General features: G+C 38.9%; 4 protein-coding genes across 4 annotated transcripts; 2 read left to right on the forward strand and 2 right to left on the reverse strand.

Moving 5' to 3' along the window:
• Positions 1–3,745: 3,745 nt before the first annotated feature.
• On the reverse strand, positions 3,746–23,931 carry LOC139718237 (uncharacterized). The gene is made up of 6 exons (XM_071629750.1): positions 23,827–23,931; positions 20,940–21,026; positions 8,759–9,103; positions 6,115–6,450; positions 4,451–4,897; positions 3,746–3,853 (listed from the first exon to the last, which is right to left on the reverse strand). Exons 2-6 carry the CDS (start codon positions 21,001–21,003, stop codon positions 3,753–3,755), a joined length of 1,293 nt encoding a protein of 430 aa, XP_071485851.1. The 5' UTR covers positions 21,004–21,026; positions 23,827–23,931; the 3' UTR covers positions 3,746–3,752.
• Positions 23,932–40,012: 16,081 nt separating this feature from the next.
• On the forward strand, positions 40,013–68,174 carry LOC139722961 (uncharacterized). The gene is made up of 8 exons (XM_071634274.1): positions 40,013–40,330; positions 57,652–57,794; positions 59,013–59,176; positions 61,718–61,808; positions 62,641–62,694; positions 64,393–64,454; positions 65,449–65,525; positions 68,050–68,174. The coding sequence occupies exons 1-8, from the start codon at positions 40,183–40,185 to the stop codon at positions 68,172–68,174; spliced, it is 864 nt and encodes a 287-aa protein (XP_071490375.1). The 5' UTR covers positions 40,013–40,182.
• Positions 68,175–68,870: 696 nt separating this feature from the next.
• On the forward strand, positions 68,871–119,281 carry LOC139723068 (uncharacterized). Its single transcript, XM_071634373.1, has 28 exons — positions 68,871–69,060; positions 69,655–69,772; positions 70,770–71,003; positions 71,346–71,858; positions 73,351–73,494; positions 77,257–77,337; positions 79,298–79,407; positions 79,832–79,955; positions 80,752–80,967; positions 81,766–81,858; positions 83,843–83,907; positions 84,785–84,847; positions 87,696–87,732; positions 88,459–88,497; positions 89,538–89,635; positions 90,336–90,494; positions 94,838–97,130; positions 99,601–99,719; positions 100,571–100,670; positions 102,997–103,041; positions 104,189–104,292; positions 105,749–105,839; positions 108,285–108,389; positions 109,691–109,853; positions 115,277–115,649; positions 116,195–116,336; positions 117,220–117,510; positions 119,158–119,281. The coding sequence occupies exons 1-28, from the start codon at positions 68,969–68,971 to the stop codon at positions 119,248–119,250; spliced, it is 6,105 nt and encodes a 2,034-aa protein (XP_071490474.1). The 5' UTR covers positions 68,871–68,968; the 3' UTR covers positions 119,251–119,281.
• A 9,589-nt stretch (positions 119,282–128,870) lies between these two features.
• On the reverse strand, positions 128,871–234,861 carry LOC139723174 (amyloid-beta precursor-like protein). Its single transcript, XM_071634468.1, has 12 exons — positions 234,698–234,861; positions 168,927–169,097; positions 138,308–138,434; positions 136,803–137,162; positions 135,537–135,742; positions 134,603–134,794; positions 133,232–133,460; positions 132,484–132,650; positions 132,346–132,387; positions 130,830–131,061; positions 129,810–129,991; positions 128,871–129,122 (listed from the first exon to the last, which is right to left on the reverse strand). Exons 1-12 carry the CDS (start codon positions 234,788–234,790, stop codon positions 128,871–128,873), a joined length of 2,253 nt encoding a protein of 750 aa, XP_071490569.1. The 5' UTR covers positions 234,791–234,861.
• Between the last annotated feature and the right edge of the window lie 15,711 nt (positions 234,862–250,572).

Consider the following 250,572-nt stretch of genomic DNA (forward strand, 5'->3'; position numbering starts at 1 on the left):
GCATTTCCGTATACTTTCAATATGTTGCAAACTTATACATTTCGTTTGTTGTACATTGTAATGTAATTTATAAATTCAAGTTTTGTAAAATATCTATGTTTCTTTGGGAAATGGAAAAAATAGATAATGAAGAATCTTTCCATCTGATGATGGTTATCTAGTTTGTTTTCTTTCTACTTGCTCTGGAGATAAACCACTTTTCAAATTGAAATGTTCTTCGCATAAATCATTATTAGAATAACTACTAAAACAGACCATATATATCACTATATCAGCAGGTAACAGTGTGATGCTGGAATAGAGACAAATCATGCGGAAAATAACTTGTCTCTCACCATAAAGTGGATTTATGTGAACTTTTTCGTGACGTTTTATTTTCAGGATTGTTTCAATCACTGCTACACACTTAAGGGAGAGACAAACATTTCTGAAATGAATGTTGCATGCGTGTCTTGTTTGTACTCTGTAGATACTTCTAAATGTTGAGCTACCTCTTTTGTGCCGTGATTACCTCGTGCTATTCCAGGAGCTTCTACGATCAAAGAATGATAGCTATTGTACCAGAGATGGAATTAATATATTTTCCATGCTTGAACGGCTTTAAAAATTGGGTACAAAGTTATCTATGTCATCACAGATTTTTTTCAGCATAATCACTTATAATGTTGAAATATCACACAGACGGCGGAACATCATGTGAAGAAAAATGTATGGTGAACTTACCTTCTTTATGAAAATATTTCCGGTAAAGAATTACCATGATGATAACTACGAATAATGCGGCTAGAGTCACGGGCACCGCAATGGTAACTGTGGAATATAATATTAGCAATACGACCTATTACTACTACTGCCATTGACTGCTGCTGAAAATATTTAACCTGATAACTAAGAGGACAATGAATGTTCATTGTATGTTGGCCAACAAACATTCAGAAATAAATTATAATTGCGAAGCTTACGTTTGTGCATCAACCTTTTGGGTTGGTCATTGATCACCATGGACCCTACCACAGGTTTTATGGTACTGGATTTCCAAACGCATAACGGAAGTTCTTTGTACAGCAGTAGCTGATGTAAAATTCAATGAAACTCAATTCAAAAACAAAGAAGTCCTAATCAAAGGTGGGTGCACATTTTATTAGGATGGGAAACTTCAAAAAGTCACATTGATAATATACCAATTCAGGTTATCGAGACCATTCAGATCCTTTTGCGCAGAATTAAAAACACTCAAGGTAAATGGCACCACTTTTTTGCAAAATTCACGCTTTACGTTTCGTTTACATAATGGTAAGTTGCCATCTTCTTTCTTCTCACTATTTCAGTTTAACAAGGACAAACATTCTTATCCCACAAGGGAACGCAATGAAGTAGGTTGTTTACTTTCGCTTTAATAAAATTCATATGAAATACTATTTTTCAAAAGCAAATTTTGTTGATACAAGTTGTGGGGGACGGGGGATACAATATTGCGTATTACAGCAATGCATATATGTATATATATATATATATATATATCTCTCTCTATATATATATATATGTTCATATACATATCAAACTAATTGTTCAAAATAATTGTGTTGTTGGAGACAAGACCCACGTAAAAAAAAAAACAAGCTTGTAGATATGTGGGCCACTCAATAAATCGAATATATAATAAAAAAGGAGAGAAAACAACGAAAACGGAAACGGAAACATACACACACAGGCACAAGACGCGCACGGTAAATAAAAAAAAAAATATGCATGGACAGGACACCCAACAAGAGACAATGTGAAGGGCTGATGACAGGGTAAAGGAATGGAGAAAAATGAGAAAGGAATTAAGAAAAGTAAAGAAGGAGGGAAGAACTAGTTGAGAGGTAGCTGGGGTCCTCAACATATCGTAAGATATTGCCAGACATTATCCACTGGCATGAGCAAGGTAATTAATAGAAGTTATGCAAATGAGACGGAAAAAAATGTAATTCAAACAATGTCAAGTGATATCTAAAAAAGGAAACAAATATGTTTTTAATTTTCTCTTCAAATCAGCAAAACCTAGTGCATCTTTTAAATCATCAGTAAGTTGATTCCATTTGACAGTGGGGCACTGTCCAGTTGACAGTGGGTCACAAGTATAGGTAAGACTTCCGTCTCCCAAAACGGAGGACCCGAGTTCGATTCCCGCCCAGTTCCTATACGCACTTTAACAAGATGTTTTACCCACAATATCCCTTTCGACCCAGATATGTAAGTGGGTACCTGGCAACGCTTGGGTAATGATAATGGCAGTGCCCTCAGGTCGAACTGTGGCAACACCGGAGAGGCTACCCTGGACAAAGAAGACCTTATTATAATTATCATTAATTGGTTGGTCCGATACAAACAAAAGTATTCTTGGCGAGGATAGTGCTAAGTAAAGGTAAATGAAATTCAGTGGATCAGGGAGGCGGAAGAGAGACCTTCTTGTAGGGTACTTATGAATGCTAGGATTACAGAACAGATTGACGTATACCCTCTCAGCCAGAGTCTTGGCTCTATATCTGACAAAAAAAGCCCGAAATGATATCGTATATACTCACTTGCGCCGTTGTCCGGAACAGATGATGTGGGACTAGTGATGACGTTCCAAATGTCTGTTTTTCTGGTGTCGTAAAAATGCCGAGTGTTGTTCTCGCAGTTTCGAAAGGTAGTCCGCTAGCTGTGCATGTAACCGGATCGGATCCTACCAACAGCTCTATCTTAACCACCTGGGTCAGTAGCCCTTCCGTATCAGTAGAAATGGTTCTCTGAATCACCCTGGCCTGGTTTGAGGTATCGTTGAATGACAAACTGACGTTGGGATAGTACCCCGTCACAGTGCATGTGAGAGATATTGTTGTATTGCTATCCGCACTGATGTTGCAAGTTTGCATAGATTCATTTGAGCTGATTTGCACACAGGTATCAATTTCCGGAAATTTCTCTTGGGGTGTGGCTGCAAATCAAAAGAACACATGCATGGACACCTCAGTCAGTGGTAAGGTTATAGCAGATGTTAGTATCTAAATATCCATCCTTCAGAACAATATGCTTTATAAAGCCTAAATGCAAAGAAACTAAACACTGAAATGCATAACATCACCGTTCTATTCACTACACGTATAGGCGAATTCAATGTGCTAAAGTCTCGTTGTATGATCAAAGTGTTGTTAATAGGTTTTTAGTAGTCAAAAGCTATGCAGAATTAATCTGAAGACGGCTCATTCTGGTCCATCAACTTCATGTCTAAATCCCGCACTTAACACCCAAAGCAAGCCGAACCAAACAAATTTAAAATCATGGACGGACGTGTAACGATGTAGATACATTTCCTTAAAAGGAAAAATCGGGTCAAAAATGGCGTTTAGCTATTAGCCGTTGACCCGCCATGTCTCATTCGTCATTGCGTGGAAGAGGTATCGTGTAATTCCGGATGATTATATTCTCGTTGTTAATACATCGTTTTCATATTAATCGTTTCCAGAGGTCATAATGATAAACACAAAAGAAGGAACTTACCTACAACGTCAACATACGTCGAGTTGACGATACGTCTTCCGGTTGCTCGATCTGACACAACACAAAAGTACCACCCTCTATCCTGTATCCTTGTTGAGTTGATGACGAGGAGCAGTCTTCGGATATGTTGTACCAACCTTGGTCGTACCCAAGACCTTCTCGGTAACTTATCTCATGGTAGAGGTTAAGTTCGACAAGCTGCTCTGCATCTGCACAGGTATCTCCTTTCATCCAGTAGATTGCACAACCGGCTTCTCATATTGACACGTCAGGTTCTCCATTTTACCATACTGAAGAACACGTCTATCATCGGTGATGACAGGTGGATCTGAGTACGTAAAATATTCCCGTTTGTCTTTAAGACATAATATGGAAGGTGCGGTCCTTGTGCTCTTTGATCATTCCTGACTTCTTTACGTAATTCTATCCCTATATTTTATCACATCTTGATTTTCATGGAAACAACAACAACAAAACTAAATTTAAGAGTAAATCATGTTATAGGCTGCTTGTCGTGATTAAGGTATTGTATAAGAAAGGCGGAGCGAGATTATGAGTATCAAACTATGCGTGCTTACGTCATTCACCTTTTTGATATATTTGACGGCGCCTAATTGCCAAAACCTCCCTGAAAGTTGTTTCTTCACCTATATTCTGCGTCGGAAGTGAGTTGATAAACGCACCATGAGACAGGATTATAGTCTATGCTTTTGACACGTTTGATGTTCTGCAAACGTAGGAGTCTATTAGTTGTTATTATTAAATTTTGAAGTTTACTAAAATAACGAAACGCAATGTCGTAGGTCGTTCTTCTTTGGTCAAAGATAAGAGATATAGCTGGACGTGATTCTCTCAGCCAAAGTGATGGCACAAATGCTTCAAATCCATATGAACGACACCAAAAAACATATATTTCTATACTCACGTCTACATGTGCTGCTGTCTTGAACACATATGGCTACAGCGTCATTTCTATCCGTCTGGTTTCCTTTAGTCTCTGTAGGCGTAAACACACCCTGCGTTGTTCTCGTGGTTCCGAAAGGTAGCCCGCTAGCCATGCTAGCTGTGCATGTAACCGGGTTGGCTCTCACCAACGAGGTACCACACATCTCCTCGGTTCCTACAAACAGTTCTATTGTAACAACCTGGGTGAGTAGTCCTTCCGAATCGTTAGAGATATTTCTTTTAGTCATGCTTGTCATGTTTGAGGCATCGCTGAATGACAAGCTGATGTTGGGATAGTACCCCGTCACAGTGCATGTGAGAGTTATTGTCGTGTTTCTGTCCTCACAGATTTCGCAAGTTTGCACTGATCCATTTGTACTGATCGGCATGCAGGTATTGATTTCCGGAAATGCTTCTTTGGGTGTGGCTGCACGTAGGACACAAAAGTTAACACCTCCGTCAATGTTGCGGTTATAACATTTCAAATAACAGCAAAATGTAATGGTAGTAATACCATGTAAACATTTCGTCTCCACGAAGAGAAATGATATCACTTCAGAGCCATATACCGTGAATCATACATAATTCAAACGAATAGAAATGCATCATATACATGGTGTCACGGTTTCGTTCACTACACGCGAGCTAAGGTAAGGGTAATCAAACGATGTGATAAGAAAGGTAAGAAAAAGAAAGTTATGTCTTGGTTTTTTTTTCTCGTGAGGTCATCGCACTCAAACACACAATAACATAGAGATATATAGGCACACCTATAGTTAATAAATACAGGTCATGTCACTTTCCTTGAAACGTTCAGTCAGGGTTTTCCATTTTCCAGTTTTATTTATCCGCATTCTTTCACTAAAGCTCAGGTCCAAATTAAGCAAAAACAATGTTGCATTGTAAGTAAATATTTTGCCAAGTTTTTGATTATTCAAAAGAAAAGATATGTGTAAGAATGATTACGTAGGGCCTATACCACAAAGTCGTCGATTGAAATTGCAGAATTCAGAACGGGAGCGATATGACTATTCGATTTTCTAATGTTTTTATCACGGGAAAGATTTAAAGCTACACGAAATTATCACATTAAGCTAAAATTGTATTGACAAATTATTGTATTCTCTACTTACTTAGAGGCTGAATGTAGTGACAATTTTGCTGCGCTTGTTTTTGTTTAATTTTTCACCTGGCACTGATTCAGCCTAAAGCATGTAGAGGTAGGAATCTATATGAAAACACCTATGGAGGTAGAGATCTGACATGATGTGCTAAAGTCTTGTTGTAGGATCAAAGCGTTGTGAGAGAGTCCTATAGTAGTCAAATTTTTCTAAAATTAGTCTGAGGACGGCTTTTCCTGGTTTATCCATGCCTAATTCTCACACTTAACACCCAAAACGATCCTAACATGATACATTTTAAATCATTGACGAATGTATACTCATGTGGATAAGTTACCTTGAGAGGAAACGTCGGGTCCAAATTACGCCCATCGTTTAATTCTGTTGGTTCACTATAATATCGCCTTTAGCCAAAGTGTAGAACAAATACATTCTGGGACATTGATTGTGTCATCTTTATAAATGTATTATTATCATATTAATTATTCTCAATCGTCATCACAAAATGCAAGGATGTACTTACCAACAACGTCAACATACGTCGAGTTTGAGAGAATTATAGAGGTTGCCAGATCTGACACAAGACAAAAGTACCTTCCTCCATCCTGTATCCTTGTTGAGTTGATGACAAGAGAGAAGTTATCGGTCATGTTGTACCAACCCTGGTAGCCCGGAGGAAACTCTCGCTGAGTCCGGTTACTGTCCCGGTCCAATACAATTTGAACCAGCACCTCTGAATCGTCTTTGGTCCTCCCCTTCTTCCACTGAACTATATAAATCGCCTCTTCATATTGACACCTCAGGATCGCCTGGTCACCATACTGAAGAACACGACTTGCATCGGTGATGACTGGCGGATCTGAGCACGTAAAATATTAATGTGTGCCGGTAAGACGTAAGTTACTGTTTGCTGTGCGCTTTTATTTATTCGCGACACCTATAGATCTGTATATCCCTATAGCTCAACACGTCTTGATTTTAAAGAAAATAAATACTTTTGATAAAAACAAGAACAAATATGAATATTATATATATATATATATATATATATATATATATATATATATCATATACTGTACGATGATGCTGATACTCATACCGTACGCCTCTGTCATCTTAGGAAGAATTATAGTCGAGACGATGTAATGATGACAGCGACAAGACACCCAAGTTACTCTGCTTGAATAGCAGATGATAAAGCTGAAGAAGACCAAGGTCGACATGGTCGAAAGCTTCCCACCAGCCGGCTTCTTGCGACGTCTTTTGTCATCATTTCATTGTCTCAACTATATATATATATATATATATATATATATATATATATATATATATTATTGTTATTATTATAATTATCATAAACACACACATATATATATATTATATATATATATATATATATATGTATATATATATATACATAAACATTTATACATGTACTATATATAGATCTATACATACCTTTGATTTTTTTCTCCACGAAAATCAAAACGTGTTATAATATAATAGAGTTTGTTCGCAAAAACCGATAAGTCCATTTCTGAAGATTTTATGTACGGTCTCTGTCATAAAGTACAAAATAATAACTTTTAAATGATATATTGGTCACTACATAAAAAGATACATTTTTGAAGTTATGGTCAAAAGAAGCAAAAATGTGCTTATTTTTCTCTTTATTTTTCTTGACCTTTAATCGCAAATATCTCCATTTGGCAAATATGGACTTATTGGTTTTTGCGAACAAACTCTTCATATGCTTTATATACGTCTACACAAATATGGTATATATGTACATATATCATCGTCATAATGACGCAGAGATGTAAATGTGTTTATAAATCATGCAAACCTACAGATTTAGCCACATTTTGTCTACGTGAGTTACCTTCTCAAGATGGTTGATCTTCTTCATTATGAAGCTTTGTCAATCTCAAAATTAAGTAATGTTCTTTATTCCAAAGTTTTCCAATCAGACAATGAAAATACGCACGGCTTGGTAATTCCGAAGGTTCGTAAGTTCGCACCGTCTTTTCACTTCAAAATCAAAGAATCTCCAGAATAACGAACCCTATTCCTACATGTTTTAATTCAATAATGAACCTAAAAGACCTTAATTCATATTGGTATTAAAGAACCTTTGTTACTGACGCCACAAACTAACGAACCCCATTCAAACGACCGTCTAGGTATAAAGAAAATCTGTTTGCAGGTAAGAGTTTATTCAATTTGCCTCCTTCTACAAATAAAATTTGTTAAGATCGCAAATGCTGATCTGAAATTAACAAACATGTCTCGAAAAGGCAGCAGGACTGGAACCTGTCATCTACTGCTTTCCGGGCAGCGCACTACCATGCACCAGCCGCCTAGAAAGCAGTACGTGAAAGGTTCGAGTCCCTCTGGTTCCTTTTTTACGACATGTTTATTAATTTACAGACCAGCAGTTGCGATCTTAACAAATTTTATTTGCAGAGGGAGACAAATTGAAGAAGCTCACACCTGAAGCTCCCCTCCCCCCCCCCCCCCCCCAATAATATCTTATTTTCATCGAAATCTGTATTTTTCTGATAAACGAAACTTCATTTTTGGAATAGAGAACCTTTGGAATAACGAACATAACCCCTAAAGATGTTTCAATGCACAAACATATGATGCTTAAAACAGTTTGCCAGGTGCTGGATACATGTTTCATCAACACACTAAGCCTGTGATATTTGTGGTTTGTAGTATTGGTGACATCAAGCAAATCCTAAAATTGGCTCTACAGACTGTTGAAATAATGAGACATGCACATTAATTCAATACTAATCCAATCTCCATTACATCAACGAAATGGCGCCTCAGAATTCTTGGTGTATGTCAACGAGATTTTCTAGGGTTAAAATCTCTTTATTGTAAGTGCATTTGCTTGTAATAACACTATTATTGTAACGCTATCATAACATTTCTAACTGTTATAGTTATCGTAGTCTTTCCTTTTCTTGACCACATCATATAGGAACACACTATGCCTGTGTTATGAGCCGTGTTACCGTTGTTAATTATCATTTACACTCCATATTGCATGATCATGATGATATGTTGGGTAGCTGAAAAAATAGAGCTCCATTTGAACCACACACACACACACACACACACGTAATTACAAGTCATTGGTTCTGATGAGAAATTACCGAATACCGTCACATCTGATTGATTCCTATACTTGGATCCTGTTCCGTAATCAGTCACCTCACAGAAGTATCTCCCAGAATCTTTAGACAGGGCGTTTTCAAAGATGAGGGAATAATTTGAGGCAACTGTGAACTCCCCATCTTCAAATCCTTGACCGCTGATGTGTCCGTTGGAGATATCCAGTGTCACAACATCGACGGCGTTTTCGACAACGTCGCCCTTCTTCCAGCTGACTGTGGATATCTTCCGGATCACCGTACATGGCACCAATCCGCGAAAGCCTTGTCGTAGTCTTACCTCTGGCTCAGTGGAAACCACAGCTCCGTTCACCAGCTGAAATGACACTAGAAAATTTTGGAATTGTCCCGTAATGTATAAAGTAGATGAAGCCAAGCACACAGGATATACCCAAAACACAAGGTCACACTTGATAAACGCTGCATTTAACTTTTTAGCAAGCGAGAAAAAAAATTATCAGACAAAAATTCGATTAGTAATGACAATAGAATTCACTTCTTAGAAACGCATAATAATATTTACGAAAATATTCTATACGATATGCGTATTCATAATAACAGAAATCCTACAAAACTTTCTCTATTCATCAATTACTATCAAACAAAATCAACAATTACCAAAAAGTTAAGGTTTGAACATAAATTGAGTATATGAATATAAGAACGACCCAAGTCCAATTTTTGGCCAAATTCAGTTTGACATGGGAAATTGTAGCTTATGCATGGACTCATCTTGTGTATAAATGATAAATCCTAATTACCCCCGGAAGTGCCTAAAATAAATGAGTTAAATCTTAAATGAATGTAAGAATGAAGGACTTGGGTCATTCTTACATTCATATTATAGCGCCCTCTCTCGTCCTCTCATCTCTATAGCAGAATATCATGTATATGAATCAAAGAACGACCCAAGTCCATCACACAAAATGGCCTCTCCACAATTAATGTTAACGTTAATTGTCATAATAATATATGTTCTAATTTGTATATACAATGTTGCCTTCCCATCACAGTTAAATAGAATATTATTGGACAAAGAAAAAAGATATGAAAGTTTTTTTTAGTTTACTCGAAATGGTCTTCCATGGACTTGGGTCGTTCTTATATTCATATACTCAATTGTAACTTGTCAAAATTCTGAAAAACATATCATGGTTAGGGCAAGGTTTTTCTATTATGTTACTGTCTTTTACCCACAAACCCTACCACTATGTCCTGGATTTCTCACTGATTTCAGGGAGGAGATTCTTTGACTTTGAGAGTATAATCTACAACCGTGCAAATATGATTGATGAGTTCATTGAGATAGGTAAGGGCATTTCCTTCAAGGTATTTGACTACAAGGGTCAGAACCTTAAACTTTAGAACAATCCTTATGGGCAAACAATATGAAGACTATACCAATGATAGAGGTATTGTTCAGGGTGGTTTCTTTTTGCGTGTTACACGCCTTAACCCTATTAAGCCCAAGCTATTTTGACCCCTCGCAGGCCCAAGGGGGGGGGGGGCACATTGTGCCCCCCCATATAACTTTTTTATTATCTGATATATCATCGTCATATTTGGCACATGGGTAGAATAAATCATACTCTACATGACCGTACTTTTGAATTTTCTCAAGGTCACCCATGGAGGGCGCTATTTACCAAAATATAAAGAAATACATAGAAATAATATGCAAAAAACATGGTTTTTCTGTATTATTTCTTTATTCATACTCATATTCATATTCATATTCATATTCATATACTCAATTGTAACTTGTCAAAATTCTGAAAAACATATCATGGTTAGGGCAAGGTTTTTCTATTATGTTACTGTCTTTTACCCACAAACCCTACCACTATGTCCTGGATTTCTCACTGATTTCAGGGAGGAGATTCTTTGACTTTGAGAGTATAATCTACAACCGTGAAAATATGATTGATGAGTTCATTGAGATAGGTAAGGGCATTTCCTTCAAGGTATTTGACTACAAGGGTCAGAACCTTAAACTTTAGAACAATCCTTATGGGCAAACAATATGAAGACTATACCAATGATAGAGGTATTGTTCAGGGTGGTTTCTTTTTGCGTGTTACACGCCTTAACCCTATTAAGCCCAAGCTATTTTGACCCCTCGCAGGCCCAAGGGGGGGGGGGGGGGCACATTGTGCCCCCCCCCCCCATATAACTTTTTTATTATCTGATATATCATCGTCATATTTGGCACATGGGTAGAATAAATCATACTCTACATGACCGTACATTTGAATTTTCTCAAGGTCACCCATGGAGGGCGCTATTTACCAAAATATAAAGAAATAATAGAAACAATATGCAAAAAACATGGTTTTTCTGTATTATTTCTTTATCCCCATTATATATGTCTTATCATAGACCAATCATTTTCATATTTGCCACAAATGGTAAGCAAATGAAATCGTATTATTTGTTATGGTTGAAATTTCTCAAGGGCACCACAAGGCGGCGCTATTCATATCAACAAAAAGAAGTACATTATGAGACCTGAGGTGAAATGTTTGGGATGGGTACATGTAGTTATGACATTTCATATTTGCATAATGGTGGAATTTTGAGATTGCAAATTGATAATATGATAAACTAATGGTATTAGAAGCATAACTTGGGTGAAAGAATCAAAATAACACAAAACAGAAGGGCAATCTTTAGAAAATATTATTGTTTTTAATTATCTCTATTATATTTATTGTTTTATGCCTTTGTCACACAAATAACAAAGGAAATAATAAGAAAAACTTTCCAGGACCATAATCACTTCAAATTTTGCTCCTTCAATAAATTTCAGCCAAGAAACACCCATTTCATACACTGTAATGCCGTTAAATGAAATGGGAACAGAAAAAAGATGCAAAATCTGACTGATATGGTTGTCAGTTTATGGTTGCCATGGCAACCAGCAACATCAAATATGGCTAAATTATACATCAAAATGTTTGCAATAAGATTTTAGGGAAAGTCACCAAATTTGGTTGAAATCAGATAAAGGGCTACGGAGTGGCAAATGAAAATCTGGTAGGGGGGCACAATGTGCCCCCCCCCCCCCCCCCCTTGGGCTTTACAGGGTTAAGGCTGAACTCTTTTCTTTAGCAAATCTGAAATTCCAAACTCCAGTGAGCAAAGCATTGTCCTTACTCTGTGACTAAAAATAAACCCATGCACAATGTAGTTTCTCAGTGGCTGTTCGGTCCTTTTTTTCTTTTAGTTTTCCTATCCTGTGTAGACCCAAGCAGGGTTGCCGATTTACGCATGATTGCTATTAGTGTGTGTGTTTTCATGCTAAGATCAACTGAGACGGTTGTGAATTGTAAGCAACTCCTCTCCCAATAAATCATACGATATTTTGTCATTGCATTTACCCAAAGAATCCTAAACAAGTTCAATTTGTATGCATGCAACATATGTACGTGTATATGTAAATGTTTATGCATGTATATGGATATATATTTCGTATCTGTAGATGAATTATAAACATAGATATTATTTACAAAAACACATATTCATGATTAAAAAAAAAAAACCAAGTGTAAGACCTGTATTGATTCTATAGAAGCTGATATCAGCGTTTCATGGATATTATACTCTATCAATTTAATGTCACTAGGATATTTCACTTCTATAAGGAAGGAGATGGATTTGGTAATTCAAATGACATAAACCATTGCAAAACAATACTAAACAGAACCAAGCTTGAAATTAAGCAAAATATCAACGTATAATTTACGATGATAAGATAACATTTTATATGTTGTTTTTGCATGTCAAGAAAAGAAACCGCGTAACACACATTTTTACATGAAACACGATGTTATCTTTAAGAAGAGGCATGATTATTTGTCCTTCCATTGTTGACTTCTTCTTCTTCTTCTTCTTCTTCTTCTTCTTCTTCTTCTTCTTCTTCTTCCTTTCCAGTACAGTCTACCAATGAGGTGTATCGTTGTACTTTAGAGTGATGTGCAGTGTGCTGTGCAATTACTTCATAAAAACTAACTACGTGGGAGTAAAAACCATGCATCCTTCTACCGGAGCTGGATATTTTGCATCTCCTCTTTAAATTCGTTTGTGGAGGTGCAAATGGTTGAACTTGGCAGCGAGTTCCACAGTCGTATGGAATCGGGGAAGAACGATTCCGAACAAGAATCTGATGAGCTGTGAATCATTTTATTGGGAGAAAGTACAATTCAACCAGAGCAGCAAAGTATTTTCATCTGTTGGTTTCTAAGGAATAACCTTTATATCTTGATTTAAAGTTTAGAAGCATAAATCTAAGTGAACCTTTAGACAGCGAAGATCATTTTTTCTTCTTTCCGGTGTTCTTTATCTTTTCTCAGAGATGATAAACATCTATCAAACCAAGACAAAATCTTAAAACTGTAAGAGGTTTACGTTCAAAGCGATCCTTAATTTAATTACCATGTAAATGAGGTCATGACTCAAAGGCCAACAATGAAGTCACACATGCTGTGCATATACTGACAGAGTTTGGATTGCAATGGAATGATCTTTTGGTGATCGATACAGGTATTCGTAATACCCATTTTGGAATAATGTGCCCCAGCATGGCATTCATGATTTCATTTCTGTTCGCATTCTACCTTGTGACTTGCTAGCTGCATATTATGCTTATCAGATATTCGTATCATTTTTGCACTTTCCAAATCATAAAGATCACATAATTTTGGACTTATTTTCAGACCGTAAATTTTCGCAAAGTTAAAGCATCCTTCTTCTTTTTTTTTTGGGGGGGGGGGGGGGTTACCCTGATGAAAAGAGGGGGGTATTAATCATTGTTACTTAAGTGTAGTTTTTTTATAGGAAGCTTAAAGTATAAAGATTCTATGCTGTAATGAAAATTATTCCAAATGTGTGGACCAAAATGTCTGTGTGTTTTGTGTTATTGATAACTCAAACTTCAGTAATATTGGTCCAAAATTAGCAAGTAAAATCCCAAGCACTGATTATGTTCGTTTCCCAAATTTTTTTCTCAGAACCACCAGAAGGGTTTCTTTTTTTAAATTCCTACGAATCCTGCTGAAATCATTTATATTACTATTATTTGTGTTAGATAAAACACAGCGTGCGGACATGATTATAGTTGCTACGATATTCTTTATTCGTTCCACAACAATGTTATATTACATGATTCGTGTTCATACATAAAAACGCACCAATGAAGATTAAGTATATCATTTTTCATATGAAAATTTATCTACACAGATTTTTCTCTCTTTCAAATAGCACTAACAATGATAAAACAACAAATCTGCACATATGAACTTCCATCCTAACTCACCATTGCACTGATACATTTTGTAGCTGCCCTATTCGCTTACACAATTTGACAATATGTATTAAATGATTTGTAAAGAAATCTAAGCCATAGCCACCAAACTCAAACTTCAGCTTACTTGCTTAAGATGACGGTCTCCTTCAGTTTGATTGAAAATCAATGATTTTCCAATTGTTTATGTATGATTATGAATCACCTATATACAATATTTCATTATTGATACATTATGACCGTATTTCCATTCATCTTGTGTTAGATATAATATGTTATAGTACTGGAAAGATTTTTATGTTGTATAACTTTGTGAAAATTGCAGAAATAAATCAAATCATATCAAATCAAATAATTTGGGATTTGTAGGACGGAAGTGCCCAGTTTCATATTGATTTCCAAATTATTTGTATGACGTTATGCATTGTGCTAAAAAAAAAGAATGTTAATCCTTATATTTTACTTGCATATACATTGAAGGGTTCATACATGAAGGGTTTCTTCTTGTTGTTTCAAATCAAGTAATATATATGGTATTTTTTTATACCAGAGGCATGGTTTATCACTTATAGTGCTAAAACCTGATCATAATGTCATAATGTTATTCAACTTTCTTTATTCATGTGTGTGCCCCCCCCCCCCCCCCCGCGTTTGGTCGATGTTGGAGTTTTCAATCATTCGTGCTTTTTTTTTTTTTCTTCAACTAGTTAGGGCATTTTAGAAAATTTCTGGACCATCTGTGAAAAAATTGCTTACCAATAGCTTTCTTCACCAATGTGTTCACTAAGGTGTCTACTAACACCTCTCAATTAGTTCCAACCCAAATCCTTGTGGAAAATTCTGGGGAGCCAATCAAAATCGAGCACCCGGAGGGGGGCGGGGCAGAAATGGAAAAATATATATTTTTTCCAATATAAGCGAGTGAGATGTCTAATTAGGGGTTTCTGGGGGTGCAGAACCGATTCCCACAATTAGTTTTGAGTACAAACAACTCTCTGACCGTGAAATAGGCCACGCCTCCTTTTTGCCCCCGCCGAAATACGTAAATATTGGTATTTTTATACTTATCTCATTAGGTTTATATAATGGGTTTTTAGGGTGCACTGAAAACACTTGTGTGCGATGGGAACTAGTCGTTACCATTTCTCTTATATCCATAACACTAAATATAATCATATTACTGCTGTGTATACTTATTAAATGTTTGATTCTCAATAGTTTTGAACCAACATCCTCGTGGAAAAAAACAACAACAACAACTGTGGAGCCAGTTAAATCTACGCAACAGAATGGGAGGGGTTGTCAAACAATGGGAAGATTTTTTTTTTGGCCAGTGTTATCGTGTGAGATGTCCATTTAGGGGTTTCTGGGGGTACTGAATGGATTCGAAACATTAGTTTTGAGTTAAAACTACTACCTGATCATTAAAATAGGCCACACCTACTTTTTGCACCCGCCGAATCATGTATTATTGGTATTCTAATTTATACGCATCTCGGTGGGTTTATGTAGTGAGTTGGTTAGAATGCTGCATTGAGTTCTATCATCACTTAATTTGAGCTACACCTCCTCTAAAAACAGTTGGTAAAACACTGATTAATAAGTGTGCAAAATAACAAAAGTAGTCGTTCCCTCTTCTTTTACTTCCATTATGCCCATTTAAATCCAACAGAAATGTATCTCAATATTGAAACCTTGGTACATTATCCTACTCACAGGCATCTCCCTCACTGCTCCCATCAGCTGCTTGGTCAATGTTCTGGCAACAGCTACCACGACATTTGCCGCAAAAAGAAATACACTTGACTCCTTACTTTTTATTATACAACTTGCTTTTTACAACTGAGGGCCGGCGACTGTGTGCTACAGTCCCCCTCACGGTTACAGCTGACAAACTTCAGAAAATAGTCCTTTTCGATGGGTCTGATGAAGGGACCAGTGCGTAACCTTGGTCCTCAAGCTTCCATCCATACTCCAAGACATCCAATGATGGAGTTTGCAACATTAGCCAATCTCTGGTTTGGAGATAAGTTTGTAGAGAATGCTACTCTGCAGCTTATGTTGTCGGGGACATGTAATTTCTCAGTTTTGATGCTCCCAGCAGCAGCCCGCTTGCTGAAGACGTCAAATGTCAAGTCTCCAAAGTCTGTTGGGTGATCTTCCATGGAACATGAGCTTGAATAATTCACAACTGACTTTAATGATATCATCTTTCTTGCCTCGGATGTCCAGAGACGCATCCATGGCCTGTTTCGCCTTGTCAGTCTCGCAGAGCTTGTTTACCAAAGTTGATTTGCTAAACCCAGAAATTGCTGACACTGTATCGCAGCCGGAAAAGCTGTGCAAGAATTCAAGATCAAACACTTCCGGTATCTCTCTGGGAGGGCCTCCCTTATCTTTGGGATTATTATCATAAGATATTTCCTTGGCGCTTGTGAGGAAGATAGAGTGAATCAGCAAAAAGATGATGTCGGTGTCCCCAGCCCTCACCTCAACAGTAGAATCTTTTGCCTCATCTAGAGCTGCCCGGATTATAGCAGTGTCTGTATCATCATGGTATTGCTGTACACTGATCCCATTTCTACTGAATGTCTCAGCAAGCAGCAGAATAAAATGGGCCTTGTTGCTCTTGCTTTTCTCTTGGAACGAGGCTTTTGATGTCTGGGCGAATCAGAATGTCACACCAAGCATTCTTTATTCGTCTCCGGTGATCAAGGCCCTTAGTGGTGCTGCCGTATCCGTCAGAGACCACATTGATTTGGAGAAACTGGCTCCCCATGGACTTTAAAAATATAGATATCTCTTGACAATTAATGCCCTTAGCAGGTGAGGTTAGCTTCCCATTTGACGTTGCGCAAGAGCCATCCACCACTTATTCTACGGGTTCCACAGAAGTCTTGCTAGGGTGCATGGTTTCCATACACAGTGAATTTGGTAAGCTCTTACCAAATTCACTTTGTATGGAAACCATGCAGTCAGTTTCTCAGACCATGAGCGGTCAGGTACATGGACTAAAATCACGATAGAAACCACACTCATGGGTGAGGCCAAATCCTCAAACAGTCTTAACAGAGGACGCTTCCGGAATGAATCTCCTCACAGGTGTTGGGTTAAGACGCTAAACCACTTCTCATGCATTCACCAGGAACTTGAACAAGGTATGAACAAGCGTGAGGTACCTGACCACACGCACGTCACAAGAGCCCAGATGAAGAATGACGAAGATGCTGTCAACGCCATTTTCGGATGGTTGGAGGAGATCGACCTCTTCGATGCAACATGGGACAAGAAGACCCTAGTATCCTTTATAACAGGATTCAGCAGCACTCCAGAGGACCCAGTCAACGCTGATCAGGCAGAGGAGGTTGGCAGAGCCATGCTGGCCAAGATGAATGGACGAACGGTTCTGGATTCAATTGAAACTAAAGCAAAAGGTGAAGTCATTAGACAGCCTTAGAAGTGGACCCATAGCCAATGGAAAGAAGCTGGTTATTGACTCACTCAAGCTCTTCAACCGTCTAATCATCATCAGTTTGCGTGAAGTCAAGACCGAAGGTCTGTGATTTGAGTTGACGCCAACACCAATGTCTCTATTTGACAAAGACTAGAAGTTGCGAAATCCAGACAATGCTGCCCAAGCAAGATTTCTGAAAGCATTTGTGGAAAGCGTTGAACGAACCCCCTGCATGAGTCTGTTTATTGATGGTGGATGACTATACTGCACAACGTCAAGCGGGAGGCTGACCTATCCTGGAAGGGCATTTCCGAGAGCTACCTTCAGTTTTTGAAGTCCATGGGGAGCCAGTTTCTCCAAATCACTGTAGTCTTTGGTAGATACGGCAGCTCTGCTAAGGACAATGATCACCCGAGACGAACATAGAATGCACGATGTGACATTCCCTTTCGCCCAGACATCAAAGCCTCGTTCCAAGAGAAAAGTTCATCCACAACAAGAGCAACAAGCCCCGGCTCATTCTGCTGCTTGCTGAGAAATTCAGTAGAAATGGGATCAGTGTATACGGCAATGCCACGATGATGCAGACACTGCTATAGTCCGGGCATATATCTAGATTAGGCAAAATATTCTCCTGTTGAGGTAAGGGCGGAGGACACCGATATCATGGTTTTGCTGATTCACCCCATCTTCCTCACAAGAGCAAAAGAAACATCTTGTAGTATCGCAAAGATCAGGGAGGCCCTCCCAGAGAGATACCGAAAGTGTTTGATCTTGAACTCTTGCACAGCTTCTCTGGCTGCAATACAGTGTCAGCGATTTCTGGGTTCGCAAATCAACTTTGGTAAACAAGCTCTGAGATACTGACAAGGCGGAAAGGGCCATGGATGTGTTTCTGGACATCCGAGGCAAGAAAGATGATATCATTAAAACCGGCTGTGTATTATTTAAGCTCATGTTCCATGGAAAACCACCCGAAAGACTTGGAGGCTTGAGATTTGACATCTTCACCAAGCGGGCTGCTGATGAGCGCATCAAACCTGACAACAGAAGCTGCAGCGGAGCATCCTCTACGAGCTAATCTCCAAACCAGAGGTTGGCTAATGTTGCAAACTCCATCATTGGATGTCTTGGAGTATGGATGGAAGCTTGAGGACCAAGGTTACGCACCGGTCCCTTCAACAAACCCCATCGCATAGGACTATTTTCTGAAGTTTGTTAGCTGCAAACTGTGAAGGGACTGTAGCGCACTGAAGTGCAGTTGTAAAAGCAAGGAGTTATGCATTTCTGTTTGCTGCAAATGGCATGGTAACTCTTGTCAGAACATCAACCAAACAGCTGATGGGAGCAGTAAGGGAGATGTTGGGGAGTAGGATAAAGTACTAAGGTTTCAATACAGTTCTGTTGTGCCAGATTTAAATGTGGCATAATGGAAGTAAGAGAAGTGGATTGCACAGTTAACGGTACATGTTGCAGTATTTTTTGCTCACTGTTTTAAGAGTTGATACAGCTCAAATTAAATAATAGAACTCAGTTCAGTGTTCTAAAAAACTCACTGAATAAACCCACTGATGTACGTATGAAATACCAATAATACATGATTCAGCGGGTGCAAAAAGTAGGCGTGGCCTATTTTAATGGTCAGGTAGTATTTTTTACGCAAAACTTATGTTTCGAATCCTTTCAGCACCCCTAGAAACCCCTAATTGGACATCTCACAAACTAATACTGGAAAAAAATCTTCCTATTTATTGACACCCCATAGGTTTAACTGGCTCCACAGTTTTTTTGGTTTTTTTTTTCCCCACAAGGATGTTGGTTCGAAATTATTGAGAATCAAACATTTAATAAGTAAAGCCTATTTACAGTAATATGATTATATTTGGTGTTATGGATATAAGGGAAATGGGAACAACTACTTCCCATCGCATACAAATATTTTCAGTGCACCTTAAAAACCTACTATATAAACCCAATAAGATACGTATGAAAATACCAATATTTACGTATTTCGGCGGGGGCAAAAAGGAGGCGTGGCCTATTTCACGGTCAGAGAGTTGTTTATACTCAAAACTAATTGTGGGAATCGATTCTGCACCCCCAGAAACCCCTAATTAGACATCCCACTCGCTTATATTGGAAAAAATATATATATTTCCATTTCTGCCCCGCCCCCCTCCGGGTGCTCGATTTTGATTGGCTCCCCAGAATTTTCCACGAGGATTTGGGTTCGAACTAATTGAGAGGAGTTAGTAGACACCTTAGTGAACACATTGGTGAAGAAAGCTATTGGTAACCAATTTTTTTCACAGATGGTCCAGAAATTCTCTAAAATGCCCTAACTAAACTCTGAATATGGGGTACAGCTGCAGCCACCCTCCCCTTCCCCTACAGTCATGTGACAGTGCCACGGGTATACTGTATGGAGACTAGAGGGGAGAAAAGAAAAGAAACAAAAATCATATCATGAATTCTTGGCAGAAAGGTGTATACAGACGGGGCAAAGTGCGACTATGCTCACGTCCTATTCCGTTTTTTGTTCGTTGAGGTTTTTTCTTTTTCTTTTTCTTCACAGGTTGGAATTCCCCATTAAAGGCAGTGTTGCACTTCTCCAATTAGCAATAATCGCGAGGATCAATGTGTTTTTTTCTTCGGGTTATTTGATTTTATTTTGATTTTCTTTCCTTCTTTGTTTGCATTTGTTTGCTTTTGTTTGTTTGTTTTGATTTGTTTGCTTTTATGTGTGATTGTTTGTGTGGTGTGTGTACATGTGCGTTTGTGTGTGTGTGTGTGTGTGTGTGTGTGTATTTTTGCTTTGAAAGAAGGCTATGGGGGTAAATAAGATAATGTTCTCAAAATTAAAAACTTTTTGTCGTATATCCTCCTGAAAAAAAAAAAAAAAACTTGATGCAATTTTCTGGTGACTGTGATTATCACATGGTGACGGAAGTTGAGAAAATTCACATTTTCTCTGACAAGATGATATAAGCGAAGACGAAAAGAAAGTGCATGTTATAAAAAATGAGGAGACATATTAAAAGATATATATTTATCTGTATAACATACATAATATCCTGAATAACAATGCAAAAAGTGGCCTGCCAGCTTTGTGTGAACAGCCCGCAGATATTGAAAAAAAAAATATGTTGATTATGAGAATCAGATGGGCGCTATCAATTTCTAAGATTTGAGCGTAAATACATCTGGAAAAAATAATGCCCTTTTGGGTTTTATTTTTCACGTTTTATTGGAAATTTAAAATAATTTTAAATTGACAGCATAATGTAGAAGAGATCAAGCACTACAATGTGACACAAATAATATGATATCCCCCAAAGTTGTAATAACGACCTTCTGGTTCTCAACTGAATTTTGTAAACTATAAAACAAGTACATAGTGCGCTTACCTGAGGATAGGGAGACTGCTACTAGCAGGGCAGCAAACACCCATGTCCAGTGAATTCGTGGCATGTTGGTTCAAGTGGTATTCTCTCCTAATATTAATGGGGTGAGAGGGTTGATACAAAGAACATTTTATGTGCAGATTACGTAGGAATCCACTTTGACTTTCGACTCTGCCTAAATTTGCATGAGTACAAGAGGACCAGGCATGATTATCAAGACATTTCGCCTTCTAGAGATAAATTTGCAGTCTGCTATTATTTACTAGGTATTTATGATCGAAATTATGGCAGTATATTCAACCTGTATGGCGGGCTCTCATGAACATAAATGATAACCCTTGTATTTTCAAGTAGGGTTTTGTATTGTTTTAATCCTAAGTTTAAGGGATCCTGATTGGTTTTTCCACTTCTACATCCCCAAATCAAAATGACATTCTTTTTCCCGAGAATGTACGAACCGAACACCACGAAGATTTTGGTTAACAATCCAAATCCTATTCCAGTGTATATATAGGACAGCGTTTCTATCCGAAAGATAGTCGACCATTGAATTCACATTAAAGGACAATGAAACCCAAATACACTGAAACCTGCCTTAGTGACCGACAATACAAAATTCATGTAAACGACCGTGTCTATAGCGGCCACTTTTTTTTTCGTCTTCCTTTGGTGGTTGCAATAGGCAGTTTTATCCTCAACAACACACATATATATACACTCAGCGAAAAAAAGTAAGTTCCCCCCTAACATTTTTGGATATATCTCAAAAAGTATTTTACAGATTTTCATAATTCAAACGGGAATGGATGGGGAATTTCATTACTCATAACATGAATGGCATATCATTGCCACCAGATATCATTATTGGTGTAAAAAAACGCATTTCATGTCAAAATGCATGGGAAAAAAAGTTGCACTTCAGGCTATATGAAGCATATTGTATACATTTCCTATGTACGTTAGCAAATGACCTTTTTAAATTGTGTAATTCTCAGGAATTTCTTCAGGTACAATGTGCTTCCCTATTAAACAGATGCTATGCATACTTTTGTAAACAATAGCCTTTTCAATATGAAAATGTTGGTAGAAGCCATGTGATTTGTAATTCCAATTTGGGTTGATCACATTAATGTGCTTATGGTCATTTTGCATCATGCGCTCAAGTTGTAGATCAGTTTGTTGAGGGAAATGGCATCGAACGTATGGAGTGGCCTGCAAGTTCCCCTAACTGTAATCCAGTAGAGAATCTTTGGGATATCATTAAGCGGAAAGCGAGCAGGAAGGTGAAAGATGACATTTCACTGCAAGAATTTCAGCGCATCTTGCAGAGACCATGGGCCAACATTGAAGCAGTGCCAAGTACAAACTTTCGTCAACAGTATGAGGAAGAGATTCCAGCTGGTCATTGAGCGGATGGTGGACATATCAATTATCAAAATACGTGACTGTATGATCATGAAAAGAAAGAGATAGAAAAATAGGCAATAAGCCATGCCTAAATGTTCAGAATCATACGTGATTGTTTGATTATTTGTGTAAAAGTCATTGTAAATCACTAAAGTGCAACTTTTGTTTCCATGCATTTTGACCTAAAATGCATTTTTTTACACCAATAATGATATCTGGTGGCAATGATTTGCCACTCATGTTATGAGTAATAAAATTCCTTATTCATTTCCGTTTGAATTATGAAAATCGGTTAAATACTTTTTGAGATATATCCAAAAATGCTAGGGGGAACTTACTTTTTTTGTTGAGTGTATTTTTATATGCATACACACTTGTACTCTTTATATACATAAAATCATATACATAATGTGCATATTTCTTTATTTATAATTCAGGAAATGCGGCAATATTAGCAAAACAAATCGTTGAAGTTTGAGAAAAACGGACAATCCATTCAAAGATATATAATTCTTATGTGTTTTTAAGGTCTCATGGCAGCCATCGCTGGCTGATAAGGCAATATCTCGTGACGTCAAAAAAGGAGAGAGATATAAAGAAAATATGAAGAGAATTAAATATATTTTCGTGTCTCTAACATAATGAAAAACACTAAAACTTACCTCTTTCAAAAGCAGGAAGAATGATATTACCCTCAACATAATATATCAGTATCAAGAGAAGAGACTTTAAACTTGAAAGTGAATTTTTGTGGATTTCTCCTCATGTTTTCCAGTATCGTCGTCCATGCATCGTTGTCCATACGTGTTTCTAGCATAATGAAAAGCCACTTATAACTTACCTCTTTCGGCAAACAAACAAACAAACAAACAAACAAAGAAAAAACAGGGAGAATTATTACCCTCAACAAAATGTATCAGTATCAAGGGGGGAATGTGTGGTTGAAAATGAAATTTTGTGGATTTTTCTTTGTATTTTCTTTTATCGTTGTCTACCCGTAACATCACGAAATGTCATCTAAATTACCCAGTATTGTTGGTTCATTACTGCTCACTGATGTGTGAGTCACCTCCTTGTTTCTGCTTTATATATTACTGCGTTGACTCAGTTCACATAGTTTGATTTCATGGATTTTCATCCTAGACACTTTGGATGGCAGCACAGACAAGACTTCCGTATCAATCACATTGGAAACGCTAGGCAGAATTTAAAAAAAAGATGAATATGTAACTTAAACATAAACAGAACAAAACGAAGACTATGTTACACACAATGTGTATCATTTATACTTATTGTCACCTCATCCACCCCTATAGGGCCCTTCTAATTTCTTGGGAAAGGTGCGAAGTATTGCGAGAGTAAATCAACGTACACGATATACTGAACCATACACGTAAAATAACACTAACTTAGGCCCTAGATGACAAAATCTAAGTCTACTATACGGCATGCATTGCGAATGCTTTGTTTCACGTGAACGTACCCGTTTTATGATGGTGGAAGGTTCCCCGGCAAGTTTTCTGGATAATAGGTGGGTGAATTTCACATCAAGGCCATGCAGTTTGAAGAGAAAACGGCACAGAAAACGGAACACTTCTGACGTGCTGATGGTAGGGACCTACACAATATATATTATACGCATGACAGTTGGGCTGTCTAGGGTGTGCGAACTCCACAATATGACAAACATCCAGGTCTCGTAAAGGTTCAAGGTACAACTTGCAGACCTGAAAATATGACAATCCAGATCAGAATAATGTTATTATGTTTTTGTCATTATTCTACTAGAAAACAGATACCGACGTCGGTGACTAGCAAGGCGTAACATTTGTGGCGTGTCATGGAGCGAAACATCCAAGGGAGGGGAGGGATGATAACGAATTCCATTTACAAAATTTTAACTCATTCTGGCTTTCGACAAAAAAAAAAAAAAATGTCTCATAATGTAACTTTTTGATGCTTTGACATTTTACGTGGAATCTCTTTCGTGAGGTATGAGAAAAGCCCAGTAGGGATGTGGGCGTGAAAAACGGCCCCAGATGCGTGAGACTGACACCTATATAGGGCGTGAGAATGGCTTGTCTGCAAGAATGAAGCGACGTGATTCTTTACAATCTTGACAGCCGCACCAAGGCTTCAAGCTGCGTTTCATGATTTAAACCTCCGGAACAAAACTCACGCATATATTGCAAAGTAAATTCAACTTAATTTTCCTAATTCACATACTATATTCAAGACTTGATCTGTCTAAGGAATAGCTTCACTGGTTATGAAATCGATGATTTATTCAACCCCCCAAAAAAGTGTTCTGCACGCTGTTCAGTTGTTTTACCACATTAGTCATCTTTACTACGCAGCGAAACAATTATACTCTCATCTTTCGTTTATACATGTATGTGATATATTGCTTTGTTTATAGCTTTTTAATAAGAAATTGATAACTTATGTTAAAAAACAAAAAAACAAATGATGAATCTGGGGACATCAATATATACTTTTCCCTTTAAAAACTCGGAGTTTGATTGGGGTGTACAGAGTTGACTAATTTTATGAATAGTTTATGCTTTAAGGGGTGTTTCATTAAGCTGTTCTTAAAGTTACGAACTATCAAGAACGACTGGTGATCAGTTCTGATGTGCTTTCATTTCAGTAATTCAGCACAAGAACTGGTCACCAGTCGTTCTTAAGTCGTTCGTAACTTTAAGAACAGCTTAATGAAACACCCACCTGGACTGCACTTATAGCTTAAAATGTTTAACAAGATGGTATGTATGCCCTGGCTCCTTTGCGGCACTGCTGCAGAACGACTTTTTTTTGTCATGTTCACCGATCTATATGAGAAAACGTCAAGATGATTTGCAGGATCTTACAGGACTTGGTGTTATCTTCTTCCATTGAAAGCGCAGTTCTCCTACAACATGAAATAAAATGTTATCTCTCAAAGACATATTTTAAAGCACAGGTTGCTGAGCTCCATTCCTCCTGCATGTAATCGCAGAATAAGGGCCACGTCTAAAAGTGTAGGCACAGATCATGCAGAATATAGACACGCAGATTTCAATTTTCAATTTCAATTTCAATTTATTTTCGTATTTCTCGATGGAAAATACATGGTATATAACAAAATATAATACAGAATGTCCAGCTTGGATATATACATGAAGAAATAGGAATACAAAAGTAATACATAACGGTCGATGTGTCATTTTCAATCAAAGTAAAAGATGCGAAGAGAAATACGATGGAACCTATTATACTAAAAAGCAAATCTTGTTGAGTGTAGGTCCCAACAAAAGCCTAGTAAGGGGAACAGGATGAGGAGCACGGGTACAATTAAGACCAAAAGTAATGATAAACAAAAGAGAATGACTATTACTCGGGGCTCAGAAGATTCTTCTCACATGCATTTATGTGTGTGATAAAATGAGAACAAGTAACCACATGCTGCACACTATAGCAGTTGCTCTCATAGCAATTTAGACATGGGAGTGATAATGACGTGAATACTTAAGTACTATTAGGGTTTAAACATTCCGGCTTCCATAGACACGGGGAAAGATTAAAAAAATGGAGAACATGAATCAATTGCAATTCCTATATGTGATATACCAGCCAGCTGCAATGATGCATAAAAGAGAGGAAAGAAAGAAAGGAGGGGAAACTATGCGACACGACCATGGTCTTACTAGAAGTGGAAGGAAAAACACCGATGGGAAGGAATTTGAGAGAGCATGCAACTAAAATGTATATGCATGAGTCTGTTCACATGGCAACAACCGAGTAGTATAACAGAGCAGCCATCAGCATAATAAAAAGGAATTTTAGTGCACTTGTGTGTTGTAGCTATTCAATACATGCTGTCTGAGTTTACGCTTAAAGGATGATAATGACAAGCAGCTTTTAACCTCTGTTGGGAGATCATTCCAATATTTAGGACCTGTATACATAGATGAATGGGGAGAGAGAAAATGTATTCTATTTCTGTGCAAACAGTACACAGTATACATACCGGCATTCTGCAGTACTCCATCAAGCATGATAATTGTACATTGACGATATGTAATTTCAATGTTTTTTTCCTCTAAAAACCTTTGTCCTGACACTGTTCTTGTATACAATACAACACTCCTTATTCTTGTTTATACACCAGGGTTAACAATTTGCGTATAGTCAAAGTAGATGTATGCCGTGAAAAACACCTTTTTCTGCTAATCCACTAGAGCGAGGCGTATAAGACTCGTAAAAATGGTGGTTAGTGGTGGTGCCTGGGGAAAAGGGGGAAGATGACATAGGAAGAGATGATAAGAGATGAATGAGGAGTGAATGAAAAAGAGTTTGGTCCGCTTTTAGTACAATAAATGCCACTTCTGCGGTTTGACGTGTTTCTGCTTTCATTTTTTTAAAAATGTCTTTATTACAAACAACATTGAATTTAATATGGACAATTATATAAATTGTATACTTAGAATCATTTCCTAGAGCGGGAGAGAAAAAGAGAGAGGGGGAGGGAGAGGGGGAGAGATGGGGAGAGATATAGGTGTAGGGACTACATTATGTGTTGGCTGAGTGAGTAGAGCGGCTGCCCTCACAATCGGGAGGTCGTGGGTTCAAACCCCGGCCGCGTCATACCAAAAGACGTTAAAAGATGGGAGTTGCTGCTACCTTGTTTGCCGTTCAACAGTTGAAAAGGTTAGAGCAACGTCGATCTGGCGCTGCTCAGTGGCTGCCGGGCCCACGATCAATTGGGCAAAAAGAATTTCCATTCTCGGACAATAAAATTTGGAGTTTGTATCCAAACAATTATTATTATTATTATTATTATTATTATTATTATTATTATTATTATTATTATTATTATTATTATTATCATTATTATAATTATCATGAACATGGTATTATACATAATAGCTTGTGCACTTATGAACAGGTATACAAATTCCTGTATGACCTAAACCAAAATTATTGAAATGCGAAAAGACTTGTAGAGAAACCCATCACTTGCCCGCACGTGTGTCCACACTCGTGAATTCCTCATCTACGTGATTCATAGACTTTCCCTCCATAGGTTTGTGTGAAATTTTGGTACACATTAATTTTGACTCGTAATTGGCACAGAAGGGGTTGTTTTATCTACCATGCAGCGTATACTGTCCTTGTTTTATGCGCAGGCTCTTGGGGTGGGAACATTGCGTATACTGTCCTTGTTTTATGCGCAGGCTCTTGGGGTGGGAACATTGCTATATAAGAAATAAATCCTACCTGTATAGACCAACACTAAAATAATTGCTATGCAATATTGAAATAAGGTGACCTTATGAACAGAAGTATCACAGGAAGAGGAATAGGCTTTAAACGTAAGGAACCAGGTAACCAAGCATAAGGGCGCTCAATCAATCAATCAATCATAGCTCTTTATAAGATAGGGTCCTGCATTGATTTAGTCTGCAAGGTTTGTACACACTATCGTTTGTGATTTAATCCCAACTGCTGATCTATAAATTAACAAACATTTCGGGAAAAAAGAACCAGTGGGACTCGAACCTGTCATCTACGGCAGTGACACGATGAATATGGAACAAATGCCCAGGCTCCGAAATTCCGACACTGTTATGTTAAGTGGTCCAAGGTGGACAAGGCATATTAAATGAAAGAAAGATTGTTATTCAGAGGGGTGAAGGTTCAAGTGCGAGTTTCTTCACTTCGTCTCTGTCAGTAGATGTCGGGTTCGAGTCCCACTGGTTCCTTTTTTCCGAAATGCTTGTTAATTTGCAGATCAACAATTGCGATCTTAGCAAATCTAAGTTGTATAGGGAGACGAAGTGAAGAAACTCACACCTGAATTTTAATTGTTGTTCGTCTTAGACGAACAGCTTATACTTCTTTTTTTTTCTCTCGCTTTTTCTGGGGAGAGGTTGAAAACTTCAATATTTGGGGGAATGAGCAAGCAAGTGAGCTCAGCGACTGGGGAGGGGGATTTAATTCATTGTGTCTGTGGCATATAGTTTCAAAGAAAACGGTGTCCATCTATTTCACAGATGAAATGCAAAAAGCTGGATCGCGCATGAGGAAGGGCTTGTGGTGGGACTCGAACCCACACGTATTGGACGACTCTCAATTATTCTTCCTATTGAATTACACAAAGTATCCCCATTGCCAAGCCAGCACTATGCACTTGAACGTTCTCCCATTTATAAGTAGTGATAATTTTAGTCTTAAATCACTGTACACATTTCGTTACTATGCTTGTGGGCAGGCGAAGATATTCAATAACTTTCAACTTGCTGACATGGTTAACTACTAGGATCAATTAGCAATTTCTTTGATTCTATTCGCAACGGCGTTGCTGAGAAATGTATTTTTTTTTCTTGTCTAATATGCATTTACCTGTACAGCTGTTCTGATTTATCAACAAACCAGAATGAAAGTGGTCTGAGCATGTAGACTACTAAAGTATGCATGTACATGTACTGCGTACTTGTATTGCACCACAGTAGTACGGACAGGGAAATACCAGTAATACGCTCTTTCCGTATGGCGCAATGGAGATTGGAAATACACTGTACATTACGCTGACACGCCCTGAAAACTCCTACGCAGGCACTGCAGCTGGATGAGAAGACTACTACAGTGCATGACGTCACATGCGTAGAACGATAAAAGGAAAATATACTAAGGTAACGAGAATTTCACATTTTTAAGTGCATTTTTCCTCGACTTGTCACTGACGTATTAATATCATCCTCCCTGTGTTCTGGAAGAGACAAGTCAAACTTCTTTTATTATGCGAGAAAAGTGAAAACATGTTGAATTTTCTTAGTTGTGTTTATATCGTTCCACACATAATTCGATTATTGTGACGTCACAAGCTGTAGTAGTCTTCTCATCCAGCAGTGACTGAACAAAACTTAAAAAAAGACATAACTTTTGAACGGATGGTGGGATTTTCCTCAAACTCTCGCTGATGTGTTCTAAACTTGGACATCGTGTGTCAAAATCCAAGTTCAATTTTTCCCCATTATTCAATCCCTTATTCTGTTTAAATACATTTTTTAAATATCTATTCAATATCCGTCAGTGTGCGGCATCCCCCTCCCCCCCCCCCCCCATTATCATTTCATCCCCGCATATATGTATATATTGTACATAGTTTTCAGTCTTGTGTACCTGGTGGCTCTTGATGCTGATTCTGTTTTTATTTTTTTATTTTTTCTTTCTTTTCAGAAATAAAAGAGGAATGATGGCGGAATTGCGTCAAAAAGCGCCAGAACCTATCATCAAACAGTTTGTGTTTGTAAAAAGGAGTTTCTGCAATTTACAAGCATTGCTTCTCAGCAGGTCTCCTATTTTTTTTCCACCTGATGTATATCTTATCAGCTATCTGTCATGATTGCCAAATCATTGATTTTTTTCTTTTCGCCCAATATCACAATTTTGTAATTTGTTATTCTAGGTGGAATTGAACAAATGAATTGAAATTGAAATTGAAATTACTGCTGCATTCACTCAATCCACATGTCAATGAAGGTGGACTTGTCCTTCAAGTAGGTTCCATCATCTTTAGCATTCATACATAGAGCCAAACTTACAAAGATTGACCGCCATGTTCTATGTGTGTAATGATTTGGTGTGCATTCTATAGTCGGATATTGTGTCTAACTTTATACTTTATTATATCTGATTTTTTTTTCATTGAGAAGTATGAAAATAAATCGAAGTTGAAATTGACATTCAAACTGAAATTCGTTTGCTTGGTTTATTCGTTCACTATGGCATTATGACGAGATAGCACTGGATCATTGGCCCGGGTGTGTGTAAAAGAACTTACAGTACCATAGTTCACTGTATATATAGACCCTACATAATGTAATCTGTTCATCCAGGGAGGTTCATCCACAGTGTACAGTCTACATTATTCCTTGCGCCTATTGAGAGACTATTAAATACATGGGAAGCATCTTTACTTGAGGAAGGTATCACACATTCAATGGCGGATCCAGAGAGGGCGCACCGGGCGCGCGCCCCTCTTGATTTTTTTTTTCATTAAAACAAAAGAAAAAGAAAAAATTAGATGAAACATGGAGGTAGCTCCAAAAATATTCATTTTCCCCCCACCCCTTTACGAAATTGCTAGATCCGCCCCTGAACATTGATGGTACTTGATACATCTTTGATCAAGCTAATCGATATTTGTAAAGATGAACCTAACGCCTGGGCTTTTGATTTTTTTTTATCGTGCAAGCGACAATACTAATTAATCAATGAATGAATTAATTATTTAATCAATTAATTAATTTGCGTTGTATCTTCAGAGTATGGAGAATGACGCTAAACCCTCTTGAGGGAAATGTAAAAAGCTGGATCGCGCATGAGGAAAGTAAATGCGGTGGGAGTTGAACCCACGACAGCTAGATTCAAAATCTAATACTCTACCAACTGAGTTACACACAAAGTATCCACATTGCCAAGCCAGCGCTTGTGAAGTGATTCTATAGGTTATATACAGAACACTGTTCGGGTGACAGTGGTAGTCTTTAATCAAGGTGGATCCGTATTCACTAAATACTTGTTTTCATTAATTTCACCATCCATGCAGTAGGTGATCAGGACGGACTTATCAATCCTTGAAATGCCATCGTCAAGTTTACATGTGACGTATTGTGTTCATTTCTGTTCTGATATGCAATTCATCAGTATGCAACTGTATGTTGTTTTCTCGAACGGGATTTCAAAAGTGGTCTGAGCACGTAGGCTATCATAATGTCACTACATGCTTTAGTAGATCCATTGTGTCTGAAACGGATCGTTGTCCACAATCTGTTTTTTTTTTTTTTTTTAGTGGCGTTCACACGGTTATACGAAATGAAGGCCTACTGCTATTCTGTTTTTGTAATCTATTCACAATTGATATCAACCCAACAGCCAAGTTCAAACCAGTATTGTTTCAATGACTCTGATGTTATAGTATAGCAACCAATCTGAGTGATTAGTGTCGTCATTTCAGAAAGGGACTGTGACATAATTATGGCATTGTTTGAGACAAGGATTCAACTTTCGACTTTTTGCGAGATACCCAGAAGCCACTTTATGACATCAGTTAGAAACCAGTTATGAAATATGAAAATGCATAGAATTCTTAGAGGAATTCAAAGTCTATTTGATGAAAGTCGGTTTTGAAATGGCTGAGAAGTCCAAAACAAAGAAAAACAAAGCAGTCCTAATGAAAGGTGGGTCCCCTTGAACCTTGAACCTTGAAGTAGTAATCCCTTTCAGCAGTTCCTTGAAACTATCCCGGGATGGTAGAAGTGTCGTGCGTCAGTGAGAGGTGACATGGTGAACAGGATGATTTTAAATGTCACTAATGTACAATAAAAGTGACGGTGCATAGTGCTAGTAAAAAAACATGCATCTTTTCTTAGAGCATGTGTGACCCAACAGGAGGCTGCATCACTCGGATGACTGGAAGAGCAGCCTCTCTGAATGTTAATGGGTTGGTAATTGTGAGCACAGGTCCTGGCAGATGGTTCCAGGTTCTAACAGTCCCATCTGTTATTAGGATCGTTTTGTTTTAGATAGACCTATATCTCAGCCGTTTCAAAGCCAATTTTCATCAAAATAAACTTTGAAATTCCTCTTAGAATTACACGCCCTTTCATATCTCATAAGAGGGTTTCATTATATCAAAGAATTGTCGTAAAAAATGGAGACCAGAAGCCCCATCTCAACGAAAACTGTACCATCCCTTTAATCCATTAACCGCTAACAGAATAACAACTGTGCGCAAGTATAGTATACAGTCAACCAGGAAGCTGGATTCTTGTTACTATGATATTAAAGGTCTTATTTACCTTTGGCAGCAGTGATTTAAAAATGTTCAAGATATCACTTTTGATGCGTATGTGTAAGTTAGCTGTGTCACAAAACATCCTATCATATCAAATTTTTGCAATAATATATTATAGCCTAAATATAAGAAAATATCATTATTTTTCTCTCTAAACAGTAACTGTTAGACAGTTTAGTCTGGAAACATTTCATTATAACTATTGTTCACATTTTGTATATTTAACAATACTTAACATCGATTACACTATGTGTCTTGTTCAGTTTTTTTACATTGGTTGTTTTTATCCCTAACTCACATTTTAGAATTATTTAGAGCACTAAAGCTGGGTTTTTGTTTCATCTGCAATTGGTAAATTATGCCTTTAACTTGACACTGTGTCAAGAGTTGATATTTTTAATAGGCCTAAATGTCATGCAGCTGCAGATTTCATTGAATGTTCATGAGATAATCAACCAGCGATGTAGGGAAAAGCGACGTGCATATTGAAAGATTATTAAATACATAAGAAGCATCTCCTTCAAAAAGGTATCACACATTGATGGTATATCATACCTCTTTGATCAAGCTAATCGATATTTTTATAGCGATGAACGTATTACGCCTGGCATTGTGATTTTTCTTGAATCTTCTTATCGTGCAAGTGATGATATTTATCTACTAAATAATCAATTATTTTGCGTTGTATCAATCATCAGTCCATGCAGAACACAAATCCCTCTTGAGGGAAATGCAAAAAGCTGGACCGCGCATGAGGAAAGTAACAGTTAGTTAACTACTAATACTCTTCCGATTGAGTTACACACAAAGTATCCACATTGCCAAGCCAGTGCTTGTTATTGAATTCTAAAACTTATACATCACATGATTCTGAACAATGTTGGGTTGACAGTGGTAGTCTTTAGTCAAGGTTGATCCGTATGTATATACGCAATACATTTATTGTCATTTTCTCTTAGAACAAAATGATTCATTTCACCATCCATGCAATCATGGCCTTTGCCGAGGTTATATGTGATCTGTTGTATTTGTTTATGGTCTGATGTGCCATTAATCAATATGCAGCTGTTTTTTTTTTTTTTGGTTTTTTTTTGTTCTCGAACGAGATTTCAAAAGTGGTCTGAGCAATATTGCAATATTACAACGTGCTTTCGTAGGTCTGAACGGATCGTTGTACACACCAGTGGAGTTCAAGCGGATACGAAGCAGGGGCCGCGGAACCCCCCCCCCCCCCCCCCACACACACACACACGCACACACACACTTTTGGTTCGTGAAAAAAAAAAGGAAAAAATGGGGGAAAAATCACAACACCCATGAATTTGAATTTCAAAAGATTCCGCCCTTAAATAAAGTTCCCGTCTAAGCACCGGAGCGGCGTAGCAAAGGGGGGGGGGGGGGAGGGGCAATGGGGCGGTCGTCCCCCTTATAAGATTCTGAATAATTCTGAGTGCACAAGCTTATCACTTACATTCCGAAAAATCAATAGTTCCCTCATGTTATAGGGGAATATCCCCTTTTAATCAACCCTTTTCTCTCTCAGTTCCCCCAATCATTTTTTTTTTTGGATAATTAAATTCCCAAATATTCTTTCAAAATATGCGTATACGAGCTATCTCAATTTCAACTTTAAAAAGGCAAAATCCCCCTCGTACGGGAAGGGTGGGGATAGCACTCTCCCACGCTTTTTCCCTGTCCCCCCCCCCCCCCCAGGGCATGTGTGTACAAGTAGACTGAGGCTACACTTTGGGTTTTCAAAATATGTGCCATAAAATAGAAAAAAAAATCTCCCTCATGTATAAAGGAGGGAGAATATGGCTTATTCCCTCCCACATCATCCTGCTATAGTTTCCTTCCACAGACTTGCACTTCTCTGCTTGAAATTTCCAGATATTCCAACAGAAGTTTGCGCCAGATTGTTTATTTCAGCTTTAAAAATGATTCTTAAAAAAAAGCTCCCTCGAATATGGGAGGGGTATATCTTGCCACCCTCCCATTGGCTGGTCTCCTCTGTAGACTTAGTACACTTTGGGGAATTTTGCTATAATTAACACGTCCCTGAAAAAAAAAACACCTAATTATTTTCATTATCATTTTTTTCTTGGGGGTGGGGGGGGGGGGGGGCTAGAAAAAATTCCAAGCATTGCACCAAAAGGTTGCACCAGGGCCCCATTTCATAAAAGATGTTAGGATAACAACTCTTGCTGGAATGACCACTTTCCACAGCAATCAGCCAATCAGGAAGCTGTATTCTTGTTGTTACCATGACAATAGTCATTCCAGCAAAGAGTTGTCATCAAATAAACTCTTTATGAAATGGGGCCCAGATCGCTGAATTTCAGGTCTGATAATGTAAAATCATCTTCGTGTGGGAGGATGTACACCCCCGTGTGCGTGCCTTTTCTGTTTGATCGCCTATCAATAACATACAGCGTTCATGAAATTTATTGTGAGAATGAATACAAGAGGTTTATTTAATGCTACCACTTTATAGGCAAATTGTTCTTAAAACTATCCTGCTACCTTGAACAAGTGGGGCCGTTTCAAGTTGATAAAACACGCAAAACATGCATCAAATTGCACCATTTACAACAACAAAATGCTAAAAGTTCCCACCGTGGGAGGGGAGACACCCCCCTCGCACACCCTCCCTCTCTCGCTCGCTCGGGCTCGGTCGCTTTGCTCCCTCACATTATTAGTAATCGCCCCAAAAATCATATCCTGGCTACGCCGGTGCGTCTAAGCGGGGGTGTGTGTGGGGGGGGGGGGGGGGGGGGGGGTTGGCTTGACCTTGAAACCCCCACCCCCAGTCCCGCAGGCCCCCCCCCCCACACACACGCACACACACATACACTGAAAAACGTTCAGCGGCCCCTACGCAAAGTGCACTGCTAAATCTTTGTCTAGCTCTGTGAAGTCCAATAAGGTAATATGTTTGGGGGTTTTTTAATCCCTAAATCTTGGGGATTTTTAGCATATTAATGTAGCCAAAACCACTGACAGAGACTAGTCGATGCTGCAACTCAGTGCAATCATAGTAAGTGTAGGTCTAGATGGTTCCCATTTTATGAAAATGTTGGATGGCAGGTCTCGCTAGAATATCGTACTGTAAATATCGGTGTTAGATTTAACACTATGGGTGTTATGAGGGCATATACTTAATGGCGAAATTGTCAAATTTAGGCACAAATATAGAGATTTATCGAACGATGTACCAACTTTGTGGGGCACACAAAATTTGACAAAGAAACTTTATTCCCTACACACTTGCTTAACTATGAAATATGCTGAACTGCAGTAATAGTTCTCAAATCTTTTACTACGACGTTTTCTGACTATGGCATACATTGGTACATGAATTAAATTATTTTTACCTACATCGACATTTTGAAGAGTTTGTTTGCAAAAACCGATAAGTCCATATTTGCCAAATGGAGATATTTGCGATTAAAGGTCAAGAAAAATAAAGAGAATAATAAGAAAATTTTTGCTTCTTTTGACCATAACTTTAAAAATGAAGAGTTTGTTCGCAAAAAACCGATAAGTCCATTTTTGAAAATTTTGAAGTACGGTCTCTGTCATAAAGTAAAAAATAATGCCTTTTAAATGATATATTCGTCATTACATATAAAAGTACATTTTTGAAGTTATGGTCGAAAGAAGCAATTTTTTTTTTATTATTCTCTTTATTTTTCTTGACCTTTAATCGCAAATATCTCCATTTGGCAAATATGGACTTATCGGTTTTTGCGAACAAACTCCTCAAATATACCTTTATATGAAGTGACCAATATATCATTTAAAAGGTATTATTTTGTAGTTTATGACAGAGATCGTACTTCAAAATCTTCAAAAATGGACCTACCGGTTTTTGCAAACAAACCCGTCATTTTGTTATTCGTGACTTGAAATCGATCACATGAAACTGTTATAGTCCAAAAGAGGTGAATGATTTTTTTTTTAATGTGAGAATCTAGAACTCAGTATGTTACTATCCCATTTTTATTCACATCATTTTTTTCACAATCATCAGTATTATCATTGTTGGTATTATTGTCTTTATTGTATTTACTTGTGGTCAAGGATCAATGGTCGCAGCCCAACACCGGCAATTAGTCATCCTGAACAGGTCATGCAGGTCGGACGCCCAAGTTTCAACAGCGCCATCTTTTGTCAAAGGCACTACAACACTCATGTCGATCATTCTGCCTCGTTGCATGAAAAGATGCACTCAAACAGTTATTAAGTCAGAAAATCAAGGAAAGTAAGTCACGTATCACCCAATCACTTTGAGTGTATACAGAGAGTTATGTTTGATTTTCTGATTTATTTCAGTTTTCAACCTTTATGGAACAGAGTCCTGTGTTGTGAATACACTTTTCAAAGGACAAGCAAACGAACACAAAATAGGCTTACTAGCAATGGTGGCCTACTCATGTCCCGTTAGCCAAAATATCAACAGGGTTTCCATGTAGGCCTTTTCATATATATAGTTCACCCAACTCCCCCTCTACACATAAAAGTTTGAAAGTTTATTGACTCAATCACCCCATTTGGGGTATGCCAGTTCAAAAGCATGCCACATTTGATTTGATTTATTTATTCACCGTAAATTTACGCAAAAAGAGTACAGTAAATGTATGTTAGGCAACATACAAGCACATAAACAGAAAATGTGTAGGCCTACTTGAAAAAAAAAGACATATCGATTTACTTTAAAAGGAAAAGGTAGGATCGCTTATTCAGCTCTGTCTACGAACATGACTGTTCTTCCATGGGGTCCTAACATGAAATTGATACTGGGATAAAAAAAGAAAGAAATAAGATTCAGACTGTATCGTTGATAACAGAACAAGTGTATATTGGCTGATCTGGATAATAATACTGTGGAGGGATTGTGAAAAAAGAAAATCCGGAACAATTATCAGTGTTACCAGAAAATGAGGCAGGACTGTAAACAAATTAGGAGGGAGATTAGTATATTGCACGACATACTGTAGTAGTAATGATAACATACAGACCTATTGACCGATTCTGTGACGCGCTATGTGTATTTTTGGCATGGGCGCAGCCATAGTGGGTGTCTTAGCCGACCCCCCCCCCCCCCCCTCCGCACTCCCCCACCCCTCTCCCTACATTAGCACGCGCGCAGAATGAAAAACTGCTTTAGCCAATAGAGGGCTTTTTACACTTGTAAAATTTTGCTTAGCCCCGGACCAACGGTGGGGCTAAGGGGGGGCCTTAGCCCCACCGTTGGTACGGAACTATCCTTAGCCCACTTTCTGTTTACACTCGTTTTTGCCAAAGTGGGCTAGCCCCACCGATAGTACGGTACTATCTGGCCCTGCAAAATAGCAGGGGTTAGCACCGCAATTGCGGTGCCAAGCAAGTGAGTGTAAACAGAACGAAAAAATAATCCTGGGCTAAGCGACGGAGACGAAGTCCGACCCTCACTGACCAATCAGAAACGAGGTAATCAAGTGCTGCCGGTGCGTGCGTGTACGTGTACAGTACACAGCGTAATTATGAATATTCATGTGGTTTGGAAAGTCCGGGGCTAAGAAATACGAGTGTAAAAAGGTCAGTTTTCTCCTTAGCCCCGGACAAGAGATAGTACGGGACTAATTGGCGACTGTAAAAAGCTGAAAAAATTGGTACGGGACTAACGATAGTCCTGGGTCAGAGAAAGTCCGGGGTTAAGAAACACAAGTGTAAAAAGCCCTTAGGCGTCTCGTACTGAGCGCGCGAATGCTAGTGCGCGAACCTTTGTTACAAGTGCGTGATAAAGATGTTGCCCCGGGGTGGGGGAGAGCAGGGGGGGGGGGGGGGTCGGCTGATACACCCACTATGGCTGCGCCCTGTGCCGTAAAATGTCTGCTGCCCTCAACGAACCCGAATCGGTCAATAGGCCTAATATGTACAGAAACGTTGCAGGCACCGCCTGCGAGCACAAAGTCAAACAACACAAATTCATAGGCCTAACGCTAGATATGATATACAAATTGTTCTAATACCATAGCATAGGTCTACTAACTAAATCATCTTAACAATCGTATTTACACGCACACACACAAATTTGATAATCACTTTTCGAAATATTGAACAATTTCTTTCCAGAATTTCGCCATCTTCACCACAGTCTCCTATATATATCAAAGAGGTATGATACGAGAGAACTCCTCTTTAGTTAGGCCTATCACTTAGTGTCATCAAAAAGTGAATCCATTCTAAGTGCGTTTAGCGGGCATGGAACGTTGCAAATTCATCACCAATCCTTCCGAGAGAGCAATTTTCACAAACTCTTTCACTTCTGGGGATGTTTGAGTACCGCGGTACCGCGCGTTCTGTCGCCGCAAGTTACTTGTTATTCAAAATACGAATGTCCTATCAAGGAGGTTCGAGAAAGGAGTCATGTAGCCTATTCGCTTTGATCCCATGCTCGAAGCCGCCACTCAAAAATATTTGATAATACAGAGTAGACATTTATAGAGTGTCTTTTCCACTAGATACAAAGCGCTATAAATTGTATGTATGAAGTATGTGTCAAACTGGATCCCCCCCCCCAGGAAGAAAATGAATTCACGTCTCATTGCATAATGACCATCCACTGTCTAAGGAAGACAAGATATCTTTATTATTTTACTTTTCGCTATCCCTACTTACAAACGATGGGCGGTAGACAATCATGGTAAAGGCACGGGGGTGCGCGAAAAGAAATTGCTCAAATATTGCTGATATAGATATCAAAATTACTCGATTGTACGTGTCTGTACGCTAATCTGACATAAATTTATAGGGCCTAAAGAACTATAGGCCTACTTGAAGATGGTACCATAATATTAGTTTCATTTTGCGGAAATAATGAGAAAATTGATAAAAACGGCTTTCCATGAGGGTAAAATTTCAAACACTTTCACAATATATAGCTATCAAATTTACACTTTTGCACATATTTTCGAACAGAATTGATGCTTTATCATTAGATAGGTGAAATGTCATTGCATTAGATATATAAACGAGCGCAGCAGAATACCAGATAATGTTACAGAGACTCCAACCCCAAGCACCTTCTGCTGCTGGAGATTCTCCCGCCTGAAACCCCTAGCAAACGGGAGACTCCAAGTTTATGTGTGCGAAGCGCGAAGTTCCTTGGGTTATAGATGCTCTCTGGTGCTATCTAAAGGCTTATTTTTGCAACATACGATAGCAATACGTAAGAAATCCTTTCCAACGGGAGACATAGAGCCAGGGCGGGAGAAATTAAATCTCAAACGGGAGAACGGGAGATTTTGCAAAAATGGGTTTTCGGCGGGAGACCTCCCGTCGAAAACGGGAGAGTTGGAGTCTCTGATGTTAGCGTTAAAAATGAATCTCCAGATTGCTCAGAAAGATGGCGGCTTCGAGCATCGAACATCAAAGGCACAAATTATGCACCTGTGGAATTCTTTTGTCCATCCATAGAAAACTCACAGACAGCTGATTAGGCGTTTTCACATCAGCCCGATAAAAATCCAAGCTCGAGATATTTCTTATTTTCCCAAGTCAGAAAATAGCGCGCTATTTCGAAACATCGGGCTGATAGTCAGTTGTATTTTGTAACGCCATCTCTCGAACCTCCTTGGTCCTATTAGAATTCTCAAATTTTTCAATCTTCTAGAAACTTGTACGCTCTCTACGAAAGATAATAGAGCACCCCATGCGCGCACGAGGATACATGCACATAGTGTTGTTCATTGGTGATTTGCTCGCCACGCATAAATATGCGAATGGGGATTCCCGTCCAATTCGATCCTTACAACATGATACTAATATTATAGCGCGACTGCTCCGTATACCGTACTTCTTCTACTCTCCCGCATGACGGATTGACAGAGTAAACATGTACTCTAGCTTATGAAACTTTAAAAACTGGAGATAATGCATCAAGAAGTTTAAGTGTCATAGAAGTTGATCGCCGTGCCCGTTCGACTGCTGATATCTTCATAATCTTGGTTCAAAATGGAAAGACGCTACCCGAACGAAAACCTGTTACCCACGCACCCGGCGGCAACAAGGCATGTGTTCGGCGGACGAGTTTACGGACCCGGGCCCGATGGAAATCTAGTCCGTGCTGCTACTAGCAGGCCTACTGGCACTGCACAACGAGGTACGTACGTGGGAGCCAGGTGTGTATACTGTCTGTGCAGTGTGCCACATACCGCCAGTGAATTTAATCTAACCTTTGGTTTTCTACACTTACAGTTCCCAGATAGATGTATTTCGCTCTCAGTAACTGTCATAAGACCGGCAATTGTACCAAAATTATGGCCAGAGACTTCACATCATAGATTCGTTGGTTCGTTAACTGACGTTAGCCACAGCACAGTAAATTACAGACAGACTTGTCTTTGACTTCAGCATTGTTCAGCTGAGAAGTTTAGACAAAATGGTGAAATAGCCCCAATCACACACTGGCTTATTTGGGTCGTGAGGGGATGATGTTGTCGTTGGTTCGTTGACCATGTTGACCAGAGCACAGAGTATTACATTACACATTAGAGAGACTTCAGCAAAATCGTAAAATAAAAGTAGGCTGTACTGCATTGCCATTGTTGTTTGGGGCATAGAAGTCTAGATCTATATCTATAACCTTAGAATCAGAAAATCTTTTTGAGAATGAAAGAAAGAAAAGAGATGCCTAGAGAGATCAAAGAAAGGAAAAGGGTATAATCATGATATAGTCCCCACATCCCACCGCAGTGCGCGTGCACCCGTGGGTTACTTAGGCAGTAGGGATTATAGGGTAAGGTAGGGTTGTATTTAGTACGGACAAGCAGCGGTGGGTGACTATATCACGATAATGCCAAGAAAAGAAAGAAAGAAGGGAGGATGGAAGATGCCATTAGAAACTAGAAATCGATGGTAGTTTGGTTGGATGTTGTATGCATGTTGGTACATCATTTCATTTACTAATGGTTAGCCAGGGCCTTCACATCGCAGTTTCAAATAAATTTAGCTTCAATGCCTAGCACTCAATAGCAATACTAGCTACTACTCCAGTTCATACGTAAGTCGTTGGTCGACCTACTGTAAAAGGTATACGCCTCGCTGACAGGGTATTCCGCAGTTGTTTCAAAGAAAGATCAGAGGAGAGACAGAAAGGTGCTATGCTGCGGAAATCCGCCCCACTGCTCTAGGGTCTATCAGATATCGGTCAGCCCCATTTTGCGATTGATGGGGCCGCATTCACAAGTAAACATGAATCTGTCTTGAGATCTTGTGTCTTGTGCAGCTTACACCTAAATTACCACTGAGTTCATTTACATTGGAAGCGAAGTCCAGGACAGAATTTCGTAATTTTCCATCATGTAGCACATGAAGTACCGGTACCCTAAATGCGTAGCTCATTTAGATTTGTCGAATTAATTGTGGTCCTTTGAGCAGAGAAACCAATATACCGGTACTGAAAACCCCAGCTTTACAGATTACAGGAGGCTCACATATTTCAGAAATGTAGCAATGTAAATCCATTACAATACTGCTTACTTAGCAAGGTCACCTGTGTAGATTTTATGTACAAATGTAATTAGGTGATACGCTATCAGCGTATCACCTATTGTGATTGCCAAAATTTCTCTTTTGTTTTATTCTTCTTTCTTTCTGCCACATTTTGTGTCGTCAATATCTCAACAATGACATTACGGAATAACATGACATTTTCAGTCAACATGTCTCATAACAATATCTAGCCACAATAAGGTTTTCATGACAGTAACATATCTATGACGTCATCTAGGCGCCATTTTGTGATTTTCGGACCTTGTCACATGATCGATCATAACTTCATAACTAGATATCATTTCTGTATCATTTTCGGTGGACATAAAGTTCAGGTCACGCTCTATCTTACATTTTAACGCTAGTTACCCAGGTCATCATTACGCGCGCGTTTGCGCGCGTCAAAATTTTAAAAGGCTCAAAACGACTTCCCAATGGGAAATCTCGAAGTTTCAGACAATTTTAAGCGTTTCAAACATTTTCTTGCGTGCGCGTCCGTCCGCGCAATTTCGCGCGCAGAGGGCGTAACTAACATGAAAATGCAATTTTTTTGACTGATTTGGATTTTTGATACTTTGAGTAACAATATCCATTGATTTCCGATCGATTTTGACCTATAACAAAGGAATGCACTGGCGTCAAAGTTGAAATTCCGCGCGCGCGTCTTTCTGCAAATATAGTGAAAAAACATGTTTTTGTTTATGTCGCCATAGCTCTTTAAATCGTCCATTGACCCTATATTTCTATTGCATATTACAAAAGCATATGAATTGGAAATAACGTTTCAAGTACCAATATTGCCAGGAAAACTCATGACGTCATCATATCATCATCTGAAATCAAAAAAGTGGAATTAATTTTTTTGAGGTACTCTTTCTGACATTCATTTACTCGTATCTCTATTGTTTAAGCTTAATATCACCCCAAATTCAGATATGTTTTACTTTGAACATTTGCCTTTCAAGTCCATGTCATGGTTTTGAAATTTGATGACGTCATCATACTTTAAATTGTGATTAAAGGTAAAGACGCAAAATCGGACAAGTTTACGTGTTATGTCTATGGGAGGTGATTTTTTTAAAAACCATACATTGACTTGACAACGTTTAAGCACCTTTATCTCAGATGATTTTGCTTCATTTCCTCTGAAAATTAAGTATGTTGTAGCTGTGACAATAAGCTGCAGTAATCGTGCATTTTATTCTTTGAAATCTCCTCATCAGGTTGACAATTTTGCAATTTAAAACTGAAAATGAGAATGGAATGCGGACGAAACGATTCCTGATTCATCTTTCACGTACATAAGTTTACGTTCCTCTAATTTTCTCGTCGAGACGTATGGTCGAGTGGTTAGAGGTGTCGTCACAGAAACGTGAGGTTGCACACGTACGGGTTCGAACCTCACAAGAGCACGAAAGAAAATAATAATTTTTTTAAACTTTTTTTCTTCAATGGAGTACTACACCTTCGTCCATGTAGAAGTCACGTTCGCATGTAAACACACCTATACGCACACACTCACACAGTATCCCTTTGTTTATCGTTGGAGACTGCATTGCTTCGACTGCTGCAAAATATTGCAGGCTGGGCTTTTCAAGCTGATCATGGTATATTGTGACAAAATGAAATTTGTTCATATCAATTCAGTAACACAATGTAGTCGTGGTTACTTTGTGCTGATTTTTATACATGTAAGAAGCTATACATTGTAAAAAAAGGTATTTGAATTGTTCCTTTAAGTCAGTCTTCTGTATTGATGATTATTTGTCAATTAGTGGTTTTTGTGGAGTTTCAGATAATGATAAAAAGTATGTATGATAAGTGCAGCGATACTTTCTACAGTTAGTTCAAAGTTGTGTTACAGAGGTTTGATACATACATTTAGCATTGTGTTTGTGTGTCCACGTGTGTATACAGGTTGGCCATATGGCACATTCTAGACAATAAATCTTAATTAATTAGCAAACGCGATCAGCTATGGAACTGAATATGGTACTAATGTATGATGTTTATGATTCTCATTAAACTGTGACGAGTTTAAAGAGATAGCTTAACTGTGTGTAAAAATAAAGCAATAATAAGGAAATTTTAAGGGAATTTGATAACCATGCCTATAATAATTTCATACAGGTACTAATAGCTGCCTCATTTTCATGTGATTGATCGTCATGTCAATAGCAAACTGACAACGTACGATTAATATATTATACATTAAGCAACTGTCTTTCAAATCCATATCGATGTTTTCTACTTTGATGACGTCATCATACTTTAAATTGTGATAAAAGTAAAGACACAAAATCGGACAAGTTTACGTGTTATGTCTATGGGAGGTGATTTTTTTTAAAACCATGCATTGACTTGACAACGTTTAAGCACCTCTATCTCAGCTGATTTTGCTTCATTTCCTCTGAAACTTTAGTATGTTGTAGCTGAGACAATAAGCTGCAGTAATCATGCATTTTATTCTTTGAAATCTCCTCATCAGATTGGCAATTTTGCAGTTTAAAACTGAAAATGAAAATGGAATGTGGACAAAACGATTCCTCATGTATCTTTCACATACATAAGTTTACGTTCCCCATATTTTCTCGTCGAGACGTATGGCCGAGTGGCTAAAGGCGACGTCTCAGAGACGTAAGGTTGCGGGTTCGAACCCCACAAGATCACGAAACAAAATATTTAGCTATTTTACTTTTTTTTCTTCAATTTTGTATTACATATTCGTCCATGTAGAAATCACGTTCGTATATAAACGCACCTATACACACACACAGACACACACACACGCCATACCCCTCTTTTTTGTGTGTTGGAGACCACATTGCTTCGACTGCAGCAAAATTTTCCAGGTTGACTTTGTCAAACCGATCATAGTATGTAATGACGACGACTGAGGTGTTGTACTTTGAACAATTGTCTTTCAAGACGATGTCATTGTTTTGTAATTTGATGACGTCATTACACTGAAAATTGTGATTAAAGGCAAGGTATCAAAACCAGCCGATTATAGGTTTGATGTCTGCGGGACGTATTTTTCCCAAGTTGCCAGAAATGGCATAGCGACCTCAGTCGTTATAAGGCCGCTATTCCGTCTAGCAATCCAATAGATGTTCACACGGCCACGTTAGTTAAGTGGGCATTGACTTTCCCCCTGTTACATCTATACATTGTTTTTTTTTTGTCTTACCATTTCCGTGGATGACCCGTGGCCGAGTGGTTACAGAAACGGTTTCGCATGCACGCTCAATATAACTTCAAGGTGCCTATATCACATTCTTTTCTTGTCGATCACAGATGACCGTCATCTGATGACCACAAGCGTATCACCTAACTCGTCCTCAATGTGACGAGTTTTCATGTCTCGTTCTTTTGTTCTTCTTCCTTGAGCCCCCCTCATGCATTCTTTCGGTGAAGCTGCCACAAACATATACATGTATATGCAGGGCTCCACACTAACTTTTATTTTTGGTGGCCCAAAGGCAAACATCCGACCTTTTTTGGTGGCCCCGGGCCACCGTTAGTGTCGAGCCCTGGTAATATGTCATCATCCTTGTTCATTGTGATTTCTTAGAAATTTTGCAAACATTCTATTCAATTTTTCTCAAAATTTTGAAAATCTGTTCCCAGAACCAATTTTTTGTTGATTAAATGTAAAAGAAAAAAAAAAATCGTTACGAGTTCTCCTTTGGTTTTAACTATTTAGGGGTAGACCCGTCTATCAGTTTGGATTTTTTTCTTGTATAGATTTTATTTTAAAAAAAGGCGTGTCAATACCAAACATTCCATGTCATTGTGGTATTTGTTCAATTATTAGCTGGCCTTTGTGTGAGTCTATTGCTTATCAAATTGGGAATTTTGGTGTGAGATGTTGAAATTTTTGCGCATTTTGCGCAATCAGAAACCAGCGCAAAAATAAAAGCACAGTGACATGAATATGTGACCCGCTACAACAAAAGGATCCTAAAGTCGCTGACGTGCGAGCCGAGAAAACTGAGTTTGAATCAGATCACCAAAATCTGTCAAAACGTTCGGATTTCTGTTTTTAACATAATTTTGTAGTCTAATGTATCTTCTTTCATCTGCTGAAATTTCGAAGCTGAATGATCAAAGGAAAGGCCTGAAAATAGCATTTTTCTGGGCCATGCTCGGCTCGCCCGTCAGCGACTTTAGGATCCTTTTGTTGTAGCGGGTCACATATTTTTGCTCGCTATTGTTCCAGTAGTTCATTCCTTGGTTTTGCCAAATTGAAAACCCGCAAAACTCATCTCACTCGGCAGAGCGTGAAAAATTACTCATGCGAAAATATCCACTTTTACAGAAAAGGTAAAGCATAACATAAAAAAGTAATTAGATATGTCTTAAGGCTAGACAGGCTGAAAGTTAGCTTTTGAGGTCTATAATAGGTCAACTCTCATTATCAATCTCTTTTTATCTGTTATGCTATATCTCTTTTTTTATCTGTTATATCCCATTCGCGTACAATTTCTTGTAGGCAAATGGGCGAGACACATTATGGCGCTTGCCTTGTTAGTTAACATTACATTGGTGTATATCACCTAACACTTTCTGGACTTAGTAAGAAACTTGAAAAAGAAAATGGATAGTCCAGTGAATAATGGGACATTTAAACAAAAACTCTGTTACATGATCACCATTAGACTATTTGATTTGATTAGAATTATCTCATATTTAATCAAAACTAGAAAGATTGAAGTATTCAAATGTTGTAACTGATTATAAAATGTTAACTTTTGTTGGATGAGAGGCTTTGAATGTACATGAAGCTATTGGCACATATTGTTGCTGTTTTTTCTTTGTAGTGTGTGCTACCTGTGATCACTCCAAAAAGAGAATGCTTCTGTGGTATACATGTATTACTAAAAAATGTTGCAGCCTGTGTCAACATTGGTAATCTTTGCCATAGAGAAAAACCATGATTGCAATATGGTAATGGTTTATTTGAGGTTAACTTTGTTACAATGTAAACTGTATGTACCAAAATGTAAACAGTGTTATCTGAGTATTCATAGCAGCCTGTTTCAAAAGCAGGGAATAGAACGACATGGTGTGGGGAATCCCCCAAGACAGTCGCGCCAACCAGTACTAATACAATGCGGATGGTTCATTCCAGTTTATAATGTGCACAGGAAACCAGTCCAAAGAACATTACTGTTTTAATACATGGCTCTGCCTGTGCGTTGTCTCATGACTGGATGTACATTATATCGATGATGACTGGCGGGGGAGGGAACATACGGAATGTTCCACCCGAAGGATTTGAAATGCTATTGAGGGAGGTTATAAGTCCTGAGAAGAAGTTGAGGGACATTGTAGCCTCCCGAAATAGCATTTCAAACCCTAAGGGTGGAATGTTTGTACATGTTCCCAACAATAAAAGTCAGCATCTGTTATATTATATGGGTTAGTCAAATACATCAAATATAAGTCAACATCAACCTTTAGCACAACGCACTCGATCGCTCGCTCGCGCAGAGCCAAATATACTGTGCACGCATGGTCCTAAGCCTTCTGTCGTTTGTTACGTGAAAATGTTTTCCCATGGGAGAACATTACAAGAACGTTCGCCCTTGGGCGAACATGACGAATGTACAGCTCCATCACGTGACTGTGTGTAGCCAATCACTAACAGGTACTTGACTAACCCATTTAATATTGTACATTGTAGGCCTACATGTAGGGCCTACATTGTAATACCCTGTTCATAATACACTATTACTCTAGCACAGGAGCGCTCGTGAAACTGATGCCCCTTTGGGTCTGTTCATACTGAGAGTCACTCCCAAGGAGACTAGATGCAAAATGGTTGAAATGGGCATAATTTCTGTAACCTATACATGGAAGAGGAAAGAGCAGGACGTGCACATGCAGGTCTTAATGAGACTACCAAGTTGAATAAATCTGAAGTGATATTTAATATATTGTATTCATAGATTTGAATACAGAATTGTAAGCTGTACACACGTCGTCTGCGTGTACCCCATACACTTCTGTGCTGACCGGTGCTATTCATGGTTTGTAACCCTATGGGCAGGGAATGGGTGATTTCAAGTTCGGTGCTAGTGCTACAATGTAGTGCTAGTGCTAAGTGCTATCTCAGCACTACTACTAGCACCGCTGATAAAACCGAACTTGAAATCACGTCAGTGTTGGGAGTTGACCTCAAAATTATGACGTATTTCCGGTTGCTGGTGCTGAGCTCGGTGTTGAATGTAGTCTGCTGAACCGAGCTCCGCCGTCTGTGTTAGCGATTTACGTGCTTTTTCCCCATTGACTAACACTGGCCCCTAGGGATTAGCATTTTCTTCATTTCAAGTTCGGTGCTGGTGTTTGCGTTGCCGTGCAAGACCTGTATTCGTTTCCACAATACTTAAGTAGATGCACATTTAACGTGCAAAGTCTATGCTAATGCAGTGGTCGCCCACGTAAAGAACACGAACACTCCAGACATGGCTATATAAATCTGAGCCTGGGAGCAAAATTAAGAAAGTTGTACTTTGGGGAATGGATGAAATTTGTGGCATTTTAATCCGTCTTCTGCACTACGTGTCTTAAACTATTAAAGCAGTTTTGGCTACATCTTTTAATATTTGACTGTAATCACGCACCATCACTCTTTTCGTCGCGCAATTTCCGCGGAGCTCGCGGTGCTGTGATTCCAGCACCTAGTGCTGGTGATCGATAATTTTGATTGGTATCGCCTTGTTTATCTGACCGTCGGTGTTGGAGCTCAATTTAACGCTATTATTTTGGAGCTAGCACTAGCACTAGCACTAGCACTAGCACTAGCACTAGCACCAAACTTGAAATCACCCAATGAATTGGTCATCAGTCAACCCCCAAGCGGTCTTTTTATCGACCAAAGTAATATTGCAGTATCCCCTCCAACTGCAGGATTAACTTTCTTCCATATTCTCACAATTGTTTTGAGCTTAAAGTTTCCATAGAAGAGAATTATTACGTATACGAGGTAGTTTTGCGAGGCAATTGCAGTTGGTATTTTGCAGGGTCGTGGAGGTCAGCAGTCAATATCCGTTGGTATTTTGCTTCTTCCGGTTTCGCCATTCACTTTACATGTCTAACATTCCGATCGACCAAGAAGAGAAAACATTCAAGGACGTCGCTGTGTGTCGGTTACACGCACCGCAGAAAAACGCTGATAAATCATACAAGGTCGACCACCTCCAGCAGCACTACGCGTCAAACAATGACTAGTCCATTTGTGCTCAATAACTGCACAGTGACCATTATTACAACTCTCCAAATTGAAACAGAAGCAAAAATAAAGTGTAAAAGCGTTCAGATGTTTGAAGTTCGCATGTTGCAACTACATTTGTATCTTTGAAGTTGGAGTTGAATGATACAAATGTATGTATACATTGATGAACAATTTTTCAATTATTCGACATGTTGGTGATGATCTACAGGTAGTCAAATGTGGCTTGATCTATATCATAGTGTATAGCCGTATTCACATATTTTCCTACTACACTGTAGGGGATAGGTAATACGATAATTGACTGGCCTTGAGGGAGATACCAGATAAATGTTGCCCGCACTGAAAGAATATTTTCTGGTATCCCCCTTGAGGCCAGTCAATATTATATAAATATCTGACTGTATCATCCTTGATGTTATCCCAAGTTCTTTCTTGGGCCTCTTTTGAGCTGTCTGTATCCACAGTGGTAGCCATTTGACAGAGTCATGACTCTGTCACTGGGAAGTGGTTCCCCACACCTGGCTGAGTCACTCATTCTTTGATGTTAGAGATCTTTAGATTTTTACAACATGACGTTCAGAGAAAAAAAAACCTTTTCTGAGCATGCGGAATATTGTGACTTCAATTCGATCTATTTACAGCTTGCATAGTCTGAGTTTTCATTACACGTTTTGGGCTATTTTTATGTCTGCTGAATTTGAAATGCAGAGAGCTATTTGATGTACCTATCATATAGGGGCGCCATTTTATTTTTTGTAGGTTGCGTCCTAGCGTAATCTAAAGCTACTTTTCAACATGACGCGGGGTAAGAGGAGAACATCCAATGCAATTGTCATCTCAAACGTCCGCGCTTCAGATCTTCCTAATAGCTACTCAGGACTATGATGTGACAGGTAGCACACTCAGACTGCAATGTCAATTGCCCTGTCCCTCCCTATGTGGTGTGAACATGCCCAAGCTGATCTACAAGATTTGCTTTGTATTGGGAACATGGTTTATAAACCTGACTTGGAAACATGATTTGAAAGAGAGACATGATAAAAGTTTTTCTAGTGCGTGCTTATGGCTCTCTTGGACTCTGCCATTGTGCATAATTAGCTGTGCAGCTGGTCTCATAGCAGTTTTTACTCATGAATATACAGCATACGCCATATATATTTCGAATATATATATATATATATTTCATATATATTTCATGAATATACTGCATACGCCATATTCGCAAGTCTAAATTTTCTGAATAGGAAATTCCTGATGATTTCGCAAGTGGTGAAATTTGCGATCGTGGAGTCCTGTACTGAACGGAGAAATATACACGCTACGTCACATTCACATCATTATCAGAGTCAAAATTTTTGTGTGTCTTTTTAATTTTACAAATAGCACCCGACTCGCGGAATTTGCGAAAAATAAAAGCTTGCGAAATATTGGCGTATAGGCCTACAGTGAAACGGAAATAGATCAGGGGGATATCATTTTGAAGTTAAAAGTTCCAGCACCACGGTTGTGAGATTGGGTGAATGACCAAGAGTATCCTCACTTGGCCTTGGGTTTGTCAGCACAGTGGACCTAATGGTCACACTACACACATTTTAGTAGCCAATAGTCTAAAACAGAGGGATACATGCAATGTACAGTGGAGAGTATGCCCAGTGGGGATTATCCACTTTCCAAATAAACCATGGAGCTATGACACACTCCATGAATTAACAACAACTGGAGTATTTCTGAGAATTACCAAGGTGTGTGTGTGTGGGGGGGGGGGGGGGGGGGGGGTAGAAGGAGAGAAGAACGCCATGTTGTATTTTATGTCAAGAAGAATACATCAGGATGTTAGCATAAAACCCAAAGCCAGAGAAAAATTTATGTGGATTGAGTGAAAGCAGCAACATTAGTAGAACATATCAGTGAAGGAATAAGTGTTTGGTACTAGTTACAAAACTTGAAAATGGCATACAACACACACATACTGAAGCTTTTCGATATGCAATGTCGAAAAGCTTCAGTATGTGTGTGTTGTATGCCATATCAGTGAATGTTTGAGGAAAATTGTAGGCCTACTATTGATGTTTAAAGTTACGAATTTTTAAAGTTTTGGTATTGGAAACTGCTGAATGAGGAGACTACTAGAGGTTTATGGCATCATGTGTATGGACAACAATATAAAGATTTAAAGTGTAAAGGGAATTCCAAAAAATCTATTTTTTGTGAAAATTACAATATTCCATCAACTTGATACTGACATGTTATATGTAATAGCAACTATTCCCCCTGCTTTCTGAAAGCGGTTTAGTCAAGTGCTCTTTCATTATGCTAGAAAAGTAAATTTTTGTGGAATTTTCTTTTATATTAAATTTTATTTATATTGAATATTTATTGAATTATGACATAATCATTACCTCGAGTTAGTCTCCTCATCCAGCGGTTCCAAAACTTTAAAAATTCATAACTTTTGCATCGATTTGCTCAAACTTTCACTGATGTGGTCTACTAATGTTTCTGCCTTCACTCAATCCACATTTCTCTCTGGGTTTGGGCTTCTTTTAAAGGGCAAGTCCACCTTCATATACATGTGGATTGAGTGAATGCAGCAATATTAGCTAACACATCAGTGAAAGTTTGGGGAAAATCGGACAATCCGTTCAAAAGTTATGAATTTTTAAAGTATCTGCGTAGTCACTGCTGGACGAGAAGACTACCATAGTGTATGATGTCATATGCGTACAACCGTATAAAGAAAATAAAAAGAGAATTTCACAAAACTTTACTTTTTGAATTAGTGCACATTTCTTTGACTTGTTACTGACATATGTTAAGGGTAATATTATTCCCCCTGCCTTCTGAAAGAGAGAAGTCAAGTGTTCTTTTGTTATGCGAGAAAAGTGAGAATATGTTGAATTTTCTTTATTCTTTCTTTATATCGTTGTACTCATGTGACATCACAAGCTATAGTAGTCTTCTCATCCAGCCTTGAGTGAGCAGACACTCAAAAAATTCATAACTTTTGAACGGATTGTCCGATTTTCCTCAAACTCTCAATGATGTGCTCTACTAATATTGCTGCATTCACTCAACCCACATGTCTATGAAGGTGAACTTGTCCTTTAATGCATTACAGAGTTCCGTATACAATTTTATGGCAACAAAGCACACGTCATGAGATACAGTGTACTTCCTGGCAGTGGAAGCTCATCTAGTGCCGTCTGCTATGTAATACGTACTGTACTTACAGTGCATAGTACAACTGTGCTGAGAATATGGAGTGTTGACATCATAATACATAGATCTTTGTGTAATAAGAAATTTTGAGTGAAATAAAAGTTAGTAAAGTGTGTAGACAATGATATTGTAGCCATGTTTCCAATATTGTATTGTGTGATTGTAGGATATCAATCACCTCACGATCCTACACGTACACCTTTATATGAGCAGTGCAATGGAATGTGCTTGTTTTCTAAGGAGTATGTTTTGACTAAAGACATAATACTTTGATCACAGTTTTGTTGAAAGTCTTGACTCTTTGTCACCATGTTAAGTTGGTATAGAATACCAATGTGATGATGTCACAGTCTTTGTTATAGCTTGGGTTGGAACCAGATGTGAACATGTCTTTATAGCAACAATAGTGTTCTCAGACAATTGGGAGAGGTGAAGTTGTTTAGAACCAGTTTTCATGGTAATGATGTCACACTTTGGTCATAGATCAGCCTTGTCAAGTTTTGCTTTTAAAGGGAAAATCCAGTCCAACTATAAGTTAGTCTGATAAGAAAGATTAAAATATGTAGGCCTACAAGTTCAACAGTATGAATTTGACTGAAATGGGATGAAAAAATATTGTAAGGAAGTTATGACATTTTGAAGTTTCGCTGTTTTGGGGGGAAACAGTTCTTGAACAGTCAATATAAACAAATGACAGAGTGAGTATGTCATCCCCTCACAATGTACCATAGTATACAGTTTGTACAAAATGTTGAAATTTCCAGTTTTTTTTTATTCAAATGCAAAATTTTATGCCCAAGACTCAAATCTTCATGTACATTGTATCTAAACTGATCACTATTCTGAAGTTATTCAACCAGGAATAAGGTCATGTTTCAGACTTCAATGACAGAAACATTGAATTTTCGTCATATTTTTTTTTGTACACAATCAATCAAAAACTGTGAGGGTATGATACGGTTAGCTCACTCATTTGCATAATTATATATTCATACCCACTGTACAATAACTGTTTTGGAGAAGTTATCAAAACTTCTAAATTTCATAACTTCCTTACTTTTTTATCCGATTTCAGTCAAATTTTCACTGTTGAACGTGTAAAATTTTACTCTTTATTATCAGATTTAACATATTTGGACTGGATTTCCTCTTAAATGTATTTTTCAGTCATCTGAAATTGGGTTTAAAGTGTGATTTATTTTTTAAAACATGGAATAGTATAATGTGCAGGTATGAGCTGGGCTGCAGAGAACCCTGAATATTTATAGCCTGTAGAAAAAAGAAAAAGCAAATGTACTTGTACACCTTACGATGTTTATGATCCAAAGTATTAATTTTGTATTTATTATTAATCTCAGTGATTCACCTCTTCAAAGGCCAATTGGAAAAGAGCCCCGTTTCTTTTGGAAATGCCCATTCATATTAAATTTGTCAACAGTGAGGTTTAGCAAAGTCCAAATTTGTAGTCTGGCAATGTATTTCTGTCAAAGCTGTGATATCATATTGATGACTTTTCATGGAACATCCATTATGTTAATTATATTTTTCCTGTCATAGAGGTTAAAATTAAATGATACACATAATAGGGACACCATGACAAAAATATGATTCAGCAACCTATTGCTGGTAAATCATAATTATAATTCATAGGCCTATCTGCCAACTTCTCTCATTTAATAGTCCACATTCTTTTTTCTTGCGATAAGAACCTCTATAGTCAACCTTGTATTCCTATCTTTTTGTCGTCACCTGCACTAATACAATTGTAGTATAATATTCCTAAATTCCTAATTCTGTATTTTCTTCCAACTATCCCTACATGTATTTCCAGATGTATTTTTTTTTGGGGGGGGGGGGGTGGGGTGAGGGGAGGGGGTTGAGAGGTATAATGTATGCAACTTATATGAATTCAAGTCAAATTTTAAAGGGATAAAGCAAAATGAAGTGAATGCAGCTTTGTTTTAATGTGATCTATGGGAGAAGGTATTGTACTGTACTCTGTGAAGTCAGTTCAGACAGGGAGGTGGGAAGAGATGTGTTGATGTACAGTTTGTACAGTGTGAGTGCCCCTATGTTTCATACAGCAGTTATAGAACATGCGAGTGATGTATTTGGCACAGTAGACGGCTAACCACCCACACTGCAGAGCTGGGCTGAACCATTCACATCATGGGGGGGGGGGGGGGGGGGGGAGGGGGTAGATGAGTGAACTGTTACAGGATGAGGAAATGTTTGTCAGTATACAGTAAATAGTCTTCATCAAGACACACAAGTATGCTATTAAAGTCAACTTTTCTTCACATCTAATAAAAAAAAGACAATCACAGTGGTACAAGTTTCACTGAAAGTTGACATTGAGAAAATTACAATATTCTACTGCTTTGCATGTTTTCTGTAAAAAACAAACAAAACAAAAACAAAACAAAAGACAGGAAAAAAAACCCCTAGTTTTGGTCCCTTATAGTGAGATAATGATGATGTAATCACCCTATGTCTCTCTATTGGGATAATGCACAGAAAGTGAAATGTATTTCCTGAAATTAAAGCAATTGATGTACATATTGTACAACTCTTTCGACAAAAACACATCAGTGCCAGGTTATTTACAAGTCAGTAATACAAATGTAGTTCATACTGAAAAAAGATGAAGATCTTTCTTCAACAACAACTGGGTGGGTATTTGTGTACAGATCATCTGCAGACTATTCAAAGTGAAGACAGTATGATCTCCACTAATATGTCAGCCTACACTGTACAGATGTACATGATATCTTCTTGAAGCTGAAGTTGCATGAATGTTAAACTTAAAAATCTGACAACGTACTTCTTTGTCTGTGTAGTTCTAAATAAACTTGTATCAGACGTGCATGTTTTATGATCTGAAAGTCAACCTGTAATGAAATGGGTTTGCATACACTGTCAGCACCCCAAGAGAATGTGGTGTATACTGATTAGAGTATTAGGTAGAATCATTGAAAGTATTATATCATGCATAATGAAGAGTGTACCGATATAACTCTATAGTACAGTGTATGTTACATGATTATGTACATGTTACTGCATGAACAGGTGTAACCTTTCAGTTTAGGTTGCAGACAAATTTAAGAGCTTACAATTTCTAAATTGATCAGCAGGCTAATTAGTGAGATGCAAAGATCCACTGTGTCTTGGCATACAGCCAAGTAAGAATAATGCGTGACTGAAACTCTCAACTACAAGTGTATTACTCATGTGACTCATAATTTGACTAGTTTTGCAGCCAAAATTGTGCAATGTACAGTGAATGTGTTACTGTTTCCTTCTATGGCTGCCATGTCATGATGTCTTTTGTATGAGGGAAGCTCTCTTCAGAACAAATGTATGGCATTAAGTGATAAAATCTGTTTGGTGTCTGTTTGATACATGTGTACTTCTTACAACAAGAGGGAAAATCAAAGTATAACATGGGGTAGACTTGAACTTTTTGTCAGTGTCATACAATGTTCCTTACTTGATAATGTAGGCCTACATGTATGTTGCAAGGGAATGACGATGCAGAAATTTAGGTGATGGTGTACTGTCCCATTGCCTAATACATCACTAGTGGTCCCATATACTCATATTCATGTTGGGATCATCACAAGTTTTTGATCACTTGTATGGTCTGCTACTTGCATGCAGTCATGCTAGTTGATGTACATTGTGTACTATATCAGAAATCAAATCAAGATTGGACTTGAAGGTCCTGTTTACCTTTGGGAGCAGTGATTTAAAAAATGTCCAAGATATCACATTTGATGCATACAACTTGTGTGTAGGTCTGTTGTATCATAAAACATCCTACTACAATGTATATAACATTTTTGCAATAGAGCCTAAAATATAAGGAGATATCTGTATTTTTCTCATTAAACCATAACTGTAGATGGTTTAGTCTGGAAACATTTTTTTTTGTGTGTGTGTACATGTAACTATTGTTCACATTTTGTGTATTTAACAATACTTACACTGTAACATCAATTACACAGATACTATTCAAATTTTTACAGTGGCAGTAGCTATCCCTAACTCACATTTTAGAACTAAAGGACTAATGCTGGGTTTTTGTTTCTTCTGCAAATGGTAGATTATGCCTTTAAGTTATTTTCTCTCTAGTAAGGGCTCTTTTCCAGAAATCATCAAATGTCACTAATATGACAAACTCAGTCTTTATGCAAGGTGGTCAGTTTGTCAGATACATATGATGAAAGTCCTCTATATTTTGTTAATTCTTGCATTATGCAGTGCAATGTGAAAATCAATCTAGCTTGATTATCTTGTTTGAATTAAAAAGATAAGTTACTGTAATTTGTCCCATGTGTGATGGGTGTGCATAACGCGTGAAGAGAAAATCTTTTTAATTTTAATCCCACGATGCAACTCTCCACAGTAGATTCGCCTTCTTTTTTTGTTTTAATGCAGGCTATCTCTTTCCCTTTTTTCTCGCTTTTTTTCCAACCAAGAACTGAGTCTTGATTTGTCTACTCTAATGCTCTGTAAACTTAGAATATGATTGCTGAAATGATAGCAGATCATATCATTGTAGTTTTGAATTATTAATTGAATATTATTATTGAATTTTGATTATTGAGTTAAATTATTGGAAATCTCATCACCAGTAAAATGTTTTACAAGATTTGGCGTAATGACTGTGGCAATCATTTGATCATAGTATTGTGTAATGATATACAAATTTGTCACTACCCCCCCCCCCCACCCCATGATGACCCGAAATGTCATTTCAGCTCCAGCCAGTCAATGACCCCCAACAATACTTTCCACCTCCAGTGAGTCATCGACCTTCATCATCCCTTGAGTATACATTGTACATTTCGCCCCATCTAATTTACGACCAAGTGAAGTCAAACCCAGACATCCTGCCCTTCCCCCATTGATTACTTGGAATTGTTGTTGAAACCAAATCCAAGAACACTACCTCCTTTCTAAAACTAGTCTCGCCTTTGTTTCTACAACAACCAAAGTTCTCTATCATAGAGACTCCACCCCCATTCGCCCATGCACCCTTTCATAGTGTGTCAACTGTGTGTCTCATGCAATGTATGAAGAGAATTGTTATCATTTGAGTGGACTTGCATTCTGAAGCTTGAAGAAAGAGATCATGCCAGAAACCACCTCTCAAATAAACTACATAGATGTACAGTACACTTCAAAAATGGTACATTACTTAATACTACTGTATGTGCCACGATATTTCATTGAACGTGCACCCGCTCTCTATAAAACTAAACCAATCCCTACACAACAGTGAAACATACTAGTATGTGCTTGTGTAAATCTTATCAATTTTGTATCGGGGCTTTGACTTCATTTTTTCAAAGATACATACATGAGGGTAAACAGTAAAAAAATATTGTGCCAACATTTTTTTCTTCATTTTTAATAGGCAGTGTATGAATGTATTGAATTATTTTTCTGGTTCTTATCTTCTACAGTGGTGTTTACTGGGAGAAAGGACTCGGCAGAATCAGAGAATGTGGAGCAAGGACGGAAGATTCAAATCACGCTGTCTCCCTCTTCCACTGTCAAACAACAGTTCCACACATGCAAGTGTGGCAAGGTGCATGCCAAAACAGAGGTTAGTCTTGTGTGACAGGAGTTTGTGTGGGGAAAGTCAAAGTGAAATGTCACTCCTTGTATTACAGGCAGAACATAGTTCTCATACACCTGTAGAAACTGAATGAATTTGGAGCCCTTCTGATAATTATGTTTTAACTTAAAAGTTTGCATAAAGGAATTGAGGAAATGCAGCAGACACAGTGTGTAAAGTTTTGTTAGAATTGGACATGAGCTTGTAAAGGAAATAAGGTTTTCCATGTTTGATGAGAAAGGATATCTGTTAAATCACACACAGATCAACTTCTGTGATGATGTCTTAGCTTCATTACTTCCTTGTTATTGGTTTGTTCAAAAACTATGTTCCAATCGTCTTCCATCTTTTAACAATTTTTGTGCTCAAGTACTTTATTGGTCTAACTTGCCAGGCTCTTTTAGTAGCATCCGCAGATAACTCCCCCCCCCCCACCCCAAACTTGACATGATATACCAAGCCCACTTGGGTGTAGTAGTAGTAGTGTGCCTCAGTCCAACAGGAAGGCCATTGTGAAACAATGGGAATTAGGGGGATTAGGGGATTAGGTAATCTCTATTCATTGGTGGTTGGTTTGCTAGCAGACTAGGGAGGTGTTTCCCACCTTCCTGCACACACACTGTATCTCTGCCAGCCAGTGTGCCTACCAATCACCAAACAAAGAACAGTGATGATAAGATGAAGTGTATGCTGTGTCGTCATCATCTTTAATCATAATAACAACGAATAAAAAAGTGCTAAATAATGGTATTTCGAAGTTTTTTTATATCATTTCAAAGGTCATTTACTCTAAATGATAAATTGGTGCAAAGGGTTTATTGTATCCAGAAAAATATTTCTGAAGATGAAAGTTTTGTAACAAATAATGTTTGTCTCAACATGAGGATAAATATGAATCTGTAACGTTTTGTATATTGTTTCCATAGTTCAGGAAAAAGAAGAACAATCAGATCTTGCATTCTGTTTTGTGCTGGTGTCAAATTAAGCAGCAAAGGTTGAGAGTGATCAGTTATTTGCTGCTGCCTGATGAATTAGAGCCTAAGTTTAAAAAAAAAAGGTTTTAGATTTTAGATCGTTAATGCAGAATTGATAAAACGATTCAGGAATTTTTTCCCAGCCTTATGTCTGTCCCACTGCAAGAGCAGTTTAATTCAAGTTCATTGTTACTTGACAGTTTCTGAATTCTTTTCTGTGTTTGTTTGACAGCCGAAGGATGTGGTCGATGGATGGAACAGACTTCTGAGAGAGGGACGCAAGTGTCACGAGAACAACCTCCGCATCATCGTCTTCGCTCCTCTACTCTACAATCGTAGCACACTGGCCCCCAAATGGCAGAAATGGATGAGAAAACAAAACCTCATCGTTGATGAGTAAGACCAGCTAGATACCAACTATCCCTGTCTCCTATCTTTTCATCTCCTTCTGTGCTACCTCAACCTCCAGCCCTTTTAGCTATCACTATTTGCCTTCCTTACGGCTTACACTCTCCCTACTATTTTTTCCTTGAACATGAGATGAAAATCAGTCACACAGTCATCTCATTTTGATTGGTGCTGGGAGAAACATTTATTGACATCTTCTCTCCAAGCAGTCAAAACCCAGACCCCTCTCTCCAAGCAGTCAAAAACCAGACCCCTCTCTCCAAGCAGTCAAAACCCAGACCCCTCTCTCCAAGTAGTCAAAACCCAGACCCCTCTCTCCAAGCAGTCAAAACCCAGACCCCTCTCTCCAAGCAGTCAAAACCCAGACCCCTCTCTCCAAGCAGTCAAAACCCAGACCCCTCTCTCCAAGCAGTCATAACCCAGACCCCTCTCATCAAGCAGTCAAAACCCAGACCCCTCTCTCCAAGCAGTCAAAACCCAGACCCCTCTCTCCAAGCAGTCATAACCCAGTCTGCCTTCTCCAAGGTCCTCTTTGGCTTGTGTACAATCACTATTTGAGCTTTACACAATGGCCCAAGGGCTACAGCTGCCCTCCATAAAGGGGACAGGGGAGTACAATGTTAACCCGTTGAGGACGAGACCCGAGTATACTCGGGCAGATGTCTATGGGAAATATGTGTTGTAGCAAAATCAAACCGTCCTCAACGGGTTAACAGTGGATTACTCATGGAAAAGGCTGTTCTACAACAATTGGACAAAGAGACTAAAAGACAGGATTATTACAAGAGGTGACTTCAAATTCCTAAACTGCCAGGGGAGGATAATGACACTGAATTTGGGCAAAAGACACCATAAGGGTAAAGATTAAATTGGGAAAAGGGCACAATAAAGTTGACAATTACTGCTGTATCAGTGACCATCAAGCTTAAACCAGTGTGTCTTTGATCTCACGCTCCCAAGTTTGTATTGGACTGTCTAGCCAATGTCCGACAAAAGGACATTGACCTTGACTATAAGGTACGTGTACCTAGAGCAGGAAGAGTCCTTGACCTTAAAGGCATAATTCACCATTTGCAGATGACACAAAAACCCAGCATTAGTGCTTCAAAATAGTTCTAAAATGTGAGTTAGGGATAGAAACAACCACTGTCAAATTTGTATCGGTAAAATCGATGTGGAGTATTATACAAAATGTGAACAATAATTTATAAACAAAATGTGTGCAGACTAAACCGTCTACAGTTACTGTTTATTGAGAAAATCTATATCTCCTTATATTTTAGGCTTTGTTGTGAAAATTGTATATGATAGGATGTTTTGTGATACAACTGACCTACACCTCTGCATCAAATGTAATAACTCTTTAAACATTTTTTAAAACACTGCTCCCAATAGGAAACAGTACCTTTAACAATCTGTTGCTTCCTTCCTTCACTCTTCCCTTTCTAGGGTCTTCTATCCTGTAATATCAGTCCGTTCAAGGACAACGTACACATGGTGTTGAATACCGCGCACATGTCTATTACAGTTACATCACCATGCAAACTTTCATACAACACATAACTATTTTGTATATTGCTAGTAAGTAATTCTTCATGGTGTTTATAGGATGAAAGATTGATCTTTTTACCTATGCTCAACCCAGCCATAGATTTCAAGAATAGCATAGTCATTGATGAAAAAGACAAGGGGGAAAAGTAAATCCAAACAAAGCAAAAATGTTAACAAAGCTGAGGATGTAATCTTATTTTGAAGTCTACTACATTGTCACTTCACTGTTTCAAATACCTAGTTATAAGTTCACTGGTTTGTCCATTTATCTGAAACAGATTTTTGCTCAATACATGTGCTGGTGGTATGACCTTTCGTGTAAATGTTGATTGTTGCTTGTTAAGGTCACTACATTCTTTGTTCTGCCCAGTATACTCTAGCCTTTTGCCAAGGCCCTCTTGCTGTATGGTGGTGGGCGAATTGGGAATGAAGTGAGCCCAGCTGAGTGTGTCAGCGCGAGGGCCTTTTGAGATCTGATTTGCATCCTTATGTTAGCCCTTTGAAGTATGCTTGAATTGCTACCCGCATTGGGTAGCAAAAAATCGACCAATCTGTGTGTCTGTCTGCCCAAGCCCAATTTGCATGATGGCGAATGCACGCCACAGACCTCCATGGGTGGTCAGTGATGCGTGCAAACAGGCCAGACAATGCCAAGGATGTGGGGAGCGGGCCATTCCATTGGTTGACTGGATCTCGTTAATATGAATATTCAGTAGGGTTCATGTGTCATGAATAATAATGTGTGAAGCAGATCTCAAAAGGCCCTCATACTGTTTTGCTCTGCTTGGCTCACTTCACGCACTCGGCATAGCCATCATAAAGTGAGAGGGTCTTGACAAAAGGCTAAGTAAATTGATGAAACGTAAAAATCACCAGAAAATTGTGACGAATATTGCTTAAAAACACAAAGCGCACAAAGTTTCTCCTCCCAGCTAGCGTGTCATGGAAATGATGAGATATTGATTTGTCTTTCCTCAGCTCAACATCGACTGAAGGAAAGAGAGCAGCCTTCAGCAGACTCGATGAACTTGAAATCATTTTTGAGTTCACCATCAATTATTTTAAATTGGTGAGTACACTGCAACATGCAAAACTTCAACTTAAAAGATTATTGCATCTGTTTATGTGTTGCATTTTATCCAGCTACATGGGCAATAATGATTCCACTCAAATATATGAATTCAATACAGATGTTCTTTATTCCCAAACTTTGAACTCAGTAAAAAGACTTATAAAAATTGTGTAATCAGAAATATATAGGGTTCATGAGCAAATGTGCACAGAAAATACCAAAACATAATACCATTTCAGCAACTCATAGGTTATATGTACCTGTCATATAACATTTTGATTGCTTTTTGGTACACATTGTATCTGGTGTTAAGTGACCGAAAATGAAAAACTACATGAGGCATCGAAGATGCAGTACTCAGAAGGGCTCTGTACTAGAACAAAAACATTCTGACCTGATATATATTCACACTCTCATCTGAAATGTGTGTAAAATATTCTCGCCTGAAATGTGTTCATATTCTGTTCTGTAATGTGTCATAGTAAGTGTGTTCACATTCCCTCTCAAATTGTGTTCACATTCTCACCCAAGTATGGTTAAATTTTCACTTCAAATGTGTTCACACTCTCACCTAAAATATGTTACAGTCCCTCTAAAAATGTGTTTACATTCTCACATAAAGTGTATTGACATTTCCACCTCAGCAAACCCTTTTATAAGTCTATTTACATTTTCACCAAAAATGTTTTCGCACTCTCACCAAAATATATTGACATGATCCCCTGAAATACATATATATATTTGCATTGCCTCTTGAAAATGTGTTCACATTCTCATGTAAAATATATTTCTATTTTCACTTAAAATGTTGTCTGTTTCCTGTTAACAGGTGCAGCAGTCAGACTTCCAGTCTGTCACACAGCTGATGGAGGAAGTAGAGAGGGTAAGTGAGATGACGTCAACTTAAAGGGATGGTTTAGTTTTTGGTTGAGATGGCGATTCAGATTTTAACTTTTGGTTGGATAGTCAGAATCTAATTATGAAATATGAAAGAAGATATATATCTTAGAGGAATTCAAATTTCATTTGATGAAAATCAGTTTTGAAATGGCTGAGATACCCAAAAAGGTGGTCCTGATAAAAGGTGGGTCCTACCTTTTATTACGACCTCTTTGTTTTTGGATATCTGAGGCATTTCAAAACCAAATTCCACCTATTGGATTTGAATTCCTCTTAGAATCATATGCTCTACTATATTACTATATTTTATAAGAGGTGACCCATTATCGTACAAGAAAAGTTGGAAACCTGAAACCCCACCTCAACCAAAACTATACCAACCATAAGATCCGGCAGGGTAGGAAAACTGTTATTGGAAGAATGGCCAGACTTGCATACATCAGAGAATCCTCATAGCATATCATCTACAGCTTTATAGGCATCGTACATGCAACCTATGAATCTTGAATGAAGTTGACCATTAACCCGTTGAGGACGAGTCCCGAGTATACTCGGGCAAGCGTCAATGGAAAATGCGTGTTGTAGCAAAATCAAACAGTCCTCAACGGATTAATGATGAGCACACTGTATAATGCTTTGGTGCAAATATATGCTGAAGGGCAGTTGTATTCTAACAGGTGTGTACTCTTGTTGGCTGTGAATGGAGAATGATTTGATAATGCCAACTCCCTCCCCACACTATCAGTCTGTAGAGTGTGCAGAGATCTCAAGTACTGTAAAAGTGGAAATTTTTGCGGTGTCGAAATTTTTGCGCAGCTCGCGCAACCAGAAAGTAGTGCAAAAATAAAAGCATGCGGTTATCTTTGCTTGCCATATATGTTCCAGTTGTTGATGTCTTGATTCTGCGGAATTAAAAACACGCAAAACTCTTCTTACCTGGCTGAGCGCAATAAAATTAGTCGCGTGAAAATATTCACGTTATTTAAGGTGACTTTGCTCATCCAAGATGATGTGTGAACAATGATGTTTTCATTATATACTGTAAACGTGGAAATTTTCGCGGTACATTAATTTTCGCGGATTTCGCGCTACGTTCGGCTCGCGCGAATTCAAAAACGTGCGAATATATCTTCGCAATTTTCTGTGGACATTTTGAACGGCCTGAATTGTGTGCGCTTCGTCGATGATACTGCTACGTAGTACAGACATGTTTACGCTATAGCAGTATCATCGCGCGCACCGCACGCACCGAGCCCATGGCCAATTGGTGTGCTACATCCCCGCGACTACAGTACTAGTACTACAGTACATAAATACACATGAACTACGTAGTTGAGCGCTTGTACTCGCACTCGCGCCGCTCACTACGTCGCTTACTAAGTATCGTACGCTGGCATCGCTGGATGAAAACAGAGACTGTGTATTAACCCGCTGTGGAGCGCGAATTTAAGAACCCGCAAATATGTTTTCGAGCCGCTCAGCGCGAAAAATTAATCACGCGAAAATATTGACGTTTACAGTAGTGTAACACTTGATGAGATGAATTCTTGAATGTCATGTAATGAGTAATTCTGGCTGATAAATATTCAAAAGGACATAGTATTATATCAATAGCATGTAACATTCAGATAATTTTTGTATGGAGTCTTGATGTTGTTTGTTGTTTTTTCTTTCTTTACAGAATGAAGAGTTTGCTGATGCTCTGAAGGTCGCCAAAAACAACTCTTATTCCAAAAACTTTTTGTGAGTATCGTTTAGAAACTATCTCTCACTTGTAGATTAAAGCTATTTTCCTACCTTGTTAAGGACAGTATGACGTAGAAAAGTACTTTTTAAAGAGAATCTCAGGATATGATTCAATGCCATGACTGCAGACATCATCACATGTGAGGTACACGTAACAACAAGAAGAGTGAAACCATTTCTCTATGACCCAGTGTATATCCTAGTCTGTGTAAGATCCTTTGAGATGGACCAATTGTGATTGTGTACCACTCTTTCTCTACAGGCTGTCTATTGTAGAACACAAAATGTTTGCACCATGAAATTTTCACGAATGGGTGCCGACGGCCTTATTCGCAGCATGAAATTTTCGCGAGTTGCCTCTAGCATTCAGTGCATATAGTGAAGACAAGATCTTCAGCATGCATTTTCATTTTGTGAAACTCGGCTCTCGCGTAATTTGCGAAATTGAAATACACGCAAACATTCCTCGTTAATGCAGTATTCCCTGAACTTTATTCTATCAGAGTTGAACTGTTGTGTAATTCTCTCACACTATGACCACCCTTATCTGTGCAGTGTCATCAGAGGAGATGAATTAACCTGTTCCATCCTTAATTGTGAAATGCCCATTGATTTAATACACAGGCCACCAGGTTCCTGTATGGAACAGGTTAAAAGGATGTGTAGTATGCACCTGTTGAAAAGTAAAACAAAGCGATCCTAATAAGAGGTGGGTCCTACCTTTTGTTTAGATTTCTTTGTTTTGGCGATGTCAGCATTTCAAAACCAGTTTTCATGAAAAAAAAAATTGAATTCCTCTTAGAATGATATGCTCTTTCATATTTCAGAAGAGGTTTCTCATTATCTCAAAAAAAGAAAATCATCATCAAAAAACTTTGGAAATGCCATCTCAACTGAAACTGTACCATCCATTCAAACTTGTATATTGTTACCTAGACCAAATAATAAAATACTTGTCATTCATAATTTTTGTTTGGTTTCTTGCTGACAGTGACAATGTGAGGACCAAGAAAAAGCTGCCAGAGAATAACACTGTCAGGCTTCTCATTCTGGTCACACTCAAGCACTGTAAGTATGGGGGTCAAAGTTCATAGGTCAAGGGTCGTGATATTATCAGTTCTATAGAAAACAATTATTGTAGAGATATACTTGTATGTATCTAGTGACTGGGGTAATGATAGTCTGTAAAGCGCTTTGAGATATTTAACAAGTGTGAAATGTGCTTTATATAAAAAACAGCTGTTATTATTATTTTATGGTATGGATAAGAGAATTCATCTCTTGAGAAGTGGAAGGATTTTTGCATTCTGTAAGATCTTGTGATATAACTAAGTCTGGGTCAAACTTCGATAACATGAAGGGAAATCAAGGATCAGTTCTCAAGATAAAAAAAAAACGGTGAATGCTCGCTGTTCCAAGTGAGGACTGCTGAAAATTTTCTGCGTTGGATTGTCTAAACTGAAATATATTTCTATCTTTCTTCCTTTCTTTCTTTCTTTCTATCCTCTTTTTTAGCTGTGTTACTTGTTTTACTCTTTGTGTGTAGTCCAGTTAAAGCATGCATCAGCATGGCAGACCTCCCAACCATTCTGAATTTGGAGGGAAAATTTGAATTTTGACCATTCCTAGCTGTTGTTTTTTATTTTTCTTGATGATATTGCCCCACACTCCAATGGGAGTTTGCTCTTTCTCTTTTACTTTGGAGCAAGTCTTGCCTATCTTTTAGTCAGTAAGATTGGGACATCTGGTATGGAGTTTATCACTTTCATGCCTCCAACAAAACTATTTGATTGTAGTTTTTATCCTGTATAAAGACATTGCCTGGTATCATGATGATATTAGGCAGTGGGGTGAAGGTTGAGGTGTAAGATTGCAAGTGCTGATCTACAGAGCAGAAGTTGCAATTTTGTAGAGGGAGACAAATTGAAGAAAATTTACACCTCAACCTTCATCCCGTGCTTACTATTCTCTTGCTTTCATAAATGCCTTGTACGCTTGGACCATTTGATATAACAATGTCCGAATTTCAGAGCTTTGGTATTTGTTTCATGTTCATTATGTCCCTGCCACCAACCAGGGATAGCCTGGTGGTAAAGTGTCGTGGTGCTGAAAGCGGTAGATGACAGGTTGGAGTCCTGTGGTTCCTTTTTTTCCGATATGTCTGTAAAATTATAGATCAGCAGTTGCGATCTGACAAATTTCATTTCTAGAGGGAGACAAATTGAAGAAAATTCACACTTCATCGCCTGGTTTGTTTGAATTTGACGGAATTTGCTAGTTACCTTTCATTATACCCCCGCCAAACGAAGTTTGAAGGGGGTATATAGGAATCAGCGGACGGTCGGTCGGGCGGTCGGGCGGTCGGGCGGTCGGGCGGTCGGGCGGTCGGGCGGTCGGTCGGGCGGTCGGTCGGGCGGTCGGTCCGTTGCAAATCTTGCGTCGCGAACTACTTCCTCAGTTTTCAACCGATTCCCATAAAACTTGGCACAGATGTGTGCCTTGGGTTGTAGATGTGCAAGACATATTTTTTGACAGTACCCAAAAGTACGTTGCCATGGTAACGGCATATTATGGGCAAAAATGGGTACAAATCTTGCGTCGCGAACTACTTCCTCAGTTTTCAATCGATTCCCATAAAACTTGGCACAGATGTGTGCCTTGGGTTGTAGATGTGCAAGACATATTTTTTGACAGTACCCAAAAGTACGTTGCCATGGTAACAGCATATTATGGGCAAAAATGGGTACAAATCTTGCGTCGCGAACTACTTCCTCAGTTTTCAACCGATTCCCATAAAACTTGGCACAGATGTGTGCCTTGGGTTGTAGATGTGCAAGACGTATTTTTTGACAGTACCCAAAAGTACGTTGCCATGGTAACGGCATATTATGGGCAAAAATGGGTACAAATCTTGCGTCGCGAACTCCTCCCACAGTTTTTGATCAATTTTTATGAAATTAGGTACAGATGTTCATCTGAATATGTTAATGTGCAAGACACATATTTCAGCAGTGGCAAAAAGTGCGTTGCCATGGTAACGGCATGTTATTGATAAAATATAGGGCAAAATGCTTCATGGCAAAACTGCTTCATCAGTGTTCTTCCAATTCTCATGGAATTCATATTGAATGTTTGTCTTAGGATATAGGTCAGCATGACACATTTCTTGACAGTGACAAAAAGTATGTTGCCATGGTAACAGCTCACATATTATGAGCCAAAATGATGGAAAATTTTGTGTTGCAAACTACTTCCTCAGTTTTTGCCCAATTTCCATGAAACTTGGTACAGATGTGTGCCTTTGGTTGTAGATGTGCAAGACGCATTTTTCGACAGTACCCGAAAGTACGTTGCCATGGTAACGGCATATTAATGGCAGAAGATCAAGGAAAGATCTTGCGGATTTAACTACTTCCTCAATTTTTTGACCAAAGCTTATCAAATGTTGTTTTGACCAAAGCTTATGAAATGTTGTTTGACGGGGGTATAACCAGTCGCTGTAGCGACATTTCTAGTTTTGAGTGTGTCAGTCTATGCACCTACAGCTGTATCTTGATGGTAACATTCCTTTGTTGTCCATTTTTTGTTTCAGACTGGCAGTATGTCCATCACACAGTGGTCCACAGAAAAGATATTTTGTCTTCGCTCATGAAACTAAGCGAGGCGGATGAGAAGGTAAAGAGGTTCTTTTTGTTTATTTTCGTCAAGCTGAATTAATCAGTGATTACCCACCTGTCTGGTCATTAAACTCGTGCAAAACCCGTGATAAGAGTATGCCCCTTATACTGTATATGCTGTTATTTTTGCATGCAGATTTTTTTTTTTTTTCGCGAATGAGGAGGTCATAGACATTTTCGTGAGATGTTGTTTTCGCGAATGGAAACAGATGCTAACATAAACGTACTGTTATCCTAGCGCATGGAGACATTTTCACGTGTTGTTAAATTCACGAAATTTGTGGAAATTAACAGCTTATGCAATATACAAATAGTAAATGTTCACACAAGTGCGATGATATAAGATTTAGTGAGGTGAATGTTACAGGTGCTCTATTCAATGAAGCGAAGCTGAGACTAAAAGTATGCCTCATCTTTTAAATCCAAAGTCTTGTTCTATTTTAAGAGTGAAAACTGTATACTACGCTTGTTTTATACAACAGCTCCGACGTCCATGATAGTGGTGCACACCGATGCTTGAATACAGCACAGAAATGGCAACCGTTTCTCTTCCTGTGAAAAGCAACTGGTTGTTTATTGCAGTATGGCACAGTCATACACAAAATCATGTTTGCTTTTTGTTTGTTTGTTTGTTAGTTTTTTGTCCATCCGTCCATTGATCTGCCCCAGATCTGTATCTCCTTTAATTTGCTTTAATTCTTCCATACAAAGAACACTGTTGTAGGTCATGATGCTGTCATCGTTAGTTTCCTGTGTCTTTTTTTCTGCATTGTCTGTCTTTATTGAATGCCCGTAATTGTTTCTTGTTGATATCTGTTGTTTGTTCCTCAGGAAATGAACTCTTTAAAAGACAAAGGCAACAACTTAGTCCATAATCGGAAGTTCCGCGATGCATACGGCATGTACACCCAAGCACTGAAAATAGGGTAAGAACTAAAGAATAAGACTTTTTCCCTTATTTTTGTCAGCATCAGCATCCTAAATGTAGTGGTATATGCAGATAACATAGCATTTTGAGGTGGATGTCGTTGGAATTTCCGAAAGACAAGTGAAAGCTTGTCATCTGTGTTATGTTTCACTAGTCTTTTTGACCCTTGAATCAAATTAAAGGAAGGAATTATACGTAAAGAGAACTATTTCTCGGTATTTTGTTTCATATTTTGACAGTCAGTGGAAAAGAACATTTAAGCCATGCATCTTTCTTTGATGTTGTTGTTTTATATATTTCATTCTGTTTTTGTCTTGTCTGTTTCATTTTTATATTGTCTCCTTTCTTGTCTAGTTTTCTGTCATGATGAGCATGTGTAGTCTCATAATGATTACTCATTGTCCAGCTTGTACTTTTGTCTAGCTGTCCTCCTTTCTTCTTTCTCTGTGTCTGTTTGTCTGTTTGTCTGTCTGTCTGTTTGTGTCTGTCTGTCTGTCTCTGTCCCTGTCCTTGTGCCAGTAACCATCAATCAAACAGCCATCTTCTACTAGTTTGTAACTCCCACTGGTCTTTTCTTTCTACTTTGCTGCAGTGTTTTCAACCACATCCTGTACAGCAATCGCTGTCACACCTCCCTCCAGATGGAGAACTTTGTAGATGCCATGTGGGACGCCCGTAGAGCAGTCATCCTCAAACCTGACTGGCCCAAGGTAATCCTCGGCTCTGTCTGCTCAGGGGGGTGCTTCTTTCCCAAAGCTGAAAACTCACTGCAAGGACTTTTCTACTGTGTATGCTAGCACAAATTGAGACTTAATCAAGGGTCATTGACAAAGAGTCATGTGATTGACAGAGAGTCATGTGACTGGCAGAGTCATGTGATTGACAGAAAGTCATGTGACTGGCAGAGAGTCATGTGACTGGCAGATAGTCATGTAACTGACAGAGAGTCATGTGTTTGACAGTTGTGTGTCAAGGGTATTATTGGATAAAACAGCATTTATATAGCCCCATTTATCTGTACAAACATTTCAGAGGCCCCCAGCTCTCACAAGGTGTTACACATCATTCTCAAAGCTGCTGAAAAAGATGAAGATTATGTTATGTAACAAACAGAAGATATATCTGAACAGTGGCTAGAAACTCATAAACGGCTGCCCTTATACTCTTATGCCCAAAGTGTCTGAACATAATGTGGCTGTAGCTTGGTAAAGGGCTGGGGCTCCGCAAGTAGCACAGAAAGAATAAACTTAATTTCATGATTACCGTAACACAATATTTTCGCGACGTGAAATTTTTGTGAATTGGAGCCAATGGCCTTTTTCAGGGCATGAAATTTTCGCAAGTTGCCTCTAACATTCAGTGCGTTTAGTGTAGACAAGAACTTTCACGTGCAATTTTATTTTGTGACCATTCTTCGTTTTACAGTAATCATTACAATAGAAGGCATTTGATGAACGGCAGTGGGTGTTGTACTGTAATATGAATCTGCACAAGATATCATAGTATTGACGGAATACAGACTCCTTAAAGACCAATTTCATACAACAAGCAATCCGCCCAACAAGTAAGATATTGATGAGTTGTCCCAAGTGTACTCAGGCCGGTGTCCAAGGGAAATGCATTTCATAGCAAAATATCTCGTCCTCAATGGGTTGATAGTCTCTTGCAGTTTATAAGTCTCCCTCAATTTTTTGGTTTTCTCACTAGGGTCATTACCGCTACGCCCAGGCCTTCTTCGAGCTCGGAGAACTAGACCGTGCCCTCAGAGAGAACAAGCGAGGGCAGACTTTATGTGCAGCAGCCAAGACGTCGACAGTCGACCTTAAACGTCAGGCAATGGACTTTGACATGGAGAGGCACAGACTGATTGAGGAAAAGGAGACCGAGGGAGTGCCGGACCTCGTCAGCGACGATTCCGAGTCTGACAGTGATGGAGATAGGGTGAGTAGAGTTTATTAGTGAGAATTGTTACTCAAAAACTGGAAACTGACATTTTGTATTATTATTGACCAATAAAGTTGTATAGGTACAAGGGGTCGTACAAAGGGATGACTTATCCCTCCCTCCCCACAAATCAAGAAGAAGTTTTTGACAGTTTACTACATTGACTATATTTTATGTCATTTCCACTGTTGTTGAAAACTAAGTCAAATCTTTATCATACAGTTCAGTCTATGGCATAGTTAAGATAGTATCATGATGTTATGTAACCACTGTATTTATTCAAGTGATTGTTATTGTAATGATCGCTAAGACTGTAGGATTGTTGTTCTTTTCCACCAGGCTCACAGATCCAAAAAGACTTCCCAGAGACCTGGAGACCTTAACCGGGATCTGGAGAAGGAAAAGAGAGAGTGGGAGAAAAAGATAAGGAAGAAACATGACGACAAAATGAGGAAGCAATTTGAAGAGAAGATGAGGAAGGAAAGAGAGATGGAAGAAAGATGGAAACGAGAGGAAGAGAGAGCGATGGAGCAGGAAGAAATTGAGAGACGACAGATTGAATTCTTTCAACGAATGACCATGGAGCGGGAGGCTAGGGAGATGGAGGAGGAAAAGCGTCGACTTGCGATAGAAAAGCAACGTCTGGAGGAGCAGCGTCGAAAGCTTGAAAAGCAGAAGGAGGGAAAAGAGGGGAAGAAAAAGGAAAAGAAGAAAAGAAAGAAAGAACAGGCAGCAGCTAGAAAGCAGCAAGAGGCATCGTCAGTAAGAAGGGATGACAACCTACATGCCAGACTTCAAGAGGAAGCAGAGAGAAAAAAACTGGAGGAAGAGGCTAGGAGGAAGCTAGAGCTGGTGAGTGTGATATAAAACCGATATTGAACTTCTGAAATAATGAGTGAAAAAGGTGGGGTCTGGGTAATGGATAGCTGAGGTTTGATTGCGAAAGTCCTAAAGGATAGAAGAGCAGAAACGTCTCCAACCCCGCCTTGCAGATGGTAGAAAAATCTTGTCTCATCATTATGATCATAATCGCTATGAAAGGAATTTTGAAAATGACATGTTTTGTATGTCTGTAAGCAAATTATTGTAATCTCAATTCTTGAATCACCTTTACCAAAGTGAGGTTTGGAGGTGATTTCATTTCTTGATTTGCTCAATTTTTGGTTTCCAAAACATGATTTGAGGCAGAGCTTCGCTGGATTGTACACTTGGTTCCTCTCAGTGACTCTGTGAAATATATTACAATCTGGCCACTGTGCATAAGCTAGTGCACACTTTGCGAGTTTGAGTGACAGGTCAGATACAATAGCTTGTTCCTCTGAGTGATTATTGAAACGGAGTAGGGTTGGCTTGTTCGATGGTAGCATGGGGGATGGTTGGTTGTGACATAACGTAATAAGCATGTCATGTTTATGAATAGGTGGATTAGAGGAAAGGTTCTGAAAACAAGACGAATGAAAATAGATTGATGTAATTCTGTAGTGAATTCTAGATTTGAAATATTTTTTAAAGGGGTGGAGTTAAAGTGATGAATAATTTAGCAATGGAAGGTAACAGAGTCAGTTGAGCATGATATTTATTTCAATTTACTTCAGGCATTGCAATGTATCTTTACTGTAAGTATAATAAGGACTGCTTTACTTTGTTAAACTCACTTTGTTTGTTCTTTTATATGATTCCTATCACTGAAGAAAGAGTGATGTATGTCATGTTATTTTTTTATTGTCGAAACACGGAATAAATTTGAATTGAATTGAATTGATATCAATTCTCATGTAGTCTGGTATTTTATTGGTAGGTGTGTTAGTCTGACAAGAATATGATAAAAATTAATTATGATTGAAATTAAGTAGTTTCAATCATTTTAAAACAAATATTGGCATGTAGCAAAAACAACCATAAAAAACAAAAATAAACAAAATAGTTGAATTGACTTGATGAATGTACATGTAATTCCATGCTAGCATAAAATTATTTAGAAATTTTATTCTCTTCATACTTTTTTAGTTTTCAATAAATTGTACCTCACCAGCAAAGATGATGATGATGATGATGATGATGATGATGAAACAGCATTTGTATAGCGCCATTTATCTGTAGAAACATTCAAAGGCGCCCAGCTCCCAAAAAGTGTCACACATCATTCACAAAGAGCACATAAAAATGATTGATTTATTGATTGATTGATTTTATTGCTTGCTTGCTTGATTGCTTGATTGATTGATTGATTTATCTATGTATTTATCTATATATCTATTTATCTGTCTATCTATATATCTATATTTGCTGTGACTTTCCTGCATACCGTGTTGTAAGGTAGTCTTCTCCTCTCTGACACTTGAAGGAAAAGCTGCAGAGAGACATGGAGCAAAGGGAATTACAGACAAACTTAAAGGAAGGGTCTGCTGCCCTCTTGAGTGGAAAGAACCGCCAGGCGATATCACTGTATGAGAAGGCCATGAACCTCCTGACTGCCTCAGGAAAAAAGGTAATGCAATGGTAACTGATGCAGCCAAATGATCTGGACAATTAGCTCTGATGTGTGTCATATGTTTCGTATAGGGTGTGCTTCTCTGCTGGTGTCACTAGTAAGATGTTTGTCTATGCGTGATTATTATACCCCCACCCACACATAGTGTGTGGGGGGGGGGGGGGGGGTATATAGGAATCACCCTGAGGTTGGGTGGCCAGTCGGGCGGGCGGGCGGGCGGGCGGGCGGTCGGGCGGGCGGTCGGTCCGTTGCAAAATCTTGTGGGTCGAACTCCTCTCTCAATTTTTGAGCAATTGACCCCAAATTTGGCATGTGTGACCGCTATCAAAGGTAGATGTGCAAGACACCTTTTTCGTTAGTATTGCATAATGCGTTGCCATGGCAATGGCATATTTTCGTAAAAACTTGTGGATCGAACTACTCTCTCATTTTTTGAGCAATTATCCCCAAATTTAGCATGTGTGACTGCTATCAAAGGGAGATGTGCAAGACACCTTTTTCGTTAGTATTGCATAATGAGTTGCCGTGGCAACGGCAAATTTTTAAAAAATCTAACAAAATGTTGTGGATCGAACTCCTCTCTCATTTTTTGAGCAATTGACCCCAAATTTGGCATGTGTGACTGCTATCAAAGGTAGATGTGCAAGACACCTTTTTCATTAGTATCGCATAATGCGTTGCCATGGCAACGGCATATTTTCATAAAAACTTGTGGATCGAACAACTTTGTCATTTTTTGAGCAATTAACTTCAAATTTGGCATGTGTGACCGCTATCACGGGCAGATGTGCGAGAGACCTTTTTCATGAGTATTTCATAATGCGTTGCCATGGCAACAGAAGATCTTTATAAAAATCTTGCAAAATGTTGTGGATTGCTCTACTCTCTTAGTTTTGTAGCAGTTCAGTTTTAATTTGGGTTATGTGATCAATGTAATGTGTACAGAGACTCCAACTCTCCCGTTTTCGACGGGAGATCTCCCGCCGAAAACCCATTTTTGCAAAATCTCCCGTTCTCCTGTTTGAGATTTAATTTCTCCGGCCCTGGCTCTTTGTCTCCCGTTGGAAAGGATTTCTTGCATATTTCTATCGTATGTTGAAAAAATAAGCCTTAGATAGCACCAGAGAGCATCTAGAACCCTAGGAATTTCGCGCTTCGCACACATCAACTTTGAGTCTCCCGTTTGCTCGGGGTTTCAGTCGGGAGAATCTCCAGATCAGAAGGTACTTTGGGTTGGAGTCTCTGTGTATATTTGTGCAAAACACATTTGATGTGTGTGGTAATGAATCTGTTGCCATGGCAACAGTATTTTTTTTAACCAATCATACAAAAATGTGTTGATTAGCCTAACTCCTTCAGTTTTCAAGCATTTGGCTTAGAAATTGGCACATGTGACCACTATTGTATGTAGATGTGCAAACTTACTCTTTCGTCATTGTTGATCAATGTGTTGCCATGGTAACAGCATAGTTTGAATGAAAATCATACGAAAATATTGTGGATTCAGTTAACTCCCTCAGTCTTAGAGCATTTGACTTGAAATTCGGCACACATGACCACTATAGTATATAGATGTGCAAACTTAATCTTTCGTGAGTGGTGAGCAATGCGTTGCCATGGTAACAGCTTTTTTTTACCAAAAAAAACATACAAAAATATTGTGGATTCTGCTAACTTCCTTTAGTCTTCGAGCATTTAGCTAGAAATTTGGCACACATGACCACTGTGGTACGTAGATGTGCAAAGGTAATCTTTCGTCAGTGGTGATCAATGCGTTGCCATGGTAACGGCATATTTTGAATGAAAATCATACAGAAATATTGTGGATTCAGTTAACTCCCTCAGTCTTTGAGCATTAGGCTTGAAATTTGGCATATGCAACCACTATAGCATATAGATGTGCAAACTTAATCTTTCGTCAGTGGTGAACAATGGGTTGCCATGGTAACAGCAGCTTTTCACTAAAATGCATACAAAAATATTGTGGATTCAGGTAACTACCTCAGTCTTTGAGCATTTAGCTTGAAATTTGGCACATCTGACCACTATAGTATGTAGATGAGCATACATAGTCTTTGGTCATTGCTGATCAATGTGTTGCCATGGTAACAGTATATTTTGAATGAATATCATGCAAAAATATTGTGGATTCAGTTAACTCCCCCAGTCTTTGAGCATTTGGCTTGAAATTTGGCACATGTGACCACTATAGCATATAGATGTTCAAACTTAATCTGTCATTATTGTTGAACAATGCGTTGCCATGGTAACAACATTTTTTCACCAAAAAGCATGTGGATTCCGCCAACTCCCTCAGTCTTTGAGCATTTAGCTTGAAATTGGGCACACCTGACCACTACAGTACGTAGATGTGCAAACTTAACCTTTCATCATGGTTGATCATTGTGTTGCCATGGTAACAGCATAGTTTGAATGAAAATCGTATAAAAATATTGCGGATTCAGGTAACTCCCTCAGTCTTTGAGCATTTGGCTTGAAATTTGGCACTGTATCCAACCATTGTAGTACAGAGATATGCAAACTTTGTATTTCATCATTGTTGAACAATGTGTTGCCATGGTAACAGTGCATTTTAAATGATAATGATACACTAATATTGTGAATTCAACTAAGTCCCTCATCCTATTACTTGTAGCATTTGGCTTGAAATTTGGCACATGTGACGTCTATGATATATAGTTGTGCAAACTTCATTTTTTGTCATAATATCCAACATTGTGTTGCTATGGTTACCCAATTTTTAATAAAAACCATAGAAATCATCAATTTATCTTGCTCACTCAGTTTTTGAGCACTTGACTAGAGATGTGGGACATTTGACTAACAGTGAGCAATACATTTATTTACTGTTGGACAGTGTATTGCCATGGTATTTTTTTTTCATTAAAAAGTAAAAAAAAAAATCCTGGTTGAGCTAATTTCCTCAGTTGTCGGTGGGGGTATATTAATCACAATGAGTGATAGTTCTAGTTGTTTCTTAATTCCACAGATTTTGTTTTCTTTTTTTTATGACCTTTATATACTTTATCATATTAGCCATTATGACACCTAAACATGTGAGTAGGCATGGTGCTGACTAGAGAAATGTCATAATTTTCGTAGAGAAAGATTATGAAGATACATAATTATTAACTAGTCAAGCTGCTCTTGGCAGATAATGCCTGTAAAGATTAACCTTTATATCATAATTGTCTTCAAAATGCAAACACGGATTTGACATGAGTGGTCTTGTGGGATAGAAATTGTGGATTTACCCCCAGATTCATATGATGACCCATAGAAACAGATTCTAAAGTGATTTTGTGAGAAGTGGGAGTACCCCAATTTACTGTGACAATTGGGTGACTTGCTGTAGTTTGTTTCAAAATCTGTCAGTGTAGCTTCACTCTGTTTTATTCAATATTTTCTTGTATTGTTTCATTTTTTTCTTCTCTCCTTCTCAGTAAAGTTTGGTTGTACCGTCTATCTCTGTAGCAATATGTTTATCTAGGCCCCATTTCAGAAATCTTGTCATCAGTGACAAGTTGTCATAGTTGTTATAAGCTACCGAAATCCTTGAATCTGATTGGCTAAGAGCTAATTTGTCACAGAAATGTGGCAGTTGTCACTGATAACAAGTTTAATGGAAAGGGACCCAGGGGGTCAGTTCTCATTTCTGTCTTTCATCTTCACGTGACAAGAATTTGTAATTTCCTTCAGTTACAATTCATAGATCATTTTTATATCTCTAATCCATAGTATGGAGGGATGCATGAACCAGACTACATACTGTTCCTGTATGCTCACGCCCAGGTGCTCCTCGGATCCAACATACCATCGGTAAAGTTTTCCCTCCTTTTGCATGAATAGAAAAATTTATTATGTAGAACACCAAGACAGACTCTAGCTGCCTAGAATTACTGGTACTCCCTGGCTAGGTGTGTCACAGAATTTGACTTCACGACCGAAAAGTTGATTAGCCTTTTCTTTGTCAATGAGTCCAGTGTGCACAAATTTCACACACAAACCTATGGACAGGTAATAAATGTGGCCTACAGAGGGTTATTAAGTTTCATTTCATGTTGTCTCGTAGGTCAGTGACGTCAACTTCTGTTGTTGTTTTTTTTTTCCATACCAGGCTTGCAAGACATTTTATGTATAAGATTGTCAGTCTAACATCTGAATATTTGACTGATTCAAATTGTACTCATATGAAAGAGGCCAGATTAAAGGTTAGAGAGCAGAGTGTCTCAGTTGTAATGTTTTTGAAGCATAGATGTAGGCCTTTAACCCTAAAAAGACTGGGCTATTTTGGTAGCTCGAAAAACTGGGGGGGGGGGGGGCCTAAAGGGCCCCCCCTTAAGATCTCGGCCGTGGATTGCGCGATCGCCGCGAAAATTTGCACAAGGATAGTGTGCGATGTAATCTACAAGATCGTATATTTAAATTTTCCAAAATAGTCTTCTTTTATCTTATTTTGATTATTTATTCTAATTTATGCGAGAAATCAGACTTTTTGATATAAATCAGTAAATAAAGCTCCAAAAGTGCTCATTTTTGGTCTAATTATTCTTTGTGGCATTCTTAGCAAATGCACTTGAAAAAAAATTTGGTATCAAAATTAATTTCTTATTCATTTTATTGTTTCATGAATTTCTTTTGTATTTCTTTGTTTTTTCGACCTTTGTTTTCGTTGTTTTTTTAAACAAAATTTGTGGCAGACACTTTTTGAAGCATAATACTCCTAAAACAAATTGATTTTAGCCATTGAGAGTAAAAATAAGCATATTTATATGAACCATGTGAAAAAACTCAATTTGCATTGACTTTGTACACAAAATCACATTTTTGAGCCATTTTCGGCCTCACATCCATGTACAAAATGTTGTGTAACTTCAGAACCGTACCCCCGGGCGTCACAAATTTGGTGTCAAAATGTGCGGGAAACTTGAAAGAAAAAAGTCATAGAGCATCGCGGCGAGAGCATTGCGTGTTGCAGAGTAATCGCGCGAAATGTCGAGGGGGGGGGCCTTTTAGGCCCCCCCCCCCCCAGTCTTTTTAGGGTTAATGGTATGAAATGTGGTACATCACTGCACACAGGGCAAAACTATGCACCTTAGAGTTACTCCATGCCCCCCCAATACCTGTTGAAGGTCGATGTGCTATTCTGCAAATTAACTTTTAAGTGCAGCGAAGGTTGGCCTTGTAACAGATTGTGTACAGATTTGTACGTAGCACACACACAAATGAAGATTCTCTTGGAGTTGAGTGTAACTGATGAGGGAATGCTTCGGTGCTCCTATTCTCTGATGTGCAACTCTATTTCAGCAGGCCTGCGCTAGACATTGTTTTGAATATTCATTGTAACTTGATGGGGTAGTAAATGAATATTACTTCAATCGAGCCAACCTCCCCACAACCTCCCCATCACATGGTGCCTCCACAGTACATTCCCATAAGCCTGTATTGATGCTCTGAATACCTTCTGTGATATCATAGGCAGAATAAACACCTACCTTGTAATTACAGATGAAAAGAAGAGATTTTAAACGTTATTTGTGTCCACAACTTATAATGATTGCACCAAAGTTTCAGGGTTTCGGACAGACTCAAGCCACTTCTTTTTATCTTTTCTGAACTGAAATCAACGCATGAACTAACGTCCTCATCATGTTACCTGTTTATTGCATAGGGATTAAATACCAATGTGAGTTAGTTCTAGTCAGTGCAATATTTTTGTATTAAGGATGGGACCTCACAAAATTCATGATTTTACTGTTTCTGTTAATACTGATAACAGGAAGTCCTTGAAGGCTTGGAGAAACTGGAGAAAATTGTCGCAGATTTTCCAGCCGTGCGGATCGGTCTCGTCTTCTACGGCCTCGCTGAAGCCAACTACAAACTGAACAGGTAAGTGGACATTGCTGACCGTTGCAGTGGACATTGTTGAAGTGGTGTCAAGAGACCCATTCATCATAGTTCTAGGTCTCATTTCATGAGGTACATTTTGATAGCAACTCTTGCTAGAGTAGCAATTTGTTGCAAAAGCCATTGTAGAAGCTTTGTAGACCATCACCACCTAGTTGTAGAGTAGGTTGTAGACCATTACCACACAGGTTATCCTTCATTTCATATGCTTTGTACAAGCATCTTAAAGGAGTTTATTTCACCATGCTAGCCCAATACATGAACAATGAGAAACCAAGTAGAAACTAGTCACATGCATACCATTTGATGTATTCATTAATTTCAAAGTATTGTATGGTGTGATATTTCACTGCATGAAGTTGCTGCACTTTTTACTTTATATTCTCTTTGCGTTTGTTCTGACCAGATTTTCTGAGGCTTTAGACGCAGTGGAGAAAGGGACTTTCATCATAGACCACTTTAACCAGAGTATCCAGACGTGGCCAGGGACTAACACTAACATCAAAGAAACTGAGAAGGGGAGACTTAACGTGAGTACTCTGTGTGGGACAGGAAGCAGGTGTAATGAAAAATGCTATACACACGAATACACACTCACACTGAAGAGCTGACAGGTGCTTGAACTTTTCTTAAGAAGGATTTTCTATGAAACAAATCGGTGTGAAGTGGGGCAGTACTATGTGTGTGCACTTGAATATAGTGTAAAACCAGAAATTTCTGTGGCTTGAAATTTTAGTGAATACTGGCATTCAAGTCATATAGACAATTTTTTGCATGCATTTAAATTTTGCGAATCTTGGCTCTTGAAAAACTAAGATGTACGTGGAAATTCCTGGTTTTACGGAATATGTAGAAATCCTTTAAAATATAGTTTGGTGATACTTTTCTATTCTGTTAGCCCAGAGTCTGTTGTACTGTCGCCGAGATTGTTGCTTGATAGTCATCATGATGCTAGCCCTGTTGGTCTGGGAGCTAAGGGGTTAATAAGACTTGAAACATGAAACTACTGGTAGTCTGTGTCAGCCTTTGACCCTTGCATCAGGGTAAAGAGTCTGAACCGAGGAGACTAGTGACACCAGTGGAGTGTATTGTTATCAGTGCTTGTTAAATTGAGACAAACCTGTAGGTCATTGCTTGCTTCTAACCCGTCGAGGACAAGCTGATTTTGATGTAACACATATTTCTCATAGACACCTGCCGAAGTATGCTCAGAACTAGTCTTCACTGGGTTGAGCTCAGTTTGTGTGTGCTCTTGATTAAATGAAACCTGTGATTATGACCAAGTGAAATGTGAATGTGACATCCATGGCTGATATTTCCCACCAGGCTGCCCTCGCCGAGCTCCGCAACAGCTGCAAGTACCCGCCACGCCCCGACGCCCACTGTCGTTACCCAGAATGCACCATCAAACGAGAGATCTACCTCTCAGACCTGGACTTTAAGGGATATATCAAGGTCCGGTGTAGTGAGCGTTGTCAGCTGGAATACCACACAGCATGCTGGAAGACGATCAAAGCTAACATGAACATCAGCATTGAAAAGGTTTGTCTGTCGTCAATCATATCTGAAATTATAACCAGTCATATAGTGCTTCTGAAGTTAGCTTTAATGTGTTAAGTGAGTATCAGCAAGATTGCAATTAGGGATTTTTGTTTTCCCTCACGACATTTCTGCAGTTTAAAGTAAGGCTTGGAGCCATACTAGCTATAGTTAGTCGTGTAGGTGTTCTCTATTTCTAGAGGTTTTTCACTACCACTGGTACATGTATGTGCATTATTACCTCCGCCAAGGGAGGAGGTTATAGTTTCATCTACGTTGGTTTGTTTGTGCATGTACAAATAACTCAAAAAAAGTTGTTAACGGATTTAGATGAAACTTGCAGGAAAGGTTGAGAATGACACAAGTAACAGATGATTAAAGCTTGGAAGAGATCCAGGAATTTGTATAGATTTTAATAAGGATTTTCGATATTTTGACAGGTAGGGTTAATGAACTTCGGAGTTCAAGCTGCATATATTTTAGGTTTTCATACGCACATTAGAGTGCATGCTCTAATTTCCGGGCCAGAGCGAGGCATGCTGCGCAGCTGGCATTGATAACAAAACAAAAGGTTTCTATATTGGGAAATACTGGTAGGACGATTTTCAGCACGCGTACGTATGGGTGGAAATCACTGATCTCTATGGAAGAACAAGGTCAGTAGTGGAAATAAGCTGCACTCTTGCACTCTCAGAGTACTTTTCTAGTTTATTGATTAAATTAATATACTTTCTAAGGTCATAATGTGTAAAGGCATTGTATACATTAATTGATGTTACCATGTCTTCCTTCATACTCTAGGATGCTCTCAACACACCATGCCCAACACCAGACTGCGTTGGAACTCTGGACAGCATCAAGGTGTATGGAGCCAATGGACTACAGAAGACTGAGGTAGGACGCAATCCTGAACAAAGTTTTCCTTCACTTTAGCTCTGATGACTTTCATTTCATTTTTGTACCTCGTTATTGTTGTTTGGAATATGCAGAGCTGCCGTGTCACCCTGACTCTGCATGATGCTTCCTGAAAATTTGACTTTTTTTTTCTTGTTATGACAATAAGATACAAAAGTCACCCTGATTTTGTATATTATTTGTCCTATATTGAGATGTATGTACATGTAACTCACAAGTTCCTCCCTGATTGCTCTTTGGAATCTTCCTAATTTTGATACGGGTATTGGCAGCCTTGGATAAGATTATTTAGGTCATTAAAGCACTTTTGCTTTTATCTGCTGAGGTATTACTTGCAAAGACAAACAGTAGTTTTGAAGTACATTGTATATTCCTGACAGGTTTATAACAGTATTCCCTGTACTAGCCGGAAAGGTAAAGGAAGAAGAAGGCAGTGATTTGATGTAGCTTTGGTATGCAGTTGTTGCAGTAGATGCCAGTCACAATACTTTCCTGGGAGTCTGGTTATAAAGCAGATATCATCCAGAATTCATATATACATTCAGAATTTATCATCCCTAAATCAAAAGAAAAGACTGAACAAGGAATATTGAGACATTTGACAAACACATAAAAACTAACTGAAGACGATCGAGTCTTAAAATAAGTAAAACAGTAAGACCAGGTTATGATGAAAAGATGTTGATAATTTTACAACCACTCCATGAATTTTTATGATTTTAATGATATTGAGCAGCATGAGACGTTTGTTCAGTGCATTTTAAGTACAGTAAACCTCGCATGAGTCGAAGCTCTCGGGACTGACAAAAATGCGTCGACTTAAGTGAAATTCGACTCTGGCGAGAGTCGATTTTTTTTTCGACTCACAGTTATGTACATGTATTATAGTACATTTGCATGCGTGTGTGTGTGTGTGCGTGTGTGTGTTTGCATTCAAATTTGTCTGTTCTTGAAGATAATGTTCTTATTTTGTTCTAAATTGAACATGGAATTTGTATCAATACTAGTAGTTAAAAGTAGTTCTGAGAATGTCTGCGCTAATGTGGCAATGTGCATGTGCTATGTCTATGGTGCAATATAGGTAGCCATCTCTGTCAACCTACCCTGAGACAAACACTCTCCCAGGCCCATCCCACCTCCATTGAACAAAACTGTACAGCCAGTCGGGCACGCACAAACAAGCTCCGCCCACTTGGCCTGTCACTAAAATATTAAAGCAGCGATTGGTTGACCAAGGAGTTCTGGCTTGACATGGATAAAGTATGGATGTGCTGTGTGTATGGATAAAGTATATGGATCGATGTGCTGTGTGTATACATGTATACATACATGTATTCGACATGCGTGCAGAGCGGTACGGTGAGTGTGCATGCTTACCTGCAGCGGGCCAGGGACGGGGTTCTTCGACATGCCGATTTTTTTGTTCTCTAAGTGTAATGAGAATGCCAGACAAATCTTCTTCGGCTCAAGTGATGTAAACTACGTGTATTATGTACAAAAGGGACTGAATGTTTTACTTCGACACAGCCGAAATTCGACTCTCGTACTTCGGCTTATCCAAATATTTCTTAGAGAAAACACATAGGGAAAAATCGGGACTTCTTATTTTGCTTCGAGTTAAGTGATTTTCGACTCACTTGACGTCGACTTATCCGAGGTTTACTGTATTCCATTTTTAATGTAAAGTTATTAATGTCAAGTTATTCTTCCAGACAGATTCATAAATTGATTTGATTCCCCCTCCGCTCCCCCCCCCCCCCCCCCCCCCCCCCCCCCCCCCGAAGTATGTAGCCAGGCTCTGAGAGAGGATTGAATTGTTAAAGTCCATTTTTGTTAGAAAATAACTTTTAAAAACACTTTCTCCAGATGACAATGCTTAGGGTAGAATATTTTTGTTTCAAATGATTCACCTTTTCTGCCATCAGCCCAGTATTGAATTTTCTATGTTCCTTTCTGTTTGTAGACAAAAGTTGAGAAGCCAGTAAAGCAGAAGGAAGACATCAAACCCAAGCAGCAGCAGCCTCCTGGGTGAGGAATATGGAGAAATGGTTTTTATATAATAATAATAATAATAATAATAATAATAATAACTCAGTATTATATAGCGCTTATCAATGAAATTCTCTAAGCGCTTTACATAATATATACCTAAACATAAACTCCTGCATAATCCAAAATACTATAATTTACACAGTTATACTGACTGTGAATTCTGAGTATTGATTGGTTCAGATATTTTTGTTAAATATGAGAAGTGTGACTTGTGAGACAAGTTGTGTATGATGTTGTAGTCTTGACTTTTATGCAGTTTATGAAGGTGTTGGTCTTGTTACAAATTATGTCTTGATTTCATTTTTCTTTCCTTCTTTGCCTTTGTATCCTTGCATTCTTTCTTTGCTTTCCACTTGACATTTCAAAGAAGCAAGGCGATTTTCAGAATAATCATCACTGTGACATGCCCAAACCTTTCTGATTCTTGCTGAGCTGTCTCAATACCATTCAGTTGATCCTTCCAAACAAAACTTGACCTTTGACATGTGTAAGACAATACACAAAAATGAACGGATCCAGGAATTGCGTAAAGGGGGGGGGGGGGGGCATAAAAAATATTTTTGATGCTACTTGCGGGTTTCATTTCATTTTATTTTTTTCTTTTTATGTCTTTGTTTTAACAACGTAAATAAAGGGGGAGGAGCGCGCCTGTAGCGCCCCCCTCTCGATCCGCCACTGAAAAGAACCTGATTTAATAAGGATTATAGGATTCATTTTTCCTCTTCATGAAAATGAGTGTCTAGAACTACCTGATTGGTTCAAAAAGGAAAGTCAGAAGCTATGGTAGTAACAGAAAACGCTGTAAGAGGTTATAGGTCAATCAGCTTTGTCTCTGTTTCACTTCTAACATCAGGAAATCACGCAAGGATCAGCGAAAAGACAAAAAGTTCAAGAAGCCGAATCAGGGTGAGCAGAGGTCAGAGAAAGGTCAAGGAGATGCCGGGAGTCTGGTGCCAGAAGGGAAAGCTGCAGCCAAGCAAGGTGATTAGAAAGAGATTAAAGGGATCATATAGTTTGGGTTGAGACCTAATTTCAGGTTTCTAACACTTTTTGGTGAGATAATGAGAAACCTCTTATGAAATATGAAAGAGTACTATGTTATTCTATGAGGAATTCAACTTTTATTTTATGAAAATTGGTTTTGAAATGGCTTAGATATCCAAAAAAAGAGCGATTCTAATAAAGTGTAGGACCCACACTTTATTACAATCGTTTTGTTTTACTGTGTTTTTGGATGTTTCAGTCATTCCCAACTCGATTTTCATCAGATAAACTTTGAATTCCTCGTGAAATGGTATGCTCTGCACTATATCACAAGTGTTTCCTTGGTATCTGGCAAAAAGTTGAAAGCCCAATTCTCATCTCCACCAATACTGTCCATCCCTTTAACCCGTTGAGGATGGACTGATTTTGCTACGACACACATTTCCCATAGACACCTGCCCGAGTATACTTGGGACTAGTCCTCAATGGGTTAATAGTTGATAAGATACAAGTTTGGTCTCTATGGCCCGAATTCACAAAGGTGGTACAAATGAAACCATGGTTTAAACCATGGACACAAACCATGGAGCGCCAAGTGTTGCACGGAATATTTCGTTACGAAATTGGTCATTTTGTCGACAAAATAACCATTTCGTTAACAAAATTATCATTTTGTGGACGAAATGTTCATCTAGTTACAAAATGTTGTCATTTCGTTACAAAATAATCATTTCATTGACAAAATGACTGATTTCGTAACGAAATATTCCATGCGACACTTGGTGCTCCATGGTTTGTGTTGATGGTTTAAATCATGGTTTCATTTGTACCACCTTCGTGAATTCTAGCCAATGTGTGTCCACCTCACTCTCCTCTGTTCCTGTCTGTACACCAGTTTCACTGGGGTGACACGATCTTGTATGTGCAATTTTGATAAAAATGACTTTTTGGGGGTCAATGATCAGATAATCAGTTAAGTGATGTCCTGTCCAAATCCTAGCTGTCTTACCCCAAAAATGAAGCCACCACAGCATGTCAAAGAAAATGTCTAACCCATTGGATACAGTACTTTGGCTGCCATGTTTTTTTTTTTGCTCTCCTGAACATTTGACATTTTGTAGATACAAGGTCTTGTCACTCTAGCGACATTATATTATTTTCATGGTGCAGTCATTGCAGTCTGTTCTTTCCTACCCCCCCCCCCCTTTTCTCACTTTCTCTTGATAGCTTCCTTTACTGAAATATTACAAGAGGAATGGGCTAAGGGTCACTGACCATGGCAGAAAATGTCATTTCTGAACTGTTACTTCAGCTGTCAATGAACTTCCTCTAAAATTTACAAAATGGGTTTGCAAGTGCTGGAATGTCCAAGAATGGTATTTTTGGTAAGGAGTGAAAGAGAGATGGCTGTAATTTGGTATGATGAACAGAAGCACATTGTTGAGGATTTCTTATGTGAAAAGATTAAAGGACAATGTACAAATATCAGTGAACTTCCTTTACATATGACAAATTGGCTTTTCATATGCTGGAATATGATTTCAACTGTGAACTACAGTCAAATGACTCTAGATCTTATTTGTACATCTCTCCACTACCTCCCAATTTTGTCTCTATTTTATCTTCTCTCTGCCCCCAGTCTGTCTTCGTTGAATCTTTTTCTCCGTTCTCATTCCATCTATCTGTCTTGAAATGACCCTTTTAACCCTTTTGTCTGAGATACATTGTTTACAATATCTATTTGTGTGAGATGTGTTCTGTATTCATTGATATATTAAAGGCACATAGACCCAGTAGCGCTGTTGATGATACTGCCTATCACCGTTAGCATTGATATGTAGATTGCCAAAATTGAGCTGTCATCAAGAGTAAAGTGCGTAGGTGTTGCTAAGTAACGTTGCTTTCGTTGTCTTCTCTGCGCATCGCGCAGTCTGTAGTAATGCCAGGGTGCGTGCTTATGTGCTTCTTGGTATGACGTCACAAAAGAAGTTTGTTAAAACTGTCATCCCCCTCAGCCGAATCATGAGCCGAACTGTGATCCGACCACTGACTACAGTGGATCGGACTTCTTCAGACTTGTTGAAATGGGTCACACCGTAAGCGCTAAAGAGGAGTTGATAGCGTAGGTCTCTGTAGGAAACTTTAGCTCCACGCCCACGTACGCATTTGACTAAACCGCCGGGTCTATGTGCCTTTAGTCCAAGCTGTGTGCATCTCAGTGAGATAGTAGTAACCAAGAGTGGTTCCCTTGTTTCAGATGAAGCACAAATCTCACCTATAATTTATACTTTCAAATAATTTAGCATGGTAGGACAAGTACCCTGATACTAGATCTTTAAGCTCCTGTGAGCTCATGGAGTGTTGTACTAGAAATCTGTCAGTAACCATGGTAACCATACTTGCATCAGATGATGGATGATCTGTCTTTATCCCCATCAGGTGATACCGGTAAGCCATCTCAGGTTTCAAGGGTGCGGACGGTCTCTGATGCTGACAGCACCCATTCCTCTGATAGCAGCAAGAACCAGTCTACCCTGGAAGCTGGGACGGTGGGCGGAGCGGAGGGTGGAGCTGTGGGCGGAGCTGTGGGCGGAGCTGTGGGCGGAGCAGTGGGAGGGGAAGAAGACTTGGAGCCAAAGCCTCTGGCCACCTACGTCTTGAAGAGAAATGATATTATTGAGGAGGAGAAGGTATTTCTTGTCTGTCATTGTTTCCATGTCTGTCCAGTCTATGGGGATGCTCTATTCTTTACAGTTCCCTTTATTCTATATTCTTCTCAGAGACATGGCTTCAAGTGGTTCAGGATTACTACTTGGGGTTAGGATAAGGAATCGGAGTGGGAGTTGGAAATTTGCTTAGGATAAAGCTGGAGGTTTGGAATCCGAGATTACTGCTGTATTTTCAAGAGTAGAGTGAGGCTCAGCGGCAAGGGTTTGAAGTAAGGCTGGGAGTTGAGACAAAGACTGGTGGTGAGGAAAGAATGTGTGAGTTTGTTATCAGGGCTGGATTTGGATTTTATGGTGGGGATATGACAGACTAAAGGTTAGGATTGAGATTGTGGATGTAGGATTAGAGATATCAAGATCCAGGTTAGGGTTGTAGTGGGGTAAGGAAAAGGGGGTTAAGATTGGCACAGTGGGATAGAATTGTGGGTGGTATAAGATTTATACGGATTGTGACTGTTCATACAGGTGTAGTCTAGAGCTGGAACCTTAAAGATTTTGACTCAAGCTAGGGTAAAGGGTTATGGGTTGTGACTAGAGATCTGTCTTTATGTGTCATGTTGAGTGTGAATTCAGAAAAGGTAAGGTTGCCAGGTTTAAGGTTTGCCAGTTGTAAGGTTTCAACTCCTGTTGAAATAAGTGGAACAAATGGAACAAAATGGAAATAAATTAAGCAGGTCCACTAAGCATTTTCCTGATGGTTCTCACCACAATCAGTCATATAAGAAGTCAACCCTCATACTACTGGCTATGAAAGGTAGGAATTCTTCATTGTGGACAGAACATGACCATCTTTTCATTTCTTATTCCTCTTTCGCAGCCCAAAAAGTCTAAAAGTAAGCCCAAGAAGTACAGACCGGTAAGTACAATTGAATCATAGATTGTATGTTGTGCCTGTTATGGTTACACAATTCAATTTCTTTGTATGCTGTATATGGCATATATTTTGTGGTGTTGTTATTTTGAGAATTTTGTGAGTCAGGTGACCTTAGAGAAATCAACAACTCTAAAAAACATTGCTTCCCCCTAACAAAAATGGTATACACTCATGATTTCAAATTTGGGAAATGACTAACTTTCTCTTTGATAGGAGTAGTACCCTCTTTTCTCATTTCTTTTCTGTGGTTCTCAATTGCAAAATATACCACTCATGAAGTTATCTTTTACGTTCTGACTCACAAAATATTATGCTATATGAAAAAAAAATTGTGCCGCATAAAGTATAAGCGTGTCATTCATGGAAATTTGTCAGAATTTCTCACTGTCATGTAGTTTTGAGCTGACCAGATGACTCCTGATTTAGGGGGTGAGGTAGATTGAATGGTTATGATATTTGTGAAATAATGACAGGCATGGCAACAGCATGGGATGTACAGTATTGGTGGTATAGCAGATGTCCTGATGATGTCGGGTTAACCATGCCTCAAGTTTGTAGAAGTTTAGTCAGTCTGTGAGTGTAAGAAGGGGACCAAGAGGGTGCATTGATTTCCATGATCTAATCATTAGTTGATTAAATTGTGAAGGAAGGTTTTGACTCTTCTCTGATTGAAATGAGTGACGGACTGCTGTATACAAGAATGATATTAAGTTCAAACATAAATAGAACTTGACATGATAAATACTGAATTAAGCCTTGCTGGTTTGGTCTTCATAGCCAGGATAGACCTTACACTAGATCCCTGTATGCTGGTCAACAAAAAGATAAAAATTGATTACTTCAGTATTTTGTAGAACCAAGATTTTTAGATGTCTGGATTTATTTAAGAACAATTGCCCTGAAGTATAAGCCACATTCTTAGGTAATCATATTTCTGATGTGTTTTGTGCTGATGGGTTTATGGTGGTTATTACATGTTTCTTGTTTGCATGTTGATTTTCCTTCATATTCAACCACTGCAGGTCAATGACATCAATGAACTGATGGCTTTCCAGTTTGAGGAGGAGAATAGACGTCTGTATGGAGCAGAGAACGCTGAGGAGTTGGAGAACATCAACAGGTGTGTTCACTAGCCTTCTGTTCCAGTCTGTTTGATATTTCTACCTCCGCCAAGGGAGGAGGTTATGTTTTCATTACCGTTGGTTGTTTGTTGTTTGTTTGTCGGTGTCCAAAATAACTCAAAAAGTTGTGCAGGAATTTGGATGAACCTTGCAGAAAAGGTTGAAAATGACTAAAGGAATAGGTGATTAAATTTTGATAGTTCTCCAGAAATTCTTATTGATGTTATGAAGGATTTTTGATATTTTGGCAGGTAGGGTCAGTGAACTTGGAAGTTCAAGCTGGGCATTTTTTAGGTTTTCATACATGCACTAAAGGGCGAGGCACGGCGCGCAGCTGAGGGTTTTTGACGTAACAAAGGCTTTTATATTGGGAAATCGGACGATTTTTCAGCATGCCTACATATGGGCGGAAATTCCCAATCTCCATGGAAGAGCAAGATCATCGGTGGAAAGTAGCTGCTTGGTGGAGGTCTGTGCTCTCAGAGTGCTTTTCTATTTTTTTTTTCTGTGATGTGTGACACTTATATAGTACTGGTAATGTTCTCTTGACAGACATACAGGCTTCTTTTATGTCCATCCATCTTCCATCCTAAGGTCGTTTTCTTCATCTTTTTCTTTCTAACGATAAGTACTAGAAGTGCATGTTTTCCTGGTTACAATCAGTGTCTATACTGTTTTACCCTGACTTGCAATCTGCAGAAAATGGCAGTCAACGTTAGCGGTGTCACTGCCTGAGGACCGGCCCTTTGCCATACCAGAGCACCTCAAGGAAGCAGCTGCCAACCTTGAGGCATCGTTTGGTGTCTCCAAGGAGGAGGATGAAGAGGAGGAGGAGAGCCGGAGGATGGCACTCTACCTGTGAGTACTACCATGACTACTACCACGACAGGTGGTCCTAGGGCTGAGGCCAGGGTATAAACTGGCCCTCCCTGGCCCAGTGGGCCGATGATATTCACCCGTTTGCAGGAGTCGCCTCTAGGGGGCTAATCAAATCACTCTACCACTGTACCATCAACCAGATACTACCGTACATTGGCCTGGCATCTCAGAGACACGCTTCGTATAAAATATCACAGATGGAACCAACGTTATGAATGTGGCAAGGTTTCTAGAGGAAATATGTTGTTTATAGAGTTCCTTTGTTAGTAGTTACAATAGTTTAGTGGGTGTCTCATGAGGTGTCATGGAAGTGGGAGGGGGGAATTGTTGAAGTGAGCATCACAGCAGAACCATATGGGTAAAAACTGAAGCTTCAAAGTGAAAGGTCACCAAACCTTGGCTAGAAATGTATTTTTCAAACTTCAGCTAGTAGAGTCTGATGAGAGTGATTTGGGTGAGAGCTTACAAATGTATTGGAAAATATTTCCTTTGTTTCAAGGGGGTTAAAAATGTTCCCTTGAGGTCAAGGGTCAAGATCAATGATTTCTGATTGGAGCATACATTCACAAGGTTATGATATGAGGGCAAAGAAAAAAAGATATTTGATGAAGGTTTGATAGTCCTTCAGCGAGGGTGGTCATGGAGAGTTGTACCTACTGAAATCAAGAATCAGCAAAAAAAAAAAATAAAATCTGAAATATTTGTTTTTAAAAGGCATCTTTTACAAGAATAGCTGCAGTAGATGCTTCATAACACAGAAAATTAAGTTTTGCATGTTTTGTGTCGTTGTTGTGTCGTTCAAGTTGTTTTGTATAGTGTATTAATGTATATGTTTAACCATTTACGTGCCCATGGACTTAGCCCAACTAACCAAACTTTTTCATCTACATTCAGTAATTGATTCTAAAATGTAACCTTATGTAAAGTAAGCAAGCTCAGTCAGGTGTATCAGTGTGCCCCAGTCAAAGTGACACAGGGAATTATGGAGATCAAGTAATCTCTAGTCATTAACCCTCTGTGTGGCTGATTAATTTCCTGTTCAGAGGTATGTGTAATAGCTTTGTGCACCTCTTACTCAGTGGCATGGAAAGGGTTAACATGTAGTTTCGAGATGACTGTTCTAATCATCAAAGGAAGAACTTTAGCCTGTGTGCCAATTGGTGCATGAATCATATTAAAGGCATAATTTATCATTTGCAGATGAAACAAAAACCGAGCACTAGTGCTTTAAAATAGTTCTAATATGTAAGTTGTCAATAGAAGCAACCACTGTAGAAGTTTGAATCCATATAATCTTTTTAAGTGTTTTGAAATGCACAAAATGTGAACAATAGTTATAATAAAAATGTTTCCAGACTAAACTGTCTACAGTTATGGTTTAATGAGAAAAATACTGATATCTCCTAATATTTTAGGCTTTATTGGACATTTTATATGGTAGGATGTTTTGTCATACAACAGACCTACACATATGCATCACATGTGATGTCTTGAACATTTTTTCAATCACTGCTCTCAAAGGTAAACAGGACTTTTAAGCGTTAAAAACATGTTTACCACAAGGTAACAGGAAAACTCATTGCTTGTGTTATGTTGCTAGCATCAAGAATTGTTAGCAAAATGAGACAAAGTGACTACAGCAGAGAGTTCATGACAAGGGCATACCAACTGGAAAACACTTTCCTTCCTTGGTAGCTGCCCTGCTTGGCGATAATCACTTTACCTCTGTTCAGCTTTATGACGTATTGTTTAATAGCATAGTATTATTATTTTATCTACCAAATAGAATGTATGCAGATTCTAATGCCAGAGAGTGCACAAATAATCATGTGTTTATGCAAAATAAGATTATATCAGATTATATTATATTAGATTAGATTATATTTTGTGTATACATGTATGTTCATAGTGTATATAACCACTCCTTCACAGGCAGGTAATGTGTTTGTTTTGTGTCATGTGGTAACATATTAACTTTGTACTTGTCTCCTTGTAATTGAAATGTCTTGTCATTTATTCCATACATTCTAATATGTTGTAAGGGTAGGATGCGAATTATCTATAGGCACAATTATGTATTTGAAAGTCGCTTGAAAATCTGAGGCTTTGATCTACTCCTGTTACTTTTGTCTGAGAAGTAATGAACTTACCGAGTAACTCTCACAGTTCTGTGCATTATGGCTAGTCTGCTACAAAGGCTTTAAAGTGTGACGCAAGTCATAATTCTTTGTAGGTCATTGCTATGATGTAAGTTTGTGTAAGTTTGTGTTACTATATGTGTAGAGTGTGAGATAAATCATTCTCTCTATGCAATAAAGGCTGGAGAGGAGTTCATCTTTAATGAGTTGCACACTTACCCAAACTACAGGGTAAATGCACTAACATTCACAGCACAGAGGTGATAGGACAATGTGCATACTGTCCATGTGATAGATCATTCACAGATTTTTTCTTTCTTTCTTTTAAAGCGGGGGGGGGGGGGGGGGGGGGGGGAGGTGAGGATATTATTTCCAGGGTTGTTTTAAGTTGGAGGCCACCCGATACTGGTACTGCTGTGGAAGTGCAATTAGACTTGATGTTTGAATATTTTGAACTAACCTAAACCTGTCAAGGACAAGCTGATTTTGCTACTGTGCACTCCCGTTATAACGAACACAGTTGTAACGAAATTCCGGTTTAGTACAAGGAAGTAAAAATTTAGGCTGCAACACAAAAGGCTCTATGTTTTTTATTGTTTATTTAGTTCAGTTAAAACAAATTTTCGATGTAATGAAAGAAAACTGCCGGTCCCGAGGACTTCATTATAACTTGAGTCCACTGTATAACATGTTTCCCATAGACATCTGCCTGAGTATACTTGGGACTTTTCTAACAGGTTAAACATGTTAATTTACAGGTATTGGCAACATCTGTGTGTGACTTGCTAATTTAACAAGGATGTGCCTTTATCTTTTATTGTCAATCGTAAAAGACACTGAGGAACTTATAACGTTAGCTGTTTTCTAGCTTTTCTGTACTAATTTAGATCTGTAGATAAACGGTCAAGGCTAACCTTTATAGTGAATGATTCTTTCTAAATGCACTCTCGCAGTCACTGCCTCCATCTACTGTACAAGGCAGAAGAGTTTGAATCAGCTGTAGGGACTCAAATTTGATGTAATGCATAGTTATTTGTGAGACTTTCAAATTACTCAAGGTCTTTAACTGTACGTTTGATTCTGCATGTGTAAATAACAGCTGCATGCCATTATGAAGACAGTTATATGAGAACGTCTTGCACATCATCTTTGAGAACATTTACTGGTAGTACCACATGTTCAAACTAATAAGGCCATAGTAAAACACAGATGATATGGAGTAGTGACATTGCATTTATAGAAAATGAGGATTTAAATAAATGTAATTGACATCTGTGTTGCAAATTGAGCTAGTTTGTGGCATGTCCAAATTCATGAAATTCTTGCGTCGATGTAGGGCAATTTGTCAATCAGTTGCAAAAAATTTGCAGCATGTGTTAAGTCAGGGCTCGACATTAGCTGTGTCCTGGGGCCACTAAAATTGGTGTCAGACCCCCAAATTTATCTAGTGATGAACCGATCGGGCAACCTAAATTCCAAATGAATTATTACTTTTGCTTTTATTTCGGGCCACTTCATATCTTTCCAGGCCACCAAAATTTCAGATTTGATGATTGTAGTGTCCCAAACGTGCCCCCAGACAAAAAGTCAATGTCGAGCCCTGATTGAGTGCTCTAATAATGAAGTTTCTTTGCACATTTAAGTCATAGCAGAAGTAATAGAGAGTTGTTAACTTGCAAGTCCGTTGTGTCTTAGTACCATTGTAGAGTTGCACTGTCACAAGGAAGTTTTTTGTGTATGTAAATAAAGATGCACTATCTAAATGAATTTGATGAATTAACATTTCTTTCTTCCTCTTCTGTTACAGAATCATGTCTGTAACTGTAATTTTTAAAACCAGAGACAATGACCAAAAATATCAAATACACAGTATCCATCCAGGAGATAGGGACTGCCTGCAACACTTATTGCTCTAGTTGCCTTAGGTTCATTCACTCTCTGATAATCACCAGTGCAGTGATAAAGTTATTGTTTGCCCTTCTCCTTCAAAATCACAAGCATTCTTGCTTTGGACACTTTGCACTGCATTGAGTGATTTCATTTGTGGTTGTAAGCAAAGATAACCGTGCCACATATTGTCTGATATTCAAACTTTTTAATAGTGGATCTTTGTACATTGTTCATGGTGTCAGAAACTTTTTGTTTGAAGAGAAACCTTTTATCGTGTGTGATCTTTTCTTTCAGGAATTTGAAGGATTTGTTTGAGTCCCATGGTCCCCTTCACCTGAAAGACCCCATCCTGATATCATGGTTCATAAAGCTGCCCTTTGAACACAAGAAGCTCATCCTAAAGGAAGGAGGGCTAGAGACCTTCCTGTGTCGTGCTCAGGATATTGTGCTCGTAGGCAGGTATGCCGGCCTCTTACGGGATGAGCGAATATGTCGTGAGCTGGCTGAAGCAGATCCTGACCCTAGTCGGCACAATCTTTCAGGAATGTCAGAAAGCACAACCCTCCGTAACTCCTCCCTCAATCCAAACGTTCAGCCTTTTGTCCCAAGGGAAGGTGGTTACAGACCCATGCAGCAACTCGACTCATTTGATGACATGTATGATGCAGAGAGCAGCGACGAAAGCGATGATGAATCTGACAGGGAGGATGACAGTGATGGAGACGGAGAAGAGTCTGAGGAGGAAAATGATGAAGATCTGGAAGAAGCCGACACTGAACAGGAAGTTTGTGACCTTCAAGATCCACCGACAAATTCCACATTTGTAGAGGAAGAAGGAGCAGAGTCAAGTCCTTTGACATTAAGTGTGGGTGAGATGGAGACAGAGTTTGGGAAGACTGATGCCATTGATGATGATGACTTTCATTGGGAGGACCATTGGAACTCCAAGGAGCACTCCAGAGAGGACTTCATGGAAAGTGATGATGATGATGAGGAGGAGGAGGAGGAGGAGTACAAAGAGAAGGGGGATGAGGAGAACAAGGAGAAGACAGAGGAGGAAGAGAAGGAGAACAAGTGGGAAGATGAGATGGAAGAAGAGAAGGAAAATGAGGAGAAAGAGGAGGTAGAGGAGGTGGTTGAAACAGAGGAGAAAGAGGAAAATGAAGCAGATGATGTCGAGGAGAAAAGTGTCCTGGAGACGATGGTAATGGAGGGAAAAAATGAAATTCCAGAGGAATCTGCTACCATAGCAGCAACAGAGATGATGAAAGGCGAAGACACCGCTATATTAGAGGAGCAGAACCAGGATCAGAGTGAAGATGGCTCCAGTCCAGATAGTTCTCTAGAAAGAGAACAGCCTCAATCTGAACATGGCGATGGTATTGATGCCACAGATGATAGCCAGTCAGATGCCAGTCAGAATGTCCAACCAACTCATCTTTCAGCATCCTCCAGCAGTGAGATGCCATCTCCTGTGGAGGACCCTCCCCTGCCTGGTAGCCATGTTTCACAGCCTGGACTCCCAAGTAAAGAGGACAATGTTGGTACCACTGTCACTCAACAAGACTTCCCTACAGCATCAAGCCACGAACAGGATTTCCCGTCTGCGGAATCCTCTGAGACGAGAGATATCCCAATCCCCTGTGATGCGACTAAAACCAGCTGCAGTGAGCCAGAAATCTGCTCATCTATGGACAACGAAATAAATCCCATATCTGTTGACTCCTACCCATGTAAAACCACAAGCGTTAAGAGTTGTAGCTCAGGCTATTCTCATGTTGATAGTGTCCAAACTTCAGAGAGAAAACTGGAGGAATCCTGTGATGAGCCAAGAACAGATCCTAGTCAGCCTTCTGTTGATGGTCCTACCCGGGGCACAGAAGGATTAGGGAATAGTGCTTCAACTGAGGACACAGCAGTAGCAAGCAAGGAGGATGGTGTCAGTCCCATCACCCACAGCAGTGACACTAAGCCACCAGAGGAAGTGTCCAGTACAGACAGACTTTGTGATCAGACTGAGGCTGATGAGTTTCTGCCTATATCTAGTCCTGGCATCAGTGATGAGAAGGAAGACGCTGGTGGTGACACGCCTGTTAATGATGCCTTGAGTCTGGCCTTTGGTGACAGGGCTGGTGACCAGGAGGGTGACCAGACTGTGGCTACAACAGATTTGATCGAGATTAGTGATTTCAGTTCTGATGAGGAAGAAGATACCAGTAGTGATTCATCTTTACGCAAACGTCAGCCTTCTCGTTGCTTAATTCGTATGTTGGAGGAGGCTGATGCTGAAGCAGAAAAGACCATGGCTGATGCTATAGCTGCAACAGAAACAACCAAGGCTGATGCTGCAGCTGCAACAGAAACCACCAAGGCTGTTGCTGTGGCTGCCACCCCTGAAAAAGACACACAAGGTGCAGTCGCCAAACTTAATCCACGGTCAGAGGATTACTGGAAACAGATGTACGAGGAGAGGTTTAATGCATGGATGGAGAAAAGGCCGCCCTCACCTGCAACCAACACAAGAACGTTTGGAACCAACACAACTCTGGACGTCGTCGAGATGGAGCAGGAGATGGAACAGCTTCAGGTAGGTGTGCTTTGATGGATGTGGTTTCTTGGTTGTGGCTTGTTGAGTGTGGTTTACTGAGTGTGCTTTGATTGGTATGGTTTCTTGATTGCAGTTTATTGGTTGTAGTTTGGTGGGTGTGGTTTCTTGGATTTGGTTTCTGGGGTGTGGATTCTTGGGTGTGGCTTTGTGGGTGTGTTTTTTTTTTTTTTTTTTTGGGGGGGGGGGAGGTTGTTGATGTTGTTTCTTGGGTGTGGTTTCTTGAGTCTCGGTTTGCCTGATGTGGCTTCGCTGTTGGATGGGTTCTGTGTAGTGTGCAGGGTTGTGTCAGATGCAAATAGCTTGCCATATATTTTTGTTTTCCTCTGTAGATGTGATATGACAGTTGGATTTGTCTCCCTCTGTTGACAAAAAGACACCAATGGTTGGGATATCTAATACCACCATTCCCTGCCAACCCTTACTCCTTGTAGTGCTTGCAGAGAGAACTAATGAAAGACCGATGATCGTGGGGCTAGAATTGAGAAAAAAGATTTACCTGCTGCTGACAGGTTCCCCCCATATGATCAACTTGTACGCCTCTCAAGGAACCCGTTTGCATCCATTTCTGGGTTAAAGGGATAGTATACTTTTTCGCCAAGATGGGGCTTCAGGTTTCCAACTTTTTTGTGTGTGAGATAATGAGAAGCATCTTATGAAATGTGAAATGTGAAAGATCATACAATTCTGGGAGGGATTCAATTTTTTTTTAATATGAAAATTGGTTTTGAAATGGCTGAGATATTCACAACAGTAAAACAAAGGAGTCCTATTGAAAGGTGTGTCCCACCTTTTATTAATGACCCCTTTGTTTTTGGATATATAAGGCATTTCAAAACCAATTTTCATCGGATAAATTTTAAGTCCTCTTATAATTGCATGCTCTTTCACATTTCATAAGAGGTTTCTCATTACCTCACAAAAAAGCTGGAAACCTGAAGCCCCCATCTCAATCAAAGCTATGCCATCCCTTTAATCACCAGGGACATTTCACCTCCAGCAAGCAAAATCTCATGCTGCAAAATGCATTTTTTTTTTTTTTAAGACATGCTTCAAATTTGTGCATAAGTGCAAGCAAAGTCCCTTGTGAAACCCCTCGAATCAAGTTGAAGCATTCATTTTGGCCCTGGGGCATTCAATTATACAACTTGCTCATTGAGTATCTGTACATATCAACCTGTGTTCTATAGAATTGTTTTTTTTAGCTTTCTCATATTTCTATCTTCATTGTCATAAAAATTTCACTTTGTTTGATTGTTCATTTGTTTGTTTGGTTGGTTTTTTGGGGGAGGGATGTCATTCATTTCATTTTTAGAAAATTACCCACAACCAAAATTGTATTCGTAGGATGTCCTGAGAAATAACAACTGTATACACGTGCAGACTTCTCTACCCTTTTGGGGGCAAGGCAATAAATGTAATGGGTCTTCTCTTCTGTTGTCTCTGTGAGGGACATGATTAGTTATCCTCTCATCACTCTCGGCATGATTTGTTGGTAACCATTAAATGCTAGTATACACATCTTCTGATTTTTGCATTTGCAAAACAAATAATTAAGTAGAATGTAATACAAACAATAAGAAATTGAATGGATGTCAAAAGTAATTTTAAAAAACTTGAATAAATTTACTTACAGATATAATGTGAGAAACCCATTAGGCCTGAAAATTTTGCATATTGCACACTTAATTAGCAATTTAATGATAATACTGATAATAATAGTGGCTACTTGTATAGTGCAAAGGTCCACCTTTCAGTGTTCATGGCCTTTTGATTTAAATTTGATTTTGATTTAATTCAAAAGTTATGAACGTGCTGTATATTGACCGGTGTGAAATTCCATGTGTTGATTTAGCTCGAGTCACTTGGCATCCATGCCAAATCCCTTTTCATTTCATCATTGGGGGGGGGGGGGGGGGTCTCCTCATGTGACTAATTCCACATGGTCTCATATTGCGCAAGACAAACTATTTGGCAATCACCTTGTCATTTCCTCTGTGAATGTAGAAAACTTTGCAAGAGAGCATTATTCAGCTAGAGCTGTCACAGAGAAAAGGCAATCAGGATCGGCAACTTTTGGCACGGAGAGAAGTCTGCATGAAAGGGGAAAGGCAACATCTCAAGGTTAGGACACCATTCCCACCCCTCTATGAAACTGTTTAACCTAAAACCCTACACTACAAAGCTTTGAATATAAAACAGATTAATTAACTAACGGCTTGTTAGGTTTAAAGATTCATTAACTAATGGCATGTTGGGTTAAAGATTCTGTTTCTATGCTTTATAGTATGCCTTGATTTAAGCATGTGATGCTCTGTGGATAAAATTTTTCAAGTTACTGTTCGTGTGAAAATCATTTTGCATGATAAATGTGCAATAGTGAGGCAAACACGTGTACAACTATCGGTATCCTACACTTATGATGGCAAACTACAAAATGATCTGTTCACAGGATGAGATTGATCAGCTGAAGCATAGTGTGCTTGAGAAGGAAAGAATGGAAGATCAAAACAGAAAAGATCTGATGAAGAGACTGGAGGAAGAGACTAGGAAATGCTACCAGTATGAAGAGTAAGTTTCTCTTTATTATGTATGTTTTATATTTCTTTTTGATGTGACTGTTTATATGTCTGGTTATGTGTTTGTTTATTTCTTTATTTGTCTGTTACTCTGTCTTTTGTGAATTTGATCTTCCAATAGTTCTTTGAGTGATAAGATTTAGGAACATAATACAGTATTTTCAAGCACTTTGTTTATATACTGTGTACTGCATACCTATACATGTACGTGTGCATCTGACATTTGTGTTGGGATCCGAGTTAATATCTGTTTGCGAAATTCACATTTAAAGACCCCAAGAAGTATAATTGATGGTGTATACAGAATTTACTCATACAACAAAAACTGATATCTGTTGCTCCAAACTCAATAAGCATGAAAACTGAAAGAACGAAGTGTTTAGAATTAGAGGTCTGTGAAAAAGCTGTGTAAGCTTCTGAATGCTATTCATCACAACATACGTTGCCTAATCACAAATTTGGAGTATTCCCAACATTATTTTCAGTCACAATATAACTACAGACACTTTCAGGAAATTACTTTAGAGACACATATTTGAACCATAACAAGTTAGTTATGTATTTTTTTATCATAATTAAAGTTTGTTTAATTTAATGTGACTTATTTTCTATGATATTGTAAAACCATGGAAAAATGACTGAAAATGTATTCAGCACTAACAAGTTGTTTGATATTGTATTGTTTGTTAAAGGAAGATCTTTGGAAGAGAAGTACAATTTGTATGATTGTAATCTGTGCTTCCCATGTTCCTGATATTCCTTTCAGCATACAATGATTATTGCGTGGAGTTGTTTGAAATTTAGATCCATTTTCCACTTTGTTGAACTTCATCTTACCAACAGGCAAATCAGGGAGTTGGAGTTCATACAGACTGAGTACAGAGCCCTCAAGGACACACATATACAACTCACAGAGACTTGGGGAATGAGAAAAAGATGCTCCGTGCTGAAATCTCCAATCTAAGGGTTAGTGACTGTAGAAAGACATTCTGATCAGAATCATGAGAAATAGTTCCATTGAGAAGAATAATGATAATATTATGAAGTACAGTTGAACCTCTCGTATCCGGACAAGTCGGGACCGGGGCTCATCCGGATAAGGGATTTGGCTGGATACGGGAGACTCATTGCTTTAAATACATGTACAGATACATACACATGTACTGATGTAGCCCATTGTACCCATTGTAGTACCACATGTAGTAATGTGTATACTGCAACCTTTTCATTGTTACATTTGGGGATGTTTGGGGATGTTAAAATGTCTGAAGGTAAGCAATTTGGAAGGAAATTTGATGTAATGTATGTTAATCATGTTGGAAGTAATATGTAATTCATGTGTGTTTGTGTAGGAGTTCTCAAGGAGTTAGGAATCCCCCTTTCCTCCCGGAAAAAAAAAAAAATCACGGCGAGATTGCGTCCGTATAATAGAGAGATCCGGATAAAGGGAGGCTGGATAAGAGAGGTTCAACTGTACATCAAATATATATCAGTTGAGAATGATAAGGGCATTAAGGTGCCTCGAACACTATCGCAATGGCTCTAGTGACAACTCAACACCCTTATCATTCTCTGCCGATGATATATTAGCTTGTCATATAACATGTGCCTGGCCAATGCAAAGCTAACCCTAACCCAAGCTTACTAAAGTCATGAAGGTATATTGTGTCTTTTGTAGAAAGGTATATTTTAAAACCACGCTTCTTTTGATGGTCCATTGAATCTGTTCTTTCTTAATATTCTTTGTATGACACAATGTGCTTGGTTGATGCCATTTGTTTACTATTGCTAGTCACCTGGGGTGAACTACATGGGGTCAGTAGCATTGGCAGTTTTCTCTTTTGTGGATAGGTAGGTAGACCACTTCACTGGTTTAGCACCCTGCTTTTTATGCCTCCGCCAACGAAGTGGCCGGAGGCATTATGTTTTCGGGTCGTCCGTACGTACGTCCGTTCCGTTTTGTTTTTGTCGATATCTCAAGAACCGTGTGATGGTTTTACGTCAAACTTGGTATGAGGTTATATCCTGGGGGGATAAAACTTTGTTTGGATTTTAGGGTCACGGGGTCAAAGGTCAAAGGTCACAGGTTATTTTTGTGAAAAAAAAAAGCTTTTGGTAACAGTATTTTACATACTATGAGACATGAACGTTTAACTTGGTGTGAGGGTAGACTCTCGAGTATGACAAGACAAATATTCACTGGTATTTGGGGGGTCAAAGGTCAAAGGTCACCAAGGTCCTTATGATATAACAAAAATGAAATATTTTTATAATATTACAGATGTTAGACCCATGAAAGCCACTGATTAACATTGTGTTTGATCGATTTAAAAAAATTCTAAAACTGAGCTGCCTGACCAGTCTAATTATGTTCAGATGGATGACACAAGAATGCAAAAATAATGAAAGTAACACATTAACTATGAAGATATCTATGATAATTGCATTTATTCTCGGTCCGAGAATAATTCTAGCACAGTAGTCTATGGAGGTGATTTCAAATTTTTGCTTTTTTGAAGTACTAAATGATAAGTTTGAAGCAAAATATTTTCACAGCTCATTTTTTTACACCTTATCAGATATTCTGATAGCATTTAGGACCATGCAGCTCAGATTTTTTTAAACTGAACATATTAGGAGAATCATGCATTATGGCGGAGGCATATCAGTCGCCATAGCGACATTTCTAGTTTATGATGAAATGAAGTGGGATCCTGACGTTGTGAGTTATGAAATAAATTGATTTTTCACGCCTTATGCTTTTCCCATATCTTCTTTTTTCTTTTCATTTTTAGAATCACAAAAGAAAAATGTGATTTTTTTTTTTGCTGTATGAAAAATATAGATGGCAATCTTTGTTTAGGGTATGCTGTGAATGAGTGAATGCAAGTTAGTTTGACTTTAGGGAAATTTAGATTGTAATGTCATGGACTTTGGATGTTTTACATCTAATTATGATATGCCAAAGAGGGTCAAGAAAAAGGTTTTTTTTAGGTGATGTAGAATATTTAGATATAGAATAGTTTTCTTTCCCGTGTACTTGCCCACAGGATAGTGCAAAGACAGACAAAAGTGTGCACAAGACCCTGTACCAGCAGTCTAAGAACCTGATGGCGAAGAATCGGGAGCTTGAAGCAAGGCTGGCAGACTCTGAGGGTCACCTGAGCAGGACGGAGGCTCGATGTAACCAGCTTGAGGCTGAGCTGGAGAAGTCTGAAGAGGGGAGGAAAGAGATGGAGGTAGCAAACCAGACCTTGAGGAGAGAGAAGGAGGAGGAGGAGAGGGCGTACCAAGAGAGGGCCATGAAGGCAGAGGTGAGGTCGTCTTTCCATCCTTGTCTCACATCAATCTCACTTTAACCATCTTCATTTACTGTAAAAGTATGTAATGTGGACATTTTCACTTATAGTCAACTCCACCTAAATCGCTAATGCATGTGTTGAATAATCAGCGAAGTCAGTGAAAATGTAAAGTCACAATTTACATATGTAGTCTTACAGTTGTACGTATGTTCTTCTTCTGTACACACAGAAGTCGATTATGCCTTTAAATGCATTTTCCTCAGTCCTGTTGAGATTGACTTGTGAGAAGTTGATTGTATTTTGTGCGACGTAAAAATAAAATTTTGTGACTATTATTGCATCTGCAATGTATGATTATATGTGTATTGATAGAGTTTATCTCTTTGATTCTGCCAAATGCGAAACACAAATAATTCATTATACCTGACTAAAGGGTTAAACATGTCATGTTTTTGTTTGGGGTTTTCTTTGTCAGTGCCATCAATATCGTCAATACACTCTTTGATGTAAATGTTCTAGTCTAAACTGTCTGAGGATTACAATGTCACTTGTTGAAATACATATATCTAACAACTCGTACGGGACACTATTGCAACTCCTTTATCTAACTCTGATGTACTATCTTGTGCTCGAGAAGCCATTTTTGGTCTGGGAAGCCTCGTGAGGGAAAAAAAATTGTCACTCAAACATTTATTTTACAGGTTTTGTTGTCATTTATGAAATAAAATAGACCAGGAAACTGATGGAAGATTGACAAGAATAAGTGTGGAGAGTGCTAACATCACATATAAGGCGCGGTCAGACTGGCAAAAGATCGAGAAGTTTAACATCGCGAAGAAAGAGCGTGCTGTCCAATGGCTAGTGATTGTGATGTAGCAATTCACATCCGTACATGACAATGGCCTTGCGCTTTGTAGACACCGCCCGCAAACAAATCGAGAAGTTTGATAGGGGGGAGGGAAATATTCGTAGATGGATGGGAAATTTCGCGAGAAGTTTTGCAAGAAGTTTCGCGGGAAGTTTGAGGGCACACTGGCAAAACTTTGAGATTGTATAGATCACAAACTGAATCTTCTCTATCTTTTGCCAGTCTGACCACGCCTTGTAAGCTTTACTCTGACACCCCATAGTGTCTTTCTGCTCTTTTCTGCCCTCACAGATCCAATATGTGCAGATCATGCAGGAAAGGGACTTGAAGCACCTAGTGGATGCCTGTACTGAAGCAGAACAGGAGGTGGAGACCATCAATGACATCATTGAGAAGTAAGCTAGAGTGGCCATACTGTGGTGTAATTTGTCATGTGACATGACTGTACCAGTGTCATGTGACTGTAGTAGTGTCACATGACTGTACTAGTGTCAGGTGACAGTACCAGTGTCAGGTGACTGCAGTAGTGTCTCATGACTCCACCCAATTTTACTGTGTTTAAATGAGAAGAGAATGATATGCTTAAATGGTAGATGAGTTTCTGCAGTGATTCTAGAAGAGTTGAGAATAGGGTTATAATGATGATGAGTGTAATGATGGTATTGGTGATGGTTATAGATCTGAGATGATGTTGATGATGATGATGATGATGATGGTGGTGATGATGGTTATTGGGATGGTGATGATGACGCATTGATAGATGTAGTTGCTTTCAGTCAGTGAAAATGATTGTATACCAGCCTGAGCCAATCTCTTCAGATAATTACAAAAAAGAAAAAAATGTCTTTGTCCCTTTTATTGCTTATTATCTCTAAGAAGTCATCTAGATATGAAATTATCAGGAGAGGTCCTCTGTGGTAAAATGGACAGGGGATTAATATTTGTGACAGTGCACCTCAAAACAAACAAAAAGTCGCCAGACATGAATTTTTAGTTAAGACCATATTCTGAAAGAACAGACTTTAAGCTTTAAAATGATGTATAACTCAAATCAAATGGACTTTCCTAACCTATCTAAATATTGGAAAGAAAGCACAAACTCAGGAAAAGTGTGAACTGAGAAAAGAGGCTCTGAAGTACAGTGTCTATTCAAACGCTTAATCTTTACCGAACCGTGCTGGCTGTGCGATGAATGGGACAAAAAAACAGGAAGTAAACCACCAGAGTAACAACAATGAAGGGATTATCAGATTAAACTGTAATTAAGCATGCCTCATTAACACATTCTGTCCATAATTATTGCCAACTTTCAAAGCAGTAGCACTATCCTTTCAAAAGTTATTAGAGTTGAAAGTGAAGAGTGTGGACAAGGTTTTTCAGAAATGAAAAAGGGATTCTAAAGACACACCTAATCACACTCTTCTACCAAAAATGTTCGAGATAAACTGCTAAAAAAACACACTTTCCTGCCCGTGTTATGATACCAAATTTTAGCATAATGTAAAAGAAGACCCGCTCTTTCAGAAAATATGAAAAAGTCAAGTTCGGCTAGGTTGACCCATTTCACTTATTTTCAGTCCTCACGCAAAATCAGTGTGTGCGACTTTATGTTCGTTTTGAGGTGCACGGTCACATTTGGTGATAATTTTGCTTTTGATCAGGATCCAGGATATATGCAAGGGATGTGTGCACAATTCTGTGACATTGGTGACCTTAAATGAAATTTACATTCTCCAAGTGTTCTAAGTCACTGTGATGTCATAACTCTCTGTGATGTGACTAGAGTATTTGTACTCTGTTATATTCATGACTGCTTGACTGTCATGTCTATCATATGTTCTTGTATCCTAGCAACCCATCCATGGAGGTTCATGTGAGACCTATGAGGAGCATGTGGGATGATGCCTATGCAACCAACCTCAACAGACTGGAGGAAGCCAGGGTAAGAAATGACTCTTTACCTCTACTTTGATAATGATGATGATATTAATAATAAGTATAATAATCCTAATAATAGTAATAATAATAATAATAATAATAATAATAATAATAATAATAATAATAATAATAATAATAATAATAATAATAATAATGATAATGATAATGATAATAATAATAATAATAATAATAATAATAATAATAATAATAATATAATAGAAATATCAACAACAATAATGATAATGATAATAAATGATAATAGTAATAATAATAGTAATAACAATAATAAAAATAACAACAACAACAACAATAATAATAATAATAATAATAATAATAATAATAATAATAACTAGAGAAGCACTCTGAGAGCGCAGACCTCTGCCAAGCATGCAAATCATTTTCACCACTGATCTTGTTCTTCCATAGAGATATCTGTGATTTCCACCCATACGTATTTATAGCATTGTGTGCTGAAAGTTGCCTGATTTCCCAATATAGAAGCCTTTGTTAGGTCATAAACCCTCAGCGCACGGCGCGCCCCACCCCAGCATAAACTAGAGCACGCACTTTAGTGGGCGCGTGCAAACCTCAAATACGCGCGGCCTGAACTCCCAAGTTCATTGACCCTACCTGCCAAAATATCAAAAATCCACCATAAATTCCCCAAAACTTCTCAGATCACTACCAAAAGTTAATCGTTTGTTACTTGTGTCATTCTCAACCTTTCCTGCAAGTTTCATCCCAATCCGTTGACTACTTTTTGAGTTATTTTGCACACGGACAAACTAACGAACGAACTAATTAACAAACAAACCAACGGTAACGAAAACATAACCTCCTCCCTTGGCGGAGGTAATAATAACTAGAAAAGCACTCTGAGAGTGCAGACCTCCACTAAGCATGCCGCTCATTTCCACCACTGATCTTGTTCTTCCATAGAGATATCAGTGATTTTCATCCATACGTACTTTGTAGCATTGTGTGCTGGAAGTCACCCAATTTCCCAGTATAGAAGCCTTTGTTACATCATAAACCCTCAGCTGCACGGCGCGCCTCGCCCTAGCAGAGTGCGCGCATGCAAACCTCAAATACCCGCAGCCTGAACTCCCAAGTTCATTGACCCTGCCTGCCAAATTATCAAAAATCCTTCATAAATTCCCCAAAAATTCTCGGATCACTACCAAAAGTTAATCGTTTGATACTTGTTTCATTCTCAACCTTTCCTGCAAGTTTCATCCCAATCCGTTCTCTACTTTTTGAGTTATTTTGCACACGGACAAACAAACAAACGAACGAACAAACCAACAGTAACGAAAGCATAACCTATCCCTTTCCCTTGCAGATGTAATAATAATGATAGTAATAATAATAATTATAATAATTATAATAATGTTAATAACATTATTAGAAATAATGATAATATTAGTAATAATAATGATAATAATAATAATTATTATTATTATTATTATTATTATTATTATTATTATTATTATTATTATTATTATTATTATTATTATTATTACTATTATCATTATTATTATATTAATGATAATAACAATATAAAATATAGCATATTTTCCATTAACAAATATGTTCAAATGAATTTACAATGTGATCATTAATGAAACAAGTGAGTTTTTAAGATGTTTTCTTGAAGATGATGATGTATTGCTGGTTGTTTGGGGTAGTTGATTCCACAGTTTGGGAGCAACAGATGAAAATATTCTATTACAAAGTGTGGCTGTAGAGGTATTAGTTAAATAGTTTACACTGTTATATACATACTTACAATAGTGAGCATTAAATGATCAGAATGTATATTAATGTACGGGTGTCTAATCTGCAGCAAGTCAGTGTAATGTTGTCGAGTTCTAGATGGAAACCTCAAAGACTAATGATCAGTTTATTTTAATACTTTTTGTGCCAGGGATTTTTTGACAGAGTGTTTAGTGTTATAGGGCTCTGAGTACCAATCATTACTCAAGCATACAAAGGGTTAAAGGGATCGTATAGTTTTGGTTGAGACCTAATTTCAGGTTTCTAACATTTTTTGTGAGATAATGAGAAACCTCTTATGAAATATGAAAGATCATGTAATTCCATGAGGAATTCAACATTTATTTGATGAAAATTGCTTTTGAAATAGCTGAAATATCCAAAACAGAGCGATTCTAATGAGTGTGGGACCCACACTTCATTACGATCGCTTTGTTTTACTTTGTTTTTGGATATTTCGGTCATTCCAAACCCAATTTTCATCAAATAAACTTTGAATTCCTCTTAAAATGGTATGCTCTGTACTATTTCATAAGTGTTTTCTTGGTATTTCGCAAAAAGTTAAAAGCCCAATTCTCATCTCCACCAATACTGTATCATCCCTTTAAGAGGTTTCTCTAACATCAAACTTGATCTGAAGAAGCCACTCCCAACTCTGTCTTTAATCCTACAGACTAAGTTTCAGAAACAGGTTAGGATGATTGGAGAAGGTGCTACCCTGGACTCCCTCACACCGGTGGAAATACCCTTCGTTTACAAGCCTGAGGGTCTCCAAGAGGTAAGGGTCAATTGTCACTGGGGTGTCAATATCATTGATGGTGAAGTCATCATCTGACACATTATGTGGGTTAGTCACAGTAGTTTTTGAGATTAGTGCTTGAATTTTCCATTAACTTTTTTACAATATCATCAACAAGCCTGCAGCCAGCAAAACGTGAACATACAAGTGTATAGAGCTTCAGGATCTGTCATACACAGTGTATACCACAGTACACACTCAAAAATTTCATATGTGGTTATACAAATGATGCACAGGATAGAGTGCGTTAGTGGAGATGTAGCGCACTCGAGGGTATTTACAATTGTAAAACATACACGAGGCGAAGCCGAGTGCATGTTGCACTACATTGTAAATACCTGAGAGTGACCTGCATCTCCACTAACGCCACGAAATAATCCTGTGCATCATTTGTTTTATAAAATGGGTCAAAAACTAACAGCATTTTTCACGTACCTTTGTAAGATGTCCGAAGATGTATTTAAGCACGTGGCACTCGGAAATCCCGCACATATAAGTACTGTACGTATAAGAGTACAGTATACGTATGCCACACATGTTATGCACACAATTACAAGAAAGGCCGGCCGGCAGCCCAAACGAGAAGTTGTTTACAGGATTGACCGCGCGTATAGTAGCGCGCGATGCACTTGTAACAACTGATTGAGTGCGCACTGCTAGTGTAGACGTTGTGACGTCAGGCCGTGGATGTTAGTGAGAAATTAATGGAGGCACACGTGACTCATTTCTGCGCTTCCAATTGGCTACATTCTTGAACCCATTTTATAAAACATGTTAGCATGTTCTCCCAAGGGAGAATAGTACAATTGGTTCACTATCACATGATCATATTTATCTATCACTGACTGATATTTGACTGACTGAGGCAATATACAGTTTTAACGGCATCGGATGTAGAATGAGCTGACCAATCACTGCTTGATTATTGACTGACCCATGCAATACATAGTTATATCCGCATTGTGATGTGGAATTAGCTCGCTGTCTTGGAAGTCTTCCACCAACGTTCTCCATCAGACATGCTTCGATTGATGAAGGAAAGATACAGGCATTTGATGTTTATGGTTGAAGAATGTTTTTAGTCTTTTCTCCTTGACTGAGCAGCAGATGTCTAATAGAGTGACTTGTACAGAACGTTTAGCCTGAATATTGTTTTCTTTAAGTCTCAAACGGAGCACTTTTTGAGAAAGATATTGTATGTTATCTTGTATGACACACATAGGTATGAAATAAAAAAGAGTTAACTCATTCATTATGTAACATTGATCTCCCTTCCCTAGCAAAAGACGCCCAGTGGCGCTCCATTACCCAGTCAGATGTTACCACAAGTCCATCTTATGTCACAAGCTGCTACAGGCTCCTGGCTGGATGCTCCTTTTAGAGCAGAGCGTAACTATGACAACCAAGGCAGAATGCTCATGGATGGTGCCAGTGCGAATCCTGGTAAGAAGATGAGAGTCTTGTGGTTGGATTGGCCTTGGGGTGGAAGCTGTTCCGAGATTCTTTATCCCACAAATATGAAATGACCATCAGCTCAGCTCTGGTATTTTTTGAAGGAGATGTCTCTTCATTTTCTACTGTCACTTAGGCCAGTGGAACTAGATGATGGGGGATTTGAATTCTGTCATTGGCTGGCACAGGGAATATATCATGAGAAACAGAAATTATGCATCTATGTCTGATGATGACACTAGTGATGGTGATATCAGATATCGGATATCAAATCATTGCTGTATGTGACATGTATCTAAAAATACTGTATAAGCTGTTGTTTTCACATGGGGTTTAATTTTCACAAATTTCGCGAATCTCAATTGGATCGTGAATTTAATAACACGCGAAAATGTCTCCATGCTCTGGGGTAATAGCGCATTTAGCGTCGGCGTCAGTTTGCAAAAATGTATATGACCTCCTCATTCGCGAAAATATCTGTATGTGAAAATAACAGCCTATACAGTATCATGTTCTTCTGCCTAATGAGGGCATTTGGGAGAGAATATATATACGTGTATATTTTTTCCATCGCAGAATTAACTGCCGATATACCCTAACTCCTGTCACAGAATAATGTGCTCAGGGGTTATAATGTAGTTCCAACAATATTATAAGATACCAAGGTCATTTGAATGAGCAGGCTATTGCTTCCCCTTACTTCACTATTTCCACAACTTATGTCAAAAGCATAATTAAAACAACATGAAAATATTTGAAAAATACACAAATCAGCATAAAAGCTCGGCCGTAATCTGGCAGAACTGCGTATCTCCTTTAACACATTACGCCAGAAATCGGGTTTAAAGATTCAATGTTACACCTTTCTAAACTGAGATACGATGAGTTGCATTTTTCCTCTTTTCTCGGTCATAATTGGTCTAAAGAATTTATTTCCAGCAAAAAAATGACAATTTGACCTTTTTAAGTAGTAAAAATTACCAATTTAAAAAACTTACGCAGTTCTGCCAGATTAATCGTCGCCAAATTTTTGCGATCGTAATCTGGCATAACTGCGTATCTCTGGTCACGTGCCCGGGTTGATCAGCCAGAACTGCGTAAGTTTTTGGCCATGCGGGGGGTTTTTCAGGCAGAACTGCGTATCTCTAGGAGATACGCAGTTCTGCCTGATAAGCACGTGTTTCATCAGGCAGAACTACGTATCTCTTTTTGTCGTCAACCACGTGCTTATCAGCCAGAACTGCGTATCTCCTAGAGATACGCAGTTCTGGCTGATAAACACGTGGTTTATCAACCAGAACTACGTATCTCGGTCTATTTTCTGCGGGTTGTCTATCGTATTTTACCATCCACCCTCTTACTATTCAGCGGATGCAGTGTCAAAACAATGAATATTTTAGATCGAATACAATTTTTTTGAAATATTTGTATTGTATAAAGTCATCATTATTGATTCACATTTAATTTCATTTTATCCATTCATTTGTATATGGAAAATAACTTGCTTTCCCCAAATGTTGTCAGTCTGTGTTCATGTTTCAGTATTATTTAGCGGCACAAGAAGTACTGCTACATCAAAAGCCTGGCTGCTGCTTGGGTTATTGTCGATCTCATGAAGCATTACATTTGGACTAAGAATAATATTAGACTAGGTTCTAGATGTTAAGCTATATTGTTCATCAAGACTACAGGTACTACACTGTAGACCGTCTAGACCGTAGTCTATTCAGGCCTAACGATACACTAGACATCTAGAGACTAGTACTAGTAGAGCGGTACGTAGGAATCTGCATACGATAGGCCTACTGATCTCATCATTATCCTAGTATTCCTACTCTATGCCCAAAGTAAGAGTAAGCCTAGACCCTTTTGGCTGAAGGCCTAAACTCTATTTAAACTAAAGAATACGAGGAGCTAGGCCTGACTAAAAGTTTATTCACAGCTTTATTAGAAAATAAAAAAATAGACCCTAGTTCTCGTTTGTGTCGACTCCTAGTCCTACTGTAGGCCTTATTGTCACTAACTACTTACAGTACTAACGTTAGGGTAGTAGTGTTCTAACCGTTACTATCTATTTCTACGCAGGCCTATTAAAAACGTACGAGAACTCTCGAACTCTGTCTACTCGATTGTCTAGGTCTATGTAACATCCAGACGTCTATTTTGGGGCGTCATTATAACAGACTAGTAGATCAATGAAAATTAGTTTCTAGATTTTCTAGTCTAGACTCTAGATCTAACGCTAGACTCTATATCCAGGTAGGGGCTAAATCTAGCGTTACAGCTAGACTGTTTATTGGGGATCTAGGCCTAGAAGGTACTAATGTTGTAGATCTAAGAACAACATAAAGCCTAACATGCCTATCTATAATGACTAACGGTAAGTCTATAAAGTCTATAGCCTATAATGTCTAGTAGTAGGCCCCTAGTACTAGTAGTAATGTATAGAACACAGATCTAAATCTAAGTTTCAGATCTATTTCTAGGGCTAAATGTTTATAATTTAGCGTTTAACCTGTAGATTCTAGATTCTTCATATTACAGACTTCAAGAATGTCTGGCCGAATCAAATCTAGAAAAATAGAAAACTGAGTAAAGACAGAATAACCGGTGATTCAGCCTAAGTTAAGTAACGGTAGGCCCCAGTAGTCTACTAGTAGTAGGCCCCTACTGCACAATTTACTGGGAGTACCGGTACGGTACCGGTATTAAAAAGTAAACTGTAAAAGTGTTAGTATTGGTCAATTTCGGACGTCTGTAGGATTGGATCGAAAATGCCATCGTTATAGACGGTATCCTAGATATTCATTAAACTTCTCGAGATCAATCCCATAGATCCAAGCCCACTAACCGCTTATTACAATGAAAAATAAAATAAGAAGCTATGGTCAATGGATTACAGATATTGTTGTTCGCGTGACCTACGCTACCGCACAGTACATTGATTTCACGTACACTAACAATGGACAAGTGCTGCAGCAGTACCAAGTAGGCCTAAAGTTGACTGGAGCGTGATGTCAGACAAGATGCAAACTATAACGTTTGTTAGATCTAGAAATGCTCTAGGCTTAAAAAACACTAGATTGTAGCAAAACTTAATAGTAAGGCATACCGCATATTGACCTGTTTTGAAGCCTGCCAGTCTATGAAGGGAAAGAAAGTGGCAATTTCCCCCAAGAGTAACGAGGGTTATTGCTTTAGCGTGACTGTCGTCGTGTACAATACACGTAGCCGCACGACGTGTCTAGCTAGCTAGCTAGCTAGCTAGGCACTGCTAACCTGAACGCGCAGAGCGTTCGTCACTACCAAGGTCGCGCACGCGCGTGTTAAGATATACCATATCCGTGCGGGATGCAGGAACACCTTGGTCCAAGCGTTGTCGTAAGTCGACTTACGCAGTTCTGCCTGATTAACATCGGAAAATTCATTTCGAATCTCGACTTACGCAGTTCTGCCAGATTAATCGCCCTCTCTCCTCAGGAATTTTGCCAAAATCACTTTCTAAAAATAACTTTCTGTACCGATTCACAACTTATTTTTTGGCCCACTTGAAAGAGCATGAGAAAAAACACACAAAACACTCAAAACCTGAAAATCGACCAAAATCGACTTAGGGAGTTCTGCCAGATTACGGCCGAGCTGTGCTTGCATAATGTAAAACATTTAAGATCATGACAAAGATTTATAATAAGAAGGAAGAAGCACAGGCTTCTTTGTATTGATAATCATTGCATTGAATAGACTTCAATATACTCAATGAGTGTTTTTTGTCTTCTGTACAAACCTTTTGTCAATGATGAGTTGACATGAGGAATTTGAACGGCAGTGGTTAGATACAGTGCACTCCCGTTATAACGAAATGCTCGGGACCGGCAGTTTTCTTTCGTTATAACGAAATTTCGTTATAACCGAACAAATACAATATATAACGAAAACAAGGAAACCACGGATATATATCATATTCTGCTTGCTGAATACTCATCATACACTGGAAAGCTATGTGAAATGTGATGGGATATCTGTATTACAATAATAAACGCAAGTTCCCCTCAGAAACTGTGCTTGACACAAGGAGCGAACACACAGTGGTGTGAAGCGTTCACCCGTGTAGAGACGCTATAAATGCTTGTTCCGCTACGTATTTTCGAAAGCTATTCGCATTTCGTTATAACGGAGCACATTTCTTTTGTTTTTCTTTGTCAGTGACGCTCGGAAAAGACTTCGTTATAACGGAAATTTCGCTATAACTGTGTTCGTTGTAAACGAATTTTGTACCATAGACTTTAATGGTGTTAATTTTGGGACCAAAAGTTTTACTGCGTTATAACGAAATTTCGTTATAACCGTGTTCGTTGTAACGGGAGTGCACTGTAGTTACTGTACTATAAGCGTCAGTTTTTTTTCTCCCGCTCCCAAGTTTGCCTGTCTTGATCAAGGAGAAACAAATTTGCTCAAATTGTCTTTCATCGCGAAACTAGAAAGGTTAAAATGATCATCAATGTTGTGAAGATAAAAATCTCATTCTCACTGGGGACAGTCCGTCATAACGATGTTTATCTCTTAACCCTAACTAGGCCGGGAGGCCTCTGAGGCCCCCCCCCCCCCCACCCACTCAACGTTCCGTGGGATGTATCGCTATCGCAAAAAGCTATCGCCGCGATGTTTCGTGACTTTTTTCTATCGAGTCTCCCGCATCATTTGACACCAAATGTGCGATACCCGGGCGCGGCTCCGAAGTTGGGCATAAATATGTACGTGCATCTCAGACCAAAAATTGCTCAAAAACGTGAATTCGTGTACAATTTCAATGCAAACTGTGCTTACAGGCCAATTTCATAAAAGCATGATTATTTTGGGGTTTTATTGATTAAAATCAACTAACATATTTTCTTGTTTGGAACAATGTCGCGGACAAATTTCATTGAAAAAAAAAAGAAAAAAAAAGTAAAAAAATTAAGAAATACATAAGAAATAAAAAAACAATAAAATACTTAAATTTTTCTGATGGCACAATTTTTTTCTTGTACGTGTGCTAAGGACACTAAAAAGAATATTTACACAAAAAATGTGCCTGTTTTGAGCTTTATTTAGTGATTTATATCAAATTATCTGATTTCATGCATCATTATGCATAAATTAAGATAATTTAGCATAAACAATAATTTTTTGAAAAATTAACTTTATGGTACTTTAGATTACATCATAAGCAATGTGTGTGCCAATTTTCATTGTGATCGCGCAGTCGACCCCCGGCCGAGGCCCCCCCCCCCCCCCCCCCCCCCCCCCCCCCCCTTGGCTCTATCATCTACCTAAATAGCCCGGCCTAGTTAGGGTTAACCAAATGTGCAAACTAAGGTGTTACGAATGTGAGTGAAAAGAGAATTTCTTCATATGATATGTCATGTGTCACACAGCAGGTGTTGCTGCAGTTGACTTCATACGTGCACCCTCCCAGCCCCTCACTGTGTCTGATGCCAAGCGCAAAGCCCAAGCCCTGGCCCAGGCTCTGGGGTCAGTGAAGTCAGACACTGCATACCCACCACTCGTGGCTGGAAGTAACGGGGGCAATCAACCACAGCACTCCTTTGCGGTGAAGGCTCAGGCCCAGGGCTACGCTAACCTCCAGGCCAAGCAGAGAGCGCTAGAATCCCAGACACAGCCCTGGGGAGCCACTGGGACTACACCCTCCATAACACCACAGCAGCAGCAGCAGCCGGCAGTGAAACCAAAGAATAGCTTTGAACGCATCATGCTGAGACTCAGCACAAAGTTTCCCACTTACAACAAGTGAGCATAACTTTTCTTCTGTTCATTTACTCACTAGAATTGTTGATTTTAACCCATTGAGGATGAGGCCCTGAGTATATTAGGGCAAGCATCTAAGCATCTGTGGAAAATGTATGTTAGCTTATAAAACCAAAAGAAAGAAATACAGAAATGAAGCTGATAGATTATCAATTCAAATAGATTTAATAAATGTATTATGGCTGTATTGAATTAACTCTTGAGAATCTCTGTTGTTTGTGTTTGTTTGTTTGGTTTTTTTTTTTGCTGTAAAGTATACCGTTGCATTACTCCAATTTTAATGTGATGAAAATGAAACATCCCTGGCCATGCATTTTTTAACAGATTTCCTATTTCCTGTCAGTTAATGTGCAACCAACTAATATGATTAGAAAAGATACAGGTACAGCATAGATAATCAGAAGTAATCTTGAAGAGTGTAGACAAGTATAGTGCTGCTATTGTTAATCCCAACTGAAGGAAGATGAAAAATATACCCCAAGTCCCCATCCATACCGATTAATGTTACACCCACCTCCATATTACAGGGTCCAGCTGACTAACTTTCTAAAAGAAGTCAGAACGGCAAACAAGGGCTCCCTCTCTGGTCTATCTGTGGACGACATCATGGTGCGAGTCTCTGACCTCGTTCGTAAGAGACATCGGGACCCGGCTAACACTGCATCTCAGGTGAGAACCCAGTTTTAGATGTGGGACAATACTTTGTATTCTATGAAAACCAGAAATACTCTAACAAAATACAGTAGAAAATGTACTTTCGAGGGCTGGTACCGAATTGGGGCCAGTTTTTTACATTTTGATCCTTTGTTTGAAAATGATGGTCAGATCTTTCTATATACTTGACAGGTATTTTTGGCAGTGTGATAAGATATACAAATAGACACCATGCTCCTTCCCCCCGCCCATCAAAGCTGCCCCCTCCCCCAAGTTTGCTACATTCATAGGTAATACAAGCATGTGTGAAATGTAAAAGGTGCAGGAGTATTAGACTTTTACCATTTTTATGCCTCCGCCACAAAGTGTCACAGGAGGCATTATTCTCATTTAGGCCTATTGGACTCCTGTGAGAACAGAATTTTTTTTTTTTTGTAGTCTCTTGCTATTGACTCATATGATGATGTTATCTGGATATCATACAAATTTAACATTACTGATGTAGAATAAGTGTAAATAAGCAGTAATAGTTGGTAACATTCAAAAAAAATTAAAAACCAGTAAAGGTTTGTAATTGAAGGTAAGTGAATCTAAGGCTGTTGATCTAATATCAGTGATCTGAGGTCATTGATGTAATGTAAGTGAATCTAAGATCATTTATCGGAGGTCAATGATCTTGGAACTTTGTTATATGATGCACATCCTGATAGAAGTTTCGTGAGAAGGGAACATGTCCATTTGTGTTTCTTGATGCTGTCATAGTTTTAATTTGTTTGATGTTGCATGCTGTGAAAAGGCATTGATAGCCTTTGATATCCGTCTGTTAACCATAATTCTTTGCCGGCTGGCCGATGCTTTATGAGAGTTGCCATCCTACATCTACTTTGTCCCTCCACAGAGAACACTGAACACCGGACAACTCAGCTACAGCACAGGCCTCCTTGCCCGTCCCACTGTACCACAGACAAATAGTGAGCTACAGTCCAGGCGCCCCACCCAGTATCAGCCAGCCCCCAGCCCCGCCCAGCCGGCCTGGGGGCAGGTGAGTAAGACAGAGCCTGGAATCAACTGGAAGAAGGAGCTTAGAGATGGGGAGGATATGGAGGAGGATCCGTGTGTCATCTGTCATGATGAGATGGACGGAGATAACTTGCTGGAGCTCACCTGTGGCCATACCTTCCACAAAAAAGTAAGTCTCTTTCCTTTCGACACTACTAGACTCCAGGCCTCGAAATAGGATTTTGGAGGGGCAAGGCCATTTAGAAATGGGCACTTTTACCAAGAGGCCAGCCATTAAAGGGCACTTAGGTCAGTCAGAGGGGCACCAAGGCCACATTGGAAAGGGCATGTTGGGTGTTTATACGTGATGTGAATGCCCCATAGAGCTGTATGCAATCGACCGTGCTGCTACACTCCAGCAGCGCACGCACGCATAAGATCTCTCCGCAGCAGACGACGTTAGGCAGTGGGCCATACGCAATACGATGTAGGTTCTGTAATACTGTACGTTCTCAACACATACGCCACGCTCGCTTTGGAGCACTTCCGGCGCCATTTTGCTTGAGCATGTGGGCATGCAACGTAGAGCGAGAGAGATGGCAATGCTCGCAGCCGTCCGACAGGCCTGGCATTTTTTAGCATGGCTTGCGACCACTTGCTCCGGCCCGCCGCTGCCTAGCTAGTAACTCTATGGCCGCTGCGCTGCGGAGGCAGTCGGGACGGTAAGAGCCGGTCGGGCGTACATTTATGTACACGTCGTCTCGTATCTCGGAAAGATACTTTTGAGTTTGAATCAGATATATTGGGACGCGAGTGAACTGAAGGTATGATATTTGAGATCAGGAAAGTTGTTCAAGCTTATTAAAGTGTAGACTTTGAGAAAGGGCATATTATATGTCATAAATAATAACTTTCATTCTAAAAGGGCACCATGGCCACAAGAAAAAGGGCACATTTTTTTTGGCCGTAACTTTGATCAAGGAAAAAAAGGCATTGCGGCCAACGAGAGGGGCACCGACGGCCATGGCCGTCGGTGGCCGTCGGTTAATTCGAGGCCTGAGACTCCACGGCTCAGCTGTATCTATTTCTTTGTTGAGCATTGGGTCTTGGGAACCAGGAATTGTCATTGTATTTCTTTGTATTTCCTCTCTCTTCTTTTAACACTAAGAAAATGATTCATTCACGTCTAGTTATCAATCTTCTTTTCTTTTCTTTTTTTATTAACTAAAGCAAAAATTGGAGTTATGCTTTTGATTACTTCATTGCTGATATCATTACAACATCTCTTGCTGTAATGTAGGTAATATTTCTCTATCAGCTTCTCGGGGAATATTCTTCTTTATATTTAAGAATTGTGCATTTTATATATTTTGTATGTTTTACTTCCTGCAAGCAAGCATACGTTTCAAGTGGGGAACTGGTTCAAATTTTGTTTTCAGTGATTGATTTGTAAATTTGCTTTCACTGGTGTTTTATCATGTGAGAAGTTAATGAGAACATGTTAACAAAGTTAGCTGACATAGCTATCAAAGTTTTACATGTAGATAATGAACTCTGAAAAGTTTTGGGCAGGTGTGGCTTCTTTCAGACTATGGTAATCGTTTTTTTCAGGGCAGAAGTTCCCTTGTCAGCGACCAGTCATCAAAATTTTTATTCAAAGCAGTTTGCTTATTACCAACTCTAAGTACACTATGAATATCAAATGATGTCAGATATGACAGTGGGAAGATATTTGATAGTATTTCATAGGTTGCCAAAACTACTGGAAAGACATTTTTATCCAGGATTTGTAGGGACCATTTTTAAAATTGTTTTCTATGTTTATTTCTTGTTGCAGTGTATCATGCCCTGGCTTAAAAGGCAGAAGACGTGTCCGACTTGCCGTACGTACATCGTCCTGGAGAATGAATTCCCCACTCTAGGCCATTAAGGAGCTTTGGTATCATACAGATATGTCTCGGTTCAGTGACTGTTGTCGGGGTTGTCAGGACCTGAAGGCTGTTGCTAGGTGTGTCTGGATCTGAAGACTGTAGCTAGGTGTGTCTGGACCTGAAGGCCATTGCCGGGCGTGCCTGGATCTGACAGCTGTTGCTAGGTGTGTCTGGACCATGTGGCCATTCTAAGTGCCACATGACTATTAATTTGACTGTCAGTGAATATATGAACAGGACGACAGCTGATAGATTAAAAATTTTCAGTGTGCCACAATCTTCCATGGAGCTACAATGTAGTTTGGATGAAAAGCTTACATAAATGTTGAAGTTTAAGTGTAAATGTTGCAATCTCATGTTTTTGTGCATGTTTCTGTCATACTGGTGTCATCTATGCTATGTTCCTTCCATGACTCATGATATGTTTAGGTATAATGGGGGGGGGGGGGGGTAGTCATTGAGAGCTTTGATTAAAAAGAATTCCTTTACTTGTCGACTACATTGTCGGGAATATCTAGGGCTGTGGTCATTACAACAAAATGATGCCGTATTTAATGGGTTGATTACACTTGCAATTATTTTAAGTACCAGTTTTCATCAGGTTTTTAGCAGGGAAGTTCAAACTTACTGTTCTTTGTTAATTGATATAGTATCACTTCAACCCAGCAAATGAGAAACTGAATTCTTGTTCATTTCTTACTCCTGACATATGTGATGTAATGTGATCAAATTAATGATTCTTGCATCAAGTTTTTATCACATCTGATTGACAAATTTACCCTTCATCGGTGTAAATATGCACTGATTATTCAGTGCTCAGAGGAGTTGCCATGATCAAAAAATCTTGAGCCATACAAACTCTGGTGGGAGTTGGATCCACAACCTCCTAATTGTTACATAGGCGTCATACCCACTAGACTACCGAGCTTCTGCTCAATAGCCAGTGATGGCTAGTGATTATATAATTACTGGTATAGTGGATATGACGTCTGTCTAGCAATCAGAAGGTTATGGGTTCAAACCCCACCGTGGTATGTATGCCCATGATTTCTTATCATGCCTATTATTCAAACACTGAATAATCAGTCTTTATTTACATTGGTGAAGTGCAATTTGTTAATCAGGGGCAACATACCCAGTGTGACTATCCTTCATTGCCTGTTTTAGAAGTATAATGCAATCGGGAAGTATTATGAGTCATCAAAACTATCCACACACTGTACATTGCATAGATTTGTGAGCATGATTATTTATGAATCGGGCTGTGTAGGGCTATTTCAAGAATAGTTAAACTCACCATCAAGAACCACAGTGAAAGAATGAGAAAGAAATATTGTTCCAATAAAAGAAACAAGGTCTGTATTTTCTCACCATGGGGACGGTGTATGTTGCATTTAACAGGAGTCAATATTTTGTTATGCTGTTAATTTTGTGAATAGTAATCAGGGCACAAAATTTGGTGCATACAGATGTTTGTAGCTGTTTATTTTCTAATTCACTCACAAAACAGTGGGGTATATACAGCATTTATGTGAAGTCAAGAAGTATATGAGGTATGCAGGAAATTTTTGTAGCCTTTTTTGAATTCGCAAAAACCAAAGGGGTATGTTGCGGCTATTTATGAATGCTCTTTATTGTATTTGCTACCCATAAGATATCATTCCATTATAGATGTTTTATTTAACAGCTTGAATTTACATCTTCGAATTGCTCATTATCTTCATGCACCAATTAGAAAATGTACACCATTAAAGTCATCGTACATGTTCTCGGCAAGGGATGAAAAAGTGTATAGTTAGTTGATAGCAGAAAGGGCATTACTGCTGATGAGGCTGAACCGCATCAACACCTTTTTAGCTCTCTATTTGCAAATGTTGAAGTTCAAATCTCATTGCTAAAATATCCAGTTTTTAAGCTTCTAAAAGCACCACTTGAAAGATGTTGATTCCATGTGCCTTGTTTGCAATCAGTCATATATACCAAAAGCACTGTGTTGTTATATCTGAGCCAAAATTGTACAGATTACATGTTATATTGAGATGCATTGTTCCATGTTGATATGATAAACCAGAGTTGTTGTTGTTTGTTTGTTTGTTGTTTTTTTTTTTGCATCAGTATGCGATTTGAATCCTTTGTGTAAATGTGTTCACTATGTCTACTGCATTTTAAAGTCACCTGTGTGTGACTAGGACAACCTGTAGGGGATCAGTTTTTGGTTATCCTTGTACCATCCATTGCTGGTGTTTGGTTCTTATTAAGAAAATGATTACGTGTATAACTATTTCCAGCTGTTCGTCCGTATTGAGTCTCCTTGAAATTTACACCTTTGAGTCTGGACAAAAATGCATGTATTGGTGGGCATGGTTAGTTAATATGGAAAAGGGAAAAATATAGACATGAAAGCATACATTTTGGTTGCCGTGAAAGAAAAAACAATGATTTATGATTATGGAGGGAGCCCTCTGATGGTGAAATTTGTGTTATTTTTCCATTGTGACTGTCAGATGAGTAGGTGACATTAAAGTTAAAAGGTCTGGAAACAAAGTCAAGAGAATGAGGACTTTCAAATGAGCAGTTGCTTCAACAATTTTGATAGGCACACTGTGTATTGCATTATGTGGTATTTCAATCTATGAGTAAAATGTTTTACTTGTTTAATGCAGATGTGTTGACACATTTTATAGTTAAGCATCCATACAGATAGCAAAGTATATCCACAGAAACATATCATAGATATAATAGGGAGAAAACAGAAAAAGAATTGTGTCTGTGTATGTTTAATCTGTGTTTATCCATTTTTGGCAGAAGTATTTTCTTTGTATACAAGAATTTGTGAAGACGCAAGAGAATTGTGCACATATTTTTTCTTTTTTTATTTTCTGTCAGCTTTATACACAGCCATTACACCATCTTTTGAAAATGAAGGTAAAAAAGAGTGAAATTAATACAATGTTATGCACAGCTAGTAACTTTTACAGTTCTGGATGTATTTGCTAAAAGAGGTCTCTGAACACTTTTCCAAACAAGGACGTTTCTATCTTTAGGTTAACAATGACGGGTGGTTAGGATGTGGAAGGGATTCAATCAGCTTACTGGCATTAATACATGTGGGACTGAAGAAAGGGAGAAACAGAGTAATACACAGATGTCACATGACTGATCACAAGACTTTGGCTGAAGAAGAGACAATGTGATTGTTTTTTTCTTGGGGGGGGGGGGTTGCCATTTGGCTGATTAGTGTTACAATCAATTTGTTTTTTGTTTGTTTGTTTGTTTTTTCATTAAAGATTCCTTACTGTCTGCAATTCAAAGTACACTGTAAGGTTGCTTTATTCTTTTTGAAAAGAATTACATGCCAATGTGCCAGGTATTCATTTGTCAATATACCCATATCATCAAGCTGTTATGATTATTGGAAGTGTTAATGTATTAGTAGGGTTTGGAGTAATCAAGACTTTGCTTCCCACGTTAGAGAATGATATTATGATACCACAAGGAATACAATGTCATTACTGACCTTTCCGCGTACCATTTGGATTTCCCCATTCACCGTTTTGAAACAATGTTTCAATTTTTGACTCCCTGTAAAGATATTGATGAGATTCCCGATAGGTGATAGTGAGGGTGTCCTCTTGGAAGGTCAGTAAATAACCCTAGACTGCCAACATTCCCTCAAGAAAGACGAAATTCACTCACGGTGTTTGTTGTGTAAACCCCTCCCCAATGACTTGTAGCTGGAAATGACTGTATGACTGTAGGTGGTGTTATCTGAGCAGGTTGTGGCTTTCAGTATTAGGTAGCTGTGAGCATTAAAATGCCATCCACAGATTTTGACTTGTTTGATTAACACATGAATATGCAGAGAATGTTTGTCATTAGTACCAAGTAATTTATGTAAAGAAAAAAAGTAGGAATATGAAGCTGTTCCAAGATGATATTCGGGAATGTCTTTGTCATTCTTTGCTTCTTTTTGTTGACTTGCCCATGTTTTAAAAGCGAAAATAAAAGTCATATTTAGCGAAATGCATAATTTGTGTTCTTTGTCCTGCACTTGTCAGATGATATCAGGGCCCCATTTTATCAAGCGAGAGTTATCGTTGATTTGGGAAATCAATAATAACTCCACAGTCACTTAAAAAACATTACAGTACACACAGACAAAACAAAACAAAAAATATATACAACACAAAGCGCCTCCACAGGCACAGCTTGCATGCACAATGCAGCGCAGTGTGTACAAGTGTATAGTGTGTGTGTGTGTGAGGGTGTGTGTGTGTGTGTGTGTGTGTGTGTGTGTGTGTGTGTGTGTGGTGCTGACAAACCCCAGAAATCTGCCTAATGATAGAATGCATGGGAAATAACCAGAGGATATCAGCAGCTGCAATGTGACAGAAGATGAAAGGCGTGTATGCATTAAAGGGACTGTACAGTACTGGCTGAGGTGAGGGATTAATGTTTTCAACATTCCTAAGTGAGACAATGAGAAACCTCCTATGAAATATTAAAGAGCATGTAATTTTAAGAAGGATTCAACATTTATTTGATGAAATTTGGTTTTCAAATGGCTGAGATATCCAAAAAAGTGAGAATAATAAAAGGCGACAGGCCACAACACAGGCCACGATTTTCATCAAATAAACTTTTGATACCCCTTAGAATTGCATGCTCTTTGGCATCTCATATAGTGTTTTCTGAATATCTCGCAAAACGTTACAAGCTAAATCCTCACCTCAACCAGAACTGTACACACCCTTTAAGCCTTTATGAGAGTATTGACAAACGCTTATGAACTACGTAAACTGGTTACACATTCATGTGAATGTTTTCACACACATACGCTGATCTAACAGTGCTCGATTGCCTCCGAAAACTCTACAATTTGCAGACAATAGTCAAATAAAAACACAGATTTTCAGACACTCTTTACTGAAGACAAACACAATGAAAACTTTAATTTTTTCACTTTTCAAGGCAAGAATGCCTCAAGAAAGAAAGAAAACAAGATAATACAAAATATCTTTTGAATATGCAGCTCTGGACACCGATGCATATTAAATAGCTCAACTCAAAACAGAGGCTGGGGCAGAAAATACTCAAGCACAATTATTTCATAGCGGTTTACACATCTGAATACATCTAGCGATAAAAGAGCCTTACATTCTCTTTTCCAATCTCTTCCAAGACACTGTAGTCTTCCATTTCCTCTCCATTCTGGGGGTTATTTGTTGTATGAAACTATGTGCACCTGGTGTCAAAGTTCACAATGCCAATGATGGCAGGAAATCATCATATGGTTTGTGCAGGAGTGTCGGCATTGGCACATCTAGTACCAACTCCTGCTGGTCAGATAGAATTCCGTCATGGAAAATTTGTAATTGCACTAAGCTGCAATAATTACAATCACTACAGCAACAGCCAGAAAACAACCAATCAGTTGTACTGAAGTTGTTGCCACAGTAACAAGTAATCATTGCAACAGGGAATACTTGAATCAGCTCTAAAAAGTGAGCCCTGGTTTACTCCTTACACATTAAGATTGAAAGATGACATGAACTGTAAGATTGGTCTGTGTATCACATCATGTGTTTTTCTTATTATAAGCAACTGACATCAGGTAGAACTGTGCGATGTGCTACCAGTATTCTTCTTTAATTAAATGATTTTTTTATGGATCATGATTACATAATTCTTCACTTGATTATCAACCAAGGTGTCAAAAGATTCCACCACATAAACCAATTTAAATATCTGCCCCCGCACCACCCATAGAACTAAATCAATCCATTTCCAGTGGTTCTCATCTCGCTCCATCCCCTGTAGTACTTCCCTCCATGTATCATACAGGACATTGGTTTGATTCCATTCTGTACACTCCTCCATAGACTGCTGTCGTCACAAACACAAAATTAAATACAGGCTTGATTTCCACATACACAAACATACACACACATAATTATGCTACAATAGAACTCATCCTCTTTTTGGCAACAAGAGTCTGTAAGGGCATACTTTGCTAGAAAGAAATAACATTTTAGCATTTTATGTACAACAAATTAAAATAATTACACATCAGAACAAAGCTACATAAAATCAAAAGAAAAGAAAAAAAGAATTGAGACTGTCCCAACATGGAACAGTGAATGTCCACGGACAAACTATAATGCTGTCTGGAATTATTAGCACATTGAAAACAAAGTCCAGGTTGAAATAAAATGAACTCCAAGGGCAATATATTCAAGCGTTTTTGTGTGAATTCATTTTGCAGTGATACATAGCATGCCAACAATTTTCACAGTAACAGCTTGGTTGGTAACTGAGCACTGAAATCACAGGAGAAAACGTCATACCAAACATACTGCCTGAATTTGCTTGTAATAGCAAGATTTAGCGCTGCATGATTATCTCTTTATGATGACACTGATATATATACCAGACTGACGGTCTTACTGACACACACAGAATGGTGAACTACTCAAAGAATTGCTGTGAATTTCACCTTACAGGCAACATACAAAATCTCTTACTGGATACATCTTTTTTTTTCTTCTTCTTCTTCCTTTGAAATACAGTACGCCTCATTGCTCCATCTGTACATAATATTACATGACAAGAAACAGCAACATTCAGAATAAAACAGGGTGCTAAAGTACACCCTCTTGTGGTCAAAACATTACAGGTTTAACTCTGGTTCACAGAGCTACAATAACTTAGCCTTTGTACATCAACTAAATGATAAAAAGTACTGTGTCAAATATATAGAAACTCCGCAAACTACTAACAGTCGGGTCATCACACATTCCAAGCAGACTACGTACGTGGGTTTACACACGAGGAGATTCTACGATAAAACTTGTTTCCAATTTTCCAATAAAATGTTATGCAAATCATTCAGATATTATATCTATCACGAAAATCTTGTAGAGTGTGGAAAACATGATGCTCCGCTAAAGTCAATTATGAAACGCTGGGATAAGCAAATCATGAGGGCCTGTCATTGAGCTTTAGATATTTCTATCACTTTTCAGTTTTTAACTGGGAATACCAGTAAATCTAAAAGCAATTCTACAAAGTTATTGAGCATATTAAAAAAAACACAACAAATTGGTCCTCTGACATTTATAACAACGGGTCTCTGTTTTCAAAGGATATTACGAAGAATATGTGATGTCAGTAAATTTGGTATATATGAATATTCATGAGCACACATACACTGAATGGTATTCATACAATACTAACTGGAATAGCCTACGTTACAGGGCACAGAAGAAAACAATTATTGCATTAACTTAGACTGTACTCAAGAAGAGGCTGATGTCAGGGCAAAGTTACACAAGCTTGACTGTCTATTTGACCTTTATCGTCATAAATATTACAAGTATCGTTGACTCTGACCGACAAATAGCCTCGAAATCACGCCTAAGTGGCAAACTAGTCACATATCAGAGCAAATAAATCTTTCTATCTGATCCCGATCCTAAGGCCATGTCAAATACTGCTCACCAGCTAAATCTGAGACAAGGAAAAAAAGAATTTGAGTTTCCATGTCTCCAGAAAATCTACCTCATCTGTCCAAATAACCTAGCTTCACTCTATTCTTCTCATTTACACACAATATTTCTGCGTGTCATCATATTACCTAAGTCACATGTGTTCTATCATATCTACATGTATATTGAACAAGTTTTAATTTTGTGTAAATATTTCTCTCATTTCCCATGTTCTGAGAATAGTCATAAACCCAGTAGGATATGGTAATTTTGACAATCAAACACTGACCTTCTAGCAAGCCGCTACCTAGTTAAGCATTTCAAATATTTGCTGTGTAATAAGCTCAGTTTTTAAGTCATTAAATATGTAAGAAACTGCACAAAGGTTTTACCTGCACAACAATTTACAGTCAAAAAATGGAAAATCACTCTTACAGTAGTATGAATTACATACTATATATTTCTATGACCACACTACTCTACAGCTATTGTAATTTCAGCGCACAAAAAAAAAAAATAGCTTTGTCTTGCTTGTCACACATGAAAGGTATGCCCAACTTTGTACAACACACACAACTATATGTCACAAAGCACTATTTCACTATCATGTGAAAAAAGGAAAAGAAAATGTTTACAATAAGTTATATCTTCTTGTAGGAATATTTATAGACAAGAAATCACACCATCTCTGCAGTTTGCTTGGAGTAAAACGTCTGCTCTACAGCTGGGTCGCAGTGTCTACAATCATATTGCAATGCTTACGACATCACTCCAAGGAAAATCTACTGCTCCGCTGCATTAGTATCACATGTCATTAGCAAGAATGACTTAATGTCATCACTACTTTGATTATTTTGAGGATTTATCAGAGCAATGAAATCAAAGACAAAACGTGTCAAGGTTCACGAATGATATCTGATGTATTATCTATTTCAATATGAATGAAAGTAATACCGGCATGAAAGAATGCAAAATTTTTCCTTGACCAAGACTACCATTGATGATCTCTGTCTACAAGATTTCTCTTTATCTCAAGAGTGACACATGAAGCGGTGCAGTACTTACTAACACGGGTCTGTCACGAGTGCAGAGTAGCGTATAAATACATAAACTGTGTTTACAAATGTGATACCTAGGGTTAAATGTAGGTAGATCCATGCAACACACCACCGTATAATAAATGTAAGAGTCTTAGTTACTTCATACATAAGCCAATGGCATTAAGTGTGGTATACATACACATTTATACATCATTTACTGCTTGTCATTTATTAAGTATTGCGTCAAAAAAGCTCAAAAAGCATATTTTCCGACAAGAAGTCCCTAAAACTCCAACAAACTCATTTCTGCTTTGTCTCTCTTGCTTGTTTTTGTGCACTCAGATTCTATCTCATGTGCTATCAATTAAACAACAAAAACGAACTCTTTTTTTTTTAGGCGATGATCTACTTTACCTCAATGTGAAATCAAAAGACCATGAAAGATTCCAGTTGGAGCTACCAGCTGAAATGTTTGGTCACAAAGGCAATGAAAGCATGTGTAGGTTTAATAGATAGAGCCAAGCAGAAACTTGTGAGTGGAGCCAGATGCAGATTACAGCTTCTTCTCTAGAATTTCTTGTCATCGTCAGACTTTCTTTTCATCGTCAAATCCTTAGTGTGTAAAATACAGCAGGTGGTATTTACCTGGTACAAACAGTCTCTCTATGTACCCTCCTTACTGTAGCTGGACTGGTTTTGAGTGTTACACACTTAATACATAGAGCTGTACAGATAAAGTGTTTTACAAGACCGTGGAATCTACTGTTTATTATATGTAAATAGGCAAAGTCATCTGTGGAATCAAAATCAGCTGGTATCTACTCCACAGCTCAGGTCTCTTGGACTTACTGACAATTGGCGTCTTAAACAAGTGACTACTACAGATCTGTGAGGTGTGTGTTTAACATTGACTGCTGGTGTTCTCCAGTGATCTACCAAAGAGGCCTACATGGAAACGTGTTTCCATGACAACCACAGCGAAGCTCCTTGCTACAGGGGCCAAGCCCCTCGCAGGAAGGCGTGTTTGTCCTAGCGGATGAAACAAAGGAGGAAAGTTTGTGGTGAGGCTGAAATCTGCTCTGCCTGGAATGACTACTGCATGTCGAAATATTTATATGTTGGGTTTTCATAGCCGTTCTGCTGCATGGATACGATGTGCCTTTGCTCGACCGTTAGGTTAGGGTCAATTTCTGTGAAGCCATTGTTGACCGGTGTCCTTCGCGTCTTTCGCCGGACTATGAGGACAGCGATGACCAGTACTGTAGCCACAGCAAGGACGCCGCAGGCCAGACCGAAGGCTACCATGGGTTCAGAGCGGATCGGAAGCCTCTTCTTAGTCACCGACTGAAAGAAAGATTCAGGATTTCAGTATCAGGAATATTGTTATAGCAACATTTACAATTAAACTTAACCAGGATCAACTTTGAAAAATGTACATTTAAATCAATTTGAATCATCATCATGCTTTAGAGAAAGAGTTAAACTGCTTCTACTTTGAACACAACTCATTATCTACTATCTCCTACATCTTACTACACAAAAACCGACAACTGTCCAGTGTTCAAGTTACTAACGCTATAAGAGCTAACGGGTACATGTAAGGAAATTGCAGCTATCATTACCTAACTCTCTGGTATGGGGAAAAAACACGAAATTTTAAACCTGGAGTTGACATCGTAAGACTTAACACCTGAGATCACATCAGAGTATGTTTGTATTCCCCTAAATCTACCATATAATATGAGTAAGGCTCATCTCTCCTTGAATAGTTAAATCATTATCACATCTTCAAATATGTTGCATATCAACTATATAAAGAGCATTTCAGAATGAGAATAAATATTTATTTTCCTCACCAGATATAACCCCAGTTACCAAAATTAGAGACCTCCTCTCGTGGTATTTCCAAGAATGGGAAGTATTACAAAATTAGAAGACTCTAGTTTTGTCATTATAACATATCACATTCATAAAGACGTTGTCTACTTCTCTTTCCTAAAACTTGACCACTAACAACCTTCTTGCACTCACCGTGTCCACCATGTTTTCTTGATCTCTGTTCACCAGTCTCTGTTTCTCCATCCTGACGGCTGCAGCTGATTTCTGCACCTTGGCGGCAGGTTTCTGGGCTATGATCAGAGTCTTGGGCTTCTCTACCTCAGTCTCAATGGGTCCGTCTAACTCCTCCTCCAAGTAACTTTCAATTGGTTTCACTATGAGAGAAAGAGGAAGTGGTTTTAGTAGGATAAGTGTAAGCACCCATTAGTATGTAGTCTCTATCAAAACACATTCTTACACTGGTGACACTTTACCTAAATATCTACAATGAAGCATGTTGCAAGAACATACAGAGACAAATCTTGTGTTAGAGTTACAATCATGACATCTCTTTTTAGCACTTATGATCACATGATCAACAGGATAGGATTCGGCCCAGAGTTTACATTTCATGTCTGACATCGTGTCAAGTTTTCACGTTGAGAAATCAATCAGCGGACAAATTTCTCTGAACTTTTACTGGTATCTGTGATAAACTCGTCCACTCTTCATTTCTTCAATATTCATAATCAGCATATTTCACACCTGACTGAATGCCAACAGCACTAAAATGAATCATTCTATCAACAAGTCACAGTCCCATAAAGCAGAAACTTTTCCATACATAGCGATATGTATGTACAGTGTTATACAGTAAAACACAATATTTTCATGGCATGAAATTTTCCCGAGTTGCCTACAACATTCAATGCATATAATGATAAATAATAATTTTGTGTGCATTTCGCGTGCATTTTAATTTCACGAATTTTGGCTCCAGCGAAATTTGCGAAATTAAAATGCATGGGAACATTCCTTGTTTTACAGTACGCAAAATTTAGCAAATTATCTTTTTTTTAATTAATGCTGCATGAACAATTCAGTTCCTCAAATCATCCGAGTTAAAGCTGCAGAATACAGCTTTAAGTTTGCAGCAAAGACATTTATAAAATCATTGACAAGCACAGAATGGAGTGGAGAGGAAATGGCAGCAGTGACGGACACCAGACTTACCGGCGATGATGGGTACGATGGCTGGGACCTGGATCTCAGTCTCCTTGCCTATATCCAGTTCTAGCTCCCTGCTGGGTGTTGGAGTCTCTGGCTCAGTCTGGACCATGGTTGAGATCCTGGTCTTGGTTGGACTGCTAGGTTTGGCTGGTCGTGTGGTACTGGCACTGGTCTTGGTAGAAGTGGCAGTCTTAGCCAGGGCTGGGGCCTGGGTGTCTTCCTCCGTCAGACTCTCCTGGAGAGAGGGAGAGGTGAGATGGAAGCAGGGGTGGTAATACGACTTCATTCTCCTTTCTCACTCCAGCCCTCTTTTCTTTCCTCCTTTCCTTTCATACTTAGTGGAAAGGAACAAACTTTGGTACAATCTTCTTTCTATGGAATACCTTCTTAAAACCCAGTGATATTGGGAGACTACAATAATGGAAAGGTTGGCCAAATTGCATTAATATTTATTTAGTCATTCATTCATTCATGCACTAATTCATTCATTCATTCATTCATTCATTCATTCATTCACTCACTCACTCACTCTTACTGGGATTCCCAAATACAGTATGTCAAAAAAAACAAAACAAACAAATTACAATAGGATGTGTGCATTCATAGATAACAATATGATTAAACTGTCTAAAAGCTACTTCAGGGTCATAAAATATGACATCTTAGCTATATTTTACAGAAAACCCCATTCAATTTGGTTAAGTGGTCACAGAGAAATGTGGATTGTTGTAAATTATGTTATGGGTCTGATCCTTCCAAGTGTACTGTAGCACTTGGATGCTCTTGGATCTGCATAATGTGTGAACACAATGGACAGAACTTGGAGGGAAGGGATTCCTGACATGCTCTACAAAACTTCTCATTTCATGACGACTGAAGCAAATCGGATGGGGTTTTCTGTAAGATATGGGTAGTAAGTTAGAGTTTCATACCCTGAAAATTTCTTCGGGTTGATTAACTATTTCTAAAGTAATCATTGCTGAGAGTCCCATTGTATTTTTTGGGGGGACATACGGTATATCAAAGTCAGGCCAACACTTGTAACATATAGCCACCACACACCACCTGGGCCCCATTTCATAAAGAGTTTATTTGATGACTACTCTTTGCTGGAATGACTATTGTCATGGTAATGACAAGAATACAGCTTCCTGATTGGCTGTTTGCAGTGGAAAGTGGTAATTCCAGCAAGAGTTGTCATCCTAACATCTCTTATGAAATGGGGCCCTGTCTTTGACACGACTCGATTTCACTCCCATACACCATCATAACATCCTCTTGGCTATACAGGTTTCACCTATTCATTATTCCACTCTCATTTTCTGCCATCAACAAGACACCATGTATGCTGACACACAGCAATCACTTGATCTCAACAGCTTCTTTTTAACAACAAATTCTCCTTAAAAGAAAACTTCAACATTAATCAATCCCAGTCCATTCATTAGGGGTTAACAAAATCAACTTGAGATCTCTCATATACCAAGATAACGAGATCACTAGAGAAGATTAAACCCACCTCTTCCACATCCTCCTCTGATGGTTCTTCCTGGTCAGTCTCCTCCTCCTGCTTCTCCTCCTCCTCCTCCTCCACCTCTTTCTTCTCGGCAACCTCCACTTTCCCCATCAGCTCTTCCAAAACTGACCCTGTCTTCACCATCTCTTCCTCGTCCTCAGATTGGGATTCCACTGTCTCCTCCACAGATTGGAATTCATCGATTCTCTCCCGAGCGGGTTCCGTCGGCTCGGCAATCTGCTCCTCCTCTGCTGCTCGGATGAGGGCGACATCATCGTCAGAGTCTGCTGTGCTCTCCAAGAGGGCATCTGACCACAAATTAAGAAAAAAAATTACACATGTGTAATCCCATGTTAAGTTTAACTCTTGCATTTTATGAAGCCTTTTTTTAAACCTCTCTAAAGGATTATTTGTGATCTTTATCGGTTTCCATTGAGGTGTGATTAATTTGAGGAGAGGTTTTTGGTTCACAGTGTTGATAGTCCTCATAAGGACTGGAGAGATAAGGAATGAGGAAATTGAAAAGTTAGGGGAGGGAGAGTAGAGTATCTTTTGGTTTGAAATTGGTGAAATCATGAGAATGACAGATCACCATGTGAAATCTAAAAGATTTATTCAACAGTCATTTTCTCTTACTCCTTTCTTCCATGAGTACAATGTGTATTTGATTTTTATCTTGAATGTTGTTTGAGAAACACAAACTCTAACTCTTCATGTTTCTTTAAGTGACTTGATGTAAACTGTCTAGAGGGAAAAAGCTGGTGGATTCATAAACAGACCATATTGCATTTGAAAGTTAAGAAAGTAATGAATGTAACTCATGAGGAAAGTATTGGCATTGATAGCTACAGACTAATAGAGTAACTGCAACCCCTTGGGTCCAACTTACCAATCTTGGGCTTGAGCTCTGCATACAGATTTGGCAGGGCCTGAATCTTGTCTAGTGCGTGAGCTACATCCAAGTTGAGGGCGCTAAGCATCTGAAGCATGGCAGACTTGTGTTGGTCTGCTTTCAGGGGGTCTGTACGGCGCAGGTGGCGGTAGTGACGGATGTAGTGTTGGCGAGCTTTCTGGACAGCGTGGAGATATCGCTTCAAGCCGTGCAGGATCTTCCTTGCCTACCAAACAAAAATGGCTCAACATTTCACTTTTTCCGTAACAGAATACTTAAATCATGCTAGTTCCCTTTCATAAAGCTGGATGCAGCATAACCTCAGAAAGTGGCAGTTTAATGCTAAAATCTAAGCAAGACCTTGAATCATAATAATAGCATCAAGGGACTCGGCAACTGGCATCATACTATTATGTACATGTGTCAAGAATTGATAATCATGATACATTGCACATTAACACTAAAACCAACTGCTCCTAAACATATCCCTGTTATGACAATTAGATATTCAAAATAAACTGAAGTAACAGTAAACTATTAATTCATGAATACAGACTTGAGAATGACATTAATCTTTTCTTGCACAACTCTTTTCTTTATCATTCAGATGAAATAGTTACAAAAAATTATATCACAAACGAGAATCTAAACAATTATTTACACTAAAATCTGAAACATATCTGTAACTGATGTATACTCATTTGAAGGAAAAGTTAAAGCCATCATATGACAGGCTATTAAATTCCTGTACTCCACCTGTCTATATCACTGATTTACAGCACAATACAACAACCATGACTCAAGGTAAGGGAGACATTATTTAACCCTTTCTGTACCAGGGTCTCTGGACAGTGTGTACAATGCTATGGGATTTTCTGTGCCAATCAGTACTCACAGCATACAAATGGTTCATGTCACCAAAAGTCTAGTCTTCTTCAGAGACTCCTACCACAATTTACATTAGTAAGGCGGTCTCTATTTGCTGTTCTAATGCACAGTAAGGAAACATGTACTAACACAGGCAGCCAGTTGAGAATAGCCAGAAAGGCCCCAGGGCAATGTGCAAAATTTCAAATAACATCCGCTGAGAAGAGTCAATATAAAAAACACGTCCAGGGTTTGCAGAGTTAATAAACATACTTTGGAATTACACATCTTTGAAGATTGTACACATCGTAGACCCGCTGTGCTTTGATCACAACCAAGGAAACAAAGATAGCACAAGGGTCAAGCAAACAGCACACTTGAGAGTTTTAGGTAAACATATCAAAATTTGTAAGCTTCTCCGTTCATCAAGGCTGGCAGGGAAACCTCTGCCACGTACAGAGAGGAAAAAGAAAATGGTGGAGTGCGATGATGAACACCTACCTTGGGTTTGCCCACCTCCACGGCTACCTTGAAGGACTGGTAGGAGGAGTTGATCTTAGCCTTAAGGCCGCCCTCAATGTGAGCTTGATGAGCCTCCCTCAGCTCTTCATTCTCCTCGGCGTTCTCTGCCTCCATGTCGCCGATCGTCTGCTCGAAGCGCAGCGTCATTTCCTTCCGCATCTTTTCCGCCTTCTGCAAGGTTTTGTCAACAAAACAAAATGATGATACAATCAACCACTGGGCAATTCTTGTAAACATATCAGAAGATCAGTACCACTTGCCTCAGTTAAATATGTTCTCCAATATAGGTATAGACTTTATCAACTTACCTGGTCAACCACCTTCTTTCAATAATGGCATGGAGCATTTTCACATAAACTGAAACATTGTGACGATAAACATGTTTTCCTACTTTATGTTTGCCTGGAAGTGACAGGACAAATGCAGTGAAGATACGGGACGTAAACACATCTGGAGTTATTGCTCTATGAAATAATTGATATGACAAGAACGTTTCCTCTCTAACGGATGGATGATGCATCCTTGTCTTTGAAATTAATTGTTTCACCCCCTCCCAGACTGAGAAGTATCGTAAAGCTGAGCAACATGTGGGTATACCATGGCATAGTGGATAAGACTCTTGATATTCAAACAGAGTCCCATGTTTGAATCTTGTCAAGTGCCTACATCATTGGACAAGATGTTTTTACCCACCATGTCCCTCCCAACCCAGGTGTAGAAATGGGTACCTGTCAATGGTAGCTAGGTAATAATAATAGCAGGGCCCTCTGTTAGAGCAGTGGCAACACTGAAGAGGCTACCAGAGATAAAGAAGAGCATTTCATCATACTATATCATTACATAACTACAAAACACTGGTCTTCTGCTACCATCCAACTCCCCAGCCACACCCAACCACACCCCGGTATCTTACATCGGAGTCCTTGGCCTTCAGCTGGAGGTAGTGTTCCTGAGCCTCCTGCCACTGCTGCATGACACGCCCCTTCTCAGCCTTCTGCTTGGAGGAGAGGCGCCCCTTGGCTGCTCCATACTCTCTCTTCTCCTGGCTGCCATCCAGTCCGACCTCTGAGAAGTAGGGGTCATCTAGGATGTTGCTGATGATGTCACGTGGATGAGAGACTGCATAACAACAGAGAGACAGTGCATAGCAACAGAGAGACGGACTAGATGAGACTTCATCCCCCAGCTTAGCTCGTTTTCCCAGCCACAAAGAAAACTATTTAAAACCTAAACGTGGGCTCTGCAATACTCTACACAAAATCCTGGTTTCTGTTCAATTGGATTACCTTTAAAAAGCATAAAATAAATTCTGATCTAACTTATTTATCCAACTACTAAGCCTGATGTTATCTGTTTTGCTACTACCACATCTTACTTAGTCATATTGATGAAAGTGAGTTCTTTTAATTGCAACTGATTGAGAAATTGCCCTAACATCGACGTAAATAACACTTTTGTCATGGTTACTGCAAAAACACTGGGCAATTTGTCAATCACTTGCACATGTAACTTGTTCTTTCGCTGCTCAGCAATCTCTCGTGAGTCTTTATAGATAATGTCAGTTACGAGTTAACTCTCTGCGTATCAAATTCACATGTCCTACTCAGTCAATGGCTTGCCAACTTTGCATACTTTGCTCAAAAACTCATTTTAAATACTGTAAAACAAGAAATTTTCATGCTCACAGAAATTTTTGCAAATTTCACTAGGAGCCAATAATCTTGTTATATACCAGGTATTGCACACAAAAGATTTTGTCTACACAATGCATATTGAGTTCCAGTGGCAATTTGCAAAAGTTTCATGCCATAAAAAAGGCATTCGGCTTCAATTGGTGAAAGTTTCTTGTTTTTGCAGTATTAGCTTTTTACATGAAAAGTAGCTACAGCTTTGTCAAAAAGTTTACATCACAGCAAATCTCGGAATTTTTTTTACACTGTTGCTGTACTGCATTTCTAGCGCAATATTTCTATGAGCAGCTACATGGCTTCAACAATAAGAATATCTTACAAAAGTGACCATGCGTTGTGGTCTCAGAACAATATGGTGCACAAGGTTTACACCTTGGCACACGGAGAGTTAACACGGCACCTTGGTGTGATTGAAAGGCACCATAGTTCTACTGATGGTGGGTGAAAATGAAATTAAGCTGAGAGGGGCAGTCCCATCTCACACCCACCAGTGTTGTCCCTCTCAGGGAGGGGGGTCTCCTGTTGCCCCTCAGCACCCCTTTGCTCCTCCTCCTCCTCCTCCTGCACCTGCTCCACAGTAGTGGTCCTGGTAGTGGTGGTGGTGATGGTTGTGATGGTGGTGGTGGTGGTAGGGGCTGGAGGGCAGCAGGTGTATTCCACACCCTTGTAGCGGTCAACATCACACGGCAGCAGCATCCCGGTAGAGTTGATGGTCATCTTCCAGCGGCCGCAGTCCTCCTGGGCGCGCTGCTTCCAGTACGTCGGCTCTCGGCACACGTTCTCATCGTGCTCGTGGAAAAACTTGCACACATTGTAGACCATGAGGGCGTCACTCTCAAATGGACCCACTGCACAGAAATGAAGAAAACAAAGTCATCATTAACTTCTTTTCAATCTCACAATATTCACAGGAACCATTCTGGTTCAGATATCACCCAACACGAAGAGTGGTTCACAAACAATGTATACAAAGATAACTAAATGCAGAGCTCTGATCATTGAGGGGAGGTGCTCTTTTTTTTGGGAGGGGGTGGTCTGTTTGTTTGATTTTGCATTGGGATTTCTTTTTTTTTAATGGAATGAAGTTGGATACAAAACTGTGACTGTGACACCACTCAATCATAATCTTCAAGTATGTACATCAAATTTTCTAACAAGCATTGCTGTGTCATACAACACTAACTGTCCATGATAGCACAGATACCAAACATTCCCACAAGATCATGGCCATGTTATCAAGTAGAGTCTTGATACTGATGAAAGTATCTTTCCATTCTTCTGCCAACCCAAATCAGTGCCCTTAGGCCAACCATGCATCCACTGACATGATTACATCATGCTTTCGTCTACCATGAACTAATCTATGCACTGATCCTCCTTCTTACCCTTCTATCAATGCATCTATCCATCAAAACATCATCCATTCATTCATGATAATCCATCCTTCCATTTATCCATTAGTCCATCCATCAATCTCTCAATCTATCATCTATCCATTCATCTGTCCATCCATCCATCCATCTATACACCCATTTATCCATCCAACCATCCATCCACCCGCTTATTCATCCATTCGTCCATCCATCCATTCATCTATCAATTTATCCATCCAACGTCTATCCATCTATTCATCTATCCATATATCTGCCAATCTGTCCACCCACCTATCCATTCATCCATCCATCTATCCAGCTATCCACATATCCATCAATCCATTCATCTATCCATCCATCCATCCATCCTTCTATCCACTAATCAATCCATCAATCAATCACTCTATCCATCATCTATCCTTCCATCAATCTATCCATCCATCCATCTATCCATTCATCCATCTATCCATCCATCCATCTATCTATCAATCCATTCATCCATCTATCCATCAATCCATTCATCCATCTATCAATCCTCCCTGCCACTGATATCCACTCCATCTTCCCACACCCACATGTCCCTACATGCATCTCAGTAGTCAGACTACAGGAGGTCATACCCAGACATCTGTAGTAGGTGATCTTTGCAGAGGCCGTACACTCATCACCACTCACTGGACACCACTGACCAATGGTAGCCGGCTGACTGCTGTCCACGATGTTGGTGATGTCAGAGTTTGGGTATTTCTGTGAATACGAAAAGACAAAAAGCACAAAATCTCTCATGAGCCTGTGATGGAAACTCTTATTTTGCCAACCCAGTTCATTTAGACATAATGCAAAGAATCAAACATGTTAAAATTTGAAGGTCTGTATTTTTCATCCTTGTAAAACAGTGATACATACAAATGTACATGTACAGTATCATATTCATCTGCTTGTTGTTATTTCACCATTTAGAGGACGTTGATTTTCTGCCACTTCCAGATCTCATACACATGCATACCTCATAATGATGTCTCCGTTAGGTGTTAAGGGTGATAGCACCAAACAAAATTAATCTGAGATTCACTGAAAATGTTGTTCAGCATGTACATGTACATGCTTCCGAACTGACACAAAGTTTGAGTCTCCACATAACATGAAATGAGCTGAGGAGGGAAAAAGAATTCTCACAGCAGCACAGAGAGGCAAACGGACCGGTTGATCTGATACAAGTGAAGACCTTTTTTTTAGCTCACATATCTGTATGATATCAATGCAGCCATAAATAAAGCTGGAAAAGGTCAATTGTTTAATACATGCACCTAGTGTGTGCATAGATTTCTTCAGTGAGCTTGCGTTTGGAAACTTAAATTTCACAAATCATGCTTTGGTACAACCAAGCAGATTGATTCCAAGATGATACAACTTCCTCCCATATTTCATCACCATCGAAAGTGCTAATCCGCACACTAAAATTCATTTGATGGTGTCAGAGAGACAAGCCCTGCTACACTGCCATGGTGTGAGAATGAATAGAAGCTATTATGTGATATCCTTGAATACTATGGTGATGTTGGATGGTTTTTAGCTCATTAAAATCCATCATCCATCTCCAGAGAGGAGGAAGGCCAGTGGGGCTGGCAGGTGGCTTCACAGCATCAGGGGTGTGGCAGGGAAGGAACGGAAACCATCCCCATCACACCTAAGCACGAACAAACAACTCATATCGCAGTTTGTGTGCAGCAGCAGAGCATGCACTTTCCAAAACAGACAGACAGACAGACAGATAGATTCTCTTCACAAATGTCTTGTTTGTCTGTTTGCGCAGTATGCACTGAGTGACAGTAATAGGGCTTTTTTTCACAGAAGAAAACCACATATGGCATACTCTGATCTTTGGACCTTCAATATAAGATTATGTTGTCTTACCGCAAGGCTCAAAATATATTGCTATATTCACAGTACAACAGACTTATAATCCTCATAACATTGTCATTTAATGGAGGAAATAACATTCATTCTCTCAAACTTTCAACACGATACAAGGCAAACATATTACTGATGGAAACCTTCACAGACTATGTGATATGGGGAGATTTGATTGAGTCATGAAATTGCAACATTTCATTTTAAATGTTTGAGCTCCACATGATTTAAGGTGGCAAGAAGTCCTTTCTGTTTTTTACGTATTTTTACTTCTGTATGGCATTATTCAAACTGGGAAAACTATCACCTAATATCCCTGTCACACCTGCAAGGATATAAATTAAAAGCACATATTTCTACCCTGTGATTTCGAACTACTGTAAACATAAAAAGACTGTATATGTGTGCACACAATATGATGATAAATGGTCTCAAACAAAAATTGAGACATATTTCTAATTCCTGGGTCCAGAGTAGTCCTTCCACTCAAAAAGATTTTTGTTTCTCAGGGGCATTAATGAAATCGTACATAATATGCTGCAGTTGTAAAACTTGTTTTGTTTTGATTGCTTGTAGCCATGAATTCTTTTTAATGAGTTTTTTAGCTATTACTTCCAAATTCATATTGTTTTACAATATTACAGACAATTACAATCACACACACACACACACACCACCTGAATGAGATATATCACACGACCATCTTCTCCCATCTTTCAATCGCTACACATCCACATCCTCCACAATGAACCTCTCAAGTCGCAAGACTCCATTAAAGGAATCCAACCTGAGTACACGCCATCAACTCCAGTTATCTCGCTTCTCCAATATCACCCCTCTGGGAGAAGTCAATAAAACACCCCTAAAATCCAATTTCCACTTGGAACAGGCCAATTATCTTTGTCGGCAGAAGCGATATTCTGTGGCTTTGAGCCCTGCCAGCAGTCTTAGAAATGGCCCATGAAATCGGCATCTTAACGAGCTCCCTGGCTGAGCTGACAACCGGTAGTCAAAGTGATGCCATACAAGCATCTCGTATTGATCCTCACAACCCCAAATCAGCATCCTTCCCTGGACTGCATTCTGAGATGACAAAAATATCACACCTTGAATTGATGTAAGGGAAAATGATAAGCATTGTTCTTCACAACAAATTCCTTCCCTTTTTTAAAGTGGCTTTGCAATTCAATTCAGTCCCACTGTACAAGAGATGACATTTAATTCTGTGGATTATTTTCAGCTTGTAACATCCTCCATGGATATCCCAGATAAGATCCCATCACAATGAGACACATGTCACAGCTTGTATACCAGCAGAACACATTAACCGGTAGGCACCTGCCCGAGTACAGGCATACTCCAGAGAAGTATTCAACGGGTTAACCTTAGACAGTCTACACCTCCATCCCATAATGCCAATGATTAAACAGACAATCTGAGAATATGTACAAACATTCTACATCAATAATTCTCAGATGTTAAACATCTAATTAGCTGACGAACTAGGTAGGGAAATTTCTTCTTGGCCTAGAATTGGAAGAAGGGAAGTAATCTATCCACATTAGACCTCAATAATCCAACTTGAGAAACCCAATGAATAGATGATGAAGACCAGCGGTTATCACACTCCTCCTAGACACTCCACCTCTCTCATCTCAACAAGTGTTGGTTTCAGGATGCGTAAAATTCGGTATCATGCCGCCATATGTCCCACCATCAGTCCGAATGTTTCGTGTGCCTGTCGTGTGCCAAGCTAATTTTCTCCGGCACCGAACGAGGCATTACACGGGGGTCGTGACCTCAGATTGTACGATGAGTTGCTCTTAATGTCCCATCATGGGACTGGGCAGCAGGATTTATCAACAGCTGCCATGCCTTGGAGATGCACGGCTGAACATCCAGGGCTTTAAGTGGGGCAAAGAGGTTTTTCCTTTCCTATATCCAGGTTCACTGTCTGGCGAGACACTCCAGTGTTCAAGCATACAGTACTGATGTATCGCATCCATCGGACATTCTAGTCTGCTCACACATTCTACCTAATGGTTTGGAATCAGGAAAAAGGCTACATAGTAGCAACTACTGTCAGGAACCTGGTGGTCGTTTGGTTGTCGACTCTAATGGGGGAAATTGAAAGTAAGGTCAGAGAAAACATCTTGCAAAATCACTTGATGATCTTGGCACCTTACCTTACTTTTATTTTGACTCTACCATGTTCCATGTAAAATAAAAAAGAGAGAGAGAGAAAAAAAGATCTCTCATGAAATGACCAAGCATCCTTGGTGTGCACATTGAACATTCACTTCAGCCTACCTCCCACAAACATGGATGCTAAAATGAGGTCTTGGAAATGGATTAAAGGACCACTTATCTTAGTTTGACACCACTCTCTGGTCTGATGAGGTTTATTAACAAATTAGTTCTAATGGACCGTCGCTCTGCAGACGTGGGCAGGCCAAAAATAAAACATGCCACCGTCAGCCTTTGGTATCTTCATATCTTTGCCTCTAGCTAGCTAGCTACTCATACCTGACATTTCAGGGTTTCTTTCAAACCTGAGGCTCCATGGAAAACTTGTTGTCCATGGAAGTTATTGGATGTTAAAGGGTGATTGGTTGATTCCAAGAAAGAATTACTGATGTGTCAGCTTACTAATACTACTTGTCTACAAAGACTGTCTGTCTAACAAAGACTGCCAAGCTAAGATAACTGGAATCTCAGATCACTGAGATGATTGCAAATTTGCCTTTATTATAAGTCCTTTAAACATAAAGATCCTTTAGCACAAATATTAGAGACAACCTACATTAAGTTTATTTCTGGTTCAGATTGTGCAATTGATAAAAGCACTGACAAAATCAATAGCCTAATGTTTGCAAGGTTTTTCTATTTAAAGTCAGCTTAGATTTCTTTCTTTCTTTCTTTCTTTCTTTCTTTTTAGTAATTCTGCCTTGTTAAAGGGGATGGCTAGTGACCGATCAGTGGGAATCAGTGGGAATGCTGAGGGATGATTGTTCCAATCCTTGTGGGATTCATTTAAGAGTACATTATATATCTACTGTTGTGTGAAAATTATTTGCTTCAGAACGGTCTCATATTCAAGTAATGTGCAGATTAATGCCCCGTCACTGACCAGGGACGCTTACCTGGAAACATTAAACTGCGCATTACTTGAATATGAGACCATTCTGAAGCAAATAATTTTCACACAAGAATAGATATAAATGTACTCTTAAATGAATCCCACAAGGATTGGAACAATCATCCCTCAGCATTCCCACTGATTCCCACTGATCAGTTACTAGCCTTCCCCTTTAAGGAGTGTTGAAAATGCAGCGTTTCTGGCAGTACAAATAGCATTCCATCCACAAGATTGTTTCCCATATGTACGTACACGATCTCATAATCACAATAGTGCTCAGGTAATGCAAATAGCAATATGGAGGAATGAGAATAGAATGTCACCTTTGGGGTAGATTTTTCCCCCAGAGCCTGCTGCATATTTGCTGGAGTTTATGAGCATTTTCACACTTATCTTTCCTATTCTTATTTTGCATGTCTATAAATATCATGAATTGTTCTGATTTTAAACACATGATAAATCTCACAGAGGTGATCACTATCATCATGGTTTTTATTTATCAATATGTTTACATGATGAATTTAAGTCTCACTAGGCGTGTCTTCATCAGCCCAAAGTTTCAAAATAGCGCGCTATCTTGTGGTTACCAAACTAGTCCGATGTCAAAATAGCGCGCTATCTGTGAAGTGAAGACGCAAATAGCGCGCTATTTGATCGGGAAAATTTCCCCAAAAATCTTGGTCTAGTTCGTGAACTAGAGCGCTAATTCGTGAAATAGCGCGCTATTTTGGGTGCGTCTCCATCAGCCCGAAATTTTCTCAAGCTAGTGACTGTGTATAGTACATACACGCACGGTGTATTCAAGGATCACATGTGTGTATACTAGCTGTTGTTGACCAGGGAGGTGATTCCTCTCACCTCCCTGTTGTGTGTACTTCTGCTTCTGGTCCACTCTACCTAAGCTGAAGATTCTTGCAGATTGTGTGTATTTTGGATTTGTTTAAACATTGCAAATTGTTTATTTCATATAAGATGCCTCACAGGACAGAAGAAAGAGTTGCGTTATTGATATCCCTTTGGAGAGAATATGCTGTACTGCTCACTTATCTGGTTGTAGTATCGTACATACGGCGATATAGGAGATTTTGTGCGGGGAAATCCACTTTCGAACTGCGAGCTAAGCAGAGAAGTGATGCAAAGTGCGCATGCGTCAATTTTCGGGCTAATTTCCCCAAGCGGGCTGTTCGAGCTGATGAAGACGCACATTTGCAATATCGGGCTATTTTCCAAGACCGCAAAATATCCTTCTAGTTTGAATTTCGGGCTGATGAAGACATTAAGTGGTAGTCTAATCAAGACATCAGGGGTATACAACAGACCTTTTGAGATTTTTACAACTTTATTCTAATAAATTTGTGTCATCTAATAGTCCTCGTACTCTGTCATTGAGTGTTAATGGTACAATTTGATGTTTGTGAAATGCAATGAATTATAAGTGAATATCTCTTGGAAATTCTACAACAATGAATAATTTGAAACTGAGCTGAATAATAACTGACTCCAATCACATTGTGCCTGAGGGTTTTATGCCTTACAGACAGTTTTCTGCCTCATATTTCTCCTTGCTACAGTTGATGTGTTCTCACATGGTCATAGAAATATACATTCAAACCAAAACCAAAGAGATTTGCACATTCTTGCAAGTCTACCAAACAATGTCAATAGTACAGTCACCAGAAGAGAATGTTCTTCCAAAGACTGAATCCTATTCTCAGAGTTCAGTGGCTGACATTTTGACAGTGAATGGCGTTTCATGCTTCCCTGACTCTGACTGTAATATTCCTCTTTCATCCCCTCCCCCCCCCCCCCAAAAAAAAAAGATGGCAAAGGATCGGCAAATGTGTTGAAGAGTTCACCCATAGTTCAGCAGCCGTGAAATGGCAATAACAAGCTAATGAGAAATGACACAATTTATCAGCATCACATTATAAAACTAGAGTAGGGAAATGGGAAAGTACATAACTTAGGAACGAATTCACAATGGTGGCCTATATTCAGTCCATGGCTTATGTAAAACTTGACTGCGTAAATGTAGTTTGTATGGAAAGTAATGTAAAATGTATTATGACATATTTATCGCATCAGCCAACATACATCAAACAAGATGACGATGCCTGAGCGTCTGTGGTTGAATGCATCCACTCACAGCAGACTGGATGGCAAAGAGTTGGGGGGGGGGGGGTATAAGCGAAGATAAGCCTTATTATTGAGTGTAAATATGTTGCAGGAAATGAATGCTTTTCTCTAAATGCTACTGGCAGTATAATGTGAGGGAGGGCCGGTGATTGGAATGATATTTGAATTTGTTGCTGGCATGAAGGAAAAATGTCTGATATCCACCTCTTAGTCTTCTTCCTATCTACTCCAGTTCTGGTCTAGACTTGACTCTTTGAGCCAGTGGTGACATCATCTCCACCAAATCACTCTATTCAGGGTAGGATGACATCTCATCTTCAACTCACTCCATTCAGGGTGGGATGGCATTTCATCCTCAACTCACTCCATTCAGGGTAGGATGGCATCTCACCCTCAACTCACTCTATTCAGGATGGGATGACATCTCATCTTCAACTCAATCCATTCAGGGTGGGATGGCATTTCATCCTCAACTCAATCCATTCAGGGTGGGATGGCATCTCATCCTTAACTCATTCCATTCAGGGTGGGATGGCATCTCATCTTCAACTCACACCATTCAGGGTGGGATGACATCTCATCTTCAACTCACACCATTCAGGGTGGGATGACATCTCATCTTCAACTCGCTTCATTCAGGGTGGGATGGCATCTCATCCTCAACTCATTCCATTCAGGGTGGGATGGCATCTCATCCTTAACTCAATCCATTCAGGGTAGGATGGCATCTCATCCTTAACTCACTCCATTCAGGGTGGGATGACATCTCATCCTCAACTCACTCCATTCAGGGTGGGACAGCATCTCATCTTCAACTCGCTCCATTCAGGGTAGGATGGCATCTCATCTTCAACTCACACCATTCAGGGTGGGATGGCATTTCATCCTTAACTCACTCCATTCAGGGTGGGATGACATCTCATCCTCAACTCACACCATTCAGGGTGGGATGACATCTTATCTTCAACTCACTTCATTCAGGGTGGGATGGCATCTCATCCTAAACTCACTCCATTCAGGGTGGGATGGCATCTCATTCTCAACTCACTCCATTCAGGGTAGGATGGCATCTCATCCTCAACTCACACCATTCAGGGTGGGATGACATCTTATCTTCAACTCACTTCATTCAGGGTGGGATGACATCTCATCCTCAACTCACACCATTCAGGGTGGGATGGCATCTCATCTTCAACTCACTTCATTCAGGGTGGGATGGCATCTCATCCTAAACTCACTCCATTCAGGGTGGGATGACATCTTATCTTCAACTCACTCCATTCAGGGTGGGTTGGCATCTCATCTCCAACTCACTCCATTCAGGGTGGGATGGCATCTCATCCTCAACTCACTCTATTCAGGATGGGATGGCATCTCATCCTTAACTCACTCCATTCAGGGTGGGATGGCATCTCATCCTTAACTCACTTCATTCAGGGTGGGATGACATCTATCTTCAACTCACACCATTCAGGGTGGGATGACATCTCATTCTCAACTCACTCCATTCAGGGTGGGATGGCATCTCATCCTCAACTCGCTCCATTGAGGGTGGGATGGCATCTCATCCTCAACTCACACCATTCAGGGTGGGATGACATCTCATCCTCAACTCACTCCATTCAGGGTGGGATAGCATCTCATCTTCAACTCACTCCATTCAGGGTGGGATGGCATCTCATCCTTAACTCACTCCATTCAGGGTGGGACGGCATCTCATCATCAACATCTATTCCAGCAAGACTTTCTGAGAGAACTGGTGAGGCAATGCGGCCACAGGAGAGGACTTCATTGACACAGCTATGAGAGTGTTGCCTTACAAATCCTTCACAGACACAGGTCACGATGTCATCCCTCCTGACAATTCTTGCCACACGTATCTCTTCCTCTCCCACTTCTTCCGTCAACTTTCTTCTTCTTTCTCATCTCTCTCTCCTCCATCTCTCCTTCTGTCTCTCCCTCTCTCCCTCTCTCTCTCTCTACTTCCCTTCCTTTCTCCCTCTGCTTGCATCAGACTAAGTACTGTAAAACATGATATATTCGCGGCATGAATTTTTCGCGAATTGGAGCCGACAGCCTTTTTTGCAACGTGAAATTTTCATGAACTGCCAGTGGCATTCAATGCATATAGTGTAAGCAAGAACTTTCGCGTGCATTTTAATTTCACGAATCTTGGCGCTCGCGAAATTCGCGAAATTAGAATGCACGCGAATATTCCTCGTTTTAAAGTATTATATTTCCGCTACCGTAATGGACACAGATGTACATAAGTATTGTTTCAGTGACAACTTTGTTATGAATATCATAGAATTACATTTAAGCTCATTTCATATTTCTTCCCTTTGAATGCTTTGAAGCTGAAACTTAACAAAATCTATACTGGTATCCAGACATGGGGATGTGCACATCAGTATTTACAGTCAGAGACAACACACTGGTTGGTCCTTCAACCCAATGCGGATGGGCTGATTTTGCTGCAACGCACATTTCCCATAGACACCTGCCCAAGTGTACTCCGGACTAGTCTTCAACAGGTTAAAGGCATAATTTACCATTTGCAGAAGAAACAAATACCCAGCATTAGTGCTTCAAAATAGTTCTAAATTGTGAGTTAGGGATAGAAACTACCAATGTAAAAATTTGAATCCATATAATCGATGTTAAGTATTGTTAAATACACAAAATGTGAACAATAGTTATAAAAAAAATGTTGCCAGACTAAACCGTCTACAGTTATGGTTAAATGAGAAAAATATTGATATCTCGTTATATTTTAGGATTTATTGCAAAAATGTTATATGGTAGGATGTTTTGAGATGCAACAGACCTACACATATGCATCAAATGTGATATCTTGAACATTCTTTAAATCACTGTTCCCACAGGTAATTAATTCTTGAAATGAATCAACCACACAGCAACTGATCCTCTTGCATTTTCAAGTTTTCGTATAATTCCACACAATATAATCTAATTATTTTATTTACACAAGAACAATATTTGAAACTATACAATGTTGCTTACACACATAAATGACCCTAAATTCTCCTTTTTTTTGATAATTTCATGCAATATTTTCCACTGTTTCACAATAATTCCCACTTATGACTCACATTCTTATGTACATGACTGAGATATTCCATGTTATTTGTATGGCATATTGCCTTATACATCATGGTTCAACCCCCTCAACTAACCCTACAAAAGGGATAGGTAAATACAAATACAACATAAAACATTGATAAAAATCAAACCATTGAAAATGTCAAAAAGATGCTTTGATTAAAAAAAGAATGCTGCGAATAGATTGTATCACATCGCTGAGGGATCTGGTCCTCAATTTGCGGTTCAATCAGGAAGGAGAGATTCCTGAAGTTCTTTGTCAGTGTAAGGACTGAAATTCTCAAATGGGTTGACATAGCAACCATTACTATTTCTAGGACACCTCAATAACATACCAATAACCAAGTCTAGTACAGCACATACAAACAAAAGTGTGAAACAAAAGATCGCAAAACTCTCTTGGAATAACTCTTGGGATTTCGAAATGAAATTACTTTAAATTCCTTACGGAGAAATTGGAAGAGTCACATATCTCCCTTGGGATATAAGGAATCTTGCACTAAATAGTCACATTCACATGGACAAAATAGCAGGGTAATGTTCAAGATCCAAATACCGAGTTTTTTTGCACCCATTATGACAGAAAGAAAGTATTCTGCTAATTGCCGATTGCAATTCTCAAATTATTATGATAACTGCATAATAATAGCAAGATATTTTTTCTTGGGGGGGGGGGGCAGGGAGATTTGTATGGTAATGCTGAGTGTGCTGTTTTATAAAGAGATTTTCATATCTAGCACAGGCAAAAGTCTGGAGATTTGGATTGCAATGCAAATATTGAAATTTGTCTCGCTAATTCATGCCTGAGGAATTCGCTTGAGGCAGACTCTAACCCAATATGAAAGGCCATGTTTAATGTATGCAGGAGGCTGCTTCATATCCACCATAGGGCACATCTTGCTTCATGGATCCAAACCATCATTGTCACCATGTGAAGGTTGCTTGAAGCCATCAATGGTCAGAGTTTAAAGGCATAATCTACCATTTGCAGACGAAACAAAAACCCAGCTTTTGTGCTTCAAAATAGTTCTAAAATGTGAGTTAGGGATAGAAACGACCAATGTAAACATTTAAATCAGTAAAATCAATGTTAAGTATTGTTAAAAATATGCAAAACGTGAACAACAGTTATAATAAAAATGTTTCTAGACTAAACTGTCTACAGTTATAGACTTATGGTTTATTGGGAAAAATACTGATACCTCCTTATATTTTAGGCTTTTTTTGCAAATTTTTGACATGGTACTAATTGGTAGGGTGTTTTGTGATACAACTGACCAACACATATGCATCAAATGTGATATTTTGAATATTTTTAAAATCACTCCCAAAGGTAAACCATACCTTTAAATTCAATCTCTCTCTTCACTTTGCATTCATGTTTACTGAACTTGGCATCCACGGAAACAGGACTGCCTCATCTCATCAACTCCAGCATGTCAATCCAATCTTACCTAGCAGGTTTGATCACAAAGTCTCAGGAAATACCTGATATGCTCTAATCCATTAAAAACATGTGAATGTGCTGTAGACATTCATATATCACAAAGATTGAGAAAGTAATTTTCCTTGAATGTAGTACACTGCCTGTCTCTTCATAGGCAATCATACTCTGCAAGTTAACATTCTAAATTGCAATTCATTTGTCTTTGAGACATCTAGCATCATGTGCTTTCTCTCTATATCTCTCTTTCTCTCTCTGGACATTCTATTTTTTCTCATCACAATGGACATAAATGTTGCTACCATTTTCTTTCATTTGGTTTTGGATTCATTTCTTTGTTCTTTCTAAGTTACAGTTGAACCTCTCGTATCCGGACAAGTCGGGACCGGGGCTCATCCGGATAAGGGATTTGGCCGGATACGGGAGACTCAATGCTTTATACATGTACATATACATACACATGTACTGATGTAGCCCATTGTAGTACCACATGTAGTAATGTGTATACTGCAACCTTTTCATTGTTACATTTGGGGATGTTTGGGGATGTTAAAATGTCTGAGGGTAAGCAATTTGGAAGGAAATTTGATGTAATGTATGTTAATCATGTTGGAAGTAATATGTAATTCATGTGCGTTTGTGTAGGAGTTCTCAAGGAGTTGGGAATCCCCCTTTCCTCCCGTAATTATTATTTTTTTTTTAAATCACGGCGAGATTGCGTCCGTATAATAGAGAGATCCGGATAAAGGGAGGCCGGATAATAGAGGTTCAACTGTATCTTTTCTTGGGGGAGAGGTAAAGTGCAACTGGTGTTATAATGCAAATTATCCTCACTGTCTCCTAAACCTGTGACGAGGAAAATTTTCCCTCATACCACAGTCCTTGTATTTGGCAGAATACAGAAAAAACAAAAAACAAGTTTTTCAGCTTCAAACTTTCTCACCGGACTCCGCAGAACGCTTTAATCCAAAACAGCGCCAGAAGCACACTGAGCTGAATAATAAGAAATCAGGCAAAGAGAAAAATAACACCTCCCCCTCCCCCATCCCCTCTCATCCCCCCCCCCCCCCTTCCTTATCCAGATTTAGAAAGCTTGAATGCACACTGCCAGAGGGCCCTATTACACTACAATGGCCTGGTATGCTGGTAAAACCTTATATTCTGTCAGTAACATTATAACCACCATTTAGCCGCTACCTGGCCTAGGTTTAGACAGCTCCTAATGGGGTCAAACTCTTGTACTTTCAATCTCGCCTGAATTTAACAACAACATTTTTTCTTCTCTCCTTCTATATTTGCAAGAATGGTGTGTTTCTAAGAAATGAGTAGCAAGAAATGTATTCAAAAATTTTCACTTTCTAAAAGCTGAAACCCCTTTTACCAATATGACTTTCTTAACTCTCTTCCTCAACCAAAACTATTTTTTGATCTTCTCATTCCTGAAATCAGGACATGTCAAAATGGTATTTCTACTTCTTCAAGATAAGCATGAGTAGTGCTGGAAATTTTGCAACATTCAGTAGAATTAAGTAGATGGAGATGGCACTGGAAATTAGGAGGCTAAATGTGTCAAGCATACAATGATTTCATGTGACTCTAAACAAAAGGTGTTTGTTCGTTGTTTGTTTGTTCGTTTGTTTATGATAAGGGGGCATCACAATACATTACTTTAAGACCTACTACAGTGACATACTTGGACAGCAGAGTGATAATATGAATATGATATTCTAATAGTTTTTGGAATGGTCGTTTCATCAACACTGCCCTCTATACAGTGAGTAAAATGAAGCATGACAATGAGATTCAGACATGGCTGTCTCCAGTGAACTCCTGGATAAACAGACCATGGCAGGGGCCATGAATAGACTAGAACCAAACATACTAGTCTACCTCATACAGACGTTACTGTAATACAATATTTGGATCATATATGGGGGGGGGGGGGGGTGTGATGGATTGGTAGATAACACCCATAATACCATGAAGCCAAAATCCCCTCAGCATTGCTAACCAAGATCAGCCTCCGATCTCCATTTTCCCTTCCTCAGATGGTATGAAACCAATCTGGTATTACTGAGTATGTGATGGTGATTTCATCCAAATTGAATTTTGATGATTTCAGTACCATTTTTTCCTCTCTTTTTTTTTTTCGCTGACAGCACAAACGAATCAATTATGGTAGCAGCAGCATGTATCATTCCTAGATAACTTGACAAACTTTTGTTTGGCGGTTTTCTCATAATAACTGAAAGATTCCTCAACCATTGCAAAAATAGTGGATGGGGCATAGTAACAGAGGAATTGGATATCAAATTGAAAAGTATTATTTCAACAACCCCAAACTCACAATTCATAGATTTTGATTGCATTTCTATTTTGTTATTGGGGTGTCTTTAATATGATAATCTACAGGCAATGAAGGGATTCTTTGCAATAATATAGGAGACCTGTCATTTCACAGGGACTAAGAAATGTTTCTACATTTTGTTATGGTTTTGGTTCAGCAAAGAAGGCTAACCTTTTAAACAGCATTGTAACCATCTGGGGAGTGATTAGGCATAATTCTGGTGGAAATAAGTTTGAACAAACAGTATTTTTCATGCAACATGCAGCATTTTTGACCCCAAAAAAAAAGAGTAGAAAGTACTGCACATGAGTAAAAGTTGGCATCTCTGTTCTGCCTATATTCGCTGTTTTGACTATTTTGCACTTGTGACTCTGGTCAGTTTAAGAGAGGAGGGTTTGTATGATTTCCACAATTAAACATGAAAAGTCAGCTTGACCCATAATGCTTCGAGCTTTAATACATGTGTTGTGATCTGCTGATAAGCGAGCCAGATTACAGGGTAATCATAAAACTTGAAGGCATGAACAATTCATAGAGCACAATTCAAACAAAGAAAAACATAGTTCTCTCTGATAGAATAATACCACACACAACCTTAAGAACATGTCTGAATAATAGGCAATAACAATAGTGTGTATCCCCAAAGGCAATGCTGTTGCTATACAATAGTGTCAATTCCTTCCGAGCACAATACAATCATGTCCAATCCAGGCTGCAGGAGTTTATACTATAAACAACCTATACAGAACTTCAGCACTCTAACAATGTTTTTTCGGTAGTCAGACTTGCCTCGTTTTCTCAACTCCAACACAACGATACCCTGTGTTGTAATTTCAATTTCCGGCTTACGGTATAAAAACATGTCTTAATCAAAATAGTTCAGAGTCTTACAAACCTGAACATGAGAAATCGGATTAAGCTGCCAAGTTCAGCTAAGGTCATAATGTGATTGACAGCTATTGTTGCAAGATTGATTTTCCATCCAAAATCTGCCAATTTTGATGTCTTGGTCCGAGGTAAAAATAAAGAGTCATGTTGACTGAGAGAGTGCAGGGCAGACCAAAGTGTTCTTCTGGTGGATCAAGTCTACTGTACATTGATCATACAGCCTTTAGAGGAACAGAAGATCCAGATTAAGCACAAATAATCATGTAACATGATTATCCATCAAAGAACTGTGATCATCTCACAGCTTATCTTTTCATCTGGAGGTTAGAGGTGTTATGGGTTGAATGCTTGTATTTTCAGTTGAATCCTTGATTTCAATACTGACCAAATAAGACTGGAAAACAGCTAAAGATTTTCCTTAACTCTTGTTGTAACTGATCTTAAACTTTAAAGTCTAAAAACCTCTATCATGTTGGGCGTGCTGAATTTTGATAATAAAGAATTTAAGGAAGAATGAATGGTGTCATTATTTTCTTATTGTCTAAAAAGAAATACCAACCTTTACCACCTCTCCCCCCCCCCCCCATATCACATCTCAGCCAGGACCTAATCCCTCACACTCAGTATAAAGCATCCAGCAATGTATTCATCCATCTCATGATAACAAACATAATAGAACTGCATCCTATGAAGAAGGTATGAATTCTGGCTGTGACTTTGTCCAAAGATGAAATCTCTCACACGTCAGGACAAGATGCTAAACATGTTGATTTCACACCTCCGTGTCGGCATTTCTTTCAGCCCCAAACCACAATCAGACTCTATTCATATCTTGTCTCACTATTCCATTTACAGTGTGGTAGATACAGGCCGTACAGACCCATGGGGCAGGGACCTATTTTGGTCTTTCAGATTTCCTTGCTTCCCTTCCGTCCCCAGTCAAATCTCTGCTGGATGTAACACCTCTCATGAAATGAAACGTGTCAAGATTATTTGGACAGAACTGGATATCTGACACATTAGCGAACTGGGTGCTGGATTGCCAGCCACCATTCAATCTTGGTAAGGTAACCCTTTCTTTCTGAAGTACCCCCTCGCTTGACATACAATACGACTAACCTCTCCTGCAGATCGGGTCTGTACCAATTCTTGATTTCCAGGCCCGATGTTTTTAAAACTTTTTTTTAAAGGAATCTGGTTTACGATGTATTCAAGAATTTGAAAAAAAAAACAAACAGAAAGAATTCAGGGAGAGATGGGGGCAGCTGTACACCCCTATCATACCGGCCCCCTGGACTCTTAGAGTTCGGTACCTTTAGATTTCAGTCCTTTTGTACAACACAATTCCAATTGTCATATGATCCCGGTCAAGAGACAATATTTCCCATTCAGGTGGTACCTTGGCAAGCCATTAGAACAGTTTGTCTGGCAAGCAGGTTTAAGCCGCACTCAAATAAGGCTGGTTTCGTACAAAGCTTTCTATAATTGGAGCGTCAGGCTTGACTGCTTAGCGAGTGATTACGCAGGGAAGCAGACTACTTCCTAATTCAGGGCACTGGAAGTCTTACATACGTGTGCTCATTATCAAATAACTATCGTCACTAACCGTAAATGATTGGAATCTACAAGCTATAAAAATGGACTACAATTCTAACCTTCCTTCATCTCAAGATAATGTCACAAATGTACACACTAGTAGTTATGTACATATGTATGATGTACTGTATGCATGGCTGTTTTAATGTGTATGTACACAGGTTGACCAGATTCATGGAGAACATTCTACATGGTATAGATATAGTACATACAGGCTGACCAGATCAGTGGAGAATTTTCTAGGTGGTATACAATGTAGATATACAGTACATGCATGTAACAGGAAATACATTATAGCTCACTCAATCCAGAATGATTTCACCCATTCCAGAATGTTCTGGGAAGTGCTAACATATTTGGCTGAGTGAGGCACTGTCCCTGTAGCCCAATGTGATTGGTAGTTATTCTTGGTAATGATGTTTTGTACATAGATAGGCAGTGAGTCATCCAGGTTTCCTGGAACTTGGACTGGCTAGTAGGTTGGAGAGAGTTATAGAATGTGCTAGAAGGGGGTGAATGGATAGTATATAAGCCAGAGAAATTCTGCAGTAGGCAGAGTACCCAACACCTCTGCTCTGAGAGTTACGTCACTTCTGACTTTGAAGCGACTTGTTATAGTCAGTCCTGTGTTACCTGCTGACCTGTTATGTTTGTGGAGATACTTGGCCTGGGAGACATTTTGCCTGCAGAGAATTAATGTGCCTTCATCGGACTCCATATTTTAATGTCAATGGACATTGCTATACGGCAAAGCTGTGACGGGCTGGATTCCTAGCTGGACAATATAAAGTGAATCATTATTCAACGCATCGACTGGACGTGGTCGTTGGATTCTGCACATTTCGCTGTGAACATTCTACCGTGGATCTATTGTGGACGTATATCCTGGATTTTTACCCCGGATTTATACCGAGGATCATCACAACCGGCGCGTTTGGATTTACGTCGGAGGAATCATTCATCGGTGCATCGCGGATCATTCATTTGTGCATCGAGCATCGTATTTGGGACATTTCCAGGGATATTGCGTGTAATGTGTACGTAAGTGATTCCATTACTGACTTATATTTGTTTCTCGTGATCATTGTACTGATGTGAAACCGATTACCAGTCTGTACCCACAATATCACTGTTAATAAACCGCCTGAACATCAGTTGATTGTTTCTTTTGTGCGATCATTCTCAGAGTGATTTTGGTCGTAACAAAATTGGGGGCTTGTGTCCGAGAAGTGAATTTAAGCCAAAACTTGGAATTTGGAACGTTCCGGAAGCCAGAATATTGGTACAGACATAATACCGGTTGACTTGGTTGTTGAATTGCATATTGTGTGTAATACATTGTGACAATGTCAATCAGTACAATGGATGTTCAGGCATTTGTTCAGAGGAAAGATTTGTCCCTCAAAGATTTGCAAAGGTTACGCAAATGTGATTTGACTGCTATTGCTCAGCATGTTTATGTAGATGTTCCACAAGGTGCAAGAAAGGCAGAGATTCTTGACTTAGTAGCTGGTTACATGGAGCTCAAAGAAGAAATTGACACTCCAGATCGAGCTCAAATTTCCGATCAAACACGGCTTGAGCTTGCTCGATTGGAACTGGAGAAAGAGAAGATGAGATTAGAAATGAAGGAAAGGGAAAGGGCTAGAGAAATAGAAATGGAAATGCAGAAACTTGAAATGGAGCATCAAATGAAATTGCGTGAGATAGAATTGGCTCATGCACAGATTGTTGAAAATTGTGAAAGGGCTCCCCCTGAATTTGATTTGGCAAAGAACATTCGATTGGTGCCAAAGTTTGAAGAAAACAGAGTTGATGCATATTTTGTGTCATTTGAGAAGGTGGCTAACAGTTTGAACTGGCCACAGGAATTTTGGCCCTTGCTCCTTCAAAGTGTGTTTGTCGGCAAAGCAGCCGATGTGTACTCATCTCTCTCTGAAGAGCAATCACGTGACTATGCTACAGTCAAGAAAGCAGTGTTGAATGCTTATGAGTTGGTGCCAGAGGCGTACAGACACAAGTTCAGAAATTTGTACCGCAGACCAGGCCAGACACATGTTGAGTTTGCTCGTGAAAAAGAAATGACGTTTGATAGGTGGTACAGATCCCTGAAGGTGGATCAGGATTTTGAAAACTTACGTGAGGTTGTTCTCTTGGAAGAATTCAAAAAGAGTGTTGCTTTCAGTGTGAGGTTGCATCTGGAAGATCACAAAGTGACAAGTTTGCATAAAGCAGCCTTTATGGCTGATGAGTATGAGCTCATCCATAGAAATGAGAACAGACCACCTTTCAGGAATTTCTCTGGAAATAAGAGAGACAAAAATCAGTCGAGCAACCAACGGAATGCCGGTTCAGGAATGTTGTCGGCACCACAGCCTCAATCTGACAAAGGGTCCAGTACAAGTGCAAATGTCATCAAATGTTTTCATTGTCACAAGAAAGGGCATGTAAAGTCACAGTGTTGGAAGTTGCAAAATGGTGCAACAAAGGAGGTGGGATTTGTCATGTCAAAAAGTGTCCTACCCGAAAACAGTGTCCCGTTCAGTGAAACACAGGCCATTGAAAGTCAATCTCCCAAATTCAAAGATAGGATGAAGCAGGTGGATGAGAGCTATCGTAGCTTTTTGTTTGATGGTGAGGTGACCCCATGTACCTCTGGTGAGGCAGGTAAGCCAGTGGTCATCCTGCGGGATACGGGGGCCTCTCAGTCGTTGATGGTGGATGGTGGTATGACTTTTCCACCAGATAGTGCAGTGAATGCAAAAGTCTTGATTCAGACTGTTGATGGCAGTTATATGTCAGTGCCACTGTATAGAGTGGATTTGAAGTGTGACCTAGTTTCTGGTCCTGTCACTGTTGGAGTTGTTCCTGAGTTGCCCATGGCAGGCATTGACTTTTTGTTGGGGAATGACTTGGCTGGGGACAAGGTGGTTGCGTCTCCAGTTGTTTCGGAGAAACCAGTGGTGGTTGCTGAAACTGAGCAGTTGCAGGAGGAATTTCCTGGGATTTTCCCAGATTGTGTTGTGACTAGGTCTCAGGCTCGTAGAGCTGTTCAAGATGATGCGGATTCTGTTGATGTGGAGGAGAATTCCGGTGTTTGGTTGGCAGAAACCTTTTTCAAGGATTTAAATGATGGGGTTGCTGTATTAGGCTCCGAGGCTAACAGTGATGGGCTGTTTAGCAAGTCTTCCTTGGTTGAAGCACAGCAGGCAGACTCTGAGTTGAAAGGCTTGTCTCAGACGGCATGTTCTGAGGCTGAGGCTGAAAAGGTCCCTGAGTGCTATTATGTCAAAGATGGCATTTTGATGAGGAAGTGGAGACCTCCCCATAGGCCAGCTGATGAGGATTGGACGGTGGTCCGTCAAGTTGTTGTCCCTCCTAGTTACCGCGGTGAGATCTTGAGGATTGCTCACGAGTTACCTGTTGGCGGCCATTTAGGCGTCAGAAAGACAAAGGATCGGATCATGAGGCATTTTTATTGGCCAGGGTTGAATGTGGATGTGGCTGAGTTTTGTAAGACTTGTCACACATGTCAGGTGGCTGGTAAACCACAGCATTCAGTGAAGCCGGCGCCATTGATTCCGATACCTGCGTTTGAAGAACCGTTCAGTCGGGTTTTAGTCGACTGTGTTGGACCTTTGCCTAGGACTAGGTCGGGTCATAAGTACCTCTTGACAATCATGGATATGTCTACACGGTTTCCAGAGGCTATGCCATTGCGAAACATCACTGCTAAGACTGTGGTAGATGCTCTAGTGCAGTTTTTCACTAGGTATGGGTTGCCCAAGGAAGTGCAGTCTGACCAAGGGTCAAATTTCATGTCAGGCATATTTCAAGAGGTGATGTATCGTTTGGGTGTGAAGCAGCTGAAGTCGTCAGCTTATCATCCCCAATCCCAAGGTGCGTTGGAGCGCTACCACCAGACCCTAAAGACAATGATTAGGGCATTTTGTGAGGAGTATCCCGAGGATTGGGATAAGGGCATCCCTTTCCTGCTGTTTGCAACGAGGGACTCCCCAAATGAGTCGACGGGTTTCAGCCCATTTGAGTTGGTGTACGGTCATGAAGTTAGGGGCCCACTGAAGCTCATCAAAGAGAAATTCATGACGGAGGATGATGAGGTCCACCTACTTGACTACGTGTCAAAGTTTCGTGAAAGGCTTTCAAAGGCTTGTGAGGTAGCTAAGGAACACTTGAAAGTGTCACAAGACTCTATGAAGAGAAAGGCAGATAAAAATGCCAAAGCCCGAACTTTCAACCCAGGTGACAAAGTTCTTGTACTGCTGCCCATACAAGGTGAACCACTGAAAGCCAAGTTCAGTGGCCCATACTATGTCAGAAAGAAACTCAATGATGTGAACTATGTGATCAGTACGCCAGACAGACGCAAAGATCAGAGGGTGTGTCATGTAAACATGCTGAAAGAGTACTATGAGAGAAAGGCTGGTCAGCCGGTAGGCGTAGCTCAGGTGGTAGAAGAGGAAGTAGAGGAAGAGGGAGAAGCTCAAGATGAGCATGGAAGTGAGCCCTCTAGTGCCAGGTTGTCTAACTCAGAGATGTTAGGGAAAGTAGATGAGGCACTGAACTACCTACCTGAAAATCAGAGGAAAGATGTGACTAGTCTGTTACATGAGTACAAAGAACTGTGTAAAGACAAACCAGGCTGCACCTCTCTGGCTGTACATGATGTTGATGTAGGAGATGCTGACCCTATCAAGCAAAACCCTTACAGGTTAAACCCGAGCAAACTGCAAAAAGTAAGGGAAGAGGTTCAATACATGCTAGACAATGACATAATAGAACCTAGTAAAAGCAGTTGGAGCTCCCCAATCGTCATGGTGCCCAAGCCGGATGGGTCTCAAAGATTCTGTATAGATTACAGAAAGGTGAATGCCGTGACGAAAACAGACTCTTTCCCCATTCCCAGACTAGAAGACTGCATTGACAGGGTCGGAAATTCTGCATATGTCAGTAAAATAGACCTTCTAAAGGGATACTGGCAAGTGCCCTTGACCGACAAAGCCAGAGAGATTTCTGCCTTTGCTACACCAGATGGCTTGTTCCAATGCAAAGTAATGCCATTCGGCATGAAAAATGCTCCAGCCACCTTCCAACGGCTGACAAACCAAATCATTGCTGGACTTGACAATTGTGTAGTATACATTGATGACATCCTAGTGTACAGTGACACGTGGGAGGAGCACATTACACACTTGCGGCAACTTTTCGATCGACTCAAGGAGGCCGGATTGGTGATTAATCTGGCAAAGAGTGAATTTGCAAAGGCCAAAGTAGTGTATCTCGGGCATGTAGTCGGTCAGGGACAAGTATTGCCAAGAGAAGCCAAGGTAGAGGCTATACTAGGCTTTCCCATCCCCCAATCCAAGAAGGAGTTGCTCAGATTTCTGGGCATGGCTGGTTTCTACAGGAAATTTGTACCAAATTTCAGCACTGTAGTCACCCCCCTAACAAACCTGCTGAAGGGCAAGGCAAAGTACACCTGGACTGATGAGTGTCAAAGAGCCTTCGAGAAACTAAAGGCAGTCCTTGCTAATGAGCCTGTTTTGGCAGCTCCTGACTTCGCAAAGCCATTCAAGGTGGCAATAGATGCTAGCGATGTAGGAGTGGGAGCGGTTTTGCTCCAAGAAGATGAAGAAGGCACTGAACGACCAGTTAGCTACTTCTCCAAAAAATTGAACACATACCAGAAGAAGTACTCCACAATTGAGAAGGAGGCTCTCAGTCTCATCCTTGCCCTCCAGCAATACGAAGTGTACTTGACAAATAGCAAAGGGGAGATCACGGTCTATACTGACCACAACCCCTTGGTCTTTTTAGACCGGTTCAAAATGAAGAACAACAGGTTGTTCAGATGGAGCATGATGACGCAGCCATATGCACTCAAAATCAAACATGTGGCAGGCAAAAACAATGTAATTGCCGACGCTCTGTCAAGAGTGTAACATGAAGAGAGTATCAAAGGTGAACGGTTTTCACCGCATATCATTGCCAGTGTATGTGTTTAGCATATTCATTAATGTGTGCAAAATAGTTTGATATGATTGTATAAGCTCCAAGAATCCAAGCAATATCATTGTAAATGGTATCCATGAAAAGAGAACATGGAATTAATGCAGCTATTCAAAAGGCATGTGATAGTATGTGATTATTGTTGCTTGACTTGGACTTTACCTCACATTCATTGTAAATAATAATGAGAAATTGTGAAGGTACAAGAAACCCTTGCTACGGCAAGGCTTTCTTTTTCCCATGGGGGATGGTGTCACAAATGTACACACTAGTAGTTATGTACATATGTATGATGTACTGTATGCATGGCTGTTTTAATGTGTATGTACACAGGTTGACCAGATTCATGGAGAACATTCTACATGGTATAGATATAGTACATACAGGCTGACCAGATCAGTGGAGAATTTTCTAGGTGGTATACAATGTAGATATACAGTACATGCATGTAACAGGAAATACATTATAGCTCACTCAATCCAGAATGATTTCACCCATTCCAGAATGTTCTGGGAAGTGCTAACATATTTGGCTGAGTGAGGCACTGTCCCTGTAGCCCAATGTGATTGGTAGTTATTCTTGGTAATGATGTTTTGTACATAGATAGGCAGTGAGTCATCCAGGTTTCCTGGAACTTGGACTGGCTAGTAGGTTGGAGAGAGTTATAGAATGTGCTAGAAGGGGGTGAATGGATAGTATATAAGCCAGAGAAATTCTGCAGTAGGCAGAGTACCCAACACCTCTGCTCTGAGAGTTACGTCACTTCTGACTTTGAAGCGACTTGTTATAGTCAGTCCTGTGTTACCTGCTGACCTGTTATGTTTGTGGAGATACTTGGCCTGGGAGACATTTTGCCTGCAGAGAATTAATGTGCCTTCATTGGACTCCATATTTTAATGTCAATGGACATTGCTATACGGCAAAGCTGTGACGGGCTGGATTCCTAGCTGGACAATATAAAGTGAATCATTATTCAACGCATCGACTGGACGTGGTCGTTGGATTCTGCACATTTCGCTGTGAACATTCTACCGTGGATCTATTGTGGACGTATATCCTGGATTTTTACCCCGGATTTATACCGAGGATCATCACAACCGGCGCGTTTGGATTTACGTCGGAGGAATCATTCATCGGTGCATCGCGGATCATTCATTTGTGCATCGAGCATCGTATTTGGGACATTTCCAGGGATATTGCGTGTAATGTGTACGTAAGTGATTCCATTACTGACTTATATTTGTTTCTCGTGATCATTGTACTGATGTGAAACCGATTACCAGTCTGTACCCACAATATCACTGTTAATAAACCGCCTGAACATCAGTTGATTGTTTCTTTTGTGCGATCATTCTCAGAGTGATTTTGGTCGTAACAATAATTACAATCTATTTTAAATCATATGACTTCATATCAAACCTGAATCATTACCCTACATGAAGAGTTACATTCACTGTGGAAAGGATGATAGTTCACATTTTCAATTAAAAGATATGAACAATAAACTCACAATCTCATCTAGTTACTCTTTGCTAGTCTTGAAGACAGTTTGATTTAGATACTAAAACTGAACATATTCTACCTGGATTCCTTTTTAGCACAACTTTCAATATAAAGCTACAAATTAAAAAAATTTTAAAAAAAATTAATGTTCAAACTAATAATTCAGCTAGTGTAAGGGAACCTAACTTACTGCAGCTTAAGAGGGGTAAGAATAGCTTGAAGGGTTTGATGCTACCAAGTTTCAACTTACCACGTACAGGTGACTGCTACATGTAGTTCTGTAGAAATTTCACCCCAAAGGCTACAGGAAGTCACAGAATCATATTTCTTTGTACAGTATGGCACTAGGATACTTACACAAACAAAACATGTAGGCATACACATTTATTATGGACCTAAGCTTTGGTTCTGTCATTTATTGAAATTAATTTGCTTCAATATTTCTGGATTTACCTTTGTAGCTCGTTCCATGTTTTGAATTGTATCTTGACGATTCAGATATCACTTTGTCTAGCAATATATATTATATTTGGTGGTTGTGAAATGAGAGTAATATACAAATCTGAAATCACACTCAAAACATGTACTTTTATGTGGTAAATCTTCAATTTTCAATAGTATTGATAACAAAGTGAAGACAAGAACCCATAATTACATAAAAACAGTCACGGATGTAAACTAAAACTGGAGTTCAGAGATACATATACATATGGTCAATAAACTAGTTTTCACTCCAGCTAACATTGACGAACTTTCACCACAGTCACGATTCTAAAGCACGGTCACATAGCACAGGTCATACATCACAGCAGCACACTACCATGCTTGCCGTTCTCATCAAATGCAAATTACTCCCAGAATGGGAGAGAAGAATTAGTATGCGACGAAAGACTTCATCTCGGACGTACAGAGGCCGATGGTGAGGATGATGTCACATCTTGTTTGGCTTGCCTGAGGCGGCACTACGTCTCTTTCGTCCTCTGCTTTCTTAGACTCTACCGACAAAAGGGGATGTGCGTGCATGGCCATGTACAACTTACTATGACACAGCTCTTGCATTCTTCAACACTGTCATGAACTTTAGCCATTATATTGCATAAGATGTCTATGGTATCTTCAAGTAGCAAACTTCATAGGTTCAAAGAAAGTTTATGCTTTCAACCATGGTTTGACCTGGTACTGCATGTAGTTGACTAAAGTAGACCCTATTCTAACGTCAAGGCACTGAGCACTATACATTATACTTCATCATTTTTTATCTATTTTTTTTTTGGGGGGGGGGGGGGAAGATAAACAGATATTATGCATCATTCAGTATGGAATGTACACGTATTTACAGAATTCTTCACTGAAATTGTGATTTAAAAATATGCATATAATTAGTTAATAAATTCTAAAATCAACTTCTACACTCAGTTTATTGAATTCATCAAAGTGAAATGCAGAGCATCTCTTTAGTATGTTATACAAATTGTAGGCAAATCAGGAACATCTGTAGCTATTTGAGATTATAACTGCTTGAGGTACTAAATATGACAATGTTCTCAATTATTGTAAAAGTGGATATTTTTGCGCGACTAATTTTTCGCGCTTGGGCAGGTAAGAAGGGTTTCGCATGTTTTTAATTCCGCGGAACCAAGACACCAAGTACAGGAACATACAGCAAGCAAAAATATTTGCATGCTTTTATTTTCGTGCTAGTGTCTGGTTGCGCGAAATGCATGAAATTTCAACACCCCTAAAATTTCCCCTTTTACAGTATTGGCCAGATCTGAGGAAAGATGTCTGGAAGTTAAGACTATGAGGTGTTTTGGTTGAAGCTAAAGTCAGAAGGACAGTAGGATGGAGTGAATGCTGTGTAGAGAAGGCCTCAGTGTGGTAGGGGGACCATGGCTAGAGGCACTCCAGATTTCACTGCGTCACAGCAAGAGGCATCTTAGCACACTCCTAAAATAGAGGGCACTCTAACCACACGCTACCCCCAGGTCACTTCACAAATAGAATAATGACCTCAACATGCCCTATTCACATATTAATCAGGTCTACGACTATAGCTGCACAAAGCACACTGCCCTGTTCATACGCAGTGACCCACTGCTGACGGGCAGACTGACTTTAATTAAGTGGCTTGTTTACACTGCCTTGAAACTCAGGCTGGGAAAAAAAATCTTTAGGACCTCCATTCAAACTTGATTTATTCCAGACAAAAATAGGCTGTATCATCATGCTTTCACTGTTCAAATGAGCATTAAAACAATTTCACTTTTAATTCATTCACAGATGATTAAGTTGATATTGCAGTGACCATTGATTGCCGAGTACATCAACATTAATGTCACTTTATATCTACACCCGTAATGTAATGCATCATTGATATAGCTTTTAAATCAACTGAATATATTTAAGGCCCTCTGCAGCTCTTTTTCAATCTTCCATAAAGACTAATAGTAAACAATAATTTGAACTATGAAACTATATGAAAATAAGTCAAATTCTAGAAATTTGGGTATACCAGCACTTTGTATTCAAATCTTGGTTCAAATATTCTGAACACAGAGCCTGTATGCACTCACTGTTCGAAGACATCACTATCTGAAAATGCATGTACTCACTTCTGAACACTGAACAAGCTAGAGGGAAAAGATTCATCTTACATACTTGTTATTTCACAACCCAGAGCAGGTCAGACTGAGTGTGAGGGAGATGAGATGAAAATTGCTACTGTCTTCTAGCAAGCGATCAAGCCAATCCGTGTGAGATGAAAAAGGTAATATGTCTCAGATCATTTTCTATAGGAGTGAGACTGCACAGAGCCACTGATGTTTGATTTTGTGGTTTGATTGAAAACGAGAAAATTGTCGCTTTATATCACACTACCTTTCAGATGAATTCAAACTTGACAAGGATTGTTATTATAAATGTTCCTTTGCTTTTCTTCTTAAATCCTTAAATCAAAGCATTCTTACCATTTATATGAGAAACATTAAGACCATTACTCACAATGATCGTACAGCACAGGATGACAATGATTCAAATACAGCTAGAGATATAAACAACTGTACAATGCAACTATCAATCCTGCTTCTAGCTTGTAACACTCATAGCACAAGAAGCTGAAGTTAGAATTTGAAGGGGTATGTTTTCATTTAATTGTGTGATCAATGTAGGAACTAAAATCTTCCTTTTCAAAACATTCACACAGTTTTCAGCCATTCAAATTCTAGTAGCTGTGATGTTCCTTTTGTCGTGATACAGAATCTATGATATTTTATTTCCTGCATAATTTGAATGTGATGCAAACACTTCCTGCTATATTCTTTTCTAATATATTGAAAGAAAAAAAGATTGGAAGAAACGAGACAAGACACAACAATCAAGAGCCAAGGGGAGATTACTGAAAGAGAACAGAACGTCACTAATTCTTTCTCATAAATATTCATCATGAAAGGGATGAGATCTGATGTCTTCCTAAAATCATCTTTACTATAAAAGGAAAGGGAATCATGTACATCAGTGTTCTCTGTCTACACAGGAATTGTGAGGATGGAAACATGAGACCATGTCTGTTTGGAAATTTTGGCTCAAATATTGTGATCGATATTTGCCTACTGGTACTATGCATACAGACATGAGAAGATCGAGTTACAACGGCTTTAAGTCAGCAAGAAATGGCTCCTAGACTGAAACATATTTCCAAACTCTCTTTCACAGGTGAAATCTGATCCTAGAATGGTCGTACCAAAATGGTCCAAATGAGGAGATTTTCACCATGCCTTGCAGAGATGGGATAGGTTAGACCTGACAAGGTTTCTGGTTCACATGTACCCAATGCACTAACAGCCTTGAATTTTTCTTGAGACTCTGGGTGAAATCTTGCTGGAAGGAGTTTGAGGGGCTAGATTTTTCCCTCTTTTCGATTGTAAATTTATTACAAAGTAGGAAGTAGTAAACACTCTTACAGAGATGCAAATCATGTCTTTATCATTTGGCCCTGCCTAGATCAAGTTTACAATGACCACTCAGGGCAGAAGTATTAAAGATCCAGTTTACCTTTGGGAGCAGTGATTTCAAAAATATTAAAAATAACACATTTGATGCATGTGTAGGTCTGTCATATCACAAAACATCCTACCATATAAAATTTTTGCAAAAAAAAGTCTGAAATATAAGGAGATATCAGTGTTTTTTCTCAATAAACCGTAACTGTAGATGGTTTAGTATGGAAACCTTTTTATTATAACTATTGTTCACATTTTGTGTATTTAACAATACTTAACATCGATTATACGGATTCAAATTTTTACAGTGGTTGTTTCCATCCCTAACTCACATTTTAGAACTAAAGGACTAATGCTGGGTTTTTGTTTCATCTGCAAATGGTAAACAATGCCTTTAACCTCTGTGCATGAAATCACCCATGTTGTCTGCGGGAAAACACTTTGAGAGATCAACATTTACCTTTGATTTTCAATCAAACCCTGGTAGGCATCCCAGGTTGGTGGTCTTTTTATCAACAAAATTTAGATACCCATACATTGTAAATATCCATCGTCTCACAGTGATGCAAAAGCAACTAATGAATGTGTGCGTGTGTGTGTGTGTGTGTACATGCACACATTGTGTGTGTGTCTCTGTGTGTGCATGCAGGGAGTTGTGTGGGGAGGTGTTTGTTTTTGTTGTTACTTTTTTATCTAATCTTTCATCTTGATATGATGGATATTAAACAATTCTTTGAATTATGCATTTAATTTTGGTGTAGCCACATAGGCATGGAATATCTGCCTTACTTTTTGTTGTGAATATCCAAATTAGAAAACAGGCTCATTTACTTTTGTATCATTGTATTATGTACATGTATGAAATCAACAAAAATCTATGGGAAAAAAAAAAAGTATACTGTTCATATTTGTCTGAGTGTCAGTGTTGTCTGTCTGTCTCTCAATCTGTCTGTTTGTTTGTCTGTTTATTTGTCCATCTATGTCTTGCTGTCTCTCTGTTTGTATGTCTGTCTGTCTGTACCAGTGTCTGTACCAGTGTCTGTTTCCCCCATACCCCCCTGAGATCACAAGCTGTATCCTACAAACAGTGCATTCCTCCCCGTAGTGTGGTGGCTCCATAGAGACAGTGATTCAATATCTACAGAAGATGTCTCTCAACACGCAGTCGCTAGCTGCCATAATCCCTTCAGCTTTGTCTAAATAAACCTTGTCTCTCACAAGGAGGGAGGGGGCTACCTTCCACGTTCCCCCCCCCCCCAAATTAATCCGTTCCATACGGGAACCCGGCGGCCTGCGTATAAAGTCTATGGGCATTTTAGAATTCAGTATGGAACATGTTAAGGAGGGGAAAAATTGTGCCCACATATCTTCCTATGGATTATACCAAGAAGTCTTTTCTCTCCCTCAATTATTGATAAGTCAGGTGGATCTACATGTCTCTTGAGGGATTCTATCATTTCACAGACTTGCAGCATATTTACTTCTTTCTTTTTCTCTTGATGTCCAAACTTACCTCCTTCTGATGCTATATTCGTCATATTTCTCTGAAAACTTAATTTGTTCTCATACAGAACTAACCTCCCACGCATACAGCACACATATACATTCTGATCGGAACCAGTCTGTAAAACCTCCTTCTCTTTTTCTTCCTATTCCAGTCCCTGACATATAACGCTGCATTACGTGCTTCCCTGAAAATATCCTCCCCCGTACTATCATTCAGTCTTATTGGTTTCTAAGGCCTACCCTTTCTCAATTAACCAGAATTCAGTCCCATCATGATTACTATTGACTTTCTCTTCAGTTTAAATCACTAAGATTGTAAAAAGTCAACTCAACATGAATAATCTGATTTTCCGTCTGTCTTCAATTTCATTTCTCCCTCACTACACACTAACATACACAAACATATTAACATGCACATACACTACACCCACACCCACACAAACACACACAACACAGAAAAATACACTACACCCACACACACCCACACACACACACACAACACAAAAAATACACTTCACACACACACACACACACACACACACACAACACAAAAAATACACTACACCCACCCACACACACACACACACACACACACACACACAACACAAAAAATACACTTCACCCACACAAACACACACACTCACACAAAAAAACACAAAAAATACACAACATACACACACATACACAAATACATGTATACACACAAGAACATAAACACACATATATAAACAATGAATCTATTTCTCTCTCGCTCTCTCTCTCTTTTCTCCCCATTCCAGTTCTCATGCATATTCATATAAACCTCCTTCTGGACATACACCTCTGTACATGTATGTATCCATCTGGTTTACACAGCTTTCGCCTCCCTAGGCAACCAAATTAGCATGAAATTGTGTGGACCCACGCTAAAATTCAGCCATGAGTCATCCCACCATCTCTGAGTCAGTGGAGAGTTCAATTATTCAGCGAGCCCTGTGTACTTGACGATGCAGGACTGACGCTATTCACATTCAGGGCAAAATGGGGCGTCTGGTTTCGTAGCAGCGGCAGCGAGCGGCCAGAAAAAGAGAGTCGTTTAGATGGAATTGACTCTGCCGCGGCGCCGTACACGAGACTGTCAGTGCCGTGCCCGTCAATGTACATCACGCCCTTCACGAATGCACTTACGTGTTAGAATTTATGCATTCCGGCAGAAGAGGGGGAAGAGTTAAAGACTGTTTCTCTATTATTACTATTGCTGCAAGCTTTCTGGGTGACCTTTAGTGGCTGAGGACCAGGGTACATGTCTCCAATATCGGAGTAAATGCTGAATATATTGGCTGACAAAATATCACATACTAGTAGATATATGTCTCTCTGGGAGTTTGTTTGTACAAAGGGCAAACCCTTTACTTCATTCCTTCTTGGCGCTAGGAAGAGAAAAACACCTTCATGGCATCAACTATCACATCCCAATCTCATTTGGGAGCCAGAATGTTTCCAAATACACATTAATGTGATGATGTTTCAATTCTTCATATTTTTGGTATTTCAAAACTAAATTCACATGTAATATAAAGCAGAAAATGCATTAAATGATTTATACAAGAGGAAGGCAAAGTTTCAAATCTCGCCTTACCGTTCTGCAATACTTGAGAATCTCCGCCGGGCTAGATGTGAATTCGGCCGATGTGTCTGTCACCCACTGTCCAGAGACCATGTCCGCGTACTTACTGAAGTAGCCTTGCAAGAGCGCCACCCGGAGTTCAACTCTCGAAGAGGAGGGGTCGTAGGATCCTGCAGCCAAAGCCTGAATGAAAACAAAGAAAGATATTCATTGGTTATTCAGGACAACAGCATTTTTCTCAGACTTATTAAGACTCTTAAGGAGATTTTTAACTATTTGTTATCCACATATACTGTATGTTACATATTCATTTTAACATTCCAAACTCTGACAAAACAGCACACCAATGTCAGGAATACATCCACACTACACCAAAATTCTTCTCTAAAAAATAAGTAAAATGTGATGAATGCTTTAATACTCCTGTTGTACTCTTCAAGAAACAGACATAGAGTGCTGAATAAAAACATCAAACCTGTCCAAATATAATGTATTTCAAATGCAATGCCTCACCTCTTCAGAGAAAGTTTTATGTATTTTATTTGTCAACTTGTCCTCGGGCAAATAATGCCTGTTAATGTTTTCTAACTACCTATAGTGTTCGCTTTACGTTCTTAAATCCTTGTTGAAAAGAAGCTCCTCAAAGAAAACTAAAAGAAGAAGTTCTGATGATGATTGGAATAGGAACTGAAATCAACCAAGTCATGATTTTGCTTTTTGTGTTATCATGATATCAGCAGACCCTATGCTACATGAAAGTCTTTCACCAAACCTCAACAGATGAACACAAGAGAGTCAACGTACCCAATTACACTGTACGCTCAGTTGCTCGAGTGCTCACTAAATACATGTCGGTAGAAATGTGTACCCGTGAAACCACATCACATAAATTCATTGTCACAATCCTATCCCATGAACTGGTCTGAATCTATGACCATTCTTAAGATGGAGAGAGAAAAAAAAGATATGTGGAAAATGACCTTGTCATTTTGACTATAAACATGATAAAAAATCATAAAATTACTTTGAAGATAGAATTTCACTTTCATGCAGTGAATTCTCTCACTTACTCTTACAATCAGAAATCAGAAATAAACATTGAAAAGCTCATGAATGCACAACACACTCGTAAAAGACTCAGTTAAAAATTTACACTGATATATTCTGGCAGCTAAAAAATCACAATGTCCACCAGATGCAAAGTGAAGAGTTTCTCTTACTCAAAGATTTGTGAGTCGTCAATTCAAATATTGTAGTAAACAGACACAAAATATCAACAGGATTGTCATCAGTAATATATGTAGTGCTACTCCAGACCCCACTCATTTTCACAGTGGTCAATATCAGTTGTCTGCTCCTGTCATTGTAAGCTATAATGACACGCACCGTGGGTTTGGTGGTCACTGTGCAGGTGATTCTATCGGGGCACCATTAACAGAAAATGAAAATTGCATTCCCTCTGTTGTCAAGGGTACAGGACAGACAAGCTTTTTATCTCAATTAAAATTAGTCTAAGCTCATCATACATTTTATCAATTCTCCTTCTCGGCATCATAGAGCTTCTAGTAATAGTCTTTTTAAAGACTTGGTTGGGATTATTGATGTTTATCACGATCATAAAGTAGCTGGAAAGTGCTCCCTTTCAGAGGTGTTTTCATGTGACAGAGCTATACAAAGGCAGAAATTGTGATAGGTCTTAGTTTAACTGACCTTAATCAAAAGTCATAAATTATGATAGACTTTGCTCGGCAGGGTCTGTTGCTCAAAGACTACTCTCCTCCACCACAGGGAGTTATTACGAATTCATTCCATTCTGCATGCATGACATGCGGCTCTTCATTAGCAATTCCAACTGACTCTATCCCCACATGACGTATAGCCTCTCTCTTCTTACAGACACACAATTTCACTTCCCAGATCAACCCCTCCCCATGTCAAGAAAAAGGGGGAAGAAAAGCTATTTTCGTGATTACAAATGAGGAGAAAGTCCCTCTTATCAGCAAAGGGTCCCATTAGTGGAATCATGCTTGGCACCACACGCCTTACCCCCAACCCCACCCCATCCCATCCCACCCCCTTCGTAGCTGTACACCACTACTAGGATACCATCACACAACCGTCAACTCAACAGTAATCCCTAAACCACTGCATGCACCAGTGTGAATTATTCACCACCGCACCATACTCAGGCCAACCTAACCCTTTTCAAGGAATGAGGGGGAGAAACCCCACGAAGAACGCCTCTACCATACATCGTTGAGGGGAAAAAACATTGCAATGCGAAGGGTTGCTATGGCAACAAGAAATTACTGCTCTCACCCACATATATATTTCATCGGCAGGGAGGATTAGTGAGGCTCAAGTGAATATAGATTGAGAGGGAAGCAAAGAGCCTGGGTGTCGTACTGCATCGGGGATCGTCATATCCTCGCTGCTGAAGTGGCCTTCTCTATTTACCAGCTCTTTTTATACCTTCTGCAAAGTAAGATATTTTCGCCGCATGAAATTTTTGACAATTGGAGCCATTGGCCTTTTTCGTGACATGAAATTTTCACAATTTGCCACTGCCATTCAAGACATATAGTGTACACAAAAACTTTCTCATACATTTTAATTTCATGAATTTTGGCTCTCGTGAAATTTGCGAAATTAATATTCACATGAACATTTCTGGTTTTACAGTTTTATCCATCTGTTTACATGGTTCTACATCCTTCTAGAAAAATCACGGGAATATCATCATCCCTGCTTTGGAAAGGAAATATTCAATTTCTAAGCAACCAACAAGAGATTGTAATCATTGTTTTATCTTATAAATCATTCATATTTCAACTCTGTGGACTTGGGGTTAAGGGATTGGCCACAAGGGTACAAGGCAAATTCAAAAGTCTGTTCAGTTCTCATTTTACTGTACTCCTAAGCCCTTTTTACACTTGTGTTTCTTAACCCCGTACTTTCTCTGACCCAGGACTATCGTTAGTCCCATACCAATTTTTTCAGCTTTTTACACTCGCCAATAAATCCCGTACTAAGCTCATGTCCTGGGCTAAGAAGAAAACTGACCTTTTTACACTCATATTTCTTAGTCCCGTACTTTCCAAACCACATGAATATTCATGACTACGCTGTGTACACGTACAAGTACACGCATGCACCGGCAGCACTTGATTACCTCGTTTCTGATTGGTCAGTGGGGGGTCAGACTTCATCTCCGTCGCTTAGCCCCGGATTATTTTTTCGTTCTGTTTACACTCGCTAGCTTGGCACCGCAATTGCGGGGTTAGCACCGCAATTGCGGTGCTAACCCTGCTATTTGCAGAGCCAGATAGTACGGGATTATCGGTGGGGCTAGCCCACTTTGGCAAAAACAAGTGTAAACAGAAAGTGGGCAAAGGAAAGTCCGGTACCAACAGTGGGGCTACGCCCCCCCCACCCCCCTTAGCCCCACCGTTGGTATGGGACTAAGCAAAAATTTGCAAGTGTAAAAAGCCCTCTAGTCTTGTTTTATCCAAAAACATACTCTTTCCTCTTCTTCATCAAGCACTGATATCTCTGCATTAATTACATGTACTTGTTTTAAAACAATAGATTCATGATGTCATTCCCAGGTACAGCATACAACAATAAAACAATACAGGAATGTTTGGCTCCATTCATTAGTCATAACACCTCTACATACATTATGTACTTGGTAAGTTCAAAGTTTGGGTTAGTCCTACAGGATCACCCTTCAAGACAACAAAGCCAACTTTGATTCTCTTAATGCAACATATTTCATGGTTTGGAGATTTTTCTAATTTTCACACTCACTGGACTTGGTTAAAATACAAATATATCTTTTGGGGAAATATCGAGATATTCCTAGAAATACCCTCAGCAAAATACTGAGAAAGTGGAATCCCCTGCAACTGACCTGATGCACAAAACAACTGTGCAGTTTTCATTCTTAGAGCACACACACCTTGATTTGACAACTCCAAGAAGCACATTTGTAGTACAAGCCTGGAGAGGGGGGACATTGGGATTTTTAGCCTTCTCTTAGCATTCATGATTAATCTACAGAGTTGTAACTTACAGATGACAGGTACCATAAGAATAAGAATCTTGATATCAATATACAACATGTCAGTCATGATAAGGCAATTCATATAGTAAAAGTTACAAGACTTATGTTTTAAGATACTCTTTCAAAGGCACTTCTTACTAGTTGCTACAGTTACAAGAATTATATATTCTTTCGAAGGCACCTCACACTAAATTTACAAGAATTTTGTTTAAAGATATTCTATAGAATGAACTCTGATGAATCTTTGGATCTCTCTTAAGGACTAGAAATATTTAGTAGTACAGCATCAATGTGGCACAAACGTACCCTGGTTTCTGTGGGTTTTTATAAAGAAGGACCTTATGGGTCACATGGCAGTAAGGATGGCAGAGTTGAAAGGGCCAAGACTTGCTGACCCATTCCAAACCGGTCAGTCATTGTACCATCCATTCATGCAAGAAATCACTGAAGTGGAAATGACTATATAATGCTAAGGTGAAGATAATTACCAAGGAAAAAATTGAGGCTTATGAGTGACACATCACTACATAGATATTTGTATAAAACCTTCGTAAGGTCAGCCACTGCAAATTGCTCTCTTGGAGCTACCCAGGAAAATGAATGCGGCAACACAAGACGACCAATCTAACTTGTCCAGGATTTCAATGAAATTAAAATCAACTCGGCTTCAGAGAGAGCAATCAATGATAATCATCCATTCTTAGTCTCCACTGGGAAGGATGTTACAAAATGAGATGTACGGATCAACAGAGGGCAGGCTTTAATAGAAGGAGAAGATCCTTTGTTTGACCTTCATCACGCCATCATAAAAATTGGTCTCGAAATCTCTAGAGAGAAAAATGGCTGAACTGCGTAATTGCATTCATGGAGTCTGGCGTGCCCAGACGACATTCAACACGGCACAAGGGGAGTACTGGTATTGATTAGAGGCAAATATTCTCACACAGTTCACAAGGATGTGTGCATGTGTACACTGTGTGTGAAGTGTTCGCTACATACATGACGTTCAAACATGTCATTTCAAGCTCTGTTTCTGTGCCTCAGCAAACTGGCGTAATATTCGTGTCTTGGGGAACGGGTGACCTTTTCTCCTTTCCGCCGATGTCTGCTACACACAGGAGGCTTGAAAGAAGAAGAGACTTTTGTAAAGCATCTATACAGATCATAAGCCCCAATAGTCCATGATCATCACCATTGCCATGGCAACTGTCTCCGCATTACACCACATCATAGAGGATCATGTATTTGACTCACCATCAGTGAGGCCGCAGCCAGTGAATCAGATGGCTGGCTGTATGGTGAAAGCCATCATAGAGGCAATGTCCTCCTTTGTCCATTACACAAATTTCTTACCATTCCATTTATACCACTATACCATTGCTGAACTCCATGCAGTTCTATTTCTTCAAGGTTGCCCACGATAAACCAGTAGAGATTACTACAATCTGAAGTATTAGTTCATGTTTACTAATCATTCCAAAGCTGTATTTTTTTTTTCAAGGTATCATTTTGTATATTTATCACTTCCCTAGATCAAAATCTAGCCTTCAATGCAAGGTCATTTACTGAGAATTGGTCTGAATTCCTTTAATTTCCAATTGATGCATCACACTAGTTTTTGACCACAAACTTGATGTTAAACAGGTGACACAAAATTTGCTCTGTGACTATTACTTTGGTCTTATTTTCTCCTTGAAGGACGTAGGGTTAGGGTTGTAATAGGGTTTCAGGTTTAGTTTGATGAGAGGATGAGGATAAGGGCTAGGGTTATGTGTGTGGGTGGAATTTATGTTTGGCTTTAAATGCAGATATTTCATGGGAGTACACTGTAACTGTCGCAGGAGCAAGTGTCATGAACCGTTACACACTAATCTTGATGTTCTACAAACTTGATGTTGCATCACATGTGTTGCAATTTACACATTTTATCTATAAACCATGTCATCTCTTTATGACCCCCACCCTCCCCCCACCACTACCCCTTGACATTTAACTGAAGAGGTATACCAAACCAATGATCTAGATTCATGTATGAATCACATCCAACAGTGTCCATCCACTCAAACACCATCACTTTACTACACCAGCATCTCTGCTCTCATCCACCACAAGTCTGGCTGCATTGCAACGTGATTGGACCTTGATGAGTAATGCGGTGTCGCTATGGAAACGAGTCATAGTCATGGTGACTAACAAAACACTCGGCTTCAACTTGCACTGAGAAATTCTCACTACTGAGTAATTCTGATTTATTCATTGCCATGATTGTTTAATGTGGATATTACCCACATTTTTGTAATTGCAATCAAACTGCTTTCCAGAGAAAGTTTAAGTCTGCCCTTGGGGGTAAAATATAAGTCATTTTGGGAGGCAGAGCAGGACTTTATGATGAAGTAGATGTTATTCTCATCTTCATTAATGAGAGAGATAGTAAAAACTGATGGCTCTGCACTATTTCCTGTGTACATGATTCGAATAAAGCGACTCAATGCCACCCAGCATTTCACCTTAAGTGCGACAGCATCGTATGGATGAATTATAACTCAGTATGCAAGGTTCTCTCTCTCTTCACTCACCTATTTATCATATTTTCCATGCCTCTCTCTCTTATTACTTCCTCTTGCCTCATTCCCTAAACTAACAGTCCGCCAGTGTCTATTATCTTATCCCTCTATCAGTCAACAGTCCATCTACCCAAAAATCTCCTTCATCTTTTTATCTCCCTCATTTAATTTCCTCCTCCCTCTCTCTCTCTCCCTCTCTCTTCTCTCCCTCTCTTCCACCCCTGATCTATCTCTTTCCCTCTCCCTCTCTCTCCAATCTACCCAAAACCCTTTCATCTGTATTCTCTATATCTCTCCCATTTCTGCCTCCCATCAGCTAATCCCTCCCATCTCCTTTCCGACACCTTCAGACGCAGATGTAGATCCACAAGTTCTGAGGCTAGATTTTGCATTAAATATAAGTTCCCCATCCCTGCCACAGTATGGCATGTCCATTTTTTTTTTTCATTTTTGGCATTTCCTCCTTCCATCCCATCCAATATCTTTGGTCTGATTCCTCCTGCCAGCATCGATTAGCAAATACCGACTACCAACCTCCATTAAGGTGGAGTGCCTAATGGCAATCCCTAAACACACGAGGCCACCAGACAGGGACAATCTGCTTGCTCTTCACAGAGCAGTTGATACCATAAAGAATCACAGATGACTTCCGACATAGACTCCTCTCATGAACAAGGCAAGACTGCCTCCGATCAGAGAGCTGCACCCTTTGCCTACCAGCCCCTCCTTTGCCTACCAGCCACACCCTTTCCTACCACCCTTCTCAGTGATGCTGGTGTGGATTTACGACACTCTGAGAGCTGTAGCGAGCAAGCAACATGAATCCATCCCATACACTGGTAACAAAGAATGCCACTTTACTACCCCATCAGGCATAATCATCTAAATCACTGGAAATATCTTTATTAGCATTTTGTATAAAAATGGACAAGGACATACAAAACAGAAATTTGTGGAGGACTCCAGATGAATTTCAGACTTTAACATTTGAACAAAATGAATTTGTTTGAATACAGATATTATCGGTACAGAGTTTCAGAATTTATAAGCTGCGTTCAGACGAAGGCAGTTTTGGTCGGAGTAACTTAGGAGGAAGGGTCGCAGGAAGCTTGGCCGCAGGAAGGTCGGAGGAAAGATTGGAGAAGTGCCCGTCTGAACAAGGTCGTGGTAACTTCCTCCGGTCGTTTTTTCAGGAGTATCTCGCTACCACGACTAGCCGGTTCCGAGTAAATTGCCCATGCGGACAAGCCCTCGGAGTATCTGTGCCCTTATATACCTTACGACCTAGGTAAAACTTCCGGGGTCAAATCGCAATGTTGACATTTTGCGAGTATGCATGTGCATGCAGTACAATTCTAACCTAGCCGATCACGACGAAGAAGCTAGTGCTCAGAAATTCTCATCAAAAAGAATGGAGAAGGCAAATGCCACTGCTAAAAAATAATCATATGGCGACGTGCGCGGCGCTACCACTTCTGGAAGTTACACCGATCCTCCGTGGTGATCCCCATGAAGGCCACGGTAAATTGGTCAGAATTTCTCCCAACGACCGTCGTGTGGACACAGGGTCGTGGTAAGATAAGTATCAATTTGAATTTTAATTGCAGAGCAATAAAATTTTACTCCGACTAGAAATACGTCTGAACATGGCTATAGTGATTTGGATTAGGAATAAGAATGTTTTCAAAATCTGACAAATCACAATGACAAGGGATGATGACATGGCAGTATCACCAAAAGAATAAGAGTAAGGGCTCAAGGAAGCAGAACAAGAGAATGAAAAAGCATGAATGAATTCTACACAGGTGAACTTGTTACGCAAGTGGTCTTGTAATGTAATTACATCGGTACATTTCTGAAATATGTGAGGCTCCTATGTCATCATGCGTGTTCACTGTATAATTGTTTTGGGTTTTTCGGAGTATTGATTTCTCCAGTCAAGGACTACAATAAATTCCACAAATCTATACATGGAGCTGTACATCTCAGATCTATACATGGAGTTGATTTATGAACTACATGATGTGAAATTATGAAATCGTCTGGAATGTCCCTTTAAGATGCTGGAGTGTGGAGCACATAAAATATTTTTCCCACGTAGAGCACCTTCCACCAGGAGTTTGGTATTTCCATAGAGTGTTTAACTTCAATTCTTCCCTTTGATCTACCATCATGTCAACAAATCTTGGATGGTTGTCACGTTTAATGTCATTTACGCTCCATCTGGGGCAAATTGACTTAGCGGCATGCATTTCTGGAAATGATATTTGCAGAGTGGAAAAAAAAATGGGGTTTGGAGATTCAAGCTGTTTGCAAGCTTTACAGGTTTAGTGTGCAAATGTTCAGGTTACTTCTCTCAGATGATAGCTTCAAACCCATTAATATTGCTTCAGATATCATCACAAATTGCCTCGCAAAAAAGGTTGCTTCCGTTTCACAATGTCTTTCAGAGAACATCTGGCATTCAGGGAAAGTATGGAAATGTTATGCTGTAAGAACATGATTGATGAGTTATAGTGCTTTCTAGATGGCTATGAAGAAAAACATTCCATTAATGGTGATGGTATTTATCTTGCGTTATGTTGTATCTTGGTATTAAGACTGTCACAATATCAGATGTCACAAAAGCAAAATTATCACAGTTTTCATACTCAAGGAGTTAGTTTACAAAGGCATTTACCCTAAACTTTAACCCATTGAGGACAGACTGATTTTGCTACAACACGCATTTCCTATTATATACCAACCTGAGTATACTCGGGACTCGTCCTTAACGGGTTTAACGCTTGGTAAGGAGTAGGTTGTTTAATATTCATTTTTCATCCTTTTTCCAATTCTGGTTTAACAAGTGGAACTCAATATTTGTTTATTGGTTGTTTCTGCAGAAGACATTCCATTGGAAAACCTCATGAAACTATGATAAGTAAAGATCATGAACTGACAGACAGACAGACAGACAGACAGACAAACACACAGATAGACAGACATTGAGTGAATGCAAGAGGGAATATATTTTACAAATACTATTTTCCTGAATTTCTAATGAAATTATTTTCAAGAATCTAGTAATTAATAATGCTGCTCTCATCACCACCACGACAGACTAGGGGAGAGAGCAAGCCCACATTTCATTGAAGACAAAAGGCAATAGATGGCAAGATTTTGACAAGCAAAATATGACATGAGACGGATGAATGACAAATTGAGATTTGTAAAAGTGTTTATTTCAAGCGGTTACGGAAAGAGGAAGATAGGAATGTTCCAAGTGTTCATCTAATTGAGAGAGAGAGAGAGAGGGAGAGAACTCTAAACGTTCATATCAAGGAAACATTGAAGATGAGACATATAGAGAGACAGCAACCTCTGACATTAGGAAAGAAAATCTCCTGATATAATCAGATTAAATTCTTTCCCTCCCATGGCTGGTCCTCTCTACAGTCTCAGCCACATTACTCCACCATGTACAGGTGACGCAAGTCACTTAACAATCAAATGAGACTCACTACACCGAGTCAGACAAGCAATTTAGACTGCCAACACGGATCTAAACCCTATTTCCTTCCTCTGATCACTTTTCTTCTCCTTCTCAAGGAACAAGCTCACTACATCAGCATTTTTAATTTGATTTATTAATCTGCCCATCATATGACAAAATTTGATTAATATTTGAAAAACTGCAGATTTTCTGCAGTGTGAATTCAGGTAAGCCTTGTACTGTATTTGTAAATGGATTCACTAGGTATGGTTCGTCTCTCAGTGTCTGTATAGAGCTTTGCTATCTTTCTCTCTTTAATATCCTGGTTGGTTTTCATTCTAATTTCCTATTAACCACATCTCTTCCTCTCTCTCATTACTGATATATCTCTATCTACATCTATCTTTTCCATCCCTTTTCATTCCTGTCTTATCATATTTTTATTTAGATTGTTATCCATCTCTACATATCATATTTTTTTTTTTAAATCTATCTCTCACTCCGATAATGTATCCACCAATTCACCAGTTTATTTTGCTGATGTCTGAATCTCTCACTATCTCTATCAGCTTCTTATCAACCTTGAGTATCCTTTCAGGTATTCATGCTGTATGATATGTCTGAGTGCTTGTCAAATGAAAGTGCATTTGTCAGCCTTGGGTTGTATACATCCCTGGATGTCCATGATAAGGCTTTCTTCTCGCTATCATAACAAAGCCATTATCAAAATATTAAACAAAGGAAGATAACTTCTGGAGGAGGAAGTCTAAACCCCTCGTGAGATATATTCAATGACGAGAGAGTTAGTGAACCCTGGAGCTCTCATATGATGTACATGTATCATGTTTGTTGATTAGACATGGGAATCCATCTACAGTACTTATACATTATGTTTGCTGATTAGATAAGGAAAATTCTCTTTTACAATACACAAGTCATCAAAAAGTTACTGAAGATTCTTTCCACTGGGTAACAGGTCAATGACCTCTTCACTATTCATGCCCCACCCCCCAAAAAAAAGAGACACAAAACGGAAATATATAAATGAATAAAAATAAATAGATAACTAAAAAAAAAAAATTTAACTTCATTTCTAGATGTAGTTCACCTGGTACAGACACATGTTATACTCATGGTTTAAACATAATCTTATGAAAAAAATGTGGTAACATTTACAAAACTTTACTTAATTGTAACACTTTTGAACAGGTCTACTTCACCTTCTTTTATATCATGAAACAGTAAAACCCAGCCATCGATCAGATATTTTTAATTTTTATCTTACAGGGGTCGCATAGAGAAAAATATTACTTGCACCACTTGACAGAAGCTTACAAAGGAAAAATTCACTTAAAAAAAACACATTGATGTATCATAAAGCAAATAATTTGAATGAGTTTCAAATGTTATTAAATTTTAATTTCAAATATCAATTCAAATCTACTGCTGATGAAGCTATCTCATGGAAATGTTTTCTTAGTTAACCTATCATAATTCCTGTTCATATCATTCAGAAATATCCATCATCAAGCTCAGCTAACCTAAAATGGCATGAAAATGCAGAAGCCACAGTCTGTGAGGTCCATGTATGATTTCTCTTCATTCTCTGCACCACTTACAACGTAAAATCTCTGTTCTCTCTTTTCTTTATAAATAGCATCCTATCCTAAAGGATTTAAGAAAGCATGATAAAATTCTTTAATTGGTTTTCCTTTCAAACTTTCAGTTGATCTATTCATTCAAATCCTTCTTTCCATCTTCCTCCTATCCCTCCATCCCCCATCATACATGCTTGTTACACCATCTCTCCCTAATCACTATTCATTCCATTAGCCCTGATGAGTTTTCCATCCTCCGTTGACAAGGAACATGATGGTTTGTATACCGGAGTCAGAGAGGATGCGGTCCCAGTACGACACCTCTCGCCGTGGAAACCATTATTACATGATTTTGGAGATCAATACTTCATGGTCAAGGCTACATCTTTCCACGGTCAAACTATTCATGTCATCAGTTTGAATGAAAGATGATCTGTCTCTTCACTTCCTCTTGCAATTAAAGAATCTCCCCTTAACCCGTTGAGGAAAGGCTGATTTGCTACAACATGTATTTCCCATAGACACCTGCCCGAGTATATTTGGGGCCAGTCTTCAGTGCGTTAAAGGTAATTTTGTTTTCATAGTATGCATATTACAATGGTCGGTTTTGCACATATTCCAAATTTTGCAACACATTTTCACCTGCATTTTAATTTCGTAAATTTTGCTGGAGTCAAGATTCGCAAAAGTAAAATGCATGTGAAAGTTCTTGTCTACACTATTTGCATTGAATGCCAGTGGCAATTTGTGAAAATTTCATGGCACAAAAAAGGCAGTCGGCTCCAATTCGCAAAGATTGCAAGCCACAAATATTTCTGGTTATTACAGTACATGATTAACTGGTTGTATGTGTTCCCTTTTAGAAAGTGCTATTTACTCTACAAAGTTCACTTGCATCAACAGTCATGACATACACTATAGAGCAAAGAATTTTTCCATTTAAAGCAGTTTTCCTCTTATCACACTTGTGCACACTATTTGTCTTTGAATTTTACCGCCCTTCAAGATTTGCTTCTAATGTCATGCATTTTATAACACCTTGATCACCATCAAGTTCACAAGAGTGGAGAAATCCCTGCACACTTGTTACCGTGACTACATGTCTTCATTGGTTTTCATGTCGTTGTAAGATCACCGTGGCAGTCAAGGAGGGGCTTTGAGCAGGTGCATCACAGCATGACGGAATATAGATTGCTTCATTTACAGTCAAACTTTGATGCTGCTTTTAAGTCATCAGGCAGCCAGGAGAAGAAGGTCGCACTTAATCATTTTGACCTAACACTAAAAGGGGTTCAGAGGAATAGGAACATGTCAGCCAATCACTGGTATTTTCTACATGTAGACATGCACGCTAGTAGGCAGGAGTTTAGACAATATCAAAAGGTTCCAAGAATCACTGTTATTTGACATGTTTATACCTGTAACAGTCAGAAACGTGTGTTTGGGTTTCAAATGCTTTTTAATCTTTCCTAATATTTCTTCTCAGATCTTTTCAGATTTCCTCCTGCCCATTTCCCAAGAACTACAGGCATGATTTCAATAGAACACTTTGAGCTTATTAAGAACAGCCTGCACCATAAGCCTTGAGGCATTCATGTTTAAAGCAGACATTTTGTCCTAAATGGCCCTCCACAGCTGAGCCTTTCCTGAAGCAATCTAATGTTTCAATTTACTCAGGATAAAATCCCCACATCAAATGTCAGGGATCATGGAAGCAGGCAACGCCAGTCCAATCTGCTTAAGTTTTCTGGGGGCCACAACTCAAGACAGATCCCAGGGACGGAGAAGGAAGAGATCTAGACAGACAAACAGACAGACATACAGACACATCGCAGACAGACAGACAGGTAAGATGGGGATAGATTGCGGGAACCTTTAGGGGGGAAAGCATTTATTTGCATGTAAGAAGGAATTAAGGGTAGCACAGCCAGAGTCCTTACCACATTTCATAAGACAATATTAGCAGGGAGAGAAGGATTGTTGCCGATGGCAACCATCTCACAAAGTCTGCAGATGGTTTCCTGAGCCTCCCCCCTCCCCCCTCCCCCCCCTCCCCCCCCCCCCAGCTCAATTCACGCCCCTCGTTGGTTCAATCTCGTATGATGATGGAGATCCTCCATGTTAGCACCACACGTCACACACCAGACCTTTCCTTCCTCACACATTACAAGTCATAAATAATCATAGAATATTCATCTCTTCTGATTACATCAACAATTCCATCTGACTCAAAGTCCAATGTCTGTGACAGATTAACAACCAACCAGATGTAAACGAAATGCATTCTGAATTTCATACCCTGGGTGGGGGGGGGGGGGGGGGAGAAAAAAGAAGGTCAAATGCAAAAATTCAACCATAACATCTCAATCAAGCTGTGAATGCCACAATGTATCTGAACATATTGTCTGCGAGTAATTTCTTTTTTTTTCACATCATGTTCATGAAGTCATAAACTGACGGAGGTCAAATAGAAGTGCCCATAGTCCCATCCCTTCATATTCATGTGAGAACTGGAACTCTATATTCATGCACAGCATTCCTCATGATTTGGTCTCATCTGTCCACTCCCTCCACATCCCCAGCCAGGGCACATCCCTCTCGATGACTGGACTCCACGAGACAAGATGCATTGTGGGAAGGGAGAGTCACAACAGAGATGAGACAAGCAATATGAGATAGATAGAGAGATAAAGATAGATAGAGAGAGAGAGAGAGAGATAGAGAGAGAGATAGATAGAAGGAGAGATGGAGAGAGAGAGGAAAGAGAGGAGGGCATCAGTCCATTACCCAAGAGCTCTTTACACACCTTTCTCTTGGCTCATGGCTACTGCTAGTCTTCAATCAAAGAGCTAACAAACATTCTTTTGGGGTAGGTGCTTCTTCTTTTTTTCAATCTCAAAGTGCCCAATAGAAAAAATGTGTTTTACAGATGGTGGAAACAGAGAGTTGATGAATTTTCAGTGTTCTGCCACTACACACATTCCCAACCTCACATTTTTATTCTAAATTTCTAACATTATCTTCAAACCTACTGAAGATTTATAACTGAAAAAAAAGTGCAAGCTGAAGTGATGAGCTCACATCCGACTACCACTGAGCCAGGAGACAACCAAATCACCGAGGGAGTACCTCCATCTCTCAAGATTCAAAGACATCCCTTCTCTCGCCATGAACAGCTTGGAGAAAAAGCATTCTAGGACTGGTTTATAATTACAACGAGCCACAGCATTCATTTCATGGCCAGACGGAATGAACCAGCAAACACACTCAACAGCATCATGCATCACAAAATACAAGGAGGCTACTAGAGGCTGAGTGAGACCGGGAAAAGGAAAGTTCATGAATATTCGAGTACAGAGAAATCACATGAATATTCATGTAGGCCCCATCACAATGAAATATGGTCCAGAAGACATTGCTTCTAAAGATGGATCAATATATCTCCTGCTCACTTGAGTACTGCCAATCCCTGAACCCGTTGAGGATGAGTCCCAAGTATACTTGGGCAAGTGTCTATGGGAAATGCATGTTATAGCAAAATCAGCCCGTCCTCAACGAGTTAATTGTGATTGCTATTTTTCTTTGCCAGATAGATGAACAAGAGCAGAACCCAGTTCGGACGATGACAAGAATGAATTCTGTTGCATTCTACATTTGGTGATATCAGGTGAAAGGTTGTGGTCAATACGTCTTAATCATGCAAATAATATGCAACCCTCTTTAAGACTGGGGCATCTTCTCCACAAATAATGTAATACAGTAACAGAGACCAGAGGTATGACACCTCATCAAAAGGGGATTGCTTCAGTCTGAATGCACCAGACTAGGCCCCTTCCCAGCATGCAATGGCCCCTCATTGATTATTCTCGTCAGGTATTCACCATTACTCATCACTCCCCGCTTCTCACCTGCATGCGGACATGAAGGAAAAGCGAGGGGCCCTCACAGGTAAGGGGGGAAACTGGCGACATTCGGATTACTTTCCTCGTCGGCTCAAGGACCAAACGGGAAAAAATGTGGCATTTTTCATACATTCCTCTTCTAAAATGAATCTTCAGCTCTCAGACGTCAATAGAAGTGTGATATTCCATTTGACATCAAAGAAGTATTCATTGTGGTTTTCAGTTCCATCATTCAATTAAAAAACAAATATCAAACTGCAGCACACTGCATTTTATGACAAGATCAAGAATTGCTTTGGAAAGAAATGCACGACACTTACAGACGTGATATGCTTGAAATTTTATACGTCAACAGTGGAATAAAATTATGCTGATATTTTACTGACTGGCCAATAGTTCCCAAACTATTGTAAGTATGATTTTAAAAGATGATATAAAATGACCTTAGCATGAGACTATGTTCATTTGATTTCATACAAACCAATGGTAGCTCCATGAAGTCAGACTTGAAGAAATGGCGTGATTAAATGAAAGCAATCCTCACCATAGTTCTACAATCCATGCCTTGGAGCGATCTTAGTATGCAAGGTAACAGACAAGACAGCTTGGCCAATTTACGCCTCACTTATCTTGTCTCCTTTCATCAGCTAAATGTTTTTCTCAATTGTCACGATACCATTAGTTTACAGCAAACAGCTCTAATCCCCTGGTACTCTTACTTCCTTCAAGCTTGAAAAAAATCTTCCTGTCAAAACGTTTGTCTGAAGGACTTAAATAGATCCCTATGGCAATATACCTCTCAGACTAATCCACCTGACAAGGCTATCACTTTCTTATATCACACACTATAAAGCAAATCACAAAGTCTTTTCTTGCCTATTACAATCTATCACACCTTTATTTGCGTCAAAATAAATATCCACACCAATAATATAACATTTCAAAACAAATACAAGTAACCTCTAAGATGATTAAGATTATCTTAATCATACCACTAATCCCCCCCCAAAAAAAAAAACAACAACAACAACAGAAGAATAGAGGGTAAGCCAGATGGTTGGCTAACTGTGCCCAGTCCAACATATAATCACATTTTATAAGATATAATGCCAACAATACCCTCATCAATGAGGAGCATCAAATCACAAAATGAACTGCTACCAAGAGATCCATAATATTTCATATTGACCACTCTTCTGTGTAAGTATGTAAAAAAAAAAACACCAATATTTGCCCCTTGACAGTCACTTTCTCCAGTCTAATCACATTACCCATATACTGCCAAATGATATCACATTTCATGCACTATAACTACACATCCTTATTGATTCAATGCACTATCTTCAGTAGATCTTAAACTCATAATAGGTCTGGAAATGATGAGAAAAAGATCGGGACTAGATGACATAACTGATCTCCCTCCAAAATACAAAATTTGAAACACACCCTGGTAATCCATATTTTTACATACTATATCTTTGTCCACCTATCACATTATATCTTTCAAGGCTATCATAGTAAGGTGCATAAAAACTACAGAGTGCATTATTATGTGATATCATTTTATCCCAATAAAACTGTGCATCTCTGGTTCTGGTTATTGCAGACTGGTAAGAGTGGTGGGATACCATTTTAAGCTACATGTACACTATCAAAAAACTCTCACTGTATCCCCTATTCCAGTTTCACAATCACAAGTCAAATTCCTAGGTAGGTGTTTGTACCATTGAATATTGATTCTCTAATTAAATCTGGTGGGTATTCATTACATAACATTCCATCAGAGCCCCACCCTCACACTTCTGGGCTGGGAAGTGGGACAGAAAGAGAGAGAGAGAGAGAGCTGGTAGTCATGGTAACCATCCCTTCACACTATGAGATTTTCAAATGCACTCGCTCTACTATGCCTTCCTTCTTCACGCTTATAACACTTAGACAAGTGTGGCTTATTATCATAATAAGACCCACACCCAGTACAGACATACAATATTCTCAACTCTGGTTTGATACACCATTTTATGGACACCTGCCTCTAAACAGAGTGAGTAGATAGATGAGGATGGCTATTGTATGCTACACAGAGAGAAACAGAGCAATTAAGAAGGACACAGGAAAACTGAATGTATGAATTGAAATCGATGGTCAATCAATACATGCTTGCCAGTGAATATGGAAATGAGGGAGGGACTGTCTGTTTATTCCAGAACTCGGAGAGAAAGAAACTATTTTCAAAACACATAATACCAGACAACCATCTCTCTGGCCATCAGCACTGAAAAGATGAAGAAAACCCAAATGAAACTAGAACCGGAATTTGTCAACACTGACAAATTAGGTGATCCGATCTGTTCGGAAATCAACTGTTTGAGTCTCCTGATTCCAATAGGCATGACCATACCGGTTTCATCTGTGTTTAGTGGACATTGGCCGTGTGATGTTTGGATTCTCATTTAGAAAAGGAAGTCAGATCTGCCATCTATGGTACACAATTACGTGTACACTAACGAAGATACAGAATGAAGTATATTTGACCTTTGACCCCACTTTCCACGGACAAGATGACATCTGAGCAAAAAGTGGTTATTTTGTGAAATGATCCTTGAAACATGGTCTTTACATGTACAAAATATGGGAAAGAAAGAACATGTACTCACCAAGATACAGGATGATACATTTATGACCTTTGACCCTAATTTACATACCCAAGATGGCGTCTGATCAAGTAGTACTTATTTTATGAAATAATGTACGTGACATGACCTAAACATGTGCAAGATATGGTGGTGATAGGGTATGTTTTTCCTGAGTAATTGCAAAGAAAATTGCAAAAAGAAAGGAATATGAAAATACATCAAGATAAGCTTTAATTTCAACCAAGTTTTTGGACGTGATCCCGACAACGTATGAAAAATTAAAGGGCAAACTACGATAGCCCAAAGTCTCAGCTACAACATATCAAAATCTTGGAGAAATTCACCGAAGCATAAGTGAGCTAGTGCTCGATAAAAATAGTAATGTCAATTTTCATTTCCATAAAAACTGCACTCCCATAGAGATTACACGTAAACTGGTCAAATTTGACAAGGTTACTTTCAATCCATTTTTACGAGGTGATGCCGTCATCCAATTAACATTATGTTTACATATTTATGAAAGAACATTTCATAAGCTACAACATATTGAAATGTGGGTGAAAATTGGTAAAGGGTAAGTGAGATACGCTCGAGTGAACTTGAAATTTGATGACGTCATTTTGAAAATTTACTTTTTTTACTTTATTAAGAAATTTGATATCTTTTAATCATTTTTTCAGCATAGCCAACACATGAAATAACATGTACAACTCATCAGCTTTCAGAATATGTCAAGAAAATTGGGGGTCACCGTCCATCCTGACGAGTAAAATCCGATTTAAAATTGGCGTTTTTTTTTGCATAGTTGCACTGTGTATCCCCATTGACGCACGCACGGAATTTTGAATTTGACGGGCCCGTATGACGTCATATTGAGTCGGATCGACTTGAAACTTGGTAGAAATATTCCTTGACATTTTGGACATCCGATCCGTGTAAAAAAACTGAAAATGTCTATTGCATATGAGCTGTGTGTGCGAATATGTGCGCACGCGTACGCGTCCGTCCAATTTTTTCAATTTTTCAAAAAATGCTCCAAATGGTCTGAAACGTGTGCAAAAAAATTTTGAGCTCGATTTGAGCATACACATATTTCAACGCGCGCATACGCGCGCGTTCTAAGATAAATATGAATTTTGACAATATGAGTAGAATTCGCTTGACTTTAAATATATGTGACGTAAATTTCATTGAAGAATTCTATTCTGTTAATGAGATATGGATGAAAATGTGTTTTCATATAATGACGTCATAGTGACGTCACGGTCGACTGATCACTATGATTTTATAAAATTTTTCGTCTTTGGGACATGATACATATATGGTATGAGTTTGAAATTGATACTGTGAGAACTTTCTGAGTACGTAGATACACAACTTTTGTCCAGAAATAAAGAAAGAAGAAGAAGAAGAAGAACAAAGAATCCGTACAGATACAGAAGGTGATCCGAGAGGATACTCGGATCACCTAATGAGACTGTAAAGAAACGTTAGATCTGAGTAGAGACAGACAACATATGGCTTGATACATAGCCAATCTCCTTCTACATAGATAACAATGTATTGGAAAAGACATTTGGTTCCCTGGGATACACCCATGAACAATAAAGACTACATGGAAATTGCTACTGTAGTAGAGAATAGTGTCCAGCAAGGCATGATGTATGGACAGTGTAATACCATGAATAATTAAAATATGCTTTTCCATGATAAGTTTTATCTTTAGGATTTATAATTGAACGATAAAATGCAAATGAAAAAGCAAACTGAAAGTGACAGAACTTTGTGTTCACATGCTAAACTGTAAAATTGGCCCTAAGCTTAATCTGAAGTGTCAGCATCACTACGATTATCATACTGGGAGATCAAAAACAGTGTGTAGAGAATGCAATGGTCTGTATCTTGCTATAGAGGACCTCTTGGCACATTTAATTCTCTGCTTCATGCCATTTAGCCATGCAACAAGGCGTCTCCATCAGCCAGAATGTAAAATGTCATATCTAGCACCGAGACGGTTGGGAGGCAATAAGTGTGGGAGATACATCCATCACGGCAGGTAAATATCTACGCTTTCACCACAGCCGGCATGCGAGCACTGCAAACACGATCCTTCCTTAACTCCCCTTCACGCAGCCTCTCCGCTTCAGGCTCTGCCTTTCACTTACTGCGAATGAGTCAACATTTTCATAAACCTTCCCCTCATCTCGGCAGAAGTCACATCTTACATGCAGACTCTTGACTTCTTACCATCCTACTGACTTTATGCAAGACTCTGCAGGCTTCTGTGCAGAGAAATCACATCAGTAAGAGACGGATATAATCTATGGTACTCTCAAAAATCAAAAGATGTCAAATAAAATCAAGTAAGAGTCCAAGCAATGGTTTCTGATAGTCAACAGTTTTTAGTATTTCTGTTCATTTATGAATATTAAGACAGTTCAGCTGATAACACTGTTAAAAAAATAACTTGAGTAAGAGAGGGATGAATACAAATTCCTGGGTAGGCTTGACACAAGACTACAGATATTTGAAGAGAGTCTAGAATTTGCAGACTAGCTGACAGCAAGGATGGCGACAGAAGCGAAAGGAAATGTACATAATGGCGCTTTGAGCGAAGCCCTTCCCCCTACCATCATGAAATTAATATTCCAGCCTGGCGTGTAATTAACTACGATAGCTCCGTCCCCACCAAGCCCTCTGAATGCATTCTCTCACCCTTTCTTGGCGCGGGGAGGCTACACTCTGGGTATCAATGGTTTTATTTATTATTTAACGCTCCCTCCCTCCCCCTCCATCCCGCCCCTCTCCCCGAACTCTTCAATGGATACTCCATTCACTCACTCTTCTAGACATGATTCACGACCATGGCAATAAACTTCCTATTTATGCTGCATTCCTTTGTAAACATTCTGAGATATCAGAAATTATTACACTCATCCAAACTGAGAACATCATACAATTCACCTCCAATGCTATTGACATCTTAAAAGTTAGTGTGGTATGAAGCTTGCCTGGTGATTCAGAATTTGGTTTGGTCTATCATGATGAGTTTGCTTATAGTCATTTACCCTAATCATTCATTACTGGTCGGCTACTGTTGAAATCAACTTGGGCTGTGCGTCTCCTTGGCCAGTAGATGATCACCCCAAAGTGGCTTAATAATCAACAAAGTGACAATAAATCAGCTGTATAACAAGCAAATTATTACTCATAATATTTTTTGTTTTGTTTTGTTTTGTTTTATTAATTCATTTATTATCTCTTTTTTTTGCAGATATTGTCTTCGGTTATAACTTGCTGTTAACATAATTCTGTGTTTACAATATTGTATTTTTAAAAATAATGGCTTAAAGAGCCCATTTGAAGTTCATTTAATACTCCTGTGATATTTAATATTTCTTTTAGAAAGAGATATTCCAATGTTCCAACGCTGAACATAATGTGAGTGGGTAAAACATGCAACATATTCTGAGTAAAACTTACTCATTTTTTGTGCCTTTTCTGTTGTTTACTACTTTAATTTATGACACCCATAACTGAGTAGAATGGCACTCTGTGACTTTCAAATGTGTTTGCTTGTTTGTTTGTTTGTTTGTTTGTTTGTTTGTTTTTTATCTGAAAGGAATTTTCTTTTCATATAACTTTCCCCTTGCTTGAGGATGTTGTACAGTGAAGACACAAAGTAACAACAATCCTCAAGCATAGAGTCATGTTTTATACCTGATCAGAGCATTTCACTCCTACTTTGGCACCTCACTTTGACTTTTATCACTTTTCTGCCCCATTTGATTGAGCCAAAAGTCACATTTGAAAAAAAAAAAATATTTCTAAAGTGACAAACACTGTCCTTCCTAAAGCTTCATTCATATTCAAGGATACCCAAATATTTGTTATACAGTCCCACTATTATTTATAGAAGAAAAAATAAGAGACTTTATATGTACGTACCCACCTATTTTCTTGCAAAATGAATATTTACGGTGCACGGTCACATACAGTCTGCATGTTTTTCTCACGTCACAAATGCACAGTGTATACAATAAATTTTTCATCCCCCTTCAATAAACTAGATGCAAATCAGTTATTTTTGTAATGTGAAAATATTTTGACTTTGGCACAACAATGAAGGGTGTAACAGAGTCTGCGAGCATTGAAGAAAAAAAAAAGTTGTTGCAAATATATAAACATGCACCATGGCAACCATACAGAGACTACACCTTAACAACGGCTTGATATGACATGGGTGGAAACAGATCTGATGCATTATGGGTATCTGATGCATTATGGATATCTGATGCATTATGGGTATCTGATGCATTATGGGTATCTGATGCATTATGGGTATCTGATGCATTATGGGTATCTGATGCATTATGGGTATCTGATGACAATGTGTGTGTGCAGGTTGACACAGTGCCATCATCTATGGAGGCAGGTGTCTAGAAGTTTACATCACATAATCCATCATCTATGATGGTCTGACAATAGACCAGCCTATCTTTGTTGTTGGATAGATGCCATTATGTACCGCCACTAAAACTAATGTTCAGCATAAGGGAGCTGTGATACTTGAATTCATCAATTCGCAAGACTCCAAGGCATGTAAATTGATCATCGTGCAGACGAAATGGGAATGGACAAAAACATGAAAATTAATTCTCATCACGTTTTAAATCAAATAGTGATCTATGAAAAGAGTCTGTGTGAGGATTATTTTTCTCTCTAACATTCAGCTATAGAGCATCTCATTCATCAAGCTGGTTGCAAAGTTTCCTGTTTATGTTAATTTGTTTGCTCTTTAGAAAGCAGATCACAAGATCACTTGCTTGGCAGTTTATCTATCCATCTATCTCCAGCTATTCACCAATACTATCTGTCTATCTGTTGATCTATCTGTCTGTCTATCCATATCATTTGTCTATCTGCTTATAATCTGTCTATAGATCTACATTATCTATCCATATTATTTGTCTATCTGCTTATAATCTGTCTATAGATCTACATTATCTATCCATATTATTTGTCTATCTGCTTATAATCTGTCTATAGATCTACATTATTTATCCATATTATTTGTCTATCTGCTTATAATCTGTCTATAGATCTACATTATCTATCCATATTATTTGTCTATCTGCTTATAATCTGTCTATAGATCTACATTATCTATCCATATTATTTGTCTATCTGCTTATAATCTGTCTATAGATCTACATTATTTATCCATATCATTTGTCTATCTGCTTATAATCTGTCTATAGATCTACATTATCTATCCATATCATTTGTCTATCTGCTTATAATCTGTCTACAGATCTACATTATCTATCCATATTATTTGTCTATCTGCTTATAATCTGTCTATAGATCTACATTATCTATCCATATTATTTGTCTATCTGCTTATAATCTGTCTATAGATCTACATTATTTATCCATATCATTTGTCTATCTGCTTATAATCTGTCTATAGATCTACATTATCTATCCATATCATTTGTCTATCTGCTTATAATCTGTCTACAGATCTACATTATCTATCCATATTATTTGTCTATCTGCTTATAATCTGTCTATAGATCTACATTATCTATCCATATCATTTGTCTATCTGCTTATAATCTGTCTACAGATCTACATTATCTATCCATATTATTTGTCTATCTGCTTATAATCTGTCTATAGATCTACATTATCTATCCATATTATTTGTCTATCTGCTTATAATCTGTCTATAGATCTACATTATCTATCCATATTATTTGTCTATCTGCTTATATAATCTGTCTACAGATCTACATTATCTATCCATATTATTTGTCTACCTGCTTATAATCTGTCTATAGATCTACATTATCTATCCATATTATTTGTCTATCTGCTTAAAATCTGTCTATAGATCTACATTATCTATTTTTCAATATTATCTGTCTATATGTTTTTCTGTCTATCTATCTCTCTATCTACCAAAAGCTATCTGTCTGTCTGTCTGCCAATCTATCCATCTATCTATCTATCCATCTATCTGCTACTTGTCTGACTGTTATATCACAAAGAGTCTCAGAAATAACTGCAGCTATGACGGAGTAGACAAAGCTATTTATTACGCCATCCTGTTTGCCTGTAGGAGTAGAGTTTGTTTTCAGCTGCCTGCCAAACGTCTCCACCCTCTGAGGGAGCCCCAGACTAGGGATGGGAATGTTTTCTTTCCACCACCCCCTTCCATCTCACACCTAGAGACATTTTAATGTTTAAACAGTGAGATCTACTAGGAAAAGAGACTAGGGACAGACATGGCTACTGAAGGGCATCAAAACACAGAGACAACCAGAAGCAGGCAAACAGCATCAAATGTGTGTCTCCATTTTGAAAGAAATTTTCAACCTAATTTTGTGGTTTTTATGCAATGATCAATGTGTTCATGGGATATCATTATCAAGTGGAAATACTATTCACTTTTAGCATCAGACTCTCTGCACAGACATGGGAAATATGAATATTCCAGCAATCAGGGGGTGTTTCATGAAGCTGTTCTTAAAGTTACGAATGACTTTTAAGATTGACTAGAACATGTTCTGATGTGCTATACTTAGGCGCACCTGGTAAAGTAGGGACTGCGAGCGACGGAGAGCGACACTCAGCGACGGGGACATATTGCGAGAACAATGAAGTGCGTCGCAGTATGTTTTTACTCCGTCGCTAAGCGTCGGTCAAAGCAGTACGCGCCATCATTTTGATGATACCGCGACGCTTGCCGACGCTTGCTGACACTTGCCGACACCCTCGAAAAAAGCTGTTGATTATTTCTATGTTGCGTGACCTCCGCTCACGCAAGTGTTCGTTTTAATAGTGCCGACGTTTCGGGACATGGCGCTTGAGATGTAGCGAGATTTCTGAATGGTCACAGCCAGTGCTCAAATTGAATAGCGAGCGACGTGTCCAGACGCACCTCTCCAGATTACAAATGATGCTCGTGATAGCCTGACGATGAGCGACGTGTTCCGACGCTTTCCTTTGTCTCAACATTGGTTATGAGTTGATTTGCGTTTCGTTTGGCTATAAGATGTTGAAAAGAAAACGTAATTATGGGGTGTGATCTCACTGAACGGGGAACACTTTGAAAGTAGCGATCGAAGAGGGTTTATGAAAACACATGTAGGTCTACACTCATACGCGAATGTATGCCTTAATTAGGCAGCTCCATACATGTAAAATTTTGCATGCATGAGGTGAGATCTTTTTTTATCTGTCAAGTGACTCAAGAACTAAATACAGTGTATTACGAAGTCGTCCTATTTCTCCCGTAGGAAAAAGTCAGAATGTTTGCCTTTACTTTTGGAAATGAACAGCGGCAACAATCGGCTCCGCAAGATGCTGAAATTAATGTCAGGTGTTTCATTTTAATTTTGGAAATGAATAATGGTAATTTCGTATGATACTAAAATAAATGTCGGATGTTTGTTTATACTTTAGGAAATGAATAACGGTAAGATTCAGCTCCATACGGTGCTAAAATTGATGTCAGATATTTGATTTTGCGATCGGAAATGCATAAGGATAAAATTTGGCTCCGGAAGATGCTGAAATAAATGTCGAATGTTTGCTTTGACTTTCGGAAATGATTAACAATAATATTCAACTCCGTACGATGATAATAAATAAGCGCCGCATGTTTGCTTTTACTTTCGAAAGTAAATAGCAACATTTGGCTCCAGAAGATGCTAAAATAACTATCACATGATTGCTTGTACGTTCGGAAGCGAATAGCAGTAATATTCTGCTCCATACGATGCTAAAATAATTGTCGGATGTCTGCTTTTTAAATTTCGAAATGAATAACAGTAACATTGATTCATTAAAATTGATGTTTGATGTTTGCTTTGACGTTCGGAAATGAATAACAATTATATTCAACTCCGTATACGATGATGAAATAACTGTCTGATGTTTGCTTTTATGTTTGAAAGTAAATAGCAATAACATTCAGCTCCGGAAGATGCTATAAATGCTGGATGTTTAATTTAACGTTCGAAAGTAAATTAGCGATAACATTCAGCTCTGGAAGATGCTAAAGTAAATGTTGAATGATCCCTTTGACGTTTGGAAATGAATACCAATAATATTCAACGCCGTGTGATGGTGAAATAAATGCCGGATGTTTGCTTTAATGTTCGAAAACAAATATCAATAACATTCAGCTCCGGAAGATGCTAAAATAAATGTCGAATGATCCCTTTGACGTTCGGAAATGAATAACAATAATATTCAATTCCGTACTATGATCAAATGTATGTCGGATGTTTGCTTATACTTTCGAAAGTAAATAGCGATGACATTCGGCTCCGGAAGATGCTGAAATAAATGTCAGATAATTGCTTTTACGTTCGGAAGTGAATAGAAGTAACATTCTGCTCCATACGATGCTAAAATAAATGTTGGATATTTGCTTTTACATCTCGAAATGAATAACAGTAACATTCAGCTGCGTTTGATGGGAAAGTAAATGTCTGATATCTGCCTTGACGTTAAAAATGAACAACAGTAGGCCCTACTTTTCGGCTCCGTACGATGCTAAAATAATATTGTCAGATGATTCATTTCACTTTCGGAAGTGGACAGCAGCATATAACATTCGGCTCCGTATGATAATGAAATAAATGTCGGATGTTTGCTTTTAAATTTTGAAATGAATATCAGTAATATTCTGCTCCGTACGATGCTAAAATAATAAGAGATTGTTGCTTTTACATTTGGAAATGATTAACTGTATCAATCGGCTCAGTTAGATGCTAAAATAGATAGCGGATGTTTGCTTTCACGTTCGGAAATGAATAAGGATAACATTCAGTTCCCTAAGATGCTAAAATGAATGTCGGTAGTTTGCTTTTACATTTGAAAATGATTAACGGTAACATTCGGCTCCGTAAGGTGCTAAAATACTAGTAAATGTTGCATGATTGCTCTTATAATCGGAAATGAATAACGGTAACTTTCGGCTCTTTATTGTGCTAAAACGTTATGTCGGATGTTTTAAATGTCTGCAAATGCTCCCACTTTCTCATTTCAAACGTAAGTTTTGACCACCTAAATAGGCATCAACTTTTAAGTAACTAGTGTGTGGGATTATTTAGAAGGCGCCTTAGTCTGAACACTCTTAATCCGGCACGAAAATTTATTTATTTATTTATTATGTATGTATGTATGTATCTATCTACAAATGTATCTATCTATTTGTTTATTTACTCATTTATCTTTTGAGTTTAACAACGATTTAATATCGACCCCCGTTTTGTTTTCGAGTCGACGATTCTTCAAAGAACGAAACTTTTTTTCCCCCTTGTTCGTCAATTTGGAATTTACGAGCCTTCGGAATGACTGTAACTACGTTTATTTTTTTTTTTTTCAGTCGATTAGGGGATGGGGGGGGGGGTAATTCAGAAAATAAATATAGAAGGGAGTGAAAATCTTGAGGCAAGGAATACAAGTAAGTGAAATTCTCAGTTTGATATCGTTAATTTTTTTTTTTGCGTGATGTTTGTATTCTGGAAAGAGTCACGTACTTATTCCGTTGGTTCGTTCCTCCGAATCTTAGCCTTCGGAATAACGAACTTTAAGTAACGAACTGTAACTTTATGTTTTGTTTTGTTGTTTGTTTTTCAGTCGAGCAGTGGAGGGGGAAGGGTAATTCAGAAAAGAAATATATAGACGGCATCAGGGAAAATTTTGAGGCAAGAAATCAGTTTCTCAGTTTGACATTGTTAATTTCTTTGCGTGGTGGTTATTATTCCAAAAAGAGTCAGGTATATGAGATGATACTAGGTGTACTTATATTCCGATGGTTCGTTCTTCCGTATCCGAAAATCGCAAATTCCATGTTTGTTACTATAGTAATCTGAAAGTGTACTAGGGTTTGTTAATCCGAACATTTTGTGACATTCCGAAGGTTCGTTAATCTGAAAATGGGAAATACGGTTCGTTAATCTGAAAACGAATAATGTGGTCAAAAATTTGTTTTGTTTTCGGATTAACAGCATTTAGAAAACCAAACCTTCCTTCGTTTTTGAATTGACGAATCTTCAAATCAGCAACACAGTTTTGTTGTTGCTTTTATTTTTTTTTTCGAATAACGAGACTTCGGAAATTGCAAACTTTCAAAGTAACGAACAGTTACGATTTTTGTTAATCATTAAAGCGAGTAGTGGGGATAATTCAGAAAAGAAATATAGACGGGAGGAATAATCTTTGATGATGATGTGGGTCATGCTTCTGAATGTTTATAGAAAAAGGGTGAGTGATCTGAGTGATGGTGATGATAAGTTATACTAATGCGAGTGTAAAAGACAGCTTGCAGAACATACTAGAGTACTTCTTTCCCTTCCGGCCCATGAATGATGCAAAAAAAAAAAAAATACATACACCTCACAACAAAAAGAACCACGTGCTCGCAACCTTCGTAAAGTTAAATCTAGAAGTTCATTACCAGCAAAGGGGAAAAACACAACAGTAACTGAAGCAAAGAGATTGTGTAGGCACTCTCTGGCATTTACGAGAAACTTGACACCCCACCCTTCTCCCTCCTTGTGGAAAATTTCCACAAAACCAGGTGCCAGACCCAAGGTGCCAGACGAAAGAATGCGCGCACTGGAATAAACCGCGTGTCAATAGCCTGGAAATATCGATCGAAGAACTAGCTCATGAGTTGTCATCGCAAAGATCATGATTCTAATTAGTCTTTCTTTTGACCGTTAGTAGAAATATCGAACAGTTTATTATTGTGTACTTAATTGAGTATTCTAAATGTTTACTGAACTACAAATTGTACAGGAAGGGATTGGTTACTCACACATACGAAAGGCCTCGTATGCCCACACAAATTCACTACGAGTATGTGATGCAGCCACTACCCGGTTAGACAGCAAAATCCTGACAATTTCACGCTCAAAAGTACGTCAACTTTGGAAAATTTGAAGGAACTTCACCTACGAACTGTGAAGTTATTTGGCTATCAACATTCGTTCGTTTTTGTTTTTTGTTTTGTTTTTGTTTTTTCCTCGTTTAAAAGACATGATTTCTTCGTATGGAACGTAAACTGTTTAGCGAACATCGTTATGGCAGACTTTGTGATATCAGTCAGGGGGAAAGAAACTGGAATAGTTAAGATGTATAGAATCCAATAAATACACTTTGTTGTAACATGAAAAAGCCTGTAAATAACACATGACTATGTTTTATAGTAAACAATAACTGAATATACCCAAAACATTTTGCATTGAAAGAAAGATATTATTCAGAGGGGTGAAGGTTCAGATGCGAGTTTCTTCACTTTGTCTCCCTCTACAAATTAAATTTGTTAAGATCGCAACTGCTGATCTGTAAATCAACAAACACGTACAGTGTACATCGCGTACAGTAGCTCAGTATATTATACGTAGTAGTCGAGAATCTTTATAATCGTGCTGCTGGTACACAAGCTGGACGATACTATTACTAAGGCATACTAATACATTGTATGCCGTAATGTTTGCTTAGTCAATTTTTTGCGGACTAGCCAAAATTGAATCAGGGTAGTGATATGACAACAGTAAGTGAATAAAGACAATCTGAACTTACTCGTTGCCCTATTGTGATGTGGAGCGAGTTTTACCTTGCATTTTAAAAGGCGAGTTTTCTTTCTGTTAGAAATCATGTAACTGATCTCTGCAATATTAATGTACGAGTAGGCCCGATAGCTTCTTACTTAGTCTAAACACGATTTCAGTCGATTTTGCTATTAACAGTTCAAGTTTTTGCGTTTGTAAACGGCATTCACTGGTGCTTGCTTGTTTGCTTGCTTGGTACATTTCTGTCATGCGGCTGGCAGTTCGTGACTTATAATTTCCACCTCTCTTTTACGGTCAGCAACGATTTGATAAACAAATTCATAGGGTTCATCAACAAGATGGTGCACATAACGTGATACAATGCGTATTCAGCACATTGGCGTGGTGGCGTAGAAAATTAATGAACAAGCACTAATCTGTCTTTTTTTTCACGCATCGTACTGTGTCTTGCACGGAAGGTGTCTCAGTGACCGCCTACACCACAGACTTTCAAGTACATTGTACAGAGTAACTTTGATCAGAGACAATTACGGCTTGCCGATTTCAAAACAGAATGTCCACGCCACGCCTCGTGCGAACAAAAGACGGATTAGGAGGCAACTCATTCACTAACTACCCAGCCCTTGTCGCTGCATAGAATTGCACTGCGTCTGGTCAGGCTTACTAGCAATTCCCTCAGAAGAAGGTGACGGGCACTCTCCACAGAACTCTATAAGAAGTTCTGTGGCACTCTCCCGTTTCGGGACAATTTTGTGACTGAAAAAAAAAAAATCATTTTTGGGAATGAACTGGATGATGACACATTTGCTCCTGCGATAATTGTTCTTGCATGTATTTTGTGCATGTGAAAAAGCGTTCGAACTTTGTTTCCAGTGTAACGTGGAAACTCGATGAGGCATAGGAGATCCTGATGTAACAAAATAATACCCGATATAACAAACTAATTTCTCCTGTCCAACGAATTCATTTTCTGTTTTGTATTGTTTATTGTGTACTGATAAAGATTACAAAGAACAAAATATGTCTGTCTCAAGATCTCGTCATAGCGAGTTGCCACGTGTTGACTTTGTATAATTTTCGCGTGGTGTTCGGTGCTGCAAACTTCGGCGAGGGCCTTTACTTATTGTTTTATTTCCGCTGTCTCTCATACCTCGTTTGGTACGATTTCTTTCGTTTAATGTCACTTTATTCGTTCCCTTTGTTTCGAAGTACCGGTATGTAAAAATTCTTTCAGGTGTCTCTCTGGTTACAGCTCGTTATTCCGAAGGTTCGTTATTCCGAAGGCTCTTTATTCCTAAGATTCGTTATTCCGAAGGTTCATTGTTCCGAAATTCAGATTCGGATTAACCAATCTTCGGAGTAACGAACCTTCGGAATAACGCCACAAACTTTCGGATTAACGAACCTTTTTCATTTTCGGATTAACGAACCTCTAGGTATAGGGAATTTGCGTGTTTGCGTCTGATTAACGACCCTTCGGAATAACGAACCTTCGGAATAGCGAACCTTCGGAATAACGAACAGCACCCGCCTCGGTTACTGCACATGCATTTTCGTAACGGCGATTTCTCCAATTTGCTGTAGTACTGCATATTTCGAAGGAACTTCGATCCCAGCCTCTTCGGTGTGCTGCGTGATATTTTGTAGTGTTTGTGTTGTTGTCTGAGAGGTTGTTGGTACTTTGTGATTAGTTTGCTTAGGTGTTATCTCGAGTGATGATGGTGGTCGTGTTCCTTAATTTTGATACGAAAAGGGCCAAATGATCTGAGTGATGGTAATGATATTACTGATGCTGGTGTAAAAGACAGCTTGTTGAGCTACTTGTCCTCCGTCTGATTTCATTTCTCCCTCTTTCACTCTTCTTCTCTTCCCATGAATGATGGGAAAAATACATACACCTCACCTTCGTTAAGTTAAAACTAAATGTTCATTACCAGCAAACGAAAAAAATAAGGGGAAAAACACGAACGGATTGTATGCGGTCGACCCCCCCCCCCCCCTTATATCCTTAACTTTTCCACAGCTGCGTGCAGTCACCAGCTGTCCGAAATACTTCCACAATCCCCTTTTCCGTTTCTCTGTCCAGCGTGTAGGCACTCTCTTTATCTCTTTCTTTCCCTTCTTCCCTTAAATGTGTTTTTTGCTAAGGGTATTCCTTTCAATCGTATCCCCCTCAGTTTAGTCATGTCATGTTGTTGTGCCTCTGTTCTTTGTTTCATTGTCTTATTTTCTGTATTATGTACATGTACTTGTAATTATAATAAGTATTTTTGAAGATATTTTAGAGTGGTCCACAATCTACAAGCAATGCTTTTTAGTGGACCCCTCAGTTCTCATTTTTTTTAATCCTTCAAACATAACTTTGTAATTCCAGTATGTGTGCATATCTTTGCAAGTTTGTTGATTACCATTGATTGTTATACTTTGTAATGTATACTATGCTTATGATTGAATTTGAGATTTACTTTGTGTTATGTTTTGTGGAATGAAAGAAAAAAATGAAAATGAGAATGAAATAAATCAAATCAAATCAATTCAAAATTCAGAAGGTTCGCTATTCTGAAGGTTCGTTATTCCGAAGGTTCGTTGATCCGAAATACGCAAATTCCCTATATCTAGAGGTTCGTTAATCCGAACGTGGCGTTATTCCGGAGATTCGTTAATCCGAAAATGAAATTCGGGAATAACGAACCTTCGGAATAACGAGCTATAACCTACTTAGTAGCACGTAAGGGACTATCACAATTTGCTGAAGGTCTCAAAGAACGCATTTTAAGAGAAGAAAACGAATCACGTTTTACTTCCAAATCCGTAGTGTTTAGAGTAACTTTACGCTTCATTAAGACATTGTAAGATAATGATTAATCTTCTCTTCTTTGTTTGCCAGTACAGTGTAGCGCTTTCTATTCATTAAAAAACAGCAGTCGCCATTGAGAGAGGGACTCCTCGGGACGCATGATGACGCACATTCAAGCAGAAAGCAAAATAAAATGTGATGAATTGTATGCTGTGGCGACGGACATCCAGAATGCGTCCGGCATGCAGGCATTCTCTACTTTATTCCCGGTCCACGCATTCTGCCTGCACTGAGAATGCCCTATTGTTACTTCCCTCAGCCTTGTGAATAGAGGCATTCCGTCGTATTCCGAGATAGTCCATGGGCCAAGACCCGAAAAATGGGTTGTTGGTACCATCTGAGGTGGCACAACCTTTTTGGTGTCAGTTTGTTTGTCGGGCATAGATATGCTTATCAAGCTATGATAGCATTTCCAAATGAGTAGCTTAGTCATAATAAATGAATTTTTAACCAATTTGGTCTCGTATTTATATCCCTATACTTCTGAATCGAAACTAAACCGCTATACAAAGAAGAGCACTGGCTACTGTATGTCCACAGGTGTTCTGTTGTAAACGCGGTGCGCTTAGTCTTTATTCAAGGCAGCGAAGGGAATATCCAGAGGGTTATGATGTCCACAGCTGTCACGCGGTGCGCTTAGTTCTTTATCTAGACCAATGTACCGTTATCATATCTAAAGTTCCTCATAAAAGGGATTATCCATACTGTTTTTATACTATCCTATCAACAAATACATCAGTTTTAAACAAAAATCACTCTGTTCATTTACAATATCATTCATTATAATGTATCGTAGTGTACCGTTACATTGTTTTTGCATTATCTTATATTGTTGGAGGGAAATAAAGCGACATTGGCGTGGTATCAGCGTTTTCACCGTAGCGTTTTCACCGGAAAATGATAAATGATTGAAAAATACGGTAAAATTCACTAGGAATTGCTTTTGTTGTTGTTGTTGTTGTTTTTAGATAAAAGGATATACACTGTATCATACGCTTTGGATATTCCCTTCACCGTCTAGAATAAAGACTAAGCGCTGTGGACATCATAACCTTTGGATATTCCCTTCGCTGCCTTGAATAAAGACTAAGCGCACCGCGTTTACAACAGAACACCTGTGAACATACCATAGAGCTGCATTTTACAGCTCTATGGAACATACAGAAGACAGTGCTCTTCTTTGTATGGCGGTTAGTTTCGATTCAGAAGTAAAGGGATATAAATACGAGACCAAATTGGTTAAAAATTCATTTACTATGACTAAGCTACTCATTTGGAAATGCTATCATAGCTTGATAAGCATATCTATGCCCGACAAACAAAATGACACCAAAAAGGTTTTGCCACCTCAGATGGTACCAATATCTGGCCTGGCCCATGGACTAAGAATGGGGATTATAAAATCCTCTATTCAAGGCGTCCGGAATGCGTCCGAGAATGCAGACGCGTTACTGAAACCATTCATTCACGAAGAATGATAGCGGCCTCGTGCACCTCTATAATAATATTGTCTTTGACCTTCAAAAGAACATCACACGCCGCCCTGTTGCGTTGTGAGAAAGAAAAGTCGCGCCATATTATACACGTTGTGTTTCAGTGTGAAAAAAAAAATGAGTAAAAGTGTGTCTGGAAACTGATTTCTAACACAGAGATTTTGTTTTTGTTCGATTTTCTGTACTGGTATGTTGGTTAGTTTGTTTTTTTTACGATATAATACTCGTCGCCTAAAGTTGCGTTTCGTACCGCAGTTCGATATACATTCGTATTTTTTCTTGCCAGATTGAGACGCCAACCCTGTTGCTAGGAGGTACCTACCAGGTATACCGTCAGGTCTCGAAACTAGCGGTGGCCCGGGGCCATCAAAAAACGCACGTCGGGCACCAAAATTTCATATATGAAGATTTTGGTGGACCGATCGGGCCAACAAGAAAAGTCGGATGTTTGCCTTTATACACTGTAAAAACATCGGTGTTAGATTTAACACCACGGGTGTTAAATCTAACACCGATCAAACTTCAATAAAGGACCACACCCACAGGTGTTGAAAATGCACTGTGATGGTGTTGAAAAGTATTCACCTGACACTTCGTGGTGTTAATTTGACACTGTACCTGATGTTATTTTGACACTGTACTGGTGTTAATTCAAAAATGACACCACATGGTGTTGATTTGATATTTGTTGGTGTTAATATCAATGGTTTAACACCCGTCCAGCTTCAATAAGAGACCACACCAGCTGGTGTTACTTTGGTGTAAATTTATTTTCACATTTTTTCAAAAATCTAGTATTTTAATGTAAAATTCTTGATCGTCTTGTTTTAATTAAAAATCAACAAGAAGTGCAGTTACTAAGAAACTCTTCAAAAAAACAGTTTAAAATTTGGAAATGACACCCGGAGGTGTTAATTTAACACCATAAATGAGCACCGAAAATTTAACACCAGCTCGGTGTTCACTATTTAACACCGGACTTTTTGCAGTGTACTTTTGGAAATGAACAGCGCTAACAATCGACTCCATAAGATGCTAAAATAAATGTCGGATATTTGTTTTTATTTTCGAGAAATGAATAACGGTAATATTCGACTTTATGATACTAAAATTAATATCGGGTGTTTGCTTATACTTTTGGAAATGACTACAGTAAGATTTAGCTTCCTAAGGTGCTAAAATTTATGTCAGATATCTGATTTTGCGTTCGGAAATTAATAAAGATAACATTCGGCTCTGGTAGATGCTGAAATAAATGTCGCATGTTTGCTTTTACGTTCGAAAGTAAATAGCAATAACAGTCAGCTCCGGAAGATGCTAAAATAAATGTCGAATGATCCCTTTGACGTTCGGAAATGAATAACAATAAAATTCAACTCCGTACGACGATGAAATAAATGTCTGATGTTTGCTTTTATGTTCGAATCTGTAGCAATAACATTTACCGCCGAAAGATGCTAAAATAGATGTCGGATATACTTTGGGATATGAATAACGGATATTTGACTTTTATGATACTAAAATTGTCGGATGTTTTCTTATATGGAAATGAATAACGGTAATATTTGACTTTGTATGATACTAAAATGAATGTCGGATGTTTTCTTATACTTTTGGAAATGAATAACGGTAAGATTCAGCTCCGTACGGTGCTAAAATTAATGTCGAGTATTTGATTTTGCGTTGGGAAATGAATAAGGATATCATTCGGCTGTGGAAGATGCTGAAATAAATATCGCACGTTTGCTTTGACGTTGGGAAATGAATAATAATGATATTCCACTCCGGACGATGGTAAAATAAATGCCGGATGTTTGCTTTTATGTTCGAAAGTAAATAGCAATAACATTCGGCCCCGGAAGATGCTAAAATAAATGTGGAATATTTCCTTTAACTTTCGGAAATTAAAATATTCAACTCCGTACGATGATAAAATAAATGTCACATGTTTGCTTTTACGTTCGAAAGTAAATAGCAATAACATGCAGCTCCGGAACATGCTAGAATACATGTCGAATAATTTTCCTATCTGTAATTTGCCCGTTTGCTTCATGGTTGTGAGGGTAGCTCGTTAGCCACGCTGGTCTGTAATTTCATAACAGCCCTGTCACTTTAAAAACGCTTTGTAATGCATTATAGGTCCTGCAGTATAAGATAAGTAACTTGTAATCATTCGTAGTGACGTAGAATGCGTTTGTATTGTAGCAACAGCACTGATTTTCATATTATTATTCATATCAGTTCAATTCTGTTTGATCCAAATCCGGTTAATTTCACATGATCGGCATTTGATGACAATAATAATGGAACTGTAAAAAAGTATAGGAGACAACATGCTCAGCAGACGATTCCTCCTTTTGATTCCCCTCTCCCTGTCTCATTCCCTCTCAGCTCACTTTGATCTTTCCTCTCCCCAGCCCACCCGACAAAGAAGAAGTTCGGTACAATACAAAAACAAAAACAAAACAAAACTAAAACTAAAACAAACAAACAAAGGAACATGTGCTAGCTGAATAAATGGGAATGATACCTATGCCCCAGCCAGGCAAAGCTTGTGGAAATTTCCATGAAAGCAGAGTGGATCAATCAATAAGTTAGTGTTGCCTGCCAGCAAAGGAATGCGCGTATGCATTCCTTCACACCCCACCCGTGTTGTAAACCACGTGTAGATATCAATTAGACAGTCTGGCCTGGGAGTGGGAGTGAGCTAGGGACATGTCTCTAGCACTAGTCTTGAGTAAAAGCCCCTTTTGAGTTCCTGTAAACGTCATATGATACTGTTTTGTCTTTCTTTTCGCCTAAAAAAAAGCATATAGCGAACAGACCTCACCTCCCTGGTATCATAAATGTTCACGTAGCCATGCAAAAGGATTGATTTATTCCTTCTAGGCGAAAACTGAATTAAATGTCCTTTGATAGAAAATTCGAAATCTAGCATGCCTGTATAAAGACTACCTTGGTACCTTCCCAATACCAGGCCAGCTAGAGATCCAGCCACATGTTCGATCGTTGAGAGCTAGCGAAGGAAGCAAAACGGTGAGCTAGTACTTAGCGGCTGTACGTATACTTAATGCACCTCATTGGTGAAAGCGTGGGGCTGATCGAATGCGTTCTAGAAGACAAAGGCTGTGAACCCTGGCAAATTAATCCTGTTGGTAGTGTTACCGTTAGGTTTTATCAGACAATAGAGAGATTAGACAAAGTCACCCTTATTGTTGATGCATTCTCAGTTTCATTCTGGAATGCCCGGCTTATTTCTAGGCCCTGTTGTAAGCTGAGCATTCCCAGGCGACGGCCGGAATGGGTACTGAGTATAGAATGCGCGCATTCTCGAGTGCATGCCACTGAGATAAAAGGTACAAAGTGTATTCCGAACGCATTCTGGAATACCAACGAGTGGATGTCCGTCGTGCCTTAAAATGACAGTAACAAAAGTTGTTGGGACCAGGGCTCGCTGGCCCTGTGAGAGATTTGACTTGCAACTGCAAATAAGTAATACAGTTTTGCCTGAAACTTTGCGTTGAATTAGAAACAAACGCAAATTGGCATTGGATTAGTCAAGGTTGCGTTCGATATTTTCCCTACGAAATCGAGCGTCCGCTTAGCAATGAACTTGCTTGTCGCTCTCGGGCGGGAACTTGCATGTGTTGATGCTTTGCCTTTACCTCTCACAACTACTGAAATTTCCCAAGCTTCAGTGCTTAGATTATGTGCACTATACCACACGCTATAAGTATACTTAGTAACACATACAGTAATACTTTATGCGTATCGGGGATTTTCGGAACGATATCGGGAGTTGTAGCGAACGAGTAGCGCGAAACGGTAAATTCGCGATTTTTGTAAGCATCGGGCAGCAATTCTACCTTCATACTTAATGCCGAATTTGGTTCGAAACTGCACTGCTGAGGAGCTGAATCATGTTAGAATTCATTTCTGTAACCTAGAAAATCAGTAAGTGTAATTTTCAGGTCAAAACAGTGCGTAGCCCCAAACACTGGCTTCTCCGCTTCATCTGCTAGTAATATGTAGCACTTTCTATTCCATTTGATTAGTGAAGGTTGCGTTCGATATTTGCCTACGGAATCACGCTTCCTTTTAGCAATGAACTTCCTTGCGTTTAAATGAAAATTTACGTACGGTGCGGGGACTTGCATTTGATGTTTTAGCTTTCACAAGTCACAGCTGTGCTTCATAAAATTTCATCTCAAGCCCAGGGCGCAGATTGTGTGCCCAAGTATACTCGGACGCTGGACTACGTACACGCACGCGTATCGGGGATTCGTATGATTAGCGAGCGAGTAGCGCGAATTAAACGGTAAACTCACGATTTTTTAAGCATCAAGCAATAGTATATTTATGGCATTTCCTCCTTAATACTAATTGCCGAATTTGGTTCGCAATTGCATTGCTGAGGAGTTGAATCATGTCACAATTCATTTCTGTAACCTAAAATACATTAATTATTTTGCACATGTATCAGTAAGTGTAATTTTCATGTCAAAACAGTGCTTGGCCCCAAATCCTGGATTGCCGATGGCTTCTCCGCTTAGCACTAGTAGTAGCACTTTAGTTTTCTATTCATTACGAAACAATAGTCGCCATTCAACGAGGGACGCCTCGAGACGCATCGGGACGCATCGGGAGGGTAGAGGGAAGGAGCTTATTTCGCGGACGCAGCGAGACGGCCACCAGGTAAGCTCCTTTTCGTACATGCAACGGTCCATTTGTGAGGGCTCGTCTTTCACAAGTATACTTGGGAGTTAGCCGACGCTTTGCGACGCTCGGCGGCGCCCGCCGACACGCAGTCTAAACTAGTGATTGTACGCCGTCGCTAACCGTCGCTGGGTGTCCTTTGACGTCGGAAATTGAAAGAAATTTACAGAAGCGTCGCACCGCGTCGCTCGCCGTCCCTAGTTTACCAGGTGCGCCTTATCAGAATTTCAATAATTCAGCACAAGAACTGATCACCAGTCGTTCGTAAGTCGTTCGTAACTTTAAGAACAGCTTTATGAAACACCCCCAGGTAGGATAAAGGATGTCTACTTCATCGTGACAACATCAGCCATCTTTAAGACGCGACATGAGACTTCATCATTCTCATCATGGCGGAGAGACGACTTTCTCACCTCCCTGTTCTCATCTGCCATGCTACCACAAAACTCCAGATCAATTCATCCACTAATGGCGTATGGTGATAAACAGGAAAACTCATGATTTCAAGCGAATTAAGTTAACGTTCCACCACAGATCAAAAAGGTCAACTGTACTGATTACATTCTGGTTGTACTTGTAGATTGCACAACCAGCTTTATATTCACACCATCTCAGAGCACAGACTTAAAAAGTTGGAATCCACAGTCTGCTTAAAGGTCCTGTTTACCTTTGGGAGCAGGGATTTAAAAATGTTCAAGATATCACTTTTGATGCATGATATATGTAGGTCAGCTGTATTATACTAATGATGCACAGGATAGAGTGTGTTAGTGAAGGTGCGGCGCGCTCGAGAGTATTGACAATGGTGCGACATGCACGAGGCGCAGCCGAGTGCATGTTTGCAACCGTTGTCAATACTCGAGAGTGAGCCGCACCTTCACTAACGCCACGAAATAATCCTGTGCATCATTTGTTTTATAAAATGGGTCGAAAACTAACAGCATTATTCACGTACCTTTGTGGGTCAATACCAGTCAGCTACATGTAGCACTCGCTCAAAAGTCAAGATGTCCGAAGATGTTCGTCCCAAACATTTACGCACGTCGCACATAAGTACTGTACGTACGTATAAGAGTATACGTACGCCACGTACTGTTATGCACAAGAACGGCCGCCGGCTGTTGTGGCAGCCCGCGGCCCGAACTAGAAGTTGTTTACAGGATTGACAGCGCGTATAGTAGCGCGTGACGCACTTGTAACAACTGATTGAGTGCGCACTGCTAGTGTAAAACATTGTGACGTACGTCAGGCCAGGGAGGTGGAAGAGAGACTCTTCTTAGTGCATACCTGAAGAAAATAATGCACGCACACGTGACTCATTTCAGCGCTTCCAATTGGCTACATTCTTGAACCCATTTTATAACACAAAACATCATACCATATAAAAATTTTGCAATAAAGCCTAAAATATAAGGAGATGCACCATATCACTATTTTTCTCATCAAACCATAACTGTAGATGGTTTAATCTGAAAACACTTTTATTATAACTATCATTCATATTTTGTATATATTTATAACAATACCTAACATCGATTATACTGGTTCAAATTTTTACATTGGTTGTTTCTATCCCTAACTCACATTTTAGAACTATTTTGAAGCACTAAAGCTGGGTTTTTGTTTCATCTGCAAATGGTAAATAATGCCTTTTAAGTGATATCTCAAATTGCTAAAAGAGGGCATCATGTAATGTGAGAGAGACGATGGAGAATAAATTCTCCTCTTGGCTGAACCAGAGGCATAAGAGTGTTCACAGCCGATAAAGTGAAGCACATAGTTTGAGAAGACAACCGTAAAACTACAAACATTCCCAGCATGAAACTTTTGCGAATCGCCACTTGCACTCAATGCATTGTGTAGACAAACAAGTTTGCTGGCATTAACAATACTTCTGCAAATCTTAGCTCCCAACTGAAAAATTTGCAAAAAATGTCATTCTTCAAAAAAATAAATATGGTTTTTAAGTAACTGGCTGCTTTCTCTTTTTTGAGTTGTCCAGATAACACTTCCAGATCTTTATCAGATGACAAAGCTTTCCATAAAGGGAAAAACAAAATCTAAATGTCACTGTACTGGTTATCTGTCAAACACACCCAGCAGCATACAGGCATGGCTGGCTGACATGTCATTGTGATGAAACGTTTTCAGGAGAGAGCTAGTTGGGCGTAAACTCTAGGCCCGTTCACACACAACGGAAATCGAAATTACAATCGCGATCCAAATTTCGATTTTTTTTTTTTTCCCGAGCGCTCATACACAGGGAAAAATCGCACTTCGCAGCAAGGAAAGAACGATCAGTGGCCAAATTGTGCATGCGCGAAACTTGCATGACCGAAGACTGACCCCGCAGTCCCAATAGAGTTTCGCGCGCACGCGATTCAAAGAGACTTGATTTTGTAAACAAGCAAAATAATCACGATTATTCTGAAAAATCGCACTACTGGTGCAAGTTGGATCATAATTAGTGAGATTTTTCTGTCCACACACGAAAAAATTTTGAAATTTTGATCGCGATAAGAAAATCGATTTTTAAATCGCACTTTCTCCCGTGTATGTGAACGGGCCTTCTGTGTCTGAGTGACAGACAAAAACTTCTGCCTTATCAAGCATTCCTGAATGCTACTCTCCAAAATCTGGACTGAAAAAGGAAGATCTTATTACAGGGGGTTCATCGTCTAATATACATTAGTCCCTCCCACAAGGGAAATATTCCTTGCATAGCGGCTGAGGAGTCTGGAGCCATAAGCTGTAATGTCATGAGATGCTAGCAGAAAACAAAGCCTCATAATCTCAGCTCGGGGAGATCCTGAAAGAATAATGGAGTTCAAACTTCCCCAACCTTTCCCACAAAGTGCAACCTCACTTGATGCTTGCATATAACCTTCAAGCTCTAGAGTCTGGAGTTATGAAGAAGTAAGGGATAAGAAGTGCATGCAGGACACAATGAAAGGATACATCTACACAAAGCTTGATTTATCAAACTTCTTCAGAGGGAGCTGAATTCCCAGTGTGTTTGATTGGTGTCAATTTGATGTGGTTTAGAGAGCACCGTAGCTGAATTCTGACGGAAACGGCCTTTCACTTCAAGTTAAGTGAGGGCAGTGTGTGTACGTCACATTGAGTATTGCTTTCATTGACACTAACACAGTAAAATGCCTTCTCTATATTATGTCTCCAAGACGTACGCTGCACTTTAAAGACACCACACATGATTTTCCACCATACTTGTCATTACCTCCCCACCCCCCTTCCCTCTGTTGCTATTTTTCTCTCTCCCTCCATATCTACCTATCTTATTATCTTCTTGAATAATATATGGCAGCTGCTAAGTGGGTTATGACCACTACCAACAGTCAGACATGAATACTCTTTTCATAAGCGAGTCCGCATCATCACTGGTTCATGCAACCAGTAAAAGTCATAAAGACCGCCTCTCTGATTACTGATTGTAATATGTGAATGACTCATTCCTTTTATCTTGTCTGTCTGCCGATCAAACTGTGGGATAATGTTCTATCTTTCATGACTTGCTTTCCCTCTCCCCATCTCACCCCCCCCCCATGCTTTCCCTCTCTTCCTATTTTCCACTGTCTTTGTCCATGGAGGTAATTGGGCCTGTTTGTCCACCGTCCTGTCTTCTTTCATCTGTTCTTCTTCCATCATACTATCTCTCCATCTTCCTTGCCTTACAGTGCTCATGCAATATTCCAAGGCAACAACCCATGCAGCTGATGGAGGCAAAATCAATTCAGCTCAGCCTTACATGAAGTGCATCTTGAGCATTTAGGCAATTTCCACACAACTGGGCCACTCAGCCTCCCTCATACAGTCAGCCTGGGATGGGGGGGGGGGGGGGGGGGGGGGGGGGGGGGGGGGGGGCAGAGACCGCTGGTGAACATTGCTGGAGGCCGAGCCTGAAAGACTAACCATGGTGCACTGTGGGATGCGATGACCAGAGGAGGCCTCTCCAGCTCTTATTGATAGAGCTGTCTTAGCATTCTATCACAGGTGAGTTTAGTGAACCACAGACCAGGTTACCAGCTTCAATCGAATCAATTCACTTTTCTACTCTGTCACCTTTAAGGTACAAAAATTCAGTCTACTCTCCCTTTCATTACAGCTGAGCTAAAGCTCCTTTACTCACCTAACAATGAAGATGGAAAGCAGCTATGTGAGAATTTCAGAACCTACTGCAAACCGAGGCCCAAATCACTCCATCATCATTTCCTAGCCAGCAAGAGGAGATGAGATTCCTTTCCATGATAGTATACATGTACATATACATGGAAAAGTCTGGGAACAAAGACTAACATTTCATCACATCTTCACCTTTCAGACTGAGTTGGTTCACACCCATTAGAGTTCTATGTCCTCCAGGTTTAAGATAATCAAGTTTAGGATAAAAGGAGTGAGATATTCAGGCATGGACACAAAGATGGAATAGCACAAATATAATTTCTGGTGTAAACTGGATGTGATCCTGAAAAAGCAAATTCAATTTGAACATATTGAATACTTTACCCTCTCATATCTTGCCACATAAGATGATGCCTGAATGAGGATCATCTTGATGTGGCACAGGTGTAGCATTGTAGATTTACATATTTGTTAGTGTTTCTACATTTTCTTTCTCAAGTGTCTGACAAAGATATGACAACATTCTAAGTTCTTCCAAAACAGAAATCAAGTTTGAAAGGAAGATTTCCCATCTACAGTAAAGAATACTAAAAATACAACCACTCTACATGGTGATTTTAGTAACTGTCAAGAGAAGTGGGGCAGAAAATGAGGAAATGAAAATATATGTCCCTTATGGAAAATAATCCAGCATGGAGTAAGATTCAAAGGCTAACCTTTAACCCATTGAAGACGAGTCCAGAGTATACTCAGACAGGTGTCTATGGGAAATGCGTGTTGTAGCAAAATCAGTCCGTCCTCAATGGGTTAAAGCATTCCTCACAGTGATTGCAACTTCTCTGAAGATGTTGATCTCTCAATGCAGGAGATATTTAAATGCCAAATATGAATTACTTCCGGTCAGCGAGTCAGGTTGTTTACACACCTGACTCATGATAAACACACACTGACCAAACTCCATGGCTGTTTGTTTTGTTCGTTTGACGGTCTGTTTGTCTATCATCAGTCCTGTACTAATCTCAGCTCCATATTACTGGCTTTGGATGGCTAAGGGTCATGCTGTTTGAATGTGTGGAACACTTTTTTCATTGATGAAGACACCTTAAAAATACAAATTATTTATTAATCACCCATCAATCTATCTATCTCTCTATCTATTCATATTTATCATTCTAGAAAATGACTACAAATTAATGTGAATCTATTAAGCTATAATTTATCTACCAATCTACCAATCTATCTATCTACTTGTATACCTTTCTATCAATCTATCTATCTATCTATCTATCTATCTATCTATCTATTTATCTATCTATCTACACCGTAGATACTGGTCTATATACAACACCTTTCTTGCCACTACAACCAGTTAAAATTCAGGGTGCAGTTTGTGTTATATCAGGGAGGTGGGAAGAGACCTCCATGGTTATATGTACTGCACGTCTGCATAATGTGCAGACTATGTAGGGCCTATCAATCTATCGCTAAATCTACTATCTCAGTGTACAATATATCTTATATTCTTCTATCAATTACTAATCACCTATCTATTCTCTCAATGATGTTAGCTGTTCCTTATTAATCTTCCTCAAACCCACTTCCTTGATGCTACCCATTCCTCATTCATCCTCATCTATAACACACTCCCTCAACACTAGCAATTCCTCATATATCTGCCTTATATTCATTTCCTTAATAACTGATGCTCCTCATTCACAGTGGTGGATCCACCTTTATTATTATTATTTTTTTAACAAAAGAAATAAAAAGGAAAAAATCCGGAGGGGGTGTGCACCCCCCTTTAATTTTGTAAAGGCACCCCCTCTTAATGGAATTCCTGAATCCGCCCCTGATTCATCCTCCTCTAACCCACTACCTTGATGCTAGCCTTCCCTCATTCATCCCCTCAACCAACATCCTAACATAACACCAAATTATACACGTTTGTTGATGAGGCTTTCACAATCTACTGTGCAATATTTTGGAATTTTGATTCTGTTTTGTATCAAAAATGAAAGTGGAAAGTTCTAGAATTTACAATAATCCTAGCATCAGGATGACATAACGAGAAATATTAGAGACTAAATTATTATTTGTAGCAAAAGAGGCTGCTGAAAATTTATTATCATTAATTATTATTATTATCATTATTATCATTATATTCAAATTATTATTTCATACATACCTAAGCCAAGATCATTAATAATTTGATATGAGGCAAAACAAAACAGAAGTAAAACGCAGCACGGAAGTAAGAACAGACCTTGTGAGGTAGGGATCAGACTTCACAGACACATTATGATTGGAATCTAGACAAGCCATATGAATGTTTTTAATGGATTACTAAACCTGACAGTACTTCAAACTATCCTGTAGAGTATGTAAAGATTATAGCAGTAATGCTGCATAACATCTTCTGCAAATGACAATGATTACCCCTAAAACGATAATAGAAATTCCACAAATTTTGCAGTACATGGTCCGTGAAAAGATGGCACTAAAATTTGTATCAGTCTTTCAGACATTTCTCATGCCTAATAAACACATGATGAATTCATTCATTTCCTCTAAAGAGGTACTCAGCCATTTAGTCAGACAGGGGCATTGCCATCAAAAGGAAGGAGAAAAAAGCTGTCAAATTTTCCCACGAACTTGAAGCCCCCTGGGGAAATCCACAGCCAGAGGCATTCTTTTATCATAGACGACGCACAGGGGGATAAGAGATTAACAGAAAACATGGAACAAAGAATTCATGAAACAATTGCAATTCTAACTGGGTTTACCCACAGTCATAAAGATCTAACAAATTGTCATGGTATTACACCACTTTATAAGTCTCTCATTGTTGCATCATGGAGCTACTAACCGCTCCATGGTTGCATGAAAGATCAGCTGCTTTTAACAACTCAGCTCACAAGATGCGCTAATGTCTTCTGAGAGTGTGTGTGTGTGTGTGTCTGTCTGTCTGTCTGTGTCTGTGCTTGCTTGCTTTGGAATAGAGCACACAAAGAATACTTGAGTACAAGGACTAGTGTACATACAAGCTGAATATTTTGCGAGGTTTTTATTTTCGCATATTTCACGAGTCAAGTGTTATTCATGAATTTAAAGATACATGAAAATACCGACATGACTGTGACATGTGTGCATACATTTCTGCATTTAATAGTACTTTACTCCGCGACTGTGAATTTAACCACTCGCAAGATCATTGGGAAGTCCAGATTCATGAAAAAATAGACTCTCTAATTTTACATGGCGTGTACAGCAGGTCATCATCAATATATGAGTCATTATGACATGTTTTGATGTATTATCAGCCAGTCAGTACTTTAATTTTGGCTGCTGCTCAAATCCAGTATATAATGTAATGATACAAAATGTCAGATAAAAAAGTACTACGAAGAAGAAGAAGAGGACAATAAAAAAGAAAAGATTATGATGAGAAAGATGAGGAAGAGGATATTCTTGATAATGATGCTGAAGAGGAGGATGGAGAGAAAAGGAAAGAAGAAAAAAAGACACAAGGAACAATAGGAAAGAGAGATAGGAGGATAAGAAAGGATGAACAAGAAAGAAAGCAGAGCAGGAGAAACGTGGGTGGATAACTGGCCCCATGTATCACAGGAAGAAATCCTAAAGTTCAAAGTATTAGGGGAAGACTTCAAAGAACGTTTTAAAATCTCACATATTGTAACAATACATTCAAATTGTACTGCTAGCCAGTGTACTATTAACGATGTGTAGAAAAAAAAACTGTCTAGAATTCATGCCTGAGTAAAATGTATATTTTGATATTTTGTGCATTTTAAGCAAAAGAAAGATTGGGAAATGTTCTACTATTAAGTATCCCATCCCACATCAAAGGTAGCAGACTCTTAGACCCCCTCTAGACAGACACAGGGCTATGGGAAGTGAGCACTAAAAGGGGGATTTACAGTATTACAGTCAGCTACAAAACCTGGTCAGCTGTCTATCTACACTACGCTGCTTAGAATAGATCACATCCTAGAATAAGCCGTCTCTTGTCTCCTAATTCTACCAAAAGTGACCCAAAGGATCCAGGGGATGGTAGAACACAACTGAACAAGGCAAGAAATATTTTACAACAGATTTCCTGCAATCCTGGTTGCTTAAATTCCCATGATAGGTGGCCAACTAGTGGGACACACCCAGTAATAAATAATATCCCATAAGAACTAAAATAAAAGGAGACACAGCACTACCAAATGAGTCATCTTTTTGATTAACACTGAACATAATTATGGGTAGATTACAGGAAATCTATCATGACAGTGAATTTGAGAAAAGGTAGTACTCTGCAAAAAGCAAATCAGTGGAAAATATCATGAAGTCATTCCATTACTCACAGTGATCACAATATTCCTGATTTTCCTTCAATTTTTTTTTTGAGGGTCATATCTTTCCTTCTACCATGGTCATCCACACTGACTCTTTGTTGCAGATTGTTCATCAAAGACCTAAATCTAATCTAAGCCTTTAATTTCATTTGATGATGTCACTATATCATGTGATATACATTACTCCAAAGCCTTCACATTACATTTGCACGTAGAAAAAAAAGTCATGAAATTCCTGTAATTGAATTTCTGATTAAGAGAGTATGTATGATGTGCGATACCTATCAATTTCTAAATCACAGTGATATGGCATTGAAATCAAGTAGGGATCTATAAATAAACACCATACATAATGTATCATTTTCCAAACAGATTTTGTGGCTTGATATGAAATGTCATCATTCACCTCTCCCCACTCCCCCCTCTCCATCCACCCCTCTCCCTCCCCACCCCCCCCCCCCCCCCCCCCCCCTCCACGCACACACACACACACTCAATGAGGGAGTACAGAGTCCTTGACTATAGATCATACTGCCTACTACATAATGTTTGCAACTAGAAGTAAGACAGACTCCTTAAAATGAGGTACATGTAATCAAAGGAAGAAGACATTATGTGAGATTCAGGGATGGCCTCATTCCCTTCCTTGTTAGAGACACAGAACAGATCTTGTCATATAATGTCGCTTGGGTGACAAGACGTTGTATCTCAAATTTTGGTGAAAATGACTTTCCTTAATTAATGGTCAAGTTTAATGATGTCCTCTCCAAATCCTAGCTGTCTTATCCCAAAAATGAAGCCACGACGGCATGTCAAAGGAAAGGCTATCCCATTTGATACAGTGCTTTGGCTGCCATGTTTCTTTGCTCTCCTGAACATTTGACATTTTGTAGATACGAGGCCTTACGCCCCAGCGACGATACAGCTCCTACCAATGAGGTATGGTCCTTACTTAAGCATGAAATCCTTTGCATCCAGATGAGGGCAATAAGTTGCCATCTTGCTATTTAAGACTAAGGCTACATCTATTGTCTTTCCCACGTTTGAAACATGTATCAATACCCACTATCGAAATGCATTTGAAAAGTCCTTTTGGATCACATTTCTCAAGTTGTTACATTTATCATCTCTTTCAGGAGTTGAGAGGAAGGCAGCTTCATTGTTCTGATTGACCCATGGAGTAGAGATCATGTAGTTGACATCATAGTCTAAGCTATAAACATGTTTCAAAACAATTCAAATTGTTCTTATCATCTCTACAGAAACATGTTTCTGGCTCAACCACAGCGTTTCAGAAAGGCATTTCTAACCCCACAATCAAGCAGCTTTGCGTTTATCACAGCCTGTAAAAATCTCCTTGGAAACCTTAATTCTACACCAAAAGTGAGATGATAAACATACCCCTAGACAGACATTTCCACCATTATGAAATACTTTCACTCTACCTCTTTAATATCAACATCACTTCTTTGTCTTCCTCCCATTCCCCCCCCCCCCACCCACCACAAACACACACACATACAAAGTAATGGGTACCAGTGCCACTGATATCTCAATTACCATTTTAATTCACTCTAATTCACAAAATAGGCACTTAACCTTCAAAATGTGTACGGTGAATTCCTCTAAAATTCTTTCAGACTGTAAGTAAGTATCGCTCAACAGGAAATATCGGGAAATTGAAGCGCAAAATACGAAAGTCACCAGCTGGCCTCATGCTGTAGGTTTAGACACAGGCTTGCCTGCAAATGGTGGATTGGTAGATATATTTTATATAAAATGAATAAATAAATGAATAAAAAATGAATAAATACATAAATACATGTATAAATAGAGATAGGTAGATAGATAGATAGATAGATAGATAGATAGATGAATAAATAAATAAATGAATAAATAAATGAATAAATAAATAGATACTGTAAAACATGATATATTCGCGGCATGAATTTTTCGCGAATTGGAGCCGACGGCCTTTTTTGCGGCATGATAGTTTCGCGAACTGCCACTGGCATTCAATGCATATAGTGTAGACAAGGACTATTTCGCATGCATTTTAATTGCGCGAATCTTGGCGCTCGCGAAATTCGTGAAATTAAAATGCACGCGAACATTCCTCGTTTTACAGTAGATAAATATGTAGATAGATAGATGGATGGATAAAGATAGATAGATAGATAGATAGATAGATAGATAGATCCAAGACAGAAAGACAGGCAAATACAGAAATAGATGGACAGATAAAGAAAGATATAATAGCATAGATAGACAGAGGAAAGAAAACATATTTATAATGTCATACAAAGGTTCTCTTGTCAGAAGCAGTGTTCTCCACCGGCAAAAAGGAACTTAGATTTCTAAAAATCATCTCAGTATCATCATAGACAGTGTGTAAGGCAAAACTCTGAGTGCATCCCACCACATCTGTGTCATAAGTATAGCAATCTAGGAAAGCGACCAACTGTACTGATAAAGTAACAAGAAATGTGTATGTAGTTACAGTCTTGTAAATCAACCTTGAACACCTCGAATAATGACAGTTTGACAACAAGCCCTCTCCCACCACCCTTTGCTGCCTCTATTGCCATAAATATGAGACCACCACTACACATGGGTGGCTGTCAAACTATGGAGGGCTTGATGTGGGTTTGCTGATGCTGGCAGAGGTTAATTAGACCTTTCCCTCTCCCTTCCATGGCTAAACAGGAGCTCATCAGGTCCAACATGCCGACACGGGATGAATCCAGTCTGCACACAGGCCTATATGCTTTCCATGATTAATCATTGGAATGGAAATCGATCCGCTCCATCTGTCTCCCAAAATTGTGTCATATCTGCCTGGCCGACGTTTGTCAGCTTTATAGTCTTCATCCACAGACCCCTTTCTCTATACTATCAGAATCATGTTCTGTTACTCTACACATCACAATAATGCTACACTCTTCAAATGGTATCCCACAATATCAACTGCATCTCTCTCTACACGAAAACTTGCCTATCTTAGAATGTCTGGCAGATTTCATGATCTAGACTAATCAGACACAGTTATTGTGCCAGCTGAATGCTAGATAATGATTGTTAAAATCAGTGTATGTTTGTGTGGATTATACTACACGAATCTTTTGTTAAGTGTAACTTTTAGAATCCTACACATCGGCAGACAGCATGTCACGAGGGAAAATAACACTGATTATACTGTATGTGCTAGGCATGGTATGATGCAGTAAAAAAAAAATAAAAATAAAAGCAAATATTTCTATTCGTGATCACCTCCAAAATGTGTTTTTCCACACTAGTTTTTGAACAGCCTTTCCAACTAGACCCCTCACTGTATCACAAACTACACTATGTTTCATTAATCCACAATATCCTTAACAGTTTCAGTGTGACAAGAGGAATGTATAATATTAATCCAATATACCTACACTAGCAGCAAAGCACTCTATTGGTATGACTGAAATGCCAAGGGCATGACATAATGAGATGTTCTACACAGCCATATAACCTACCGACAAACAGTAGACAATATTTAGAGTACAAGTCCATAAGAATGTGGTCTGTTGACATACCAAGCTTGTCATCCTATGACTGCTGTCTATGATTATTGAGTGGATTCTACACTGTGACATCACTTAGCCTGACATAGACTACACTATAATGTATTGCTGCTCGGCCATTTGAGCATCCATTTCTCCCTCTTGCAAGTGGATCGCTTCGCTTGCAAAACATCAAGAGGCATGTACAGTAGAACAGTGTAAGGCCAAGATATCCTATAGAAATATAGCTACAAAGCCACAACATTTTAAAGTTCCGGCATGTTCTTTTTCTTTTATTACACCACAGTATTTCTCTTCCAGACTTTCATACACTCGGCATGCATTTCTTTTTTCTAGTTCTCTGTTTTCTCCTAATCTGTAGTTAAAATGTCTTTATATTTCTTGGTCAATTTTTCTTTCCTTCATCTTTCTCAATCAAAATCTTAGCTGTACTAGATCGATATCTCTCTTTTCCCCTCCCTTCTCTCTCTATCTCTTTCTAATCAGTCGCTACTTTTCACTTTCTCCGTTCACACGACTCCCAAATTTCCCTCATCTTTCACCTTTTCTGTCCATCTATTTCTCCTCAAACTCCTGATGAAGGTTGAGCTATTTTCATTCCACCATCTGTCAGATCCAGTCCATCCTACGGCAATCAGAATCATCATCTCGTTTCTACCCACCACGAGGTCATGCATGAATTTTGCAAAGTCCAATCTCAATCTTGGTATGAAAAGGTCACACAAACACAGCACTGACATCAAAGACAGTGGAGAGATTTTGTGCAAGCAGGAAAAGATAGATCCTAAAAAAGCTGGATCAGTTCAAGGACTGAAATCCTTCAGTTGAGCCCAAAATTTATCTGCAAAAGTTGGGCAAAACTGATGGTGATTTTGATAAACTTGAACTAAAGCAATCAGACGACTTGTGCTCTCTAGTAATTAGGATTTCAATAAATGTGGAGTCAGAGCATGGTTGTCAACCATGAAATCTGAAATCTATTGATGAAATTTCCACTTCTTCAATTAGATCGGGGGGGGGGGGGTTCAAATGTCATTTCTATATATTTGCCATCCCCACCCCCTCTTTGCCATCACCAAAGAGACAAAGCCTCGACATATATGATTTATTGTACAAAAAACAATAATAATAAAAGTGTATGCTCTGCTTCTTCTAAATAGTATATATTAAAGTTGGTTTCATATTAAAATCAAATTCCTCATACTTAAATGCATACTGATTTGCTATCGTCTGACCCTTATTCCTATGAAACCCATAGCCTACACAAGAAATGTCACATTATTTCTTCTATCTATCACTTTTTGTCATCCAAATGGTATTGGGGAATCAGAGTTTATCACACAGACAACACTAAATCTGCCTGATGTGTCTCTTCAGCACAACTGTTCTACAGATTATGAATTCCAAAGAGTGGTCAATACCAAGCATACTGTACTGTACATCTAGACCATTCAATGAAATCTAAGATCATCTCAAAATATGATGAAATACATTAAGTCTGTTAACTTCAAAGTCAAGCACGAAGTCTGCTTTGAAATTTGATTCGAACTGCAACTTTTGAATATTAGATGAAATTGATTTTGATGGAAATGGGAAGATCACATGGTAAGAATGTTCCTCTCAAAATTTCTCACATCTGGGTATGGTGTAAGAGACTACAGCCCACTCGACAGAAGCTCAGCAGTGGAAAAGATGGTCTAGCATAGCTCCTTGCTCAGTGGTAACTAGTCTTGACAACCAGTCACTATCTTTTTACCACGAGCAATAAAAATGGTGTCTGTGATTTTGCCCATCCCTTGATTTGATGCCCTTGGTACAGGTTCAACTTTATCCTGCAAAACTATAGTGACTTTGTTTCATCTACTTTGTACCTTTTTTCTTCTTTTTTTCCTTGTGCCAGAATATTTTTAGCTCAGCAATTTTAAGCTTCCTGCAGCATTCAAGCCAGGTGATGACACAGTCTGTAGATACCCTCTACCATACCCAGCATCTTTACAACAATCTAACAATGTTTTCTAGGTCTTAAAGACCCATTTAGCAATAGCATGGGGAGACATGGGTAATTTGTAACCTGTATGATCAATCCTCATTCGCTGCCCACTGGGGTACATTCGAAAAACCACGAATAATGTCTATCAGCGAATATGTGCATCAAAGCGTGTACGCTCATCAGTAACGGTTGAATCCACTCGAGATTCTCTGGCTAGGTATGTACGTACTTTCATGTATAGGCCCGAATTCACGAAGGTACAGTAGTACAACTGAAACCATGGTTTAAACCATGGACAAAAAACATGGAGTGCCAAGTGTAGCACCAAATATTTCGTTACGAAATTGGTCATTTCGTCAACAAAATGACCGTTTCATTAACGAAATTATCATTTCGTGGACGAAATGTTCATTTAGTTACAAAATGTTATCATTTTCTTACAAAATGATCATTTCATCTACGAACTTACTGATTTCGTAACGAAATATTCCATGCGACATTTGGCGCTCCATGGTTTCATTTGTATCACCTTCCTGAATTCGGGCCATAGAGACCACTGATAAAAGCTGTACACAAATCATTATGGGGAGTCTCAAATATATCGGAGCCAGGATAGCCTTCTCGCTCCATAGTACCCCTTCCTACCGGTTTTCTACCTACATGTACCAATGTGCAATCAGGGAGGTGTCACCTCTCTGGTGCAATGCAATGAAGCTAGCAAACTGCAGAGACTCCAACTCTCCCGTTTTCGACGGGAGATCTCCCGCCGAAAGCCCATTTTTGCACAATCTCCCGTTCTCCCGTTTGAGATTTGATTTCTCCCGCCCTGGCCCTGTGTCTCCCGGTGGAAAGGATATCTTTCTTATTTCTATCGCATGTTGAAAAAATAAGCCTTAGATAGCACCAGAGAACATCTAGAATCCTAGGAACTTCGCGCTTCGCACACATCAACTTGGAGTCTCCCGTTTGCTAGGGGTTTCTGGCGGGAGAATCTCCAGATCAGAAGGTGTTTGGGGTTGGAGTCTCTGAAACTGATCACAACACACAATAATGTAAGGTTCCCATTAGTTGTCTTACGTATTCTCCTTAGGGCTGAAAACAACATGAAGAGACTGATACTGACTCACGTCCAGTGTTACATTGTAGGCCTATGTATGTGAATCCTAGTGTTACATTGTATGTGAATCCTAAACCACAACACATTCCTGGCTATAGAGATTAGAAGACATTATAATGTGATGACTTAGAGTGGGGGAGAGAGAAATGAGAAAAGGGCACACTAATTAATTCACCGTTCACTCTAGACAGTGTACAGGGGACACACATGGGGGGGGGGGGGGATAATGCCTCCGTCGTTGTCCCTCCCCCTTTGACTGACTGCTGAGCCAAGGGGAAATTTTGCAGGTAAGACTCTGCCTGGACTTTACAAGTTACACCCTCACTCTCCTGTGGCCCAAATCCATGGAAGACAGACAAAACTCTACCCCTACCCTCAGGGGAAGGGAGACGTAGGTGTGCAAACACTTCACTGACCGTTTTTTTTAAGGATTCTCTCAGCTCGAATGTCTTGTTCTTTTCTCTTTTCCTCATGAGGAACCTCAGGATAAAGACTGCAACTTGAAATGCCAGGCTAGTGGTTTACTTTTAGATGAAAAGTTACCAAAATATCACAGAAGTTCAAGAAGTGCAATCAGATATCAAACTGATGTGACTTCACTGCCGGTTTAATTCAGGATGAATCATGTAACAGCTTGGATTCCTGCAACAAGGAAAGTAATTACCCAGCAAGGGATTGTCCCGAAAGCAATTGTCCAGTGCTGGAGACCACAGTCACTGACCACTGAATAGAGAGGACCTTGAGATGGTTCACACATTACTCAGTGAAAACATGATTTTTTTTTTTTCTCCACATGTTCTGAAAACACAAACAAACGATCATTACTAGGCAACGCTGGACTCATGTAGGCACCACACAAAGACATGCAGACCCGACTTTGATATACCAGACTGATGTACACAACATAGTGGCCTTACACACAGTATTAAAAACCACTGTCACAATACAAACTCGACTGAACTGTATTCACTTGTGGTATCTGCTGGAGCTATCCAGAACCTATGGCTCACAGCTTGGCTTATCAGCTATCATATGATTCATTATGATAGTTTTCATATCATCTTAAAATCTCCCAAATTTCCAGCAGCGAAGGAGAAAGATAAAGAGTGTGAATAGACAAAGAACAGTTTGACTTGTGACCTCTAAAGGCAAGGGACTTATTATTCACAAGGTACAAGTGTAAAATGTACAAGAGTTGAAAGTAGAACCATTTTCTCCAGGACCAAAGGATTATTAATAGACAGGTGATGCATCTAACATCAAATACCATCTGAGCATCATTCTATCCTACATACATGTATTCAAGACAGACAAAGAGAGGGATTCTCCTAGAGTGAATATTCTTATAAATTAAATTCCACCCAAAAGTTTCTTGTGTCTGCGTTAGGAAGAGACATTTGTAGGCCTTTATTCACAAATCTAGTCTTCATTCATTACGATGCATGTCTGTTATCATTTTACAGTAGTCATCTGAGATAAACCAATCTGAGATTTAAATGCAATACACCTGTCTTCATTCTCTATTTTGAAATGGTCCAACATCCTCATGAATCCCCTTCAGATCAATGCCTTTCACTGTCTGACTCATCCATGTCTTCTACAAACACAATCATAGTTCCACATCAGATTTTGTCGTGACCACAGATCCCAGATAAGCCCAAAGCTACAATTTGTCCAGGAGATGACAACTGTGCAGATACAATTTGTATAACATCCATAAAGAAGAGAACCTCTCACGCCACAGAGCCCCCCTGTGATGGTTGCGACTCCTCTCACCTAACATTCCCCATTGTTCACCCCATCCTTACACCCACTGCCAGCCACTCCGCTTGGCTGCCACCATTGAAACTGAAACCCTTCCTAGAAGGAGGGCTTAGGCCAAGCCAACAATAGCCATCTTTACATTGTTGAGAGACTCAACCTAAGTAGTCGTAAGGAGTTTAATGACGCAGTTATCCTACTTTCTTACTCTTATCCCACTTTCTTATTTGAAAGAGGATCACAAGATAACAGTCGGGAGTATTGTCGCACCTGTTCCGATATTCTTTGAGAAGAGGCCCAAATGAGTTGAGAGATTCCTGACATTAAGATTACTCACCACAAACTAGAGAAGCTACTGGGATTCTTCACAGACAGAAGTCAACAAGATGAGATTCAACCTCAACTTCTCACCACAGACAAATCTGGCACTCCAAAGACTTGGTGTAATTCCAGTGGCATGCCTGACCAGAGTGTAGCCCAGACCAGGGTTGAGGGACAGTGTGACTCCAAATTCAATATCACTACCATGATCTCTTGCCAGACACCTCACACCTGTGTCTACAGCCATATGTCCACACATAATCATAGCTGTACAATATGTAGGCACATAATAGACTCCAAATCCTCATTCACAGTGATTGAGACTACAAACATACATGAAGAAAGATTTGTTGCTAATCAGTCTAGAAGTACTAAGTACATCATGTGATTATATGAAGAGGTGTAGGCCTACACAAGATATCAAGTAATCGTAATCTCAATATCATATGTCACCTGTTATCAGTAAGACTGATTTCCTGTGTGATGTATATTCCTCATTTATGTGATATTAAAAGATGTTAACTAAAAAATCAAAGTGAAAAAATGCAGCCATGACATGTATTTTATGTTGGCTCATGAGCAAACATCTTGCACTTGAATACTGCAGTATGAAGAAAATACTGCAAAATCATGTCAAATTACCTATATGCGCAATATCAACAAATTCAGCACAATTCAGATTTCAAAAGAGGTTGGATGCCCTTTTCCTTTTATCTATAACAAACATTGCTTTTTCTTTCCTCTTAGTCCACAAACTAGCCTTTATAGTATTATACCTAAAGTCAGTTGTTAGGCTGAGAAAAACAACTCTTAATTACTCTAAAGCACTCATGCCCTTCGGTCTTTTCAACTGAACATATCATGCATACATTTATCCAATTCCTTCTTTGTCTACAAAAGAACAATACTGTCCCTGATCACGCAGCGTACAGACCATTTTTTCTTCTTCCTGTTCACTGTGAATGTTGCTAGAAAATCCAGCAAATTTTCCCTCATGAAGCAGACTGATGGTGTGTTCTCTCCTACGAATCATTAAAGGGTAAACTTTTTTTTATACAAGATAAATTAGATTATTATTAGTAATTTTCCCTGCTGTGGCGAAGCAAGCTGTGGTGGGAAATGAAAAGGTGCTGAGAAGCTGAAGGCTGGCAAGAAGGAAGCAAGGAGAGTTGTGCTTTGTTAATTAGATGAACAGCCAAGGCTGGCTCCATTAGATTAATGAGAAAATGTTATGGGTTTAATCAATATCGCACACTATTAGCTGAGAGACAGCAATGCCAATCAGCATGCAATTATTACAGATGCTGATCATATTGTATACATCATGCTAGTCTTAGTTACAGACTTTTGTTATATGAGCTGATTTCTCCTTCTTGGCATGATTGATATGAACCTACATCAATGCATTTACCAATAATGTGAAATATCGATCTTTTTTGTGGAATATTCATGCATTTTTACTGTGTTACTGAAGTTTGTGTTTAACATATAAGAAAACAAATCTTTCTGAGAGATATTGAATTGTTAAAGGACAAGTTCACCTTCATAAACATAAGGATTGAGAGAATGTACACTGTAGCAATATTAGTAGAACACATCATTGAAAGTTTGAGGAAAATCAGACAATCCGTTCAAAAGTTATGAATTTTTGAAGTTTTTGTGCAGTACCCGCTGGATGAGAAGACTACTGCAGTGTATGAATAACTTAGATGTCACATGCGTACAACAATATAAGGAAAATATAAAGAGATTTTTCACAAAATTCCATCTTTTGAAAAAAGTACACATTCCCCTGACTCGTTACCGACAAATGTTATGAGTAATATTATTCCCCCTGCCTTTAGAAAGAGGCAAGTCAAGTGCTCTTTTATTATGCGAAAAAAGTGAAAATATGTTGAATTTTCTTTTACATTTTCTTTATACTGTTGTACGCATATGACTCACAAGCTGTAGTAGTCTCCTCATCCAGCAGTTCCAACACAAAAATTTAAAAAATTCATAACTTTTGCATTGATTGTCCAATTTTCCTCAAACTTTCACTGATGTGTTCTACTAATATTGTTGCATTTTCTCAATCCTTATGTTTATGAAGGTGAACTTGTCCTTTAACAGAAGAAGTCTTATAAAATATCATATGCAAGTAAATTTCTCTGAAAATGGACCAGAACAATACACACACAAAAATAATAATAAATAAATAAATGAAAAGTCTCTACATTTAGAGTGTGCATGAAAGTTTATTCAGAATGTACAGTGACACCACAGGCACACATAATAGACTGGAATATTCCTTCTTGTTTGTAGTCTCTTACTCAAAGTTTCAAGATTAAAGTTCAAACCACTTTACAAAGTGCAACAGCCTCCCAGTAAAATGCCACTGTCATTTGCATAATTGGCCTGCAGAAATAAAAGCAAAGGGAAGCTGAAGACAAGACTATCGGAGGTCACATGATGAGGGAAATTTTATCACATATTTCCATCAAAGGTGTTTACATGTTTTGTGGTCACATCAGTGAGATATTTAATCCTGATAAATATAGTGGCCTAGAGGTGGCCACAATCTCCTTACAAAAACCCTGCATGTCTTTATCCAGAAACCATCAATCACAACCAATCCACTGCAATTCCTCCTTTTTCACAAAGTAAAATGAGATGAAACCAGATACTAACTGGTACATATTACACTGCATTGTACACCCACAACACTTTGTTCAAACTAGTCTACAAAGAAGACTTCATGATACTTCATTCCTCTTCATCTGTCCGCCTTTTGATCACAATCTGTGTCTGTACCAGAGAGGTGACCACCTCCCTGGTCTGTACTAAGGTAAAGAGTGAGGCTTGCAAGTCAGCGTGCTATTCAAAAACAAGAACAATCTGTCTCTTTTCACCCTAATTCATTACACATGGTCTCACATCCATACTTGATAAATACATAAAGGAATGAGTATAGTAACTGATGAGATTCCTACGACAATCATGCTGTATTTTACAAGTGTGATGATAGTACAATTTAATACTTCTAGCACCCTTTGGAGAAGAGGCGTATAAAGCTATGTCAATATATGGCCTGAGGTACAGTATTGCATGCCAACACATACACATCATTCCCACATATTAGTTGACACAGTCAAAACAGCTTCATTATCTTTTTACAGTACACAGCTGTCGTCCATGCTGTTACGACCAATATCAAAAGGTCTGCAGACCATCTAGACTAGGAGGTAGGGCCGCTCTTCAAAGATGTCAGTAAATTGTGAATTTCACAGCTGAACTTGAGCTCCACGGCTCAGAGTACGCTGAGGTCGTGTGACAATGGAGAGCTATGGACAATACATCCAGCGCCCTGGGCTCAGCTAACTATCTCTCTCTCACCATACACCTGTCAGTATATTGAGCTGATAACAATGAGGGACCCAAAACACACAACATGTTTTTCCCCCATTCCATATCTGGCTTTGTACAGAGTTCTCTCTCTGCCAAGATGCTGATAGTAAAGAAATACCTGTAATAGTGAAGGGAATGTTTACCTCCCGGGATGCAGAGCTAGGTCAGAGTTAGGAGAAGAAAGATTTCGTTCAGCTTTTAAAGGTACTGTTTACCTTTGGAAACAGTGATTTCAAAAATATTTGAGTTATCACATATCATCACGCATATGTGTAGGTCAGTTGTATCACAAAACATCCTCTAAAAATATAAAAATTTTGCAATGAAGCCAAAAACATAAGGAGATATCACTATTGTTCTCACTAAGCCATAACTGTAGACAGTTTAGTCAAGAAACAATCTTATTTTACCAACTGTCTACATTTTGTATTTAACAATTTTAGAATTATTTTGAAGCACTGAAGCTACACTTAGCTGCAAATGGTAAATGATGCCTTTAAAGGGAAGGAGCCCTAGAATTTGACATCAAACCTATCAACAGGACTTTAACTTGAAATAATCATTATTTAGACCAATCCGGATGCAATCCGCTGCATGTTTCAATCTACCTACACATCTCACATCCCTCATTCTACTACAGAAACAAAGTTACTTGAGCACCATCTATCAAGCTATTTAAAACTGCCCTTGCAACCTCCTTTGGCGAGACTGCTCGATATTTTGCAGTGCAGTAAATGGAGGTTGATTGATATGATAAAGGAAGGGTCCTCGTTGAATATCACTTATATAAGAAGTGGGTGAATTTCACATACTCTATCCACAATGCTTGAAATAATGATTTTTAAAAGAGATCTGGGACAGAAACAAAAAAGTTTTGTATTAACAAAAACCTATGACATCTCATTATCTTTGTAATTCAAAGATTCAGCCTAATCCAATACTTGAAATCTACTAGTTATCATTGCAATCTATGTCTTTTTAATCCTATTTCACATGCTTCTGTTCATTTCAAAATGTATTCTTAATTCCTAACAGAAATCTCTTAGATGTTTCCAGAGGTGATTATGTGTGACGCTGCGCCCTAGGCAGGACGATGGTCCAAAGCCTACAGAACTCTCAAACTCTCCCTCCCTCTCTCTCCTCCAAGGGAACTTAACTAATTCCTGGCGTCTCAGACTCACAATACAAAACTCAGCTATGTGCCCACCAAATCTCCCATGTTATACTTCAATCATGTACATGTAACAATTCATGATTCTAGCAGAATGTGGATTTAAAAAGTCAAAAATGTTACAAATATTTATCTAATGACACGAGGTCCCCTGCTATGCTAGACTGCACAGCCATGCTCTAACACACACAAGTCCCATTCTCCTAGGCAGTGGGTTGTTTACTGCACAAAAACGAGGAAAACACCATTTACTCCCACAAGACTGCCTGGCTAGACAAAAAAGGCTGTTTACCAGTTTAGCATTCATTAAAGTAACAAATATCTTTTCATGGGCAGGAAGGCGTGGGTCACATGATGTGGTGGCATTCTACACGACCCCATATCGGCATACAGCGGGGGCAGTATGCGTGTCGGGTCATGTGATCAATATTTCCTGATAATAATAATGATGATGATGATGAAACAGCATTTATGTAGCGCCATTTATCTGTAGAAACATTCAAAGGTGCCAAGATCCTAAAATATGTCACGCATCATTCACAAAGTTGCTGGAAAAGATAAAAGTCTTCACAGTTCAGATTTGAAGGTATTGAGGTTGTTACAATTCCAAAGCGGGACTGGTGGAGAGTTCCACAGACATGGTACAACATAAGAGAAGGCTCTATCCCCATACATTTTTAGGTGGATATTGGGCACATGGAGAGTCAGTCCAAGACTCACACCAAAACTCATGTCAAGACTGACAGTCAACATTAAAAAAAGAAAAAGACTAATGCCTCATGAATATCACCCTGTAGCAACATGGGTCAGTGTCTAGCCCTGCTAGCTGTCACCAGTACTGGCTCTTACGAGTGCTACCAAAAATAGACACATGTTATGCAAATACTTTATTCTCGTGTAATGAAAAGTGTGGAGTGCTTAAAAGTTGTCTATACTTTGAAATAGCACAAAGAAGAATGGGGTAAGTCACACATTGGTCCACTGTACCCTACAATAAGACCACAGCAAACATACACAGCTGCTGTTTTGAATACAAGACACCCTCCTCACCTTGCTGTAAATCTGTCCTGTTTACTTTTCTTGTTTCTTAGGCCAGATTGGCAGGAGTGGGACTATGACTGGTCTTTACACAATACTTCCCACGCTGTGATCAACAAGACAACACAAGCTTGTTGTTTGCTCTCCAAGCTAATTGACAAATAGGACAGTGCCTTCCTCAACACACACACATGCACACCTTTGACGTTTGTATTTGAAGCCTCTTGGGCAATCTCTACACATTGAACTGGTTAGTGTGCTGTCTCAATACACGCTGACTTTCTCACGACACCTTCCTGAAAGTTACTCCAAATTGAGTATCTTTGAATTCTAAAATCTATGACACAGCTAGTTTTATGTGATGTCACTAAGACTGGATAATATATCTGTCTTCTGACTCTAGTCTATAAACTTAAAGGTCCTGTTTACCTTTGGCAGCAGTAATTCAAAAAATGTTAACGATATCACATTTGATACATGTTCATATGTGTAGGTCTGTTGTATCACAAAACATCCTATCAATACCATAGAAGTTAAAGCCTAAAATATAAGGATATCACTATTTTTCTCAATAAACTACAACTGTTGTGTAGACAGTTTAGTCTGAAAACATTTTTATTATAATTACTGTTCACAACACATCGATTATACTGATTCAAATTTTACACTGGTTGTTGCTATCCCTAACTCGCATATTTTAGAACTATTTTGAGGCACTAATGCTGAGTTTTCGTTTCATCTGCAATATTATGTTAAATTATGCCTTTAGTCATAATTTCCCTCATTGTAACACAGAGCTTGACATTGTTCTAAAACAGACACTTGACAGCTATAGTACGATGACAGAGAGCTGAGTGGTGAGACTCCCAGCCAAATATGGCTCATACTGACGGCTGTAATCACTGAAGTACAGAAATAGAAACCAACAGGGTAATGTCTTCATCGAGTAGACAACTAGTAATGGGGCGCTAAATCTTACAGGAAGTTGTCGATTTAGGAGCTCACAGAATTAGGCATACAGTAGTCCTCTGAGAGGACATGTCTCATCCTACTAGATCAACAAATTTATCTCATCCACCACTCGTCTATTGCTTTCCCATTACTACTACTAGCAAACATGTTCTCATATATCTTCTTTGCTTTTATAAATAACATAAATTCTGCACAGAACAGCAGAAAGTACTACATTGTACCTAAGAATGACAACTTTGTAAAAATATTGCATTATGAGGGATAAAAAAGGCATAAAAATTTGGAAGAAAATATCATAGTACTTATTTTCACCTTTCCTGCAATGAACATGTGTACAAAATAATTGAGGAAAAATTTTTTTTATGAAAACCTGCAGTATTTTTGGGAAGAAACAGAACAAAAACAAAACTGAGCCTGCATAAAAGTAACAGTTGGTATCTCCAACAGGACTTTGGAGTCATCATAGAATGTGACAGCTACTATAAATGCACAGGTGCAGCCCCATGGCAGGTTGGTGGGTTTTATTTTAGATCCGCTCTGTGTCAATCTTCAGTCAAGTGCAAAGTCTCCTCACAGGAAGTGGTCATAAGAAGCTTATCTCAGCTCCTTCATTCAGAAAAATAATAGCATCACCTTGATTGTCAAGTATAAAATACAAAAAGCTTTGTAGGTTTTGGGGGCTTCAGGGTTTTTTCCTGGTATCTCAGTCTAGTGACAGCTATGACAAGAACTCCATATGGCCACGGAGGTACAAAGGTACACAGGGGACATGTATAAGTACATCATCACGGTAATACAACATACCTTACAATGCTGTCACAAGAATGAGGGCATTTCATTGAAAACAAGTTACCAACTGAGTGTTTAGCACAGTCCCTTGTAAAGCAAGCATCAAACAAACACACAGTATGTCCTGGTTCTATCACCAACAGAGAGTACCAGGTATAAGCAAAAGGCCTCAATAGGTACGGTGCACCTTTACTGAGAAAGTAACATACAAAATTCATTTAGTAAATCAATTGTATTTCAAAGTCAGATAAAGAGTTCGTCCCAACAACATCTATCATTAAGTATCAATCAAATAAACAGTTAACTTAAACATCTGCTAGGCTGAGTAATGGGTTCATACTAGAATTTACCCAGGTTCTACTTTTGTTATGTACTCGCTTTCAGTCAAAGCTATACATTGATACTGTTCAGTTGACAATTTATGCATTCAAAACACTCACAAGTTGCGAATATATTTTGCTTGAAATGGTTTCTTTCTTCTCACTGTTTGATCGTGTTGATAGATTTTATTTCATTAGCTCTTTTTTCTCTCGCTATACTATTTTCCCTTGGCTTAATGACTTCACAAGACACCTGTCACTGAAAATTAGATAAATTGTCAATCACCATCATAACTGAATATCTTCATCAATAAGTTTCTCAAAATCATACAAGAAGCTATCCATAAATGCATGATTGTACTAATAGATGCAAAGATACAGCTCCTTCTCATTCCACTGGGTTTAAATGGATGATGTCCGACACAGGAACTGTTTTTGTTCCTTATCGATCAGCAGCCTTTAACTACAGCACATGTTTACTGTTGGTAAAATGCTCTCTTAACAATTAAAATCAATCAAGATTAAATGCGGTCTATACCACACCACCCTCTGGTATTGATCCTGGGAACAATTGTTGAGTATTTAGTGGAATTGAACCATCTCTGTCAAGCGTCTTGGAGTCTCGGGTTGGATTTAAAATTGGGACTCCCGAGGATCTGTGAGACCAACATGAGACCAGTGCGGTTGCAAGGTCAGTCGAACTATCAGACTTCATGTCGGCAAAACAGAAATTCTCCTCCCGCAGCCATTGTGATGTGAAAAGACGCATGTACCCACGGGAGAACTACTATGGTTTCCGCCTAATCACTGCATGATCTCTACTAAAGTACTAATGATCCTTGAAGGAACCATTTCTGTAGATGTGATCCCAACCTCTGTTCAACTTCAAAACCATTTGCCAATCAATTTGACTATACGGCGGATGCTTTTGTTAATAGAAAGAAGTTTCAAGGTGGATCTTTACAAAAATGATGAATTATTTGCTTTGCATTTAAGCCAGAGGCAAATGCCCTACCACCTGGTTCCTGGAGAGACTCTCAATAGCAATTCAAAGAAAAATTATTAGAATTAGAATACTTCTTTGCGTCAAGAATATGTATTTGTCCACAGATGAATAAGATGCTGAATTTCATTTCATTGTTGTTCAGAACGTCATGTACTCTTGTATAGATTCTAGCTGTCATTATTGGAATTGCATCTTATAAAAATGTACATATAAACCATAGAGTCTTTTTACGAGTGTATATCTTTTCTGAGTTGACATATCGATCTGTTTAATATTCCAGAACATAATTCCGGTGGGAGGGGGGGGGGGGGGGGACATAAGGAACTCTTTCCAATATTCCATTTCTTTTTTAATAAACTAGGTTTTATTTTAAAAATATATATATATTATATATATACCGTAGTTATGGGTAAACTCGGCCGACTTTACCCGCTAGGCCGAGTTTACCCATAACTACGGTATATCACTGCACTGCTCCCTAAAGTCTATCCTGTGCTGTGCTGTTTATGAGATGTTTCCCTTTTTTTGTGTGAACGTTCGTTGAATTGTTTTGTCAGGCAACCAGCTGTTCCTCCACAAAGCTTGCGGTATATTTCTTCTTACATCCCTCTCCCATCACCATAGAAAGAGACAAAGGGATGCGGCCATCATGCCATCATATTGGAAGCATTCGAATTCATATCGTATCTAATTAAATCACCGACATTCATAGAGGACTGCCCACCGCACATTGGACCAAGCTCAAGGGGCAAGCTGCGCAGCGTTCACCTCCAGCGAAGCACACACGCAGACAGAGACGCACACACACGAACACACCTCTCGCCCCAACCATCATCCATGGAGTAATACCATCCTCCTATTCAACCCGCTCCTGCGCAATCTCCTCAGCATCTCGTTGTGAAATGAAAATGTGATGGATAAAATTCACAAAATATCACATTTTACTTACCTCTACATAGTTGGCTGTTGAAACTGAGAATATTGTAACAAGTAACACGGCGTAAACTGCTGTTTTGGACGCCATTTCGGTGAAAATTTCCATCAAAATATCCAACGCCCAGTCACAGCTCCTTCGCTTGCAGTATCTTCGCCTCGGTAATGTTACTCCAGAAATGTACACGCACTCAACTGCACTTACTACACACAGCGTACTGTGGAGTGCTGTCGCTCCCTAAAGATATACACACACTACTTACAAAGGGAACACACTGCACTTATCAACGATAAAACAGCGGCCGCTTATGCGTGTGTATGTTTGTGTGTGTCTCCCGGCGTGCGCGACTTGAGTGCTTTTCACAAAGGGGAAAAAATATTGCCGTGTCCAGCCAATCATGACGTCATATTGATAATTACTAAACTATCTTGTGACTGGCCAGTTCATCATTTCGCATGAAATGCGGACCACTCAGCGGCTTCCTTATGTGTTTTCTAGTAATTAATTACGAGCTTCTCCCCTTACTCAAATGTATTACATTGCAACAAAATGTAGCAACTTTGGCATTTGGAGAATGTATCGTACGCGGAACGCGCATTTTAAAAGGTCTTCGTTTTGTTTACATCCTCAAGAAGAGACGCCTTTAGCGTGTTGTCAAACCAAAACGTTCATTATTTTGTCGACTGATGGCCGTGTATATTGCAGCTTGTTACCGACGACGACCAAAATATTTGACTTACGAAGTGTATAAACTACATTTTCATGATCCATCTGCGTAGCTAAACAGGAAATATATATTATCATCAAAGCCACAAATATTTGACAAACTAGCACATTCTGGGAATTTTGTAAAAGGCATTTGAACGAATTGTTTACTATTCGAGATCTTAAAATATGCAGTAATCAAGAGAGGCTCATATCAACATTCAAAATGTATCCATGCCACAATGGTGTTACATGCGTGATTTGTTTTTCAATCTCAAATTGTGTGCCATGCCTTGTCGAAAATTATTAAATAACTAAGATATTCAGTGAATAGCAATCGCTGAAAGGTTAGAATATTGATATTAGGTCACGTTCTCGGAGAGAGCAACCACATGGTAAGTTTTAACTTGAGTAGATGTAACTTCTTGATTTTATTGACACAACTAATCGCGTGTCTTAAAATGTTAACCAAATAACCTAAATAACAGAGACTAAGAAAAACAAAAACAATAAAAAGCACAAGGCAATGGGGTCATCCAGTACTGAGACTGGCACCCACCACAGGGGCGGACCCAGGAATTCCGTATGTAGGGGGCAGTGGCGGCTCGGAGGGGGGTGGCGCACCGGTTGTTAAAACAAAAGAAATAACAATGATAATAATAATAGAGAGACTCTTATAAAAAGAATTCCTGGATCCGTCCGTGAGGGGGGTGCCAAACATGGTTTCATTCGCCCCTTTCATTTTTTTTTCTTTTAATTTCTTTTGTTTTAACAAAATATAAAGGGGTGGGCGCGCCCGGGGAACCCCCCACTGGATCCGCCACTGTACCAGTCATACGGCCCACGCCATCGACATTAAACAAAAATGTCCATGAGTCATACAGCCCATCAGCTCTACACTAAGGCAAAGAAGGCCCGTGAGTCCGACATTAGGCAAACAATTAAGGCCAGCAATTCCGACACCAGGTAAAAAAGGCCCACGAGACCGACACTGCGTACATGAAGCCCGTCATGTAATGTCAGTCTCGTGTGCCCTTTTGTCTAGTGTCGAGCTGGTGGACGTAACAGCTCAATTCACAGTCTTTGAATTGAGCTCATATAAAGCGAGAGAGAGAGAGATATACCTGAATATTCCAGCAGCAAATACGTTTTTATGATGGTTTTTATTTTTTATAACAGACGCCATACAGGCAGGTCAAATGAACATTCGTGACCAAGTTAAACTTCATCATTCTCACAAAAATGGTAATATTGATTGTGATATCATGTTAATGGTATTTATTGATTACGTGTTCACATGTTAAAAACACGTGCGCCAAGAGCTGTAGGATAAAGGATGCATGGTTGCTTGCCCGAGAATTAACCTCCACGGAAAAGATGAGTTGATTTGAAATTTCTTACACGGACAGAAACAACTGCTCAAGATGGGCACGATTTAGAGGTAAACATAATTTTTAGATAATAAACATGAAATCTGTCTTTGTCATCTGACTGTGGCGTCTTCTGCCGTGTAGTCTGTGTGATTTTCTGCGATAAAATGGCCGATATTTCCTTTTCAAAAATATGTATCACTTCCTAAGGAACAGCCATGCAATATCCCTTTTTAAATCCCCTGAGAGAGTCGTCATTTACCTTTTCAGATCTTGGCTCTTGCCGAATTGATTTTGGATAAGTAGCAGGGCTGGCGCAACCGGGGACAGGGGGCCCGCTTTTTTTTTTTTCATAATACATACGGTCTTACCAACCACTTGGGCCCCATTGTTGTTTGTTTTTTGTTATTTTGTTTTTTTTTTGCTTGTAATCCTATTAATTCCGGAAGTGTTACCAGAACCTTATCCAAAATATCTTTCCCCCTCCATCATTAAATTGAATCGACGTCCCTGTTCTCATAAACAGGGCCCCTTACTTTTAAAAACGTAGCGCCGAGTAGACCTATACATATAGAGATCCCAAACATCTCCCGTGGAGTTTTAACTGGAGATTAGGAGATCATGATGATTTCCACGATGTAATTGATGATCGATATCAGTGGTGATGGTGATGGTGGTGATGATGAAGATGAAGATGATGATGATGATGATGATAATGATAATAATGATAATGACAATAATGATAGTAATAATATATAATAATAATAATGATGATAGTTATGATAACAATAATAATAATAATAATCACCATCATCATCATAATCACACTTAATCATAATAATAATAATAACAATAATAATAATAATAATAATAATAATAATAAGAAGAAGAAGAAGAAGAAGAAGAAGAAGAAGAAGAAAAAGAAGAAGGATAACAATGCTTACCTTAAGGATGATAACTGCTACCAACAGCATTATCATTCACTCATGTTATTATCATTTCAGTCATTACCATCATTATTATGATAGTCACAAATAAGTCAGCGAGTCTCATTCAGGCGAAACTGCTTTCCGGTTTGCTCAAAAGAAAAAAGAAAAAAAAAAGAGGGAAACAGAAAAAGAAGTGATCAACCTTATTGATACGATCTATAAGAATGGAGTGAGCTTCTTTTACCGCAAGAGAACAAGCAGTGAAGACGACAAATACATGACTAACATATAATTTGAGTTTATCATGCAAATGATTTCTACGAAACCAAAACAATGTAACCTGCTTGATGGCCCACAACTCGTACACTATCGGTAACGAGCACTTCTCGGAGCGGTGCCGTGCAAAGACGTGGCGGAGCAATATTGAAGGGCAGCGCCATCATCGGCAAGAACCTGTAAGTCTTTTGTTGTTCGTTCTAATTGCCTTTCTTCCGTTTTCGGCCTAACACAGGCCGACCTGAGAAGAATGTGATGTGTATTCGTACCTATTATTTAAAAACAAAATAGACAAATCTGTTCACCATTTGCCCATAAATGGTGCCGACTGAAAAAGAAAAAATGCACAATCCATCCCTTTCAATCAAAAACTCAGCAGTCTCCAAAGAATGTCATTCAATATTGATTGTGAATATAAACAATAAGATCAATAATTAGTTGAATAAAAAAACTGGAAACAAACATACTGTGCACTGTTCACTTCCCAGTTTTTTTTTTTTATTCAACTTATTATTAATCTTGTACTTTGACTGGATGAATGAGAAGAATTTACATCAGTCTATAAACAATTATATTTTGCTTACTACTTAACCCATTAGTAACTGAACTGCCCAAAACTGCCCGTCTGCCCTTATTTCCAGTTTTATGCTTAACTGTTTTCATTGTCTTTATATAGAGCATATACAACTTGTAATTTGAAAGAGGTTAAAGGTAAACAAAAGTACATGTATGTCAAAATTATTTCTGTGACACAGAAGTCTTTTGGTAAAGTCTTAATAGGCTTTAAAATAAACATAACTTATAATAGACAAAAATAAACATGCATGCAGTGATCTATTTTGCATAATTTAGAAAGTTGTCGAAATGAGAATAATATTGCTGTACCTTCCTGGGAACAATAGGCCATTACATGTGGAATCTTCAGTTGCTAAAGGGTTAAAGAGACAGTTTAGTATTGGTGGAGATGAGAATTTGGCTTTTAACTTTTTTCGAGACACCAGGAAACCACTTATGAAATATATGAAATTTCATCAAATAAACACTGAATTCCTCTTAAAATTACATGCTCTTTCGTATTTCATAAAAAAAGTTTCTTATTATCTCACCAAAAAATGTTAGAAATCTGAAGTTAGGTCTCAATCGAAACGGTACAATCTCTTTAAACTCTCCCTCTCCATTTCTGTCCCTTCTCTCTTTACCAACTTATCTCTCACACACACATTAAATTTGTCTTTTACTCTCTTGTCTCAAACCAATCCATTGTCTATCACTAACATCCAACCCAAGACAGATCAACTCATCCAAAAAACCAAACAAACAAACAAACAAACAAACAAACAAACAAACAAAAAGCAACACATATTTCTCTTGGACAGACAATTTTGATAATTTTAATAGTAAATTTCTTTTAATACTTAGCATTATAAAGGAGGCTTTAGTTCACGCAAACGGTGTATTATATGCTGTCATAATTGTATACTACAGGAAATTGTAAAAGGAAGTGTGGTGGAATTTGCAAATAATTTTTCTTTACCTACAACCTTATAATGCTATTGGTACAATGACATCAAGAATTTTGTCAAACATTGCGTTATCAAACTTATTACTGCAACATCCTCTTCAGTGCACTCAATATAATTACCTTGTTACATCTGGTATAAAACTGGTATACATTTTAGCACAAAGAAACAGCCATTAGCCTGTTAATTTTATATGTGCATATAAATTGCAAATGTACAGTAACAGATGCAAAGCTTGAAATTTTTAGCAAAAATTGCTTTTCCATTTTACCTCAAATGTTAAAGACTATCTTAAGTCTCTGGTTTTGAAAATGCTCACTCAATTACCTCTGTCACATATTCAAAACATCAAACCTGTAATGCTATAACATGTTTTTTTAGTTTTCTTGTTACTCTACAACCATCAAATTCTAAAAGACATTACTCATGTACTTCAGCAAATGCTTAATATTATCTTTGAAAATTTTATAATCCTACAATATAACCACTAATATCTTACAAATACAAGTCACCCAGCACTTTCTGAACTGTCAGAGACATAGTATACATGTATGTTCATAGCATTAAAAGCCTGTTAGATCATGGAGCTCCGTGGTTAGATGTACAACCTAAACATACACAAGTCTTGTAATCCTTGGTTCAAATTCAAGCAAGGTTTGTGATGAATCTGAATCAAATCTCATTTGATTTAAAGGCAAATTTTCTCTCCTAACAATTATCAAGATTGCATTGATACAGAAGTCAGAACATTGGGGGTCTTTCTCCCTTAGAAAGCAAGTCTACTGTGAACCATTTTTAACCACTGAACACACTAATAAGCAAAGAAAACAGCAGTACAATGTTTAAAACCCCAGACCAAGGTGTTAAAGACCATGTCATTATGCCATTGAACTGTTATTCCTGGTAAATATAAAAGTATGATCAAATTAAATGCAAGAAGGCATAACTCCATACACTAAAAGCAGAATGATGAACAAAATTTATACATGTGGATTGAGTAAATGCAGCAATATTAGTAGGAAACATCAGCAGAGTTTGACAAATATCAAACAATCCATTAAAAAGCTATGATTTTTTACAGTTTTGATGTCTCCATCACTGGATGAGAGGACTACAACTAGTTTCTGATGTCACGACTGGCCAATATGTTGTATTATATACCTCATTTCTAGAATCCTCTCATCTGATTGGTTAAAAGGGGAGTCATGAAAATAACTGTGCCCTATTTTTGAGTTACTGTGACCGGGGCCCGGGCACAGTTAGTAAATAGGTTTTAGAGACAGTCGCGACCCCGCACACGTAGATCGCTCATAATACGCACCAATGATACGACCGCCGCGCATTCAATCAGCGTGCTGTAAAAGAGACTAGCGGACTGGTTTGGAGACAATCGCAACCCCGTAGTACACGTAACGTACACTGTACACATCACTGTACACACCAATGATACGACCGCAGCGCTGTCTATCAGCATTGATTACGAGTGCTGTAAAAGAGACTAGAATCTATATTTTCGGTATCTATATTTCGGAATCTATATTTTCGGTATATAAAACAAATAATAACTGCTTGACATTCGGGTCACAATTAAAATTATGGGCCCTCGGTGATGTGAAAACCGTAACCATGCCCTCAGCTTCGCTTCGGGCATAGTTACGGTTTTCACATCACCTTGGGCTCATAATTTTAACTGTGCCCTCATAAGCAGTCATTATTTGTATACTATTATTCCCCCTTTAAATTGTGTGTAGTCTAATGTGGTTCTTAGTTGATGTTTGAAATTCACTGCTGTACACTCACAATACACTTCAGCTGGTGATCAGTCATCACAATGGACAAAGTTTCTCCCAAGGCTGCTGCCTGATATCAACAATCATTTGTTATATTATTGTAGAGTCACTTCACTGGAGAAGCCCAATGGTGTCTCCATGTCATCCATTCAATGTCTGAGACTTCTCATCAGTTTCCTACTAATCTTGCTTCAGTGAATAGGGGTCAATTCATGGCACTGATCATGACACTGGTGTAGAGATTAGTACTTGGTGGCTCCTGATAATACCTCATAATCCATGCATTGTGTCCATGTGAATAGGGCTCCAAGAATACAGCCCCTATGTCTCCCAGGGCATGGCTTTGAGCATGGACTTGATGGTTTTATATACTGCCTTCACACAGCCTGGTCCAGGGGGTAAAGACTGCTTTGATTATGATCTCAGAACACGTCATTTACAGTTCTATGAACCATAGAATCATGTGATGAAATCACAGAAGAAAAACCTGTTCACAAACACATCATTCACCTCTATCATAATCAGTGTAATCATTACTTCACTTACTGTACATCCTATGTTGTACACACACTGAACCCTAAAAACAGGGACTCTACATCACTTACATCAAACAAATCACAAACTCATCATGTTACACGATGATCATCAAATAGAATCCACATTTTTGCTATTTAAGATGAGCCATTATTACAAAATGAATGGAAGTTTTAAGGACTGCAAATGATCTCATAATGACAACATTCCTCCTAGGTGATTGGTTGTTGTCCAGTTGTTGCCATAGTAACTGCACTTGTTAGCATTTCCAATTACTGTCAATGACTAGTGAAATGTTGCCCTGGACACTGTGCCTTGACTTAGGCCTAATGAAGAAAACTGCAAACAGTTTTATAATATGATTGATGTGTTGTGGCTAACTACATACATTTACAAAATCCCATATTATACAAGATACAGAGGGACCTGAATTTTTCAGCCATGATCAGCCACACAATTATAGAAAACTTGTACTTTCATCATATGCAGTTTATAAAGCAATTACAGCTAATTATAGACACACTATCTCCTCTATAGAAAAGAGTGTTCTGACACCCGATTCATGTTCTTTGTGGCTGATTGTAAGAATCATGAACTGATATCATCAAAAACCTGAAAGCAAATTTCTTCACTAACATTTTTATAGAAAGAAAGTATGTATTGTCATTTGATCTGTAATACTACAATGGGTTGCCATGGAAACAGCATATTACCCTTTCCAGACATATGTTTCTCTACTTCTATGAATATCATCCTATCTAGTAATGATGCCAAAATTTTTCATGCTCCATATTAATGTTTGGTGATGGAAAAAACCTTTTAGTCTAGTTTACATCACAGTAAAGAATATCATGTAACATTTGGTCCAATGGTAAGCACAAAAGTTAAAGTTCAGCCTCAATAGTCTACTCTACACTCCAAGGGATATAGTCACTTTTCACCTCGGTTATTTGGCATGGACACATAGCCTCATGTCAAATGATGCACATGAATACCAAATCATTATAATATACATTTATGTAACACAAATAACAACTAGCTATTTTCTATATTATAACTACAGCTTGTATCTTATACATTTTCCTATGACACAAGCAAATATGCACTATTATCAATATTCAATTAACTTATGCAAACACATTAAGTAGTCATGTAATACATGTAAACTTTTCTCAATTGACTAACCACTTCATCTGTATGTTATATCTGAAACGCACACATTTATATTCTGACAAATATACACGTAAATACTCTATGATCCTATATCTATAAAATTCAAATTATTATTTTTTTTTACAGCTAAAACTCTCTAGTTTTCTTTAAGTAACTATAAATATGTCAAACATAAACATAAACATACACATGGCAATAATACCAATATCACCAGCTTACAGAAGATTGTTAATATAATCTAGATAAAGGCATTATACATTATCTAAATACAAGTCATCTACAAAGAAAGATGTCTTTACTATTTGAATGTGCACTATTTGGTTGCAAAAGTATTTGATCAAATTGTCATGTTTAATAAATCCCAAGACAAATGATTAATTCACTCAAACAACAAAACAGAGATATAAAAGTCCCCCTCAGGTTGAGGTCTAGATTGACAATAAATCAACAAAATGCGTTTCTTTAGTACAATTGTACTTAATTTTTCACTTTTATGGTCAACCCCCCCCCCTTCTCTCTCTCTCTCTCTCTCTCTCTCTTTTAATATTTACAAAGGGTAAATCTTTCTTTGGTTGCATGGTTTCTTCAAAAATAGTTACAAGATGCAAAACATACTAAATATCATCAAATTTTTGATAAGACACATTGTGGCTGATACCATTGGAAGCATTCAGGGAGGAAGACTGTTACTAAGAACAGACATCAAACTATTCACAGCATACGTTGAACAAGAGAAGTACTCAGAGCGCAGACCTCCGCCAAGCAGCTCATTTCCACCACTGATCTTGTTCTTCTGTACAGATCAGTAATTTCCACTCATACGTATGCATGCTGAAAGTTGCCCAATTTTGCAATATACAGTCAACCTCGCGTAAGTCGACATAATCGGGAATGAGAAAAACACGTCGACTTACGCGAATGTCGACTTACGCGTAAGTCGACATTTTGTCGACTTATAAATGAAAACTAATTTCCCCTATACAGAGTAAGATCACGATGCGGATCGCTACCCAAATCTTACTCCTTTTGCCGCCAAAACATACCTACTGAAATTAGCAACAATTATGTTCTAGTTCATGCATAAATCTCGCGCGGATTAGTAACGGCAACGCACAATTCCCAAATCTCTAGAGAGATTTTGAGAGAACGGGATCGGAAATCTGGGCCCGTTTCTAGACACTGTACGTTTTAAATTTGATTTGAAAAATCAAAAGCATATTCCCCAAATTGCATGCAACTTTGCGATTTAAATTCAAGTGCGTTGCTGCGAAGATATGCGTGTGAATTCGTATGATTCTGTCGAGATAATTTTTCAGTGCGTTCTGAGTTGAAATAGGATGTGTTATTTTCCTTCCCTAAGTCGCCATATTTGTTTTGCTTAAATTACTATTACCACACTCTGAAAATGAATTGTTCTCGCGCTCCGATTTGCAACAATTACCGCTCTGTACGGCGTGGGCCAGTCTGAAATAAAAAGAAGAAGAAAAGTTTGTTAATCCAAAAACGGCATCTTTCGGATTACTAATCTTCGTAAAAACAAATCTCTTTTCCTCGTCGGACTAACTTCGGCATAGTGAACTGTAACAATAATTTGCTAATATTTTTTCATTGACATTTCGTGAAGCAGCATGCGTTTCGGTAGTTTGAAACGTGTAAATGTTGCGATGTCTTTCCCCTGCTAGTGCAGACTAAGTTCGGTCACGGCGAAAGTTCCGTTACGAAATAAAAAATAATGCAAGTCTTTTCAACAATAACAATTCCGTATATAGATTTTTATGCGTTTAAACGCAGTTTCTAGTTTCGTACAAAAACCGCAAGTCTTTTCTTCAACGCTCTTGCGTTTTAAATACAGCGTTGCTTGTGATTTGATGGACTTGCATTTGCTTTTTAGGAATTGCGTTTAAACGCAACTGAGTTTAAGTATCTTACAATTTTCTAGTTTCGGATGATTATCAAATGCAAGTCTTTTCAGAGTGCCGTGTGATTTGATGGACTCGCATTATTGATTTTCGGGGTTGCGTTTAATTTTTAATTTTGCGTACGAAATAAAAAATAATGCAAGTCTTTTTCGACAATAACACACTTCCGTAGATGTTTAGAGATGCGTTCAAACGCAGTTTCTTATAGTTTCGTACAAAAACTGCAAGTCTTCTCGCAACGCTCTTGCGTTTAAATACAGCGTTGCGTGTGATTTGATGGACTTGCATTTGATTTTTAGAATCGCGCTTAAACGCAATTGAGTTTAAAAAAAAAGTTCCCTACAATTTTTTAGTTTCGTATGATTATCAAACGCAAGTCTTTTCAGCGTTCCGTGTGATATGATGGACTTGCAATTGCATTTGATTTTCAGAGTTGCGTTTAATTTTTAATTTTGCGAACGAAATAAAAATATAATGCAAGACTTTTCAACAATAACGCACCTCCGTAGATGTTAAGAGATGCCTTTAAACGCAGTTTCTAGTTTCTTACGAAAACCGCAAGTCTTCTCTGCAACGCTCTTGCGTTTGAATACAGCGTTGCGCGTGATTTGATGGACTTCATTTGATTTTTAGAGTTGCGTTTAAACGCAATTGAGTTTCAGGTTCGTACAACTATTTTTCTAGTTTCATATGATTATCAAACGCAAGCCTTTTCAGCAACGCACTTGCGTTTATGTGCAAATAAAGTTGCTCGTGATTTGATACACCTCCATTTGATTTTTAGTTGCATTTAATTACATGCACAATGTAGTTGCATTTTAATCAATTTTCTGAAAACGGGCCCAGGTTTCTGTTTCCGCTTCGGAATAATTAACGTTCAAATATTCGGATAAACGGAAACACCTATTTCATGTTCTGATAATGATTCTCTACTAGGACCTATAGGTGTACAAAATTTGTGCGTTTTGAGAATAACGAGCTCGGAGCAGGAGAAAAGGGGGAAAGTGAACTGCTTTGGGTACTACATGTAATTCTCCAATGTAAATGAGTGTATGCCCTTTCTATTCTGGCGTACAAGACAATGGACGCATGGCGCGAACGCTACCGCGTCGTACACTAGCGGATTACCGAGTAGAAATGCTGCGAATCGGAGGGGGAAAACAATTCTTTTTCAAAGAATGGCGATAAGATTTTGAGCGAAAAAAATATGTCGACTTGGACGAGGGAATTAACACATATTTCAGCTCAGTTGGCACTCAAAAATCAGGTCGACTTACGCGAGTTGTCGACTTATAAATGTCGACTAAGACGAAGAAATTTTCAAGGAATAACAAAGGCAAAAATCGGGACTTTTATATCGTGTCGACTTAAGCGAGTTGTCGACTTATGCGATGTCGACTTAAGCGAGGTTGACTGTAGAAGCCTTTTGTTACGTCATCAACTTCCAGCTGTGCGGCGCGCCTCGTCCTAGCAGAAATTAGAGCACACACTTTAGTGCGCATATGAAACCTCAAAAATGCGCTGCTTGAACCCCCCCCCCCCCCAAAAAAAAAAAAAAAAAAAAAATTCATTGACCCTACCTGCCAAAATATCGAAAATCCTTCATAAAATCCACAAAAATTCCCAATCACTACCAAAATTTAATCATCTGATACTTGTACCATTCTCAACTTTTCCTGAAAGAGTCATATAACTCCATTCACAAGTTTTGAGTTATGTAGCACTTGGACAAACAAACCAACGGTGATGAAAACATAACCTCCTCCCGTGACGGAGGTAATAAACTGTAGGATATGACAGTCATTCCATTCATCTTCCTACTGATTCCTGGATGTTATCTGGTCATACACTCCACCACACACGGGGCATTCTTGGACTTCACATCCAATCCCATTTACATAAACTGTTTATATGAAGAAAAACATTTGACATCACTATGAAAGTGTGTTTAACTTTACCTTAGACTATCAGCATGAATAAATGAAAATACTGCCTTTCTATTTCTTTGTTAGCAAGTGCTTTGGATATCTCTAAGCTTGCTATCAAATAACCAGACTTTGTTCTTGTAAAGATTTATGATGTGATCTTGAATTCCCTTCTTCATCTTAGTGTTTAATCATAGAATGAAAACTTCTGTCTGTGAGACCCAATGATTAACAAATACACATTCTTACCTTAAATATCATTAAACTTGATTAATTAACAACAATGACAGATAGTACTAATTTCAATGACAAAGACACATAATATTGAAACGGGCAAAATAAAAAACAAGGAACTACATAACATGATATCACAGAATATACTCACACATCTCTACATGGTCACACACTAGCTATACATATTGGCAATAATATATACAACATTTGATTTATTCACGATGTAAGTTCATAAGGCACATTTTGGTTAATACCAATGGAAGCATCCAAGTAAAGGAAGATCCAAAAAATAGACTATATACAAAGAGAGACACAGAAAGAGAAAAACTATTGCTAGTAAGGGAAAGTGATTGGTAAGAGACAGGTGAGTGAAGGCAGATGAATCACATGTAGAGCGAATCAAAGTGAAGAAGTCCCAAAGATCCTTATTTCTTCATCAGAATACAGTTCAACCTCAGTTATCTGGCCATGCTGGGACCGGCGGCTATCTGGATGAGTGATACTTACGCATAAGCGAGCTGTATTCAAGCACAACACTTTTTAGCAACCAGGTACTGTTAATTTACCAGTCACTATAATAATTCACATTATATTTTCATGTTTCAGAATTCAGATAATGTGGAAACCAATGGACTATGAGTGGAAATACTCTTTCCCCCAGTTCTTTGTTCCTTCTAGCAACAATATTTTGGTTGTTACACATGGTATCAAAGTGGTATTTGCAAGAGAATCAGTGTTTCTAGTGTTAGTAAATTTCCAAAACAACTGTATGCCTGTCCACGTCTACATCTGTATATAACAGAGAGATAATGAAAAGTAATGGCCAGATTACATGTAGTTGGACTGTAGTGAATACTGTGTGAATTTGGCCTGTTCATCTCACTGAAAAAAAACAAGAGACCCGCGGGTCTAGCGCTCACCTGAGTATCGCAAGTTCACCTTTCACGCAGTCACTAATCTAAATTATTCACAGCTCTACCAAAATTTGACCAGGCATTCTCAAGTAGAAGATGAAACTGTACAATAAGGGCCCAAATTTTTTAAGATTCCTTAATTTGGGGGGGGGGGGGGATTGGGGCCCCCTGGGGCCCTCTGGGTGGGGCATGGTGCCCATTTTTATAAATTGAGATCCTGACCCCCTAGGGATGCTACCTGCCAAGTTTGATGAAAATACATCATGAGGTTTTCAGGAAGAAGATGAAAATGTACAATTCAGGTCCCCATTTGGACCTTCCCAACCAACCCCCCCCCCCCCCCTGCCCCCAAGAGGGGCACCCCTTGATCTCCTATGAACAAACTTGAAAATACAGTCATTAATGTACTCACTCATAGTATTATCTTACCTCTATAACTTCTGATTCTAGAGAAGATTTTTAAAGATTCCTTCATTTTGGGGGTTTGGGGCCCCCCTGGGGGCCCCCTGGGTGGGGAATGGTGCCCATTTTAAGAAATTGAAATCCTAACTCCCTAGGGATGCTACCTGCCAAGTTTGGTGAAAATGGGTCATGGGGTTCTCAAGAAGAAGATAAAAATGTACAATTTAGGCCCCATTAGGACCCCTCCTCACCCCCCTCCCCTGGGTCCCAAGGGGGGCACCCCTGATTCTGCCATGAACAAACTTGAAACTACAGTTATCAATGTACAAACTCATAGTATTAACTTAGCTCTATCACTTCTGGTTCTGGAGAAGAAGATTTTTACAGATTCCTTAAGTTTGGGGCGTTTGGGCCCCCTGGGGGCCCCCTGGGTGGGGCATGGTGCCCATTTTAACAAATTGAGTTCCTAACCCCCTAGGGATGCTACCTGCCAAGTTTGGTGAAAATGGGTAATGGGGTTCTCAAGAAGAAGATGAAAATGTACAATTTAGGCCCCATTAGAACCCCTCCCCACCCCCCTCCCCTGGGTCCCAAGGGGGGCACCCCTAATTTTGCCATGAACAAACTTGAAACTACAGTCATCAATGTACTAACTCATAGTATTAACTTAGCTCTATCACTTCTGGTTCTAGAGAAGAAGATTTTTATAGATTCCTTAATTTTGGGGGGTTTGGGCCCCCCTGGGGGCCCCCTGGGTGGGGCATGGTGCCCATTTTCACAAATTGAGTTCCTAACCCCCTAGGGATGCTACCTGCCAAGTTTGATGAAAATCGGTCTTGGGGTTTTCAAGAAGAAGATGAAAATGTAAAAAGTTTACGCACGACGCACGACGGACGACGGACGACGGACGACGGACGACGGACGACGCACGACGCACGACGCACGACGCACGACGCACGACGCACGACGGACACCGGACGAAGGGCGATCGCAATAGCTCACTTGAGCCTTTGGCTCAGGTGAGCTAAAAAAGAGGTGAAATATAAATTTCCATTGACTATCATCTACTGAACCAATAGCTATGTTCATCCTGAAACCCGTGTTCCATGGATTAACATTACATTTGTGGACTTAAGCAGGGATACAGCCCTTTGTTTCTGTCTTGAACTGTAGTTTGATTTTTATCTCTTTATTGAAATGCACACACACGTACAATGCTCCTACATACAATGGAGATTTCAAAGCTGACTTAAAGAAATCATGAAGGAGGAGATTCTCTGAAAGGTTTGAAGAACACAATCATTTCACATCAGCTTTGGCAATTTTTCCTCAATCTCTCACTATCTATCTACATCATTACAAAGCTACCAAAGTCAATCAAACCTATTTACATCAATATTCACAAGGCACATCGAGGCCCTCGGGAAGAAAGCAAAAATGGAAGACATAACGCGATTTTGCTGCTTGTGCTGAACAAGGCACATAAATTGAAAGTTTTCTATCAACTTTCTTAACTTATGAATATGGAATGTATTGCACAAGAAATACATAGATATCATAAATATTTAATTATTACATAGTCATAGTACTCTACATAGCTACACTTTACAATCAAATAAATATGTGATACTACACATATCATATATGTCACAAAAATTCATTTTTTAATCTTTACAAGAAACAGAAATAAATCATTCTCTTTAGAAAAGAATTCCACTATGCACCATCTAATGCTGTATGAAATATGAAGCAGAAGTAGACTTGAATCACACAGAACACTTTGTCACAATCATAACCCTACATAAATACTTGAGTTGTTGGCTCTAAGGGAACATAATATACATACATATCTTGCATTTTTTTTCTATTTACTTTTTTTTTTCTGATGAAATGAATACTTCTGAGTATGATATCAGATTGTGGGCATTGCTACCAAAATTCAAAATATACACAATATTCACAGACACAGAACACAAACACACAACACTTGAGTGTTGATTGATACACATTACACAATGTCATGTCACACACCTACATACAACATAAGACTTTCTACACACTTTACCTTGTCTACAGTGGCAAGTTTAGATGTCAAGAAAATGCTAAGTGTGAGAGCAATGGAAAAAAAAAGCAGTGAACATCACATGCATTCTTGAGCAAGGACTATTACCTATTCATTGATCCACAAACTCTGTATGA

This window comes from Diadema antillarum, unplaced genomic scaffold (assembly GCF_040938485.1).
Source record: "Diadema antillarum isolate AM-2024a unplaced genomic scaffold, OU_Dant_1.0 scf00000001, whole genome shotgun sequence".
NCBI lineage: Eukaryota > Metazoa > Echinodermata > Echinoidea > Diadematoida > Diadematidae > Diadema > Diadema antillarum.

Coding starts and splice junctions, on each gene's coding strand:
- LOC139718237 (XM_071629750.1), bottom strand. CDS start 21,003: ATGCCACGAATTCACTGGACATGGGTGTTTGCTGCCCTGCTAGTAGCA. Junction 9,104..20,939: donor AGCAGTCTCCCTATCCTCAG/GTAAGCGCACTA, acceptor AAAATTTTCTAG/TGTCATTTCAGCTGGTGAAC. Junction 4,898..6,114: donor GACGTATGTTGACGTTGTTG/GTAAGTACATCC, acceptor TCCTACGTGCAG/CCACACCCAAAGAAGCATTT.
- LOC139723174 (XM_071634468.1), bottom strand. CDS start 234,790: ATGGAAATTTTCACCGAAATGGCGTCCAAAACAGCAGTTTACGCCGTG. Junction 135,743..136,802: donor CCCTGAGAGGGACAACACTG/GTGGGTGTGAGA, acceptor GTTGTTATGCAG/TCTCTCATCCACGTGACATC. Junction 129,992..130,829: donor CATCGTACCCATCATCGCCG/GTAAGTCTGGTG, acceptor TTTCTCTCATAG/TGAAACCAATTGAAAGTTAC.
- LOC139722961 (XM_071634274.1), top strand. CDS start 40,183: ATGGAAAGACGCTACCCGAACGAAAACCTGTTACCCACGCACCCGGCG. Junction 61,809..62,640: donor CCATCAATTATTTTAAATTG/GTGAGTACACTG, acceptor TCCTGTTAACAG/GTGCAGCAGTCAGACTTCCA. Junction 64,455..65,448: donor TCTTATTCCAAAAACTTTTT/GTGAGTATCGTT, acceptor TCTTGCTGACAG/TGACAATGTGAGGACCAAGA.
- LOC139723068 (XM_071634373.1), top strand. CDS start 68,969: ATGAACTCTTTAAAAGACAAAGGCAACAACTTAGTCCATAATCGGAAG. Junction 79,956..80,751: donor CTGAGAAGGGGAGACTTAAC/GTGAGTACTCTG, acceptor ATTTCCCACCAG/GCTGCCCTCGCCGAGCTCCG. Junction 108,390..109,690: donor AGCCTGAGGGTCTCCAAGAG/GTAAGGGTCAAT, acceptor TCCCTTCCCTAG/CAAAAGACGCCCAGTGGCGC.